Below are 273,805 nucleotides of genomic sequence, written 5' to 3' on the forward strand. Positions count from 1 at the left end.
GGCTTCGGGGAAGGGTTAGGGTTAGGGTTCGGGCTAGGGTTAGGGTTAGGGTACGGGGACGGTTTAGGGTCCAGGTGAGGGCACGACAACGCTTTAGGGGGAGCGTACGTGTGAGGGTGCGGGTTAGTGTCAGCGTACGGGTTAGGATTAGGGGACGGGTGAGGGTCAGGCTTCGGGGAAGGGTTAGGGTTAGGGTTCGGGCTAGGGTTAGGGTTAGGGGACGGGGACGGTTTAGGGTCCAGGTGAGGGCACGACAACGCTTTAGGGGGAGCATACGTGTGAGGGCTCGGGTTAGTGTCAGCGTACGGGTTAGGATTAGGGGACGGGTGAGGGTCAGGCTTCGGGGAAGGGTTAGGGTTAGGGTTCGGGCTAGGGTTAGGGTTAGGGGACGGGGACGGTTTAGGGTCCAGGTGAGGGCACGACAACGCTTTAGGGGGAGCGTACGTGTGAGGGCGCGGGTTAGTGTCAGCGTACGGGATAGGATTAGGGAACGGGTGAGGGTCAGGCTTCGGGGTAGGGTTAGGGTTAGGGTTCGGGCTAGGGTTAGGGTTAGGGGACGGGGACGGTTTAGGGTCCAGGTGAGGGTACGACAACGCTTTAGGGGGAGCGTACGTGTGAGGAGGCGGATTAGTGTCAGCGTACGGGTTAGGATTAGGGGACGGGTGAGGGTCAGGCTTCCGGGAAGGGTTAGGGTTAGGGTTCGGCCTAGGGTTAGGGTTAGGGGACGGGGACGCTTTAGGGTCCAGGTGAGGGCACGACAACGCTTTAGGGGGAGCGTACGTGTGAGGGCGCGGGTTAGTGTCAGTGTATGGGTTAGGATTAGGGGACGGGTGAGGGTCAGGCTTCGGGGAAGGGTTAGGGTTAGGGTTCGGGCTAGGGTTAGGGTTAGGGGACGGGGACGGTTTAGGGTCCAGGTGAGGGTACGACAACGCTTTAGGGGGAGCGTACGTGTGAGGGCGCGGGTTAGTGTCAGCGTACGGGTTAAGATTAGGGGACGGATGAGGGTCAGGCTTCGGGGAACGGTTAGGGTTAGGGTTCGGGCTAGGGTTAGGGTTAGGGTACGGGGACGGTTTAGGGTCCAGGTGAGGGCACGACAACGCTTTAGGGGTAGCGTACGTGTGAGAGCGCGGGTTAGTGTCAGCGTACGGGTTAGGATTAGGGGACGGGTGAGGGTCAGGCTTCGTGGAAGGGTTAGGGTTAGGGTTCGGGCTAGGGTTAGGGTTAGGGGACGGGGACGGTTTAGGGTCCAGGTGAGGGTACGACAACTCTTTAGGGGGAGCGTACGTGTGAGGGCGCGGGTTAGTGTCACCGTACGGGTTAGGATTAGGGGACGGGTGAGGGTCAGGCTTCGGGGAAGGGTTAGGGTTAGGGTTCGGGCTAGGGTTAGGGTTAGGGGACGGGGACGGTTTAGGGTCCAGGTGAGAGCACGACAACGCTTTAGGGGGAGCGTACGTGTGAGGGCGCGGGTTAGTGTCAGCGTACGGGTTAGGATTAGGGGACGGGTGAGCGTCAGGCTTCGGGGAATGGTTAGGGTTAGGGTTCGGGCTAGGGTTAGGGTTAGGGGACGGGGACGGTTTAGGGTCCAGGTGAGGGCACAACGCTTTAGGGGGAGCGTACGTGTGAGGGCACGGGTTAGTGTCAGCGTACGGGATAGGATTAGGGGACGGGTGAGTGTCAGGCTTCGGGGAAGGGTTAGGGTTAGGGTTCGGGCTAGGGTTATGGTTAGGGGACGGGGACGGTTTAGGGTCCAGGTGAGGGTACGACAACGCATTCGGGGGAGCGTACATGTGAGGACGCGGGTTAGTGTCAGCGTACGGGTTAGGATTAGGGGACGGGTGAGGGTCAGGCTTCGGGGAAGGGTTAGGGTTAGGGTTCGGGCTAGGGTTAGGGTTAGGGGACGGGGACGCTTTAGGGTCTAGGTGAGGGCACGACAACGCTTTAGGGGGAGCGTACGTGTGAGGGCGCGGGTTAGTGTCAGCGTACGGGTTAGGATTAGGGGACGGGTGAGGGTCAGGCTTCCGGGAAGGGTTAGGGTTAGGGTTCGGGCAAGGGTTAGTTGTAGGGGACGGGGACGGTTTAGGGTCCAGGTGAGGGTACGACAACGCTTTAGGGGGAGCGTACGTGTGAGGGCGCGGGTTAGTGTCAGCGTACGGGTTAGGATTAGGGGACGGGTGAGGGTCAGGCTTCGGGGAAGGTTTAGGGTTAGGGTTCGGGCTAGGGTTAGGGTTAGGGGACGGGGACGCTTTAGGGTCCAGGTGAGGGCACGACAACGCTTTAGGGGGAGCGTACGTGTGAGGGCGCGGGTTATTGTCAGCGTACGGGTTAGGATTAGGGGACGAGTGAGGGTCAGGCTTCGGGGAAGGGTTAGGGTTAGGGTTCGGGCTAGGGTTAGGGTTAGGGGACGGGGACGGTTTAGAGTCCAGGTGAGGGCACGACAACGCTTTAAGGGGAGCGTACGTGTGAGGTCGCGGGTTAGTGTCAGCGTACGTGTTAGGATTAGGAGACGGGTGAGGGTCAGGCTTCGGGGAAGGTTTAGGGTTAGGGTTCGGGCTAGGGTAAGGGTTAGGGCACGGGGACGGTTTAGGGTCCATGTGAGGGCACGACAATGCTTTAGGGGGAAAGTACGTGTGAGGGCACTGGTTAGTGTCAGCGTACGAATTAGGTTTAGGGGACGGGTGAGGGTCAGGCTTCTGGGAAGTGTTAGGGTTAGGGTTCGGGCTAGGTTTAGGGTTAGGGGACGGGGACGGTTTAGGGTCCAGGTGAGGGCACGACAACGCTTTAGGGGGAGCGTACGTGTGAGGGCGCGGGTTAGTGTCAGCGTACGGGTTAGGATTAGGGGACGGGTGAGGGTCACGCTTCGGGGAAGATATAGGGTTAGGGTTCGGGCTAGGGTTAGGGTTAGGGGATGGGGACGGTTTAGGGTCCAGGTGAGGGCACGACAACGCTTTAGGGGGAGCGTACGTGTGAGGGCGCGGGTTAGTGTCAGCGTACGGGTTAGGATTAGGGGACGGGTGAGGGTCAGGCTTCGGGGAAGGGTTAGGGTTAGGGTTCGGGCTAGGGTTAGGGTTAGGGGACGGGGACGGTTTAGGGTCCAGGTGAGGGTACGACAACGCTTTAGGGGGAGCGTACGTTTGAGGGCGCGCTTTAGTGTCAGCGTACGGGTTAGGATTAGGGGACGGGTGAGGGTCAGGCTTCGGGGAAGGGTTAGGGTTAGGGTTCGGGCTAGGGTTAGGGTTAGGGGACGGGGACGGTTTAGGGTCCAGGTGAGGGTACGACAACGCTTTAGGGGGAGCGTACGTGTGAGGGCGCGGGTTAGTGTCAGCGTACGCGTTAGGATTAGGGGCCGGGTGAGTGTCAGGCTTCGGGGAAGGGTTAGGGTTAGGGTTCGGGCTAGGGTTAGGGTTAGGGGACGGGGACGGTTTAGGGTCCAGGTGAGGGCACGACAACGCTTTAGGGGGAGCGTACGTGTGAGGCCGCGGGTTACTGTCTGCATACGGGTTAGGATTAGGGGACGGGTGAGGGTCAGGCTTCGGGGAAGGGTTAGGGTTAGGGTTCGGGCTAGGGTTAGGGTTAGGGGACGGGGACGGTTTAGGGTCCAGCTGAGGGCACGACAACGCTTTAGGGGGAGCGTACGTGTGAGGGCGCGGGTTAGTGTCAGCGTACGGGTTAGGATTAGGGGACGGGTGAGGGTCAGGCTTCGGGGAAGGGTTAGGGTTAGGGTTCGGGCTAGGGTTAGGGTTAGGGGACAGGGACGGTTTAGGGTCCAGGTGAGGGTACGACAACGCTTTAGGGGGAGCGTACGTGTGAGGGCGCGGGTTAGTGTCAGCGTACGGGTTAGGATTAGGGGACGGGTGAGGGTCAGGCTTCGGGGAAGGGTTAGGGTTAGCGTTCGGGCTAGGGTTAGGGTTAGGGGACGGGTGAGGGTCAGGCTTCGGGGAAGGGTTAGGGTTAGGGTTCGGGCTAGGGTTAGGGTTAGGGGACGGGGACGGTTTAGGGTCCAGGTGAGGGTACGACAACGCTTTAGGGGGAGCGTACGTGTGAGGGCGCGGGTTAGTGTCAGCGTACGGGTTATGATTACGGGATGGGTGAGGGTCAGGCTTCGGGGAAGGGTTAGGGTTAGGGTTCGGGCTAGGGTTAGGGTTAGGGGACGGGGACGGTTTAGGGTCCAGCTGAGGGCACGACAACACTTTAGGGGGAGCGTACGTGTGAGGGCGCGGGTTAGTGTCACCGTACGGGTTAGGATTAGGGGACGGGTGAGGGTCAGGCTTCGGGGAAGGGTTAGAGTTAGGGTTCGGGCTAGGGTTAGGGGACGGGTACGGTTTAGGGTCCAGGTGAGGGTACGACAACGCTTTAGGGGCAGCGTACGTGTGAGGGCGTGGGTTAGTGTCAGCGTATGGGTTAGGATAAGGGGACGGGTGAGGGTCAGGCTTCGGGGAAGGGTTAGGGTTAGGGTTCGGGCTAGGGTTAGCGTTAGGGGACGGGGACGGTTTAGGGTCCCGGTGAGGGCACGACAACGCTTTAGGGGGAGCGTATGTGTGAGGGCGCGGGTTAGTGTCAGCATACGGGTTAGGATTAGGGGACGGGTGTGGGTCAGGCTTCGGGGAAGGGTTAGGGTTAGGGTTCGGGCTAGGGTTAGGGTTAGGGGACGGGGACGGTTTAGGGTCCAGGTGAGGGTACGACAACGCTTTAGGGGGAGCGTACGTGTGAGGGCGCGGGTTATTGTCAGCGTACGGGTTAGGATTAGGGGACGGGTGAGGGTCAGGCTTCGGGGAAGGGTTAGGGTTAGGTTTCAGGCTAGGGTTAGAGTTAGGGGACGGGGACGGTTTAGGGTCCAGGTGAGGGTACGACAACGCTTTAGGGGGAGCGTAGGTGTGAGGGCGCGGGTTAGTGTCAGCGTACGGGTTAGGATTAGGGGACGAGTGAGGGTCAAGCTTCGGGGAAGGGTTAGGGTTAGGGTTCGGCCTAGGGTTAGGGTTAGGGGACGGGTACGGTTTAGGGTCCAGGTGAGGGTACGACAACGCTTTAGGGGGAGCGTATGTGTGAGGGCGCGGGTTAGTGTCAGCGTACGGGTTAGGATTAGGGGACGGGTGAGGGTCAGGCTTCGGGGAAGGGTTAGGGTTAGGGTACGGGCTAGGGTTAGGGTTAGGGGACGGGGACGGTTTATGGTCCAGGTGAGGGCACGACAACGCTTTAGGGGGAGCGTACGTGTGAGGGCGCGGGTTAGTGTCAGCGTACGGGTTAGGATTAGGGGACGGGTGAGGGTCAGGCTTCGGGGAAGGGTTAGGGTTAGGGTTCGGGCTAGGGATAGGGTTATGGGACGGGGACGGTTTAGGGTCCAGGTGAGGGCACGACAACGCTTTAGGGGGAGCGTATATGTGAGGGCGCGGGTTAGTGTCAGCGTACGGGTTAGGATTTGGGGACGGGTGAGGGTCAGGCTTCGAGGAAGGGTTAGGGTTAGGGTTCGGGCTAGGGTTAGGGTTAGGGGACGGGGACGGTTTAGGGTCCAGGTGAGGGCACGACAACGCTTTAGGTGGAGCGTATGTGTGAGGGCGCGGGTTACTGTCTGCATACGGGTTAGGATTAGGGGACGGGTGAGGGTCAGGCTTCGGGGAAGGGTTAGGGTTAGGGTTCGGGCTAGGGTTAGGGTTAGGGGACGGGGACGGTTTAGGGTCCAGCTGAGGGCACGACAACGCTTTAGGGGGAGCGTATGTGTGAGGGCGCGGGTTAGTGTCAGCGTATGGGTTAGGATTAGGGGACGGGTGAGGGTCAGGCTTCGGGGAAGGGTTAGGGTTAGGGTTCGGGCTAGGGTTAGGGTTAGGGGACAGGGACGGTTTAGGGTCCAGGTGAGGGTACGACAACGCTTTAGGGGGAGCGTACGTGTGAGGGCGCGGGTTAGTGTCAGCGTACGGGTTAGGATTAGGGGACGGGTGAGGGTCAGGCTTCGGGGAAGGGTTAGGGTTAGCGTTCGGGCTAGGGTTAGGGTTAGGGGACGGGGACGGTTTAGGGTCCAGGTGAGGGCTCGACAACGCTTTAGGGGGAGCGTACGTGTGAGGGCGCGGGTTAGTGTCAGCATACGGGTTAGGATTAGGGGACGGGTGAGGGTCAGGCTTCGGGGAAGGGTTAGGGTCAGGGTTCGGGCTAGGGTTAGGGTTATGGGACGGGGACGGTTTAGGGTCCAGGTGAGGGTATGACAACGCTTTAGGGGGAGCGTACGTGTGAGGGCGCGGGTTAGTGTCAGCGTACGGGTTAGGATTACGGGATGGGTGAGGGTCAGGCTTCGGGGAAGGGTTAGGGTTAGGGTTCGGGCTAGGGTTAGGTTTAGGGGACGGGGACGGTTTAGGGTCCAGCTGAGGGCACGACAACGCTTTAGGGGGAGCGTACGTGTGAGGGCGCGGGTTAGTGTCACCGTACGGGTTAGGATTAGGGGACGGGTGAGGGTCAGGCTTCGGGGAAGGGTTAGGGTTAGGGTTCGGGCTAGGGTTAGGGGACGGGTACGGTTTAGGGTCCAGGTGAGGGTACGACAACGCTTTAGGGGCAGCGTACGTGTGAGGGCGTGGGTTAGTGTCAGCGTATGGGTTAGGATAAGGGGACGGGTGAGGGTCAGGCTTCGGGGAAGGGTTAGGGTTAGGGTTCGGGCTAGGGTTAGCGTTAGGGGACGGGGACGGTTTAGGGTCCCGGTGAGGGCACGACAACGCTTTAGGGGGAGCGTATGTGTGAGGGCGCGGGTTAGTGTCAGCATACGGGTTAGGATTAGGGGACGGGTGAGGGTCAGGCTTCGGGGAAGGGTTAGGGTTAGGGTTCGGGCTAGGGTTAGGGTTAGGGGACGGGGACGGTTTAGGGTCCAGGTGAGGGTACGACAACGCTTTAGGGGGAGCGTACGTGTGAGGGCGCGGGTTAGTGTCAGCGTACGGGTTAGGATTAGGGGACGGGTGAGGGTCAGGCTTCAGGGAAGGGTTAGGGTTAGGGTTTAGGCTAGGGTTAGGGTTAGGGGACGGGGACGGTTTAGGGTCCAGGTGAGGGTACGACAACGCTTTAGGGGGAGCTTAGGTGTTAGGGCGCGGGTTAGTGTCAGCGTACGGGTTAGGATTAGGGAACGAGTGAGGGTCAAGCTTCGGGGAAGGGTTAGGGTTACGGTTCGGGCTAGGGTTAGGGTTAGGGGACGGGTACGGTTTAGGGTCCAGGTGAGGGTACGACAACGCTTTAGGGGGAGCGTACGTGTGAGGGCGCGGGTTAGTGTCAGCGTACGGGTTAGGATTAGGGGACGGGTGAGGGTCAGGCTTCGGGGAAGGGTTAGGGTTAGGGTACGGGCTAGGGTTAGGGTTAGGAGACGGGGACGGTTTAGGGTCCAGGTGAGGGCACGACAACGCTTTAGGGGGAGCGTACATGTGAGGGCGCGGGTTAGTGTCAGTGTACGGGTTAGGATTAGGGGACGGGTGAGGGTCAGGCTTCGAGGAAGGGTTAGGGTTAGGGTTCGGGCTAGGGTTAGGGTTAGGGGACGGGGACGGTTTAGGGTCCAGCTGAGGGCACGACAACGCTTTACCGGGAGCGTACGTGTGAGGGCGTGGGTTAGTGTCAGCGTACGGGTTAGGATTAGGGGACGGGTGAGGGTCAGGCTTCTGGGACGGGTTAGGGTTAGGGTTCGGGCTAGGGTTAGGGTTAGGGGACGGGGACGGTTTAGGGTCCAGCTGAGGGTATGACAACGCTTTAAGGGGAGCGTACGTGTGAGGGCGTGGGTTAGTGTCAGCGTACGGGTTAGGATTAGGGGACGGGTGAGGGTCAGGCTTCGGGGAAGGGTTAGGGTTAGGGCTCGGGCTAGGGTTAGGATTAGGGGACGGGGACCGTTTAGGGTCCAGGTGAGGGCACGACAACGCTTTAGGGGGAGCGTACGTGTGAGGGCGCGGGTTAGTGTCAGCATACGGGTTAGGATTAGGGGACGGGTGAGGGTCAGGCTTCGGTGAAGCGTTAGGGTTAGGGTTCGGGCTAGGGTTTGGGTTAGGGGACGGGGACGCTTTAGGGTCCAGGTGAGGGCACGAGAACGCTTTAGGGGGAGGGTACGTGTGAGGGCGCGGGTTAGTGTCAGCGTACGGGTTAGGATTAGGGGACGGGTGAGGGTCAGGCTTCCGGAAAGGGTTAGGGTTAGGGTTCGTGCTAGGGTTAGGGTTAGGGGACGGGGACGGTTTAGGGTCCAGGTGAGGGTACGAGAACGCTTTAGGGGGAGCGTACGTGTGAGGGCGCGGGTTAGTGTCAGCGTACGGGTTAGGATTAGGGGACGGGTGAGGGTCAGGCTTCGGGGAAGGGTTAGGGTTAGGGTTCGGGCTAGGGTTAGGGTTAGGGGACGGGGACGGTTTAGGGTCCAGGTGAGGGCACGACAACGCTTTAGGGGGATCGTACGTGTGAGGGCGCGGGTTAGTGTCAGCGTACGGGTTAGGATTAGGGGACGGGTGAGGGTCAGGCTTCGGGGAAGGGTTAGGGTTAGGGTTCGGGCTAGGTTTAGGGTTAGGGGACGGGGACGGTTTAGGGTCCAGGTGATGGTACGAAAACGCTTTCGGGGGAGCGTACGTGTGAGGGCGCGGGTTAGTGTCAGCGTACGGGTTAGGATTAGGGGACGGGTGAGGGTCAGGCTTCGGGGAAGGGTTAGGGTTAGGGTTCGGGCTAGGGTTAGGGTTAGGGGACGGGGACGCTTTAGGGTCCAGGTGAGGGCACGACAACGCTTTAGGGGGAGCGTACGTGTGAGGGCACGCGTTAGTGTCAGCGTACGGGTTAGGATTAGGGGATGGGTGAGGGTCAGGCTTCGGGGAAGGGTTAGGGTTAGGGTTCGGGCTAGGGTTAGGGTTAGGGGACGGGGACGGTTTAGGGTCCAGGTGAGGGTATGACAACGCTTTAGGGGGAGTGTACGTGTGAGGGCGTGGGTTAGTGTCAGCGTACGGGTTAGGATTAGGGGACGGGTGAGGGTCAGGCTTCGGGGAAGGGTTAGGGTTAGGGTTCGGGCTAGGGTTAGGGTTAGGGGACGGGGACGGTTTAGAGTCCAGGTGAGGGCACGACAACGCTTTAGGGGGAGCGTACGTGTGAGGGCGCGGGTTAGTGTCAGCGTACGGGTTAGGATTAGGGGATGGGTGAGGGTCAGGCTTCGGGGAAGGGTTAGGGTTAGGGTTCAGGCTAGGGTTAGGGTTAGGGGACGGGGACGGTTTAGGGTCCAGGTGAGGGTACGACAACGCTTTAGGGGGAGCGTACGTGTGAGGGCGCGGGTTAGTGTCAGTGTACGGGTTAGGATTAGGGGACGAATGAGGGTCAGGCTTCGGGGAAGGGTTAGGGTTAGGGTTCGGGCTAGGGTTAGGGTTAGGGGACGGGGACGGTTTAGAGTCCAGGTAAAGGCACGACAACGTTTTAGGGGGAGTGTACGTGTGAGGGCGCGGGTTAGTGTCAGCGTACGGGTTAGGATTAGGGGACGGGTGAGGGTCAGGCTTCGGGGAAGGGTTAGGGTTAGGGGACACGGACGGTTTAGGGTGCAGGTGAGGGCACGACAACTCTTTAAGGGGAGCGTACGTGTGAGGTCGCGGGTTAGTGTCAGCGTACGTGTTAGGATTAGGGGACGGGTGAGGGTCAGGCTTCGGGGAAGGTTTAGGGTTAGGGTTCGGGCTAGGGTAAGGGTTAGGGCACGGGGACGGTTTAGGGTCCATGTGAGGGCACGACAATGCTTTAGGGGGAAAGTACGTGTGAGTGCACGGGTTAGTGTCAGCGTACGAATTAGGTTTAGGGGACGGGTGAGGGTTAGGCTTCGGGGAAGTGTTAGGGTTAGGGTTCGGGCTAGGGTTAGGGTTAGGGGACGGGGACGGTTTAGGGTCCAGGTGAGGGCACGACAACGCTTTAGGGGGAGCGTACGTGTGAGGGCGTGGGTTAGTGTCAGCGTACGGGTTAGGATTAGGGGACGGGTGAGGGTCAGGCTTCGGGGAAGGGTTAGGGTTAGGGTTCGGTCTAGGGTTAGGGTTAGGGGACGGGGACGTTTTAGGGTCCATGTGAGGGCACGACAATGCTTTAGGGGGAAAGTACGTGTGAGGGCGCGGGTTAGTGTCAGCGTACGGGTTAGGATTATAGGACGGGTGAGGGTCAGGCTTCGGGGAAGGGTTAGGGTTAGGGTTCGGGCTAGGGTTAGGGTTAGGGGACGGGGACGGTTTAGGGTCCAGGTGAGGGCACGACAACGCTTTAGGGGGAGCGTACGTGTGAGGGCGCGGGTTAGTGTCAGCGTACGGGATAGGATTAGGGGACGGGTGAGGGTCAGGCTTCGGGGAAGGGTTAGGGTTAGGGTTCGGGCTAGGGTTAGGGGACGGGGACGGTTGAGGGTCCAGGTGAGGGTACGACAACGCTTTAGGGGTAGCGTACGTGTGAGGGCGCGGGTTAGTGTCAGCGTACGGGTTAGGATTAGGGGACGGGTGAGGGTCAGGCTTCGGGGAAGGGTTAGGGTTAGGGTTCGGGCTAGGGTTAGGGTTAGGGGACGGGGACGGTTTAGGGTCCAGGTGAGGGCACGACAACGCTTTAGGGGGAGCGTACGTGTGAGGGCACGGGTTAGTGTCAGCGTACGGGATAGGATTAGGGGACGGGTGAGGGTCAGGCTTCGGGGAAGGGTTAGGGTTAGGGTTCAGGCTAGGGTTAGGGTTAGGGGACGGGGACGGTTTAGGGTCCATGTGAGGGCACGACAACGCTTTAGGGGGAGCGTACGTGTGAGGGCGCGGGTTAGTGTCAGCGTACGTGTTAGGATTAGGGGACGGGTGAGGGTCAGGCTTCGGGAAGGGTTAGGGTTAGGGTTCGGGCTAGGGTTAGGGTTAGGGGACGGGGACGGTTTAGGGTCCAGGTGAGGGCACGACAACGCTTTAGGTGGAGCGTACGTGTGACGGCGCGGGTTAGTGTCAGCGTACGGGTTACGATTAGGGGACGAGTGAGGGTCAGGCTTCGGGGAAGGGTTAGGGTTAGGTTTCGGGCTAGGGTTAGGGTTAGGGGACGGGGACGGTTGAGGGTCCAGGTGAGGGTACAACAACGCTTTAGGGGGAGCGTACGTGTGAGGGCGCGAGTTAGTGTCAGCGTACGGGTTAGGATTAGGGGACGGGTGAGGGTCAGGCTTCGGGGAAGGGTTAGGGTTAGGGTTCGGGCTAGGGTTAGGGTTAGGGGATGGGGACGGTTGAGGATCCAGGTGAGGGTACGACAACGCTTTAGGGGGAGCGTACGTGTGAGGGCGCGGGTTAGTGTCAGCGTACGGGTTAGGATTAGGGGACGGGTGAGGGTCAGGCTTCCGGGAAGGGTTAGGGTTAGGGTTCGGGCTAGGGTAAGGGTTAGGGGACGGGGACGCTTTAGGGTCCAGGTGAGGCCACGACAGCGCTTTAAGGGGGAGCGTACGTGTGAGGGCGCGTGTTAGTGTCAGCGTACGGGTTAGGATTAGGGGACGGGTGAGGGTCAGGCTTCGGGGAAGGGTTAGGGTTAGGGTTCGGGCTAGGGTTAGTGTTAGGGGACGGGGATGGCTTAGGGTCCAGGTGAGGGCACGACAACGCTTTAGGGGGAGCGTACGTGTGAGGGCGCGGGTTAGTGTCAGCGTACGGGATAGGATTATGGGACGGGTGAGGGTCAGGCTTCGGGGAAGGGTTAGGGTTAGGGTTCGGGCTAGGGTTAGGGTTAGGGGACGGGGACGGTTTAGGGTCCATGTGAGGGCACGACAACGCTTTAGGGGGAGCGTACGTGTGAGGGCGCGGGTTAGTGTCAGCGTACGGGTTAGGATTAGGGGACGGGTGAGGGTCAGGCTTCCGGGAAGGGTTAGGGTTAGGGTTCGGGCTAGGGTTAGGGTTAGGGGACGGGGACGGTTTAGGGTCCAGGTGAGGGTACGACAACGCTTTAGGGGGAGCGTACGTGTGAGGGCGCGAGTTAGTGTCAGCGTACGGGTTAGGATTAGGGGACGGGTGAGGGTCAGGCTTCCGGGAAGGGTTAGGGTTAGGGTTCGGGCTAGGGTAAGGGTTAGGGGACGGGGACGCTTTAGGGTCCAGGTGAGGCCACGACAGCGCTTTAAGGGGGAGCGTACGTGTGAGGGCGCGGGTTAGTGTCAGCGTACGTGTTAGGATTAGGGGACGGGTGAGGGTCAGGCTTCGGGGAAGGTTTAGGGTTAGGGTTCAGGCTAGGGTTAGGGTTAGGGGACGGGGACGGTTTAGGGTCCAGGTGAGGGCACGACAACGCTTTAGGGGGAGCGTACGTGTGAGGGCGCGGGTTAGTGTCAGCGTACGGGTTAGGATTAGGGGACGAGTGAGGGTCAGGCTTCGGGGAAGGGTTAGGGTTAGGGTTCGGGCTAGGGTTAGGGTTAGGGGACGGGGACGGTTGAGCGTCCAGGTGAGGGTACGACAACGCTTTAGGGGGAGCGTACGTGTGAGGGCGCGGGTTAGTGTCAGCGTACGGGTTAGGATTAGGGGACGGGTGAGGGTCAGTCTTTGGGGAAGGGTTAGGGTTAGGGTTCGGCCTAGGGTTAGGGTTAGGGGACGGGGACGCTTTAGGGTCCAGGTGAGGGCACGACAGCGCTTTAGGGGGAGCGTACGTGTGAGGGCGCGGGTTAGTGTCAGCGTACGGGTTAGGATTAGGGGACGGGTGAGGGTCAGGCTTCGGGAAAGGGTTAGGGTTAGGGTTCGGGCTAGGGTTAGGGTTAGGGGACGGGGACGCTTTAGGGTCCAGGTGAGGGCACGACAGCGCTTTAGGGGGAGCGTACGTGTGAGGGCGCGGGTTAGTGTCAGCGTACGGGTTAGGATTAGGGGACGGGTGAGGGTCAGGCTTCCGGGAAGGGTTAGGGTTAGGGTTCGGGCTAGGGTTAGGGTTAGGGGACGGGGACGGTTTACGGTCCAGGTGAGGGTACGACAACGCTTTAGGGGTAGCGTACGTGTGAGGGCGCGTGTTAGTGTCAGCGTACGGGTTAGGATTAGGGGACGGGTGAGGGTCAGGCTTCGGGGAAGGGTTAGGGTTAGGGTTCGGGCTAGGGTTAGTGTTAGGGGACGGGGATGGCTTAGGGTCCAGGTGAGGGCACGACAATGCTTTAGGGGGAGCGTACGTGTGAGGGCGCGGGTTAGTGTCAGCGTACGGGATAGGATTATGGGACGGGTGAGGGTCAGGCTTCGGGGAAGGGTTAGGGTTAGGGTTCGGGCTAGGGTTAGGGTTAGGGGACGGGGACGGTTTAGGGTCCATGTGAGGGCACGACAACGCTTTAGGGGGAGCGTACGTGTGAGGGCGCGGGTTAGTGTCAGCGTACGGGTTAGGATTAGGGGACGGGTGAGGGTCAGGCTTCCGGGAAGGGTTAGGGTTAGGGTTCGGGCTAGGGTTAGGGTTAGGGGACGGGGACGGTTTAGGGTCCAGGTGAGGGTACGACAACGCTTTAGGGGGAGCGTACGTGTGAGGGCGCGGGTTAGTGTCAGCGTACGGGTTAGTATTAGGGGACGGGTGAGGGTCAGGCTTCCGGGAAGGGTTAGGGTTAGGGTTCGGGCTAGGGTAAGGGTTAGGGGACGGGGACGCTTTAGGGTCCAGGTGAGGCCACGACAGCGCTTTAAGGGGGAGCGTACGTGTGAGGGCGCGGGTTAGTGTCAGCGTACGTGTTAGGATTAGGGGACGGGTGAGGGTCAGGCTTCGGGGAAGGTTTAGGGTTAGGGTTCAGGCTAGGGTTAGGGTTAGGGGACGGGGACGGTTTAGGGTCCAGGTGAGGGCACGACAACGCTTTAGGGGGAGCGTACGTGTGAGGGCGCGGGTTAGTGTCAGCGTACGGGTTAGGATTAGCGGACGAGTGAGGGTCAGGCTTCGGGGAAGGGTTAGGGTTAGGGTTCGGGCTAGGGTTAGGGTTAGGGGACGGGGACGGTTGAGCGTCCAGGTGAGGGTACGACAACGCTTTAGGGGGAGCGTACGTGTGAGGGCGCGGGTTAGTGTCAGCGTACGGGTTAGGATTAGGGGACGGGTGAGGGTCAGTCTTTGGGGAAGGGTTAGGGTTAGGGTTCGGGCTAGGGTTAGGGTTAGGGGACGGGGACGCTTTAGGGTCCAGGTGAGGGCACGACAGCGCTTTAGGGGGAGCGTACGTGTGAGGGCGCGGGTTAGTGTCAGCGTACGGGTTAGGATTAGGGGACGGGTGAGGGTCAGGCTTCCGGGAAGGGTTAGGGTTAGGGTTCGGTCTAGGGTTAGGGTTAGGGGACGGGGACGGTTTAGGGTCCAGGTGAGGGTACGACAACGCTTTAGGGGGAGCGTACGTGTGAGGGCGCGGGTTAGTGTCAGCGTACGGGTTAGGATTAGGGGACGGGTGAGGGTCAGGCTTCGGGGAAGGGTTAGGGTTAGGGTTCGGGCTAGGGTTAGGGTTAGGGGACGGGGACGCTTTAGGGTCCAGGTGAGGGCACGACAGCGCTTTAGGGGGAGCGTACGTGTGAGGGCGCGGGTTAGTGTCAGCGTACGGGTTAGGATTAGGGGACGGGTGAGGGTCAGGCTTCGGGGAAGGGTTAGGGTTAGGGTTCGGGCTACGGTTAGGGTTAGGGGACGGGGACGCTTTAGGGTCCAGGTGAGGGCACGACAGCGCTTTAGGGGGAGCGTACGTGTGAGGGCGCGGGTTAGTGTCAGCGTACGGGTTAGGATTAGGGGACGGGTGAGAGTCAGGCTTCCGGGAAGGGTTAGGGTTAGGGTTCGGGCTAGGGTTAGGGTTAGGGGACGGGGACGGTTTACGGTCCAGGTGAGGGTACGACAACGCTTTAGGGGTAGCGTACGTGTGAGGGCGCGTGTTAGTGTCAGCGTACGGGTTAGGATTAGGGGACGGGTGAGGGTCAGGCTTCGGGGAAGGGTTAGGGTTAGGGTTCGGGCTAGGGTTAGTGTTAGGGGACGGGGATGGCTTAGGGTCCAGGTGAGGGCACGACAACGCTTTAGGGGGAGCGTACGTTTGAGGGCGCGGGTTAGTGTCAGCGTACGGGATAGGATTATGGGACGGGTGAGGGTCAGGCTTCGGGGAAGGCTTAGGGTTAGGGTTCGGGCTAGGGTTAGGGTTAGGGGACGGGGACGGTTTAGGGTCCATGTGAGGGCACGACAACGCTTTAGGGGGAGCGTACGTGTGAGGGCGCGGGTTAGTGTCAGCGTACGGGTTAGGATTAGGGGACGGGTGAGGGTCAGGCTTCCGGGAAGGGTTAGGGTTAGGGTTCGGGCTAGGGTTAGGGTTAGGGGACGGGGACGGTTTAGGGTCCAGGTGAGGGAACGACAACGCTTTAGGGGGAGCGTACGTGTGAGGGCGCGGGTTAGTGTCAGCGTACGGGTTAGGATTAGGGGACGGGTGAGGGTCAGGCTTCCGGGAAGGGTTAGGGTTAGGGTTCGGGCTAGGGTAAGGGTTAGGGGACGGGGACGCTTTAGGGTCCAGGTGAGGCCACGACAGCGCTTTAAGGGGGAGCGTACGTGTGAGGGCGCGGGTTAGTGTCAGCGTACGTGTTAGGATTAGGGGACGGGTGAGGGTCAGGCTTCGGGGAAGGTTTAGGGTTAGGGTTCAGGCTAGGGTTAGGGTTAGGGGACGGGGACGGTTTAGGGTCCAGGTGAGGGCACGACAACGCTTTAGGGGGAGCGTACGTGTGAGGGCGCGGGTTAGTGTCAGCGTACGGGTTAGGATTAGGGGACGAGTGAGGGTCAGGCTTCGGGGAAGGGTTAGGGTTAGGGTTCGGGCTAGGGTTAGGGTTAGGGGACGGGGACGGTTGAGCGTCCAGGTGAGGGTACGACAACGCTTTAGGGGGAGCGTACGTGTGAGGGCGCGGGTTAGTGTCAGCGTACGTGTTAGGATTAGGGGACGGGTGAGGGTCAGGCTTCGGGGAAGGTTTAGGGTTAGGGTTCAGGCTAGGGTTAGGGTTAGGGGACGGGGACGGTTTAGGGTCCAGGTGAGGGCACGACAACGCTTTAGGGGGAGCGTACGTGTGAGGGCGCGGGTTAGTGTCAGCGTACGGGTTAGGATTAGGGGACGAGTGAGGGTCAGGCTTCGGGGAAGGGTTAGGGTTAGGGTTCGGGCTAGGGTTAGGGTTAGGGGACGGGGACGGTTGAGCGTCCAGGTGAGGGTACGACAACGCTTTAGGGGGAGCGTACGTGTGAGGGCGCGGGTTAGTGTCAGCGTACGGGTTAGGATTAGGGGACGGGTGAGGGTCAGTCTTTGGGGAAGGGTTAGGGTTAGGGTTCGGGCTAGGGTTAGGGTTAGGGGACGGGGACGCTTTAGGGTCCAGGTGAGGGCACGACAGCGCTTTAGGGGGAGCGTACGTGTGAGGGCGCGGGTTAGTGTCAGCGTACGGGTTAGGATTAGGGGACGGGTGAGGGTCAGGCTTCCGGGAAGGGTTAGGGTTAGGGTTCGGTCTAGGGTTAGGGTTAGGGGACGGGGACGGTTTAGGGTCCAGGTGAGGGTACGACAACGTTTTAGGGGGAGCGTACGTGTGAGGGCGCGGGTTAGTGTCAGCGTACGGGTTAGGATTAGGGGACGGGTGAGGGTCAGGCTTCGGGGAAGGGTTAGGGTTAGGGTTCGGGCTAGGGTTAGGGTTAGGGGACGGGGACGCTTTAGGGTCCAGGTGAGGGCACGACAGCGCTTTAGGGGGAGCGTACGTGTGAGGGCGCGGGTTAGTGTCAGCATACGGGTTAGGATTAGGGGACGGGTGAGGGTCAGGCTTCGGGGAATGGTTAGGGTTAGGGTTCGGGCTAGGGTTAGGGTTAGGGGACGGGGACGCTTTAGGGTCCAGGTGAGGGCACGACAGTGCTTTAGGGGGAGCGTACGTGTGAGGGCGCGGGTTAGTGTCAGCGTACGGGTTAGGATTAGGGGACGGGTGAGGGTCAGGCTTCCGGGAAGGGTTAGGGTTAGGGTTCGGGCTAGGGTTAGGGTTAGGGGACGGGGACGGTTTACGGTCCAGGTGAGGGTACGACAACGCTTTAGGGGTAGCGTACGTGTGAGGGCGCGTGTTTGTGTCAGCGTACGGGTTAGGATTAGGGGACGGGTGAGGGTCAGGCTTCGGGGAAGGGTTAGGGTTAGGGTTCGGGCTAGGGTTAGTGTTAGGGGACGGGGATGGCTTAGGGTCCAGGTGAGGGCACGACAACGCTTTAGGGGGAGCGTACGTGTGAGGGCGCGGGTTAGTGTCAGCGTACGGGATAGGATTATGGGACGGGTGAGGGTCAGGCTTCGGGGAAGGGTTAGGGTTAGGGTTCGGGCTAGGGTTAGGGTTAGGGGACGGGGACGGTTTAGGGTCCATGTGAGGGCACGACAACGCTTTAGGGGGAGCGTACGTGTGAGGGCGCGGGTTAGTGTCAGCGTACGGGTTAGGATTAGGGGACGGGTGAGGTTCAGGCTTCCGGGAAGGGTTAGGGTTAGGGTTCGGGCTAGGGTTAGGGTTAGGGGACGGGGACGGTTTAGGGTCCAGGTGAGGGTACAACAACGCTTTAGGGGGAGCGTACGTGTGAGGGCGCGGGTTAGTGTCAGCGTACGGGTTAGGATTAGGGGACGGGTGAGGGTCAGGCTTCCGGGAAGGGTTAGGGTTAGGGTTCGGGCTAGGGTAAGGGTTAGGGGACGGGGACGCTTTAGGGTCCAGGTGAGGCCACGACAGCGCTTTAAAGGGGAGCGTACGTGTGAGGGCGCGGGTTAGTGTCAGCGTACGTGTTAGGATTAGGGGACGGGTGAGGGTCAGGCTTCGGGGAAGGTTTAGGGTTAGGGTTCAGGCTAGGGTTAGGGTTAGGGGACGGGGACGGTTTAGGGTCCAGGTGAGGGCACGACAACGCTTTAGGGGGAGCGTACGTGTGAGGGCGCGGGTTAGTGTCAGCGTACGGGTTAGGATTAGGGGACGAGTGAGGGTCAGGCTTCGGGGAAGGGTTAGGGTTAGGGTTCGGGCTAGGGTTAGGGTTAGGGGACGGGGACGGTTGAGCGTCCAGGTGAGGGTACGACAACGCTTTAGGGGGAGCGTACGTGTGAGGGCGCGGGTTAGTGTCAGCGTACGGGTTAGGATTAGGGGACGGGTGAGGGTCAGTCTTTGGGGAAGGGTTAGGGTTAGGGTTCGGGCTAGGGTTAGGGTTAGGGGACGGGGACGCTTTAGGGTCCAGGTGAGGGCACGACAGCGCTTTAGGGGGAGCGTACGTGTGAGGGCGCGGGTTAGTGTCAGCGTACGGGTTAGGATTAGGGGACGGGTGAGGGTCAGGCTTCCGGGAAGGGTTAGGGTTAGGGTTCGGTCTAGGGTTAGGGTTAGGGGACGGGGACGGTTTAGGGTCCAGGTGAGGGTACGACAACGCTTTAGGGGGAGCGTACGTGTGAGGGCGCGGGTTAGTGTCAGCGTACGGATTAGGATTAGGGGACGGGTGAGGGTCAGGCTTCGGGGAAGGGTTAGGGTTAGGGTTCGGGCTAGGGTTAGGGTTAGGGGACGGGGACGCTTTAGGGTCCAGGTGAGGGCACGACAGCGCTTTAGGGGGAGCGTACGTGTGAGGGCGCGGGTTAGTGTCAGCGTACGGGTTAGGATTAGGGGACGGGTGAGGGTCAGGCTTCGGGGAAGGGTTAGGGTTAGGGTTCGGGCTAGGGTTAGGGTTAGGGGACGGGGACGCTTTAGGGTCCAGGTGAGGGCACGACAGCGCTTTAGGGGGAGCGTACGTGTGAGGGCGCGGGTTAGTGTCAGCGTACGGGTTAGGATTAGGGGACGGGTGAGGGTCAGGCTTCCGGGAAAGGTTAGGGTTAGGGTTCGGGCTAGGGTTAGGGTTAGGGGACGGGGACGGTTTACGGTCCAGGTGAGGGTACGACAACGCTTTAGGGGTAGCGTACGTGTGAGGGCGCGTGTTAGTGTCAGCGTACGGGTTAGGATTAGGGGACGGGTGAGGGTCAGGCTTCGGGGAAGGGTTAGGGTTAGGGTTCGGGCTAGGGTAAGTGTTAGGGGACGGGGATGGCTTAGGGTCCAGGTGAGGGCACGACAACGCTTTAGGGGGAGCGTACGTGTGAGGGCGCGGGTTAGTGTCAGCGTACGTGTTAGGATTAGGGGACGGGTGAGGGTCAGGCTTCGGGGAAGGTTTAGGGTTAGGGTTCAGGCTAGGGTTAGGGTTAGGGGACGGGGACGGTTTAGGGTCCAGGTGAGGGCACGACAACGCTTTAGGGGGAGCGTACGTGTGAGGGCGCGGGTTAGTGTCAGCGTACGGGTTAGGATTAGGGGACGAGTGAGGGTCAGGCTTCGGGGAAGGGTTAGGGTTAGGGTTCGGGCTAGGGTTAGGGTTAGGGGACGGGGACGGTTGAGCGTCCAGGTGAGGGTACGACAACGCTTTAGGGGGAGCGTACGTGTGAGGGCGCGGGTTAGTGTCAGCGTACGTGTTAGGATTAGGGGACGGGTGAGGGTCAGGCTTCGGGGAAGGTTTAGGGTTAGGGTTCAGGCTAGGGTTAGGGTTAGGGGACGGGGACGGTTTAGGGTCCAGGTGAGGGCACGACAACGCTTTAGGGGGAGCGTACGTGTGAGGGCGCGGGTTAGTGTCAGCGTACGGGTTAGGATTAGGGGACGAGTGAGGGTCAGGCTTCGGGGAAGGGTTAGGGTTAGGGTTCGGGCTAGGGTTAGGGTTAGGGGACGGGGACGGTTGAGCGTCCAGGTGAGGGTACGACAACGCTTTAGGGGGAGCGTACGTGTGAGGGCGCGGGTTAGTGTCAGCGTACGGGTTAGGATTAGGGGACGGGTGAGGGTCAGTCTTTGGGGAAGGGTTAGGGTTAGGGTTCGGGCTAGGGTTAGGGTTAGGGGACGGGGACGCTTTAGGGTCCAGGTGAGGGCACGACAGCGCTTTAGGGGGAGCGTACGTGTGAGGGCGCGGGTTAGTGTCAGCGTACGGGTTAGGATTAGGGGACGGGTGAGGGTCAGGCTTCCGGGAAGGGTTAGGGTTAGGGTTCGGTCTAGGGTTAGGGTTAGGGGACGGGGACGGTTTAGGGTCCAGGTGAGGGTACGACAACGCTTTAGGGGGAGCGTACGTGTGAGGGCGCGGGTTAGTGTCAGCGTACGGGTTAGGATTAGGGGACGGGTGAGGGTCAGGCTTCGGGGAAGGGTTAGGGTTAGGGTTCGGGCTAGGGTTAGGGTTAGGGGACGGGGACGCTTTAGGGTCCAGGTGAGGGCACGACAGCGCTTTAGGGGGAGCGTACGTGTGAGGGCGCGGGTTAGTGTCAACGTACGGGTTAGGATTAGGGGACGGGTGAGGGTCAGGCTTCCGGGAAGGGTTAGGGTTAGGGTTCGGGCTAGGGTTAGGGTTAGGGGACGGGGACGGTTTACGGTCCAGGTGAGGGTACGACAACGCTTTAGGGGGAGCGTACGTGTGAGGGCGCGGGTTAGTGTCAGCGTACGGGTTAGGATTAGGGGACGGGTGAGGGTCAGGCTTCCGGGAAGGGTTAGGGTTAGGGTTCGGGCTAGGGTTAGGGTTAGGGGACGGGGACGCTTTAGGGTCCAGGTGAGGCCACGACAGCGCTTTAGGGGGAGCGTACGTGTGAAGGCGCGGGTTAGGATTAGGGGACGGGTGAGGGTCAGGCTTCAGGGAAGGGTTAGGGTTAGGGTTCGGTCTAGGGTTAGGGTTAGGGGACGGGGACGGTTTAGGGTCCAGGTGAGGGTACGACAGCGCTTTAGGGGGAGCGTACGTGTGAGGGCGCGGGTTAGTGTCAGCGTACGGGTTAGGATTAGGGGACGGGTGAGGGTCAGGCTTCGGGGAAGGGTTAGGGTTAGGGTTCGGGCTAGGGTTAGGGTTAGGGGACGGGGACGCTTTAGGGTCCAGGTGAGGGCACGACAGCGCTTTAGGGGGAGCGTACGTGTGAGGGCGCGGGTTAGTGTCAGCGTACGGGTTAGGATTAGGGGACGGGTGAGGGTCAGGCTTCGGGGAAGGGTTAGGGTTAGGGTTCGGGCTAGGGTTAGGGTTAGGGGACGGGGACGCTTTAGGGTCCAGGTGAGGGCACGACAGCGCTTTAGGGGGAGCGTACGTGTGAGGGCGCGGGTTAGTGTCAGCGTACGGGTTAGGATTAGGGGACGGGTGAGGGTCAGGCTTCCGGGAAGGGTTAGGGTTAGGGTTCGGGCTAGGGTTAGGGTTAGGGGACGGGGACGGTTTACGGTCCAGGTGAGGGTACGACAACGCTTTAGGGGTAGCGTACGTGTGAGGGCGCGTGTTAGTGTCAGCGTACGGTTTAGGATTAGGGGACGGGTGAGGGTCAGGCTTCGGGGAAGGGTTAGGGTTAGGGTTCGGGCTAGGGTTAGTGTTAGGGGACGGGGATGGCTTAGGGTCCAGGTGAGGGCACGACAACGCTTTAGGGGGAGCGTACGTGTGAGGGCGCGGGTTAGTGTCAGCGTACGGGATAGGATTATGGGACGGGTGAGGGTCAGGCTTCGGGGAAGGGTTAGGGTTAGGGTTCGGGCTAGGGTTAGGGTTAGGGGACGGGGACGGTTTAGAGTCCATGTGAGGGCACGACAACGCTTTAGGGGGAGCGTACGTGTGAGGGCGCGGGTTAGTGTCAGCGTACGGGTTAGGATTAGGGGACGGGTGAGGGTCAGGCTTCCGGGAAGGGTTAGGGTTAGGGTTCGGGCTAGGGTAAGGGTTAGGGGACGGGGACGCTTTAGGGTCCAGGTGAGGCCACGACAGCGCTTTAAGGGGGAGCGTACGTGTGAGGGCGCGGGTTAGTGTCAGCGTACGTGTTAGGATTAGGGGACGGGTGACGGTCAGGCTTCGGGGAAGGTTTAGGGTTAGGGTTCAGGCTAGGGTTAGGGTTAGGGGACGGGGACGGTTTAGGGTCCAGGTGAGGGCACGACAACGCTTTAGGGGGAGCGTACGTGTGAGGGCGCGGGTTAGTGTCAGCGTACGGGTTAGGATTAGGGGACGAGTGAGGGTCAGGCTTCGGGGAAGGGTTAGGGTTAGGGTTCGGGCTAGGGTTAGGGTTAGGAGACGGGGACGGTTGAGCGTCCAGGTGAGGGTACGACAACGCTTTAGGGGGAGCGTACGTGTGAGGGCGCGGGTTAGTGTCAGCGTACGTGTTAGGATTAGGGGACGGGTGAGGGTCAGGCTTCGGGGAAGGTTTAGGGTTAGGGTTCAGGCTAGGGTTAGGGTTAGGGGACGGGGACGGTTTAGGGTCCAGGTGAGGGCACGACAACGCTTTAGGGGGAGCGTACGTGTGAGGGCGCGGGTTAGTGTCAGCGTACGGGTTAGGATTAGGGGACGAGTGAGGGTCAGGCTTCGGGGAAGGGTTAGGGTTAGGGTTCGGGCTAGGGTTAGGGTTAGGGGACGGGGACGGTTGAGCGTCCAGGTGAGGGCACGACAACGCTTTAGGGGGAGCGTACGTGTGAGGGCGCGGGTTAGTGTCAGCATACGGGTTAGGATTAGGGGACGGGTGAGGGTCAGTCTTTGGGGAAGGGTTAGGGTTAGGGTTCGGGCTAGGGTTAGGGTTAGGGGACGGGGACGGTTTAGGGTCCAGGTGAGGGCACGACAACGCTTTAGGGGGAGCGTACGTGTGAGGGCGCGGGTTAGTGTCAGCGTACGGGTTAGGATTAGGGGACGGGTGAGGGTCAGGCTTCCGGGAAGGGTTAGGGTTAGGGTTCGGTCTAGGGTTAGGGTTAGGGGACGGGGACGGTTTAGGGTCCAGGTGAGGGTACGACAACGCTTTAGGGGGAGCGTACGTGTGAGGGCGCGGGTTAGTGTCAGCGTACGGGTTAGGATTAGGGGACGGGTGAGGGTCAGGCTTCGGGGAAGGGTTAGGGTTAGGGTTCGGGCTAGGGTTAGGGTTAGGGGACGGGGACGCTTTAGGGTCCAGGTGAGGGCACGACAGCGCTTTAGGGGGAGCGTACGTGTGAGGGCGCGGGTTAGTGTCAGCGTACGGGTTAGGATTAGGGGACGGGTGAGGGTCAGGCTTCGGGGAAGGGTTAGGGTTAGGGTTCGGGCTAGGGTTAGGGTTAGGGGACGGGGACGCTTTAGGGTCCAGGTGAGGGCACGACAGCGCTTTAGGGGGAGCGTACGTGTGAGGGCGCGGGTTAGTGTCAGCGTACGGGTTAGGATTAAGGGACGGGTGAGGGTCAGGCTTCCGGGAAGGGTTAGGGTTAGGTTTCGGGCTAGGGTTAGGGTTAGGGGACGGGGACGGTTTACGGTCCAGGTGAGGGCACGACAACGCTTTAGGGGGAGCGTACGTGTGAGGGCGCAGGTTAGTGTCAGCGTACGGGTTAGGATTAGGGGACGGGTGAGGGTCAGTCTTCGGGGAAGGGTTAGGGTTAGGGTTCGGGCTAGGGTTAGGGTTAGGGGACGGGGACGCTTTAGGGTCCAGGTGAGGGCACGACAGCGCTTTAGGGGGAGCGTACGTGTGAGGGCGCGGGTTAGTGTCAGCGTACGGGTTAGGATTAGGGGACGGGTGAGGGTCAGGCTTCCGGGAAGGGTTAGGGTTAGGGTTCGGTCTAGGGTTAGGGTTAGGGGACGGGGACGGTTTAGGGTCCAGGTGAGGGCACGACAGCGCTTTAGGGGGAGCGTACGTGTGAGGGCGCGGGTTAGTGTCAGCGTACGGGTTAGGATTAGGGGACGGGTGAGGGTCAGGCTTCCGGGAAGGGTTAGGGTTAGGGTTCGGGCTAGGGTTAGGGTTAGGGGACGGGGACGGTTTAGGGTCCAGGTGAGGGTACGACAACGCTTTAGGGGGAGCGTACGTGTGAGGGCGCGGGTTAGTGTCAGCGTACGGGTTAGGATTAGGGGACGTGTGAGGGTCAGGCTTCGGGGAAGGGTTAGGGTTAGGGTTCGGGCTAGGGTTAGGGTTAGGGGACGGGGACGGTTTAGGGTCCAGGTGAGGGCACGACAACGCTTTAGGGGGAGCGTACGTGTGAGGGCGCGGGTTAGTGTCAGCGTACGGTATAGGATTAGGGGACGGGTGAGGGTCAGGCTTCGGGGAAGGGTTAGGGTTAGGGTTCGGGCTAGGGTTAGGGTTAGGGGACGGGGAAGGTTTAGGGTCCATGTGAGGGCACGACAACGCTTTAGGGGGAGCGTACGTGTGAGGGCGCGGGTTAGTGTCAGCGTACGGGTTAGGATTAGGGGACGGGTGAGGGTCAGGCTTCGGGGAAGGGTTAGGGTTAGGGTTCGGGCTAGGGTTAGGGTTAGGGGACGGGGACGGTTTAGGGTCCAGGTGAGGGCACGACAACGCTTTAGGGGGAGCGTACGTGTGACGGCGCGGGTTAGTGTCAGCGTACGGGTTAGGATTAGGGGACGAGTGAGGGTCAGGCTTCGGGGAAGGGTTAGGGTTAGGGTTCGGGCTAGGGTTAGGGTTAGGGGACGGGGACGGTTGAGGGTCCAGGTGAGGGTACGACAACGCTTTAGGGGGAGCGTACGTGTGAGGGCGCGGGTTAGTGTCAGCATACGGGTTAGGATTAGGGGACGGGTGAGGGTCAGTCTTCGGGGCAGGGTTAGGGTTAGGGTTCGGGCTAGGGTTAGGGTTAGGGGACGGGGACGGTTTAGGGTCCAGGTGAGGGCACGACAGCGCTTTAGGGGGAGCGTACGTGTGAGGGCGCGGGTTAGTGTCAGCGTACGGGTTAGGATTATGGGACGGGTGAGGGTCAGGCTTCGGGGAAGGGTTAGGGTTAGGGTTCGTGCTAGGGTTAGGGTTAGGGGACGGGGACGGTTGAGGGTCCAGGTGAGGGTACGACAACGCTTTAGGGGGAGCGTACGTGTGAGGGCGCGGGTTAGTGTCAGCGTACGGGTTAGGATTAGGGGACGGGTGAGGGTCAGGCTTCGGGGAAGGGTTAGGGTTAGGGTTCGGGCTAGGGTTAGGGTTCGGGGACGGGGACGCTTTAGGGTCCAGGTGAGGGCACGACAGCGCTTTAAGGGGAGCGTACGTGTGAGGGCGCGGGTTAGTGTCAGCGTACGGTTTAGGATTAGGGGACGGGTGAGGGTCAGGCTTCCGGGAAGGGTTAGGGTTAGGGTTCGGGCTAGGGTTAGGGTTAGGGGACGGGGACGGTTTAGGGTCCAGGTGAGGGCACGACAACGCTTTAGGTGGAGCGTACGTGTGACGGCGCGGGTTAGTGTCAGCGTACGGGTTAGGATTAGGGGACGAGTGAGGGTCAGGCTTCAGGGAAGGGTTAGGGTTAGGGTTCGGTCTAGGGTTAGGGTTAGGGGACGGGGACGGTTGAGGGTCCAGGTGAGGGTACGACAACGCTTTAGGGGGAGCGTACGTGTGAGGGCGCGGGTTAGTGTCAGCGTACGGGTTAGGATTAGGGGACGGGTGAGGGTCAGGCTTCCGGGAAGGGTTAGGGTTAGGGTTCGGCCTAGGGTTAGGGTTAGGGGACGGGGACGCTTTAGGGTCCAGGTGAGGGCACGACAGCGCTTTAGGGGGAGCGTACGTGTGAGGGCGCGGGTTAGTGTCAGCGTACGGGTTAGGATTATGGGACGGGTGAGGGTCAGGCTTCCGGGAAGGGTTAGGGTTAGGGTTCGGGCTAGGGTTAGGGTTAGGGGACGGGGACGGTTTAGGGTCCAGGTGAGGGTACGACAACGCTTTAGGGGGAGCGTACGTGTGAGGGCGCGGGTTAGTGTCAGCGTACGGGTTAGGATTAGGGGACGTGTGAGGGTCAGGCTTCGGGGAAGGGTTAGGGTTAGGGTTCGGGCTAGGGTTAGGGGACGGGGACGGTTTAGGGTCCAGGTGAGGGCACGACAACGCTTTAGGGGGAGCGTACGTGTGAGGGCGCGGGTTAGTGTCAGCGTACGGGATAGGATTAGGGGACGGGTGAGGGTCAGGCTTCGGGGAAGGGTTAGGGTTAGGGTTCGGGCTAGGGTTAGGGTTAGGGGACGGGTGAGGGTCAGGCTTCGGGGAAGGTTTAGGGTTAGGGTTCGGGCTAGGGTTAGGGTTAGGGGACGGGGACGGTTTAGGGTCCAGGTGAGGGCACGACAACGCTTTAGGGGGAGCGTACGTGTGAGGGCGCGGGTTAGTGTCAGCGTACGTGTTAGGATTAGGGGACGGGTGAGGGTCAGGCTTCGGGGAAGGTTTAGGGTTAGGGTTCGGGCTAGGGTTAGGGTTAGGGGACTGGGACGCTTTAGGGTCCAGGTGAGGGCACGACAGAGCTTTAGGGGGAGCGTACGTGTGAGGGCGCGGGTTAGTGTCAGCGTACGGGTTAGGATTAGGGGACGGGTGAGGGTCAGGCTTCGGGGAAGGGTTAGGGTTAGAGTTTGGGCTAGGGTTAGGGTCAGGGGACGGGGACGGTTTAGGGTCCAGGTGAGGGTACGACAACGCTTTAGGGGGAGCGTACGTGTGAGGGCGCGGGTTAGTGTCAGCGTACGGGTTAGGACTAGGGGACGGGTGAGGGTCAGGCTTCGGGGAAGGGTTAGGGTTAGGGTTCGGGCTAGGGTTAGGGTTAGGGGACGGGGACGCTTTAGGGTCCATGTGAGGGCACGACAGCGCTTTAGGGGGAGCGTACGTGTGAGGGCGCGGGTTAGTGTCAGCGTACGGGTTAGGATTAGGGGACGGGTGAGGGTCAGGCTTCCGGGAAGGGTTAGGGTTAGGGTTCGGGCTAGGGTTAGGGTTAGGGGACGGGGACGGTTTAGGGTCCAGGTGAGGGCACGACAACGCTTTAGGTGGAGCGTACGTGTGACGGCGCTGGTTAGTGTCAGCGTACGGGATAGGATTAGGGGACGGGTGAGGGTCAGGCTTCGGGGAAGGGTTAGGGTTAGGGTTCGGGCTAGGGTTAGGGTTAGGGGACGGGGACGGTTGAGGGTCCAGGTGAGGGTACGACAACGCTTTAGGGGGAGCGTACGTGTGAGGGCGCGGGTTAGTGTCAGCGTACGGGTTAGGATTAGGGGACGGGTGAGGGTCAGGCATCGGGGAAGGGTTAGGGTTAGGGTTCGGGCTAGGGTTAGGGTTAGGGGACGGGGACGGTTGAGGGTCCAGGTGAGGGTACGACAACGCTTTAGGGGGAGCGTACGTGTGAGGGCGCGGGTTAGTGTCAGCGTACGTGTTAGGATTAGGGGACGGGTGAGGGTCAGGCTTCGGGGAAGGTTTAGGGTTAGGGTTCGGGCTAGGGTTAGGGTTAGGGGACGGGGACGGTTTAGGGTCCAGGTGAGGGCACGACAACGCTTTAGGGGGAGCGTACGTGTGACGGCGCGGGTTAGTGTCAGCGTACGGGATAGGATTAGGGGACGGGTGAGGGTCAGGCTTCGGGGAAGGGTTAGGGTTAGGGTTCGGGCTAGGGTTAGGGTTAGGGGACGGGGACGGTTGAGGGTCCAGGTGAGGGTACGACAACGCTTTAGGGGGAGCGTACGTGTGAGGGCGCGGGTTAGTGTCAGCGTACGGGTTAGGATTAGGTGACGGGTGATGGTCAGGCTTCGGGGAAGGGTTAGGGTTAGGGTTCGGGCTAGGGTTAGGGTTAGGGCTAGGGTTAGGGTTAGGGGACGGGGACGGTTGAGGGTCCAGGTGAGGGTACGACAACGCTTTAGGGGGAGCGTACGTGTGAGGGCGCGGGTTAGTGTCAGCGTGCGGGTTAGGATTAGGGGACGGGTGAGGGTCAGGCTTCCGGGAAGGGTTAGGGTTAGGGTTCGGTCTAGGGTTAGGGTTAGGGGACGGGGACGGTTTAGGGTCCAGGTGAGGGTACGACAACGCTTTAGGGGGAGCGTACGTGTGAGGGCGCGGGTTAGTGTCAGCGTACGGGTTAGGATTAGGGGACGGGTGAGGGTCAGGCTTCGGGGAAGGGTTAGGGTTAGGGTTCGGGCTAGGGTTAGGGTTAGGGGACGGGGACGCTTTAGGGTCCAGGTGAGGGCACGACAGCGCTTTAGGGGGAGCGTACGTGTGAGGGCGCGGGTTAGTGTCAGCGTACGGGTTAGGATTAGGGGACGGGTGAGTGTCAGGCTTCGGGGAAGGGTTAGGGTTAGGGTTCGGGCTAGGGTTAGGGTTAGGGGACGGGGACGGTTTAGGGTCCAGGTGAGGGTACGACAACGCTTTAGGGGGAGCGTACGTGTGAGGGCGCGGGTTAGTGTCAGCGTACGGGTTAGGATTATGGTTCGGGTGAGGGTCAGGCTTCGGGGAAGGGTTAGGGTTAGGGTTCGGGCTAGGGTTAGGGTTAGGGGACGGGGACGGTTTGCGGTCCAGGTGAGGGCACGACAACGCTTTAGGGGGAGCGTACGTGTGAGGGCGCGGGTTAGTGTCAGCGTACGGGATAGGATTAGGGGACGGGTGAGTGTCAGGCTTCCGGGAAGGGTTAGGGTTAGGGTTCGGGCTAGGGTTAGGGTTAGGGGACGGGGACGGTTGAGGGTCCAGGTGAGGGCACGACAACGCTTTAGGTGGATCGTACGTGTGACGGCGCGGGTTAGTGTCAGCGTACGGGTTAGGATTAGGGGACGGGTGAGGGTCAGGCTTCCGGGAAGGGTTAGGGTTAGGGTTCGGGCTAGGGTTAGGGTTAGGGGACGGGGACGGTTTAGGGTCCAGGTGAGGGCACGACAACGCTTTAGGTGGATCGTACGTGTGACGGCGCGGGTTAGTGTCAGCGTACGGGATAGGATTAGGGGACGGGTGAGGGTCAGGCTTCGGGGAAGGGTTAGGGTTAGGGTTCGGGTTAGGGGACGGGGACGGTTTAGGGTCCATGTGAGGGCACGACAACGCTTTAGGGGGAGCGTACGTGTGAGGGCGCGGGTTAGTGTCAGCGTACGTGTTAGGATTAGGGGACGGGTGAGGGTCAGGCTTCCGGGAAGGGTTAGGGTTAGGGTTCGGGCTAGGGTTAGGGTTAGGGGACGGGGACGGTTGAGGGTCCAGGTGAGGGCACGACAACGCTTTAGGTGGATCGTACGTGTGACGGCGCGGGTTAGTGTCAGCGTACGGGATAGGATTAGGGGACGGGTGAGGGTCAGGCTTCCGGGAAGGGTTAGGGTTAGGGTTCGGGCTAGGGTTAGGGTTAGGGGACGGGGACGGTTTAGGGTCCAGGTGAGGGCACGACAACGCTTTAGGTGGATCGTACGTGTGACGGCGCGGGTTAGTGTCAGCGTACGGGATAGGATTAGGGGACGGGTGAGGGTCAGGCTTCGGGGAAGGGTTAGGGTTAGGGTTCGGGTTAGGGGACGGGGACGGTTTAGGTTCCATGTGAGGGCACGACAACGCTTTAGGGGGAGCGTACGTGTGAGGGCGCGGGTTAGTGTCAGCGTACGTGTTAGGATTAGGGGACGGGTGAGGGTCAGGCTTCGGGGAAGGTTTAGGGTTAGGGTTCGGGCTAGGGTTAGGGTTAGGGGACGGGGACGGTTTAGGGTCCAGGTGAGGGCACGACAACGCTTTAGGGGGAGCGTACGTGTGACGGCGCGGGTTAGTGTCAGCGTACGGGATAGGATTAGGGGACGGGTGAGGGTCAGGCTTCGGGGAAGGGTTAGGGTTAGGGTTCGGGCTAGGGTTAGGGTTAGGGGACGGGGACGGTTGAGGGTCCAGGTGAGGGTACGACAACGCTTTAGGGGGAGCGTACGTGTGAGGGCGCGGGTTAGTGTCAGCGTACGGGTTAGGATTAGGTGACGGGTGATGGTCAGGCTTCGGGGAAGGGTTAGGGTTAGGGTTCGGGCTAGGGTTAGGGTTAGGGCTAGGGTTAGGGTTAGGGGACGGGGACGGTTGAGGGTCCAGGTGAGGGTACGACAACGCTTTAGGGGGAGCGTACGTGTGAGGGCGCGGGTTAGTGTCAGCGTGCGGGTTAGGATTAGGGGACGGGTGAGGGTCAGGCTTCCGGGAAGGGTTAGGGTTAGGGTTCGGTCTAGGGTTAGGGTTAGGGGACGGGGACGGTTTAGGGTCCAGGTGAGGGTACGACAACGCTTTAGGGGGAGCGTACGTGTGAGGGCGCGGGTTAGTGTCAGCGTACGGGTTAGGATTAGGGGACGGGTGAGGGTCAGGCTTCGGGGAAGGGTTAGGGTTAGGGTTCGGGCTAGGGTTAGGGTTAGGGGACGGGGACGCTTTAGGGTCCAGGTGAGGGCACGACAGCGCTTTAGGGGGAGCGTACGTGTGAGGGCGCGGGTTAGTGTCAGCGTACGGGTTAGGATTAGGGGACGGGTGAGGGTCAGGCTTCGGGGAAGGGTTAGGGTTAGGGTTCGGGCTAGGGTTAGGGTTAGGGGACGGGGACGGTTTAGGGTCCAGTTGAGGGTACGACAACGCTTTAGGGGGAGCGTACGTGTGAGGGCGCGGGTTAGTGTCAGCGTACGGGTTAGGATTATGGTTCGGGTGAGGGTCAGGCTTCGGGGAAGGGTTAGGGTTAGGGTTCGGGCTAGGGTTAGGGTTAGGGGACGGGGACGGTTTGCGGTCCAGGTGAGGGCACGACAACGCTTTAGGGGGAGCGTACGTGTGAGGGCGCGGGTTAGTGTCAGCGTACGGGATAGGATTAGGGGACGGGTGAGGGTCAGGCTTCCGGGAAGGGTTAGGGTTAGGGTTCGGGCTAGGGTTAGGGTTAGGGGACGGGGACGGTTGAGGGTCCAGGTGAGGGTACGACAACTCTTTAGGGGGAGCGTACGTGTGAGGGCGCGGGTTAGTGTCAGCGTACGGGTTAGGATTAGGGGACGGGTGAGGGTCAGGCTTCGGGGAAGGGTTAGGGTTAGGGTTCGGGCTAGGGTTAGGGTTAGGGGACGGGGACGCTTTAGGGTCCAGGTGAAGGCACGACAGCGCTTTAGGGGGAGCGTACGTGTGAGGGCGCGGGTTAGTGTCAGCGTACGGGTTAGGATTAGGGGACGGGTGAGGGTCAGGCTTCGGGGAAGGGTTAGGGTTAGGGTTCGGGCTAGGTTTAGGGTTAGGGGACGTGGACGGTTTAGGGTCCATGTGAGGGCACGACAACGCTTTAGGGGGAGCGTACGTGTGAGGGCGCGGGTTACTGTCAGCGTACGGGTTAGGATTAGGGGACGGGTGAGGCTCAGGCTTCCGGGAAGGGTTAGGGTTAGGGTTCGGGCTAGGGTTAGGGTTAGGGGACGGGGACGGTTTAGGGTCCAGATGAGGGTACGACAACGCTTTAGGGGGAGCGTACGTGTGAGGGCGCGGGTTAGTGTCAGCGTACGGGTTAGGATTAGGGGACGGGTGAGGGTCAGGCTTCGGGGAAGGGTTAGGGTTAGGGTTCGGGCTAGGGTTAGGGTTAGGGGACGGGGATGGTTTAGGGTCCAGGTGAGGGCACGACAACGCTTTAGGGGGAGCGTACGTGTGAGGGCGCGGGTTAGTGTCAGCGTACGGGATAGGATTAGGGGACGGGTTAGGGTCAGGCTTCGGGGAAGGGTTAGGGTTAGGGTTCGGGCTAGGGTTAGGGTTAGGGGACGGGGACGGTTTAGGGTCCATGTGAGGGCACGACAACGCTTTAGGGGGAGCGTACGTGTGAGGGCGCGGGTTAGTGTCAGCGTACGTGTTAGGATTAGGGGACGGGTGAGGGTCAGGCTTCGGGGAAGGTTTCTGGTTAGGGTTCGGGCTAGGGTTAGGGTTAGGGGACGGGGACGGTTTAGGGTCCAGGTGAGGGCACGACAACGCTTTAGGGGGAGCGTACGTGTGACGGCACGGGTTAGTGTCAGCGTACGGGTTAGGATTAGGGGACGAGTGAGGGTCAGGCTTCGGGGAAGGGTTAGGGTTAGGGTTCGGGCTAGGGTTAGGGGACGGGGACGGTTGAGGGTCCAGGTGAGGGTACGACAACGCTTTAGGGGGAGTGTACGTGTGAGGGCGCGGGTTAGTGTCAGCGTACGGGTTAGGATTAGGGGACGGGTGAGGGTCAGGCTTCGGGGAAGGGTTAGGGTTAGGGTTCGGGCTAGGGTTAGGGTTAGGGGACGGGGACGCTTTAGGGTCCAGGTGAGGGCACGACAGCACTTTAGGGGGAGCGTACGTGTGAGGGCGCGGGTTAGTGTCAGCGTACGGGTTAGGATTAGGGGACGGGTGAGGGTCAGGCTTCGGGGAAGGGTTAGGGTTAGGGTTCGGGCTAGGGTTAGGGTTAGGGGACGGGGACGCTTTAGGGTCCAGGTGAGGGCACGACAGCGCTTTAGGGGGAGCGTACGTGTGAGGGCGCGGGTTAGTGTCAGCGTACGGGTTAGGATTAGGGGACGGGTGAGGGTCAGGCTTCCGGGAAGGGTTAGGGTTAGGGTTCGGGCTAGGGTTAGGGTTAGGGGACGGGGACGGTTTAGGGTCCAGGTGAGGGTACGACAACGCTTTAGGGGGAGCGTACGTGTGAGGGCGCGGGTTAGTGTCAGCGTACGGGTTAGGATTAGGGGACGGGTGAGGGTCAGGCTTCGGGGAAGGGTTAGGGTTAGGGTTCGGGCTAGGGTTAGGGTTAGGGGACGGGGACGCTTTAGGGTCCAGGTGAGGGCACGACAGCGCTTTAGGGGGAGCGTACGTGTGAGGGCGCGGGTTAGTGTCAGCGTACGGGTTAGGATTAGGGGACGGGTGAGGGTCAGGCTTCCGGGAAGGGTTAGGGTTAGGGTTCGGGCTAGGGTTAGGGTTAGGGGACGGGGACGGTTTAGGGTCCAGGTGAGGGCACGACAACGCTTTAGGGGGAGCGTACGTGTGAGGGCGCGGGTTAGTGTCAGCGTACGGGTTAGGATTATGGGACGGGTGAGGGTCAGGCTTCGGGGAAGGGTTAGGGTTAGGGTTCGGGCTAGGGTTAGGGTTAGGGGACGGGGACGGTTTAGGGTCCAGGTGAGGGCACGACAACGCTTTAGGGGGAGCGTACGTGTGAGGGCGCGGGTTAGTGTCAGCGTACGGGATAGGATTAGGGGACGGGTGAGGGTCAGGCTTCGGGGAAGGGTTAGGTTTAGGGTTCGGGCTAGGGTTAGGGTTAGGGGACGGGGACGGTTTAGGGTCCAGGTGAGGGCACGACAACGCTTTAGGGGGAGCGTACGTGTGAGGGCGTGGGTTAGTGTCAGCGTACGGGATAGGATTAGGGGACGGGTGAGGGTCAGGCTTCGGGGAAGTGTTAGGGTTAGGGTTCGGGCTAGGGTTAGGGTTAGGGGATGGGGACGGTTTAGGGTCCATGTGAGGGCACGACAACGCTTTAGGGGGAGCGTACGTGTGAGGGCGCGGGTTAGTGTCAGCGTACGTGTTAGGATTAGGGGACGGGTGAGGGTCAGGCTTCGGGGAAGATTTAGGGTTAGGGTTCGGGCTAGGGTTAGGGTTAGGGGACGGGGACGGTTTAGGGTCCAGGTGAGGGCACGACAACGCTTTAGGGGGAGCGTACGTGTGACGGCATGGGTTAGTGTCAGCGTACGGGTTAGGATTAGGGGACGAGTGAGGGTCAGGCTTCGGGGAAGGGTTAGGGTTAGGGTTCGGGCTAGGGTTAGGGGACGGGGACGGTTGAGGGTCCAGGTGAGGGTACGACAACACTTTAGGGGGAGCGTACGTGTGAGGGCGCGGGTTAGTGTCAGCGTACGGGTTAGGATTAGGCGACGGGTGAGGGTCAGTCTTCGGGGAAGGGTTAGGGTTAGGGTTCGGGCTAGGGTTAGGGTTAGGGGACGGGGACGGTTTAGGGTCCAGGTGAGGGTACGACAACGCTTTAGGGGGAGTGTACGTGTGAGGGCGCGGGTTAGTGTCAGCGTACGGGTTAGGATTAGGGGACGGGTGAGGGTCAGGCTTCGGGGAAGGGTTAGGGTTAGGGTTCGGGCTAGGGTTAGGGTTAGGGGACGGGGACGCTTTAGGGTCCAGGTGAGGGCACGACAGCGCTTTAGGGGGAGCGTACGTGTGAGGGCGCGGGTTAGTGTCAGCGTACGGGTTAGGATTAGGGGACGGGTGAGGGTCAGGCTTCGGGGAAGGGTTAGGGTTAGGGTTCGGGCTAGGGTTAGGGTTAGGGGACGGGGACGCTTTAGGGTCCAGGTGAGGGCACGACAGCGCTTTAGGGGGAGCGTACGTGTGAGGGCGCGGGTTAGTGTCAGCGTACGGGTTAGGATTAGGGGACGGGTGAGGGTCAGGCTTCCGGGAAGGGTTAGGGTTAGGGTTCGGGCTAGGGTTAGGGTTAGGGGACGGGGACGGTTTAGGGTCCAGGTGAGGGTACGACAACGCTTTAGGGGGAGCGTACGTGTGAGGGCGCGGGTTAGTGTCAGTGTACGGGTTAGGATTAGGGGACGGGTGAGGGTCAGGCTTCGGGGAAGGGTTAGGGTTAGGGTTCGGGCTAGGGTTAGGGTTAGGGGACGGGGACGCTTTAGGGTCCAGGTGAGGGCACGACAGCGCTTTAGGGGGAGCGTACGTGTGAGGGCGCGGGTTGGTGTCAGCGTACGGGTTAGGATTAGGGGACGGGTGAGGGTCAGGCTTCCGGGAAGGGTTAGGGTTAGGGTTCGGGCTAGGGTTAGGGTTAGGGGACGGGGACGGTTTAGGGTCCAGGTGAGGGTACGACAACGCTTTAGGGGGAGCGTACGTGTGAGGGCGCGGGTTAGTGTCAGCGTACGGGTTAGGATTAGGGGACGGGTGAGGGTCAGGCTTCGGGGAAGGGTTAGGGTTAGGGTTCGGGCTAGGGTTAGGGTTAGGGGACGCTTTAGGGTCCAGGTGAGGGCACGACAGCGCTTTAGGGGGAGCGTACGTGTGAGAGCGTGGGTTAGTGTCAGCGTACGGGTTAGGATTAGGGGACGGGTGAGGGTCAGGCTTCGGGGAAGGGTTAGGGTTAGGGTTCGGGCTAGGGTTAGGGTTAGGGGACGGGGACGGTTTAGGGTCCAGGTGAGGGTACGACAACGATTTAGGGGGAGCGTACGTGTGAGGGCGCGGGTTAGTGTCAGCATACGGGTTAGGATTAGGGGACGGGTGAGGGTCAGGCTTCGGGGAAGGGTTAGGGTTAGGGTTCGGGCTAGGGTTAGGGTTAGGGGACGGGGACGGTTTAGGGTCCAGGTGAGGGTACGACAACGCTTTAGGGGGAGCGTACGTGTGAGGGCGCGGGTGAGTGTCAGTGTACGGGTTAGGATTAGGGGACGGGTGAGGGTCAGGCTTCGGGGAAGGGTTAGGGTTAGGGTTCGGGCTAGGGTTAGGGTTAGGGAACGGGGACGCTTTAGGGTCCAGGTGAGGGCACGACAGCGCTTTAGGGGGAGCGTACGTGTGAGGGCGCGGGTTAGTGTCAGCGTACGGGTTAGGATTAGGGGACGGGTGAGGGTCAGGCTTCCGGGAAGGGTTAGGGTTAGGGTTCGGGCTAGGGTTAGGGGACGGGGACGGTTTAGGGTCCAGGTGAGGGTACGACAATGCTTTAGGGGGAGCGTACGTGTGAGGGCGCGGGTTAGTGTCAGCGTACGGGTTAGGATTAGGGGACGGGTGAGGGTCAGGCTTCGGGGAAGGGTTAGGGTTAGGGTTAGGGGACGGGGAGGGTTTAGGGTCCAGGTGAGGGCACGACAACGCTTTAGGGGGAGCGTACGTGTGAGGGCGCGGGTTAGTGTCAGCGTACGTGTTAGGATTAGGGGACGGGTGAGGGTCAGGCTTCGGGGAAGGTTTAGGGTTACGGTTCGGGCTAGGGTTAGGGTTAGGGGACGGGGACGGTTTAGGGTCCAGGTGAGGGCACGACAACGCTTTAGGGGTAGCGTACGTGTGACGGCACGGGTTAGTGTCAGCGTACGGGTTAGGATTAGGGGACGAGTGAGGGTCAGGCTTCGGGGAAGGGTTAGGGTTAGGGTTCGGGCTAGGGTTAGGGTTAGGGGACGGGGACGGTTGAGGGTCCAGGTGAGGGTACGACAACACTTTAGAGGGAGCGTACGTGTGAGGGCGCGGGTTAGTGTCAGCGTACGGGTTAGGATTAGGCGACGGGTGAGGGTCAGTCTTCGGGGAAGGGTTAGGGTTAGGGTTCGGGCTAGGGTTAGGGTTAGGGGACGGGGACGCTTTAGGGTCCAGATGAGGGCACGACAGCGCTTTAGGGGGAGCGTACGTGTGAGGGCGCGGGTTTGTGTCAGCGTACGGGTTAGGATTAGGGGACGGGTGAGGGTTAGGCTTCCGGGAAGGGTTAGGGTCAGGGTTCGGGTTAGGGTTAGGGTTAGGGGACGTGGACGGTTTAGGGTCCAGGTGAGGGTACGACAACGCTTTAGGGGGAGCGTACGTGTGAGGGCGCGGGTTAGTGTCAGCGTACGGGTTAGGATTAGGGGACGGGTGAGGGTCAGGCTTCGGGGAAGGGTTAGGGTTAGGGTTCGGGCTAGGGTTAGGGTTAGGGGACGGGGACGCTTTAGGGTCCAGGTGAGGGCACGACAGCGCTTTAGGGGGAGCGTACGTGTGAGGGCGCGGGTTAGTGTCAGCGTACGGGTTAGGATTAGGGGACGGGTGAGGGTCAGGCTTCGGGGAAGGGTTAGGGTTAGGGTTCGGGCTAGGGTTAGGGTTAGGGGACGGGGACGGTTTAGGGTCCAGGTGAGGGCACGACAACGCTTTAGGGGGAGCGTACGTGTGAGGGCGCGGGTTAGTGTCAGCGTACGTGTTAGGATTAGGGGACGGGTGAGGGTCAGGCTTCGGGGAAGGGTTGGGGTTAGGGTTCGGGCTAGGGTTAGGGTTAGGGGACGGGGACGCTTTAGGGTCCAGGTGAGGGCACGACAGCGCTTTAGGGGGAGCGTACGTGTGAGGGCGCGGGTTAGTGTCAGCGTACGGGTTAGGATTAGGGGACGGGTGAGGGTCAGGCTTCCGGGAAGGGTTAGGGTTAGGGTTCGGGCTAGGGTTAGGGTTAGGGGACGGGGACGGTTTAGGGTCCAGGTGAGGGTACGACAACGCTTTAGGGGGAGCGTACGTGTGAGGGCGCGGGTTAGTGTCAGCGTACGGGTTAGGATTAGGGGACGGGTGAGGGTCAGGCTTCGGGGAAGGGTTAGGGTTAGGGTTCGGGCTAGGGTTAGGGTTAGGGGACGGGGACGCTTTAGGGTCCAGGTGAGGGCACGACAGCGCTTTAGGGGGAGCGTACGTGTGAGGGCGCGGGTTAGTGTCAGCGTACGGGTTAGGATTAGGGGACGGGTGAGGGTCAGGCTTCCGGGAAGGGTTAGGGTTAGGGTTCGGGCTAGGGTTAGGGTTAGGGGACGGGGACGGTTTAGGGTCCAGGTGAGGGTACGACAACGCTTTAGGGGGAGCGTACGTGTGAGGGCGCGGGTTAGTGTCAGCGTACGGGTTAGGATTAGGGGACGGGTGAGGGTCAGGCTTCGGGGAAGGGTTAGGGTTAGGGTTCGGGCTAGGGTTAGGGTTAGGGGACGGGGACGCTTTAGGGTCCAGGTGAGGGCACGACAGCGCTTTAGGGGGAGCGTACGTGTGAGAGCGCGGGTTAGTGTCAGCGTACGGGTTAGGATTAGGGGACGGGTGAGGGTCAGGCTTCGGGGAAGGGTTAGGGTTAGGGTTAGGGGACGGGGACGGTTTAGGGTCCAGGTGAGGGTACGACAACGCTTTAGGGGGAGCGTACGTGTGAGGGCGCGGGTTAGTGTCAGCGTACGGGTTAGGATTAGGGGACGGGTGAGGGTCAGGCTTCGGGGAAGGGTTAGGGTTAGGGTTCGGGCTAGGGTTAGGGTTAGGGGACGGGGAGGGTTTAGGGTCCAGGTGAGGGCACGACAACGCTTTAGGGGGAGCGTACGTGTGAGGGCGCGGGTTAGTGTCAGCGTACGGGATAGGATTAGGGGACGGGTGAGGGTCAGGCTTCGGGGAAGGGTTAGGGTTAGGGTTCGGGCTAGGGTTAGGGTTAGGGGACGGGGACGGTTTAGGGTCCATGTGAGGGCACGACAACGCTTTAGGGGGAGCGTACGTGTGAGGGCGCGGGTTAGTGTCAGCGTACGTGTTAGGATTAGGGGACGGGTGAGGGTCAGGCTTCGGGGAAGTGTTAGGGTTAGGGTTCGGGCTAGGGTTAGGGTTAGGGGACGGGGACGCTTTAGGGTCCAGGTGAGGGCACGACAGCGCTTTAGGGGGAGCGTACGTGTGAGGGCGCGGGTTAGTGTCAGCGTACGGGTTAGGATTAGGGGACGGGTGAGGGTCAGGCTTCCGGGAAGGGTTAGGGTTAGGGTTCGGGCTAGGGTTAGGGTTAGGGGACGGGGACGGTTTAGGGTCCAGGTGAGGGTACGACAACGCTTTAGGGGGAGCGTACGTGTGAGGGCGCGGGTTAGTGTCAGTGTACGGGTTAGGATTAGGGGACGGGTGAGGGTCAGGCTTCGGGGAAGGGTTAGGGTTAGGGTTCGGGCTAGGGTTAGGGTTAGGGGTCGGGGACGCTTTAGGGTCCAGGTGAGGTCACGACAGCGCTTTAGGGGGAGCGTACGTGTGAGGGCGCGGGTTAGTGTCAGCGTACGGGTTAGGATTAGGGGACGGGTGAGGGTCAGGCTTCCGGGAAGGGTTAGGGTTAGGGTTCGGGCTAGGGTTAGGGTTAGGGGACGGGGACGGTTTAGGGTCCAGGTGAGGGTACGACAACGCTTTAGGGGGAGCGTACGTGTGAGGGCGCGGGTTAGTGTCAGCGTACGGGTTAGGATTAGGGGACGGGTGAGGGTCAGGCTTCGGGGAAGGGTTAGGGTTAGGGTTCGGGCTAGGGTTAGGGTTAGGGGACGGGGAGGGTTTAGGGTCCAGGTGAGGGCCCGACAACGCTTTAGGGGGAGCGTACGTGTGAGGGCGCGGGTTAGTGTCAGCGTACGGGATAGGATTAGGGGACGGGTGAGGGTCAGGCTTCGGGGAAGGGTTAGGGTTAGGGTTCGGGCTAGGGTTAGGGTTGCTGACGGGGACGGTTTAGGGTCCATGTGAGGGCACGACAACGCTTTAGGGGGAGCGTACGTGTGAGGGCGCGGGTTAGTGTCAGCGTACGTGTTAGGATTAGGGGACGGGTGAGGGTCAGGCTTCGGGGAAGGTTTAGGGTTAGGGTTCGGGCTAGGGTTAGGGTTAGGGGACGGGGACGGTTTAGGGTCCAGGTGAGGGCACGACAACGCTTTAGGGGTAGCGTACGTGTGACGGCACGGGTTAGTGTCAGCGTACGGGTTAGGATTAGGGGACGAGTGAGGGTCAGGCTTCGGGGAAGCGTTAGGGTTAGGGTTCGGGCTAGGGTTAGGGTTAGGGAACGGGGACGGTTGAGGGTCCAGGTGAGGGTACGACAACACTTTAGGGGGAGCGTACGTGTGAGGGCGCGGGTTAGTGTCAGCGTACGGGTTAGGATTAGGCGACGGGTGAGGGTCAGTCTTCGGGGAAGGGTTAGGGTTAGGGTTCGGGCTAGGGTTAGGGTTAGGGGACGGGGATGCTTTAGGGTCCAGGTGAGGGCACGACAGCGCTTTAGGGGGAGCGTACACGTGTGAGGGCGCGGGTTTGTGTCAGCGTACGGGTTAGGATTAGGGGACGGGTGAGGGTTAGGCTTCCGGGAAGGGTTAGGGTCAGGGTTCGGGTTAGGGTTAGGGTTAGGGGACGGGGACGGTTTAGGGTCCAGGTGAGGGTACGACAACGCTTTAGGGGGAGCGTACGTGTGAGGGTGCGGGTTAGTGTCAGCGTACGGGTTAGGATTAGGGGACGGGTGAGGGTCAGGCTTCGGGGAAGGGTTAGGTTTAGGGTTCGGGCTAGGGTTAGGGTTAGGGGACGGGGACGCTTTAGGGTCCAGGTGAGGGCACGACAGCGCTTTAGGGGGAGCGTACGTGTGAGGGCGCGGGTTAGTGTCAGCGTACGGGTTAGGATTAGGGGACGGGTGAGGGTCAGGCTTCGGGGAAGGGTTAGGGTTAGGGTTCGGGCTAGGGTTAGGGTTAGGTGACGGGGAGGGTTTAGGGTCCAGGTGAGGGCACGACAACGCTTTAGGGGGAGCGTACGTGTGAGGGTGCAGGTTAGTGTCAGCGTACGGGATAGGATTAGGGGACGGGTGAGGGTCAGGCTTCGGGGAAGGGTTAGGGTTAGGGTTCGGGCTAGGGTTAGGGTTAGGGGACGGGGACGGTTTAGGGTCCATGTGAGGGCACGACAAGGCTTTAGGGGGAGCGTACGTGTGAGGGCGCGGGTTAGTGTCAGCGTACGTGTTAGGATTAGGGGACGGGTGAGGGTCAGGCTTCGGGGAAGTGTTAGGGTTAGGGTTCGGGCTAGGGTTAGGGTTAGGGGACGGGGACGCTTTAGGGTCCAGGTGAGGGCACGACAGCGCTTTAGGGGGAGCGTACGTGTGAGGGCGCGGGTTAGTGTCAGCGTACGGGTTAGGATTAGGGGACGGGTGAGGGTCAGGCTTCCGGGAAGGGTTAGGGTTAGGGTTCGGGCTAGGGTTAGGGTTAGGGGACGGGGACGGTTTAGGGTCCAGGTGAGGGTACGACAACGCTTTAGGGGGAGCGTACGTGTGAGGGCGCGGGTTAGTGTCAGTGTACGGGTTAGGATTAGGGGACGGGTGAGGGTCAGGCTTCGGGGAAGGGTTAGGGTTAGGGTTCGGGCTAGGGTTAGGGTTAGGGGTCGGGGACGCTTTAGGGTCCAGGTGAGGGCACGACAGCGCTTTAGGGGGAGCGTACGTGTGAGGGCGCGGGTAAGTGTCAGCGTACGGGTTAGGATTAGGGGACGGGTGAGGGTCAGGCTTCCGGGAAGGGTTAGGGTTAGGGTTCGGGCTAGGGTTAGGGTTAGGGGACGGGGACGGTTTAGGGTCCAGGTGAGGGTACGACAACGCTTTAGGGGGAGCGTACGTGTGAGGGCGCGGGTTAGTGTCAGCGTACGGGTTAGGATTAGGGGACGGGTGAGGGTCAGGCTTCGGGGAAGGGTTAGGGTTAGGGTTCGGGCTAGGGTTAGGGTTAGGGGACGGGGAGGGTTTAGGGTCCAGGTGAGGGCCCGACAACGCTTTAGGGGGAGCGTACGTGTGAGGGCGCGGGTTAGTGTCAGCGTACGGGATAGGATTAGGGGACGGGTGAGGGTCAGGCTTCGGGGAAGGGTTAGGGTTTGGGTTCGGGCTAGAGTTAGGGTTGCTGACGGGGACGGTTTAGGGTCCATGTGAGGGCACGACAACGCTTTAGGGGAGCGTACGTGTGAGGGCGCGGGTTAGTGTCAGCGTACGTGTTAGGATTAGGGGACGGGTGAGGGTCAGGCTTCGGGGAAGTGTTAGGGTTAGGGTTCGGGCTAGGGTTAGGGTTAGGGGACGGGGACGCTTTAGGGTCCAGGTGAGGGCACGACAGCGCTTTAGGGGGAGCGTACGTGTGAGGGCGCGGGTTAGTGTCAGCGTACGGGTTAGGATTAGGGGACGGGTGAGGGTCAGGCTTCCGGGAAGGGTTAGGGTTAGGGTTCGGGCTAGGGTTAGGGTTAGGGGACGGGGACGGTTTAGGGTCCAGGTGAGGGTACGACAACGCTTTAGGGGGAGCGTACGTGTGAGGGCGCGGGTTAGTGTCAGTGTACGGGTTAGGATTAGGGGACGGGTGAGGGTCAGGCTTCGGGGAAGGGTTAGGGTTAGGGTTCGGGCTAGGGTTAGGGTTAGGGGTCGGGGACGCTTTAGGGTCCAGGTGAGGGCACGACAGCGCTTTAGGGGGAGCGTACGTGTGAGGGCGCGGGTTAGTGTCAGCGTACGGGTTAGGATTAGGGGACGGGTGAGGGTCAGGCTTCCGGGAACGGTTAGGGTTAGGGTTCGGGCTAGGGTTAGGGTTAGGGGACGGGGACGGTTTAGGGTCCAGGTGAGGGTACGACAACGCTTTAGGGGGAGCGTACGTGTGAGGGCGCGGGTTAGTGTCAGCGTACGGGTTAGGATTAGGGGACGGGTGAGGGTCAGGCTTCGGGGAAGGGTTAGGGTTAGGGTTCGGGCTAGGGTTAGGGTTAGGGGACGGGGAGGGTTTAGGGTCCAGGTGAGGGCCCGACAACGCTTTAGGGGGAGCGTACGTGTGAGGGCGCGGGTTAGTGTCAGCGTACGGGATAGGATTAGGGGACGGGTGAGGGTCAGGCTTCGGGGAAGGGTTAGGGTTACGGTTCGGGCTAGGGTTAGGGTTGCTGACGGGGACGGTTTAGGGTCCATGTGAGGGCACGACAACGCTTTAGGGGGAGCGTACGTGTGAGGGCGCGGGTTAGTGTCAGCGTACGTGTTAGGATTAGGGGACGGGTGAGGGTCAGGCTTCGGGGAAGGTTTAGGGTTAGGGTTCGGGCTAGGGTTAGGGTTAGGGGACGGGGACGGTTTAGGGTCCAGGTGAGGGCACGACAACGCTTTAGGGGTAGCGTACGTGTGACGGCACGGGTTAGTGTCAGCGTACGGGTTAGGATTAGGGGACGAGTGAGGGTCAGGCTTCGGGGAAGGGTTAGGGTTAGGGTTCGGGCTAGGGTTAGGGTTAGGGGACGGGGACGGTTGAGGGTCCAGGTGAGGGTACGACAACACTTTAGGGGGAGCGTACGTGTGAGGGCGCGGGTTAGTGTCAGCGTACGGGTTAGGATTAGGCGACGGGTGAGGGTCAGTCTTCGGGGAAGGGTTAGGGTTAGGGTTCGGGCTAGGGTTAGGGTTAGGGGACGGGGATGCTTTAGGGTCCAGGTGAGGGCACGACAGCGCTTTAGGGGGAGCGTACACGTGTGAGGGCGCGGGTTTGTGTCAGCGTACGGGTTAGGATTAGGGGACGGGTGAGGGTTAGGCTTCCGGGAAGGGTTAGGGTCAGGGTTCGGGTTAGGGTTAGGGTTAGGGGACGGGGACGGTTTAGGGTCCAGGTGAGGGTACGACAACGCTTTAGGGGGAGCGTACGTGTGAGGGTGCGGGTTAGTGTCAGCGTACGGGTTAGGATTAGGGGACGGGTGAGTGTCAGGCTTCGGGGAAGGGTTAGGTTTAGGGTTCGGGCTAGGGTTAGGGTTAGGGGACGGGGACGCTTTAGGGTCCAGGTGAGGGCACGACAGCGCTTTAGGGGGAGCGTACGTGTGAGGGCGCGGGTTAGTGTCAGCGTACGGGTTAGGATTAGGGGACGGGTGAGGGTCAGGCTTCGGGGAAGGGTTAGGGTTAGGGTTCGGGCTAGGGTTAGGGTTAGGTGACGGGGAGGGTTTAGGGTCCAGGTGAGGGCACGACAACGCTTTAGGGGGAGCGTACGTGTGAGGGTGCAGGTTAGTGTCAGCGTACGGGATAGGATTAGGGGACGGGTGAGGGTCAGGCTTCGGGGAAGGGTTAGGGTTAGGGTTCGGGCTAGGGTTAGGGTTAGGGGACGGGGACGGTTTAGGGTCCATGTGAGGGCACGACAAGGCTTTAGGGGGAGCGTACGTGTGAGGGCGCGGGTTAGTGTCAGCGTACGTGTTAGGATTAGGGGACGGGTGAGGGTCAGGCTTCGGGGAAGTGTTAGGGTTAGGGTTCGGGCTAGGGTTAGGGTTAGGGGACGGGGACGCTTTAGGGTCCAGGTGAGGGCACGACAGCGCTTTAGGGGGAGCGTACGTGTGAGGGCGCGGGTTAGTGTCAGCGTACGGGTTAGGATTAGGGGACGGGTGAGGGTCAGGCTTCCGGGAAGGGTTAGGGTTAGGGTTCGGGCTAGGGTTAGGGTTAGGGGACGGGGACGGTTTAGGGTCCAGGTGAGGGTACGACAACGCTTTAGGGGGAGCGTACGTGTGAGGGCGCGGGTTAGTGTCAGTGTACGGGTTAGGATTAGGGGACGGGTGAGGGTCAGGCTTCGGGGAAGGGTTAGGGTTAGGGTTCGGGCTAGGGTTAGGGTTAGGGGTCGGGGACGCTTTAGGGTCCAGGTGAGGGCACGACAGCGCTTTAGGGGGAGCGTACGTGTGAGGGCGCGGGTAAGTGTCAGCGTACGGGTTAGGATTAGGGGACGGGTGAGGGTCAGGCTTCCGGGAAGGGTTAGGGTTAGGGTTCGGGCTAGGGTTAGGGTTAGGGGACGGGGACGGTTTAGGGTCCAGGTGAGGGTACGACAACGCTTTAGGGGGAGCGTACGTGTGAGGGCGCGGGTTAGTGTCAGCGTACGGGTTAGGATTAGGGGACGGGTGAGGGTCAGGCTTCGGGGAAGGGTTAGGGTTAGGGTTCGGGCTAGGGTTAGGGTTAGGGGACGGGGAGGGTTTAGGGTCCAGGTGAGGGCCCGACAACGCTTTAGGGGGAGCGTACGTGTGAGGGCGCGGGTTAGTGTCAGCGTACGGGATAGGATTAGGGGACGGGTGAGGGTCAGGCTTCGGGGAAGGGTTAGGGTTAGGGTTCGGGCTAGAGTTAGGGTTGCTGACGGGGACGGTTTAGGGTCCATGTGAGGGCACGACAACGCTTTAGGGGAGCGTACGTGTGAGGGCGCGGGTTAGTGTCAGCGTACGTGTTAGCATTAGGGGACGGGTGAGGGTCAGGCTTCGGGGAAGGTTTAGGGTTAGGGTTCGGGCTAGGGTTAGGGTTAGGGGACGGGGACGGTTTAGGGTCCAGGTGAGGGCACGACAACGCTTTAGGGGTAGCGTACGTGTGACGGCACGGGTTAGTGTCAGCGTACGGGTTAGGATTAGGGGACGAGTGAGGGTCAGGCTTTGGGGAAGGGTTAGGGTTAGGGTTCGGGCTAGGTTTAGGGTTAGGGGACGGGGACGGTTGAGGGTCCAGGTGAGGGTACGACAACACTTTAGGGGGAGCGTACGTGTGAGGGCGCGGGTTAGTGTCAGCGTACGGGTTAGGATTATGCGACGGGTGAGGGTCAGTCTTCGGGGAAGGGTTAGGGTTAGGGTTCGGGCTAGGGTTAGGGTTAGGGGACGGGGACGCTTTAGGGTCCAGGTGAGGGCACGACAGCGCTTTAGGGGGAGCGTACACGTGTGAGGGCGCGGGTTTGTGTCAGCGTACGGGTTAGGATTAGGGGACGGGTGAGGGTTAGGCTTCCGGGAAGGGTTAGGGTTAGGGTTCGGGTTAGGGTTAGGGTTAGGGGACGGGGACGGTTTAGGGTCCAGGTGACGGTACGACAACGCTTTAGGGGGAGCGTAGGTGTGAGGGCGCGGGTTAGTGTCAGCGTACGGGTTAGGATTAGGGGACGGGTGAGGGTCAGGCTTCGGGGAAGGGTTAGGGTTAGGGTTCGGGCTAGGGTTAGGGTTAGGGGACGGGGACGCTTTAGGGTCCAGGTGAGGGCACGACAGCGCTTTAGGGGGAGCGTACGTGTGAGGGCGCGGGTTAGTGTCAGCGTACGGGTTAGGATTAGGGGACGGGTGAGGGTCAGGCTTCCGGGAAGGGTTAGGGTTAGGGTTCGGGCTAGGGTTAGGGTTAGGGGACGGGGACGGTTTAGGGTCCAGGTGAGGGTACGACAACGCTTTAGGGGGAGCGTACGTGTGAGGGCGCGGGTTAGTGTCAGCGTACGGGTTAGGATTAGGGGACGGGTGAGGGTCAGGCTTCGGGGAAGGGTTAGGGTTAGGGTTCGGGCTAGGGTTAGGGTTAGGGGACGGTTTAGGGTCCAGGTGAGGGCACGACAACGCTTTAGGGGGAGCGTACGTGTGAGAGCGCGGGTTAGTGTCAGCGTACGTGTTAGGATTAGGGGACGGGTGAGGGTCTGGCTTCGGGGAAGGTTTAGGCTTAGGGTTCGGGCTAGGGTTAGCGTTAGGGGACGGGGACGGTTTAGGGTGCAGGTGAGGGCACGACAACGCTTTAGGGGGAGCGTACGTATGACGGCGCGGGTTAGTGTCAGCGTACGGGTTAGGATTAGGGGACGAGTGAGGGTCAGGCTTCGGGGAAGGGTTAGGGTTAGGGTTCGGGCTAGGGTTAGGGTTAGGGGACGGGGACGGTTTAGGGTCCAGGTGAGGGCACGACAACGCTTTAGGGGTAGCGTACGTGTGACGGCACGGGTTAGTGTCAGCGTACGGGTTAGGATTAGGGGACGAGTGAGGGTCAGGCTTCGGGGAAGGGTTAGGGTTAGGGTTCGGGCTAGGGTTAGGGTTAGGGGACGGGGACGGTTGAGGGTCCAGGTGAGGGTACGACAACACTTTAGGGGGAGCGTACGTGTGAGGGCGCGGGTTAGTGTCAGCGTACGGGTTAGGATTAGGCGACGGGTGAGGGTCAGTCTTCGGGGAAGGGTTAGGGTTAGGGTTCGGGCTAGGGTTAGGGTTAGGGGACGGGGATGCTTTAGGGTCCAGGTGAGGGCACGACAGCGCTTTAGGGGGAGCGTACACGTGTGAGGGCGCGGGTTTGTGTCAGCGTACGGGTTAGGATTAGGGGACGGGTGAGGGTTAGGCTTCCGGGAAGGGTTAGGGTCAGGGTTCGGGTTAGGGTTAGGGTTAGGGGACGGGGACGGTTTAGGGTCCAGGTGAGGGTACGACAACGCTTTAGGGGGAGCGTACGTGTGAGGGTGCGGGTTAGTGTCAGCGTACGGGTTAGGATTAGGGGACGGGTGAGGGTCAGGCTTCGGGGAAGGGTTAGGTTTAGGGTTCGGGCTAGGGTTAGGGTTAGGGGACGGGGACGCTTTAGGGTCCAGGTGAGGGCACGACAGCGCTTTAGGGGGAGCGTACGTGTGAGGGCGCGGGTTAGTGTCAGCGTACGGGTTAGGATTAGGGGACGGGTGAGGGTCAGGCTTCGGGGAAGGGTTAGGGTTAGGGTTCGGGCTAGGGTTAGGGTTAGGTGACGGGGAGGGTTTAGGGTCCAGGTGAGGGCACGACAACGCTTTAGGGGGAGCGTACGTGTGAGGGTGCAGGTTAGTGTCAGCGTACGGGATAGGATTAGGGGACGGGTGAGGGTCAGGCTTCGGGGAAGGGTTAGGGTTAGGGTTCGGGCTAGGGTTAGGGTTAGGGGACGGGGACGGTTTAGGGTCCATGTGAGGGCACGACAAGGCTTTAGGGGGAGCGTACGTGTGAGGGCGCGGGTTAGTGTCAGCGTACGTGTTAGGATTAGGGGACGGGTGAGGGTCAGGCTTCGGGGAAGTGTTAGGGTTAGGGTTCGGGCTAGGGTTAGGGTTAGGGGACGGGGACGCTTTAGGGTCCAGGTGAGGGCACGACAGCGCTTTAGGGGGAGCGTACGTGTGAGGGCGCGGGTTAGTGTCAGCGTACGGGTTAGGATTAGGGGACGGGTGAGGGTCAGGCTTCCGGGAAGGGTTAGGGTTAGGGTTCGGGCTAGGGTTAGGGTTAGGGGACGGGGACGGTTTCGGGTCCAGGTGAGGGTACGACAACGCTTTAGGGGGAGCGTACGTGTGAGGGCGCGGGTTAGTGTCAGTGTACGGGTTAGGATTAGGGGACGGGTGAGGGTCAGGCTTCGGGGAAGGGTTAGGGTTAGGGTTCGGGCTAGGGTTAGGGTTAGGGGTCGGGGACGCTTTAGGGTCCAGGTGAGGGCACGACAGCGCTTTAGGGGGAGCGTACGTGTGAGGGCGCGGGTAAGTGTCAGCGTACGGGTTAGGATTAGGGGACGGGTGAGGGTCAGGCTTCCGGGAAGGGTTAGGGTTAGGGTTCGGGCTAGGGTTAGGGTTAGGGGACGGGGACGGTTTAGGGTCCAGGTGAGGGTACGACAACGCTTTAGGGGGAGCGTACGTGTGAGGGCGCGGGTTAGTGTCAGCGTACGGGTTAGGATTAGGGGACGGGTGAGGGTCAGGCTTCGGGGAAGGGTTAGGGTTAGGGTTCGGGCTAGGGTTAGGGTTAGGGGACGGGGAGGGTTTAGGGTCCAGGTGAGGGCCCGACAACGCTTTAGGGGGAGCGTACGTGTGAGGGCGCGGGTTAGTGTCAGCGTACGGGATAGGATTAGGGGACGGGTGAGGGTCAGGCTTCGGGGAAGGGTTAGGGTTAGGGTTCGGGCTAGAGTTAGGGTTGCTGACGGGGACGGTTTAGGGTCCATGTGAGGGCACGACAACGCTTTAGGGGAGCGTACGTGTGAGGGCGCGGGTTAGTGTCAGCGTACGTGTTAGCATTAGGGGACGGGTGAGGGTCAGGCTTCGGGGAAGGTTTAGGGTTAGGGTTCGGGCTAGGGTTAGGGTTAGGGGACGGGGACGGTTTAGGGTCCAGGTGAGGGCACGACAACGCTTTAGGGGTAGCGTACGTGTGACGGCACGGGTTAGTGTCAGCGTACGGGTTAGGATTAGGGGACGAGTGAGGGTCAGGCTTTGGGGAAGGGTTAGGGTTAGGGTTCGGGCTAGGTTTAGGGTTAGGGGACGGGGACGGTTGAGGGTCCAGGTGAGGGTACGACAACACTTTAGGGGGAGCGTACGTGTGAGGGCGCGGGTTAGTGTCAGCGTACGGGTTAGGATTAGGCGACGGGTGAGGGTCAGTCTTCGGGGAAGGGTTAGGGTTAGGGTTCGGGCTAGGGTTAGGGTTAGGGGACGGGGACGCTTTAGGGTCCAGGTGAGGGCACGACAGCGCTTTAGGGGGAGCGTACACGTGTGAGGGCGCGGGTTTGTGTCAGCGTACGGGTTAGGATTAGGGGACGGGTGAGGGTTAGGCTTCCGGGAAGGGTTAGGGTTAGGGTTCGGGTTAGGGTTAGGGTTAGGGGACGGGGACGGTTTAGGGTCCAGGTGACGGTACGACAACGCTTTAGGGGGAGCGTAGGTGTGAGGGCGCGGGTTAGTGTCAGCGTACGGGTTAGGATTAGGGGACGGGTGAGGGTCAGGCTTCGGGGAAGGGTTAGGGTTAGGGTTCGGGCTAGGGTTAGGGTTAGGGGACGGGGACGCTTTAGGGTCCAGGTGAGGGCACGACAGCGCTTTAGGGGGAGCGTACGTGTGAGGGCGCGGGTTAGTGTCAGCGTACGGGTTAGGATTAGGGGACGGGTGAGGGTCAGGCTTCCGGGAAGGGTTAGGGTTAGGGTTCGGGCTAGGGTTAGGGTTAGGGGACGGGGACGGTTTAGGGTCCAGGTGAGGGTACGACAACGCTTTAGGGGGAGCGTACGTGTGAGGGCGCGGGTTAGTGTCAGCGTACGGGTTAGGATTAGGGGACGGGTGAGGGTCAGGCTTCGGGGAAGGGTTAGGGTTAGGGTTCGGGCTAGGGTTAGGGTTAGGGGACGGTTTAGGGTCCAGGTGAGGGCACGACAACGCTTTAGGGGGAGCGTACGTGTGAGAGCGCGGGTTAGTGTCAGCGTACGTGTTAGGATTAGGGGACGGGTGAGGGTCTGGCTTCGGGGAAGGTTTAGGCTTAGGGTTCGGGCTAGGGTTAGCGTTAGGGGACGGGGACGGTTTAGGGTGCAGGTGAGGGCACGACAACGCTTTAGGGGGAGCGTACGTATGACGGCGCGGGTTAGTGTCAGCGTACGGGTTAGGATTAGGGGACGAGTGAGGGTCAGGCTTCGGGGAAGGGTTAGGGTTAGGGTTCGGGCTAGGGTTAGGGTTAGGGGACGGGGACGGTTTAGGGTCCAGGTGAGGGTACGACAACGCTTTAGGGGGAGCGTACGTGTGAGGGCGCGGGTTAGTGTCAGCGTACGGGTTAGGATTAGGGGACGGGTGAGGGTCAGGCTTCGGGGAAGGGTTAGGGTTAGGGTTCGGGCTAGGGTTAGGGTTAGGGGACGGGGACGCTTTAGGGTCCAGGTGCGGGCACGACAGCGCTTTAGGGGGAGCGTACGTGTGAGGGCGCGGGTTAGTGTCAGCGTACTGGTTAGGATTAGGGGATGGGTGAGGGTCAGGCTTCTGGGAAGGGTTAGGGTTAGGGTTCGGGCTAGGGTTAGGGATACGGGACGGGGACGGTTTAGGGTCCAGGTGAGGGCACGACAACGCTTTAGGGGGAGCGTACGTGTGACGGCGCGGATTAGTGTCAGCGTACGGGTTAGGATTAGGGGACGAGTGAGGGTCAGGCTTCGGGGAAGTGTTAGGGTTCGGGCTAGGGTTAGGGTTAGGGGACGGGGACGGTTTCGGGTCCAGGTGAGGGTACGACAACGCTTTAGGGGGAGCGTACGTGTGAGGGCGCGAGTTAGTGTCAGCGTACGGGTTAGGATTAGGGGACGGGTGAGGGTCAGTCTTCGGGGAAGGGTTAGGGTTAGGGTTCGGGCTAGGGTTAGGGTTAGGGGACGGGGACGGTTTAGGGTCCAGGTGAGGGCATGACAACGCTTTAGGGGGAGCGTACGTGTGAGGGCGCGGGTTAGTGTCAGCGTACGTGTTAGGATTAGGGGACGGGTGAGGGTCAGGCTTCGGGGAAGTGTTAGGGTTAGGGTTCGGGCTAGGGTTAGGGTTAGGGGACGGGGACGCTTTAGGGTCCAGGTGAGGGCACGACAGCGCTTTAGGGGGAGCGTACGTGTGAGGGCGCGGGTTAGTGTCAGCGTACGGGTTAGGATTAGGGGACGGGTGAGGGTCAGGCTTCCGGGAAGGGTTAGGGTTAGGGTTCGGGCTAGGGTTAGGGTTAGGGGACGGGGACGGTTTAGGGTCCAGGTGAGGGTACGACAACGCTTTAGGGGGAGCGTACGTGTGAGGGCGCGGGTTAGTGTCAGTGTACGGGTTAGGATTAGGGGACGGGTGAGGGTCAGGCTTCGGGGAAGGGTTAGGGTTAGGGTTCGGGCTAGGGTTAGGGTTAGGGGTCGGGGACGCTTTAGGGTCCAGGTGAGGGCACGACAGCGCTTTAGGGGGAGCGTACGTGTGAGAGCGTGGTTTAGTGTCAGCGTACGGGTTAGGATTAGGGGACGGGTGAGGGTCAGGCTTCGGGGAAGTGTTAGGGTTAGGGTTCGGGCTAGGGTTAGGGTTAGGGGACGGGGACGCTTTAGGGTCCAGGTGAGGGCACGACAGCGCTTTAGGGGGAGCGTACGTGTGAGGGCGCGGGTTAGTGTCAGCGTACGGGTTAGGATTAGGGGACGGGTGAGGGTCAGGCTTCCGGGAAGGGTTAGGGTTAGGGTTCGGGCTAGGGTTAGGGTTAGGGGACGGGGACGGTTTAGGGTCCAGGTGAGGGTACGACAACGCTTTAGGGGGAGCGTACGTGTGAGGGCGCGGGTTAGTGTCAGTGTACGGGTTAGGATTAGGGGAAGGGTGAGGGTCAGGCTTCGGGGAAGGGTTAGGGTTAGGGTTCGGGCTAGGGTTAGGGTTAGGGGTCGGGGACGCTTTAGGGTCCAGGTGAGGGCACGACAGCGCTTTAGGGGGAGCGTACGTGTGAGGGCGCGGGTTAGTGTCAGCGTACGGGTTAGGATTAGGGGACGGGTGAGGGTCAGGCTTCGGGGAAGTGTTAGGGTTAGGGTTCGGGCTAGGTTTAGGGTTAGGGGACGGGGACGGTTTAGGGTCCATGTGAGGGCACGACAACGCTTTAGGGGGAGCGTACGTGTGAGGGCGCGGGTTAGTGTCAGCGTACGGGTTAGGATTAGGGGACGGGTGAGGGTCAGGCTTCGGGGAAGGGTTAGGGTTAGGGTTCGGGCTAGGGTTAGGGTTAGGGGACGGGGACGCTTTAGGGTCCACGTGCGGGCACGACAGCGCTTTAGGGGGAGCGTACGTGTGAGGGCGCGGGTTAGTGTCAGCGTACTGGTTAGGATTAGGGGACGGGTGAGGGTCAGGCTTCCGGGAAGGGTTAGGGTTAGGGTTCGGGCTAGGGTTAGGGATAGGGGATGGGGACGGTTTAGGGTCCAGGTGAGGGCACGACAACGCTTTAGGGGGAGCGTACGTGTGACGGCGCGGGTTAGTGTCAGCGTACGGTTTAGGATTAGGGGACGAGTGAGGGTCAGGCTTCGGGGAAGGGTTAGGGTTAGGGTTCGGGCTAGGGTTAGGGTTAGGGGACGGGGACGGTTGAGGGTCCAGGTGAGGGTACGACAACGCTTTAGGGGGAGCGTACGTGTGACGGCGCGGGTTAGTGTCAGCGTACGGGATAGGATTAGGGGACGGGTGAGGGTCAGGCTTCGGGGAAGGGTTAGGGTTAGGGTTCGGGCTAGGGTTAGGGTTAGGGGACGGGGACGGTTTAGGGTCCAGGTGAGGGCAAGACAACGCTTTAGGGGGAGCGTACGTGTGAGGGCGCGGGTTAGTGTCAGCGTACGGGATAGGATTAGGGGACGGGTGAGGGTCAGGCTTCGGGGAAGGGTTAGGGTTAGGGTTCGGGCTAGGGTTAGGGTTAGGGGACGGGGACGGTTTAGGGTCCATGTGAGGGCACGACAACGCTTTAGGGGGAGCGTACGTGTGAGGGTGCGGGTTAGTGTCAGCGTACGTGTTAGGATTAGGGGACGGGTGAGGGTCTGGCTTCGGGGAAGGTTTAGGCTTAGGGTTCGGGCTAGGGTTAGCGTTAGGGGACGGGGACGGTTTAGGGTCCAGGTGAGGGCACGACAACGCTTTAGGGGGAGCGTACGTGTGACGGCGCGGGTTAGTGTCAGCGTACGGGTTAGGATTAGGGGACGAGTGAGGGTCAGGCTTCGGGGAAGGGTTAGGGTTAGGGTTCGGGCTAGGGTTAGGGTTAGGGGACGGGGACGGTTGAGGGTCCAGGTGAGGGTACGACAACGCTTTAGGGGGAGCGTACGTGTGAGGGCACGGGTTAGTGTCAGCGTACGGGTTAGGATTAGGGGACGGGTGAGGGTCAGTCTTCGGGGAAGGGTTAGGGTTAGGGTTCGGGCTAGGGTTAGGCTTAGGGGACGGGGACGCTTTAGGGTCCAGGTGAGGGCACGACAGCGCTTTAGGGGGAGCGTACGTGTGAGGGCGCGGGTTAGTGTCAGCGTACGGGTTAGGATTAGGGGACGGGTGAGGGTCAGGCTTCCGGGAAGGGTTAGGGTTAGGGTTCGGGCTAGGGTTAGGGTTAGGGGACGGGGACGGTTTAGGGTCCAGGTGAGGGCACGACAACGCTTTAGGTGGAGCGTACGTGTGACGGCGCGGGTTAGTGTCAGCGTACGAGCTAGGATTAGGGGACGAGTGAGGGTCAGGCTTCGGGGAAGGGTTAGGGTTAGGGTTCGGGCTAGGGTTAGGGTTAGGGGACGGGGACGGTTGAGGGTCCAGGTGAGGGTACGACAACGCTTTAGGGGGAGCGTACGTGTGAGGGCGCGGGTTAGTGTCAGCGTGCGGGTTAGGATTAGGGGACGGGTGAGGGTCAGGCTTCGGGGAAGGGTTAGGTTTAGGGTTCGGGCTAGGGTTAGGGTTAGGGGACGGGGACGCTTTAGGGTCCAGGTGAGGGCACGACAGCGCTTTAGGGGGAGCGTACGTGTGACGGCGCGGGTTAGTGTCAGCGTACGGGTTAGGATTAGGGGACGTGTGAGGGTCAGGCTTCCGGGAAGGGTTAGGTTTAGGGTTCGGGCTAGGTTTAGGGTTAGGGGACGGGGACGGTTTAGGGTCCAGGTGAGGGTACGACAACGCTTTAGGGGGAGCGTACGTGTGAGGGCGCGGGTTAGTGTCAGCGTACGGGTTAGGATTAGGGGACGGGTGAGGGTCAGGCTTCCGGGAAGGGTTAGGGTTAGGATTTGGGCTAGGGTTAGGGTTAGGGGACGGGGACGGTTTAGGGTCCAGGTGAGGGCACGACAACGCTTTAGGGGGAGCGTACGTGTGAGGGCGCGGGTTAGTGTCAGCGTACGGGATAGGATTAGGGGACGGGTGAGGGTCAGGCTTCGGGGAAGGGTTAGGGTTAGGGTTCGGGCTAGGGTTAGGGTTAGGGGACGGGGACGGTTTAGGGTCCATGTGAGGGCACGACAACGCTTTAGGGGGAGCGTACGTGTAAGGGCGCGGGTTAGTGTCAGCGTACGTGTTAGGATTAGGGGACGGGTGAGGGTCAGGCTTCGGGGAAGGTTTAGGGTTAGGGTTCGGGCTAGGGTTAGGGTTAGGGGACGGGGACGATTTAGGGTCCAGGTGAGGGCACGACAACGCTTTAGGGGGAGCGTACGTGTGACGGCGTGGGTTAGTGTCAGCGTACGGGTTAGGATTAGGGGACGAGTGAGGGTCAGGCTTCGGGGAAGGGTTAGGGTTAGGGTTCGGGCTAGGGTTAGGGTTAGGGGACGGGGACGCTTTAGGGTCCAGGTGAGGGCACGACAGCGCTTTAGGGGGAGCGTACGTGTGAGGGCGCGGGTTAGTGTCAGCGTACGGGTTAGGATTAGGGGACGGGTGAGGGTCAGGCTTCGGGGAAGGGTTAGGGTTAGGGTTCGGGCTAGGGTTAGGGTTAGGGGACGGGGACGGTTTAGGGTCCAGGTGAGGGTACGACAACGCTTTAGGGGGAGCGTACGTGTGAGGGCGCGAGTTAGTGTCAGCGTACGGGTTAGGATTAGGGGACGGGTGAGGGTCAGGCTTCGGGGAAGGGTTAGGGTTAGGGTTCGGGCTAGGGTTAGGGTTAGGGGACGGGGACGCTTTAGGGTCCAGGTGAGGGCACGACAGCGCTTTAGGGGGAGCGTACGTGTGAGGGCGCGGGTTAGTGTCAGCGTACGGGTTAGGATTAGGGGACGGGTGAGGGTCAGGCTTCCGGGAAGGGTTAGGGTTAGGGTTCGGGCTAGGGTTAGGGTTAGGGGACGGGGACGGTTTAGGGTCCAGGTGAGGGCACGACAACGCTTTAGGTGGAGCGTACGTGTGACGGCGCGGGTTAGTGTCAGCGTACGGGTTAGGATTAGGGGACGAGTGAGGGTCAGGCTTCGGGGAAGGGTTAGGGTTAGGGTTCGGGCTAGGGTTAGGGTTAGGGGACGGGGACGGTTGAGGGTCCAGGTGAGGGTACGACAACGCTTTAGGGGGAGCGTACGTGTGAGGGCGCGGGTTAGTGTCAGCGTGCGGGTTAGGATTAGGGGACGGGTGAGGGTCAGGCTTCGGGGAAGGGTTAGGTTTAGGGTTCGGGCTAGGGTTAGGGTTAGGGGACGGGGACGGTTTAGGGTCCAGGTGAGGGCACGACAACGCTTTATGGAGAGCGTACGTGTGACGGCGCGGGTTAGTGTCAGCGTACGGGTTAGGATTAGGGGACGAGTGAGGGTCAGGCTTCGGGGAAGGGTTAGGGTTAGGGTTCGGGCTAGGGTTAGGGTTAGGGGACGGGGACGGTTGAGGGTCCAGGTGAGGGTACGACAACGCTTTAGGGGGAGCGTACGTGTGAGGGCGCGGGTTAGTGTCAGCATACGGGTTAGGATTAGGGGACGGGTGAGGGTCAGGCTTCGGGGAAGGGTTAGGTTTAGGGTTCGGGCTAGGGTTAGGGTTAGGGGACGGGGACGGTTTACGGTCCAGGTGAGGGCACGACAACGCTTTAGGGGGAGCGTACGTGTGAGGGCGCGGGTTAGTGTCAGCGTACGGGTTAGGATTAAGGGACTGGTGAGGGTCACGCTTCGGGGAAGGTATAGGGTTAGGGTTCGGGCTAGGGTTAGGGTTAGGGGATGGGGACGGTTTAGGGTCCAGGTGAGGGCACGACAACGCTTTAGGGGGAGCGTACGTGTAGGGCGCGGGTTAGTGTCAGCGTACGTGTTAGGATTAGGGGACGGGTGAGGGTCAGGCTTCGGGGAAGGGTTAGGGTTAGGGTTCGGGCTAGGGTTAGGGTTAGGGGACGGGGACGGTTTAGGGTCCAGGTGAGGGCACGACAACGCTTTAGGGGGAGCGTACGTGTGACCGCGCGGGTTAGTGTCAGCGTACGGTTTAGGATTAGGGGACGAGTGAGGGTCAGGCTTCGGGGAAGGGTTAGGGTTAGGGTTCGGGCTAGGGTTAGGGTTAGGGGACGGGGACGGTTGAGGGTCCAGGTGAGGGTACGACAACGCTTTAGGGGGTGCGTACGTGTGAGGGGGCGGGTTAGTGTCAGCGTACGGGTTAGGATTAGGGGACGGGTGAGGGTCAGTCTTCGGGGAAGGGTTAGGGTTAGGGTTCGGGCTAGGGTTAGGGTTAGGGGACGGGGACGCTTTAGGGTCCAGGTGAGGGCACGACAGCGCTTTAGGGGGAGCGTACATGTGAGGGCGCGGGTTAGTGTCAGCGTACGGGTTAGGATTAGGGGACGGGTGAGGGTCAGGCTTCCGGGAAGGGTTAGGGTTAGGGTTCGGGCTAGGGTTAGGGTTAGGGGACGGGGACGGTTTAGGGTCCAGGTGAGGGTACGACAACGCTTTAGGGGGAGCGTACGTGTGAGGGCGCGGGTTAGTGTCAGCGTACGGGTTAGGATTAGGGGACGGGTGAGGGTCAGGCTTCGGGGAAGGTATAGGGTTAGGGTTCGGGCTAGGGTTAGGGTTAGGGGATGGGGACGGTTTAGGGTCCAGGTGAGGGCACGACAACGCTTTAGGGGGAGTGTACGTGTGACGGCACGGGTTAGTGTCAGCGTACGGGTTAGGATTAGGGGACGAGTGAGGGTCAGGCTTCGGGGAAGGGTTAGGGTTAGGGTTCGGGCTAGGGTTAGGGTTAGGGGACGGGGACGGTTTAGGGTCCAGGTGAGGGCACGACAACACTTTAGGGGGAGCGTACGTGTGAGGGCGCGGGTTAGTGTCAGCGTACGGGTTAGGATTAGGGGACGGGTGAGGGTCAGTCTTCGGGGAAGGGTTAGGGTTAGGGTTCGAGCTAGGGTTAGGGTTAGGGGACGGGGACGGTTTAGGGTCCAGGTGAGGGCACGACAACGCTTTAGGGGGAGCGTACGTTTGAGGGCACGGGTTAGTGTCACCGTACGGGTTAGGATTATGGGACGGGTGAGGGTCAGGCTTCGGGGAAGGGTTATGGTTAGGGTTCGGGCTAGGGTTAGGGTTAGGGGACGGGGACGGTTTAGGGTCCAGGTGAGGGTACGACAACGCTTTAGGGGGAGCGTACGTGTGAGGGAGCGGGTTAGTGTCAGCGTACGGGTTAGAATTAGGGGACGGGTGAGGGTCAGGCTTCGGGAAAGGGTTAGGTTTAGGATTCGGGCTAGGGTTAGGGTTAGGGGACGGGGACGGTTTAGGGTCCAGGTGAGGGTACGACAACGCTTTAGGGGGAGCGTACGTGTGAGGGCGCGGGTTAGTGTCAGCGTACGGGTTAGGATTAGGGGACGGGTGAGGGTCAGGCTTCGGTGAAGGGTTAGGGTTAGGGTTCGGGCTAGGGATAGGGTTGGGGACGGGGACGGTTTAGGGTCCAGGTGAGGGCACGACAACGCTTTAGGGGGAGCGTACGTGTGAGGGCGTGGGTTAGTGTCAGCGTACGGGTTAGGATTAGGGGATGGGTGAGGGTCAGGCTTCGGGGAAGGGTTGGGGTTAGAGTTCGGGCTAGGGTTAGTGTTAGCTGACGGGGACGGTTTAGGGTCCAGGTGAGGGCACGACAACGCTTTAGGGGGAGCATACGTGTGAGGGCGCGGGTTAGTGTCAGCGTACGGGTTAGGATTAGGGGACGGGTGAGGGTCAGGCTTCGGTGAAGGGTTAGGGTTAGGGTTCGGGCTAGGGTTAGGGTTAGGGGACGGGGACGGTTTAGGGTCCAGGTGAGGGCACGACAACGCTTTAGGGGGAGCGTACGTGTGAGGGCGCGGGTTAGTGTCAGCGTACGGGTTAGGATTAGGGTACGGGTGAGGGTCAGGCTTCTGGGAAGGGTTAGGGTTAGGGTTCGGGTTAGGGTTAGGGGACGGGGACGGTTTAGGGTACACGTGAGGGTACGACAACGCTTTAGGGGGAGCGTACGTGTGAGGGCGCGGGTTAGTGTCAGCGTACGGGTTAGGATTAGGGGATGGGTGAGGGTCAGGCTTCGGGGAAGGGTTAGGGTTAGGGTTCGGGCTAGGGTTGGGGTTAGGGTACGGGGACGGTTTAGGGTCCAGGTGAGGGCACGACAACGCTTTACGGGGAGCGTAAGTGTGAGGGCGCGGGTTAGTGTCAGCGTACGGGATAGGATTAGGGGACGGGTGAGGGTCAAGCTTCGGGGAAGGGTTAGGGTTAGGGTTAGGGGACGGGGACGGTTTAGGGTCCAGGTGAGGGTACGACAACGCTTTAGGGGGAGCGTACGTGTGAGGACGCGGGTTAGTGTCAGCGTACGGGTTAGGATTAGGGGACGGGTGAGGGTCAGGCTTCGGGGAAGGGTTAGGGTTAGGGTTCGGGCTAGGGTTAGGGTTAGGGGACGGGGACGGTTTAGGGTCCAGGTGAGGGCACGACAACGCTTTAGGGAGAGCGTACGTGTGACGGCGCGGGTTAGTGTCAGCGTACGGGTTAGGATTAGGGGACGAGTGAGGGTCAGGCTTCGGGGAAGGGTTAGGGTTAGGGTTCGGGCTAGGGTTAGGGTTAGGGGACGGGGACGGTTGAGGGTCCAGGTGAGGGTACGACAACGCTTTAGGGGGAGCGTACGTGTGAGGGCGCGGGTTAGTGTCAGCATACGGGTTAGGATTAGGGGACGGGTGAGGGTCAGGCTTCGGGGAAGGGTTAGGGTTAGGGTTCGGGCTAGGGTTAGGGTTAGGGGACGGGGACGCTTTAGGGTCCAGGTGAGGGCACGACAGCGCTTTAGGGGGAGCGTACGTGTGAGGGTGCGGGTTAGTGTCAGCGTACGGGTTAGGATTAGGGGACGGGTGAGGGTCAGGCTTCGGGGAAGGGTTAGGGTTAGGGTTCGGGCTAGGGTTAGGGTTAGGGGACGGGGACAGTTTAGGATCCAGGTGAGGGTACGACAACGCTTTAGGGGGAGCGTACGTGTGAGGGCGCGGGTTAGTGTCAGCGTACGGGTTAGGATTAGGGGACGGGTGAGGGTCAGGCTTCGGGGAAGGTTTAGGGTTAGGGTTCGGGCTAGGGTTAGGGTTAGGGGACGGGGACGCTTTAGGGTCCAGGTGAGGGCACGACAACGCTTTAGGGGGAGCGTACGTGTGACGGCGCGTGTTAGTGTCAGCGTACGGGTTAGGATTAGGGGACGGGTGAGGGTCAGGCTTCCGGGAAGGGTTAGGGTTAGGGTTCGGGCTAGGGTTAGGGTTAGGGGACGGGGACGGTTTAGGGTCCAGGTGAGGGCACGATAACGCTTTAGGTGGAGCGTACGTGTGACGGCGCGGGTTAGTGTCAGCGTACGGGATAGGATTAGGGGACGGGTGAGGGTCAGGCTTCGGGGAAGGGTTAGGGTTAGGGTTCGGGCTAGGGTTAGGGTTAGGGGACGGTTTAGGGTCCAGGTGAGGGTACGACAACGCTTTAGGTGGAGCGTACGTGTGAGGGCGTGGGTTAGTGTCAGCGTACGGGTTAGGATTAGGGGACGGGTGAGGGTCAGGCTTCCGGGAAGGATTAGGGTTAGGGTTCGGGCTAGGGTTAGGGTTAGGGGACGCGGACGGTTTAGGGTCCAGGTGAGGGCACGACAACGCTTTAGGTGGAGCGTACGTGTGACGGCGCGGGTTAGTGTCAGCGTACGGGTTAGGATTAGGGGACGAGTGAGGGTCAGGCTTCGGGGAAGGGTTAGGGTTAGGGTTCGGGCTAGGGTTAGGGTTAGGGGACGGGGACGGTTGAGGGTCCAGGTGAGGGTACGACAACGCTTTAGCGGGAGCGGACGTGTGAGGGCGCGGGTTAGTGTCAGCGTGCGGGTTAGGATTAGGGGACGGGTGAGGTTCAGGCTTCGGCGAAGGGTTAGGTTTAGGGTTCGGGCTAGGGTTAGGGTTAGGGGACGGGGACGCTTTAGGGTCCAGGTGAGGGCACGACAGCGCTTTAGGTGGAGCGTACGTGTGAGGGCGCGGGTTAGTGTCAGCGTACGTGTTAGGATTAGGGGACGTGTGAGGGTCAGGCTTCCGGGAAGGGTTAGGGTTAGGGTTCGGGCTAGGTTTAGGGTTAGGGGACGGGGACGGTTTAGGGTCCAGGTGAGGGTACGACAACGCTTTAGGGGGAGCGTACGTGTGAGGGCGCGGGTTAGTGTCAGCGTACGGGTTAGGATTAGGGGACGGGTGAGGGTCAGGCTTCGGGGAAGGGTTAGGGTTAGGGTTCGGGCTAGGGTTAGGGTTAGGGGACGGGGACGGTTTAGGGTCCAGGTGAGGGCACGACAACGCTTTAGGGGGAGCGTACGTGTGAGGGCGCGGGTTAGTGTCAGCGTACGGGATAGGATTAGGGGACGGGTGAGGGTCAGGCTTCGGGGAAGGGTTAGGGTTAGGGTTCGGGCTAGGGTTAGGGTTAGGGGACGGGGACGGTTGAGGGTCCAGGTGAGGGTACGACAACGCTTTAGGGGGAGCGTACGTGTGAGGGCGCGGGTTAGTGTCAGCGTACGGGTTAGGATTAGGGGACGGGTGAGGGTCAGGCTTCGGGGAAGGGTTAGGTTTAGGGTTCGGGCTAGGGTTAGGGTTAGGGGACGGGGACGGTTTACGGTCCAGGTGAGGGCACGACAACGCTTTAGGGGGAGCGTACGTGTGAGGGCGCGGGTTAGTGTCAGCGTACGGGTTAGGATTAGGGGACTGGTGAGGGTCACGCTTCGGGGAAGGTATAGGGTTAGGGTTCGGGCTAGGGTTAGGGTTAGGGGATGGGGACGGTTTAGGGTCCAGGTGAGGGCACGACAACGCTTTAGGGGGAGCGTACGTGTAGGGCGCGGGTTAGTGTCAGCGTACGTGTTAGGATTAGGGGACGGGTGAGGGTCAGGCTTCGGGGAAGGGTTAGGGTTAGGGTTCGGGCTAGGGTTAGGGTTAGGGGACGGGGACGGTTTAGGGTCCAGGTGAGGGCACGACAACGCTTTAGGGGGAGCGTACGTGTGACGGCGCGGGTTAGTGTCAGCGTACGGTTTAGGATTAGGGGACGAGTGAGGGTCAGGCTTCGGGGAAGGGTTAGGGTTAGGGTTCGGGCTAGGGTTAGGGTTAGGGGACGGGGACGGTTGAGGGTCCAGGTGAGGGTACGACAACGCTTTAGGGGGAGCGTACGTGTGAGGGCGCGGGTTAGTGTCAGCGTACGGGTTAGGATTAGGGGACGGGTGAGGGTCAGTCTTCGGGGAAGGGTTAGGGTTAGGGTTCGGGCTAGGGTTAGGGTTAGGGGACGGGGACGCTTTAGGGTCCAGGTGAGGGCACGACAGCGCTTTAGGGGTAGCGTACATGTGAGGGCGCGGGTTAGTGTCAGCGTACGGGTTAGGATTAGGGGACGGGTGAGGGTCAGGCTTCCGGGAAGGGTTAGGGTTAGGGTTCGGGCTAGGGTTAGGGTTAGGGGACAGGGGCGGTTTAGGGTCCAGGTGAGTGTACGACAACGCTTTAGGGGGAGCGTACGTGTGAGGGCGCGGGTTAGTGTCAGCGTACGGGTTAGGATTAGGGGACGGGTGAGGGTCAGGCTTCGGGGAAGGTATAGGGTTAGGGTTCGGGCTAGGGTTCGGGTTAGGGGATGGGGACGGTTTAGGGTCCAGGTGAGGGCACGACAACGCTTTAGGGGGAGTGTACGTGTGACGGCACGGGTTAGTGTCAGCGTACGGGTTAGGATTAGGGGACGAGTGAGGGTCAGGCTTCGGGGAAGGGTTAGGGTTAGGGTTCGGGCTAGGGTTAGGGTTAGGGGACGGGGACGGTTGAGGGTCCAGGTGAGGGTACGACAACACTTTAGGGAGAGCGTACGTGTGAGGGCGCGGGTTAGTGTCAGCGTACGGGTTAGGATTAGGCGACGGGTGAGGGTCAGTCTTCGGGGAAGGGTTAGGGTTAGGGTTCGGGCTAGGGTTAGGGTTAGGGTTAGGGGACGGTTTAGGGTCCAGGTGAGGGCACGACAGCGCTTTAGGGGGAGCGTACGTGTGAGGGCGCGGGTTAGTGTCAGCGTACGGGTTAGGATTAGGGGACGGGTGAGGGTTAGGCTTCCGGGAAGGGTTAGGGTCAGGGTTCGGGCTAGGGTTAGGGTTAGGGGACGGGGACGGTTTAGGGTCCAAGTGAGGGTACGACAACGCTTTAGGGGGAGCGTACGTGTGAGGGCGCGGGTTAGTGTCAGCGTACGGGTTAGGATTAGGGGACGAGTGAGGGTCAGGCTTCGGGGAAGGGTTAGGGTTAAGGTTCGGGCTAGGGTTAGGGTTAGGAGACGGGGACGGTTGAGGGTCCAGGTGAGGGTACGACAACACTTTAGGGGGAGCGTACGTGTGAGGGCGCGGGTTAGTGTCAGCGTACGGGTTAGGATTAGGCGACGGGTGAGGGTCAGTCTTCGGGGAAGGGTTACGGTTAGGGTTCGGGCTAGGGTTAGGGTTAGGGGACGGGGACGCTTTAGGGTCCAGGTGAGGGCACGACAGCGCTTTAGGGGGAGCGTACGTGTGAGGGCGCGGGTTAGTGTCAGCGTACGGGTTAGGATTAGGGGACGGGTGAGGGTTAGGCTTCCGGGAAGGGGTAGGGTCAGGGTTCGGGTTAGGGTTAGGGTTAGGGGACGGGGACGGTTTAGGGTCCAGGTGAGGGTACGACAACGCTTTAGGGGGAGCGTACGTGGGAGTGCGCGGGTTAGTGTCAGCGTACGGGTTAGGATTAGGGGACGGGTGAGGGTCAGGCTTCGGGGAAGGGTTAGGGTTAGGGTTCGGGCTAGGGTTAGGGTTAGGGGACGGGGACGCTTTAGGGGGAGCGTACGTGTGAGGGCGCGGGTTAGTGTCAGCGTACGGGTTAGGATTAGAGGACGGGTGAGGGTCAGGCTTCCGGGAAGGGTTAGGGTTAGGGTTAGGGTTCTGGCTAGGGTTAGGGTTAGGGGACGGGGACGGTTTAGGGTCCAGATGAGGGTACGACAACGCTTTAGGGGGAGCGTATGTGTGAGGGCGCGGGTTAGTGTCAGGGTACGGGTTAGGATTAGGGGACGGGTGAGGGTCAGGCTTCGGGGAAGGGTTAGGGTTAGGGTTCGGGCTAGGGTTAGGGTTAGGGGACGGGGACGATTTAGGGTCCAGGTGAGGGTACGACAACGCTTTAGGGGGAGCGTACGTGTGAGGGCGCGGGTTAGTGTCAGCGTACGGGTTAGGATTAGGGGACGGGTGAGGTTCAGGCTTCGGGGAAGGTTTAGGGTTAGGGTTCGGGTTAGGGTTAGGGGACGGGGACGGTTTAGGGTCCAGGTGAGGGCACGACAACGCTTTAGGGGGAGCGTACGTGTGAGGGCGCGGGTTAGTGTCAGCGTACGGGTTAGGATTAGGGGACGGGTGAGGGTCAGGATTCGGGGAAGGGTTAGGGTTAGGGTTCGGGCTAGGGTTAGGGTTAGAGGACGGGGACGGTTTAGGGTGCAGGTGAGGGTACGACAACGCTTTAGGGGGAGCGTACGTGTGAGGGCGCGGGTTAGTGTCAGCGTACGGCTTAGGATTAGGGGACGGGTGAGTGTCAGGCTTCGGTGAAGGGTTAGGGTTAGGGTTCGGGCTAGGGTTAGGGTTAGGGGACGGGGACGGTTTAGGGTCCAGGTGAGGGCACGACAACACTTTAGGGGGAGCGTACGTGTGAGGGCGCGGGTTAGTGTCAGCGTACGGGTTAGGATTAGGGGACGGGTGAGGGTCAGGCTTCGGGGAAGGGTTAGGGTTAGGGTTTGGGCTAGGGTTAGGGTTAGGGGACGGGGACGGTTTAGGGTCCAGGTGAGGGTACGACAACGCTTTAGGGGGAGCGTACGTATGAGGGCGCGGGTTAGTGTCAGCGTACGGGTTAGGATTAGGGGACGGGTGAGGGTCAGGCTTCGGGGAAGGGTTAGGGTTAGGGTTCGGGCTAGGGTTAGGGGACGGGGACGGGGACGGTTTAGGGTCCAGGTGAGGGCACGACAACGCTTTAGGGGGAGCGTATGTTTGAGGGCGCGGGTTATTGTCAGCGTACGTGTTAGGATTAGGGGACGGGTGAGCGTCAGGCTTCGGGGAAGTGTTAGGGTTAGGGTTCGGACTAGGGTTAGGGTTAGGGGACGGGGATGGTTTAGGGTCCAGGTGAGGGTACGACAACGCTTTAGGGGGAGCGTACGTGTGAGGGCGCGGGTTAGTGTCAGCGTACGGGTTAGGATTAGGGGACGAGTGAGGGTCAGGCTTCGGGGAAGGGTTAGGGTTAGGGTTCGGGCTAGGGTTAGGGTTAGGGGACGGGGACGGTTTAGGGTCCAGGTGAGGGCACGACAATGCTTTAGGGGGAGCGTACGTGTGAGGGCGTGGGTTAGTGTCAGCGTACGGGTTAGGATTAGGGGTCGGGTGAGGGTCAGGCTTCGGGGAAGGTTTAGGGTTAGGGTTCGGCCTAGGGTTAGGGTTAGGGGACGGGGACGGTTTACGGTCCAGGTGAGGGCACGACAACGCTTTAGGGGGAGCGTACGTGTGAGGGCGTGGGTTAGTGTCAGCGTACGGGTTAGGATTAGGGGACGGGTGAGGGTCTGGCTTCGGGGAATGGTTAGGGTTAGGGTTCGGGCTAGGGTTAGGGTTAGGGGACGGGGACGGTTTAGGGTCCAGGTGAGGGCACGACAACGCTTTAGGGGGAGCGTACGTGTTAGGGCGCGGGTTAGTGTCAGCGTACGGGTTAGGACTATGGGACGGGTGAGGGTCAGGCTTCGGGGAAGGGTTAGGGTTAGGGTTCGGGCTAGGGTTAGGGTTAGGGGACGGGGACGGTTTAGGGTCCAGGTGAGGGCACGACAACGCTTTAGGGGGAGCGTACGTGTGAGGGCGCGGGTTAGTGTCAGCGTACGGGTTAGGATTAGGGGACGGGTGAGGGTCAGGCTTCGGGGAAGCGTTAGGGTTAGGGTTCGGGCTAGGGTAGTGTTAGGGGACGGGGACGGTTTAGGGTCCACGTGAGGGTACGACAACGCTTTAGGGGGAGCGTACGTGTGAGGGCGCGGGTTAGTGTCAGCGTACGGGTTAGGATTTGGGGACGGGTGAGGGTCAGGCTTCGGGGAAGGGTTAGGGTTAGGGTTCGGGCTAGGGTTAGGGTTAGGGGACGGGGACGGTTTAGGGTCCAGGTGAGGGCACGACAACGCTTTAGGGGGAGCGTAAGTGTGAGGGCGCGGGTTAGTGTCAGCGTACGGGATAGGATTAGGGGACGGGTGAGGGTCAGGCTTCGGGGAAGGGTTAGCGTTAGGGTTCGGGCTAGGGTTAGGGTTAGGGGACGGGGACGCTTTAGGGTCCAGGTGAGGGCACGACAACGCTTTAGGGGTAGCGTACGTGTGAGGGCGTTGGTTTGTGTCAGCGTACGGGTTAGGATTAGCGGACGGGTGAGGGTCAGGCTTCGGGGAAGGGTTAGGGTTAGGGTTCGGGCTAGGGTTAGGGTTAGGGGACGGGGACGGTTTAGGGTCCATGTGAGGGTACGACAACGCTTTAGGGGGAGCGTACGTGTGAGGACGTGGGTTAGTGTCAGCGTACGGGTTAGGATTAGGGGACGGGTGAGGGTCAGGCTTCGGTGAAGTGTTAGGGTTAGGGTTCGGGCTAGGGTTAGGGTTAGGGGACGGGGATGGTTTAGGGTCCAGGTGAGGGCATGACAACGATTTAGGGGGAGCATACGTGTGAGGGCGCGGGTTAGTGTCAGCGTACGGGTTAGGATTAGGGGACGGGTGAGGGTCAGGCTTCTGGGAAGGGTTAGGTTTAGGGTTCGGGCTAGGGTTAGGGTTAGGGGACGGGGACGGTTTAGGGTCCACGTGAGGGTACGACAACGCTTTAGGGGGAGCGTACGTGTGAGGGCGCGGGTTAGTGTCAGCGTACGGGTTAGGATTAGGGGACGGGTGAGGGTCAGGCTTCGGGGAAGGGTTAGGGTTAGGGTTCGGGCTATGGTTAGGGTTAGGGGACGGGGACGGTTTAGGGTCCAGGTGAGCGCACGACAACGCTTTAGGGGGAGCGTACGTGTGAGGGGGCGGGTTAGTGTCAGCGCATGGGTTAGGATTAGGGGATGGGTGAGGGTCAGGCTTCGGGGAAGGGTTAGGGTTAGGGTTCGGGCTAGGGTTAGGGTTAGGGGACGGGGACGGTTTAGGGTCCAGCTGAGGGCACGACAACGCTTTAGGGGGAGCGTACGTGTGAGGGCGCGGGTTAGTGTCAGCGTACGGGTTAGGATTATGGGACGGGTGAGGGTCAGGCTTCGGGGAAGTGTTAGGGTTAGGGTTCGGGCTAAGGTTAGGGTTAGGGGACGGGGACGGTTGAGGGTCCAGGTGAGGGTACGACAACGCTTTAGGGGTAGCGTACGTGTGAGGGCGCGGGTTAGTGTCAGCGTACGGGTTAGGATTAGGGGACGGGTGAGGGTCAGGCTTCGGGGAAGGGTTAGGGTTAGGGTTCGGGCTAGGGTTGGGGTTAGGGGACGGGGACGGTTTAGGGTCCAGGTGAGGGCACGACAACGCTTTACGGGGAGCGTACGTGTGAGGGCGCGGGTTAGTGTCAGCGTACGGGTTAGGATTATGGGACGGGTGAGGGTCAGGCTTCGGGGAAAAGTTAGGGTTAGGGTTCGGGCTAGGGTTAGGGTTAGTGGACGGGGACGGCTTAGGGTCCAGGTGAGAGCACGACAACGCTTTAGGGGGAGCGTACATGTGAGGGCGCGGGTTAGTGTCAGCGTACGGGTTAGGATTAGGGGACGGCTGAGGGTCAGGCTTCGGGGAAGTGTTAGGGTTAGGGTTCGGGCTAGGGTTAGGGTTAGGGGACGGGGACGGTTTAGGGTCCAGGTGAGGGAACGACAACGCTTTAGGGGGAGCGTTCGTCTGAGGGCGCGGGTTAGTGTCAGCGTACGGGATAGGATAAGGGGACGGGTGAGGGTCAGGCTTCGGGGAAGGGTTAGGGTTAGGGTTCGGGCTAGGGTTAGGGTTAGGGGACGGGGACGCGTTAGGGTCCAGGTGAGGGCACGACAACGCTTTTGGGGGAGCGTACGTGTGAGGGCGTTGCTTAGTGTCAGCGTACGGGTTAGGATTAGCGGACGGGTGAGGGTCAGGCTTCGGGGAAGGGTTAGGGTTAGGGTTCGGGCTAGGGTTAGGGTTAGAGGACGGGGACGGTTTACGGTCCAGGTGAGGGCACGACAACGCTTTAGGGGGAGCGTACATGTGAGGGCGCGGGTTAGTGTCAGCGTACAGGTTAGGATTAGGGGACTGGTGAGGGTCAGGCGTCAGGGAAGGTATAGGGTTAGGGTTCGGGCTAGGGTTAGGGTTAGGGGACGGGGACGGTTTAGGGTCCAGGTGAGGGCACGACAACGCTTTAGGGGGAGCGTACGTGTGAGGGCGTGGGTTAGTGTCAGCGTACGGGTTAGGATTAGGGGACGGGTGAGGGTCAGGCTTCGGGGAAGGGTTAGGGTTAGGGTTCGGGCTAGGGTTAGGGTTAGGGGACGGGGACGGTTTAGGGTCCACGTGAGGGTACGACAACGCTTTAGGGGGAGCGTACATGTGAGGGCGCGGGTTAGTGTCAGCGTACGGGTTAGGATTAGGGGACGGGTGAGGGTCAGGCTTCGGGGAAGGGTTAGGGTTAGGGTTCGCGCTATGGTTAGGGTTAGGGGACGGGGACGGTTTAGGGTCCAGGTGAGGGCACGACAACGCTTTTGGGGGAGCGTACGTGTGAGGGCGTTGGTTAGTGTCAGCGTACGGGTTAGGATTAGCGGACGGGTGAGGGTCAGGCTTCAGGGAAGGGTTAGGGTTAGGGTTCGGGCTAGGGTTAGGTTTAGGGGACGGGGACGGTTTAGGGTCCAGGTGAGGGTACGACAACGCTTTAGGGGGAGCGTACGTGTGAGGGCGCGGGTTAGTGTCAGCGTACGTGTTAGGATTAGGGGACGGGTGAGGGTCATGCTTCGGGGAAGTGTTAGGGTTAGGGTTCGGGCTAGGGTTAGGGTTAGGGGACGGGGACGGTTTAGGGTCCAGGTGAGGGTACGACAACGCTTTAGGGGGAGCGTACGTGGGAGTGCGCGGGTTAGTGTCAGCGTACGGGTTAGGATTAGGGGACGGGTGAGGGTCAGGCTTCGGGGAAGGGTTAGGGTTAGGGTTCGGGCTAGGGTTAGGGTTAGGGGACGGGGACGCTTTAGGGGGAGCGTACGTGTGAGGGCGCGGGTTAGTGTCAGCGTACGGGTTAGGATTAGAGGACGGGTGAGGGTCAGGCTTCCGGGAAGGGTTAGGGTTAGGGTTCTGGCTAGGGTTAGGGTTAGGGGACGGGGACGGTTTAGGGTCCAGATGAGGGTACGACAACGCTTTAGGGGGAGCGTATGTGTGAGGGCGCGGGTTAGTGTCAGGGTACGGGTTAGGATTAGGGGACGGGTGAGGGTCAGGCTTCGGGGAAGGGTTAGGGTTAGGGTTCGGGCTAGGGTTAGGGTTAGGGGACGGGGACGATTTAGGGTCCAGGTGAGGGTACGACAACGCTTTAGGGGGAGCGTACGTGTGAGGGCGCGGGTTAGTGTCAGCGTACGGGTTAGGATTAGGGGACGGGTGAGGTTCAGGCTTCGGGGAAGGTTTAGGGTTAGGGTTCGGGTTAGGGTTAGGGGACGGGGACGGTTTAGGGTCCAGGTGAGGGCACGACAACGCTTTAGGGGGAGCGTACGTGTGAGGGCGCGGGTTAGTGTCAGCGTACGGGTTAGGATTAGGGGACGGGTGAGGGTCAGGATTCGGGGAAGGGTTAGGGTTAGGGTTCGGGCTAGGGTTAGGGTTAGAGGACGGGGACGGTTTAGGGTCCAGGTGAGTGTACGACAACGCTTTAGGGGGAGCGTACGTGTGAGGGCGCGGGTTAGTGTCAGCGTACGGCTTAGGATTAGGGGACGGGTGAGTGTCAGGCTTCGGTGAAGGGTTAGGGTTAGGGTTCGGGCTAGGGTTAGGGTTAGGGGACGGGGACGGTTTAGGGTCCAGGTGAGGGCACGACAACACTTTAGGGGGAGCGTACGTGTGAGGGCGCGGGTTAGTGTCAGCGTACGGGTTAGGATTAGGGGACGGGTGAGGGTCAGGCTTCGGGGAAGGGTTAGGGTTAGGGTTTGGGCTAGGGTTAGGGTTAGGGGACGGGGACGGTTTAGGGTCCAGGTGAGGGTACGACAACGCTTTAGGGGGAGCGTACGTATGAGGGCGCGGGTTAGTGTCAGCGTACGGGTTAGGATTAGGGGACGGGTGAGGGTCAGGCTTCGGGGAAGGGTTAGGGTTAGGGTTCGGGCTAGGGTTAGGGGACGGGGACGGGGACGGTTTAGGGTCCAGGTGAGGGCACGACAACGCTTTAGGGGGAGCGTATGTTTGAGGGCGCGGGTTATTGTCAGCGTACGTGTTAGGATTAGGGGACGGGTGAGCGTCAGGCTTCGGGGAAGTGTTAGGGTTAGGGTTCGGACTAGGGTTAGGGTTAGGGGACGGGGATGGTTTAGGGTCCAGGTGAGGGTACGACAACGCTTTAGGGGGAGCGTACGTGTGAGGGCGCGGGTTAGTGTCAGCGTACGGGTTAGGATTAGGGGACGAGTGAGGGTCAGGCTTCGGGGAAGGGTTAGGGTTAGGGTTCGGGCTAGGGTTAGGGTTAGGGGACGGGGACGGTTTAGGGTCCAGGTGAGGGCACGACAATGCTTTAGGGGGAGCGTACGTGTGAGGGCGTGGGTTAGTGTCAGCGTACGGGTTAGGATTAGGGGTCGGGTGAGGGTCAGGCTTCGGGGAAGGTTTAGGGTTAGGGTTCGGCCTAGGGTTAGGGTTAGGGGACGGGGACGGTTTACGGTCCAGGTGAGGGCACGACAACGCTTTAGGGGGAGCGTACGTGTGAGGGCGTGGGTTAGTGTCAGCGTACGGGTTAGGATTAGGGGACGGGTGAGGGTCTGGCTTCGGGGAATGGTTAGGGTTAGGGTTCGGGCTAGGGTTAGGGTTAGGGGACGGGGACGGTTTAGGGTCCAGGTGAGGGCACGACAACGCTTTAGGGGGAGCGTACGTGTTAGGGCGCGGGTTAGTGTCAGCGTACGGGTTAGGACTATGGGACGGGTGAGGGTCAGGCTTCGGGGAAGGGTTAGGGTTAGGGTTCGGGCTAGGGTTAGGGTTAGGGGACGGGGACGGTTTAGGGTCCAGGTGAGGGCACGACAACGCTTTAGGGGGAGCGTACGTGTGAGGGCGCGGGTTAGTGTCAGCGTACGGGTTAGGATTAGGGGACGGGTGAGGGTCAGGCTTCGGGGAAGCGTTAGGGTTAGGGTTCGGGCTAGGGTAGTGTTAGGGGACGGGGACGGTTTAGGGTCCACGTGAGGGTACGACAACGCTTTAGGGGGAGCGTACGTGTGAGGGCGCGGGTTAGTGTCAGCGTACGGGTTAGGATTTGGGGACGGGTGAGGGTCAGGCTTCGGGGAAGGGTTAGGGTTAGGGTTCGGGCTAGGGTTAGGGTTAGGGGACGGGGACGGTTTAGGGTCCAGGTGAGGGCACGACAACGCTTTAGGGGGAGCGTAAGTGTGAGGGCGCGGGTTAGTGTCAGCGTACGGGATAGGATTAGGGGACGGGTGAGGGTCAGGCTTCGGGGAAGGGTTAGCGTTAGGGTTCGGGCTAGGGTTAGGGTTAGGGGACGGGGACGCTTTAGGGTCCAGGTGAGGGCACGACAACGCTTTAGGGGTAGCGTACGTGTGAGGGCGTTGGTTTGTGTCAGCGTACGGGTTAGGATTAGCGGACGGGTGAGGGTCAGGCTTCGGGGAAGGGTTAGGGTTAGGGTTCGGGCTAGGGTTAGGGTTAGGGGACGGGGACGGTTTAGGGTCCATGTGAGGGTACGACAACGCTTTAGGGGGAGCGTACGTGTGAGGACGTGGGTTAGTGTCAGCGTACGGGTTAGGATTAGGGGACGGGTGAGGGTCAGGCTTCGGTGAAGTGTTAGGGTTAGGGTTCGGGCTAGGGTTAGGGTTAGGGGACGGGGATGGTTTAGGGTCCAGGTGAGGGCATGACAACGATTTAGGGGGAGCATACGTGTGAGGGCGCGGGTTAGTGTCAGCGTACGGGTTAGGATTAGGGGACGGGTGAGGGTCAGGCTTCTGGGAAGGGTTAGGTTTAGGGTTCGGGCTAGGGTTAGGGTTAGGGGACGGGGACGGTTTAGGGTCCACGTGAGGGTACGACAACGCTTTAGGGGGAGCGTACGTGTGAGGGCGCGGGTTAGTGTCAGCGTACGGGTTAGGATTAGGGGACGGGTGAGGGTCAGGCTTCGGGGAAGGGTTAGGGTTAGGGTTCGGGCTATGGTTAGGGTTAGGGGACGGGGACGGTTTAGGGTCCAGGTGAGCGCACGACAACGCTTTAGGGGGAGCGTACGTGTGAGGGGGCGGGTTAGTGTCAGCGCATGGGTTAGGATTAGGGGATGGGTGAGGGTCAGGCTTCGGGGAAGGGTTAGGGTTAGGGTTCGGGCTAGGGTTAGGGTTAGGGGACGGGGACGGTTTAGGGTCCAGCTGAGGGCACGACAACGCTTTAGGGGGAGCGTACGTGTGAGGGCGCGGGTTAGTGTCAGCGTACGGGTTAGGATTATGGGACGGGTGAGGGTCAGGCTTCGGGGAAGTGTTAGGGTTAGGGTTCGGGCTAAGGTTAGGGTTAGGGGACGGGGACGGTTGAGGGTCCAGGTGAGGGTACGACAACGCTTTAGGGGTAGCGTACGTGTGAGGGCGCGGGTTAGTGTCAGCGTACGGGTTAGGATTAGGGGACGGGTGAGGGTCAGGCTTCGGGGAAGGGTTAGGGTTAGGGTTCGGGCTAGGGTTGGGGTTAGGGGACGGGGACGGTTTAGGGTCCAGGTGAGGGCACGACAACGCTTTACGGGGAGCGTACGTGTGAGGGCGCGGGTTAGTGTCAGCGTACGGGTTAGGATTATGGGACGGGTGAGGGTCAGGCTTCGGGGAAAAGTTAGGGTTAGGGTTCGGGCTAGGGTTAGGGTTAGTGGACGGGGACGGCTTAGGGTCCAGGTGAGAGCACGACAACGCTTTAGGGGGAGCGTACATGTGAGGGCGCGGGTTAGTGTCAGCGTACGGGTTAGGATTAGGGGACGGCTGAGGGTCAGGCTTCGGGGAAGTGTTAGGGTTAGGGTTCGGGCTAGGGTTAGGGTTAGGGGACGGGGACGGTTTAGGGTCCAGGTGAGGGAACGACAACGCTTTAGGGGGAGCGTTCGTCTGAGGGCGCGGGTTAGTGTCAGCGTACGGGATAGGATAAGGGGACGGGTGAGGGTCAGGCTTCGGGGAAGGGTTAGGGTTAGGGTTCGGGCTAGGGTTAGGGTTAGGGGACGGGGACGCGTTAGGGTCCAGGTGAGGGCACGACAACGCTTTTGGGGGAGCGTACGTGTGAGGGCGTTGGTTAGTGTCAGCGTACGGGTTAGGATTAGCGGACGGGTGAGGGTCAGGCTTCGGGGAAGGGTTAGGGTTAGGGTTCGGGCTAGGGTTAGGGTTAGAGGACGGGGACGGTTTACGGTCCAGGTGAGGGCACGACAACGCTTTAGGGGGAGCGTACATGTGAGGGCGCGGGTTAGTGTCAGCGTACAGGTTAGGATTAGGGGACTGGTGAGGGTCAGGCGTCAGGGAAGGTATAGGGTTAGGGTTCGGGCTAGGGTTAGGGTTAGGGGACGGGGACGGTTTAGGGTCCAGGTGAGGGCACGACAACGCTTTAGGGGGAGCGTACGTGTGAGGGCGTGGGTTAGTGTCAGCGTACGGGTTAGGATTAGGGGACGGGTGAGGGTCAGGCTTCGGGGAAGGGTTAGGGTTAGGGTTCGGGCTAGGGTTAGGGTTAGGGGACGGGGACGGTTTAGGGTCCACGTGAGGGTACGACAACGCTTTAGGGGGAGCGTACATGTGAGGGCGCGGGTTAGTGTCAGCGTACGGGTTAGGATTAGGGGACGGGTGAGGGTCAGGCTTCGGGGAAGGGTTAGGGTTAGGGTTCGCGCTATGGTTAGGGTTAGGGGACGGGGACGGTTTAGGGTCCAGGTGAGGGCACGACAACGCTTTTGGGGGAGCGTACGTGTGAGGGCGTTGGTTAGTGTCAGCGTACGGGTTAGGATTAGCGGACGGGTGAGGGTCAGGCTTCAGGGAAGGGTTAGGGTTAGGGTTCGGGCTAGGGTTAGGTTTAGGGGACGGGGACGGTTTAGGGTCCAGGTGAGGGTACGACAACGCTTTAGGGGGAGCGTACGTGTGAGGGCGCGGGTTAGTGTCAGCGTACGTGTTAGGATTAGGGGACGGGTGAGGGTCATGCTTCGGGGAAGTGTTAGGGTTAGGGTTCGGGCTAGGGTTAGGGTTAGGGGACGGGGATGGTTTAGGGTCCAGGTGAGGGTACGACAAAGCTTTAGGGGGAGCGTACGTGTGAGGGCGCGGGTTAGTGTCAGCGTACGGGTTAGGATTAGGGGACGGGTGAGGGTCAGGCTTCGGGGAAGGGTTAGGGTTAGGGTTCGGGCTAGGGTTAGGGTTAGTGGACGGGGATCGCTTAGGGTCCAGGTGAGGGCACGACAACGCTTTAGGGGGAGCGTACGTGTGAGGGCGCGGGTTATTGTCAGCGTACGGGTTAGGATTAGGGGACGGGTGTGGGTCAGGCTTCAGGGAAGTGTTAGTGTTAGGGTTCGGACTAGGGTTAGGGTTAGGGGACGGGGACGGTTTAGGGTCCAGGTGAGGGTACGACAACGCTTTAGGGGGAGCGTACGTGTGAGGGCGCGGGTTAGTGTCAGCGTACAAGTTAGAATTAGGGGACGTGTGAGGGTCAGGCTTCGGGGAAAGGTTAGGGTTAGGGTTCGGGCTAGGGATAGGGTTAGGGGACGGGGACGGTTTAGGGTCCAGGTGAGGGCACGACAACGCTTTAGGGGGAGCGTACGTGTGAGGGCGCGGGTTAGTGTCAGCGTACGGGTTAGGATTAGGGGACGGGTGAGGGTCAGGCTTCGGGGAAGTGTTAGGGTTAGGGTTCGGGCTAGGGTTAGGGTTAGGGGACGGGGACGGTTTAGGGTCCAGGTGAGGGTACGACAACGCTTTAGGGGGAGCGTACGTGTGAGGGCGCTGGTTAGTGTCAGCGTACGGGTTAGGATTAGGGGACGGGTGAGGGTCAGGCTTCGGGGAAGGGTTGGGGTTAGAGTTCGGGCTAGGGTTAGGGTTAGCGGACGGGGACGGTTTAGGGTCCAGGTGAGGGCACGACAACGCTTTAGGGGGAGCGTACGTGTGAGGGCGCGGGTTAGTGTCAGCGTACGGTTTAGGATTAGGGGACGGGTGAGGGTCAGGCTTCGGGAAAGGGTTAGGGTTAGGGTTTGGGCTAGGGTTAGGGTTAGGGGACGGGAACGGTTTAGGGTCCAGGTGAGGGCACGACAACGCTTTAGGGGGAGCGTACGTGTGAGGGCGCGGGTTAGTGTCAGCGTACGGGTTAGGAGTAGGGGACGGGTGAGGGTCAGGCTTCGGGGAAGGGTTAGGGTTAGGGTTCGGGCTAGGGTTAGGGTTAGGGGACGGGGACGGTTTAGGGTCCAGGTGAGGGTACGACAACGCTTTAGGGGGAGCGTACGTGTGAGGGCGCGGGTTAGTGTCAGCGTACTTGTTAGGATTAGGGGACGGGTGAGGGTCAGGCTTCGGGGAAGGGTTAGGGTTAGGGTTCGGGCTAGGGTTAGGATTAGCGGACGGGGACGGTTTAGGGTCCAGGTGAGGGCACGACAACGCTTTAGGGGGAGCGTACGTGTGAGGGCGCGGGTTAGTGTCAGCGTACGGGTTAGGATTAGGGGACGGGTGAGGGTCAGGCTTCGGGGAAGTGTTAGGGTTAGGGTTCGGGCTAGGGTTAGGGGACGGGGACGGGGACGGTTTAGGGTCCAGGTGAGGGTACGACAACGCTTTAGGGGGAGCGTACGTGTGAGGGCACGGGTTGGTGTCAGCGTACGGGTTAGAATTAGGGGACGGGTGAGGGTCAGGCTTCGGGGAAGGGTTATGGTTAGGGTTCGGGCTAGGGTTAGGGGACGGGGACGGTTTAGGGTCCCGGTGAGGGTACGACAACGCTTTAGGGGGAGCGTACGTGTGAGGGCGCTGGTTAGTGTCAGCGTACGAATTAGGTTTAGGGGACGGGTGAGGGTCAGGCTTCGGGGAAGCGTTAGGGTTAGGGTTCGGGCTAGGGTTAGGGTTAGGGGACGGGGACGGTTTAGGGTCCAGGTGAGGGCACGACAACGCTTTAGGGGGAGCGTACGTGTGAGGGCGCGTGTTAGTGTCAGCGTACGGGATAGGATTAGGGGACGGGTGAGGGTCAGGCTTCGGGGAAGGGTTAGGGTTAGGGTTCGGGCTAGGGTTAGGGATAGGGGACGGGGACGGTTTAGGGTCCAGGTGAGGGCACGACAACGGTTTAGGGGGAGCGTACGTGTGAGGGCGCGGGTTAGTGTCAGCGTACGGGTTAGGATTAGGGGACGGGTGAGGGTCAGGCTTCGGGGAAGGGTTAGGTTTAGGGTTCGGGCTAGGGTTAGGGTTAGGGGACGGGGACGGTTTAGGGTCCAGGTGAGGGCACGACAACGCCTTAGGGGGAGCGTATGTGTGAGGGCGCGGGTTAGTGTCAGCGCACGGGTTAGGATTAGGGGACGGGTGAGGGTCAGGCTTCGGGGAAGGGTTAGGGTTAGGGTTCGGGCTAGGTTTAGGGTTAGGGGACGGGGACGGTTTAGGGTCCAGGTGAGGGAACGACAACGCTTTAGGGGGAGAGTACGTGTGAGGGCGCGGGTTAGTGTCAGCGTACGGGTTAGGATTAGGGGACGGGTGAGGGTCAGGCTTCGGGGAAGGTTTAGGGTTAGGGTTCGGGCTAGGGTTAGGGTTAGGGGACGGGGACGGTTTAGGGTCCAGGTGAGGGTACGACAACGCTTTAGGGGGAGCGTACGTGTGAGGGCGCGGGTTATTGTCAGCGTACGGGTTAGGATTAGGGGACGGGTGAGCGTCTGGCTTCGGGGAAGTGTTAGGGTTAGGGTTCGGGCTAGGGTTAGGGTTAGGGGACGGGGACGGTTTAGGGTCCAGGTGAGGGTACGACAACGCTTTAGGGGGAGCATACGTGTGAGGACGCGGGTTAGTGTCAGCGTACGGGTTAGGATTAGGGGACGGGTGAGGGTCAGGCTTCGGTGAAGGGTTAGGGTTAGGGTTCGGGCTAGGGTTAGGGTTAGGGGACGGGGACGGTTTAGGGTCCAGGTGAGGGCACGACAACGCTTTAGGGGGAGCGTACGTGTGAGGGCGCGGGTTAGTGTCAGCGTACGGGTTAGGATTAGGGGACGGGTGAGGGTCAGGCTTCTGGGAATTGTTAGGGTTAGGGTTCGGGCTAGGCTTAGGGTTAGGGGACGGGGACGGTTTAGGGTCCACGTGAGGGTACGACAACGCTTTAGGGGGAGCGTACGTGTGAGGGCGCGGGTTAGTGTCAGCGTACGGGTTAGGATTAGGGGATGGGTGAGGGTCAGGCTTCGGGGAAGTGTTAGGGTTAGGGTTCGGGCTAGGGTTGGGGATAGGGTACGGGGACGGTTTAGGGTCCAGGTGAGGGCACGACAACGCTTTACGGGGAGCGTAAGTGTGAGGGCGCGGTTTAGTGTCAGCGTACGGGATAGGATTAGGGGACGGTTGAGGGTCAAGCTTCGGGGAAGGGTTAGGGTTAGGGTTAGGGGACGGGGACGGTTTAGGGTCCACGTGAGGGTACGACAACGCTTTAGGGGGAGCGTACGGGTTAGGATTAGGGGACGGGTGAGGGTCAGGCTTCTGGGAAGGGTTAGGGTTAGGGTTCGGGCTAGGGTTAGGGTTAGGGGACGGGGACGGTTTAGGGTCCACGTGAGGGTACGACAACGCTTTAGGGGGAGCGTACGGGTTAGGATTAGGGGACGGGTGAGGGTCAGGCTTCGGGGAAGGGTTAGGGTTAGGGTTCGGGCTAGGGTTAGGGTTAGGGGACGGGGACGGTTTAGGGTCCAGGTGAGGGCACGACAACGCTTTAGGGGGAGCGTACGTGTGAGGGCGCGGGTTAATGTCAGCGTATGGGTTAGGATTAGGGGACGGGTGAGGGTCAGGCTTCGGGGAAGGGTTAGGGTTAGGGTTCGGGCTAGGGTTAGGGTTAGGGGACGGTGACGGTTTAGGGTCCAGGTGAGGGCACGACAACGCTTTAGGGGGAGCGTACGTGTGAGGGCGCGGGTTAGTGTCAGCGTACGGGTTAGGATTAGGGGACGGGTGAGGGTCAGGCTTCACGGAAGGGTTAGGGTTAGGGTTCGGGCTAGGGTTAGGGTTAGGGGACGGGGACAGTTGAGGGTCCAGGTGAGGGTACGACAACGCTTTAGGGGGAGCGTACGTGTGAGGGCGCGGGTTAGTGTCAGCGTACGGGTTAGGATTAGCGGACGGGTGAGGGTCAGGCTTCGGGGAAGGGTTAGGGTTAGGGTTCGGGCTAGGGTTAGGGTTAGGGGACGGGGACGGTTTAGGGTCCAGGTGAGGGCACGACAACGCTTTACGGGGAGCGTACGTGTGAGGGCGCGGGTTAGTGTCAGCGTACGGGTTAGGATTAGGGGACGGGTGAGGGTCAGGCTTCGGGGAAGGGTTAGGGTTAGGGTTCGGGCTAGGGTTAGGATTAGGGGACAGGGACGGTTTAGGGTCCAGGTGAGGGTACGACAACGCTTTAGGGGGAGCGTACGTGTGAGGGCGCGGGTTAGTGTCAGCGTACGGGTTAGGATTAGGGGACGGGTGAGGGTCAGGCTTCGGTGAAGTGTTAGGGTTAGGGTTCGGGCTAGGGTTAGGGTTAGGGGACGGGGACGGTTTAGGGTCCAGCTGAGGGCACGACAACGCTTTAGGGGGAGCGTACGTGTGAGGACGCGGGTTAGTGTCAGCGTACGGGTTAGGAGTAGGGGACGGGTGAGGGTCAGGCTTCGGGGAAGGGTTAGGGTTAGGGTTTGGGCTAGGGTTAGGGTTAGGGGACGGGGACGGTTTAGGGTCCAGGTGAGGGTACGACAACGCTTTAGGGGGAGCGTACGTGTGAGGGCGCGGGTTAGTGTCAGCGTACGGGTTAGGATTAGGGGACGGGTGAGGGTCAGGCTTCGGGGAAGTGTTAGGTTTAGGGTTCGGGCTAGGGTTAGGGTTAGGGGACGGGGACGGTTTAGGGTCCAGGTGAGGGCACGACAACGCTTTAGGGGGAGCGTATGTGTGAGGGCGCGGGTTAGTGTCAGCGTACGGGTTAGGATTAGGGGACGGGTGAGGGTCAGGCTTCGGGGAAGGGTTAGGTTTAGGGTTCGGGCTAGGGTTAGGGTTAGGGGACGGGGACGGTTTAGGGTCCAGGTGAGGGCACGACAACGCTTTAGGGGGAGCGTACGTGTGAGGGCGCGGGTTAGTGTCAGCGTACGGGTTAGGATTAGGGGACGGGTGAGGGTCAGGCTTCGGGGAAGGGTTAGGGTTAGGGTTCGGGCTAGGGTTAGGGTTAGGGGACGGGGACGGTTTAGGGTCCAGGTGAGGGCACGACAACGCTTTAGGGGGAGCGTACGTGTGAGGGCGCGGGTTAGTGTCAGCGTACGGGTTAGGATTAGGGGACGGGTGAGGGTCAGGCTTCGGGGAAGGGTTAGGGTTAGGGTTTGGTCTAGGGTTAGGGTTAGGGGACGGGGACGGTTTAGGGTCCAGGTGAGGGCATGACAACGCTTTAGGGGGAGCGTACGTGTGAGGGCGCGGGTTAGTGTCAGCGTACGGGTTAGGATTAGGGGACGAGTGAGGGTCAGGCTTCGGGGAAGGGTTAGGGTTAGGGTTCGGGCTAGGGTTAGGGTTAGGGGACGGGGACAGTTTCGGATCCAGGTGAGGGCACGACAATGCTTTAGAGGGAGCGTACGTGTGAGGGCGTGGGTTAGTGTCAGCGTACGGGTTAGGATTAGGGGTCGGGTGAGGGTCAGGCTTCGGGGAAGGTTTAGGGTTAGGGTTCGGCCTACGGTTAGGGTTAGGGGACGGGGACGGTTTACGGTCCAGGTGAGGGCACGACAACGCTTTAGGGGGAGCGTACATGTGAGGGCGTGGGTTAGTGTCAGCGTACGGGTTAGGATTAGGGGACGGGTGAGGGTCTGGCTTCGGGGAAGGGTTAGGGTTAGGGTTCGGGCTAGGGTTAGGCTTAGGGGACGGGGATGGTTTAGGGTCCAGGTGAGGGTACGACAATGCTATAGGGGGAGCGTACGTGTGAAGGCGCGGGTTAGTGTCAGCGTACGGTTTAGGATTAGGGGACAGGTGAGGGTCAGGCTTCGGTGAAGAGTTAGGGTTAGGGTTCGGGCTAGGGTTAGGGTTAGGGGACGGGGACGGTTTAGGGTCCAGGTGAGGGCACGACAACACTTTAGGGGGAGCGTACGTGTGAGGGCGCGGGTTAGTGTCAGCGTACGGGTTAGAATTAGGGGTCGGGTGAGGGTCAGGCTTCGGGGAAGGGTTAGGGTTAGGGTTCGGGCTAGGGTTAGGGTTATGGGACGGGGACGGTTTAGGGTCCAGGTGAGGGTACGACAACGCTTTAGGGGGAGCGTACGTGTGAGGACGCGGGTTAGTGTCAGCGTACGGGTTAGGATTAGGGGACGGGTGAGGGTGAGGCTTCGGTGAAGGGTTAGGGTTAGGGTTCGGGCTAGGGTTAGGGTTAGGGGACGGGGACGGTTTAGGGTCCAGGTGAGGGCACGACAACGCTTTAGGGGGAGCGTACGTGTGAGGGCGCGGGTTAGTGTCAGCGTACGGGTTAGGATTAGGGGACGGGTGAGGGTCAGGCTTCTGGGAAGGGTTAGGGTTAGGGTTCGGGCTAGGGTTAGGGTTAGGGGACGGGGACGGTTTAGGGTCCACGTGAGGGTACGACAACGCTTTAGGGGGAGCGTACGGGTTAGGATTAGGGGACGGGTGAGGGTCAGGCTTCGGGGAAGGGTTAGGGTTAGGGTTCGGGCTAGGGTTAGGGTTAGGGGACGGGGACGGTTTAGGGTCCAGGTGAGGCCACGACAACGCTTTAGGGGGAGCGTACGTGTGAGGGCGCGGGTTAATGTCAGCGTATGGGTTAGGATTAGGGGACGGGTGAGGGTCAGGCTTCGGGGAAGGGTTAGGGTTAGGGTTCGGGCTAGGGTTAGGGTTAGGGGACGGTGACGGTTTAGGGTCCAGGTGAGGGCACGACAACGCTTTAGGGGGAGCGTACGTGTGAGGGCGCGGGTTAGTGTCAGCGTACGGGTTAGGATTAGGGGACGGGTGAGGGTCAGGCTTCACGGAAGGGTTAGGGTTAGGGTTCGGGCTAGGGTTAGGGTTAGGGGACGGGGACAGTTGAGGGTCCAGGTGAGGGTACGACAACGCTTTAGGGGGAGCGTACGTGTGAGGGCGCGGGTTAGTGTCAGCGTACGGGTTAGGATTAGCGGACGGGTGAGGGTCAGGCTTCGGGGAAGGGTTAGGGTTAGGGTTCGGGCTAGGGTTAGTGTTAGGGGACGGGGACGGTTTAGGGTCCAGGTGAGGGCACGACAACGCTTTACGGGGAGCGTACGTGTGAGGGCGCGGGTTAGTGTCAGCGTACGGGTTAGGATTAGGGGACGGGTGAGGGTCAGGCTTCGGGGAAGGGTTAGGGTTAGGGTTCGGGCTAGGGTTAGGATTAGGGGACAGGGACGGTTTAGGGTCCAGGTGAGGGTACGACAACGCTTTAGGGGGAGCGTACGTGTGAGGGCGCGGGTTAGTGTCAGCGTACGGGTTAGGATTTGGGGACGGGTGAGGGTCAGGCTTCGGTGAAGTGTTAGGGTTAGGGTTCGGGCTAGGGTTAGGGTTAGGGGACGGGGACGGTTTAGGGTCCAGCTGAGGGCACGACAACGCTTTAGGGGGAGCGTACGTGTGAGGACGCGGGTTAGTGTCAGCGTACGGGTTAGGAGTAGGGGACGGGTGAGGGTCAGGCTTCGGGGAAGGGTTAGGGTTAGGGTTCGGGCTAGGGTTAGGGTTAGGGGACAGGGACGGTTTAGGGTCCAGGTGAGGGTACGACAACGCTTTAGGGGGAGCGTACGTGTGACGGCGCGGGTTAGTGTCAGCGTACGGGTTAGGATTAGGGGACGGGTGAGGGTCATGCTTCGGGAAAGGGTTAGGGTTAGGGTTCGGGCTAGGGTTAGGGTTAGGGGACGGGGACGTTTTAGGGTCCAGGTGAGGGCACGACAACGCTTTAGGGGGAGCGTACGTGTGAGGGCGCGGGTTAGTGTCAGCGTACGGGTTAGTATTAGGGGACGGGTGACGGTCAGGCTTCGGGGAAGGGTTAGGGTTAGGGTTCGGGCTAGGGTTAGGGTTAGGGGACGGGGACGGTTTAGGGTCCAGGTGAGGGTACGACAACGCTTTAGGGGGAGCGTACGTGTGAGGGCGCGGGTTAGTGTCAGCGTACGGGTTAGGATTAGGGGACGGGTGAGGGTCAGGCTTCGGGGAAGTGTTAGGTTTAGGGTTCGGGCTAGGGTTAGGGTTAGGGGACGGGGACGGTTTAGGGTCCAGGTGAGGGCACGACAACGCTTTAGGGGGAGCGTACGTGTGAGGGCGTGGGTTAGTGTCAGCGTACGGGTTAGGATTAGGGGTCGGGTGAGGGTCAGGCTTCGGGGAAGGTTTAGTGTTAGGGTTCGGCCTACGGTTAGGGTTAGGGGACGGGGACGGTTTACGGTCCAGGTGAGGGCACGACAACGCTTTAGGGGGAGCGTACATGTGAGGGCGTGGGTTAGTGTCAGCGTACGGGTTAGGATTAGGGGACGGGTGAGGGTCTGGCTTCGGGGAAGGGTTAGGGTTAGGGTTCGGGCTAGGGTTAGGGTTAGGGGACGGGGATGGTTTAGGGTCCAGGTGAGGGTACGACAATGCTTTAGGGGGAGCGTACGTGTGAAGGCTCGGGTTAGTGTCAGCGTACGGTTTAGGATTAGGGGACGGGTGAGGGTCAGGCTTCGGTGAAGAGTTAGGGTTAGGGTTCGGGCTAGGGTTAGGGTTAGGGGACGGGGACGGTTTAGGGTCCAGGTGAGGGCACGACAACGCTTTAGGGGGAGCGTACGTGTGAGGGCGCGGGTTAGTGTCAGCGTACGGGTTAGGATTAGGGGACGGGTGAGGGTCAGGCTTCTGGGAAGGGTTAGGGTTAGGGTTCGGGCTAGGGTTAGGGTTAGGGGACGGGGACGGTTTAGGGTCCACGTGAGGGTACGACAACGCTTTAGGGGGAGCGTACGGGTTAGGACTAGGGGACGGGTGAGGGTCAGGCTTCGGGGAAGGGTTAGGGTTAGGGTTCGGGCTAGGGTTAGGGTTAGGGGACGGGGACGGTTTAGGGTCCAGGTGAGGGCACGACAACGCTTTAGGGGGAGCGTACGTGTGAGGGCGCGGGTTAATGTCAGCGTATGGGTTAGGATTAGGGGACGGGTGAGGGTCAGGCTTCGGGGAAGGGTTAGGGTTAGGGTTCGGGCTAGGGTTAGGGTTAGGGGACGGTGACGGTTTAGGGTCCAGGTGAGGGCACGACAACGCTTTAGGGGGAGCGTACGTGTGAGGGCGCGGGTTAGTGTCAGCGTATGGGTTAGGATTAGGGGACGGGTGAGGGTCAGGCTTCACGGAAGGGTTAGGGTTAGGGTTCGGGCTAGGGTTAGGGTTAGGGGACGAGGACAGTTGAGGGTCCAGGTGAGGGTACGACAACGCTTTAGGGGGAGCGTACGTGTGAGGGCGCGGGTTAGTGTCAGCGTACGGGTTAGGATTAGGGGACGGGTGAGGGTCAGGCTTCGGGGAAGGGTTAGGGTTAGGGTTCGGGCTAGGGTTGCGGTTAGGGGACGGGGACGGTTTAGGGTCCAGGTGAGGGCACGACAACGCTTTACGGGGAGCGTACGTGTGAGGGCGCGGGTTAGTGTCAGCGTACGGGTTAGGATTAGGGGACGGGTGAGGGTCAGGCTTCGGGGAAGTGTTAGGGTTAGGGTTCGGACTAGGGTTAGGGTTAGGGGACGGGGACGGTTTAGGGTCCAGGTGAGGGTACGACAACGCTTTAGGGGGAGCGTACGTGTGAGGGCGCGGGTTAGTGTCAGCGTTCGGGTTAGGATTAGGGGACGAGTGAGGGTCAGGCTTCGGGGAAGTGTTAGGGTTAGGGTTCGGGCTAGGGTTAGGGTTAGGGGACGGGGACGGTTTAGGGTCCAGGTGAGGGCACGACAACGCTTTAGGGGGAGCGTACGTGTGTGGGCGCGGGTTAGTGTCAGCGTACGGGTTAGGATTAGGGGACGGGTGAGGGTCAGGCTTCGGGGAAGGGTTAGGGTTAGGGTTCGGGCTAGGGTTAGGGTTAGGGGACGGGGACGCTTTAGGGTCCAGGTGAGGGCACGACAACGCTTTAGGGGGAGCGTACGTGTGAGGGCGCGGGTTAGTGTCAGCGTACGGTTTAGGATTAGGGGACGGGTGAGGGTCAGGCTTCGGTGAAGAGTTAGGGTTAGGGTTCGGGCTAGGGTTAGGGTTAGGGGACGGGGACGGTTTAGGGTCCAGGTGAGGGCACGACAACACTTTAGGGGGAGCGTACGTGTGAGGGCGCGGGTTAGTGTCAGCGTACGGGTTAGAATTAGGGGTCGGGTGAGGGTCAGGCTTCGGGGAAGGGTTAGGGTTAGGGTTCGGGCTAGGGTTAGGGTTAGGGGACGGGGACGGTTTAGGGTCCAGGTGAGGGTACGACAACGCTTTAGGGGGAGCGTACGTGTGAGGACGCGGGTTAGTGTCAGCGTACGGGTTAGGATTAGGGGACGGGTGAGGGTGAGGCTTCGGTGAAGGGTTAGGGTTAGGGTTCGGGCTAGGGTTAGGGTTAGGGGACGGGGACGGTTTAGGGTCCAGGTGAGGGCACGACAACGCTTTAGGGGGAGCGTACGTGTGAGGGCGCGGGTTAGTGTCAGCGTACGGGTTAGGATTAGGGGACGGGTGAGGGTCAGGCTTCTGGGAAGGGTTAGGGTTAGGGTTCGGGCTAGGGTTAGGGTTAGGGGACGGGGACGGTTTAGGGTCCACGTGAGGGTACGACAACGCTTTAGGGGGAGCGTACGTGTGTGGGCGCGGGTTAGTGTCAGCGTACGGGTTAGGATTAGGGGACGGGTGAGGGTCAGGCTTCGGGGAAGGGTTAGGGTTAGGGTTCGGGCTAGGGTTAGGGTTAGGGGACGGGGACACTTTAGGGTCCAGGTGAGGGCACGACAACGCTTTAGGGGGAGCGTACGTGTGAGGGCGCGGGTTAGTGTCAGCGTACGGGTTAGGATTAGGGGACGGGTGAGGGTCAGGCTTCGGGGAAGGGTTAGGGTTAGGGTTTGGGCTAGGGTTAGGGTTAGGGGACGGGGATGGTTTAGGGTCCAGGTGAGGGTACGACAACGCTTTAGGGGGAGCGTACGTGTGAGGGCGTGGGTTAGTGTCAGCGTACGGGTTAGGATTATGGGACGGCTGAGGGTCAGGCTTCGGGGAAGGGTTAGGGTTAGGGTTCGGGCTAGGGTTAGGGTTAGGGGACGGGGCCGGTTTAGGGTCCAGGTGAGGGCACGACAACGCTTTAGGGGGAGCGTACGTGTGAGGGCGCAGGTTATTGTCAGCGTACGGGTTAGGATTAGGGGACGGGTGAGGGTCAGGCTTCGGGGAAGTGTTAGGGTTAGGGTTCGGACTAGGGTTAGGGTTAGGGGACGGGGACGGTTTAGGGTCCAGGTGAGGGTACGACAACGCTTTAGGGGGAGCGTACGTGTGAGGGCGCGGGTTAGTGTCAGCGTACGGGTTAGGATTAGGGGACGAGTGAGGGTCAGGCTTCGGGGAAGGGTTAGGGTTAGGGTTCGGGCTAGGGTTAGGGTTAGGGGACGGGGATGGTTTAGGGTCCAGGTGAGGGCACGACAACGCTTTAGGGGGAGCGTACGTGTGTGGGCGCGGGTTAGTGTCAGCGTACGGGTTAGGATTAGGGGACGGGTGAGGGTCAGGCTTCGGGGAAGGGTTAGAGTTAGGGTTCGGGCTAGGGTTAGGGTTAGGGGACGGGGACGGTTTAGGGTCCAGGTGAGGACACGACAACGCTTTACGGGGAGCGTACGTGTGAGGGCGCGGGTTAGTGTCAGCGTACAGGTTAGGATTAGGGGACGGGTGAGGGTCAGGCTTCGGGGAAGGGTTAGCGTTAGGGTTTCGGCTAGGGTTAGGGTTAGGGGACGGGGACGGTTTAGGGTCCAGGTGAGGGCACGACAACGCCTTAGGGGGAGCGTACGTGTGAGGGCGCGGGTTAGTGTCAGCGTACGGGTTAGGATTAGGGGACGGGTGAGGGTCAGGCTTCGGGGAAGGGTTAGGGTTAGGGTTCGGGCTAGGGTTAGGGTTAGGGGACGGGGACGGTTTAGGGTCCAGGTGAGGGTACGACAACGCTTTAGGGGGAGCGTACGTGTGAGGGCGCGGGTTAGTGTCAGCGTACAGGTTAGGATTAGGGGACGGGTGAGGGTCAGGCTTCGGGGAAGGGTTAGGGTTAGGGTTCGGGCTAGGGTTAGGGTTAGGGGACGGGGACGGTTTAGGGTCCAGGTGAGGGCACGACAACGCTTTAGGGGGAGCGTACGTGTGAGGGCGCGGGTTAGTGTCAGCGTACGGGTTAGGATTAGGGGACGGGTGAGGGTCAGGCTTCGGGGAAGGGTTAGGGTTAGGGTTCGGGTAGGGTTAGGGTTAGGGGACGGGGACGGTTTAGGGTCCAGGTGAGGGTACGACAATGCTTTAGGGGGAGCGTACATGTGAGGGCGCGGGTTAGTGTCAGCGTACGGGTTAGGATTAGGGGACGGGTGAGGGTCAGGTTTCGGGGAAGTGTTAGGGTTAGGGTTCGGGCTAGGGTTAGGGTTAGGGGACGGGGACGGTTTAGGGTCCAGGTGAGGGTACGACAACTCTTTAGGGGGAGCGTACGTGTGAGGGCGCGGGTTAGTGTCAGCGTATGGGTTAGGATTAGGGGACAGGTGAGGGTCAGGCTTCGGGGAAGTGTTAGGGTTAGGGTTCGGGCTAGGGTTAGGGTTAGGGCACGGGGACGGTTTAGGGTCCAGGTGAGGGTACGACAACGCTTTAGGGGGAGCGTACGTGTGAGGGCGCGGGTTAGTGTCAGCGTACGGGTTAGGATTAGGGGACGGGTGAGGGTCAGGCTTCGGTGAAGAGTTAGGGTTAGGGTTCGGGCTAGGGTTAGGGTTAGGGGACGGGGACGGTTTAGGGTCCAGGTGAGGGCACGACAACACTTTAGGGGGAGCGTACGTGTGAGGGCGCGGGTTAGTGTCAGCGTACGGGTTAGAATTAGGGGACGGGTGAGGGTCAGGCTTCGGGGAAGGGTTAGGGTTAGGGGACGGGGACGGTTTAGGGTCCAGGTGAGGGTACGACAACGCTTTAGGGGGAGCGTACGTGTGAGGACGCGGGTTAGTGTCAGCGTACGGGTTAGGATTAGGGGACGGGTGAGGGTGAGGCTTCGGTGAAGGGTTAGGGTTAGGGTTCGGGCTAGGGTTAGGGTTAGGGGACGGGGACGGTTTAGGGTCCAGGTGAGGGCACAACAACGCTTTAGGGGGAGTGTACGTGTGAGGGCGCGGGTTAGTGTCAGCGTACGGGTTAGGATTAGGGGACGGGTGAGGGTCAGGCTTCTGGGAAGGGTTAGGGTTAGGGTTCGGGCTAGGGTTAGGGTTAGGGGACGGGGACGGTTTAGGGTCCACGTGAGGGTACGACAACGCTTTAGGGGGAGCGTTCGTGTGAGGGCGCGGGTTAGTGTCAGCGTACGGGTTAGGATTAGGGGACGGGTGAGGGTCAGGCTTCAGGGAAGGGTTAGGGTTAGGGTTCGGGCTAGGGTTAGGGTTAGGGGACGGGGACGGTTTAGGGTCCAGGTGAGGGCACGACAACGCTTTAGGGGGAGCGTACGTGTGAGGGCGCGGGTTAATGTCAGCGTATGGGTTAGGATTAGGGGACGGGTGAGGGTCAGGCTTCGGGGAAGGGTTGGGGTTAGGGTTCGGGCTAGGGTTAGGGTTAGGGGACGGTGACGGTTTAGGGTCCAGGTGAGGGCACGACAACGCTTTAGGGGGAGCGTACGTGTGAGGGTGCGGGTTAGTGTCAGCGTACGGGTTAGGATTAGGGGACGGGTGAGGGTCAGGCTTCGGGGAAGGGTTAGGGTTAGGGTTCGGGCTAGGGTTAGGGTTAGGGGACGGGGACAGTTGAGGGTCCAGGTGAGGGTACGACAACGCTTTAGGGGGAGCGTACGTGTGAGGGCGCGGGTTAGTGTCAGCGTACGGGTTAGGATTAGGGGACGGGTGAGGGTCAGGCTTCAGGGAAGGTTTAGGGTTAGCGTTCGGGCTAGAGTTAGGGTTAGGGGACGGGGACGGTTTAGGGTCCAGGTGAGAGTACGACAACGCTTTAGGGGGAGCGTACGTGTGAGGGCGCGGGTTAGTGTCAGCGTTCGGGTTAGGATTAGGGGACGGGTGAGGGTCAGGCTTCGGGGAAGGGTTAGGGTTAGGGTTCGGGCTAGGGTTAGGGTTAGGGGACGGGGACGGTTTAGGGTCCAGGTGAGCATACGACAACGCTTTAGGGGGAGCGTACGTGAGAGGGCGCGGGTTAGTGTTAGCGAACGGGTTAGGATTAGGGGACGGGTGAGGGTCAGGCTTCGGGGAAGGGTTAGGGTTAGGGTTCGGGCTAGGGTTAGGGTTAGGGGACGGGGACGTTTTAGGGTCCAGGTGAGGGTACGACAACGCTTTAGGGGGAGCGTACGTGTGAGTGCACGGGTTAGTGTCAGCCTACGGGTTAGGATTAGGGGATGGGTGAGGGTCATGCTTCGGGGAAGGGTTAGGGTTAGGGTTCGGTCTAGGGTTAGGGTTAGGGGACGGGGACGGTTTAGGGTCCAAGTGAGGGCACGACAACGCTTTAGGGGGAGCGTACGTGTGAGAGCGCGGGTTAGTGTCAGCGTACGGGTTAGGATTAGGGGACGGGTGAGGGTCATGCTTCGGGGAAGGGTTAGGGTTAGGGTTTGGGCTAGGGTTAGGGTTAGGGGACGGGAACGGTTTAGGGTCCAGGTGAGGGCACGACAACGCTTTAGGGGGAGCGTACGTGTGAGGGCGCGGGTTAGTGTCAGAGTACGTGTGAGGATTAGGAGATGGGTGAGGGTCAGGCTTCGGGGAAGGGTTAGGGTTAGGGTTCGGGCTAGGGTTAGGGTTAGGGGACGGGGACGGTTTAGGGTCCAGGTGAGGACACGACAACGCTTTACGGGGAGCGTACGTGTGAGGGCGCGGGTTAGTGTCAGCGTACAGGTTAGGATTAGGGGACGGGTGAGGGTCAGGCTTCGGGGAAGGGTTAGCGTTAGGGTTTGGGCTAGGGTTAGGGTTAGGGGACGGGGACGGTTTAGGGTCCAGGTGAGGGCACGACAACGCCTTAGGGGGAGCGTACGTGTGAGGGCGCGGGTTAGTGTCAGCGTACGGGTTAGGATTAGGGGACGGGTGAGGGTCAGGCTTCGGGGAAGGGTTAGGGTTAGGGTTCGGGCTAGGGTTAGGGTTAGGGGACGGGGACGGTTTAGGGTCCAGGTGAGGGTACGACAACGCTTTAGGGGGAGCGTACGTGTGAGGGCGCGGGTTAGTGTCAGCGTACAGGTTAGGATTAGGGGACGGGTGAGGGTCAGGCTTCGGGGAAGGGTTAGGGTTAGGGTTCGGGCTAGGGTTAGGGTTAGGGGACGGGGACGGTTTAGGGTCCAGGTGAGGGCACGACAACGCTTTAGGGGGAGCGTACGTGTGAGGGCGCGGGTTAGTGTCAGCGTACGGGTTAGGATTAGGGGACGGGTGAGGGTCAGGCTTCGGGGAAGGGTTAGGGTTAGGGTTCGGGTAGGGTTAGGGTTAGGGGACGGGGACGGTTTAGGGTCCAGGTGAGGGTACGACAATGCTTTAGGGGGAGCGTACATGTGAGGGCGCGGGTTAGTGTCAGCGTACGGGTTAGGATTAGGGGACACGTGAGGGTCAGGCTTCGGGGAAGAGTTAGTGTTAGGGTTCGGGCTAGGGTTAGTGTTAACGGACGGGGACGGTTTAGGGTCTAGGTGAGGGTACGACAACGCTCTAGGGGGAGCGTACGTGTGAGGGCGCAGGTTAGTGTCAGCGTACGGGTTAGGATTAGGGGACGGGTGAGGGTCAGGCTTCGGGGAAGGGTTAGGGTTAGGGTTCGGGTTAGGGTTAGGGTTAGGGGATGGGGAAGGTTTAGGGTCCAGGTGAGGGCACGACAACGCTTTAGGGGGAGCGTACGTGTGAGGGCGCGGGTTAGTGTCAGCGTACGGGTTAGGATTAGGTGACGGGTGAGTTTCAGGCTTCGGGAAAGGGTTAGGGTTAGGATTCGGGCTAGGGTTAGGGTTAGGGGACGGGGACGGTTTAGGGTCCAGGTGAGGGTACGACAACGCTTTAGGGGGAGCGTACGTGTGAGGGCGCGGGTTAGTGTCAGCGTACGGGTTAGGATTAGGGGACGGCTGAGGGTCAGGCTTCGGGGAAGGGTTAGGGTTAGGGTTCGGGCTAGGGATAGGGTTAGGGGACGGGGACGGTTTAGGGTCCAGGTGAGGGCACGACAACGCTTTAGGGGGAGCGTACGTGTGAGGGCGCGGGTTATTGTCAGCGTACGGGTTAGGATTAGGGGACGGGTGAGGGTCAGGCTTCGGGGAAGTGTTAGGGTTAGGGTTCGGACTAGGGTTAGGGTTAGGGGACGGGGACGGTTTAGGGTCCAGGTGAGGGTACGACAACGCTTTAGGGGGAGCGTACGTGTGAGGGCGCGGGTTAGTGTCAGCGTACAGGTTAGGATTAGGGGACGGGTGAGGGTCAGGCTTCGGGGAAGGGTTAGCGTTAGGGTTTCGGCTAGGGTTAGGGTTAGGGGACGGGGACGGTTTAGGGTCCAGGTGAGGGCACGACAACGCCTTAGGGGGAGCGTACGTGTGAGGGCGCGGGTTAGTGTCAGCGTACGGGTTAGGATTAGGGGACGGGTGAGGGTCAGGCTTCGGGGAAGGGTTAGGGTTAGGGTTCGGGCTAGGGTTAGGGTTAGGGGACGGGGACGGTTTAGGGTCCAGGTGAGGGTACGACAACGCTTTAGGGGGAGCGTACGTGTGAGGGCGCGGGTTAGTGTCAGCGTACAGGTTAGGATTAGGGGACGGGTGAGGGTCAGGCTTCGGGGAAGGGTTAGGGTTAGGGTTCGGGCTAGGGTTAGGGTTAGGGGACGGGGACGGTTTAGGGTCCAGGTGAGGGCACGACAACGCTTTAGGGGGAGCGTACGTGTGAGGGCGCGGGTTAGTGTCAGCGTACGGGTTAGGATTAGGGGACGGGTGAGGGTCAGGCTTCGGGGAAGGGTTAGGGTTAGGGTTCGGGTAGGGTTAGGGTTAGGGGACGGGGACGGTTTAGGGTCCAGGTGAGGGTACGACAATGCTTTAGGGGGAGCGTACATGTGAGGGCGCGGGTTAGTGTCAGCGTACGGGTTAGGATTAGGGGACGGGTGAGGGTCAGGTTTCGGGGAAGTGTTAGGGTTAGGGTTCGGGCTAGGGTTAGGGTTAGGGGACGGGGACGGTTTAGGGTCCAGGTGAGGGTACGACAACTCTTTAGGGGGAGCGTACGTGTGAGGGCGCGGGTTAGTGTCAGCGTACGGGTTAGGATTAGGGGACAGGTGAGGGTCAGGCTTCGGGGAAGTGTTAGGGTTAGGGTTCGGGCTAGGGTTAGGGTTAGGGCACGGGGACGGTTTAGGGTCCAGGTGAGGGTACGACAACGCTTTAGGGGGAGCGTACGTGTGAGGGCGCGGGTTAGTGTCAGCGTACGGGTTAGGATTAGGGGACGGGTGAGGGTCAGGCTTCGGTGAAGAGTTAGGGTTAGGGTTCGGGCTAGGGTTAGGGTTAGGGGACGGGGACGGTTTAGGGTCCAGGTGAGGGCACGACAACACTTTAGGGGGAGCGTACGTGTGAGGGCGCGGGTTAGTGTCAGCGTACGGGTTAGAATTAGGGGACGGGTGAGGGTCAGGCTTCGGGGAAGGGTTAGGGTTAGGGTTCGGGCTAGGGTTAGGGTTAGGGGACGGGGACGTTTTAGGGTCCAGGTGAGGGTACGACAACGCTTTAGGGGGAGCGTACGTGTGAGTGCACGGGTTAGTGTCAGCCTACGGGTTAGGATTAGGGGATGGGTGAGGGTCATGCTTCGGGGAAGGGTTAGGGTTAGGGTTCGGTCTAGGGTTAGGGTTAGGGGACGGGGACGGTTTAGGGTCCAAGTGAGGGCACGACAACGCTTTAGGGGGAGCGTACGTGTGAGAGCGCGGGTTAGTGTCAGCGTACGGGTTAGGATTAGGGGACGGGTGAGGGTCATGCTTCGGGGAAGGGTTAGGGTTAGGGTTTGGGCTAGGGTTAGGGTTAGGGGACGGGAACGGTTTAGGGTCCAGGTGAGGGCACGACAACGCTTTAGGGGGAGCGTACGTGTGAGGGCGCGGGTTAGTGTCAGAGTACGTGTGAGGATTAGGAGATGGGTGAGGGTCAGGCTTCGGGGAAGGGTTAGGGTTAGGGTTCGGGCTAGGGTTAGGGTTAGGGGACGGGGACGGTTTAGGGTCCAGGTGAGGACACGACAACGCTTTACGGGGAGCGTACGTGTGAGGGCGCGGGTTAGTGTCAGCGTACAGGTTAGGATTAGGGGACGGGTGAGGGTCAGGCTTCGGGGAAGGGTTAGCGTTAGGGTTTGGGCTAGGGTTAGGGTTAGGGGACGGGGACGGTTTAGGGTCCAGGTGAGGGCACGACAACGCCTTAGGGGGAGCGTACGTGTGAGGGCGCGGGTTAGTGTCAGCGTACGGGTTAGGATTAGGGGACGGGTGAGGGTCAGGCTTCGGGGAAGGGTTAGGGTTAGGGTTCGGGCTAGGGTTAGGGTTAGGGGACGGGGACGGTTTAGGGTCCAGGTGAGGGTACGACAACGCTTTAGGGGGAGCGTACGTGTGAGGGCGCGGGTTAGTGTCAGCGTACAGGTTAGGATTAGGGGACGGGTGAGGGTCAGGCTTCGGGGAAGGGTTAGGGTTAGGGTTCGGGCTAGGGTTAGGGTTAGGGGACGGGGACGGTTTAGGGTCCAGGTGAGGGCACGACAACGCTTTAGGGGGAGCGTACGTGTGAGGGCGCGGGTTAGTGTCAGCGTACGGGTTAGGATTAGGGGACGGGTGAGGGTCAGGCTTCGGGGAAGGGTTAGGGTTAGGGTTCGGGTAGGGTTAGGGTTAGGGGACGGGGACGGTTTAGGGTCCAGGTGAGGGTACGACAATGCTTTAGGGGGAGCGTACATGTGAGGGCGCGGGTTAGTGTCAGCGTACGGGTTAGGATTAGGGGACACGTGAGGGTCAGGCTTCGGGGAAGAGTTAGTGTTAGGGTTCGGGCTAGGGTTAGTGTTAACGGACGGGGACGGTTTAGGGTCTAGGTGAGGGTACGACAACGCTCTAGGGGGAGCGTACGTGTGAGGGCGCAGGTTAGTGTCAGCGTACGGGTTAGGATTAGGGGACGGGTGAGGGTCAGGCTTCGGGGAAGGGTTAGGGTTAGGGTTCGGGTTAGGGTTAGGGTTAGGGGATGGGGAAGGTTTAGGGTCCAGGTGAGGGCACGACAACGCTTTAGGGGGAGCGTACGTGTGAGGGCGCGGGTTAGTGTCAGCGTACGGGTTAGGATTAGGTGACGGGTGAGTTTCAGGCTTCGGGAAAGGGTTAGGGTTAGGATTCGGGCTAGGGTTAGGGTTAGGGGACGGGGACGGTTTAGGGTCCAGGTGAGGGTACGACAACGCTTTAGGGGGAGCGTACGTGTGAGGGCGCGGGTTAGTGTCAGCGTACGGGTTAGGATTAGGGGACGGCTGAGGGTCAGGCTTCGGGGAAGGGTTAGGGTTAGGGTTCGGGCTAGGGATAGGGTTAGGGGACGGGGACGGTTTAGGGTCCAGGTGAGGGCACGACAACGCTTTAGGGGGAGCGTACGTGTGAGGGCGCGGGTTATTGTCAGCGTACGGGTTAGGATTAGGGGACGGGTGAGGGTCAGGCTTCGGGGAAGTGTTAGGGTTAGGGTTCGGACTAGGGTTAGGGTTAGGGGACGGGGACGGTTTAGGGTCCAGGTGAGGGTACGACAACGCTTTAGGGGGAGCGTACGTGTGAGGGCGCGGGTTAGTGTCAGCGTACGGGTTAGGATTAGGGGATGGGTGAGGGTCAGGCTTCGGGGAAAGGTTAGGGTTAGGGTTCGGGCTAGGGTTAGGGTTAGGGGACGGGGACGGTTTAGGGTCCAGGTGAGGGCACGACAACGCTTTAGGGGGAGCGTACGTGTGAGGGCGCGGGTTAGTGTCAGCGTACGGGTTAGGATTAGGGGACGGGTGAGGGTCAGGCTTCGGGGAAGGTTTAGGGTTAGGGTTCGGGCTAGGGTTAGGGTTAGGGGTCGGGGACGGTTTAGGGTCCAGGTGAGGGTACGACAACGCTTTAGGGGGAGCGTACGTGTGAGGGCGCAGGTTAGTGTCAGCGTACGGGTTAGGATTAGGGGACGGGTGAGGGTCAGGCTTCGGGGAAGGGTTAGGATTAGGGTTCGGGTTAGGGTTAGGGGACGGGGACGGGGAAGGTTTAGGGTCCAGGTGAGGGCACAACAACGCTTTAGGGGGAGCGTACGTGTGAGGGCGCAGGTTAGTGTCAGCGTACGGGTTAGGATTAGGGGACGGGTGAGGGTCAGGCTTCGGGGAAGGGTTAGGGTTAGGGTTCGGGCTAGGGTTAGGGTTAGGGGACGGGGACGGTTTAGGGTCCAGGTGAGGGCACGACAACGCTTTAGGGGTAGCGTACGTGTGAGGGCACGGGTTAGTGTCAGCGTACGGGTTAGGATTAGGGGACAGGTGAGGGTCAGGCTTCGGGGAAGGGTTAGGGTTAGGGTTCGGGCTAGGGTTAGGGTTAGGGGACGGGGACGGTTTAGGGTCCAGGTGAGGGTACGACAACGCTTTAGGGGGAGCGTACGTGTGAGGGCGCGGGTTAGTGTCAGCGCACGGGTTAGGATTAGGGGACGGGTGAGGGTCAGGCTTCGGGGAAGGGTTGGGTTTAGAGTGCGGGCTAGGGTTAGGGTTAGCGGACGGGGACGGTTTAGGGTCCAGGTGAGGGCACAACAACGCTTTAGGGGGAGCGTACGTGTGAGGGCGCGGGTTAGTGTCAGCGTACGGGTTAGGATTAGGGGACGGGTGAGGGTCAAGCTTCGGGGAAGGGTTAGGTTTAGGGTTCGGGCTAGGGTTAGGGGACGGGGACGGGGACGGTTTAGGGTCCAGGTGAGGGTACGACAACGCTTTAGGGGGAGCGTACGTGTGAGGGCACGGGTTGGTGTCAGCGTACGGGTTAGAATTAGGGGACGGGTGAGGGTCAGGCTTCGGGGAAGGGTTATGGTTAGGGTTCGGGCTAGGGTTAGGGGACGGGGACGGTTGAGGGTCCCGGTGAGGGTACGACAACGCTTTAGGGGGAGCGTACGTGTGAGGGCGCGGGTTAGTGTAAGCGTACGAATTAGGTTTAGGGGACGGGTGAGGGTCAGGCTTCGGGGAAGGGTTAGGGTTAGGGTTCGGGCTAGGGTTAGGGTTAGGGGACGGGGACGGTTTAGGGTCCAGGTGAGGGCACGACAACGCTTTAGGGGGAGCGTACGTGTGAGGGCGCATGTTAGTGTCAGCGTACGGGATAGGATTAGGGGACGGGTGAGGGTCAGGCTTCGGGGAAGGGTTAGGGTTAGGGTTCGGGCTAGGGTTAGGGTTAGGGGACGGGGACGGTTTAGGGTCCAGGTGAGGGCACGACAACGCTTTAGGGGGAGCGTACGTGTGATGGCGCGGGTTAGTGTCAGCGTACGGGTTAGGATTAGGGGACGGGTGAGGGTCAGGCTTCGGGGAAGTGTTAGGGTTAGGGTTCGGGCTAGGGTTAGGGTTAGGGGACGGGGACGCTTTAGGGTCCAGGTGAGGGCACGACAACGCTTTAGGGGGAGCGTACGTGTGAGGGCGTTGGTTAGTGTCAGCGTACGGGTTATGATTAGCGGACGGGTGAGGGTCAGGCTTCGGGGAAGGGTTAGGGTTAGGGTTCGGGCTAGGGTTAGGGGACGGGGACGGGGACGGTTTAGGGTCCAGGTGAGGGCACGACAACGCTTTAGGGGGAGCGTACGTGTGAGGGCGCAGGTTAGTGTCAGCGTACAGGTTAGGATTAGGGGACTGGTGAGGGTCAGGCTTCGGGGAAGGGTTAGGGTTAGGGTTCGGGCTAGGGTTAGGGTTAGGGGACGGGGACGGTTTAGGGTCCAGGTGAGGGCACGACAACTCTTTAGGGGGAGCGTACGTGTGAGGGCGCGGGTTAGTGTCAGCGTACGGGTTAGGATTAGGGAACAGGTGAGGGTCAGGCTTCGGGGAAGGGTTAGGGTTAGGGTTCGGGCTAGGGTTAGGGTTAGGGGACGGGGACGGTTTAGGGTCCAGGTGACGGTACGACAACGCTTTAGGGGGAGCGTACGTGTGAGGGCGCGGGTTAGTGTCAGCGTACGAGTTAGGATTAGGGGACGGGTGAGGGTCATGCTTCGGGGAAAGGTTAGGGTTAGGGTTCGGGCTAGGGTTAGGGTTAGGGGACGGGGACGGTTTAGGGTCCAGGTGAGGGCACGACAACGCTTTAGGGGGAGCATACGTGTGAGGGCGCGGGTTAGTGTCAGCGTACAGGTTAGGATTAGGGGACGGGTGAGGGTCAGGCTTCGGGGAAGATTTAGGGTTAGGGTTCGGGCTAGGGTTAGTGTTAGGGGACGGGGACGGTTTAGGGTCTAGGTGAGGGTACGACAACGCTCTAGGGGGAGCGTACGTGTGAGGGCGCAGGTTAGTGTCAGCGTACGGGTTAGGATTAGGGGACGGGTGAGGGTCAGGCTTCGGGGAAGGGTTAGGGTTAGGGTTCGGGTTAGGGTTAGGGTTAGGGGATGGGGAAGGTTTAGGGTCCAGGTGAGGGCACGACAACGCTTTAGGGGGAGCGTACGTGTGAGGGCGCGGGTTAGTGTCAGCGTACGGGTTAGGATTAGGTGACGGGTGAGGGTCAGGCTTCGGGAAAGGGTTAGGGTTAGGATTCGGGCTAGGGTTAGGGTTAGGGGACGGGGACGGTTTAGGGTCCAGGTGAGGGTACGACAACGCTTTAGGGGGAGCGTACGTGTGAGGGCGCGGGTTAGTGTCAGCGTACGGGTTAGGATTAGGGGACGGCTGAGGGTCAGGCTTCGGGGAAGGGTTAGGGTTAGGGTTCGGGCTAGGGTTAGGGTTAGGGGACGGGGACGGTTTAGGGTCCAGGTGAGGGCACGACAACGCTTTAGGGGGAGCGTACGTGTGAGGGCACGGGTTAGTGTCAGCGTACGGGTTAGGATTAGGGGACGGGTGAGGGTCAGGCTTCGGGGAAGGGTTAGGGTTAGGGTTCGGGCTAGGGTTAGGGTTAGGGGACGGGGACGGTTTAGGGTCCAGGTGAGGGTACGACAACGCTTTAGGGGGAGCGTACGTGTGAGGGCGCGGGTTAGTGTCAGCGTACTTGTTAGGATTAGGGGACGGGTGAGGGTCAGGCTTCAGGGAAGGGTTAGGGTTAGGGTTCGGGCTAGGGTTAGGGTTAGGGGACGGGGACGGTTTAGGGTCCAGGTGAGGGTACGACAATGCTTTAGGGGTAGCGTACGTGTGAGGGCGCGGGTTAGTGTCAGCGTACGAGTTAGGATTAGGGGACGGGTGAGGGTCAGGCTTCGGTGAAGAGTTAGGGTTAGGGTTCGGGCTAGGGTTAGGGTTAGGGGACGGGGACGGTTTAGGGTCCAGGTGAGGGCACGACAACGCTTTAGGGGGAGCGTACGTGTGAGGGCGCGGGTTAGTGTCAGCGTACGGGTTAGGATTAGGGGACGGGTGAGGGTCAGGCTTCGGGGAAGGGTTAGGGTTAGGGTTCGGGCTAGGGTTAGGGTTAGGGGACGGGGACGGTTTAGGGTCCAGCTGAGGGTACGACAACGCTTTAGGGGGAGCGTACGTGTGAGGGCGCGGGTTAGTGTCAGCGTACGGGTTAGGATTAGGGGACGGGTGAGGGTCAGGCTTCGGGGAAGGGTTAGGGTTAGGGTTCGGGCTAGGGTTAGGGTTAGGGGACGGGGACACTTTAGGGTCCAGGTGAGGGCACGACAACACTTTAGGGGGAGCGTACATGTTAGGGCGCGGGTTAGTGTCAGCGTACGGGTTAGGATTAGGGGACGGGTGAGGGTCAGGCTTCCGGGAAGGGTTAGGGTTAGGGTTCGTGCTAGGGTTACGGTTAGGGGACGGGGACGGTTTAGGGTCCAGGTGAGGGTACGACAACGCTTTAGGGGGAGCGTACGTGTGACGGCGCGGGTTAGTGTCAGCGTACGGGTTAGGATTAGGGGACCGGTGAGGGTCAGGCTTCGGGGAAGAGTTAGGGTTAGGGTTCGGGCTAGGGTTAGTGTTAGGGGACGGGGACGGTTTAGGGTCTAGGTGGGGGTACGACAACGCTCTAGGGGGAGCGTACGTGTGAGGGCGCAGGTTAGTGTCAGCGTACGGGTTAGGATTAGGGGACGGGTGAGGGTCAGGCTTCGGGGAAGGGTTAGGGTTAGGGTTCGGGTTAGGGTTAGGGTTAGGGGATGGGGAAGGTTTAGGGTCCAGGTGAGGGCACGACAACGCTTTAGGGGGAGCGTACGTGTGAGGGCGCGGATTAGTGTCAGCGTACGGGTTAGGATTAGGTGACGGGTGAGGGTCAGGCTTCGGGAAAGGGTTAGGGTTAGGATTCGGGCTAGGGTTAGGGTTAGGGGACGGGGACGGTTTAGGGTCCAGGTGAGGGTACGACAACGCTTTAGGGGGAGCGTACGTGTGAGGGCGCGGGTTAGTGTCAGCGTACGGGTTAGGATTAGGGGACGGCTGAGGGTCAGGCTTCGGGGAAGGGTTAGGGTTAGGGTTCGGGCTAGGGTTAGGGTTAGGGGACGGGGACGGTTTAGGGTCCAGGTGAGGGCACGACAACGCTTTAGGGGGAGCGTACGTGTGAGGGCACGGGTTAGTGTCAGCGTACGGGTTAGGATTAGGGGACGGGTGAGGGTCAGGCTTCGGGGAAGGGTTAGGGTTAGGGTTCGGGCTAGGGTTAGGGTTAGGGGACGGGGACGGTTTAGGGTCCAGGTGAGGGTACGACAACGCTTTAGGGGGAGCGTACGTGTGAGGGCGCGGGTTAGTGTCAGCGTACTTGTTAGGATTAGGGGACGGGTGAGGGTCAGGCTTCAGGGAAGGGTTAGGGTTAGGGTTCGGGCTAGGGTTAGGGTTAGGGGACGGGGACGGTTTAGGGTCCAGGTGAGGGTACGACAACGCTTTAGGGGGAGCGTACGTGTGAGGGCGCGGGTTAGTGTCAGCGTACGAGTTAGGATTAGGGGACGGGTGATGGTCAGGCTTCGGGGAAAGGTTAGGGTTAGGGTTCGGGCTAGGGTTAGGGTTAGGGGACGGGGACGGTTTAGGGTCCAGGTGAGGGCACGACAACGCTTTAGGGGGAGCGTACGTGTGAGGGCGCGGGTTAGTGTCAGCGTACGGGTTAGGATTAGGGGACGGGTGAGGGTCAGGCTTCGGGGAAGGGTTAGGGTTAGGGTTCGGGCTAGGGTTAGGGTTAGGGGATGGGGACGGTTTAGGGTCCAGCTGAGGGTACGACAACGCTTTAGGGGGAGCGTACGTGTGAGGGCGCGGGTTAGTGTCAGCGTACGGGTTAGGATTAGGGGACGGGTGAGGGTCAGGCTTCGGGGAAGGGTTAGGGTTAGGGTTCGGGCTAGGGTTAGGGTTAGGGGACGGGGACACTTTAGGGTCCAGGTGAGGGCACGACAACACTTTAGGGGGAGCGTACATGTTAGGGCGCGGGTTAGTGTCAGCGTACGGGTTAGGATTAGGGGACGGGTGAGGGTCAGGCTTCCGGGAAGGGTTAGGGTTAGGGTTCGTGCTAGGGTTACGGTTAGGGGACGGGGACGGTTTAGGGTCCAGGTGAGGGTACGACAACGCTTTAGGGGGAGCGTACGTGTGACGGCGCGGGTTAGTGTCAGCGTACGGGTTAGGATTAGGGGACCGGTGAGGGTCAGGCTTCGGGGAAGAGTTAGGGTTAGGGTTCGGGCTAGGGTTAGTGTTAGGGTACGGGGACGGTTTAGGGTCTAGGTGGGGGTTCGACAACGCTCTAGGGGGAGCGTACGTGTGAGGGCGCAGGTTAGTGTCAGCGTACGGGTTAGGATTAGGGGACGGGTGAGGGTCAGGCTTCGGGGAAGGGTTAGGGTTAGGGTTAGGGGATGGGGAAGGTTTAGGGTCCAGGTGAGGGCACGACAACGCTTTAGGGGGAGCGTACGTGTGAGGGCGCGGGTTAGTGTCAGCGTACGGGTTAGGATTAGGTGACGGGTGAGGGTCAGGCTTCGGGAAAGGGTTAGGGTTAGGATTCGGGCTAGGGTTAGGGTTAGGGGACGGGGACGGTTTAGGGTCCAGGTGAGGGTACGACAACGCTTTAGGGGGAGCGTACGTGTGAGGGCGCGGGTTAGTGTCAGCGTACGGGTTAGGATTAGGGGACGGGTGAGGGTCAGGCTTCGGGGAAGGGTTGGGGTTAGAGTTCGGGCTAGGGTTAGGGTTAGCGGACGGGGACGGTTTAGGGTCCAGGTGAGGGCACGACAACGCTTTAGGGGGAGCGTACGTGTGAGGGCGCGGGTTAGTGTCAGCGTACGGTTTAGGATTAGGGGACGGGTGAGGGTCAGGCTTCGGGAAAGGGTTAGGGTTAGGGTTTGGGCTAGGGTTAGGGTTAGGGGACGGGGACGGTTTAGGGTCCAGGTGAGGGCACGACAACGCTTTAGGGGGAGCGTACGTTTGAGGGCGCGGGTTAGTGTCAGCGTACGGGTTAGGATTAGGGGACGGGTGAGGGTCAGGCTTCGGGGAAGGGTTAGGGTTAGGGTTCGGGCTAGGTTTACGGTTAGGGGACGGGGACGGTTTAGGGTCCAGGTGAGGGTACGACAACGCTTTAGGGGGAGCGTACGTGTGAGGGCGCGGGTTAGTGTCAGCGTACTTGTTAGGATTAGGGGACGGGTGAGGGTCAGGCTTCGGGGAAGGGTTAGGATTAGGGTTCGGGTTAGGGTTAGGGGACGGGGACGGGGAAGGTTTAGGGTCCAGGTGAGGGCACAACAACGCTTTAGGGGGAGCGTACGTGTGAGGGCGCAGGTTAGTGTCAGCGTACGGGTTAGGATTAGGGGACGGGTGAGGGTCAGGCTTCGGGGAAGGGTTAGGGTTAGGGTTTGGGCTAGGGTTAGGGTTAGGGGACGGGGACGGTTTAGGGTCCAGGTGAGGGCACGACAACGCTTTAGGGGTAGCGTACGTTTGAGGGCGCGGGTTAGTGTCAGCGTACGGGTTAGGATTAGGGGACAGGTGAGGGTCAGGCTTCGGGGAAGGGTTAGGGTTAGTGTTCGGGCTAGGGTTAGGGTTAGGGGACGGGGACGGTTTAGGGTCCAGGTGAGGGCACGACAACGCTTTAGGGGGAGCGTACGTGTGTGGGCGCGGGTTAGTGTCAGCGTACGGGTTAGGATTAGGGGACGGGTGAGGTTCAGGCTTCGGGGAAGTGTTAGGGTTAGGGTTAGGGTTAGGGGACGGGGACGGTTTAGGGTCCAGGTGAGGGCACGACAACACTTTAGGGGGAGCGTACGTGTGAGGGCGCGGGTTAGTGTCAGCGTACGGGTTAGGATTAGGGGACGGGTGAGGGTCAGGCTTCGGGGAAGGGTTAGGGTTAGGGTTCGGGCTAGGGTTAGGGTTATGGGACAGGGACGGTTTAGGGTCCACGTGAGGGTACGACAACGCTTTAGGGGGAGCGTACGTGTGAGGGCGCGGGTTAGTGTCAGCGTACGGGTTAGGATTTGGGGACGGGTGAGGGTCAGGCTTCGGGGAAGTGTTAGGGTTAGTGTTCGGGCTAGGGTTAGGGTTAGGGGACGGGGACGGTTTAGGTTCCAGGTGAGGGCACGACAACGCTTTAGGGGGAGCGTACGTGTGAGGGCGCGGGTTAGTGTCAGCGTACGGGATAGGATTAGGGGACGGGTGAGGGTCAGGCTTCGGGGAAGGGTTAGGGTTAGAGTTCGGGCTAGGGTTAGGGTTAGGGGACGGGGACGCTTTAGGGTCCAGTTGAGGGCACGACAACGCTTTAGGGGCAGCGTACGTGTGAGGGCACGGGTTAGTGTCAGCGTACGGGTTAGGATTAGGGGACGGGTGAGTGTCAGGCTTCGGGGAAGGGTTAGGGTTAGGGTTCGGGCTAGGGTTAGGGTTAGGGGACGGGGACGGTTTAGGGTCCAGGTGAGGGTACGACAATGCTTTAGGGGGAGCGTACGTGTGAGGGCGCGGGTTAGTGTCAGCGTACGGTTTAGGATTAGGGGACGGGTGAGGGTCAGGCTTCGGTGAAGAGTTAGGGTTAGGGTTCGGGCTAGGGTTAGGGTTAGGGGACGGGGACGGTTTAGGGTCCAGGTGAGGGCACGACAACGCTTTAGGGGGAGCGTACGTGTGAGGGCGCGGGTTAGTGTCAGCGTACGGGTTAGGATTAGGGGACGGGTGAGGGTCAGGCTTCGGGGAAGGGTTAGGGTTAGGGTTCGGGCTAGGGTTAGGGTTAGGGGACGGGGACGGTTGAGGGTCCAGGTGAGGGTACGACAACGCTTTAGGGGGAGCGTACGTGTGAGGACGCGGGTTAGTGTCAGCATACGGGTTAGGATTAGGGGACGGGTGAGGGTCAGGCTTCGGTGAAGTGTTAGGGTTAGGGTTCGGGCTAGGGTTAGGGTTAGGGGACGGGGACGGTTTAGGGTCCAGGTGAGGGCACGACAACGATTTAGGGGGAGCGTACGTGTGAGGGCGCGGGTTAGTGTCAGCGTACGGTTTAGGATTAGGGGACGGGTGAGGGTCAGGCTTCTGGGAAGGGTTAGGGTTAGGGGACGGGGACGGTTTAGGGTCCACGTGAGGGTACGACAACGCTTTAGGGGGAGCGTACGTGTGAGGGCGCGGGTTAGTGTCAGCGTACGGGTTAGGATTAGGGGACGGGTGAGGGTCAGGCTTCGGGGAAGGGTTAGGGTTAGGGTTCGGGCTAGGGTTAGGGTTAGGGGACGGGGACACTTTAGGGTCCAGGTGAGGGCACGACAACACTTTAGGGGGAGCGTACATGTTAGGGCGCGGGTTAGTGTCAGCGTACGGGTTAGGATTAGGGGACGGGTGAGGGTCAGGCTTCCGGGAAGGGTTAGGGTTAGGGTTCGTGCTAGGGTTACGGTTAGGGGACGGGGACGGTTTAGGGTCCAGGTGAGGGTACGACAACGCTTTAGGGGGAGCGTACGTGTGACGGCGCGGGTTAGTGTCAGCGTACGGGTTAGGATTAGGGGACCGGTGAGGGTCAGGCTTCGGGGAAGAGTTAGGGTTAGGGTTCGGGCTAGGGTTAGTGTTAGGGTACGGGGACGGTTTAGGGTCTAGGTGGGGGTTCGACAACGCTCTAGGGGGAGCGTACGTGTGAGGGCGCAGGTTAGTGTCAGCGTACGGGTTAGGATTAGGGGACGGGTGAGGGTCAGGCTTCGGGGAAGGGTTAGGGTTAGGGTTAGGGGATGGGGAAGGTTTAGGGTCCAGGTGAGGGCACGACAACGCTTTAGGGGGAGCGTACGTGTGAGGGCGCGGGTTAGTGTCAGCGTACGGGTTAGGATTAGGTGACGGGTGAGGGTCAGGCTTCGGGAAAGGGTTAGGGTTAGGATTCGGGCTAGGGTTAGGGTTAGGGGACGGGGACGGTTTAGGGTCCAGGTGAGGGTACGACAACGCTTTAGGGGGAGCGTACGTGTGAGGGCGCGGGTTAGTGTCAGCGTACGGGTTAGGATTAGGGGACGGGTGAGGGTCAGGCTTCGGGGAAGGGTTGGGGTTAGAGTTCGGGCTAGGGTTAGGGTTAGCGGACGGGGACGGTTTAGGGTCCAGGTGAGGGCACGACAACGCTTTAGGGGGAGCGTACGTGTGAGGGCGCGGGTTAGTGTCAGCGTACGGTTTAGGATTAGGGGACGGGTGAGGGTCAGGCTTCGGGAAAGGGTTAGGGTTAGGGTTTGGGCTAGGGTTAGGGTTAGGGGACGGGGACGGTTTAGGGTCCAGGTGAGGGCACGACAACGCTTTAGGGGGAGCGTACGTTTGAGGGCGCGGGTTAGTGTCAGCGTACGGGTTAGGATTAGGGGACGGGTGAGGGTCAGGCTTCGGGGAAGGGTTAGGGTTAGGGTTCGGGCTAGGTTTACGGTTAGGGGACGGGGACGGTTTAGGGTCCAGGTGAGGGTACGACAACGCTTTAGGGGGAGCGTACGTGTGAGGGCGCGGGTTAGTGTCAGCGTACTTGTTAGGATTAGGGGACGGGTGAGGGTCAGGCTTCGGGGAAGGGTTAGGATTAGGGTTCGGGTTAGGGTTAGGGGACGGGGACGGGGAAGGTTTAGGGTCCAGGTGAGGGCACAACAACGCTTTAGGGGGAGCGTACGTGTGAGGGCGCAGGTTAGTGTCAGCGTACGGGTTAGGATTAGGGGACGGGTGAGGGTCAGGCTTCGGGGAAGGGTTAGGGTTAGGGTTTGGGCTAGGGTTAGGGTTAGGGGACGGGGACGGTTTAGGGTCCAGGTGAGGGCACGACAACGCTTTAGGGGTAGCGTACGTTTGAGGGCGCGGGTTAGTGTCAGCGTACGGGTTAGGATTAGGGGACAGGTGAGGGTCAGGCTTCGGGGAAGGGTTAGGGTTAGTGTTCGGGCTAGGGTTAGGGTTAGGGGACGGGGACGGTTTAGGGTCCAGGTGAGGGCACGACAACGCTTTAGGGGGAGCGTACGTGTGTGGGCGCGGGTTAGTGTCAGCGTACGGGTTAGGATTAGGGGACGGGTGAGGTTCAGGCTTCGGGGAAGTGTTAGGGTTAGGGTTAGGGTTAGGGGACGGGGACGGTTTAGGGTCCAGGTGAGGGCACGACAACACTTTAGGGGGAGCGTACGTGTGAGGGCGCGGGTTAGTGTCAGCGTACGGGTTAGGATTAGGGGACGGGTGAGGGTCAGGCTTCGGGGAAGGGTTAGGGTTAGGGTTCGGGCTAGGGTTAGGGTTATGGGACAGGGACGGTTTAGGGTCCACGTGAGGGTACGACAACGCTTTAGGGGGAGCGTACGTGTGAGGGCGCGGGTTAGTGTCAGCGTACGGGTTAGGATTTGGGGACGGGTGAGGGTCAGGCTTCGGGGAAGTGTTAGGGTTAGTGTTCGGGCTAGGGTTAGGGTTAGGGGACGGGGACGGTTTAGGTTCCAGGTGAGGGCACGACAACGCTTTAGGGGGAGCGTACGTGTGAGGGCGCGGGTTAGTGTCAGCGTACGGGATAGGATTAGGGGACGGGTGAGGGTCAGGCTTCGGGGAAGGGTTAGGGTTAGAGTTCGGGCTAGGGTTAGGGTTAGGGGACGGGGACGCTTTAGGGTCCAGTTGAGGGCACGACAACGCTTTAGGGGCAGCGTACGTGTGAGGGCACGGGTTAGTGTCAGCGTACGGGTTAGGATTAGGGGACGGGTGAGTGTCAGGCTTCGGGGAAGGGTTAGGGTTAGGGTTCGGGCTAGGGTTAGGGTTAGGGGACGGGGACGGTTTAGGGTCCAGGTGAGGGTACGACAATGCTTTAGGGGGAGCGTACGTGTGAGGGCGCGGGTTAGTGTCAGCGTACGGTTTAGGATTAGGGGACGGGTGAGGGTCAGGCTTCGGTGAAGAGTTAGGGTTAGGGTTCGGGCTAGGGTTAGGGTTAGGGGACGGGGACGGTTTAGGGTCCAGGTGAGGGCACGACAACGCTTTAGGGGGAGCGTACGTGTGAGGGCGCGGGTTAGTGTCAGCGTACGGGTTAGGATTAGGGGACGGGTGAGGGTCAGGCTTCGGGGAAGGGTTAGGGTTAGGGTTCGGGCTAGGGTTAGGGTTAGGGGACGGGGACGGTTGAGGGTCCAGGTGAGGGTACGACAACGCTTTAGGGGGAGCGTACGTGTGAGGACGCGGGTTAGTGTCAGCATACGGGTTAGGATTAGGGGACGGGTGAGGGTCAGGCTTCGGTGAAGTGTTAGGGTTAGGGTTCGGGCTAGGGTTAGGGTTAGGGGACGGGGACGGTTTAGGGTCCAGGTGAGGGCACGACAACGATTTAGGGGGAGCGTACGTGTGAGGGCGCGGGTTAGTGTCAGCGTACGGTTTAGGATTAGGGGACGGGTGAGGGTCAGGCTTCTGGGAAGGGTTAGGGTTAGGGGACGGGGACGGTTTAGGGTCCACGTGAGGGTACGACAACGCTTTAGGGGGAGCGTACGTGTGAGGGCGCGGGTTAGTGTCAGCGTACGGGTTAGGATTAGGGGACGGGTGAGGGTCAGGCTTCGGGGAAGGGTTAGGGTTAGGGTTCGGGCTAGGGTTAGGGTTAGGGGACGGGGACGTTTTAGGGTCCAGGTGAGGGCACGACAACGCTTTAGGGGGAGCGTACGTGTGAGGGCGCGGGTTAGTGTCAGCGTACGGGTTAGGATTAGGGGACGGGTGACGGTCAGGCTTCGGGGAAGGGTTAGGGTTAGGGTTCGGGCTAGGGTTAGGGTTAGGGGACGGGGACGGTTTAGGGTCCAGGTGAGGGCACGACAACGCTTTAGGGGGAGCGTACGTGTGAGGGCGCGTGTTAGTGTCAGCGTACGGGTTAGGATTAGGGGACGGGTGAGGGTCAGGCTTCGGGGAAGTGTTAGGTTTAGGGTTCGGGCTAGGGTTAGGGTTAGGGGACGGGGACGGTTTAGGGTCCAGGTGAGGGCACGACAACGCTTTAGGGGGAGCGTACGTGTGAGGGCGCGGGTTAGTGTCAGCGTACGGGTTAGGATTAGGGGACGGGTGAGGGTCAGGCTTCGGGGAAGGGTTAGGGTTAGGGTTCGGGCTAGGGTTAGGGTTAGGGGACGGGGACGGTTGAGGGTCCAGGTGAGGGTACGACAACGCTTTAGGGGGAGCGTACGTGTGAGGGCGCGGGTTAGTGTCAGCGTACGGGTTAGGATTAGGGGACGGGTGAGGGTCAGGCTTCGGGGAAGGGTTAGGGTTAGGGTTCGGGCTAGGGTTAGGGTTAGGGGACGGGGACGGTTTAGGGTCCAGGTGAGGGCACGACAACGCTTTAGGGGGAGCGTACCTGTGAGGGCGCGGGTTAGTGTCAGCGTACAGGTTAGGATTAGGGGACGGGTGAGGGTCAGGCTTCGGGGAAGCGTTAGGGTTAGGGTTCGGGCTAGGGTTAGGGTTAGGGGACGGGGACGGTTTAGGGTCCACGTGAGGGTACGACAACGCTTTAGGGGGAGCGTACGTGTGAGGGCGCGGGTTAGTGTCAGCGTACGGGTTAGGATTAGGGGACGGGTGAGGGTCAGGCTTCGGGGAAGGGTTAGGGTTAGGGTTCGGGCTAGGGTTAGGGTTAGGGGACGGGGACGGTTTAGGGTCCAGGTGAGGGCACGACAACGCTTTAGGGGGAGCGTACGTGTGAGGGCGCGGGTTAGTGTCAGCGTACGGGTTAGGATTAGGGGACGGGTGAGGGTCAGGCTTCGGGGAAGGGTTAGGGTTAGGGTTCGGGCTAGGGTTAGGGTTAGGGGACGTGGACGGTTTAGGGTCCAGGTGAGGGTACGACAACGCTTTAGGGGGAGCGTACGTGTGAGGGCGTGGGTTAGTGTCAGCGTACGGGTTAGGATTAGGGGACGGGTGAGGGTCAGGCTTCGGGGAAGGGTTAGGGTTAGGGTTCGGGCTAGGGTTAGGGTTAGGGGACGGGGACAGTTTAGGGTCCAGGTGAGGGCACGACAACGCTTTAGGGGGAGCGTACGTGTGAGGGCACGGGTTAGTGTCAGCGTACGGGTTAGGATTAGGGGACGGGTAAGGGTCAGGCTTCGGGGAAGCGTTAGGGTTAGGGTTCGGGCTAGGGTTAGGGTTAGGGGACGGGGACGGTTTAGGGTCCAGGTGAGGGTACGACAACGCTTTAGGGGGAGCGTACGTGTGAGGGCGCGGGTTAGTGTCAGCGTACGGGTTAGGATTAGGGGACGGGTGAGGGTCAGGCTTCGGGGAAGGGTTAGGGTTAGGGTTCGGGTTAGGGTTAGGGGACGGGGACGGTTTAGGGTCCAGGTGAGGGCACGACAACGCTTTAGGGGGAGCGTACGTGTGAGGGCGCGGGTTAGTGTCAGCGTACGGGTTAGGATTAGGGGACGGGTGAGGGTCAGGCTTCGGGGAAGGGTTAGGGTTCGGGCTAGGGTTAGGGTTAGGGGACGGGGACGGTTTAGGGTCCAGGTGAGGGTACGACAACGCTTTAGGGGGAGCGTATGTGTGAGGGCGCGGGTTAGTGTCAGCGTACGGGTTAGGATTAGGGGACGGGTGAGTGTCAGGCTTCGGGGAAGGGTTAGGGTTAGGGTTTGGGCTAGGGTTAGGGTTAGGGGACGGGGACGGTTTAGGGTCCAGGTGAGGGCACGACAACACTTTAGGGGGAGCGTACGTGTGAGGGCGCGGGTTAGTGTCAGCGTACGGGTTAGGATTAGGGGACGGGTGAGGGTCAGGCTTCGGGGAAGGGTTAGGGTTAGGGTTTGGGCTAGGGTTAGGGTTAGGGGACGGGGACGGTTTAGGGTCCAGGTGAGGGTACGACAACGCTTTAGGGGGAGCGTACGTATGAGGGCGCGGGTTAGTGTCAGCGTACGGGTTAGGATTAGGGGACGGGTGAGTGTCAGGCTTCGGGGAAGGGTTAGGGTTACGGTTAGGGTTAGGGCTAGGGTTAGGGTTAGGGGACGGGGACGGTTTAGGGTCCAGGTGAGGGCACGACAACGCTTTAGGGGGAGCGTACGTGTGAGGGCGTGGGTTATTGTCAGCGTACGGGTTAGGATTAGGGGACGGGTGAGGGTCAGGCTTCGGGGAAGGGTTAGGGTTAGGGTTCGGACTAGGGTTAGGGTTAGGGGACGGGGATGGTTTAGGGTCCAGGTGAGGGTACGACAACGCTTTAGGGGGAGAGTACGTGTGAGGGCGCGGGTTAGTGTCAGCGTACGGGTTAGGATTAGGGGACGAGTGAGGGTCAGGCTTCGGGGAAGGGTTAGGGTTAGGGTTCGGGCTAGGGTTAGGGTTAGGGGACGGGGACGGTTTAGGGTCCAGGTGAGGGCACGACAACGCTTTAGGGGGAGCGTACGTGTGAGGGCACGGGTTAGTGTCAGCGTACGGGTTAGGATTAGGGGACGGGTGAGGGTCAGGCTTCGGGGAAGCGTTAGGGTTAGGGTTCGGGCTAGGGTTAGGGTTAGGGGACGGGGACGGTTTAGGGTCCAGGTGAGGGTACGACAACGCTTTAGGGGGAGCATACGTGTGAGGGCGCGGGTTAGTGTCAGCGTACGGGTTAGGATTTGGGGACGGGTGAGGGTCAGGCTTCGGGGAAGGGTTAGGGTTAGGGTTCGGGCTAGGGTTAGGGTTAGGGGACGGGGACGGTTTAGGGTCCAGGTGATGGCACGACAACGCTTTAGGGGGAGCGTACGTGTGAGGGCGCGGGTTAGTGTCAGCGTACGGGATAGGATTAGCGGACGGGTGAGGGTCAGGCTTCGGGGAAGGGTTAGGGTTAGGGGACGGGGACGCTTTAGGGTCCAGGTGAGGGCACGACAACGCTTTAGGGGGAGCGTACGTGTGAGGGCGTTGGTTTGTGTCAGCGTACGGGTTAGGATTAGCGGACGGGTGAGGGTCAGGCTTCGGGGAAGGGTTAGGGTTAGGGTTCGGGCTAGGGTTAGGGTTAGGGGACGGGGACGGTTTAGGGTCTAGGTGAGGGTACGACAACGCTTTAGGGGGAGCGTACGTGTGAGGGCGCAGGTTAGTGTCAGCGTACGGGTTAGGATTAGGGGACGGGTGAGGGTCAGGCTTCGGGGAAGGGTTAGGGTTAGGGTTCGGGCTAGGGTTAGGGTTAGGGGACGGGGACGGTTTAGGGTCCAGGTGAGGGCACGACAATGCTTTAGGGGGAGCGTACGTGTGAGGGCGCGGGTTAGTGTCAGCGTACGAGTTAGGATTAGGGGACGGGTGAGGGTCAGGCTTCGGGGAAGGGTTAGGGTTAGGGTTCGGGCTAGGGTTAGGGTTAGGGGACGGGGACGGTTTAGGGTCCAGGTGAGGGTACGACAATGCTTTAGGGGGAGCGTACGTGTGAGGACGCGGGTTAGTGTCAGCGTACGGGTTAGGATTAGGGGACGGGTGAGGGTCAGGCTTCGGTGAAGTGTTAGGGTTAGCGTTCGGGCTAGGGTTAGGGTTAGGGGACGGGGACGGTTTAGGGTCCAGGTGAGGGCACGACAACGCTTTAGGGGGAGCGTACGTGTGAGGGCGCGGGTTAGTGTCAGCGTACGGGTTAGGATTAGGGGACGGGTGAGGGTCAGGCTTCGGGGAAGGGTTAGGGTTAGGGTTCGGGCTAGGGTTAGGGTTAGGGGACGGGGACGGTTTAGGGTCCACGTGAGGGTACGACAACGCTTTAGGGGGAGTGTACGTGTGAGGGCGCGGGTTAGTGTCAGCGTACGGTTTAGGATTAGGGGACGGGTGAGGGTCAGGCTTCGGTGAAGAGTTAGGGTTAGGGTTCGGGCTAGGGTTAGGGTTAGGGGACGGGGACGGTTTAGGGTCCAGGTGAGGGCACGACAATGCTTTAGGGGGAGCGTACGTGTGAGGGCGCGGGTTAGTGTCAGCGTACAGGTTAGGATTAGGGGACGGGTGAGGGTCAGGCTTCGGGGAAGGGTTAGGGTTAGGGTTCGGGCTAGGGTTAGGGTTAGGGGACGGGGACGCTTTAGGGTCCAGGTGAGGGCACGACAACGCTTTAGGGGGAGCGTACGTGTGAGGGCGTTGGTTTGTGTCAGCGTACGGGTTAGGATTAGCGGACGGGTGAGGGTCAGGCTTCGGGGAAGGGTTAGGGTTAGGGTTCGGGCTAGGGTTAGGGTTAGGGGACGGGGACGGTTTAGGGTCTAGGTGAGGGTACGACAACGCTTTAGGGGGAGCGTACGTGTGAGGACGCGGGTTAGTGTCAGCGTACGGGTTAGGATTAGGGGACGGGTGAGTGTCAGGCTTCGGTGAAGTGTTAGGGTTAGGGTTTGGGCTAGGGTTAGGGTTAGGGGACGGGGACAGTTTAGGGTCCAGGTGAGGGCACGACAACGCTTTAGGGGGAGCGTACGTGTGAGGGCGCGGGTTAGTGTCAGCGTACGGGTTAGGATTAGGGGACGGGTGAGGGTCAGGCTTCTGGGAAGGGTTAGGGTTAGGGTTCGGGCTAGGGTTAGGGTTAGGGGATGGGGACGGTTTAGGGTCCAGGTGAGGGCACGACAACGCTTTAGGGGGAGCGTACGTGTGAGGGCGCGGGTTAGTGTCAGCGTACGGGTTAGGATTAGGGGACGGGTGAGGGTCAGGCTTCGGGGAAGGGTTAGGTTTAGGGTTCGGGCTAGGGTTAGGGTTAGTGGACGGGGACGGCTTAGGGTCCAGGTGAGAGCACGACAACGCTTTAGGGGGAGCGTACATGTGAGGGCGCGGGTTAGTGTCAGCGTACGGGTTAGGATTAGGGGACGGCTGAGGGTAAGCCTTCGGGGAAGGGTTCGGGTTAGTGTTCGGGCTAGGGTTAGGGTTAGGGGATGGGGACGGTTTAGGGTCCAGATGAGGGCACGACAACGCTTTAGGGGGAGCGTTCGTGTGAGGGCGCGGGTTAGTGTCAGCGTACGGAATAGGATAAGGGGACGGGTGAGGGTCAGGCTTCGGGGAAGGGTTAGGGTTAGGGGACGGGGACGCTTTAGGGTCCAGGTGAGGGCACGACAACGCTTTTGGGGGAGCGTACGTGTGAGGACGTTGGTTAGTGTCAGCGTACGGGTTAGGATTAGCGGACGGGTGAGGGTCAGGCTTCGGGGAAGGGTTAGGGTTAGGGTTCGGGCTAGGGTTAGTGTTAGGGGACGGGGACGGTTTAGGGTCTAGGTGAGGGTACGACAACGCTTTAGGGGGAGCGTACGTGTGAGGGCGCAGGTTAGTGTCAGCGTACGGGTTAGGATTAGGGGACGGGTGAGTGTCAGGCTTCGGGGAAGGGTTAGGGTTAGGGTTCGGGCTAGGGTTAGGGTTAGGGGACGGGGACGGTTTAGGGTCCAGGTGTGGGTACGGCAACGCTTTAGGGGGAGCGTACGTGTGAGGACGCGGGTTTGTGTCAGCGTACGGGTTAGGATTAGGGGACGGGTGAGGGTCAGGCTTCGGGGAAGGGTTAGGGTTAGGGTTCGGGCTAGGGTTAGGGTTAGGGGACGGGGACGGTTTAGGGTCCAGGTGAGGGCACGACAACGCTTTAGGGGGAGCGTACGTGTGAGGGCGCGGGTTAGTGTAAGCGTACGGGTTAGGATTAGGGGACGGGTGAGGGTCAGGCTTCGGGGAAGTGTTAGGGTTAGGGTTTGGGCTAGGGTTAGGGTTAGGGGACGGGGACGGTTCAGGGTCCAGGTGAGGGCATGACAACGCTTTAGGGGGAGCGTACGTGTGAGGGCGCGGGTTAGTGTCAGCGTACGGGTTAGGATTAGGGGACGAGTGAGGGTCAGGCTTCGGGGAAGGGTTAGGGTTAGGGTTCGGGCTAGGGTTAGGGTTAGGGGACGGGGACGGTTTCGGGTCCAGGTGAGGGCACGACAATGCTTTAGGGGGAGCGTACGTGTGAGGGCGTGGGTTAGTGTCAGCGTACGGGTTAGGATTAGGGGTCGGGTGAGGGTCAGGCTTCGGGGAAGGTTTAGGGTTAGGGTTCGGGCTAGGGTTAGGGTTAGGGGACGGGGACGGTTTACGGTCCAGGTGAGGGCACGACAACGCTTTAGGGGGAGCGTACATGTGAGGGCGTGGGTTAGTGTCAGCGTACAGGTTAGGATTAGGGGTCGGGTGAGGGTCTGGCTTCGGGGAAGGGTTAGGGTTAGGGTTCGGGCTAGGGTTAGGGTTAGGGGACGGGGACGGTTTAGGGTCCAGGTGAGGGCACGACAACGCTTTAGGGGGAGCGTACGTGTTAGGGCGCGGGTTAGTGTCAGCGTACAGGTTAGGACTATGGGACGGGTGAGGGTCAGGCTTCGGGGAAGGGTTACGGTTAGGGTTCGGGCTAGGGTTAGGGTTAGGGGACGGGGACGGTTTAGGGTCCAGGTGAGGGCACGAGAACGCTTTAGGGGGAGCGTACGTGTGAGAGCACGGGTTAGTGTCAGCGTACGGGTTAGGATTAGGGAACGGGTGAGGGTCAGGCTTCGGGGAAGCGTTAGGGTTAGGGTTCGGGCTAGGGTTAGGGTTAGGGGACGGGGACGGTTTAGGGTCCACGTGAGGGTACGACAACGCTTTAGGGGGAGCGTACGTGTGAGGGCGCGTGTTAGTGTCAGCGTACGGGATAGGATTAGGGGACGGGTGAGTGTCAGGCTTCGGGGAAGGGTTAGGGTTACGGTTCGAGCTAGGGTTAGGGTTAGGGGACGGGGACGGTTTAGGGTCTAGTTGAGGGTACGACAACGCTTTAGGGGGAGCGTACGTGTGAGGGCGCAGGTTAGTGTCACTGTACGGGTTAGGATTAGGGGACGGGTGAGGGTCAGGCTTCGGGGAAGGGTTAGGGTTAGGGTTCGGGCTAGGGTTAGGGTTAGGGGACGGGGACGGTTTAGCGTCCAGTTGAGGGCACGACAACGCTTTAGGGGGAGCGTACGTGTGAGGGCGCGGGTTAGTGTCAGCGTACGCGTTAGGATTAGGGGATGGGTGAGTGTCAGGCTTCGGGGAAGGGTTAGGGTTAGGGTTCGGGCTAGGGTTAGGGTTAGGGGACGGGGACGGTTTAGGGTCCAGGTGAGGGTACGACAACGCTTTAGGGGGAGCGTACGTGTGAGGACGCAGGTTAGTGTCAGCGTATGGGTTAGGATTAGGGGACGGGTGAGGGTGAGGCTTCGGTGAAGGGTTAGGGTTAGGGTTCGGGCTAGGGTTAGGGTTAGGGGACGGGGACGGTTTAGGGTCCAGGTGAGGGCACGACAACGCTTTAGGGGGAGCGTACGTGTGAGGGCGCGGGTTAGTGTCAGCGTACGGGTTAGGATTAGGGGACGGGTGAGGGTCAGGCTTCTGGGAAGGGTTAGGGTTAGGGTTCGGGCTAGGGTTAGGGTTAGGGGACGGGGACGGTTTAGGGTCCACGTGAGGGTACGACAACGCTTTAGGGGGAGCGTACGGGTTAGGATTAGGGGACGGGTGAGTGTCAGGCTTCGGGGAAGGGTTAGGGTTAGGGTTCGGGCTAGGGTTAGGGTTAGGGGACGGGGACGGTTTAGGGTCCAGGTGAGGGCACGACAACGCTTTAGGGGGAGCGTACGTGTGAGGGCGCGGGTTAATGTCAGCGTATGGGTTAGGATTAGGGGACGGGTGAGGGTCAGGCTTCGGGGAAGGGTTAGGGTTAGGGTTCGGGCTAGGGTTAGGGTTAGGGGACGGTGACGGTTTAGGGTCCAGGTGAGGGCACGACAACGCTTTAGGGGGAGCGTACGTGTGAGGGCGCGGGTTAGTGTCAGCGTACGGGTTAGGATTAGGGGACGGGTGAGGGTCAGGCTTCAGGGAAGGGTTAGGGTTAGGGTTCGGGCCAGGGTTAGGGTTAGGGGACGGGGACAGTTGAGGGTCCAGGTGAGGGTACGACAACGCTTTAGGGGGAGCGTACGTGTGAGGGCGTGGGTTAGTGTCAGCGTACGGGTTAGGATTAGGGGACGGGTGAGGGTCAGGCTTCGGGGAAGGGTTAGGGTTAGGGTTCGGGCTAGGGTTGCGGTTAGGGGACGGGGACGGTTTAGGGTCCAGGTGAGGGCACGACAACGCTTTACGGGGAGCGTACGTGTGAGGGCGCGGGTTAGTGTCAACGTACGGGTTAGGATTAGGGGACGGGTGAGGGTCAGGCTTCGGGGAAGGGTTAGGGTTAGGGTTCGGGCTAGGGTTAGGATTAGGGGACGGGGACGGCTTAGGGTCCAGGTGAGAGCACGACAACGCTTTAGGGGGAGCGTACATGTGAGGGCGCGGGTTAGTGTCAGCGTACGGGTTAGGCTTAGGGGACGGCTGAGGGTCAGGCTTCAGGGAAGGGTTAGGGTTAGGGTTCGGGCTAGGGTTAGGGTTAGGGGACGGGGACGGTTTAGGGTCCAGGTGAGGGCACGACAACGCTTTAGGGGGAGCGTTCGTGTGAGGGCGCGGGTTAGTGTCAGCGTACGGGATAGGATAAGGGTACGGGTGAGGGTCAGGCTTCGGGGAAGGGTTAGGGTTAGGGTTCGGGCTAGGGTTAGGGTTAGGGGACGGGGACGCTTTAGGGTCCAGGTGAGGGCACGACAACGCTTTTGGGGGAGCGTACGTGTGAGGGCGTTGGTTAGTGTCAGCGTACGGGTTAGGATTAGCGGACGGGTGAGGGTCAGGCTTCGGGGAAGTGTTAGGGTTAGGGTTCGGGCTAGGGTTAGGGTTAGGGGACGGGGACGGTTTAGGGTCTAGGTGAGGGTACGACAACGCTTTAGGGGGAGCGTACGTGTGAGGGCGCAGGTTAGTGTCAGCGTACGGATTAGGATTAGGGGACGGGTGAGGGTCAGGCTTCGGGGAAGAGTTAGGGTTAGGGTTCGGGCTAGGGTTAGGGTTAGGGGACGGGGACGGTTTAGCGTCCAGTTGAGGGCACGACAACGCTTTAGGGGGAGCGTACGTGTGAGGGCGCGGGTTAGTGTCAGCGTACGGGTTAGGATTAGGGGACGGGTGAGTGTCAGGCTTCGGGGAAGGGTTAGGGTTAGGGTTCGGGCTAGGGTTAGGGTTAGGGGACGGGGACGCTTTAGGGTCCAGGTGTGGGTACGACAACGCTTTAGGGGGAGCGTACGTGTGAGGGCGCGGGTTAGTGTCAGCGTACGGGTTAGGATTAGGGGACGGGTGAGGGTCAGGCTTCGGTGAAGTGTTAGGGTTAGGGTTCGGGCTAGGGTTAGGGTTAGGGGACGGGGACGATTTAGGGTCCAGGTGAGGGCACGACAACGCTTTAGGGGGAGCGTACGTGTGAGGGCGCGGGTTAGTGTAAGCGTACGGGTTAGGATTAGGGGACGGGTGAGGGTCAGGCTTCGGGGAAGTGTTAGGGTTAGGGTTTGGGCTAGGGTTAGGGTTAGGGGACGGGGACGGTTTAGGGTCCAGGTGAGGGCATGACAACGCTTTAGGGGGAGCGTACGTGTGAGGGCGCGGGTTAGTGTCAGCGTACGGGTTAGGATTAGGGGACGAGTGAGGGTCAGGCTTCGGGGAAGGGTTAGGGTTAGGGTTCGGGCTAGGGTTAGGGTTAGGGGACGGGGACGGTTTCGGGTCCAGGTGAGGGCACGACAATGCTTTAGGGGGAGCGTACGTGTGAGGGCGTGGGTTAGTGTCAGCGTACGGGTTAGGATTAGGGGTCGGGTGAGGGTCAGGCTTCGGGGAAGGTTTAGGGTTAGGGTTCGGCCTAGAGTTAGGGTTAGGGGACGGGGACGGTTTACGGTCCAGGTGAGGGCACGACAACGCTTTAGGGGGAGCGTACATGTGAGGGCGTGGGTTAGTGTCAGCGTACAGGTTAGGATTAGGGGTCGGGTGAGGGTCTGGCTTCGGGGAAGGGTTAGGGTTAGGGTTCGGGCTAGGGTTAGGGTTAGGGGACGGGGACGGTTTAGGGTCCAGGTGAGGGCACGACAACGCTTTAGGGGGAGCGTACGTGTTAGGGCGCGGGTTAGTGTCAGCGTACAGGTTAGGACTATGGGACGGGTGAGGGTCAGGCTTCGGGGAAGGGTTACGGTTAGGGTTCGGGCTAGGGTTAGGGTTAGGGGACGGGGACGGTTTAGGGTCCAGGTGAGGGCACGAGAACGCTTTAGGGGGAGCGTACGTGTGAGAGCACGGGTTAGTGTCAGCGTACGGGTTAGGATTAGGGGACGGGTGAGGGTCAGGCTTCGGGGAAGCGTTAGGGTTAGGGTTCGGGCTAGGGTTAGGGTTAGGGGACGGGGACGGTTTAGGGTCCACGTGAGGGTACGACAACGCTTTAGGGGGAGCGTACGTGTGAGGGCGCGTGTTAGTGTCAGCGTACGGGATAGGATTAGGGGACGGGTGAGGGTCAGGCTTCGGGGAAGGGTTAGGGTTACGGTTCGAGCTAGGGTTAGGGTTAGGGGACGGGGACGGTTTAGGGTCTAGTTGAGGGTACGACAACGCTTTAGGGGGAGCGTACGTGTGAGGGCGCAGGTTAGTGTCAGTGTACGGGTTAGGATTAGGGGACGGGTGAGGGTCAGGCTTCGGGGAAGGGTTAGGGTTAGGGTTCGGGCTAGGGTTAGGGTTAGGGGACGGGGACGGTTTAGCGTCCAGTTGAGGGCACGACAACGCTTTAGGGGGAGCGTACGTGTGAGGGCGCGGGTTAGTGTCAGCGTACGCGTTAGGATTAGGGGACGGGTGAGTGTCAGGCTTCGGGGAAGTGTTAGGGTTAGGGTTCGGGCTAGGGTTAGGGTTAGGGGACGGGGACGGTTTAGGGTCCAGGTGAGGGTACGACAACGCTTTAGGGGGAGCGTACGTGTGAGGACGCAGGTTAGTGTCAGCGTATGGGTTAGGATTAGGGGACGGGTGAGGGTGAGGCTTCGGTGAAGGGTTAGGGTTAGGGTTCGGGCTAGGGTTAGGGTTAGGGGACGGGGACGGTTTAGGGTCCAGGTGAGGGCACGACAACGCTTTAGGGGGAGCGTACGTGTGAGGGCGCGGGTTAGTGTCAGCGTACGGGTTAGGATTAGGGGACGGGTGAGGGTCAGGCTTCTGGGAAGGGTTAGGGTTAGGGTTCGGGCTAGGGTTAGGGTTAGGGGACGGGGACGGTTTAGGGTCCACGTGAGGGTACGACAACGCTTTAGGGGGAGCGTACGGGTTAGGATTAGGGGACGGGTGAGGGTCAGGCTTCGGGGAAGGGTTAGGGTTAGGGTTCGGGCTAGGGTTAGGGTTAGGGGACGGGGACGGTTTAGGGTCCAGGTGAGGGCACGACAACGCTTTAGGGGGAGCGTACGTGTGAGGGCGCGGGTTAATGTCAGCGTATGGGTTAGGATTAGGGGACGGGTGAGGGTCAGGCTTCGGGGAAGGGTTAGGGTTAGGGTTCGGGCTAGGGTTAGGGTTAGGGGACGGTGACGGTTTAGGGTCCAGGTGAGGGCACGACAACGCTTTAGGGGGAGCGTACGTGTGAGGGCGCGGGTTAGTGTCAGCGTACGGGTTAGGATTAGGGGACGGGTGAGGGTCAGGCTTCAGGGAAGGGTTAGGGTTAGGGTTCGGGCCAGGGTTAGGGTTAGGGGACGGGGACAGTTGAGGGTCCAGGTGAGGGTACGACAACGCTTTAGGGGGAGCGTACGTGTGAGGGCGTGGGTTAGTGTCAGCGTACGGGTTAGGATTAGGGGACGGGTGAGGGTCAGGCTTCGGGGAAGGGTTAGGGTTAGGGTTCGGGCTAGGGTTGCGGTTAGGGGACGGGGACGGTTTAGGGTCCAGGTGAGGGCACGACAACGCTTTACGGGGAGCGTACGTGTGAGGGCGCGGGTTAGTGTCAGCGTACGGGTTAGGATTAGGGGACGGGTGAGGGTCAGGCTTCGGGGAAGGGTTAGGGTTAGGGTTCGGGCTAGGGTTAGGATTAGGGGACGGGGACGGCTTAGGGTCCAGGTGAGAGCACGACAACGCTTTAGGGGGAGCGTACATGTGAGGGCGCGGGTTAGTGTCAGCGTACGGGTTAGGCTTAGGGGACGGCTGAGGGTCAGGCTTCAGGGAAGGGTTAGGGTTAGGGTTCGGGCTAGGGTTAGGGTTAGGGGATGGGGACGGTTTAGGGTCCAGGTGAGGGCACGACAACGCTTTAGGGGGAGCGTTCGTGTGAGGGCGCGGGTTAGTGTCAGCGTACGGGATAGGATAAGGGTACGGGTGAGGGTCAGGCTTCGGGGAAGGGTTAGGGTTAGGGTTCGGGCTAGGGTTAGGGTTAGGGGACGGGGACGCTTTAGGGTCCAGGTGAGGGCACGACAACGCTTTTGGGGGAGCGTACGTGTGAGGGCGTTGGTTAGTGTCAGCGTACGGGTTAGGATTAGCGGACGGGTGAGGGTCAGGCTTCGGGGAAGTGTTAGGGTTAGGGTTCGGGCTAGGGTTAGGGTTAGGGGACGGGGACGGTTTAGGGTCTAGGTGAGGGTACGACAACGCTTTAGGGGGAGCGTACGTGTGAGGGCGCAGGTTAGTGTCAGCGTACGGATTAGGATTAGGGGACGGGTGAGGGTCAGGCTTCGGGGAAGAGTTAGGGTTAGGGTTCGGGCTAGGGTTAGGGTTAGGGGACGGGGACGGTTTAGCGTCCAGTTGAGGGCACGACAACGCTTTAGGGGGAGCGTACGTGTGAGGGCGCGGGTTAGTGTCAGCGTACGGGTTAGGATTAGGGGACGGGTGAGTGTCAGGCTTCGGGGAAGGGTTAGGGTTAGGGTTCGGGCTAGGGTTAGGGTTAGGGGACGGGGACGGTTTAGGGTCCAGGTGTGGGTACGACAACGCTTTAGGGGGAGCGTACGTGTGAGGGCGCGGGTTAGTGTCAGCGTACGGGTTAGGATTAGGGGACGGGTGAGGGTCAGGCTTCGGTGAAGTGTTAGGGTTAGGGTTCGGGCTAGGGTTAGGGTTAGGGGACGGGGACGGTTTAGGGTCCAGGTGAGGGAACGACAACGCTTTAGGGGGAGCGTACGTGTGAGGGCGCGGGTTAGTGTCAGCGTATGGGTTAGGATTAGGGGACGGGTGAGGGTCAGGCTTCGGGGAAGGGTTAGGGTTAGGGTTCGGGCTAGGGTTAGGGTTAGGGGACAGGGACGGTTTAGGGTCCAGGTGAGGGTACGACAACGCTTTAGGGGGAGCGTACGTGTGAGGGCGCGGGTTAGTGTCAGCGTACGGGTTAGGATTAGGGGACGGGTGACGGTCAGGCTTCGGGGAAGGGTTAGGGTTAGGGTTCGGGCTAGGGTTAGGGTTAGGGGACGGGGACGGTTTAGGGTCCAGGTGAGGGTACGACAACGCTTTAGGGGGAGCGTACGTGTGAGGGCGCGGGTTAGTGTCAGCGTACGGGTTAGGATTAGGGGACGGGTGAGGGTCAGGCTTCGGGGAAGTGTTAGGTTTAGGGTTCGGGCTAGGGTTAGGGTTAGGGGACGGGGACGGTTTAGGGTCCAGGTGAGGGCACGACAACGCTTTAGGGGGAGCGTACGTGTGAGGGCGCGGGTTAGTGTCAGCGTACGGGTTAGGATTAGGGGACGGGTGAGGGTCAGGCTTCGGGGAAGGGTTAGGGTTAGGGTTCGCGCTAGGGTTAGGGTTAGGGGACGGGGACGGTTTAGGGTCCAGGTGAGGGTACGACAACGCTTTAGGGGGAGCGTACGTGTGAGGGCGCGGGTTACTGTCAGCGTACGGGTTAGGATTAGGGGACGGGTGAGGGTCAGGCTTCGGGGAAGGGTTAGGGTTAGGGTTCGGGCTAGGGTTAGGGTTAGGGGACGGGGACGCTTTAGGGTCCAGGTGAGGGCACGACAACGCTTTAGGGGGAGCGTACGTGTGAGGGCGCGGGTTAGTGTCAGCGTACGGGTTAGGATTAGGGGACGGGTGAGGGTCATGCTTCGGGGAAGGGTTAGGGTTAGGGTTTGGGCTAGGGTTAGGGTTAGGGGACGGGGATGGTTTAGGGTCCAGGTGAGGGTACGACAACGCTTTAGGGGGAGCGTACGTGTGAGGGCGTGGGTTAGTGTCAGCGTACGGGTTAGGATTAGGGGACGGCTGAGGGTCAGGCTTCGGGGAAGGGTTAGGGTTAGGGTTCGGGCTAGGGTTAGGGTTAGGGGACGGGGCCGGTTTAGGGTCCAGGTGAGGGCACGACAACGCTTTAGGCGGAGCGTACGTGTGAGGGCGCGGGTTATTGTCAGCGTACGGGTTAGGATTAGGGGACGGGTGAGGGTCAGGCTTCGGGGAAGTGTTAGGGTTAGGGTTCGGACTAGGGTTAGGGTTAGGGGACGGGGACGGTTTAGGGTCCAGGTGAGGGTACGACAACGCTTTAGGGGGAGCGTACGTGTGAGGGCGCGGGTTAGTGTCAGCGTACGGGTTAGGATTAGGGGACGAGTGAGGGTCAGGCTTCGGGGAAGGGTTAGGGTTAGAGTTCGGGCTAGGGTTAGGGTTAGGGGACGGGGACGGTTTAGGGTCCAGGTGAGGGCACGACAACGCTTTAGGGGGAGCGTACGTGTGTGGGCGCGGGTTAGTGTCAGCGTACGGGTTAGGATCAGGGGACGGGTGAGGGTCAGGCTTCGGGGAAGGGTTAGAGTTAGGGTTCGGGCTAGGGTTAGGGTTAGGGGACGGGGACGGTTTAGGGTCCAGGTGAGGGCACGACAACGCTTTACGGGGAGCGTACGTGTGAGGGCGCGGGTTAGTGTCAGCGTACAGGTTAGGATTAGGGGACGGTTGAGGGTCAGGCTTCGGGGAAGGGTTAGGGTTAGGGTTCGGGCTAGGGTTAGGGTTAGGGGACGGGGACGGTTTAGGGTCCAGGTGAGGGCACGACAACGCTTTAGGGGGAGCGTTCGTGTGAGGGCGCGGGTTAGTGTCAGCGTACGGGTTAGGATTAGGGGACGGGTGAGGGTCAGGCTTCGGGGAAGAGTTAGGGTTAGGGTTCGGGCTAGGGTTAGGGTTAGGGGGCGGGGACGGTTTAGCGTCCAGTTGAGGGCACGACAACGCTTTAGGGGGAGCGTACGTGTGAGGGCGCGGGTTAGTGTCAGCGTACGGGTTAGGATTAAGGGACGGGTGAGTGTCAGGCTTCGGGGAAGGGTTAGGGTTAGGGTTCGGGCTAGGGTTAGGGTTAGGGGACGGGGACGGTTTAGGGTCCAGGTGTGGGTACGACAACGCTTTAGGGGGAGCGTACGTGTGAGGGCGCGGGTTAGTGTCAGAGTACGGGTTAGGATTAGGGGACGGGTGAGGGTCAGGCTTCGGTGAAGTGTTAGGGTTAGGGTTCGGGCTAGGGTTAGGGTTAGGGGACGGGGACGGTTTAGGGTCCAGGTGAGGGCACGACAACGCTTTAGGGGGAGCGTACGTGTGAGGGCGCGGGTTAGTGTCAGCGTACGGGTTAGGATTAGGGGACGGGTGAGGGTCAGGCTTCGGGGAAGGGTTAGGGTTAGGGTTCGGGCTAGGGTTAGGGTTAGGGGACAGGGAAGGTTTAGGGTCCAGGTGAGGGTACGACAACGCTTTAGGGGGAGCGTACGTGTGAGGGCGCGGGTTAGTGTCAGCGTACGGGTTAGGATTAGGGGACGGGTGAGGGTCATGCTTCAGGGAAGGGTTAGGGTTAGGGTTCGGGCTAGGGTTAGGGTTAGGGGACGGGGACGTTTTAGGGTCCAGGTGAGGGCACGACAACGCTTTAGGGGGAGCGTACGTGTGAGGGCGCGGGTTAGTGTCAGCGTACGGGTTAGGATTAGGGGACGGGTGACGGTCAGGCTTCGGGGAAGGGTTAGGGTTAGGGTTCGGGCTAGGGTTAGGGTTAGGGGACGGGGACGGTTTAGGGTCCAGGTGAGGGTACGACAACGCTTTAGGGGGAGCGTACGTGTGAGGGCGCGGGTTAGTGTCAGCGTACGGGTTAGGATTAGGGGACGGGTGAGGGTCAGGCTTCGGGGAAGTGTTAGGTTTAGGGTTCGGGCTAGGGTTAGGCTTAGGGGACGGGGACGGTTTAGGGTCCAGGTGAGGGCACGAAAAGCTTTAGGGGGAGCGTACGTGTGAGGGCGCGGGTTAGTGTCAGCGTACGGGTTAGGATTAGGGGACGGGTGAGGGTCAGGCTTCGGGGAAGGGTTAGGGTTAGGGTTCGGGCTAGGGTTGCGGTTAGGGGACGGGGACGGTTTAGGGTCCAGGTGAGGGCACTACAACGCTTTACGGGGAGCGTACGTGTGAGGGCGCGGGTTAGTGTCAGCGTACGGGATAGGATTAGGGGACGGGTGAGGGTCAGGCTTCGGGGAAGGGTTAGGGTTAGGGTTCGGGCTAGGGTTAGGGTTAGGGGACGGGGACGGCTTAGGGTCCAGGTGAGAGCACGACAACGCTTTAGGGGGAGCGTACATGTGAGGGCGCGTGTTAGTGTCAGCGTACGGGTTAGGCTTAGGGGACGGCTGAGGGTCAGGCTTCGGGGAAGGGTTAGGGTTAGGGTTCGGGCTAGGGTTAGGGTTAGGGGACGGGGACGGTTTAGGGTCCAGGTGAGGGCACGACAACGCTTTAGGGGGAGCGTACGTGTGAGGGCGCGGGTTAGTGTCAGCGTACGGTTTAGGATTAGGGGACGGGTGAGGGTCAGGCTTCGGTGAAGAGTTAGGGTTAGGGTTCGGGCTAGGGTTAGGGTTAGGGGACGGGGACGGTTTAGGGTCCAGGTGAGGGCACGACAACGCTTTAGGGGGAGCGTACGTGTGAGGGCGCGGGTTAGTGTCAGCGTACGGGTTAGGATTAGGGGACGGGTGAGGGTCAGGCTTCGGGGAAGGGTTAGGGTTAGGGTTCGGGCTAGGGTTAGGGTTAGGGGACGGGGACGGTTGAGGGTCCAGGTGAGGGTACGACAACGCTTTAGGGGGAGCGTACGTGTGAGGACGCGGGTTAGTGTCAGCATACGGGTTAGGATTAGGGGACGGGTGAGGGTCAGGCTTCGGTGAAGTGTTAGGGTTAGGGTTCGGGCTAGGGTTAGGGTTAGGGGACGGGGACGGTTTAGGGTCCAGGTGAGGGCACGACAACGATTTAGGGGGAGCGTACGTGTGAGGGCGCGGGTTAGTGTCAGCGTACGGTTTAGGATTAGGGGACGGGTGAGGGTCAGGCTTCTGGGAAGGGTTAGGGTTAGGGGACGGGGACGGTTTAGGGTCCACGTGAGGGTACGACAACGCTTTAGGGGGAGCGTACGTGTGAGGGCGCGGGTTAGTGTCAGCGTACGGGTTAGGATTAGGGGACGGGTGAGGGTCAGGCTTCGGGGAAGGGTTAGGGTTAGGGTTCGGGCTAGGGTTAGGGTTAGGGGACGGGGACGTTTTAGGGTCCAGGTGAGGGCACGACAACGCTTTAGGGGGAGCGTACGTGTGAGGGCGCGGGTTAGTGTCAGCGTACGGGTTAGGATTAGGGGACGGGTGACGGTCAGGCTTCGGGGAAGGGTTAGGGTTAGGGTTCGGGCTAGGGTTAGGGTTAGGGGACGGGGACGGTTTAGGGTCCAGGTGAGGGCACGACAACGCTTTAGGGGGAGCGTACGTGTGAGGGCGCGTGTTAGTGTCAGCGTACGGGTTAGGATTAGGGGACGGGTGAGGGTCAGGCTTCGGGGAAGTGTTAGGTTTAGGGTTCGGGCTAGGGTTAGGGTTAGGGGACGGGGACGGTTTAGGGTCCAGGTGAGGGCACGACAACGCTTTAGGGGGAGCGTACGTGTGAGGGCGCGGGTTAGTGTCAGCGTACGGGTTAGGATTAGGGGACGGGTGAGGGTCAGGCTTCGGGGAAGGGTTAGGGTTAGGGTTCGGGCTAGGGTTAGGGTTAGGGGACGGGGACGGTTGAGGGTCCAGGTGAGGGTACGACAACGCTTTAGGGGGAGCGTACGTGTGAGGGCGCGGGTTAGTGTCAGCGTACGGGTTAGGATTAGGGGACGGGTGAGGGTCAGGCTTCGGGGAAGGGTTAGGGTTAGGGTTCGGGCTAGGGTTAGGGTTAGGGGACGGGGACGGTTTAGGGTCCAGGTGAGGGCACGACAACGCTTTAGGGGGAGCGTACCTGTGAGGGCGCGGGTTAGTGTCAGCGTACAGGTTAGGATTAGGGGACGGGTGAGGGTCAGGCTTCGGGGAAGCGTTAGGGTTAGGGTTCGGGCTAGGGTTAGGGTTAGGGGACGGGGACGGTTTAGGGTCCACGTGAGGGTACGACAACGCTTTAGGGGGAGCGTACATGTGAGGGCGCGGGTTAGTGTCAGCGTACGGGTTAGGATTAGGGGACGGGTGAGGGTCAGGCTTCGGGGAAGGGTTAGGGTTAGGGTTCGGGCTAGGGTTAGGGTTAGGGGACGGGGACGGTTTAGGGTCCAGGTGAGGGCACGACAACGCTTTAGGGGGAGCGTACGTGTGAGGGCGCGGGTTAGTGTCAGCGTACGGGTTAGGATTAGGGGACGGGTGAGGGTCAGGCTTCGGGGAAGGGTTAGGGTTAGGGTTCGGGCTAGGGTTAGGGTTAGGGGACGTGGACGGTTTAGGGTCCAGGTGAGGGTACGACAACGCTTTAGGGGGAGCGTACGTGTGAGGGCGTGGGTTAGTGTCAGCGTACGGGTTAGGATTAGGGGACGGGTGAGGGTCAGGCTTCGGGGAAGGGTTAGGGTTAGGGTTCGGGCTAGGGTTAGGGTTAGGGGACGGGGACAGTTTAGGGTCCAGGTGAGGGCACGACAACGCTTTAGGGGGAGCGTACGTGTGAGGGCACGGGTTAGTGTCAGCGTACGGGTTAGGATTAGGGGACGGGTAAGGGTCAGGCTTCGGGGAAGCGTTAGGGTTAGGGTTCGGGCTAGGGTTAGGGTTAGGGGACGGGGACGGTTTAGGGTCCAGGTGAGGGTACGACAACGCTTTAGGGGGAGCGTACGTGTGAGGGCGCGGGTTAGTGTCAGCGTACGGGTTAGGATTAGGGGACGGGTGAGGGTCAGGCTTCGGGGAAGGGTTAGGGTTAGGGTTCGGGTTAGGGTTAGGGGACGGGGACGGTTTAGGGTCCAGGTGAGGGCACGACAACGCTTTAGGGGGAGCGTACGTGTGAGGGCGCGGGTTAGTGTCAGCGTACGGGTTAGGATTAGGGGACGGGTGAGGGTCAGGCTTCGGGGAAGGGTTAGGGTTCGGGCTAGGGTTAGGGTTAGGGGACGGGGACGGTTTAGGGTCCAGGTGAGGGTACGACAACGCTTTAGGGGGAGCGTATGTGTGAGGGCGCGGGTTAGTGTCAGCGTACGGGTTAGGATTAGGGGACGGGTGAGTGTCAGGCTTCGGGGAAGGGTTAGGGTTAGGGTTTGGGCTAGGGTTAGGGTTAGGGGACGGGGACGGTTTAGGGTCCAGGTGAGGGCACGACAACACTTTAGGGGGAGCGTACGTGTGAGGGCGCGGGTTAGTGTCAGCGTACGGGTTAGGATTAGGGGACGGGTGAGGGTCAGGCTTCGGGGAAGGGTTAGGGTTAGGGTTTGGGCTAGGGTTAGGGTTAGGGGACGGGGACGGTTTAGGGTCCAGGTGAGGGTACGACAACGCTTTAGGGGGAGCGTACGTATGAGGGCGCGGGTTAGTGTCAGCGTACGGGTTAGGATTAGGGGACGGGTGAGTGTCAGGCTTCGGGGAAGGGTTAGGGTTAGGGTTAGGGTTAGGGCTAGGGTTAGGGTTAGGGGACGGGGACGGTTTAGGGTCCAGGTGAGGGCACGACAACGCTTTAGGGGGAGCGTACGTGTGAGGGCGTGGGTTATTGTCAGCGTACGGGTTAGGATTAGGGGACGGGTGAGGGTCAGGCTTCGGGGAAGGGTTAGGGTTAGGGTTCGGACTAGGGTTAGGGTTAGGGGACGGGGATGGTTTAGGGTCCAGGTGAGGGTACGACAACGCTTTAGGGGGAGAGTACGTGTGAGGGCGCGGGTTAGTGTCAGCGTACGGGTTAGGATTAGGGGACGAGTGAGGGTCAGGCTTCGGGGAAGGGTTAGGGTTAGGGTTCGGGCTAGGGTTAGGGTTAGGGGACGGGGACGGTTTAGGGTCCAGGTGAGGGCACGACAACGCTTTAGGGGGAGCGTACGTGTGAGGGCACGGGTTAGTGTCAGCGTACGGGTTAGGATTAGGGGACGGGTGAGGGTCAGGCTTCGGGGAAGCGTTAGGGTTAGGGTTCGGGCTAGGGTTAGGGTTAGGGGACGGGGACGGTTTAGGGTCCAGGTGAGGGTACGACAACGCTTTAGGGGGAGCATACGTGTGAGGGCGCGGGTTAGTGTCAGCGTACGGGTTAGGATTTGGGGACGGGTGAGGGTCAGGCTTCGGGGAAGGGTTAGGGTTAGGGTTCGGGCTAGGGTTAGGGTTAGGGGACGGGGACGGTTTAGGGTCCAGGTGATGGCACGACAACGCTTTAGGGGGAGCGTACGTGTGAGGGCGCGGGTTAGTGTCAGCGTACGGGATAGGATTAGCGGACGGGTGAGGGTCAGGCTTCGGGGAAGGGTTAGGGTTAGGGGACGGGGACGCTTTAGGGTCCAGGTGAGGGCACGACAACGCTTTAGGGGGAGCGTACGTGTGAGGGCGTTGGTTTGTGTCAGCGTACGGGTTAGGATTAGCGGACGGGTGAGGGTCAGGCTTCGGGGAAGGGTTAGGGTTAGGGTTCGGGCTAGGGTTAGGGTTAGGGGACGGGGACGGTTTAGGGTCTAGGTGAGGGTACGACAACGCTTTAGGGGGAGCGTACGTGTGAGGGCGCAGGTTAGTGTCAGCGTACGGGTTAGGATTAGGGGACGGGTGAGGGTCAGGCTTCGGGGAAGGGTTAGGGTTAGGGTTCGGGCTAGGGTTAGGGTTAGGGGACGGGGACGGTTTAGGGTCCAGGTGAGGGCACGACAATGCTTTAGGGGGAGCGTACGTGTGAGGGCGCGGGTTAGTGTCAGCGTACGAGTTAGGATTAGGGGACGGGTGAGGGTCAGGCTTCGGGGAAGGGTTAGGGTTAGGGTTCGGGCTAGGGTTAGGGTTAGGGGACGGGGACGGTTTAGGGTCCAGGTGAGGGTACGACAATGCTTTAGGGGGAGCGTACGTGTGAGGACGCGGGTTAGTGTCAGCGTACGGGTTAGGATTAGGGGACGGGTGAGGGTCAGGCTTCGGTGAAGTGTTAGGGTTAGCGTTCGGGCTAGGGTTAGGGTTAGGGGACGGGGACGGTTTAGGGTCCAGGTGAGGGCACGACAACGCTTTAGGGGGAGCGTACGTGTGAGGGCGCGGGTTAGTGTCAGCGTACGGGTTAGGATTAGGGGACGGGTGAGGGTCAGGCTTCGGGGAAGGGTTAGGGTTAGGGTTCGGGCTAGGGTTAGGGTTAGGGGACGGGGACGGTTTAGGGTCCACGTGAGGGTACGACAACGCTTTAGGGGGAGTGTACGTGTGAGGGCGCGGGTTAGTGTCAGCGTACGGTTTAGGATTAGGGGACGGGTGAGGGTCAGGCTTCGGTGAAGAGTTAGGGTTAGGGTTCGGGCTAGGGTTAGGGTTAGGGGACGGGGACGGTTTAGGGTCCAGGTGAGGGCACGACAATGCTTTAGGGGGAGCGTACGTGTGAGGGCGCGAGTTAGTGTCAGCGTACAGGTTAGGATTAGGGGACGGGTGAGGGTCAGGCTTCGGGGAAGTGTTAGGTTTAGGGTTCGGGCTAGGGTTAGGGTTAGGGGACGGGGACGCTTTAGGGTCCAGGTGAGGGCACGACAACGCTTTAGGGGGAGCGTACGTGTGAGGGCGTTGGTTTGTGTCAGCGTACGGGTTAGGATTAGCGGACGGGTGAGGGTCAGGCTTCGGGGAAGGGTTAGGGTTAGGGTTCGGGCTAGGGTTAGGGTTAGGGGACGGGGACGGTTTAGGGTCTAGGTGAGGGTACGACAACGCTTTAGGGGGAGCGTACGTGTGAGGACGCGGGTTAGTGTCAGCGTACGGGTTAGGATTAGGGGACGGGTGAGTGTCAGGCTTCGGTGAAGTGTTAGGGTTAGGGTTTGGGCTAGGGTTAGGGTTAGGGGACGGGGACAGTTTAGGGTCCAGGTGAGGGCACGACAACGCTTTAGGGGGAGCGTACGTGTGAGGGCGCGGGTTAGTGTCAGCGTACGGGTTAGGATTAGGGGACGGGTGAGGGTCAGGCTTCTGGGAAGGGTTAGGGTTAGGGTTCGGGCTAGGGTTAGGGTTAGGGGTCGGGGACGGTTTAGGGTCCACGTGAGGGTACGACAACGCTTTAGGGGGAGCGTACGTGTGAGGGCGCGGGTTAGTGTCAGCGTACGGGTTAGGATTAGGAGACGGGTGAGGGTCAGGCTTCGGGGAAGGGTTAGGGTTAGGGTTCGGGCTAGGGTTAGGGTTAGGGGACGGGGACGGTTTAGGGTCCAGGTGAGGGCACGACAACGCTTTAGGGGGAGCGTACGTGTGAGGGCGCGGGTTAGTGTCAGCGTATGGGTTAGGATTAGGGGACGGGTGAGGGTCAGGCTTCGGGGAAGGGTTAGGGTTAGGGTTCGGGCTAGGGTTAGGGTTAGGGGATGGGGACGGTTTAGGGTCCAGGTGAGGGCACGACAACGCTTTAGGGGGAGCGTACGTGTGAGGGCGCGGGTTAGTGTCAGCGTACGGGTTAGGATTAGGGGACGGGTGAGGGTCAGGCTTCGGGGAAGGGTTAGGTTTAGGGTTCGGGCTAGGGTTAGGGTTAGTGGACGGGGACGGCTTAGGGTCCAGGTGAGAGCACGACAACGCTTTAGGGGGAGCGTACATGTGAGGGCGCGGGTTAGTGTCAGCGTACGGGTTAGGATTAGGGGACGGCTGAGGGTCAGCCTTCGGGGAAGGGTTCGGGTTAGTGTTCGGGCTAGGGTTAGGGTTAGGGGATGGGGACGGTTTAGGGTCCAGATGAGGGCACGACAACGCTTTAGGGGGAGCGTTCGTGTGAGGGCGCGGGTTAGTGTCAGCGTACGGAATAGGATAAGGGGACGGGTGAGGGTCAGGCTTCGGGGAAGGGTTAGGGTTAGGGGACGGGGACGCTTTAGGGTCCAGGTGAGGGCACGACAACGCTTTTGGGGGAGCGTACGTGTGAGGACGTTGGTTAGTGTCAGCGTACGGGTTAGGATTAGCGGACGGGTGAGGGTCAGGCTTCGGGGAAGGGTTAGGGTTAGGGTTCGGGCTAGGGTTAGTGTTAGGGGACGGGGACGGTTTAGGGTCTAGGTGAGGGTACGACAACGCTTTAGGGGGAGCGTACGTGTGAGGGCGCAGGTTAGTGTCAGCGTACGGGTTAGGATTAGGGGACGGGTGAGTGTCAGGCTTCGGGGAAGGGTTAGGGTTAGGGTTCGGGCTAGGGTTAGGGTTAGGGGACGGGGACGGTTTAGGGTCCAGGTGTGGGTACGGCAACGCTTTAGGGGGAGCGTACGTGTGAGGACGCGGGTTTGTGTCAGCGTACGGGTTAGGATTAGGGGACGGGTGAGGGTCAGGCTTCAGTGAAGTGTTAGGGTTAGGGTTCGGGCTAGGGTTAGGGTTAGGGGACGGGGACGGTTTAGTGTCCAGCTGAGGGCACGACAACGCTTTAGGGGGAGCGTACGTGTGAGGACGCGGGTTAGTGTCAGCGTACGGGTTAGGAGTAGGGGACGGGTGAGGGTCAGGCTTCGGGGAAGGGTTAGGGTTAGGGTTCGGGCTAGGGTTAGGGTTAGGGGACAGGGACGGTTTAGGGTCCAGGTGAGGGTACGACAACGCTTTAGGGGGAGCGTACGTGTGAGGGCGCGGGTTAGTGTCAGCGTACGGGTTAGCATTAGGGGACGGGTGAGGGTCATGCTTCGGGAAAGGGTTAGGGTTAGGGTTCGGGCTAGGGTTAGGGTTAAGGGACGGGGACGTTTTAGGGTCCAGGTGAGGGCACGACAACGCTTCAGGGGGAGCGTACGTGTGAGGGCGCGGGTTAGTGTCAGCGTACGGGTTAGTATTAGGGGACGGGTGACGGTCAGGCTTCGGGGAAGGGTTAGGGTTAGGGTTCGGGCTAGGGTTAGGGTTAGGGGACGGGGACGGTTTAGGGTCCAGGTGAGGGTACGACAACGCTTTAGGGGGAGCGTACGTGTGAGGGCGCGGGTTAGTGTCAGCGTACGGGTTAGGATTAGGGGACGGGTGAGGGTCAGGATTCGGGGTAGTGTTAGGTTTAGGGTTCGGGCTAGGGTTAGGGTTAGGGGACGGGGACGGTTTAGGGTCCAGGTGAGGGCACGACAACGCTTTAGGGGGAGCGTATGTGTGAGGGCGCGGGTTAGTGTCAGCGTACGGGTTAGGATTAGGGGACGGGTGAGGGTCAGGCTTCGGGGAAGGGTTAGGGTTAGGGTTCGGGCTAGGGTTAGGGTTAGGGGACGGGGACGGTTTAGGGTCCAGGTGAGGGTACGACAACGCATTAGGGGGAGCGTACGTGTGAGAGCGCGGGTTAGTGTCAGCGTACGGGTTAGGATTAGGGGACGGGTGAGGGTCAGGCTTCGGGGAAGGGTTAGGGTTAGGGTTCGGGCTAGGGTTAGGGTTAGGGGACGGGGACGGTTTAGGGTCCAGGTGAGGGCACGACAACGCTTTAGGGGGAGCGTACGTGTGAGGGCGCGGGTTAGTGTAAGCGTACGGGTTAGGATTAGGGGACGGGTGAGGGTCAGGCTTCGGGGAAGTGTTAGGGTTAGGGTTTGGGCTAGGGTTAGGGTTAGGGGACGGGGACGGTTTAGGGTCCAGGTGAGGGCATGACAACGCTTTAGGGGGAGCGTACGTGTGAGGGCGCGGGTTAGTGTCAGCGTACGGGTTAGGATTAGGGGACGAGTGAGGGTCAGGCTTCGGGGAAGGGTTAGGGTTAGGGTTCGGGCTAGGGTTAGGGTTAGGGGACGGGGACGGTTTCGGGTCCAGGTGAGGGCACGACAATGCTTTAGGGGGAGCGTACGTGTGAGGGCGTGGGTTAGTGTCAGCGTACGGGTTAGGATTAGGGGTCGGGTGAGGGTCTGGCTTCGGGGAAGGGTTAGGGTTAGGGTTCGGGCTAGGGTTAGGGTTAGGGGACGGGGACGGTTTACGGTCCAGGTGAGGGCACGACAACGCTTTAGGGGGAGCGTACATGTGAGGGCGTGGGTTAGTGTCAGCGTACAGGTTAGGATTAGGGGTCGGGTGAGGGTCTGGCTTCGGGGAAGGGTTAGGGTTAGGGTTCGGGCTAGGGTTAGGGTTAGGGGACGGGGACGGTTTAGGGTCCAGGTGAGGGCACGACAACGCTTTAGGGGGAGCGTACGTGTTAGGGCGCGGGTTAGTGTCAGCGTATAGGTTAGGACTATGGGACGGGTGAGGGTCAGGCTTCGGGGAAGGGTTACGGTTAGGGTTCGGGCTAGGGTTAGGGTTAGGGGACGGGGACGGTTTAGGGTCCAGGTGAGGGCACGAGAACGCTTTAGGGGGAGCGTACGTGTGAGAGCACGGGTTAGTGTCAGCGTACGGGTTAGGATTAGGGGACGGGTGAGGGTCAGGCTTCGGGGAAGCGTTAGGGTTAGGGTTCGGGCTAGGGTTAGGGTTAGGGGACGGGGACGGTTTAGCGTCCAGTTGAGGGCACGACAACGCTTTAGGGGGAGCGTACGTGTGAGGGCGCGGGTTAGTGTCAGCGTACGCGTTAGGATTAGGGGATGGGTGAGTGTCAGGCTTCGGGGAAGGGTTAGGGTTAGGGTTCGGGCTAGGGTTAGGGTTAGGGGACGGGGACGGTTTAGGGTCCAGGTGAGGGTACGACAACGCTTTAGGGGGAGCGTACGTGTGAGGACGCAGGTTAGTGTCAGCGTATGGGTTAGGATTAGGGGACGGGTGAGGGTGAGGCTTCGGTGAAGGGTTAGGGTTAGGGTTCGGGCTAGGGTTAGGGTTAGGGGACGGGGACGGTTTAGGGTCCAGGTGAGGGCACGACAACGCTTTAGGGGGAGCGTACGTGTGAGGGCGCGGGTTAGTGTCAGCGTACGGGTTAGGATTAGGGGACGGGTGAGGGTCAGGCTTCTGGGAAGGGTTAGGGTTAGGGTTCGGGCTAGGGTTAGGGTTAGGGGACGGGGACGGTTTAGGGTCCACGTGAGGGTACGACAACGCTTTAGGGGGAGCGTACGGGTTAGGATTAGGGGACGGGTGAGGGTCAGGCTTCGGGGAAGGGTTAGGGTTAGGGTTCGGGCTAGGGTTAGGGTTAGGGGACGGGGACGGTTTAGGGTCCAGGTGAGGGCACGACAACGCTTTAGGGGGAGCGTACGTGTGAGGGCGCGGGTTAATGTCAGCGTATGGGTTAGGATTAGGGGACGGGTGAGGGTCAGGCTTCGGGGAAGGGTTAGGGTTAGGGTTCGGGCTAGGGTTAGGGTTAGGGGACGGTGACGGTTTAGGGTCCAGGTGAGGGCACGACAACGCTTTAGGGGGAGCGTACGTGTGAGGGCGCGGGTTAGTGTCAGCGTACGGGTTAGGATTAGGGGACGGGTGAGGGTCAGGCTTCAGGGAAGGGTTAGGGTTAGGGTTCGGGCCAGGGTTAGGGTTAGGGGACGGGGACAGTTGAGGGTCCAGGTGAGGGTACGACAACGCTTTAGGGGGAGCGTACGTGTGAGGGCGTGGGTTAGTGTCAGCGTACGGGTTAGGATTAGGGGACGGGTGAGGGTCAGGCTTCGGGGAAGGGTTAGGGTTAGGGTTCGGGCTAGGGTTGCGGTTAGGGGACGGGGACGGTTTAGGGTCCAGGTGAGGGCACGACAACGCTTTACGGGGAGCGTACGTGTGAGGGCGCGGGTTAGTGTCAGCGTACGGGTTAGGATTAGGGGACGGGTGAGGGTCAGGCTTCGGGGAAGGGTTAGGGTTAGGGTTCGGGCTAGGGTTAGGATTAGGGGACGGGGACGGCTTAGGGTCCAGGTGAGAGCACGACAACGCTTTAGGGGGAGCGTACATGTGAGGGCGCGGGTTAGTGTCAGCGTACGGGTTAGGCTTAGGGGACGGCTGAGGGTCAGGCTTCAGGGAAGGGTTAGGGTTAGGGTTCGGGCTAGGGTTAGGGTTAGGGGACGGGGACGGTTTAGGGTCCAGGTGAGGGCACGACAACGCTTTAGGGGGAGCGTTCGTGTGAGGGCGCGGGTTAGTGTCAGCGTACGGGATAGGATAAGGGTACGGGTGAGGGTCAGGCTTCGGGGAAGGGTTAGGGTTAGGGTTCGGGCTAGGGTTAGGGTTAGGGGACGGGGACGCTTTAGGGTCCAGGTGAGGGCACGACAACGCTTTTGGGGGAGCGTACGTGTGAGGGCGTTGGTTAGTGTCAGCGTACGGGTTAGGATTAGCGGACGGGTGAGGGTCAGGCTTCGGGGAAGTGTTAGGGTTAGGGTTCGGGCTAGGGTTAGGGTTAGGGGACGGGGACGGTTTAGGGTCTAGGTGAGGGTACGACAACGCTTTAGGGGGAGCGTACGTGTGAGGGCGCAGGTTAGTGTCAGCGTACGGATTAGGATTAGGGGACGGGTGAGGGTCAGGCTTCGGGGAAGAGTTAGGGTTAGGGTTCGGGCTAGGGTTAGGGTTAGGGGACGGGGACGGTTTAGCGTCCAGTTGAGGGCACGACAACGCTTTAGGGGGAGCATACGTGTGAGGGCGCGGGTTAGTGTCAGCGTACGGGTTAGGATTAGGGGACGGGTGAGTGTCAGGCTTCGGGGAAGGGTTAGGGTTAGGGTTCGGGCTAGGGTTAGGGTTAGGGGACGGGGACGGTTTAGGGTCCAGGTGTGGGTACGACAACGCTTTAGGGGGAGCGTACGTGTGAGGGCGCGGGTTAGTGTCAGCGTACGGGTTAGGATTAGGGGACGGGTGAGGGTCAGGCTTCGGTGAAGTGTTAGGGTTAGGGTTCGGGCTAGGGTTAGGGTTAGGGGACGGGGACGGTTTAGGGTCCAGGTGAGGGAACGACAACGCTTTAGGGGGAGCGTACGTGTGAGGGCGCGGGTTAGTGTCAGCGTATGGGTTAGGATTAGGGGACGGGTGAGGGTCAGGCTTCGGGGAAGGGTTAGGGTTAGGGTTCGGGCTAGGGTTAGGGTTAGGGGACAGGGACGGTTTAGGGTCCAGGTGAGGGTACGACAACGCTTTAGGGGGAGCGTACGTGTGAGGGCGCGGGTTAGTGTCAGCGTACGGGTTAGGATTAGGGGACGGGTGACGGTCAGGCTTCGGGGAAGGGTTAGGGTTAGGGTTCGGGCTAGGGTTAGGGTTAGGGGACGGGGACGGTTTAGGGTCCAGGTGAGGGTACGACAACGCTTTAGGGGGAGCGTACGTGTGAGGGCGCGGGTTAGTGTCAGCGTACGGGTTAGGATTAGGGGACGGGTGAGGGTCAGGCTTCGGGGAAGTGTTAGGTTTAGGGTTCGGGCTAGGGTTAGGGTTAGGGGACGGGGACGGTTTAGGGTCCAGGTGAGGGCACGACAACGCTTTAGGGGGAGCGTACGTGTGAGGGCGCGGGTTAGTGTCAGCGTACGGGTTAGGATTAGGGGACGGGTGAGGGTCAGGCTTCGGGGAAGGGTTAGGGTTAGGGTTCGCGCTAGGGTTAGGGTTAGGGGACGGGGACGGTTTAGGGTCCAGGTGAGGGTACGACAACGCTTTAGGGGGAGCGTACGTGTGAGGGCGCGGGTTACTGTCAGCGTACGGGTTAGGATTAGGGGACGGGTGAGGGTCAGGCTTCGGGGAAGGGTTAGGGTTAGGGTTCGGGCTAGGGTTAGGGTTAGGGGACGGGGACGCTTTAGGGTCCAGGTGAGGGCACGACAACGCTTTAGGGGGAGCGTACGTGTGAGGGCGCGGGTTAGTGTCAGCGTACGGGTTAGGATTAGGGGACGGGTGAGGGTCATGCTTCGGGGAAGGGTTAGGGTTAGGGTTTGGGCTAGGGTTAGGGTTAGGGGACGGGGATGGTTTAGGGTCCAGGTGAGGGTACGACAACGCTTTAGGGGGAGCGTACGTGTGAGGGCGTGGGTTAGTGTCAGCGTACGGGTTAGGATTAGGGGACGGCTGAGGGTCAGGCTTCGGGGAAGGGTTAGGGTTAGGGTTCGGGCTAGGGTTAGGGTTAGGGGACGGGGCCGGTTTAGGGTCCAGGTGAGGGCACGACAACGCTTTAGGCGGAGCGTACGTGTGAGGGCGCGGGTTATTGTCAGCGTACGGGTTAGGATTAGGGGACGGGTGAGGGTCAGGCTTCGGGGAAGTGTTAGGGTTAGGGTTCGGACTAGGGTTAGGGTTAGGGGACGGGGACGGTTTAGGGTCCAGGTGAGGGTACGACAACGCTTTAGGGGGAGCGTACGTGTGAGGGCGCGGGTTAGTGTCAGCGTACGGGTTAGGATTAGGGGACGAGTGAGGGTCAGGCTTCGGGGAAGGGTTAGGGTTAGAGTTCGGGCTAGGGTTAGGGTTAGGGGACGGGGACGGTTTAGGGTCCAGGTGAGGGCACGACAACGCTTTAGGGGGAGCGTACGTGTGTGGGCGCGGGTTAGTGTCAGCGTACGGGTTAGGATCAGGGGACGGGTGAGGGTCAGGCTTCGGGGAAGGGTTAGAGTTAGGGTTCGGGCTAGGGTTAGGGTTAGGGGACGGGGACGGTTTAGGGTCCAGGTGAGGGCACGACAACGCTTTACGGGGAGCGTACGTGTGAGGGCGCGGGTTAGTGTCAGCGTACAGGTTAGGATTAGGGGACGGTTGAGGGTCAGGCTTCGGGGAAGGGTTAGGGTTAGGGTTCGGGCTAGGGTTAGGGTTAGGGGACGGGGACGGTTTAGGGTCCAGGTGAGGGCACGACAACGCTTTAGGGGGAGCGTTCGTGTGAGGGCGCGGGTTAGTGTCAGCGTACGGGTTAGGATTAGGGGACGGGTGAGGGTCAGGCTTCGGGGAAGAGTTAGGGTTAGGGTTCGGGCTAGGGTTAGGGTTAGGGGGCGGGGACGGTTTAGCGTCCAGTTGAGGGCACGACAACGCTTTAGGGGGAGCGTACGTGTGAGGGCGCGGGTTAGTGTCAGCGTACGGGTTAGGATTAAGGGACGGGTGAGTGTCAGGCTTCGGGGAAGGGTTAGGGTTAGGGTTCGGGCTAGGGTTAGGGTTAGGGGACGGGGACGGTTTAGGGTCCAGGTGTGGGTACGACAACGCTTTAGGGGGAGCGTACGTGTGAGGGCGCGGGTTAGTGTCAGAGTACGGGTTAGGATTAGGGGACGGGTGAGGGTCAGGCTTCGGTGAAGTGTTAGGGTTAGGGTTCGGGCTAGGGTTAGGGTTAGGGGACGGGGACGGTTTAGGGTCCAGGTGAGGGCACGACAACGCTTTAGGGGGAGCGTACGTGTGAGGGCGCGGGTTAGTGTCAGCGTACGGGTTAGGATTAGGGGACGGGTGAGGGTCAGGCTTCGGGGAAGGGTTAGGGTTAGGGTTCGGGCTAGGGTTAGGGTTAGGGGACAGGGAAGGTTTAGGGTCCAGGTGAGGGTACGACAACGCTTTAGGGGGAGCGTACGTGTGAGGGCGCGGGTTAGTGTCAGCGTACGGGTTAGGATTAGGGGACGGGTGAGGGTCATGCTTCAGGGAAGGGTTAGGGTTAGGGTTCGGGCTAGGGTTAGGGTTAGGGGACGGGGACGTTTTAGGGTCCAGGTGAGGGCACGACAACGCTTTAGGGGGAGCGTACGTGTGAGGGCGCGGGTTAGTGTCAGCGTACGGGTTAGGATTAGGGGACGGGTGACGGTCAGGCTTCGGGGAAGTGTTAGGTTTAGGGTTCGGGCTAGGGTTAGGCTTAGGGGACGGGGACGGTTTAGGGTCCAGGTGAGGGCACGAAAAGCTTTAGGGGGAGCGTACGTGTGAGGGCGCGGGTTAGTGTCAGCGTACGGGTTAGGATTAGGGGACGGGTGAGGGTCAGGCTTCGGGGAAGGGTTAGGGTTAGGGTTCGGGCTAGGGTTGCGGTTAGGGGACGGGGACGGTTTAGGGTCCAGGTGAGGGCACTACAACGCTTTACGGGGAGCGTACGTGTGAGGGCGCGGGTTAGTGTCAGCGTACGGGATAGGATTAGGGGACGGGTGAGGGTCAGGCTTCGGGGAAGGGTTAGGGTTAGGGTTCGGGCTAGGGTTAGGGTTAGGGGACGGGGACGGCTTAGGGTCCAGGTGAGAGCACGACAACGCTTTAGGGGGAGCGTACATGTGAGGGCGCGTGTTAGTGTCAGCGTACGGGTTAGGCTTAGGGGACGGCTGAGGGTCAGGCTTCGGGGAAGGGTTAGGGTTAGGGTTCGGGCTAGGGTTAGGGTTAGGGGACGGGGACGGTTTAGGGTCCAGGTGAGGGCACGACAACGCTTTAGGGGGAGCGTTCGTGTGAGGGCGCGGGTTAGTGTCAGCGTACGGATTAGGATTAGGGGACGGGTGAGGGTCAGGCTTCGGGGAAGAGTTAGGGTTAGGGTTCGGGCTAGGGTTAGGGTTAGGGGGCGGGGACGGTTTAGCGTCCAGTTGAGGGCACGACAACGCTTTAGGGGGAGCGTACGTGTGAGGGCGCGGGTTAGTGTCAGCGTACGGGTTAGGATTAAGGGACGGGTGAGTGTCAGGCTTCGGGTAAGGGTTAGGGTTAGGGTTCGGGCTAGGGTTAGGGTTAGGGGACGGGGACGGTTTAGGGTCCAGGTGTGGGTACGACAACGCTTTAGGGGGAGCGTACGTGTGAGGGCGCGGGTTAGTGTCAGAGTACGGGTTAGGATTAGGGGACGGGTGAGGGTCAGGCTTCGGTGAAGTGTTAGGGTTAGGGTTCGGGCTAGGGTTAGGGTTAGGGGACGGGGACGGTTTAGGGTCCAGGTGAGGGCACGACAACGCTTTAGGGGGAGCGTACGTGTGAGGGCGCGGGTTAGTGTCAGCGTACGGGTTAGGATTAGGGGACGGGTGAGGGTCAGGCTTCGGGGAAGGGTTAGGGTTAGGGTTCGGGCTAGGGTTAGGGTTAGGGGACAGGGACGGTTTAGGGTCCAGGTGAGGGTACGACAACGCTTTAGGGGGAGCGTACGTGTGAGGGCGCGGGTTAGTGTCAGCGTACGGGTTAGGATTAGGGGACGGGTGAGGGTCATGCTTCGGGGAAGGGTTAGGGTTAGGGTTCGGGCTAGGGTTAGGGTTAGGGGACGGGGACGTTTTAGGGTCCAGGTGAGGGCACGACAACGCTTTAGGGGGAGCGTACGTGTGAGGGCGCGGGTTAGTGTCAGCGTACGGGTTAGGATTAGGGGACGGGTGACGGTCAGGCTTCGGGGAAGGGTTAGGGTTAGGGTTCGGGCTAGGGTTAGGGTTAGGGGACGGGGACGGTTTAGGGTCCAGGTGAGGGTACGACAACGCTTTAGGGGGAGCGTACGTGTGAGGGCGCGGGTTAGTGTCAGCGTACGGGTTAGGATTAGGGGACGGGTGAGGGTCAGGCTTCGGGGAAGTGTTAGGTTTAGGGTTCGGGCTAGGGTTAGGGTTAGGGGACGGGGACGGTTTAGGGTCCAGGTGAGGGCACGACAACGCTTTAGGGGGAGCGTACGTGTGAGGGCGCGGGTTAGTGTCAGCGTACGGGTTAGGATTAGGGGACGGGTGAGGGTCAGGCTTCGGGGAAGGGTTAGGGTTAGGGTTCGGGCTAGGGTTAGGGTTAGGGGACGGGGACGGTTTAGGGTCCAGGTGAGGGTACGACAACGCTTTAGGGGGAGCGTACGTGTGAGGGCGCGGGTTACTGTCAGCGTACGGGTTAGGATTAGGGGACGGGTGAGGGTCAGGCTTCGGGGAAGTGTTAGGGTTAGGGTTCGGGCTAGGGTTAGGGTTAGGGGACGGGGACGGTTTAGGGTCCAGGTGAGGGCACGACAACGCTTTAGGGGGAGCGTACGTGTGAGGGCGCGGGTTAGTGTCAGCCTACGGGTTAGGATTAGGGGACGGGTGAGGGTCAGGCTTCGGGGAAGGTTTAGGGTTAGCGTTCGGGCTAGGGTTAGGGTTAGGGGACGGGGACGGTTTAGGGTCCAGGTGAGGACACGACAACGCTTTAGGGGGAGCGTACGTGTGAGGGCGTGGGTTAGTGTCAGCGTACTTGTTAGGATTCGGGGACGGGTGAGGGTCAGGCTTCGGGGAAGGGTTAGGGTTAGGGTTCGGGCTAGGGTTAGGGTGAGGGGACGGGGACGGTTTAGGGTCCAGGTGAGGGCACGACAACGCTTTAGGGGGAGCGTACGTGTGAGGGCGCGGGTTAGTGTCAGCGTACGGGTTAGGATTAGGGGACGGGTGAGGGTCAGGCTTCGGGGAAGGGTTAGGGTTAGGGTTCGGGCTAGAGTTAGGGTTAGGGGACGGGGACGGTTTAGGGTCCAGGTGAGGGTACGACAACGCTTTAGGGGGAGCGTACGTGTGAGGGCGCGGGTTAGTGTCAGCGTACGGGTTAGGATTAGGGGACGGGTGAGGGTCAGGCTTCGGGGAAGGGTTAGGGTTAGGGTTCGGGCTAGGGTTAGGGTTAGGGGACAGGGACGGTTTAGGGTCCAGGTGAGGGTACGACAACGCTTTAGGGGGAGCGTACGTGTGAGGGCGTGGGTTAGTGTCAGCGTACGGGTTAGGATTAGGGGACGGGTGAGGGTCATGTTTCGGGGAAGGGTTAGTGTTAGGGTTCGGGCTAGGGTTAGGGTTAGGGGACGGGGACGTTTTAGGGTCCAGGTGAGGGCACGACAACGCTTTAGGGGGAGCGTACGTGTGAGGGCGTGGGTTAGTGTCAGCGTACGGGTTAGGATTAGGGGACGGGTGACGGTCAGGCTTCGGGGAAGGGTTAGGGTTAGGGTTCGGGCTAGGGTTAGGGTTAGGGGACGGGGACGGTTTAGGGTCCAGGTGAGGGTACGACAACGCTTTAGGGGGAGCGTACGTGTGAGGGCGCGGGTTAGTGTCAGCGTACGGCTTAGGATTAGGGGACGGGTGAGGGTCAGGCTTCGGGGAAGTGTTAGGTTTAGGGTTCGGGCTAGGGTTAGGGTTAGGGGACGGGGACGGTTTAGGGTCCAGGTGAGGGCACGACAACGCTTTAGGGGGAGCGTACGTGTGAGGGCGCGGGTTAGTGTCAGCGTACGGGTTAGGATTAGGGGACGGGTGAGGGTCAGGCTTCGGGGAAGGGTTAGGGTTAGGGTTCGGGCTAGGGTTAGGGTTAGGGGACGGGGACGGTTTAGGGTCCAGGTGAGGGTACGACAATGCTTTAGGGGGAGCGTACGTGTGAGGGCGCGGGTTACTGTCAGCGTACGGGTTAGGATTAGGGGACGGGTGAGAGTCAGGCTTCGGGGAAGTGTTAGGGTTAGGGTTCGGGCTAGGGTTAGGGTTAGGGGACGGGGACGGTTTAGGGTCCAGGTGAGGGCACGACAACGCTTTAGGGGGAGCGTACGTGTGAGGGCGCGGGTTAGTGTCAGCGTACGGGTTAGGATTAGGGGACGGGTGAGGGTCAGGCTTCGGGGAAGGTTTAGGGTTAGCGTTCGGGCTAGGGTTAGGGTTAGGGGACGGGGACGGTTTAGGGTCCAGGTGAGGACACGACAACGCTTTAGGGGGAGCGTACGTGTGAGGGCGTGGGTTAGTGTCAGCGTACTTGTTAGGATTCGGGGACGGGTGAGGGTCAGGCTTCGGGGAAGGGTTAGGGTTAGGGTTCGGGCTAGGGTTAGGGTGAGGGGACGGGGACGGTTTAGGGTCCAGGTGAGGGCACGACAACGATTTAGGGGGAGCGTACGTGTGAGGGCGAGGGTTAGTGTCAGCGTACGGGTTAGGATTAGGGGACGGGTGAGGGTCAGGCTTCGGGGAAGTGTTAGGGTTAGGGTTCGGGCTAGAGTTAGGGTTAGGGGACGGGGACGGTTTAGGGTCCAGGTGAGGGTACGACAACGCTTTAGGGGGAGCGTACGTGTCAGGGCGCGGGTTAGTGTCAGCGTACGGGTTAGGATTAGGGGACGGGTGAGGGTCAGGCTTCGGGGAAGGGTTAGGGTTAGGGTTCGGGCTAGGGTTAGGGTTAGGGGACAGGGACGGTTTAGGGTCCAGGTGAGGGTACGACAATGCTTTAGGGGGAGCGTACGTGTGAGGGCGCGGGTTAGTGTCAGCGTACGGGTTAGGATTAGGGGACGGGTGAGGGTCATGCTTCGGGGAAGGGTTAGGGTTAGGGTTCGGGCTAGGGTTAGGGTTAGGGTCGGGGACGTTTTAGGGTCCAGGTGAGGGCACGACAACGCTTTAGGGGGAGCGTACGTGTGAGGGCGCGGGTTAGTGTCAGCGTACGGGTTAGGATTAGGGGACGGGTGAGGGTCAGGCTTCGGGGAAGGGTTACGGTTAGGGTTCGGGTAGGGTTAGGGTTAGGGGACGGGGACGGTTTAGGGTCCAGGTGAGGGTACGACAATGCTTTAGGGGGAGCGTACGTGTGAGGGCGAGGGTTAGTGTCAGCGTACGGGTTAGGATTAGGGGACGGGTGAGGGTCAGGCTTCGGGGAAGTGTTAGGGTTAGGGTTCGGGCTAGGGTTAGGGTTAGGGGACGGGGACGGTTTAGGGTCCAGGTGAGGGTACGACAACGCTTTAGGGGGAGCGTACGTGTGAGGGCGCGGGTTAGTGTCAGCGTACGGGTTAGGATTAGGGGACGGGTGAGGGTCAGGCTTCGGGGAAGGGTTAGGGTTAGGGTTCGGGCTAGGGTTAGGGTTAGGGGACGGGGACGGTTTAGGGTCCAGGTGAGGGTACGACAACGCTTTAGGGGGAGCGTACGTGTGAGGGCGCGGGTTAGTGTCAGCGTACGGGTTAGGATTAGGGGACGGGTGAGGGTCAGGCTTCGGTGAAGAGTTAGTGTTAGGGTTCGGGCTAGGGTTAGGGTTAGGGGACGGGGACGGTTTAGGGTCCAGGTGAGGGCACGACAACACTTTAGGGGGAGCGTACGTGTGAGGGCGCGGGTTAGTGTCAGCGTACGGGTTAGGATTAGGGGACGGGTGAGGGTCAGGCTTCGGGGAAGGGTTAGGGTTAGGGTTCGGGCTAGGGTTAGGGTTAGGGGACGGGGACGGTTTAGGGTCCAGGTGAGGGTACGACAACGCTTTAGGGGGAGCGTACGTGTGAGGGCGCGGGTTAGTGTCAGCGTACGGGTTAGGATTAGGGGACGGGTGAGGGTCAGGCTTCGGGGAAGGGTTATGGTTAGGGTTCGGGCTAGGGTTAGGGTTAGGGGACGGGGCCGGTTTACGGTCCAGGTGAGGGCACGACAACGCTTTAGGGGGAGCGTACGTGTGAGGGCGTGGGTTGGTGTCAGCGTACGGGTTAGGATTAGGGGACGGGTGACGGTCAGGCTTCGGGGAAGGGTTAGGGTTAGGGTTCGGGCTAGGGTTAGGGTTAGGGGACGGGGACGGTTTAGGGTCCAGGTGAGGGTACGACAACGCTTTAGGGGGAGCGTACGTGTGAGGGCGCGGGTTAGTGTCAGCGTACGGCTTAGGATTAGGGGACGGGTGAGGGTCAGGCTTCGGGGAAGTGTTAGGTTTAGGGTTCGGGCTAGGGTTAGGGTTAGGGGACGGGGACGGTTTAGGGTCCAGGTGAGGGCACGACAACGCTTTAGGGGGAGCGTACGTGTGAGGGCGCGGGTTAGTGTCAGCGTACGGGTTAGGATTAGGGGACGGGTGAGGGTCAGGCTTCGGGGAAGGGTTAGGGTTAGGGTTCGGGCTAGGGTTAGGGTTAGGGGACGGGGACGGTTTAGGGTCCAGGTGAGGGTACGACAATGCTTTAGGGGGAGCGTACGTGTGAGGGCGCGGGTTACTGTCAGCGTACGGGTTAGGATTAGGGGACGGGTGAGAGTCAGGCTTCGGGGAAGTGTTAGGGTTAGGGTTCGGGCTAGGGTTAGGGTTAGGGGACGGGGACGGTTTAGGGTCCAGGTGAGGGCACGACAACGCTTTAGGGGGAGCGTACGTGTGAGGGCGCGGGTTAGTGTCAGCGTACGGGTTAGGATTAGGGGACGGGTGAGGGTCAGGCTTCGGGGAAGGTTTAGGGTTAGCGTTCGGGCTAGGGTTAGGGTTAGGGGACGGGGACGGTTTAGGGTCCAGGTGAGGACACGACAACGCTTTAGGGGGAGCGTACGTGTGAGGGCGTGGGTTAGTGTCAGCGTACTTGTTAGGATTCGGGGACGGGTGAGGGTCAGGCTTCGGGGAAGGGTTAGGGTTAGGGTTCGGGCTAGGGTTAGGGTGAGGGGACGGGGACGGTTTAGGGTCCAGGTGAGGGCACGACAACGATTTAGGGGGAGCGTACGTGTGAGGGCGAGGGTTAGTGTCAGCGTACGGGTTAGGATTAGGGGACGGGTGAGGGTCAGGCTTCGGGGAAGTGTTAGGGTTAGGGTTCGGGCTAGAGGTAGGGTTAGGGGACGGGGACGGTTTAGGGTCCAGGTGAGGGTACGACAACGCTTTAGGGGGAGCGTACGTGTCAGGGCGCGGGTTAGTGTCAGCGTACGGGTTAGGATTAGGGGACGGGTGAGGGTCAGGCTTCGGGGAAGGGTTAGGGTTAGGGTTCGGGCTAGGGTTAGGGTTAGGGGACAGGGACGGTTTAGGGTCCAGGTGAGGGTACGACAACGCTTTAGGGGGAGCGTACGTGTGAGGGCGCGGGTTAGTGTCAGCGTACGGGTTAGGATTAGGGGACGGGTGAGGGTCATGCTTCGGGGAAGGGTTAGGGTTAGGGTTCGGGCTAGGGTTAGGGTTAGGGTCGGGGACGTTTTAGGGTCCAGGTGAGGGCACGACAACGCTTTAGGGGGAGCGTACGTGTGAGGGCGCGGGTTAGTGTCAGCGTACGGGTTAGGATTAGGGGACGGGTGAGGGTCAGGCTTCGGGGAAGGGTTACGGTTAGGGTTCGGGTAGGGTTAGGGTTAGGGGACGGGGACGGTTTAGGGTCCAGGTGAGGGTACGACAATGCTTTAGGGGGAGCGTACGTGTGAGGGCGAGGGTTAGTGTCAGCGTACGGGTTAGGATTAGGGGACGGGTGAGGGTCAGGCTTCGGGGAAGTGTTAGGGTTAGGGTTCGGGCTAGGGTTAGGGTTAGGGGACGGGGACGGTTTAGGGTCCAGGTGAGGGTACGACAACGCTTTAGGGGGAGCGTACGTGTGAGGGCGCGGGTTAGTGTCAGCGTACGGGTTAGGATTAGGGGACGGGTGAGGGTCAGGCTTCGGGGAAGGGTTAGGGTTAGGGTTCGGGCTAGGGTTAGGGTTAGGGGACGGGGACGGTTTAGGGTCCAGGTGAGGGTACGACAACGCTTTAGGGGGAGCGTACGTGTGAGGGCGCGGGTTAGTGTCAGCGTACGGGTTAGGATTAGGGGACGGGTGAGGGTCAGGCTTCGGTGAAGAGTTAGTGTTAGGGTTCGGGCTAGGGTTAGGGTTAGGGGACGGGGACGGTTTAGGGTCCAGGTGAGGGCACGACAACACTTTAGGGGGAGCGTACGTGTGAGGGCGCGGGTTAGTGTCAGCGTACGGGTTAGGATTAGGGGACGGGTGAGGGTCAGGCTTCGGGGAAGGGTTAGGGTTAGGGTTCGGGCTAGGGTTAGGGTTAGGGGACGGGGACGGTTTAGGGTCCAGGTGAGGGTACGACAACGCTTTAGGGGGAGCGTACGTGTGAGGGCGCGGGTTAGTGTCAGCGTACGGGTTAGGATTAGGGGACGGGTGAGGGTCAGGCTTCGGGGAAGGGTTATGGTTAGGGTTCGGGCTAGGGTTAGGGTTAGGGGACGGGGCCGGTTTACGGTCCAGGTGAGGGCACGACAACGCTTTAGGGGGAGCGTACGTGTGAGGGCGTGGGTTGGTGTCAGCGTACGGGTTAGGATTAGGGGACGGGTGACGGTCAGGCTTCGGGGAAGGGTTAGGGTTAGGGTTCGGGCTAGGGTTAGGGTTAGGGGACGGGGACGGTTTAGGGTCCAGGTGAGGGCACGACAACGCTTTAGGGGGAGCGTACGTGTGAGGGCGCGGGTTAGTGTCAGCGTACGGCTTAGGATTAGGGGACGGGTGAGGGTCAGGCTTCGGGGAAGTGTTAGGTTTAGGGTTCGGGCTAGGGTTAGGGTTAGGGGACGGGGACGGTTTAGGGTCCAGGTGAGGGCACGACAACGCTTTAGGGGGAGCGTACGTGTGAGGGCGCGGGTTAGTGTCAGCGTACGGGTTAGGATTAGGGGACGGGTGAGGGTCAGGCTTCGGGGAAGGGTTAGGGTTAGGGTTCGGGCTAGGGTTAGGGTTAGGGGACGGGGACGGTTTAGGGTCCAGGTGAGGGTACGACAACGCTTTAGGGGGAGCGTACGTGTGAGGGCGCGGGTTACTGTCAGCGTACGGGTTAGGATTAGGGGACGGGTGAGGGTCAGGCTTCGGGGAAGTGTTAGGGTTAGGGTTCGGGCTAGGGTTAGGGTTAGGGGACGGGGACGGTTTAGGGTCCAGGTGAGGGCACGACAACGCTTTAGGGGGAGCGTACGTGTGAGGGCGCGGGTTAGTGTCAGCGTACGGGTTAGGATTAGGGGACGGGTGAGGGTCAGGCTTCGGGGAAGGTTTAGGGTTAGCGTTCGGGCTAGGGTTAGGGTTAGGGGACGGGGACGGTTTAGGGTCCAGGTGAGGACACGACAACGCTTTAGGGGGAGCGTACGTGTGAGGGCGTGGGTTAGTGTCAGCGTACTTGTTAGGATTCGGGGACGGGTGAGGGTCAGGCTTCGGGGAAGGGTTAGGGTTAGGGTTCGGGCTAGGGTTAGGGTGAGGGGACGGGGACGGTTTAGGGTCCAGGTGAGGGCACGACAACGATTTAGGGGGAGCGTACGTGTGAGGGCGAGGGTTAGTGTCAGCGTACGGGTTAGGATTAGGGGACGGGTGAGGGTCAGGCTTCGGGGAAGTGTTAGGGTTAGGGTTCGGGCTAGAGGTAGGGTTAGGGGACGGGGACGGTTTAGGGTCCAGGTGAGGGTACGACAACGCTTTAGGGGGAGCGTACGTGTCAGGGCGCGGGTTAGTGTCAGCGTACGGGTTAGGATTAGGGGACGGGTGAGGGTCAGGCTTCGGGGAAGGGTTAGGGTTAGGGTTCGGGCTAGGGTTAGGGTTAGGGGACAGGGACGGTTTAGGGTCCAGGTGAGGGTACGACAACGCTTTAGGGGGAGCGTACGTGTGAGGGCGCGGGTTAGTGTCAGCGTACGGGTTAGGATTAGGGGACGGGTGAGGGTCATGCTTCGGGGAAGGGTTAGGGTTAGGGTTCGGGCTAGGGTTAGGGTTAGGGTCGGGGACGTTTTAGGGTCCAGGTGAGGGCACGACAACGCTTTAGGGGGAGCGTACGTGTGAGGGCGCGGGTTAGTGTCAGCGTACGGGTTAGGATTAGGGGACGGGTGAGGGTCAGGCTTCGGGGAAGGGTTACGGTTAGGGTTCGGGTAGGGTTAGGGTTAGGGGACGGGGACGGTTTAGGGTCCAGGTGAGGGTACGACAATGCTTTAGGGGGAGCGTACGTGTGAGGGCGAGGGTTAGTGTCAGCGTACGGGTTAGGATTAGGGGACGGGTGAGGGTCAGGCTTCGGGGAAGTGTTAGGGTTAGGGTTCGGGCTAGGGTTAGGGTTAGGGGACGGGGACGGTTTAGGGTCCAGGTGAGGGTACGACAACGCTTTAGGGGGAGCGTACGTGTGAGGGCGCGGGTTAGTGTCAGCGTACGGGTTAGGATTAGGGGACGGGTGAGGGTCAGGCTTCGGGGAAGGGTTAGGGTTAGGGTTCGGGCTAGGGTTAGGGTTAGGGGACGGGGACGGTTTAGGGTCCAGGTGAGGGTACGACAACGCTTTAGGGGGAGCGTACGTGTGAGGGCGCGGGTTAGTGTCAGCGTACGGGTTAGGATTAGGGGACGGGTGAGGGTCAGGCTTCGGTGAAGAGTTAGTGTTAGGGTTCGGGCTAGGGTTAGGGTTAGGGGACGGGGACGGTTTAGGGTCCAGGTGAGGGCACGACAACACTTTAGGGGGAGCGTACGTGTGAGGGCGCGGGTTAGTGTCAGCGTACGGGTTAGGATTAGGGGACGGGTGAGGGTCAGGCTTCGGGGAAGGGTTAGGGTTAGGGTTCGGGCTAGGGTTAGGGTTAGGGGACGGGGACGGTTTAGGGTCCAGGTGAGGGTACGACAACGCTTTAGGGGGAGCGTACGTGTGAGGGCGCGGGTTAGTGTCAGCGTACGGGTTAGGATTAGGGGACGGGTGAGGGTCAGGCTTCGGGGAAGGGTTATGGTTAGGGTTCGGGCTAGGGTTAGGGTTAGGGGACGGGGCCGGTTTACGGTCCAGGTGAGGGCACGACAACGCTTTAGGGGGAGCGTACGTGTGAGGGCGTGGGTTGGTGTCAGCGTACGGGTTAGGATTAGGGGACGGGTGACGGTCAGGCTTCGGGGAAGGGTTAGGGTTAGGGTTCGGGCTAGGGTTAGGGTTAGGGGACGGGGACGGTTTAGGGTCCAGGTGAGGGCACGACAACGCTTTAGGGGGAGCGTACGTGTGAGGGCGCGGGTTAGTGTCAGCGTACGGCTTAGGATTAGGGGACGGGTGAGGGTCAGGCTTCGGGGAAGTGTTAGGTTTAGGGTTCGGGCTAGGGTTAGGGTTAGGGGACGGGGACGGTTTAGGGTCCAGGTGAGGGCACGACAACGCTTTAGGGGGAGCGTACGTGTGAGGGCGCGGGTTAGTGTCAGCGTACGGGTTAGGATTAGGGGACGGGTGAGGGTCAGGCTTCGGGGAAGGGTTAGGGTTAGGGTTCGGGCTAGGGTTAGGGTTAGGGGACGGGGACGGTTTAGGGTCCAGGTGAGGGTACGACAACGCTTTAGGGGGAGCGTACGTGTGAGGGCGCGGGTTACTGTCAGCGTACGGGTTAGGATTAGGGGACGGGTGAGGGTCAGGCTTCGGGGAAGTGTTAGGGTTAGGGTTCGGGCTAGGGTTAGGGTTAGGGGACGGGGACGGTTTAGGGTCCAGGTGAGGGCACGACAACGCTTTAGGGGGAGCGTACGTGTGAGGGCGCGGGTTAGTGTCAGCGTACGGGTTAGGATTAGGGGACGGGTGAGGGTCAGGCTTCGGGGAAGGTTTAGGGTTAGCGTTCGGGCTAGGGTTAGGGTTAGGGGACGGGGACGGTTTAGGGTCCAGGTGAGGACACGACAACGCTTTAGGGGGAGCGTACGTATGAGGGCGTGGGTTAGTGTCAGCGTACTTGTTAGGATTCGGGGACGGGTGAGGGTCAGGCTTCGGGGAAGGGTTAGGGTTAGGGTTCGGGCTAGGGTTAGGGTGAGGAGACGGGGACGGTTTAGGGTCCAGGTGAGGGCACGACAACGATTTAGGGGGAGCGTACGTGTGAGGGCGAGGGTTAGTGTCAGCGTACGGGTTAGGATTAGGGGACGGGTGAGGGTCAGGCTTCGGGGAAGTGTTAGGGTTAGGGTTCGGGCTAGAGTTAGGGTTAGGGGACGGGGACGGTTTAGGGTCCAGGTGAGGGTACGACAACGCTTTAGGGGGAGCGTACGTGCCAGGGCGCGGGTTAGTGTCAGCGTACGGGTTAGGATTAGGGGACGGGTGAGGGTCAGGCTTCGGGGAAGGGTTAGGGTTAGGGTTCGGGCTAGGGTTAGGGTTAGGGGACAGGGACGGTTTAGGGTCCAGGTGAGGGTACGACAACGCTTTAGGGGGAGCGTACGTGTGAGGGCGCGGGTTAGTGTCAGCGTACGGGTTAGGATTAGGGGACGGGTGAGGGTCATGCTTCGGGGAAGGGTTAGGGTTAGGGTTCGGGCTAGGGTTAGGGTTAGGGGACGGGGACGTTTTAGGGTCCAGGTGAGGGCACGACAACGCTTTAGGGGGAGCGTACGTGTGAGGGCGCGGGTTAGTGTCAGCGTACGGGTTAGGATTAGGGGACGGGTGAGGGTCAGGCTTCGGGGAAGGGTTACGGTTAGGGTTCGGGTAGGGTTAGGGTTAGGGGACGGGGACGGTTTAGGGTCCAGGTGAGGGTACGACAATGCTTTAGGGGGAGCGTACGTGTGAGGGCGAGGGTTAGTGTCAGCGTACGGGTTAGGATTAGGGGACGGGTGAGGGTCAGGCTTCGGGGAAGTGTTAGGGTTAGGGTTCGGGCTAGGGTTAGGGTTAGGGGACGGGGACGGTTTAGGGTCCAGGTGAGGGTACGACAACGCTTTAGGGGGAGCGTACGTGTGAGGGCGCGGGTTAGTGTCAGCGTACGGGTTAGGATTAGGGGACGGGTGAGGGTCAGGCTTCGGGGAAGGGTTAGGGTTAGGGTTCGGGCTAGGGTTAGGGTTAGGGGACGGGGACGGTTTAGGGTCCAGGTGAGGGTACGACAACGCTTTAGGGGGAGCGTACGTGTGAGGGCGCGGGTTAGTGTCAGCGTACGGGTTAGGATTAGGGGACGGGTGAGGGTCAGGCTTCGGTGAAGAGTTAGTGTTAGGGTTCGGGCTAGGGTTAGGGTTAGGGGACGGGGACGGTTTAGGGTCCAGGTGAGGGCACGACAACGCTTTAGGGGGAGCGTACGTGTGAGGGCGCGGGTTAGTGTCAGCGTACGGGTTAGGATTAGGGGACGGGTGAGGGTCAGGCTTCGGGGAAGGGTTAGGGTTAGGGTTCGGGCTAGGGTTAGGGTTAGGGGACGGGGACGGTTTAGGGTCCAGGTGAGGGTACGACAACGCTTTAGGGGGAGCGTACGTGTGAGGGCGCGGGTTAGTGTCAGCGTACGGGTTAGGATTAGGGGACGGGTGAGGGTCAGGCTTCGGGGAAGGGTTATGGTTAGGGTTCGGGCTAGGGTTAGGGTTAGGGGACGGGGCCGGTTTACGGTCCAGGTGAGGGCACGACAACGCTTTAGGGGGAGCGTACGTGTGAGGGCGCGGGTTAGTGTCAGCGTACGGGTTAGGATTAGGGGACGGGTGAGGGTCAGGCTTCGGGGAAGGGTTATGGTTAGGGTTCGGGCTAGGGTTAGGGTTAGGGGACGGGGCCGGTTTACGGTCCAGGTGAGGGCACGACAACGCTTTAGGGGGAGCGTACGTGTGAGGGCGCGCGTTAGTGTCAGCGTACGGGTTAGGATTAGGGGACGGGTGAGGGTCAGGCTTCGGGGAACCGTTAGGGTTAGGGTTCGGGCTAGGGTTAGGGTTAGGGGACGGGGACGGTTTAGGGTCCAGGTGAGGGTACGACAACGCTTTAGGGGGAGCGTACGTGTGAGGGAGTGGGTTACTGTCAGCGTACGGGTTAGGATTAGGGGACGGGCGAGGGTCAGGCTTCGGGGAAGGTTTAGGGTTAGGGTTCGGGCTAGGGTTAGGGTTATGGGACGGGGATGGTTTAGGGTCCAGGTGAGGGTACGACAACGCTTTAGGGGGATCGTACATGTGAGGGCGTGGGTTAGTGTCAGCGTACGGGTTAGGATTATGGGATGGGTGAGGGTCAGGCTTCGGGGAAGGGTTAGGGTTAGGGTTCGGGCTAGGGTTAGGGTTAGGGGACAGGGACGGTTTAGGGTCCAGGTGAGGGTACGACAACGCTTTAGGGGGAGCGTACGTGTGAGGACGCGGGTTAGTGTCAGCGTACGGGTTAGGATTAGGGGACGGGTGAGGGTCAGGCTTCTGGGAACCGTTAGGGTTAGGGTTCGGGCTAGGGTTAGGGTTAGGGGACGGGGACGGTTTAGGGTCCAGGTGAGGGTACGACAACGCTTTAGGGGGAGCGTACGTGTGAGGGAGTGGGTTACTGTCAGCGTACGGGTTAGGATTAGGGGACGGGCGAGGGTCAGGCTTCGGGGAAGGTTTAGGGTTAGGGTTCGGGCTAGGGTTAGGGTTATGGGACGGGGACGGTTTAGGGTCCAGGTGAGGGTACGACAACGCTTTAGGGGGATCGTACATGTGAGGGCGTGGGTTAGTGTCAGCGTACGGGTTAGGATTATGGGATGGGTGAGGGTCAGGCTTCGGGGAAGGGTTAGGGTTAGCGTTCGGGCTAGGGTTAGGGTTAGGGGACAGGGACGGTTTAGGGTCCAGGTGAGGGTACGACAACGCTTTAGGGGGAGCGTACGTGTGAGGGCGCGGGTTAGTGTCAGCGTACGGGTTAGGATTAGGGGACGGGTGAGGGTCAGGCTTCGGGGAAGGGTTAGGGTTAGGGTTCGGGCTAGAGTTAGGGTTAGGGGACGGGGACGGTTTAGGGTCCAGGTGAGGGCACGACAACACTTTAGGGGGAGCGTACGTGTGAGGGCGCGGGTTAGTGTCAGCGTACGGGTTAGGATTAGGGGACGGGTGAGGGTCAGGCTTCGGGGAAGGGTTAGGGTTAGGGTTCGGGCTAGGGTTAGGGTTAGGGGACGGGGACGGTTTAGGTTCCAGGTGAGGGTACGACAACGCTTTAGGGGGAGCGTACGTGTGAGGACGCGGGTTAGTGTCAGCGTACGGGTTAGGATTAGGGGACGGGTGAGGGTCAGGCTTCGGTGAAGGGTTAGGGTTAGGGTTCGGGCTAGGGTTAGGGTAAGGGGACGGGGACGGTTTAGGGTCCAGGTGAGGGCACGACAACGCTTTAGGGGGAGCGTCCGTGTGAGGGCGCGGGTTAGTGTCAGCGTACGGGTTAGGATTAGGGGACGGGTGAGTGTCAGGCTTCGGGGAAGGGTTATGGTTAGGGTTCGGGCTAGGGTTAGGGTTAGGGGACGGGGCCGGTTTAGGGTCCAGGTGAGGGCACGACAACGCTTTAGGGGGAGCGTCCGTGTGAGGGCGCGGGTTAGTGTCAGCGTACGGGTTAGGATTAGGGGACGGGTGAGGGTCAGGCTTCGGGGAACCGTTAGGGTTAGGGTTCGGGCTAGGGTTAGGGTTAGGGGACGGGGACGGTTTAGGGTCCAGGTGAGGGTACGACAACGCTTTAGGGGGAGCGTACGTGTGAGGGAGTGGGTTACTGTCAGCGTACGGGTTAGGATTAGGGGACGGGTGAGGGTCAGGCTTCGGGGAAGGTTTAGGGTTAGGGTTCGGGCTAGGGTTAGGGTTATGGGACGGGGACGGTTTAGGGTACAGGTGAGGGTACGACAACGCTTTAGGGGGATCGTACATGTGAGGGCGTGGGTTAGTGTCAGCGTACGGGTTAGGATTAGGGGACGGGTGAGGGTCAGGCTTCGGGGAAGGGTTAGGGTTAGGGTTCGGGCTAGGGTTAGGGTTAGGGGACGGGTACGGTTTAGGGTCCAGGTGAGGGTACGACAACGCTTTAGGGGGAGCGTACGTGTGAGGGCGCGGGTTAGTGTCAGCGTACGGGTTAGGATTAGGGGACGGGTGAGGGTCAGGCTTCGGGGAAGGGTTAGGGTTAGGGTTCGGGCTAGGGTTAGGGTTAGGGGACGGGGACGGTTTAGGGTCCAGGTGAGGGCACGACAACGCTTTAGGGGGAGCGTACGTGTGAGGGCGCGGGTTATTGTCAGCGTACGGGTTAGGATTAGGGGACGGGTGAGGGTCAGGCTTCGGGGAAGGTTAGGGTTAGGGTTCGGGCTACGGTTAGGGTTAGGGGACGGGGACGGTTTAGGGTCCAGGTGAGGCTACGACAACGCTTTAGGGGGAGCGTACGTGTGAGGGCGCGGGTTAGTGTCAGCGTACGGGTTCGGATTAGGGGACGGGTGAGAGTCAGGCTTCGGCGAAGGGTTAGGGTTAGGGTTCGGGCTAGGGTTAGGGTTAGGGGACGGGGACGGTTTAGGGTCCAGGTGAGGGTACGACAACGCTTTAGGGGGAGCGTACGTGTGAGGGCGCGGGTTAGTGTCAGCGTATGGGTTCGGATTAGGGGACGGGTGAGGGTCAGGCTTCGGGGAAGGGTTAGGGTTAGGGTTCGGGCTAGGGTTAGGGTTAGGGGACGGGGACGGTTTAGGGTCCAGGTGAGGGCACGACAACGCTTTAGGGGGAGCGTACGTGTGAGGGCGCGGGTTAGTGGCAGCATACGCGTTAGGATTAGGGGACGGGTGAGGGTCAGGTTTCGGGAAAGGGTTAGGGTTAGGGTTCGGGCTAGGGTTAGGGTTAGGGGACGGGGACGGTTTAGGGTCCAGGTGAGGGTACGACAACGCTTTAGGGGGAGCGTACGTGTTAGGGCGCGGGTTAGTGTCAGCGTACGGGTTAGGATTAGGGGACTTGTGAGTGTCAGGCTTCGGGGAAGGTTAGGGTTAGGGTTCGGGATAGGGTTAGGGTTAGGGGACGGGGACGGTTTAGGGTCCAGGTGAGGGTACGACAACGCTTTCTGGGGAGCGTACGTGTGAGGGCGCGGGTTAGTGTCAGCGTACGGGTTCGGATTAGGGGACGGGTGAGGGTCAGGCTTCGGGGAACGTTTAGGGTTAGGGTTCGGGCTAGGGTTAGGGTTATGGGACGGGGACGGTTTAGGGTCCAGGTGAGGGTACGACAACGCTTTACGGGGATCGTACATGTGAGGGCGTGGGTTAGTGTCAGCGTACGGGTTAGGATTATGGGATGGGTGAGGGTCAGGCTTCGGGGAAGGGTTAGGGTTAGCGTTCGGGCTAGGGTTAGGGTTAGGGGACAGGGACGGTTTAGGGTCCAGGTGAGGGTACGACAACGCTTTAGGGGGAGCGTACGTGTGAGGGCGCGGGTTAGTATCAGCGTACGGGTTAGGATTAGGGGACGGGTGAGGGTCAGGCTTCGGGGAAGGGTTAGGGTTAGGGTTCGGGCTAGAGTTAGGGTTAGGGGACGGGGACGGTTTAGGGTCCAGGTGAGGGTACGACAACGCTTTAGGGGGAGCGTACGTGTGAGGGCGCGGGTTAGTGTCAGCGTACGGGTTAGGATTAGGGGACGGGTGAGGGTCAGGCTTCGGGGAAGGGTTAGGGTTAGGGTTCGGGCTAGGGTTAGGGTTAGGGGACAGGGACGGTTTAGGGTCCAGGTGAGGGTACGACAACGCTTTAGGGGGAGCGTACGTGTGAGGGCGCGGGTTAGTGTCAGCGTACGGGTTAGGATTAGGGGACGGGTGAGGGTCATGCTTCGGGGAAGGGTTAGGGTTAGGGTTCGGGCTAGGGTTAGGGTTAGGGGACGGGGACGTTTTAGGGTCCAGGTGAGGGCACGACAACGCTTTAGGGGGAGCGTACGTGTGAGGGCGCGGGTTAGTGTCAGCGTACGGGTTAGGATTAGGGGACGGGTGACGGTCAGGCTTCGGGGAAGGGTTAGGGTTAGGGTTCGGGCTAGGGTTAGGGTTAGGGGACGGGGACGGTTTAGGGTCCAGGTGAGGGTACGACAACGCTTTAGGGGGAGCGTACGTGTGAGGGCGCGGGTTAGTGTCAGCGTACGGGTTAGGATTAGGGGACGGGTGAGGGTCAGGCTTCGGGGAAGTGTTAGGTTTAGGGTTCGGGCTAGGGTTAGGGTTAGGGGACGGGGACGGTTTAGGGTCCAGGTGAGGGCACGACAACGCTTTAGGGGGAGCGTACGTGTGAGGGCGCGGGTTAGTGTCAGCGTACGGGTTAGGATTAGGGGACGGGTGAGGGTCAGGCTTCGGGGAAGGGTTAGGGTTAGGGTTCGGGCTAGGGTTAGGGTTAGGGGACGGGGACGGTTTAGGGTCCAGGTGAGGGTACGACAACGCTTTAGGGGGAGCGTACGTGTGAGGGCGCGGGTTACTGTCAGCGTACGGGTTAGGATTAGGGGACGGGTGAGGGTCAGGCTTCGGGGAAGTGTTAGGGTTAGGGTTCGGGCTAGGGTTAGGGTTAGGGGACGGGGACGGTTTAGGGTCCAGGTGAGGGCACGACAACGCTTTAGGGGGAGCGTACGTGTGAGGGCGCGGGTTAGTGTCAGCCTACGGGTTAGGATTAGGGGACGGGTGAGGGTCAGGCTTCGGGGAAGGTTTAGGGTTAGCGTTCGGGCTAGGGTTAGGGTTAGGGGACGGGGACGGTTTAGGGTCCAGGTGAGGACACGACAACGCTTTAGGGGGAGCGTACGTGTGAGGGCGTGGGTTAGTGTCAGCGTACTTGTTAGGATTCGGGGACGGGTGAGGGTCAGGCTTCGGGGAAGGGTTAGGGTTAGGGTTCGGGCTAGGGTTAGGGTGAGGGGACGGGGACGGTTTAGGGTCCAGGTGAGGGCACGACAACGCTTTAGGGGGAGCGTACGTGTGAGGGCGCGGGTTAGTGTCAGCGTACGGGTTAGGATTAGGGGACGGGTGAGGGTCAGGCTTCGGGGAAGGGTTAGGGTTAGGGTTCGGGCTAGAGTTAGGGTTAGGGGACGGGGACGGTTTAGGGTCCAGGTGAGGGTACGACAACGCTTTAGGGGGAGCGTACGTGTGAGGGCGCGGGTTAGTGTCAGCGTACGGGTTAGGATTAGGGGACGGGTGAGGGTCAGGCTTCGGGGAAGGGTTAGGGTTAGGGTTCGGGCTAGGGTTAGGGTTAGGGGACAGGGACGGTTTAGGGTCCAGGTGAGGGTACGACAACGCTTTAGGGGGAGCGTACGTGTGAGGGCGTGGGTTAGTGTCAGCGTACGGGTTAGGATTAGGGGACGGGTGAGGGTCATGTTTCGGGGAAGGGTTAGTGTTAGGGTTCGGGCTAGGGTTAGGGTTAGGGGACGGGGACGTTTTAGGGTCCAGGTGAGGGCACGACAACGCTTTAGGGGGAGCGTACGTGTGAGGGCGTGGGTTAGTGTCAGCGTACGGGTTAGGATTAGGGGACGGGTGACGGTCAGGCTTCGGGGAAGGGTTAGGGTTAGGGTTCGGGCTAGGGTTAGGGTTAGGGGACGGGGACGGTTTAGGGTCCAGGTGAGGGTACGACAACGCTTTAGGGGGAGCGTACGTGTGAGGGCGCGGGTTAGTGTCAGCGTACGGCTTAGGATTAGGGGACGGGTGAGGGTCAGGCTTCGGGGAAGTGTTAGGTTTAGGGTTCGGGCTAGGGTTAGGGTTAGGGGACGGGGACGGTTTAGGGTCCAGGTGAGGGCACGACAACGCTTTAGGGGGAGCGTACGTGTGAGGGCGCGGGTTAGTGTCAGCGTACGGGTTAGGATTAGGGGACGGGTGAGGGTCAGGCTTCGGGGAAGGGTTAGGGTTAGGGTTCGGGCTAGGGTTAGGGTTAGGGGACGGGGACGGTTTAGGGTCCAGGTGAGGGTACGACAATGCTTTAGGGGGAGCGTACGTGTGAGGGCGCGGGTTACTGTCAGCGTACGGGTTAGGATTAGGGGACGGGTGAGAGTCAGGCTTCGGGGAAGTGTTAGGGTTAGGGTTCGGGCTAGGGTTAGGGTTAGGGGACGGGGACGGTTTAGGGTCCAGGTGAGGGCACGACAACGCTTTAGGGGGAGCGTACGTGTGAGGGCGCGGGTTAGTGTCAGCGTACGGGTTAGGATTAGGGGACGGGTGAGGGTCAGGCTTCGGGGAAGGTTTAGGGTTAGCGTTCGGGCTAGGGTTAGGGTTAGGGGACGGGGACGGTTTAGGGTCCAGGTGAGGACACGACAACGCTTTAGGGGGAGCGTACGTGTGAGGGCGTGGGTTAGTGTCAGCGTACTTGTTAGGATTCGGGGACGGGTGAGGGTCAGGCTTCGGGGAAGGGTTAGGGTTAGGGTTCGGGCTAGGGTTAGGGTGAGGGGACGGGGACGGTTTAGGGTCCAGGTGAGGGCACGACAACGATTTAGGGGGAGCGTACGTGTGAGGGCGAGGGTTAGTGTCAGCGTACGGGTTAGGATTAGGGGACGGGTGAGGGTCAGGCTTCGGGGAAGTGTTAGGGTTAGGGTTCGGGCTAGAGTTAGGGTTAGGGGACGGGGACGGTTTAGGGTCCAGGTGAGGGTACGACAACGCTTTAGGGGGAGCGTACGTGTCAGGGCGCGGGTTAGTGTCAGCGTACGGGTTAGGATTAGGGGACGGGTGAGGGTCAGGCTTCGGGGAAGGGTTAGGGTTAGGGTTCGGGCTAGGGTTAGGGTTAGGGGACAGGGACGGTTTAGGGTCCAGGTGAGGGTACGACAATGCTTTAGGGGGAGCGTACGTGTGAGGGCGCGGGTTAGTGTCAGCGTACGGGTTAGGATTAGGGGACGGGTGAGGGTCATGCTTCGGGGAAGGGTTAGGGTTAGGGTTCGGGCTAGGGTTAGGGTTAGGGTCGGGGACGTTTTAGGGTCCAGGTGAGGGCACGACAACGCTTTAGGGGGAGCGTACGTGTGAGGGCGCGGGTTAGTGTCAGCGTACGGGTTAGGATTAGGGGACGGGTGAGGGTCAGGCTTCGGGGAAGGGTTACGGTTAGGGTTCGGGTAGGGTTAGGGTTAGGGGACGGGGACGGTTTAGGGTCCAGGTGAGGGTACGACAATGCTTTAGGGGGAGCGTACGTGTGAGGGCGAGGGTTAGTGTCAGCGTACGGGTTAGGATTAGGGGACGGGTGAGGGTCAGGCTTCGGGGAAGTGTTAGGGTTAGGGTTCGGGCTAGGGTTAGGGTTAGGGGACGGGGACGGTTTAGGGTCCAGGTGAGGGTACGACAACGCTTTAGGGGGAGCGTACGTGTGAGGGCGCGGGTTAGTGTCAGCGTACGGGTTAGGATTAGGGGACGGGTGAGGGTCAGGCTTCGGGGAAGGGTTAGGGTTAGGGTTCGGGCTAGGGTTAGGGTTAGGGGACGGGGACGGTTTAGGGTCCAGGTGAGGGTACGACAACGCTTTAGGGGGAGCGTACGTGTGAGGGCGCGGGTTAGTGTCAGCGTACGGGTTAGGATTAGGGGACGGGTGAGGGTCAGGCTTCGGTGAAGAGTTAGTGTTAGGGTTCGGGCTAGGGTTAGGGTTAGGGGACGGGGACGGTTTAGGGTCCAGGTGAGGGCACGACAACACTTTAGGGGGAGCGTACGTGTGAGGGCGCGGGTTAGTGTCAGCGTACGGGTTAGGATTAGGGGACGGGTGAGGGTCAGGCTTCGGGGAAGGGTTAGGGTTAGGGTTCGGGCTAGGGTTAGGGTTAGGGGACGGGGACGGTTTAGGGTCCAGGTGAGGGTACGACAACGCTTTAGGGGGAGCGTACGTGTGAGGGCGCGGGTTAGTGTCAGCGTACGGGTTAGGATTAGGGGACGGGTGAGGGTCAGGCTTCGGGGAAGGGTTATGGTTAGGGTTCGGGCTAGGGTTAGGGTTAGGGGACGGGGCCGGTTTACGGTCCAGGTGAGGGCACGACAACGCTTTAGGGGGAGCGTACGTGTGAGGGCGTGGGTTGGTGTCAGCGTACGGGTTAGGATTAGGGGACGGGTGACGGTCAGGCTTCGGGGAAGGGTTAGGGTTAGGGTTCGGGCTAGGGTTAGGGTTAGGGGACGGGGACGGTTTAGGGTCCAGGTGAGGGTACGACAACGCTTTAGGGGGAGCGTACGTGTGAGGGCGCGGGTTAGTGTCAGCGTACGGCTTAGGATTAGGGGACGGGTGAGGGTCAGGCTTCGGGGAAGTGTTAGGTTTAGGGTTCGGGCTAGGGTTAGGGTTAGGGGACGGGGACGGTTTAGGGTCCAGGTGAGGGCACGACAACGCTTTAGGGGGAGCGTACGTGTGAGGGCGCGGGTTAGTGTCAGCGTACGGGTTAGGATTAGGGGACGGGTGAGGGTCAGGCTTCGGGGAAGGGTTAGGGTTAGGGTTCGGGCTAGGGTTAGGGTTAGGGGACGGGGACGGTTTAGGGTCCAGGTGAGGGTACGACAATGCTTTAGGGGGAGCGTACGTGTGAGGGCGCGGGTTACTGTCAGCGTACGGGTTAGGATTAGGGGACGGGTGAGAGTCAGGCTTCGGGGAAGTGTTAGGGTTAGGGTTCGGGCTAGGGTTAGGGTTAGGGGACGGGGACGGTTTAGGGTCCAGGTGAGGGCACGACAACGCTTTAGGGGGAGCGTACGTGTGAGGGCGCGGGTTAGTGTCAGCGTACGGGTTAGGATTAGGGGACGGGTGAGGGTCAGGCTTCGGGGAAGGTTTAGGGTTAGCGTTCGGGCTAGGGTTAGGGTTAGGGGACGGGGACGGTTTAGGGTCCAGGTGAGGACACGACAACGCTTTAGGGGGAGCGTACGTGTGAGGGCGTGGGTTAGTGTCAGCGTACTTGTTAGGATTCGGGGACGGGTGAGGGTCAGGCTTCGGGGAAGGGTTAGGGTTAGGGTTCGGGCTAGGGTTAGGGTGAGGGGACGGGGACGGTTTAGGGTCCAGGTGAGGGCACGACAACGATTTAGGGGGAGCGTACGTGTGAGGGCGAGGGTTAGTGTCAGCGTACGGGTTAGGATTAGGGGACGGGTGAGGGTCAGGCTTCGGGGAAGTGTTAGGGTTAGGGTTCGGGCTAGAGGTAGGGTTAGGGGACGGGGACGGTTTAGGGTCCAGGTGAGGGTACGACAACGCTTTAGGGGGAGCGTACGTGTCAGGGCGCGGGTTAGTGTCAGCGTACGGGTTAGGATTAGGGGACGGGTGAGGGTCAGGCTTCGGGGAAGGGTTAGGGTTAGGGTTCGGGCTAGGGTTAGGGTTAGGGGACAGGGACGGTTTAGGGTCCAGGTGAGGGTACGACAACGCTTTAGGGGGAGCGTACGTGTGAGGGCGCGGGTTAGTGTCAGCGTACGGGTTAGGATTAGGGGACGGGTGAGGGTCATGCTTCGGGGAAGGGTTAGGGTTAGGGTTCGGGCTAGGGTTAGGGTTAGGGTCGGGGACGTTTTAGGGTCCAGGTGAGGGCACGACAACGCTTTAGGGGGAGCGTACGTGTGAGGGCGCGGGTTAGTGTCAGCGTACGGGTTAGGATTAGGGGACGGGTGAGGGTCAGGCTTCGGGGAAGGGTTACGGTTAGGGTTCGGGTAGGGTTAGGGTTAGGGGACGGGGACGGTTTAGGGTCCAGGTGAGGGTACGACAATGCTTTAGGGGGAGCGTACGTGTGAGGGCGAGGGTTAGTGTCAGCGTACGGGTTAGGATTAGGGGACGGGTGAGGGTCAGGCTTCGGGGAAGTGTTAGGGTTAGGGTTCGGGCTAGGGTTAGGGTTAGGGGACGGGGACGGTTTAGGGTCCAGGTGAGGGTACGACAACGCTTTAGGGGGAGCGTACGTGTGAGGGCGCGGGTTAGTGTCAGCGTACGGGTTAGGATTAGGGGACGGGTGAGGGTCAGGCTTCGGGGAAGGGTTAGGGTTAGGGTTCGGGCTAGGGTTAGGGTTAGGGGACGGGGACGGTTTAGGGTCCAGGTGAGGGTACGACAACGCTTTAGGGGGAGCGTACGTGTGAGGGCGCGGGTTAGTGTCAGCGTACGGGTTAGGATTAGGGGACGGGTGAGGGTCAGGCTTCGGTGAAGAGTTAGTGTTAGGGTTCGGGCTAGGGTTAGGGTTAGGGGACGGGGACGGTTTAGGGTCCAGGTGAGGGCACGACAACACTTTAGGGGGAGCGTACGTGTGAGGGCGCGGGTTAGTGTCAGCGTACGGGTTAGGATTAGGGGACGGGTGAGGGTCAGGCTTCGGGGAAGGGTTAGGGTTAGGGTTCGGGCTAGGGTTAGGGTTAGGGGACGGGGACGGTTTAGGGTCCAGGTGAGGGTACGACAACGCTTTAGGGGGAGCGTACGTGTGAGGGCGCGGGTTAGTGTCAGCGTACGGGTTAGGATTAGGGGACGGGTGAGGGTCAGGCTTCGGGGAAGGGTTATGGTTAGGGTTCGGGCTAGGGTTAGGGTTAGGGGACGGGGCCGGTTTACGGTCCAGGTGAGGGCACGACAACGCTTTAGGGGGAGCGTACGTGTGAGGGCGTGGGTTGGTGTCAGCGTACGGGTTAGGATTAGGGGACGGGTGACGGTCAGGCTTCGGGGAAGGGTTAGGGTTAGGGTTCGGGCTAGGGTTAGGGTTAGGGGACGGGGACGGTTTAGGGTCCAGGTGAGGGCACGACAACGCTTTAGGGGGAGCGTACGTGTGAGGGCGCGGGTTAGTGTCAGCGTACGGCTTAGGATTAGGGGACGGGTGAGGGTCAGGCTTCGGGGAAGTGTTAGGTTTAGGGTTCGGGCTAGGGTTAGGGTTAGGGGACGGGGACGGTTTAGGGTCCAGGTGAGGGCACGACAACGCTTTAGGGGGAGCGTACGTGTGAGGGCGCGGGTTAGTGTCAGCGTACGGGTTAGGATTAGGGGACGGGTGAGGGTCAGGCTTCGGGGAAGGGTTAGGGTTAGGGTTCGGGCTAGGGTTAGGGTTAGGGGACGGGGACGGTTTAGGGTCCAGGTGAGGGTACGACAACGCTTTAGGGGGAGCGTACGTGTGAGGGCGCGGGTTACTGTCAGCGTACGGGTTAGGATTAGGGGACGGGTGAGGGTCAGGCTTCGGGGAAGTGTTAGGGTTAGGGTTCGGGCTAGGGTTAGGGTTAGGGGACGGGGACGGTTTAGGGTCCAGGTGAGGGCACGACAACGCTTTAGGGGGAGCGTACGTGTGAGGGCGCGGGTTAGTGTCAGCGTACGGGTTAGGATTAGGGGACGGGTGAGGGTCAGGCTTCGGGGAAGGTTTAGGGTTAGCGTTCGGGCTAGGGTTAGGGTTAGGGGACGGGGACGGTTTAGGGTCCAGGTGAGGACACGACAACGCTTTAGGGGGAGCGTACGTATGAGGGCGTGGGTTAGTGTCAGCGTACTTGTTAGGATTCGGGGACGGGTGAGGGTCAGGCTTCGGGGAAGGGTTAGGGTTAGGGTTCGGGCTAGGGTTAGGGTGAGGAGACGGGGACGGTTTAGGGTCCAGGTGAGGGCACGACAACGATTTAGGGGGAGCGTACGTGTGAGGGCGAGGGTTAGTGTCAGCGTACGGGTTAGGATTAGGGGACGGGTGAGGGTCAGGCTTCGGGGAAGTGTTAGGGTTAGGGTTCGGGCTAGAGTTAGGGTTAGGGGACGGGGACGGTTTAGGGTCCAGGTGAGGGTACGACAACGCTTTAGGGGGAGCGTACGTGCCAGGGCGCGGGTTAGTGTCAGCGTACGGGTTAGGATTAGGGGACGGGTGAGGGTCAGGCTTCGGGGAAGGGTTAGGGTTAGGGTTCGGGCTAGGGTTAGGGTTAGGGGACAGGGACGGTTTAGGGTCCAGGTGAGGGTACGACAACGCTTTAGGGGGAGCGTACGTGTGAGGGCGCGGGTTAGTGTCAGCGTACGGGTTAGGATTAGGGGACGGGTGAGGGTCATGCTTCGGGGAAGGGTTAGGGTTAGGGTTCGGGCTAGGGTTAGGGTTAGGGGACGGGGACGTTTTAGGGTCCAGGTGAGGGCACGACAACGCTTTAGGGGGAGCGTACGTGTGAGGGCGCGGGTTAGTGTCAGCGTACGGGTTAGGATTAGGGGACGGGTGAGGGTCAGGCTTCGGGGAAGGGTTACGGTTAGGGTTCGGGTAGGGTTAGGGTTAGGGGACGGGGACGGTTTAGGGTCCAGGTGAGGGTACGACAATGCTTTAGGGGGAGCGTACGTGTGAGGGCGAGGGTTAGTGTCAGCGTACGGGTTAGGATTAGGGGACGGGTGAGGGTCAGGCTTCGGGGAAGTGTTAGGGTTAGGGTTCGGGCTAGGGTTAGGGTTAGGGGACGGGGACGGTTTAGGGTCCAGGTGAGGGTACGACAACGCTTTAGGGGGAGCGTACGTGTGAGGGCGCGGGTTAGTGTCAGCGTACGGGTTAGGATTAGGGGACGGGTGAGGGTCAGGCTTCGGGGAAGGGTTAGGGTTAGGGTTCGGGCTAGGGTTAGGGTTAGGGGACGGGGACGGTTTAGGGTCCAGGTGAGGGTACGACAACGCTTTAGGGGGAGCGTACGTGTGAGGGCGCGGGTTAGTGTCAGCGTACGGGTTAGGATTAGGGGACGGGTGAGGGTCAGGCTTCGGTGAAGAGTTAGTGTTAGGGTTCGGGCTAGGGTTAGGGTTAGGGGACGGGGACGGTTTAGGGTCCAGGTGAGGGCACGACAACGCTTTAGGGGGAGCGTACGTGTGAGGGCGCGGGTTAGTGTCAGCGTACGGGTTAGGATTAGGGGACGGGTGAGGGTCAGGCTTCGGGGAAGGGTTAGGGTTAGGGTTCGGGCTAGGGTTAGGGTTAGGGGACGGGGACGGTTTAGGGTCCAGGTGAGGGTACGACAACGCTTTAGGGGGAGCGTACGTGTGAGGGCGCGGGTTAGTGTCAGCGTACGGGTTAGGATTAGGGGACGGGTGAGGGTCAGGCTTCGGGGAAGGGTTATGGTTAGGGTTCGGGCTAGGGTTAGGGTTAGGGGACGGGGCCGGTTTACGGTCCAGGTGAGGGCACGACAACGCTTTAGGGGGAGCGTACGTGTGAGGGCGCGGGTTAGTGTCAGCGTACGGGTTAGGATTAGGGGACGGGTGAGGGTCAGGCTTCGGGGAAGGGTTATGGTTAGGGTTCGGGCTAGGGTTAGGGTTAGGGGACGGGGCCGGTTTACGGTCCAGGTGAGGGCACGACAACGCTTTAGGGGGAGCGTACGTGTGAGGGCGCGCGTTAGTGTCAGCGTACGGGTTAGGATTAGGGGACGGGTGAGGGTCAGGCTTCGGGGAACCGTTAGGGTTAGGGTTCGGGCTAGGGTTAGGGTTAGGGGACGGGGACGGTTTAGGGTCCAGGTGAGGGTACGACAACGCTTTAGGGGGAGCGTACGTGTGAGGGAGTGGGTTACTGTCAGCGTACGGGTTAGGATTAGGGGACGGGCGAGGGTCAGGCTTCGGGGAAGGTTTAGGGTTAGGGTTCGGGCTAGGGTTAGGGTTATGGGACGGGGACGGTTTAGGGTCCAGGTGAGGGTACGACAACGCTTTAGGGGGATCGTACATGTGAGGGCGTGGGTTAGTGTCAGCGTACGGGTTAGGATTATGGGATGGGTGAGGGTCAGGCTTCGGGGAAGGGTTAGGGTTAGCGTTCGGGCTAGGGTTAGGGTTAGGGGACAGGGACGGTTTAGGGTCCAGGTGAGGGTACGACAACGCTTTAGGGGGAGCGTACGTGTGAGGGCGCGGGTTAGTGTCAGCGTACGGGTTAGGATTAGGGGACGGGTGAGGGTCAGGCTTCGGGGAAGGGTTAGGGTTAGGGTTCGGGCTAGAGTTAGGGTTAGGGGACGGGGACGGTTTAGGGTCCAGGTGAGGGTACGACAACGCTTTAGGGGGAGCGTACGTGTGAGGGCGCGGGTTAGTGTCAGCGTACGGGTTAGGATTAGGGGACGGGTGAGGGTCAGGCTTCGGGGAAGGGTTAGGGTTAGGGTTCGGGCTAGGGTTAGGGTTAGGGGACAGGGACGGTTTAGGGTCCAGGTGAGGGTACGACAACGCTTTAGGGGGAGCGTACGTGTGAGGGCGCGGGTTAGTGTCAGCGTACGGGTTAGGATTAGGGGACGGGTGAGGGTCATGCTTCGGGGAAGGGTTAGGGTTAGGGTTCGGGCTAGGGTTAGGGTTAGGGGACGGGGACGTTTTAGGGTCCAGGTGAGGGCACGACAACGCTTTAGGGGGAGCGTACGTGTGAGGGCGCGGGTTAGTGTCAGCGTACGGGTTAGGATTAGGGGACGGGTGAGGGTCAGGCTTCGGGGAAGGGTTACGGTTAGGGTTCGGGTAGGGTTAGGGTTAGGGGACGGGGACGGTTTAGGGTCCAGGTGAGGGTACGACAATGCTTTAGGGGGAGCGTACGTGTGAGAGCGAGGGTTAGTGTCAGCGTACGGGTTAGGATTAGGGGACGGGTGAGGGTCAGGCTTCGGGGAAGTGTTAGGGTTAGGGTTCGGGCTAGGGTTAGGGTTAGGGGACGGGGACGGTTTAGGGTCCAGGTGAGGGTACGAAAACGCTTTAGGGGGAGCGTACGTGTGAGGGCGCGGGTTAGTGTCAGCGTACGGGTTAGGATTAGGGGACGGGTGAGGGTCAGGCTTCGGGGAAGGGTTAGGGTTAGGGTTCGGGCTAGGGTTAGGGTTAGGGGACAGGGACGGTTTAGGGTCCAGGTGAGGGTACGACAACGCTTTAGGGGGAGCGTACGTGTGAGGACGCGGGTTAGTGTCAGCGTACGGGTTAGGATTAGGGGACGGGTGAGGGTCAGGCTTCTGGGAACCGTTAGGGTTAGGGTTCGGGCTAGGGTTAGGGTTAGGGGACGGGGACGGTTTAGGGTCCAGGTGAGGGTACGACAACGCTTTAGGGGGAGCGTACGTGTGAGGGAGTGGGTTACTGTCAGCGTACGGGTTAGGATTAGGGGACGGGCGAGGGTCAGGCTTCGGGGAAGGTTTAGGGTTAGGGTTCGGGCTAGGGTTAGGGTTATGGGACGGGGACGGTTTAGGGTCCAGGTGAGGGTACGACAACGCTTTAGGGGGATCGTACATGTGAGGGCGTGGGTTAGTGTCAGCGTACGGGTTAGGATTATGGGATGGGTGAGGGTCAGGCTTCGGGGAAGGGTTAGGGTTAGCGTTCGGGCTAGGGTTAGGGTTAGGGGACAGGGACGGTTTAGGGTCCAGGTGAGGGTACGACAACGCTTTAGGGGGAGCGTACGTGTGAGGGCGCGGGTTAGTGTCAGCGTACGGGTTAGGATTAGGGGACGGGTGAGGGTCAGGCTTCGGGGAAGGGTTAGGGTTAGGGTTCGGGCTAGAGTTAGGGTTAGGGGACGGGGACGGTTTAGGGTCCAGGTGAGGGCACGACAACACTTTAGGGGGAGCGTACGTGTGAGGGCGCGGGTTAGTGTCAGCGTACGGGTTAGGATTAGGGGACGGGTGAGGGTCAGGCTTCGGGGAAGGGTTAGGGTTAGGGTTCGGGCTAGGGTTAGGGTTAGGGGACGGGGACGGTTTAGGTTCCAGGTGAGGGTACGACAACGCTTTAGGGGGAGCGTACGTGTGAGGACGCGGGTTAGTGTCAGCGTACGGGTTAGGATTAGGGGACGGGTGAGGGTCAGGCTTCGGTGAAGGGTTAGGGTTAGGGTTCGGGCTAGGGTTAGGGTAAGGGGACGGGGACGGTTTAGGGTCCAGGTGAGGGCACGACAACGCTTTAGGGGGAGCGTCCGTGTGAGGGCGCGGGTTAGTGTCAGCGTACGGGTTAGGATTAGGGGACGGGTGAGGGTCAGGCTTCGGGGAACCGTTAGGGTTAGGGTTCGGGCTAGGGTTAGGGTTAGGGGACGGGGACGGTTTAGGGTCCAGGTGAGGGTACGACAACGCTTTAGGGGAAGCGTACGTGTGAGGGAGTGGGTTACTGTCAGCGTACGGGTTAGGATTAGGGGACGGGTGAGGGTCAGGCTTCGGGGAAGGTTTAGGGTTAGGGTTCGGGCTAGGGTTAGGGTTATGGGACGGGGACGGTTTAGGGTCCAGGTGAGGGTACGACAACGCTTTAGGGGGATCGTACATGTGAGGGCGTGGGTTAGTGTCAGCGTACGGGTTAGGATTAGGGGACGGGTGAGGGTCAGGCTTCGGGGAAGGGTTAGGGTTAGGGTTCGGGCTAGGGTTAGGGTTAGGGGACGGGTACGGTTTAGGGTCCAGGTGAGGGTACGACAACGCTTTAGGGGGAGCGTACGTGTGAGGGCGCGGGTTAGTGTCAGCGTACGGGTTAGGATTAGGGGACGGGTGAGGGTCAGGCTTCGGGGAAGGGTTAGGGTTAGGGTTCGGGCTAGGGTTAGGGTTAGGGGACGGGGACGGTTTAGGGTCCAGGTGAGGGCACGACAACGCTTTAGGGGGAGCGTACGTGTGAGGGCGCGGGTTATTGTCAGCGTACGGGTTAGGATTAGGGGACGGGTGAGGGTCAGGCTTCGGGGAAGGTTAGGGTTAGGGTTCGGGCTACGGTTAGGGTTAGGGGACGGGGACGGTTTAGGGTCCAGGTGAGGCTACGACAACGCTTTAGGGGGAGCGTACGTGTGAGGGCGCGGGTTAGTGTCAGCGTACGGGTTCGGATTAGGGGACGGGTGAGAGTCAGGCTTCGGCGAAGGGTTAGGGTTAGGGTTCGGGCTAGGGTTAGGGTTAGGGGACGGGGACGGTTTAGGGTCCAGGTGAGGGTACGACAACGCTTTAGGGGGAGCGTACGTGTGAGGGCGCGGGTTAGTGTCAGCGTATGGGTTCGGATTAGGGGACGGGTGAGGGTCAGGCTTCGGGGAAGGGTTAGGGTTAGGGTTCGGGCTAGGGTTAGGGTTAGGGGACGGGGACGGTTTAGGGTCCAGGTGAGGGCACGACAACGCTTTAGGGGGAGCGTACGTGTGAGGGCGCGGGTTAGTGGCAGCATACGCGTTAGGATTAGGGGACGGGTGAGGGTCAGGTTTCGGGAAAGGGTTAGGGTTAGGGTTCGGGCTAGGGTTAGGGTTAGGGGACGGGGACGGTTTAGGGTCCAGGTGAGGGTACGACAACGCTTTAGGGGGAGCGTACGTGTTAGGGCGCGGGTTAGTGTCAGCGTACGGGTTAGGATTAGGGGACTTGTGAGTGTCAGGCTTCGGGGAAGGTTAGGGTTAGGGTTCGGGATAGGGTTAGGGTTAGGGGACGGGGACGGTTTAGGGTCCAGGTGAGGGTACGACAACGCTTTCTGGGGAGCGTACGTGTGAGGGCGCGGGTTAGTGTCAGCGTACGGGTTCGGATTAGGGGACGGGTGAGGGTCAGGCTTCGGGGAACGTTTAGGGTTAGGGTTCGGGCTAGGGTTAGGGTTATGGGACGGGGACGGTTTAGGGTCCAGGTGAGGGTACGACAACGCTTTACGGGGATCGTACATGTGAGGGCGTGGGTTAGTGTCAGCGTACGGGTTAGGATTATGGGATGGGTGAGGGTCAGGCTTCGGGGAAGGGTTAGGGTTAGCGTTCGGGCTAGGGTTAGGGTTAGGGGACAGGGACGGTTTAGGGTCCAGGTGAGGGTACGACAACGCTTTAGGGGGAGCGTACGTGTGAGGGCGCGGGTTAGTATCAGCGTACGGGTTAGGATTAGGGGACGGGTGAGGGTCAGGCTTCGGGGAAGGGTTAGGGTTAGGGTTCGGGCTAGAGTTAGGGTTAGGGGACGGGGACGGTTTAGGGTCCAGGTGAGGGTACGACAACGCTTTAGGGGGAGCGTACGTGTGAGGGCGCGGGTTAGTGTCAGCGTACGGGTTAGGATTAGGGGACGGGTGAGGGTCAGGCTTCGGGGAAGGGTTAGGGTTAGGGTTCGGGCTAGGGTTAGGGTTAGGGGACAGGGACGGTTTAGGGTCCAGGTGAGGGTACGACAACGCTTTAGGGGGAGCGTACGTGTGAGGGCGCGGGTTAGTGTCAGCGTACGGGTTAGGATTAGGGGACGGGTGAGGGTCATGCTTCGGGGAAGGGTTAGGGTTAGGGTTCGGGCTAGGGTTAGGGTTAGGGGACGGGGACGTTTTAGGGTCCAGGTGAGGGCACGACAACGCTTTAGGGGGAGCGTACGTGTGAGGGCGCGGGTTAGTGTCAGCGTACGGGTTAGGATTAGGGGACGGGTGAGGGTCAGGCTTCGGGGAAGGGTTACGGTTAGGGTTCGGGTAGGGTTAGGGTTAGGGGACGGGGACGGTTTAGGGTCCAGGTGAGGGTACGACAATGCTTTAGGGGGAGCGTACGTGTGAGAGCGAGGGTTAGTGTCAGCGTCCGGGTTAGGATTAGGGGACGGGTGAGGGTCAGGCTTCGGGGAAGTGTTAGGGTTAGGGTTCGGGCTAGGGTTAGGGTTAGGGGACGGGGACGGTTTAGGGTCCAGGTGAGGGTACGACAACGCTTTAGGGGGAGCGTACGTGTGAGGGCGCGGGTTAGTGTCAGCGTACAGGTTAGGATTAGGGGACGGGTGAGGGTCAGGCTTCGGGGAAGTGTTAGGGTTAGGGTTCGGGCTAGGGTTAGGGTTAGGGGACGGGGACGGTTTAGGGTCCAGGTGAGGGTACGACAACGCTTTAGGGGGAGCGTACGTGTGAGGGCGTGGGTTCGTGTCAGCGTACGGGTTAGGATTAGGGGACGGGTGAGGGTCAGGCTTCGGTGAAGAGTTAGGGTTAGGGTTCGGGCTAGGGTTAGGGTTAGGGGACGGGGACGGTTTAGGGTCCAGGTGAGGGCACGACAACACTTTAGGGGGAGCGTACGTGTGAGGGCGCGGGTTAGTGTCAGCGTACGGGTTAGGATTAGGGGACGGGTGAGGTTCAGGCATCGGGGAAGGGTTAGGGTTAGGGTTCGGGCTAGGGTTAGGGTTAGGGGACGGGGACGGTTTAGGGTCCAGGTGAGGGCACGACAACGCTTTAGGGGGAGCGTCCGTGTGAGGGCGCGGGTTAGTGTCAGCGTACGGGTTAGGATTAGGGGACGGGTGAGTGTCAGGCTTCGGGGAAGGGTTATGGTTAGGGTTCGGGCTAGGGTTAGGGTTAGGGGACGGGGCCGGTTTAGGGTCCAGGTGAGGGCACGACAACGCTTTAGGGGGAGCGTCCGTGTGAGGGCGCGGGTTAGTGTCAGCGTACGGGTTAGGATTAGGGGACGGGTGAGGGTCAGGCTTCGGGGAACCGTTAGGGTTAGGGTTCGGGCTAGGGTTAGGGTTAGGGGACGGGGACGGTTTAGGGTCCAGGTGAGGGTACGACAACGCTTTAGGGGGAGCGTACGTGTGAGGGAGTGGGTTACTGTCAGCGTACGGGTTAGGATTAGGGGACGGGTGAGGGTCAGGCTTCGGGGAAGGTTTAGGGTTAGGGTTCGGTCTAGGGTTAGGGTTATGGGACGGGGACGGTTTAGGGTCCAGGTGAGGGTACGACAACGCTTTAGGGGGATCGTACATGTGAGGGCGTGGGTTAGTGTCAGCGTACGGGTTAGGATTAGGGGACGGGTGAGGGTCAGGCTTCGGGGAAGGGTTAGGGTTAGGGTTCGGGCTAGGGTTAGGGTTAGGGGACCGGGACGGTTTAGGGTCCAGGTGAGGGTACGACAACGCTTTAGGGGGAGCGTACGTGTGAGGGCGTGGGTTAGTGTCAGCGTACGGGTTAGGATTAGGGGACGGGTGAGGGTCAGGCTTCGGGGAAGGGTTAGGGTTAGGGTTCGGGCTAGGGTTAGGGTTAGGGGATGGGGACGGTTTAGGGTCCAGCTGAGGGCACGACAACGCTTTAGGGGGAGCATACGTGTGAGGGCGCGGGTTAGTGTCAGCGTACGGGTTAGGATTAGGGGACGGGTGAGGGTCAGGCTTCGGGGAAGGGTTAGGGTTAGGGTTCGGGCTAGGGTTAGGGTTAGGGGACGGGGACGGTTTAGGGTCCAGGTGAGGGCACGACAACGCTTTAGGGGGAGCGTACGTGTGAGGGCGCGGGTTAGTGTCAGCGTACGGGTTCGGATTAGGGGACGGGTGAGGGTCAGGCTTCGGGGAAGGGTTAGGGTTAGGGTTCGGGCTAGGGTTAGGGTTAGGGGACGGGTACGGTTTAGGGTCCAGGTGAGGGTACGACAACGCTTTAGGGGGAGCGTACGTGTGAGGGCGCGGGTTAGTGTCAGCGTACGGGTTAGGATTAGGGGACGGGTGAGGGTCAGGCTTCGGGGAAGGGTTAGGGTTAGGGTTCGGGCTAGGGTTAGGGTTAGGGGACGGGGACGGTTTAGGGTCCAGGTGAGGGCACGACAACGCTTTAGGGGGAGCGTACGTGTGAGGGCGCGGGTTAGTGTCAGCGTACGGGTTAGGATTAGGGGACGGGTGAGGGTCAGGCTTCGGGGAAGGTTAGGGTTAGGGTTCGGGATAGGGTTAGGGTTAGGGGACGGGGACGGTTTAGGGTCCAGGTGAGGCTACGACAACGCTTTAGGGGGAGCGTACGTGTGAGGGCGCGGGTTAGTGTCAGCGTACGGGTTCGGATTAGGGGACGGGTGAGAGTCAGGCTTCGGGGAAGGGTTAGGGTTAGGGTTCGGGCTAGGGTTAGGGTTAGGGAACGGGGACGGTTTAGGGTCCAGGTGAGGGTACGACAACGCTTTAGGGGGAGCGTACGTGTGAGGGCGCGGGTTAGTGTCAGCGTACGGGTTCGGATTAGGGGACGGGTGAGGGTCAGGCTTCGGGGAAAGGTTAGGGTTAGGGTTCGGGCTAGGGTTAGGGTTAGGGGACGGGGACGGTTTAGGGTCCAGGTGAGGGCACGACAACGCTTTAGGGGGAGCGTACGTGTGAGGGCGCGGGTTAGTGGCAGCATACGCGTTAGGATAAGGGGGACGGGTGAGGGTCAGGTTTCGGGAAAGGGTTAGGGTTAGGGTTCGGGCTAGGGTTAGGGTTAGGGGACGGGGACGGTTTAGGGTCCAGGTGAGGGTACGACAACGCTTTAGGGGGAGCGTACGTGTTAGAGCGCGGGTTAGTGTCAGCGTACGGGTTAGGATTAGGGGACGGGTGAGTGTCAGGCTTCGGGGAAGGTTAGGGTTAGGGTTCGGGATAGGGTTAGGGTTAGGGGACGGGGACGGTTTAGGGTCCAGGTGAGGGTACGACAACGCTTTATGGGGAGCGTACGTGTGAGGGCGCGGGTTAGTGTCAGCGTACGGGTTCGGATTAGGGGACGGGTGAGGGTCAGGCTTCGGGGAAGGGTTAGGGTTAGGGTTCGGGCTAGGGTTAGGGTTAGGGTACGGGGACGGTTTAGGGTCCAGGTGAGGGTACGACAACGCTTTAGGGGGAGCGTACGTGTGAGGGCGCGGGTTAGTGTCAGTGTACGGGTTCGGATTAGGGGACGGGTGAGGGTCAGGCTTCGGGGAACGTTTAGGGTTAGGGTTCGGGCTAGGGTTAGGGTTAGGGGACGGGGACGGTTTAGGGTCCAGGTGAGGGCACGACAACGCTTTAGGGGGAGCGTACGTGTGAGGGCGCGGGTTAGTGTCAGCGTACGGGTTAGGATTAGGGGATGGTTGAGGGTCAGGCTTCGGGGAAGGGTTAGGGTTAGGGTTCGGGCTAGGGTTAGGGTTAGGGGACGGGGACGGTTTAGGGTCCAGGTGAGGGCACGACAACGCTTTAGGGGCAGCGTACGTGTGAGGGCGCGGGTTAGTGTCAGCGTACGGGTTAGGATTGGGGACGGGTGAGGGTCAGGCTTCGGGGAAGGGTTAGGGTTAGGGTTCGGGCTAGGGTTAGGGTTAGGGGACGGGGACGGTTTAGGGTCCAGGTGAGGGCACGACAACGCTTTAGGGGGAGCGTACGTGTGAGGGCGCGGGTTAGTGTCAGCGTACGGGGTAGGATTAGGGGACGGGTGAGGGTCAGGCTTCGGGGAAGGGTTAGGGTTAGGGTTCGGGCTAGGGTTAGGGTTAGGGGACGGGGACGGTTTAGGGTCCACGTGAGGGTACGACAACGCTTTAGGGGGAGCGTACGTGTGAGGGCACGGGTTAGTGTCAGCGTACGGGTTAGGATTAGGGGACGGGTGAGGGTCAGGCTTCGCGGAAGGGTTAGGGTTAGGGTTCGGGCTAGGGTTAGGGTTAGGGGACGGGGACGGTTTAGGGTCCAGGTGAGGGTACGACAACGCTTTAGGGGGAGCGTACGTGTGAGGGCGCGGGTTAGTGTCAGCGTACTTGTTAGGATTAGGGGACGGGTGAGGGTCAGGCTTCGGGGAAGGGTTAGGGTTAGGGTTCGGGCTAGGGTTAGGGTTAGGGGACGGGGACGGTTTAGGGTCCCGGTGAGGGTACGACAACGCTTTAGGGGGAGCGTACGTGTGAGGGCGCGGGTTAGTGACAGCGTACGAGTTAGGATTAGGGGACGGGTGAGGGTCAGGCTTCGGGGAAAGGTTAGGGTTAGGGTTCGGGCTAGGGTTAGGGTTAGGGGACGGGGACGGTTTAGGGTCCAGGTGAGGGCACGACAACGCTTTAGGGGGAGCGTACGTGTGAGGGCGCGGGTTAGTGTCAGCGTACGGGTTAGGATTAGGGGACGGGTGAGGGTCAGGCTTCGGGGAAGGGTTAGGGTTAGGGTTCGGGCTAGGGTTAGGGTTAGGGGACGGGGACGGTTTAGGGTCCAGGTGAGGGTACGACAACGCTTTAGGGGGAGCGTACGTGTGAGGGCGCGGGTTAGTGTCAGCGTACGAGTTAGGATTAGGGGACGGGTGAGGGTCAGGCTTCGGGGAAAGGTTAGGGTTAGGGTTCGGGCTAGGGTTAGGGTTAGGGGACGGGGACGGTTTAGGGTCCAGGTGAGGGCACGACAACGCTTTAGGGGGAGCGTACGTGTGAGGGCGCGGGTTAGTGTCAGCGTACGGGTTAGGATTAGGGGACGGGTGAGGGTCAGACTTCGGGGAAGATTTAGGGTTAGGTTTCGGGCTAGGGTTAGTGTTAGGGGACGGGGACGGTTTAGGGTCTAGGTGAGGGTACGACAACGCTCTAGGGGGAGCGTACGTGTGAGGGCGCACGTTAGTGTCAGCGTACGGGTTAGGATTAGCGGACGGGTGAGGGTCAGGCTTCGGGGAAGTGTTAGGGTTAGGGTTCGGGCTAGGGTTAGGGTTAGGGGACGGGGACGGTTTAGGGTCCAGGTGAGGGCACGACAACGCTTTAGGGGGAGCGTACGTGTGAGGGCACGGGTTAGTGTCAGCGTACGGGTTAGGATTAGGGGACGGGTGAGGGTCAGGCTTCGGGGAAGGGTTAGGGTTAGGGTTCGGGCTAGGGTTAGGGTTAGGGGACGGGGACGGTTTAGGGTCCAGGTGAGGGTACGACAACGCTTTAGGGGGAGCGTACGTGTGAGGGCGCGGGTTAGTGTCAGCGTACTTGTTAGGATTACGGGACGGGTGAGGGTCAGGCTTCGGGGAAGGGTTAGGCTTAGGGTTCGGGCTAGGGTTAGGGTTAGGGGACGGGGACGGTTTAGGGTCCAGCTGAGGGTACGACAACGCTTTAGGGGGAGCGTACGTGTGAGGGCGCGGGTTAGTGTCAGCGTACGAGTTAGGATTAGGGGACGGGTTAGGGTCAGGCTTCGGGGAAAGGTTAGGGTTAGGGTTCGGGCTAGGGTTAGGGTTAGGGGACGGGGACGGTTTAGGGTCCAGGTGAGGGCACGACAACGCTTTAGGGAGAGCGTACGTGTGAGGGCGCGGGTTAGTGTCAGCGTACGGGTTAGGATTAGGGGACGGGTGAGGGTCAGGCTTCGGGGAAGGGTTAGGGTTAGGGTTCGGGCTAGGGTTAGGGTTAGGGGACGGGGACGGTTTAGGGTCCAGGTGAGGGTACGACAACGCTTTAGGGGGAGCGTACGTGTGAGGGCGCGGGTTAGTGTCAGCGTACGGGTTAGGATTAGGGGACGGGTGAGGGTCAGGCTTCGGGGAAGGGTTAGGGTTAGGGTTCGGGCTAGGGTTAGGGTTAGGGGACGGGGACACTTTAGGGTCCAGGTGAGGGCACGACAACACTTTAGGGGGAGCGTACATGTTAGGGCGCGGGTTAGTGTCAGCGTACGGGTTAGGATTAGGGGACGGGTGAGGGTCAGGCTTCCGGGAAGGGTTAGGGTTAGGGTTCGTGCTAGGGTTACGGTTAGGGGACGGGGACGGTTTAGGGTCCAGGTGAGGGTACGACAACGCTTTAGGGGGAGCGTACGTGTGACGGCGCGGGTTAGTGTCAGCGTACGGGTTAGGATTACGGGACGGGTGAGGGTCAGGCTTCGGGGAAGAGTTAGGGTTAGGGTTCGGGCTAGGGTTAGTGTTAGGGGACGGGGACGGTTTAGGGTCTAGGTGGGGGTATGACAACGCTCTAGGGGGAGCGTACGTGTGAGGGCGCAGGTTAGTGTCAGCGTACGGGTTAGGATTAGGGGACGGGTGAGGGTCAGGCTTCGGGGAAGGGTTAGGGTTAGGGTTCGGGTTAGGGTTAGGGTTAGGGGATGGGGAAGGTTTAGGGTCCAGGTGAGGGCACGACAACGCTTTAGGGGGAGCGTACGTGTGAGGGCGCGGGTTAGTGTCAGCGTACGGGTTAGGATTAGGTGACGGGTGAGGGTCAGGCTTCGGGAAAGGGTTAGGGTTAGGATTCGGGCTAGGGTTAGGGTTAGGGGACGGGGACGGTTTAGGGTCCAGGTGAGGGTACGACAACGCTTTAGGGGGAGCGTACGTGTGAGGGCGCGGGTTAGTGTCAGCGTACGGGTTAGGATTAGGGGACGGGTGAGGGTCAGGCTTCGGGGAAGGGTTGGGGTTAGAGTTCGGGCTAGGGTTAGGGTTAGCGGACGGGGACGGTTTAGGGTCCAGGTGAGGGCACGACAACGCTTTAGGGGGAGCGTACGTGTGAGGGCGCGGGTTAGTGTCAGCGTACGGTTTAGGATTAGGGGACGGGTGAGGGTCAGGCTTCGGGAAAGGGTTAGGGTTAGGGTTTGGGCTAGGGTTAGGGTTAGGGGACGGGGACGGTTTAGGGTCCAGGTGAGGGCACGACAACGCTTTAGGGGGAGCGTACGTGTGAGGGCGCGGGTTAGTGTCAGCGTACTTGTTAGGATTAGGGGACGGGTGAGGGTCAGGCTTCGGGGAAGGGTTAGGGTTAGGGTTCGGGCTAGGGTTAGGGGACGGGGACGGGGACGGTTTAGGGTCCAGGTGAGGGTACGACAACGCTTTAGGGGGAGCGTACGTGTGAGGGCACGGGTTGGTGTCAGCGTACGGGTTAGAATTAGGGGACGGGTGAGGGTCAGGCTTCGGGGAAGGGTTATGGTTAGGGTTCGGGCTAGGGTTAGGGGACGGGGACGGTTTAGGGTCCCGGTGAGGGTACGACAACGCTTTAGGGGGAGCGTACGTGTGAGGGCGCGGGTTAGTGTCAGCGTACGAATTAGGTTTAGGGGACGGGTGAGGGTCAGGCTTCGGGGAAGGGTTAGGGTTAGGTTTCGGGCTAGGGTTAGGGTTAGGGGACGGGGACGGTTTAGGGTCCAGGTGAGGGCACGACAACACTTTAGGGGGAGCGTACATGTTAGGGCGCGGGTTAGTGTCAGCGTACGGGTTAGGATTAGGGGACGGGTGAGGGTCAGGCTTCCGGGAAGGGTTAGGGTTAGGGTTCGTGCTAGGGTTACGGTTAGGGGACGGGGACGGTTTAGGTTCCAGGTGAGGGTACGACAACGCTTTAGGGGGAGCGTACGTGTGACGGCGCGGGTTAGTGTCAGCGTACGGGTTAGGATTAGGGGACGGGTGAGGGTCAGGCTTCGGGGAAGAGTTAGTGTTAGGGTTCGGGCTAGGGTTAGTGTTAGGGGACGGGGACGGTTTAGGGTCTAGGTGAGGGTACGACAACGCTCTAGGGGGAGCGTACGTGTGAGGGCGCAGGTTAGTGTCAGCGTACGGGTTAGGATTAGGGGACGGGTGAGGGTCAGGCTTCGGGGAAGGGTTAGGGTTAGGGTTCGGGTTAGGGTTAGGGTTAGGGGATGGGGAAGGTTTAGGGTCCAGGTGAGGGCACGACAACGCTTTAGGGGGAGCGTACGTGTGAGGGCGCGGGTTAGTGTCAGCGTACGGGTTAGGATTAGGTGACGGGTGAGGTTCAGGCTTCGGGAAAGGGTTAGGGTTAGGATTCGGGCTAGGGTTAGGGTTAGGGGACGGGGACGGTTTAGGGTCCAGGTGAGGGTACGACAACGCTTTAGGGGGAGCGTACGTGTGAGGGCGCGGGTTAGTGTCAGCGTACGGGTTAGGATTAGGGGACGGCTGAGGGTCAGGCTTCGGGGAAGGGTTAGGGTTAGGGTTCGGGCTAGGGTTAGGGTTAGGGGACGGGGACGGTTTAGGGTCCAGGTGAGGGTACGACAACGCTTTAGGGGGAGCGTACGTGTGAGGGCGCGGGTTAGTGTCAGCGTACGGGTTAGGATTAGGGGACGGGTGAGGGTCAGGCTTCGGGGAAGGGTTAGGGTTAGGGTTCGGGCTAGGGTTAGGGTTAGGGGTCGGGGACGGTTTAGGGTCCAGGTGAGGGTACGACAACGCTTTAGGGGGAGCGTACGTGTGAGGGCGCGGGTTAGTGTCAGCGTACGGGTTAGGATTAGGGGACGGGTGAGGGTCAGGCTTCGGGGAAGTGTTAGGGTTAGGGTTCGGGCTAGGGTTAGGGTTAGGGGTCGGGGACGGTTTAGGGTCCAGGTGAGGGTACGACAACGCTTTAGGGGGAGCGTACGTGTGAGGGCGCGGGTTAGTGTCAGCGTACGGGTTAGGATTAGGGGACGGGTGAGGGTCAGGCTTCGGGGAAGGGTTAGGGTTAGAGTTCGGGCTAGGGTTAGGGTTAGTGGACGGGGACGGTTTAGGGTCCAGGTGAGGGCACGACAACGCTTTAGGGGGAGCGTACGTGTGAGGGCGCGTGTTAGTGTCAGCGTACGGGTTAGGATTAGGGGACAGGTGAGGGTCAGGCTTCCGGGAAGGGTTAGGGTTAGGGTTCGTGCTAGGGTTAGGGTTAGGGGACGGGGACGGTTTAGGGTCCAGGTGAGGGTACGACAACGCTTTAGGTGGAACGTACGTGTGACGGCGCGGGTTAGTGTCAGCGTACGGGTTAGGATTAGGGGACGGGTGAGGGTCAGGCTTCGGGGAAGAGTTAGGGTTAGGGTTCGGGCTAGGGTTAGGGTTAGGGGACGGGGACGGTTTAGGGTCTAGGTGAGGGTACGACAACGCTTTAGGGGGAGCGTACGTGTGAGGGCGCAGGTTAGTGTCAGCGTACGGGTTAGGATTAGGGGACGGGTGAGGGTCAGGCTTCGGGGAAGGGTTAGGATTAGGGTTCGGGTTAGGGTTAGGGTTAGGGGACGGGGAAGGTTTAGGGTCCAGGTGAGGGCACAACAACGCTTTAGGGGGAGCGTACGTGTGAGGGCGCAGGTTAGTGTCAGCGTACGGGTTAGGATTAGGGGACGGGTGAGGGTCAGGCTTCGGGGAAGGGTTAGGGTTAGGGTTTGGGCTAGGGTTAGGGTTAGGGGACGGGGACGGTTTAGGGTCCAGGTGAGGGCACGACAACGCTTTAGGGGTAGCGTACGTTTGAGGGCGCGGGTTAGTGTCAGCGTACGGGTTAGGATTAGGGGACAGGTGAGGGTCAGGCTTCAGGGAAGGGTTAGGGTTAGTGTTCGGGCTAGGGTTAGGGTTAGGGGACGGGGACGGTTTAGGGTCCAGGTGAGGGCACGACAACGCTTTAGGGGGAGCGTACGTGTGTGGGCGCGGGTTAGTGTCAGCGTACGGGTTAGGATTAGGGGACGGGTGAGGTTCAGGCTTCGGGGAAGTGTTAGGGTTAGGGTTAGGGTTAGGGGACGGGGACGGTTTAGGGTCCAGGTGAGGGCACGACAACGCTTTAGGGGGAGCGTACATGTGAGGGCGCGGGTTAGTGTCAGCGTACGGGTTAGGATTAGGGGACGGGTGAGGGTCAGGCTTCGGGGAAGGGTTAGGGTTAGGGTTCGGGCTAGGGTTAGGGTTAGGGGACGGGGACGGTTTAGGGTCCAGGTGAGGGTACGACAACACTTTAGGGGGAGCGTACGTGTGAGGGCGCGGGTTAGTGTCAGCGTACGGCTTAGGATTAGGGGACGGGTGAGTGTCAGGCTTCGGGGAAGGTTTAGGGTTAGGGTTCGGGCTAGGGTTAGGGTTAGGGGACGGGGACGGTTTAGGGTCCAGGTGAGGGCACGACAACACTTTAGGGGGAGCGTACGTGTGAGGGCGCGGGTTAGTGTCAGCGTACGGGTTAGGATTAGGGGACGGGTGAGGGTCAGGCTTTGGGGAAGGGTTAGGGTTAGGGTTCGGGCTAGGGTTAGGGTTATGGGACAGGGACGGTTTAGGGTCCACGTGAGGGTACGACAACGCTTTAGGGGGAGCGTACGTGTGAGGGCGCGGGTTAGTGTCAGCGTACGGGTTAGGATTTGGGGACGGGTGAGGGTCAGGCTTCGGGGAAGGGTTAGGGTTAGGGTTCGGGCTAGGGTTAGGTTTAGGGGACGGGGACGGTTTAGGTTCCAGGTGAGGGCACGACAACGCTTTAGGGGGAGCGTACGTGTGAGGGCGCGGGTTAGTGTCAGCGTACGGGATAGGATTAGGGGACGGGTGAGGGTCAGGCTTCGGGGAAGGGTTAGGGTTAGGGTTCGGGCTAGGGTTAGGGTTAGGGGACGGGGACGCTTTAGGGTCCAGTTGAGGGCACGACAACGCTTTAGGGGGAGCGTACGTGTGAGGGCACGGGTTAGTGTCAGCGTACGGGTTAGGATTAGGGGACGGGTGAGTGTCAGGCTTCGGGGAAGGGTTAGGGTTAGGGTTCGGGCTAGGGTTAGGGTTAGGGGACGGGGACGGTTTAGGGTCCAGGTGAGGGTACGACAATGCTTTAGGGGGAGCGTACGTGTGAGGGCGCGGGTTAGTGTCAGCGTACGGTTTAGGATTAGGGGACGGGTGAGGGTCAGGCTTCGGTGAAGAGTTAGGGTTAGGGTTCGGGCTAGGGTTAGGGTTAGGGGACGGGGACGGTTTAGGGTCCAGGTGAGGGCACGACAACGCTTTAGGGGGAGCGTACGTGTGAGGGCGCGGGTTAGTGTCAGCGTACGGGTTAGGATTAGGGGACGGGTGAGGGTCAGGCTTCGGGGAAGGGTTAGGGTTAGGGTTCGGGCTAGGGTTAGGGTTAGGGGACGGGGACGGTTGAGGGTCCAGGTGAGGGTACGACAACGCTTTAGGGGGAGCGTACGTGTGAGGACGCGGGTTAGTGTCAGCGTACGGGTTAGGATTAGGGGACGGGTGAGGGTCAGACTTCGGTGAAGTGTTAGGGTTAGGGTTCGGGCTACGGTTAGGGTTAGGGGACGGGGACGGTTTAGGGTCCAGGTGAGGGCACGACAACGATTTAGGGGGAGCGTACGTGTGAGGGCGCGGGTTAGTGTCAGCGTACGGGTTAGGATTAGGGGACGGGTGAGGGTCAGGCTTCTGGGAAGGGTTAGGGTTAGGGGACGGGGACGGTTTAGGGTCCACGTGAGGGTACGACAACGCTTTAGGGGGAGCGTACGTGTGAGGGCGCGGGTTAGTGTCAGCGTACGGGTTAGGATTAGGGGACGGGTGAGGGTCAGGCTTCGGGGAAGGGTTAGGGTTAGGGTTCGGGCTAGGGTTAGGGTTAGGGGACGGGGACGTTTTAGGGTCCAGGTGAGGGCACGACAACGCTTTAGGGGGAGCGTACGTGTGAGGGCGCGGGTTAGTGTCAGCGTACGGGTTAGGATTAGGGGACGGGTGACGGTCAGGCTTCGGGGAAGGGTTAGGGTTAGGGTTCGGGCTAGGGTTAGGGTTAGGGGACGGGGACGGTTTAGGGTCCAGGTGAGGGCACGACAACGCTTTAGGGGGAGCGTACGTGTGAGGGCGCGGGTTAGTGTCAGCGTACGGGTTAGGATTAGGGGACGGGTGAGGGTCAGGCTTCGGGGAAGTGTTAGGTTTAGGGTTCGGGCTAGGGTTAGGGTTAGGGGACGGGGACGGTTTAGGGTCCAGGTGAGGGCAGGACAACGCTTTAGGGGGAGCGTACGTGTGAGGGCGCGGGTTAGTGTCAGCGTACGGGTTAGGATTAGGGGACGGGTGAGGGTCAGGCTTCGGGGAAGGGTTACGGTTAGGGTTCGGGCTAGGGTTAGGGTTAGGGGACGGGGACGGTTGAGGGTCCAGGTGAGGGTACGACAACGCTTTAGGGGGAGCGTACGTGTGAGGGCGCGGGTTAGTGTCAGCGTACGGGTTAGGATTAGGGGACGGGTGAGGGTCAGGCTTCGGGGAAGCGTTAGGGTTAGGGTTCGGGCTAGGGTTAGGGTTAGGGGACGGGGACGGTTTAGGGTCCAGGTGAGGGCACGACAACGCTTTAGGGGGAGCGTACGTGTGAGGGCGCGGGTTAGTGTCAGCGTACGGGTTAGGATTAGGGGACGGGTGAGGGTCAGGCTTCGGGGAAGGGTTAGGGTTAGGGTTCGGGCTAGGGTTAGGGTTAGGGGACGTGGACGGTTTAGGGTCCAGGTGAGGGTACGACAACGCTTTAGGGGGAGCGTACGTGTGAGGGCGTGGGTTAGTGTCAGCGTACGGGTTAGGATTAGGGGACGGGTGAGGGTCAGGCTTCGGGGAAGGGTTAGGGTTAGGGTTCGGGCTAGGGTTAGGGTTAGGGGACGGGGACAGTTTAGGGTCCAGGTGAGGGCACGACAACGCTTTAGGGGGAGCGTACGTGTGAGGGCACGGGTTAGTGTCAGCGTACGGGTTAGGATTAGGGGACGGGTGAGGGTCAGGCTTCGGGGAAGCGTTAGGGTTAGGGTTCGGGCTAGGGTTAGGGTTAGGGGACGGGGACGGTTTAGGGTCCACGTGAGGGTACGACAACGCTTTAGGGGGAGCGTACGTGTGAGGGCGCGGGTTAGTGTCAGCGTACGGTTTAGGATTAGGGGACGGGTGAGGGTCAGGCTTCGGTGAAGAGTTAGGGTTAGGGTTCGGGCTAGGGTTAGGGTTAGGGGACGGGGACGGTTTAGGGTCCAGGTGAGGGCACGACAATGCTTTAGGGGGAGCGTACGTGTGAGGGCGCGGGTTAGTGTCAGCGTACGGGTTAGGATTAGGGGACGGGTGAGGGTCAGGCTTCGGGGAAGGGTTAGGGTTAGGGTTCGGGCTAGGGTTAGGGTTAGGGGACGGGGACGGTTTAGCGTCCAGGTGAGGGTACGACAACGCTTTAGGGGGAGCGTACGTGTGAGGGCGCGGGTTAGTGTCAGCGTACGGGTTAGGATTAGGGGACGGGTGAGGGTCAGGCTTCGGGAAAGTGTTAGGTTTAGGGTTCGGGCTAGGGTTAGGGTTAGGGGACGGGGACGGTTTAGGGTCCAGGTGAGGGTACGACAACGCTTTAGGGGGAGCGTACGTGTGAGGGCGCGGGTTAGTGTCAGCGTACGGGTTAGGATTAGGGGACGGGTGAGGGTCAGGCTTCGGGGAAGGGTTAGGGTTAGGGTTCGGGCTAGGGTTAGGGTTGGGGACGGGGACGGTTTAGGGTCCAGGTGAGGGCACGACAACGCTTTAGGGGGAGCGTACGTGTGAGGGCGTGGGTTAGTGTCAGCGTACAGGTTAGGATTAGGGGACGGGTGAGGGTCAGGCTTCAGGGAAGGGTTAGGGTTAGGGTTCGGGTTAGGGTTAGGGTTAGGGGACGGGGAAGGTTTAGGGTCCAGGTGAGGGCACAACAACGCTTTAGGGGGAGCGTACGTGTGAGGGCGCAGGTTAGTGTCAGCGTACGGGTTAGGATTAGGGGACGGGTGAGGGTCAGGCTTCGGGGAAGGGTTAGGGTTAGGGTTCGGGCTAGGGTTAGGGTTAGGGGACGGGGACGGTTTAGGGTCCAGGTGAGGGCACGACAACGCTTTAGGGGGAGCGTACGTGTGAGGGCGCGGGTTAGTGTCAGCGTACGGGTTAGGATTAGGGGACGGGTGAGGGTCAGGCTTCGGGGAAGTGTTAGGTTTAGGGTTCGGGCTAGGGTTAGGGTTAGGGGACGGGGACGGTTTAGGGTCCAGGTGAGGGCACGACAACGCTTTAGGGGGAGCGTACGTGTGAGGGCGCGGGTTAGTGTCAGCGTACGGGTTAGGATTAGGGGACGGGTGAGGGTCAGGCTTCGGGGAAGGGTTAGGGTTAGGGTTCGGGCTAGGGTTAGGGTTAGGGGACGGGGACGGTTGAGGGTCCAGGTGAGGGTACGACAACGCTTTAGGGGGAGCGTACGTGTGAGGGCGCGGGTTAGTGTCAGCGTACGGGTTAGGATTAGGGGACGGGTGAGGGTCAGGCTTCGGGGAAGCGTTAGGGTTAGGGTTCGGGCTAGGGTTAGGGTTAGGGGACGGGGACGGTTTAGGGTCCAGGTGAGGGCACGACAACGCTTTAGGGGGAGCGTACGTGTGAGGGCGCGGGTTAGTGTCAGCGTACGGGTTAGGATTAGGGGACGGGTGAGGGTCAGGCTTCGGGGAAGGGTTAGGGTTAGGGTTCGGGCTAGGGTTAGGGTTAGGGGACGTGGACGGTTTAGGGTCCAGGTGAGGGTACGACAACGCTTTAGGGGGAGCGTACGTGTGAGGGCGTGGGTTAGTGTCAGCGTACGGGTTAGGATTAGGGGACGGGTAAGGGTCAGGCTTCGGGGAAGGGTTAGGGTTAGGGTTCGGGCTAGGGTTAGGGTTAGGGGACGGGGACAGTTTAGGGTCCAGGTGAGGGCACGACAACGCTTTAGGGGGAGCGTACGTGTGAGGGCACGGGTTAGTGTCAGCGTACGGGTTAGGATTAGGGGACGGGTGAGGGTCAGGCTTCGGGGAAGCGTTAGGGTTAGGGTTCGGGCTAGGGTTAGGGTTAGGGGACGGGGACGGTTTAGGGTCCACGTGAGGGTACGACAACGCTTTAGGGGGAGCGTACGTGTGAGGGCGCGGGTTAGTGTCAGCGTACGGTTTAGGATTAGGGGACGGGTGAGGGTCAGGCTTCGGTGAAGAGTTAGGGTTAGGGTTCGGGCTAGGGTTAGGGTTAGGGGACGGGGACGGTTTAGGGTCCAGGTGAGGGCACGACAATGCTTTAGGGGGAGCGTACGTGTGAGGGCGCGGGTTAGTGTCAGCGTACGGGTTAGCATTAGGGGACGGGTGAGGGTCAGGCTTCGGGGAAGGGTTAGGGTTAGGGTTCGGGCTAGGGTTAGGGTTAGGGGACGGGGACGGTTTAGCGTCCAGGTGAGGGTACGACAACGCTTTAGGGGGAGCGTACGTGTGAGGGCGCGGGTTAGTGTCAGCGTACGGGTTAGGATTAGGGGACGGGTGAGGGTCAGGCTTCGGGAAAGTGTTAGGTTTAGGGTTCGGGCTAGGGTTAGGGTTAGGGGACGGGGACGGTTTAGGGTCCAGGTGAGGGTACGACAACGCTTTAGGGGGAGCGTACGTGTGAGGGCGCGGGTTAGTGTCAGCGTACGGGTTAGGATTAGGGGACGGGTGAGGGTCAGGCTTCGGGGAAGGGTTAGGGTTAGGGTTCGGGCTAGGGTTAGGGTGGGGGACGGGGACGGTTTAGGGTCCAGGTGAGGGCACGACAACGCTTTAGGGGGAGCGTACGTGTGAGGGCGTGGGTTAGTGTCAGCGTACAGGTTAGGATTAGGGGACGGGTGAGGGTCAGGCTTCAGGGAAGGGTTAGGGTTAGGGTTCGGGCTAGGTTTAGGGTTAGAGGACGGGGACGGTTTAGGATCCAGGTGAGGGTACGACAACGCTTTAGGGGGAGCGTACGTGTGAGGGCGCGGGTTAGTGTCAGCGTACGGGTTAGGATTAGGGGACGGGTGAGGGTCAGGCTTCGGGGAAGGGATAGGGTTAGGGTTCGGGCTAGGGTTAGGGTTAGGGGACGGGGACGGTTTAGGGTCCAGGTGAGGGCACGACAACGCTTTAGGGGGAGCGTACGTTTGAGGGCGCGGGTTAGTGTCAGCGTACGGGTTAGGATTAGGGGACGGGTGAGGGTCAGGCTTCGGGGAAGGGTTAGGGTTAGGGTTCGGGCTAGGGTTAGGGTTAGGGGACGGGGACGGTTTAGGGTCCAGGTGAGGGTACGACAACGCTTTAGGGGGAGCGTACGTGTGAGGGCGCGGGTTAGTGTCAGCGTACGGGTTAGGATTAGGGGACGGGTGAGGGTCAGGCTTCGGGGAAGGGTTAGGGTTAGGGTTAGGGTTAGGGTTAGGGGACGGGGACGGTTTAGGGTCCAGGTGAGGGCACGACAACGCTTTAGGGGGAGCGTACGTGTGAGGGCGCGGGTTAGTGTCAGCGTACGGGTTAGGATTAGGGGACGGGTGAGGGTCAGGCTTCGGGGAAGGGTTAGGGTTAGGGTTCGGGCTAGGGTTAGGGTTAGGGGACGGGGACGGTTTAGGGTCCAGGTGAGGGTACGACAACGCTTTAGGGGGAGCGTATGTGTGAGGGCGCGGGTTAGTGTCAGCGTACGGGTTAGGATTAGGGGACGGGTGAGTGTCAGGCTTCGGGGAAGGGTTAGGGTTAGGGTTTGGGCTAGGGTTAGGGTTAGGGGACGGGGACGGTTTAGGGTCCAGGTGAGGGCACGACAACACTTTAGGGGGAGCGTACGTGTGAGGGCGCGGGTTAGTGTCAGCGTACGGGTTAGGATTAGGGGACGGGTGAGGGTCAGGCTTCGGGGAAGGGTTAGGGTTAGGGTTTGGGCTAGGGTTAGGGTTAGGGGACGGGGACGGTTTAGGGTCCAGGTGAGGGTACGACAACGCTTTAGGGGGAGCGTACGTATGAGGGCGCGGGTTAGTGTCAGCGTACGGGTTAGGATTAGGGGACGGGTGAGTGTCAGGCTTCGGGGAAGGGTTAGGGTTAGGGTTAGTGCTAGGGTTAGGGTTAGGGGACGGGGACGGTTTAGGGTCCAGGTGAGGGCACGACAACGCTTTAGGGGGAGCGTACGTGTGAGGGCGAGGGTTAGTGTCAGCGTACGGGTTAGGATTAGGGGACGGGTGAGGGTCAGGCTTCGGGGAAGGGTTAGGGTTAGGGTTCGGGCTAGGGTTAGGGTTAGGGGACGGGGACGGTTTAGGGTCCAGGTGAGGGTACGACAACGGTTCAGGGGGAGCGTACGTGTGAGGGCGTGGGTTAGTGTCAGCGTACGGGTTAGGATTTGGGGACGGGTGAGGGTCAGGCTTCGGGGAAGGGTTAGGGTTAGGGTTCGGGCTAGGGTTAGGGTTAGGGGACGGGGACGGTTTAGGGTCCAGGTGATGGCACGACAACGCTTTAGGGGGAGCGTACGTGTGAGGGCGCGGGTTAGTGTCAGCGTACGGGATAGGATTAGCGGACGGGTGAGGGTCAGGCTTCGGGGAAGGGTTAGGGTTAGGGGACGGGGACGCTTTAGGGTCCAGGTGAGGGCACGACAACGCTTTAGGGGGAGCGTACGTGTGAGGGCGTTGGTTTGTGTCAGCGTACGGGTTAGGATTAGCGGACGGGTGAGGGTCAGGCTTCGGGGAAGGGTTAGGGTTAGGGTTCGGGCTAGGGTTAGGGTTAGGGGACGGGGACGGTTTAGGGTCTAGGTGAGGGTACGACAACGCTTTAGGGGGAGCGTACGTGTGACGGCGCAGGTTAGTGTCAGCGTACGGGTTAGGATTAGGGGACGGGTGAGGGTCAGGCTTCGGGGAAGGGTTAGGGTTAGGGTTCGGGCTAGGGTTAGGGTTAGGGGACGGGGACGGTTTAGGGTCCAGGTGAGTGCACGACAATGCTTTAGGGGGAGCGTACGTGTGAGGGCGCGGGTTAGTGTCAGCGTACGAGTTAGGATTAGGGGACGGGTGAGGGTCAGGCTTCGGGGAAGGGTTAGGGTTAGGGTTCGGGCTAGGGTTAGGGTTAGGGTACGGGGACGGTTTAGGGTCCAGGTGAGGGTACGACAATGCTTTATGGGGAGCGTACGTGTGAGGGCGCGGGTTAGTGTCAGCGTACGGGTTAGGATTAGGAGACGGGTGAGGGTCAGGCTTCGGGGAAGGGTTAGGGTTAGGGTTCGGGCTAGGGTTAGGGTTAGGGGACGGGGACGGTTTAGGGTCCAGGTGAGGGCACGACAACGCTTTAGGGGGAGCGTACGTGTGAGGGCGCGGGTTAGTGTCAGCGTACGGGTTAGGATTAGGGGACGGGTGAGGGTCAGGCTTCGGGGAAGGGTTAGGGTTAGGGTTCGGGCTAGGGTTAGGGTTAGGGGACGGGGACGGTTTAGGGTCCAGGTGAGGGTACGACAACGCTTTAGGGGGAGCGTACGTGTGAGGGCGCGCGTTAGTGTCAGCGTACGGGTTAGAATTAGGGGACGGGTGAGGGTCAGGCTTCGGGGAAGGGTTAGGGTTAGGGTTCGGGCTAGGGTTAGGGTTAGGGGACGGGGACGGTTTAGGGTCCAGGTGAGGGCACGACAACGCTTTAGGGGGAGCGTACGTGTGAGGGCGCGGGTTAGTGTCAGCGTACGGGTTAGGATTAGGGGACGGGTGAGGGTCAGGCTTCGGGGAAGGGTTAGGGTTAGGGTTCGGGCTAGGGTTAGGGTTAGGGGATGGGGACGGTTTAGGGTCCAGGTGAGGGTACGACAACGCTTTAGGGGGAGCGTATGTGTGAGGGCGCGGGTTAGTGTCAGCGTACGGGTTAGGATTAGGGGACGGGTGAGTGTCAGGCTTCGGGGAAGGGTTAGGGTTAGGGTTTGGGCTAGGGTTAGGGTTAGGGGACGGGGACGGTTTAGGGTCCAGGTGAGGGCACGACAACACTTTAGGGGGAGCGTACGTGTGAGGGCGCGGGTTAGTGTCAGCGTACGGGTTAGGATTAGGGGACGGGTGAGGGTCAGGCTTCGGGGAAGGGTTAGGGTTAGGGTTTGGGCTAGGGTTAGGGTTAGGGGACGGGGACGGTTTAGGGTCCAGGTGAGGGTACGACAACGCTTTAGGGGGAGCGTACGTATGAGGGCGCGGGTTAGTGTCAGCGTACGGGTTAGGATTAGGGGACGGGTGAGTGTCAGGCTTCGGGGAAGGGTTAGGGTTAGGGTTAGTGCTAGGGTTAGGGTTAGGGGACGGGGACGGTTTAGGGTCCAGGTGAGGGCACGACAACGCTTTAGGGGGAGCGTACGTGTGAGGGCGAGGGTTAGTGTCAGCGTACGGGTTAGGATTAGGGGACGGGTGAGGGTCAGGCTTCGGGGAAGGGTTAGGGTTAGGGTTCGGGCTAGGGTTAGGGTTAGGGGACGGGGACGGTTTAGGGTCCAGGTGAGGGTACGACAACGGTTCAGGGGGAGCGTACGTGTGAGGGCGTGGGTTAGTGTCAGCGTACGGGTTAGGATTTGGGGACGGGTGAGGGTCAGGCTTCGGGGAAGGGTTAGGGTTAGGGTTCGGGCTAGGGTTAGGGTTAGGGGACGGGGACGGTTTAGGGTCCAGGTGATGGCACGACAACGCTTTAGGGGGAGCGTACGTGTGAGGGCGCGGGTTAGTGTCAGCGTACGGGATAGGATTAGCGGACGGGTGAGGGTCAGGCTTCGGGGAAGGGTTAGGGTTAGGGGACGGGGACGCTTTAGGGTCCAGGTGAGGGCACGACAACGCTTTAGGGGGAGCGTACGTGTGAGGGCGTTGGTTTGTGTCAGCGTACGGGTTAGGATTAGCGGACGGGTGAGGGTCAGGCTTCGGGGAAGGGTTAGGGTTAGGGTTCGGGCTAGGGTTAGGGTTAGGGGACGGGGACGGTTTAGGGTCTAGGTGAGGGTACGACAACGCTTTAGGGGGAGCGTACGTGTGACGGCGCAGGTTAGTGTCAGCGTACGGGTTAGGATTAGGGGACGGGTGAGGGTCAGGCTTCGGGGAAGGGTTAGGGTTAGGGTTCGGGCTAGGGTTAGGGTTAGGGGACGGGGACGGTTTAGGGTCCAGGTGAGTGCACGACAATGCTTTAGGGGGAGCGTACGTGTGAGGGCGCGGGTTAGTGTCAGCGTACGAGTTAGGATTAGGGGACGGGTGAGGGTCAGGCTTCGGGGAAGGGTTAGGGTTAGGGTTCGGGCTAGGGTTAGGGTTAGGGTACGGGGACGGTTTAGGGTCCAGGTGAGGGTACGACAATGCTTTATGGGGAGCGTACGTGTGAGGGCGCGGGTTAGTGTCAGCGTACGGGTTAGGATTAGGAGACGGGTGAGGGTCAGGCTTCGGGGAAGGGTTAGGGTTAGGGTTCGGGCTAGGGTTAGGGTTAGGGGACGGGGACGGTTTAGGGTCCAGGTGAGGGCACGACAACGCTTTAGGGGGAGCGTACGTGTGAGGGCGCGGGTTAGTGTCAGCGTACGGGTTAGGATTAGGGGACGGGTGAGGGTCAGGCTTCGGGGAAGGGTTAGGGTTAGGGTTCGGGCTAGGGTTAGGGTTAGGGGACGGGGACGGTTTAGGGTCCAGGTGAGGGTACGACAACGCTTTAGGGGGAGCGTACGTGTGAGGGCGCGCGTTAGTGTCAGCGTACGGGTTAGAATTAGGGGACGGGTGAGGGTCAGGCTTCGGGGAAGGGTTAGGGTTAGGGTTCGGGCTAGGGTTAGGGTTAGGGGACGGGGACGGTTTAGGGTCCAGGTGAGGGCACGACAACGCTTTAGGGGGAGCGTACGTGTGAGGGCGCGGGTTAGTGTCAGCGTACGGGTTAGGATTAGGGGACGGGTGAGGGTCAGGCTTCGGGGAAGGGTTAGGGTTAGGGTTCGGGCTAGGGTTAGGGTTAGGGGATGGGGACGGTTTAGGGTCCAGGTGAGGGTACGACAACGCTTTAGGGGGAGCGTACGTGTGAGGGCGCGGGTTAGTGTCAGCGTACGGGTTAGGATTAGGGGACGGGTGAGGGTCAGGCTTCGGGGAAGGGTTAGGGTTAGGGTTCAGGTTAGGGTTAGGGGACGGGGACGGTTTAGGGTCCAGGTGAGGGCACGACAGCACTTTAGGGGGAGCGTACGTGTGAGGGCGCGGGATAGTGTCAGCGTACGCGTTAGGATTAGGGGACGGGTGAGGGTCAGGCTTCGGGGAAGGGTTAGGTTTAGGGTTCGGGCTAGGGTTAGGGTTAGGGGACGGGGACGGTTTAGGGTCCAGGTGAGGGTACGACAACGCTTTAGGGGGAGCGTATGTGTGAGGGCGCGGGTTAGTGTCAGCGTACGGGTTAGGATTAGGGGACGGGTGAGTGTCAGGCTTCGGGGAAGGGTTAGGGTTAGGGTTTGGGCTAGGGTTAGGGTTAGGGGACGGGGACGGTTTAGGGTCCAGGTGAGGGCACGACAACACTTTAGGGGGAGCGTACGTGTGAGGGCGCGGGTTAGTGTCAGCGTACGGGTTAGGATTAGGGGACGGGTGAGGGTCAGGCTTCGGGGAAGGGTTAGGGTTAGGGTTTGGGCTAGGGTTAGGGTTAGGGGACGGGGACGGTTTAGGGTCCAGGTGAGGGTACGACAACGCTTTAGGGGGAGCGTACGTATGAGGGCGCGGGTTAGTGTCAGCGTACGGGTTAGGATTAGGGGACGGGTGAGTGTCAGGCTTCGGGGAAGGGTTAGGGTTAGGGTTAGGGCTAGGGTTAGGGTTAGGGGACGGGGACGGTTTAGGGTCCAGGTGAGGGCACGACAACGCTTTAGGGGGAGCGTACGTGTGAGGGCGTGGGTTATTGTCAGCGTACGGGTTAGGATTATGGGACGGGTGAGGGTCAGGCTTCGGGGAAGGGTTAGCGTTAGGGTTCGGACTAGGGTTAGGGTTAGGGGACGGGGATGGTTTAGGGTCCAGGTGAGGGTACGACAACGCTTTAGGGGGAGCGTACGTGTGAGGGCGCGGGTTAGTGTCAGCGTACGGGTTAGGATTAGGGGACGAGTGAGGGTCAGGCTTCGGGGAAGGGTTAGGGTTAGGGTTCGGGCTAGGGTTAGGGTTAGGGGACGGGGACGGTTTAGGGTCCAGGTGAGGGCACGACAACGCTTTAGGGGGAGCGTACGTGTGAGGGCACGGGTTAGTGTCAGCGTACGGGTTAGGATTAGGGGACGGGTGAGGGTCAGGCTTCGGGGAAGCGTTAGGGTTAGGGTTCGGGCTAGGGTTAGGGTTAGGGGACGGGGACGGTTTAGGGTCCAGGTGAGGGTACGACAACGCTTTAGGGGGAGCGTACGTGTGAGGGCGTGGGTTAGTGTCAGCGTACGGGTTAGGATTTGGGGACGGGTGAGGGTCAGGCTTCGGGGAAGGGTTAGGGTTAGGGTTCGGGCTAGGGTTAGGGTTAGGGGACGGGGACGGTTTAGGGTCCAGGTGATGGCACGACAACGCTTTAGGGGGAGCGTACGTGTGAGGGCGCGGGTTAGTGTCAGCGTACGGGATAGGATTAGCGGACGGGTGAGGGTCAGGCTTCGGGGAAGGGTTAGGGTTAGGGGACGGGGACGCTTTAGGGTCCAGGTGAGGGCACGACAACGCTTTAGGGGGAGCGTACGTGTGAGGGCGTTGGTTTGTGTCAGCGTACGGGTTAGGATTAGCGGACGGGTGAGGGTCAGGCTTCGGGGAAGGGTTAGGGTTAGGGTTCGGGCTAGGGTTAGGGTTAGGGGACGGGGACGGTTTAGGGTCTAGGTGAGGGTACGACAACGCTTTAGGGGGAGCGTACGTGTGAGGGCGCAGGTTAGTGTCAGCGTACGGGTTAGGATTAGGGGACGGGTGAGGGTCAGGCTTCGGGGAAGGGTTAGGGTTAGGGTTCGGGCTAGGGTTAGGGTTAGGGGACGGGGACAGTTTAGGGTCCAGGTGAGGGCACGACAACGCTTTAGGGGGAGCGTACGTGTGAGGGCGCGGGTTAGTGTCAGCGTACGGGTTAGGATTAGGGGACGGGTGAGGGTCAGGCTGCTGGGAAGGGTTAGGGTTAGGGTTCGGGCTAGGGTTAGGGTTAGGGGTCGGGGACGATTTAGGGTCCACGTGAGGGTACGACAACGCTTTAGGGGGAGAGTACGTGTGAGGGCGCGGGTTAGTGTCAGCGTACGGGTTAGGATTAGGAGACGGGTGAGGGTCAGGCTTCGGGGAAGGGTTAGGGTTAGGGTTCGGGCTAGGGTTAGGGTTAGGGGACGGGGACGGTTTAGGGTCCAGGTGAGGGCACGACAACGCTTTAGGGGGAGCGTACGTGTGAGGGCGCGGGTTAGTGTCAGCGTACGGGTTAGGATTAGGGGACGGGTGAGGGTCAGGCTTCGGGGAAGGGTTAGGGTTAGGGTTCGGGCTAGGGTTAGGGTTAGGGGATGGGGACGGTTTAGGGTCCAGGTGAGGGCACGACAACGCTTTAGGGGGAGCGTACGTGTGAGGGCGCGGGTTAGTGTCAGCGTACGGGTTAGGATTAGGGGACGGGTGAGGGTCAGGCTTCGGGGAAGGGTTAGGTTTAGGGTTCGGGCTAGGGTTAGGGTTAGTGGACGGGGACGGCTTAGGGTCCAGGTGAGAGCACGACAACGCTTTAGGGGGAGCGTACATGTGAGGGCGCGGGTTAGTGTCAGCGTACGGAATAGGATATGGGGACGGGTGAGGGTCAGGCTTCGGGGAAGGGTTAGGGTTAGGGGACGGGGACGCTTTAGGGTCCAGGTGAGGGCACGACAACGCTTTTGGGGGAGCGTACGTGTGAGGGCATTGGTTAGTGTCAGCGTACGGGTTAGGATTAGGGGACGGGTGAGGGTCAGGCTTCGGGGAAGGGTTAGGGTTAGGGTTCGGGCTAGGGTTAGGGTTAGGGGACGGGGACGGTTTAGGGTCCAGGTGAGGGCACGACAACGCTTTAGGGGGAGCGTACGTGTGAGGGCGCGGGTTAATGTCAGCGTATGGGTTAGGATTAGGGGACGGGTGAGGGTCAGGCTTCGGGGAAGGGTTAGGGTTAGGGTTCGGGCTAGGGTTAGGGTTAGGGGACGGGGACGGTTTAGGGTCCAGGTGAGGGCACGACAACGCTTTAGGGGGAGCGTACGTGTGAGGGCGCGGGTTAGTGTCAGCGTACGGGTTAGGATTAGGGGACGGGTGAGGGTCAGGCTTCGGGGAAGGGTTAGGGTTAGGGTTCGGGCTAGGGTTAGGGTTAGGGGACGGGGACAGTTGAGGGTCCAGGTGAGGGTACGACAACGCTTTAGGGGGAGCGTACGTGTGAGGGCGCGGGTTAGTGTCAGCGTACGGGTTAGGATTAGGGGACGGGTGAGGGTCAGGCTTCGGGGAAGGGTTAGGGTTAGGGTTCGGGCTAGGGTTAGGGTTAGGGGACGGGGACGCTTTAGGGTCCAGGTGAGGGCACGACAACGCTTTAGGGGGAGCGTACGTGTGAGGGCGCGGGTTAGTGTCAGCGTACGGGTTAGGATTAGGGGACGGGTGAGGGTCATGCTTCGGGGAAGGGTTAGGGTTAGGGTTTGGGCTAGGGTTAGGGTTAGGGGACGGGGATGGTTTAGGGTCCAGGTGAGGGTACGACAACGCTTTAGGGGGAGCGTACGTGTGAGGGCGTGGGTTAGTGTCAGCGTACGGGTTAGGATTAGGGGACGGCTGAGGGTCAGGCTTCGAGGAAGGGTTAGGGTTAGGGTTCGGGCTAGGGTTAGGGTTAGGGGACGGGGCCGGTTTAGGGTCCAGGTGAGGGCACGACAACGCTTTAGGGGGAGCGTACGTGTGAGGGCGCGGGTTATTGTCAGCGTACGGGTTAGGATTAGGGGACGGGTGAGGGTCAGGCTTCGGGGAAGTGTTAGGGTTAGGGTTCGGACTAGGGTTAGGGTTAGGGGACGGGGACGGTTTAGGGTCCAGGTGAGGGTACGACAACGCTTTAGGGGGAGCGTACGTATGAGGGCGCGGGTTAGTGTCAGCGTACGGGTTAGGATTAGTGGACGAGTGAGGGTCAGGCTTCGGGGAAGGGTTAGGGTTACGGTTCGGGCTAGGGTTAGGGTTAGGGGACGGGGACGGTTTAGGGTCCAGGTGAGGGCACGACAACGCTTTAGGGGGAGCGTACGTGTGTGGGCGCGGGTTAGTGTCAGCATACGGGTTAGGATTAGGGGACGGGTGAGGGTCAGGCTTCGGGGAAGGGTTAGAGTTAGGGTTCGGGCTAGGGTTAGGGTTAGGGGACGGGGACGGTTTAGGGTCCAGGTGAGGGCACGACAACGCTTTACGGGGAGCGTACGTGTGAGGGCGCGGGTTAGTGTCAGCGTACAGGTTAGGATTAGGGGACGGGTGAGGGTCAGGCTTCGGGGAAGGGTTAGGGTTAGGGTTTGGGCTAGGGTTAGGGTTAGGGGACGGGGACGGTTTAGGGTCCAGGTGAGGGCACGACAACGCTTTAGGGGGCGCGTACGTGTTAGGGCGCGGGTTAGTGTCAGCGTACGGGTTAGGATTAGGGGACGGGTGAGGGTCAGGCTTCGGGGAAGGGTTAGGGTTAGGGTTCGGGCTAGGGTTAGGGTTAGGGGACGGGGACGGTTTAAGGTCCAGGTGAGGGTACGACAACGCTTTAGGGGGAGCGTACGTGTGAGGGCGCGGGTTAGTGTCAGCGTACAGGTTAGGATTAGGGGACGGGTGAGGGTCAGGCTTCGGGGAAGGGTTAGGGTTAGGGTTCGGGCTAGGGTTAGGGTTAGGGGACGGGGACGGTTTAGGGTCCAGGTTAGGGCACGACAACACTTTAGGGGGAGCGTACGTGTGAGGGCGCGGGTTAGTGTCAGCGTACGGGTTAGGATTAGGGGACGGGTGAGGGTCAGGCTTCGCGGAAGGGTTACGGTTAGGGTTCGTGTAGGGTTAGGGTTAGGGGACGGGGACGGTTTAGGGTCCAGGTGAGGGTACGACAATGCTTTAGGGGGAGCGTACGTGTGAGGGCGCGGGTTAGTGTCAGCGTACGGGTTAGGATTAGGGGACGGGTGAGGGTCAGGCTTCGGGGAAGTGTTAGGGTTAGGGTTCGGGCTAGGGTTAGGGTTAGGGGACGGGGACGGTTTAGGGTCCAGGTGAGGGTACGACAACGCTTTACGGGGAGCGTACGTGTGAGGGCGCGGGTTAGTGTCAGCGTACGGGTTAGGATTAGGGGACGGGTGAGGGTCAGGCTTCGGGGAAAGGTTAGGGTTAGGGTTCGGGCTAGGGTTAGGGTTAGGGGACGGGGACGGTTTAGGGTCCAGGTGAGGGTACGACAACGCTTTAGGGGGAGCGTACGTGTGAGGGCGCGGGTTAGTGTCAGCGTACGGGTTAGGATTAGGGGACGGGTGAGGGTCAGGCTTCGGTGAAGAGTTAGGGTTAGGGTTCGGGCTAGGGTTAGGGTTAGGGGACGGGGACGGTTTAGGGTCCAGGTGAGGGCACGACAACACTTTAGGGGGAGCGTACGTGTGAGGGCGCGGGTTAGTGTCAGCGTACGGGTTAGGATTAGGCGACGGGTGAGGGTCAGGCTTCGGGGAAGGGTTAGGGTTAGGGTTCGGGCTAGGGTTAGGGTTAGGGGACGGGGACGGTTTAGGGTCCAGGTGAGGGTACGACAACGCTTTAGGGGGAGCGTACGTGTGAGGACGCGGGTTAGTGTCAGCGTACGGGTTAGGATTAGGGGACGGGTGAGGGTGAGGCTTCGGTGAAGGGTTAAGGTTAGGGTTCGGGCTAGGGTTAGGGTTAGGGGACGGGGACGGTTTAGGGTCCAGGTGAGGGCACGACAAAGCTTTAGGGGGAGCGTACGTGTGAGGGCGCGGGTTAGTGTCAGCGTACGGGTTAGGATTAGGGGACGGGTGAGGGTCAGGCTTCGGGGAAGGGTTAGGGTTAGGGTTCGGGCTAGGGTTAGGGTTAGGGGACGGTGACGGTTTAGGGTCCAGGTGAGGGCACGACAACGCTTTAGGGGGAGCGTACGTGTGAGGGCGCGGGTTAGTGTCAGCGTACGGGTTAGGATTAGGGGACGGGTGAGGGTCAGGCTTCGGGGAAGGGTTAGTGTTAGGGTTCGGCCTAGGGTTAGGGTTAGGGGACGGGGACAGTTGAGGGTCCAGGTGAGGGTACGACAACGCTTTAGGGGGAGCGTACGTGTGAGGGCGCGGGTTAGTGTCAGCGTACGGGTTAGGATTAGGGGACGGGTGAGGGTCAGGCTTCGGGGAAGGGTTAGGGTTAGGGTTCGGGCTAGGGTTGCGGTTAGGGGACGGGGACGGTTTAGGGTCCAGGTGAGGGCACTACAACGCTTTACGGGGAGCGTACGTGTGAGGGCGCGGGTTAGTGTCAGCGTACGGGATAGGATTAGGGGACGGGTGAGGGTCAGGCTTCGGGGAAGGGTTAGGGTTAGGGTTCGGGCTAGGGTTAGGGTTAGGGGACGGGGACGGCTTAGGGTCCAGGTGAGAGCACGACAACGCTTTAGGGGGAGCGTACATGTGAGGGCGCGTGTTAGTGTCAGCGTACGGGTTAGGCTTAGGGGACGGCTGAGGGTCAGGCTTCGGGGAAGGGTTAGGGTTAGGGTTCGGGCTAGGGTTAGGGTTAGGGGACGGGGACGGTTTAGGGTCCAGGTGAGGGCACGACAACGCTTTAGGGGGAGCGTTCGTGTGAGGGCGCGGGTTAGTGTCAGCGTACGGGATAGGATAAGGGGACGGGTGAGGGTCAGGCTTCGGGGAAGGGTTAGGGTTAGGGTTCGGGCTAGGGTTAGGGTTAGGGGACGGGGACGCTTTAGGGTCCAGGTGAGGGCACGACAACGCTTTTGGGGGAGCGTACGTGTGAGGGCGTTGGTTAGTGTCAGCGTACGGGTTAGGATTAGCGGACGGGTGAGGGTCAGGCTTCGGCGAAGGGTTAGGGTTAGGGTTCGGGCTAGGGTTAGGGTTAGGGGACGGGGACGGTTTAGGGTCTAGGTGAGGGTACGACAACGCTTTAGGGCGAGCGTACGTGTGAGGGCGCAGGTTAGTGTCAGCCTACGGATTAGGATTAGGGGACGGGTGAGGGTCAGGCTTCGGGGAAGAGTTAGGGTTAGGGTTCGGCCTAGGGTTAGGGTTAGGGGACGGGGACGGTTTACGGTCCAGGTGAGGGCACGACAACGCTTTAGGGGGAGCGTACATGTGAGGGCGTGGGTTAGTGTCAGCGTACGGGTTAGGATTAGGGGTCGGGTGAGGGTCTGGCTTCGGGGAAGGGTTAGGGTTAGGGTTCGGGCTAGGGTTAGGGTTAGGGGCCGGGGACGGTTTAGGGTCCAGGTGAGGGCACGACAACGCTTTAGGGGGAGCGTACGTGTTAGGGCGTGGGTTAGTGTCAGCGTACAGGTTAGGACTATGGGACGGGTGAGGGTCAGGCTTCGGGGAAGGGTTAGGGTTAGGGTTCGGGCTAGGGTTAGGGTTAGGGGACGGGGACGGTTTAGGGTCCAGGTGAGGGCACGAGAACGCTTTAGGGGGAGCGTACGTGTGAGAGCACGGGTTAGTGTCAGCGTACGGGTTAGGATTAGGGGACGGGTGAGGGTCAGGCTTCGGGGAAGCGTTAGGGTTAGGGTTCGGGCTAGGGTTAGGGTTAGGGGACGGGGACGGTTTAGGGTCCACGTGAGGGTATGACAACGCTTTAGGGGGAGCGTACGTGTGAGGGCGCGGGTTAGTGTCAGCGTACGGGTTAGGATTTCGGGACGGGTGAGGGTCAGGCTTAGGGGAAGGGTTAGGGTTAGGGTTTGGGCTAGGGTTAGGGTTAGGGGACGGGGACGGTTTAGGGTCCAGGTGAGGGCACGACAACGCTTTAGGGGGAGCGTACGTGTGAGGGCGCGGGTTAGTGTCAGCGTACGGGTTAGGATTAGGGGACGGGTGACGGTCAGGCTTCGGGGAAGGGTTAGGGTTAGGGTTCGGGCTAGGGTTAGGGTTAGGGGACGGGGACGGTTTAGGGTCCAGGTGAGGGTACGACAACGCTTTAGGGGGAGCGTACGTGTGAGGTCGCGGGTTAGTGTCAGCGTACAGGTTAGGATTAGGGGACGGGTGAGGGTCAGGCTTCGGGGAAGTGTTAGGGTTAGGGTTCGGGCTAGGGTTAGGGTTAGGGGACGGGGACGGTTTAGGGTCCAGGTGAGGGCACGACAACGCTTTAGGGGGAGCGTACGTGTGAGGGCGCGGGTTAGTGTCAGCGTACGGGTTAGGATTAGGGGACGGGTGAGGGTCAGGCTTCGGGGAAGGGTTAGGGTTAGGGTTAGGGGACGGGGACGGTTTAGGGTCCAGGTGAGGGTACGACAACGCTTTAGGGGGAGCGTACGTGTGAGGGCGCGGGTTAGTGTCAGCGTACGGGTTAGGATTAAGGGACGGGTGAGGGTCAGGCTTCGGTGAAGAGTTAGGGTTAGGGTTCGGGCTAGGGTTAGGGTTAGGGGACGGGGACGGTTTAGGGTCCAGGTGAGGGCACGACAACAATTTAGGGGGAGCGTACGTGTGAGGGCGCGGGTTAGTGTCAGCGTACGGGTTAGGATTAGGGGACGGGTGAGGGTCAGGCTTCGGGGAAGGGTTAGGGTTAGGGTTCGGGCTAGGGTTAGGGTTAGGGGACGGGGACGGTTTAGGGTCCAGGTGAGGGTACGACAACGCTTTAGGGGGAGCGTACGTGTGAGGACGCGGGTTAGTGTCAGCGTACGGGTTAGGATTAGGGGACGGGTGAGGGTGAGGCTTCGGTGAAGGGTTAGGGTTAGGGTTCGGGCTAGGGTTAGGGTTAGGGGACGGGGACGGTTTAGGGTCCAGGTGAGGGCACGACAACGCTTTAGGGGGAGCGTACGTGTGAGGGCGCGGGTTAGTGTCAGCGTACGGGTTAGGATTAGGGGACGGGTGAGGGTCAGGCTTCTGGGAAGGGTTAGGGTTAGGGTTCGGGCTAGGGTTAGGGTTAGGGGACGGGGACGGTTTAGAGTCCACGTGAGGGTACGACAACGCTTTAGGGGGAGCGTACATGTGAGGGCGCGGGTTAGTGTCAGCGTACGGGTTAGGATTAGGGGACGGGTGAGGGTCAGGCTTCGGGGAAGGGTTAGGGTTAGGGTTCGGGCTAGGGTTAGGGTTAGGGGACGGGGACGGTTTAGGGTCCAGGTGAGGGCACGACAACGCTTTAGGGGGAGCGTACGTGTGAGGGCGCGGGTTATTGTCAGCGTACGGGTTAGGATTAGGGGACGGGTGAGGGTCAGGCTTCGGGGAAGTGTTAGGGTTAGGGTTCGGACTAGGGTTAGGGTTAGGGGACGGGGACGGTTTAGGGTCCAGGTGAGGGTACGACAACGCTTTAGGGGGAGCGTACGTGTGAGGGCGCGGGTTAGTGTCAGCGTACGGGTTAGGATTAGGGGACGAGTGAGGGTCAGGCTTCGGGGAAGGGTTAGGGTTACGGTTCGGGCTAGGGTTAGGGTTAGGGGACGGGGACGGTTTAGGGTCCAGGTGAGGGCACGACAACGCTTTAGGGGGAGCGTACGTGTGTGGGCGCGGGTTAGTGTCAGCGTACGGGTTAGGATTAGGGGACGGGTGAGGTTCAGGCTTCGGGGAAGGGTTAGAGTTAGGGTTCGGGCTAGGGTTAGGGTTAGGGGACGGGGACGGTTTAGGGTCCAGGTGAGGGCACGACAACGCTTTACGGGGAGCGTACGTGTGAGGGCGCGGGTTAGTGTCAGCGTACAGGTTAGGATTAGGGGACGGGTGAGGGTCAGGCTTCGGGGAAGGGTTAGGGTTAGGGTCTGGGCTAGGGTTAGGGTTAGGGGACGGGGACGGTTTAGGGTCCAGGTGAGGGCACGACAACGCTTTAGGGGGAGCGTACGTGTTAGGGCGCGGGTTAGTGTCAGCGTACGGGTTAGGATTAGGGGACGGGTGAGGGTCAGGCTTCGGGGAAGGGTTAGGGTTAGGGTTCGGGCTAGGGTTAGGGTTAGGAGACGGGGACGGTTTAAGGTCCAGGTGAGGGTACGACAACGCTTTAGGGGGAGCGTACGTGTGAGGGCGCGGGTTAGTGTCAGCGTACAGGTTAGGATTAGGGGACGGGTGAGGGTCAGGCTTCGGGGAAGTGTTAGGGTTAGGGTTCGGGCTAGGGTTAGGGTTAGGGGACGGGGACGGTTTAGGGTCCAGGTTAGGGCACGACAACACTTTAGGGGGAGCGTACGTGTGAGGGCGCGGGTTAGTGTCAGCGTACGGGTTAGGATTAGGGGACGGGTGAGGGTCAGGCTTCGGGGAAGGGTTACGGTTAGGGTTCGGGTAGGGTTAGGGTTAGGGGACGGGGACGGTTTAGGGTCCAGGTGAGGGTACGACAATGCTTTAGGGGGAGCGTACGTGTGAGGGCGCGGGTTAGTGTCAGCGTACGGGTTAGGATTAGGGGACGGGTGAGGGTCAGGCTTCGGGGAAGTGTTAGGGTTAGGGTTCGGGCTAGGGTTAGGGTTAGGGGACGGGGACGGTTTAGGGTCCAGGTGAGGGTACGACAACGCTTTACGGGGAGCGTACGTGTGAGGGCGCGGGTTAGTGTCAGCGTACGGGTTAGGATTAGGGGACGGGTGAGGGTCAGGCTTCGGGGAAAGGTTAGGGTTAGGGTTCGGGCTAGGGTTAGGGTTAGGGGACGGGGACGGTTTAGGGTCCAGGTGAGGGTACGACAACGCTTTAGGGGGAGCGTACGTGTGAGGGCGCGGGTTAGTGTCAGCGTACGGGTTAGGATTAGGGGACGGGTGAGGGTCAGGCTTCGGTGAAGAGTTAGGGTTAGGGTTCGGGCTAGGGTTAGGGTTAGGGGACGGGGACGGTTTAGGGTCCAGGTGAGGGCACGACAACACTTTAGGGGGAGCGTACGTGTGAGGGCGCGGGTTAGTGTCAGCGTACGGGTTAGGATTAGGCGACGGGTGAGGGTCAGGCTTCGGGGAAGGGTTAGGGTTAGGGTTCGGGCTAGGGTTAGGGTTAGGGGACGGGGACGGTTTAGGGTCCAGGTGAGGGTACGACAACGCTTTAGGGGGAGCGTACGTGTGAGGACGCGGGTTAGTGTCAGCGTACGGGTTAGGATTAGGGGACGGGTGAGGGTGAGGCTTCGGTGAAGGGTTAGGGTTAGGGTTCGGGCTAGGGTTAGGGTTAGGGGACGGGGACGGTTTAGGGTCCAGGTGAGGGCACGACAAAGCTTTAGGGGGAGCGTACGTGTGAGGGCGCGGGTTAGTGTCAGCGTACGGGTTAGGATTAGGGGACGGGTGAGGGTCAGGCTTCTGGGAAGGGTTAGGGTTAGGGTTCGGGCTACGGTTAGGGTTAGGGGACGGGGACGGTTTAGGGTCCAGGTGAGGGTACGACAACGCTTTAGGGGGAGCGTACGTGTGAGGGCGCGGGTTAGTGTCAGCGTACGGGTTAGGATTAGGGGACGGGTGAGGGTCAGGCTTCGGGGAAGGGTTAGGGTTAGGGTTCGGGCTAGGGTTAGGGTTAGGGGACGGGGACGGTTTAGGGTCCACGTGAGGGCATGACAACGCTTTAGGGGGAGCGTACGTGTGAGGGCGCGGGTTAATGTCAGCGTATGGGTTAGGATTAGGGGACGGGTGAGGGTCAGGCTTCGGGGAAGGGTTAGGGTTAGGGTTCGGGCTAGGGTTAGGGTTAGGGGACGGTGACGGTTTAGGGTCCAGGTGAGGGCACGACAACGCTTTAGGGGGAGCGTACGTGTGAGGGCGCGGGTTAGTGTCAGCGTACGGGTTAGGATTAGGGGACGGGTGAGGGTCAGGCTTCGGGGAAGGGTTAGGGTTAGGGTTCGGCCTAGGGTTAGGGTTAGGGGACGGGGACAGTTGAGGGTCCAGGTGAGGGTACGACAACGCTTTAGGGGGAGCGTACGTGTGAGGGCGCGGGTTAGTGTCAGCGTACGGGTTAGGATTAGGGGACGGGTGAGGGTCAGGCTTCGGGGAAGGGTTAGGGTTAGGGTTCGGGCTAGGGTTGCGGTTAGGGGACGGGGACGGTTTAGGGTCCAGGTGAGGGCACTACAACGCTTTACGGGGAGCGTACGTGTGAGGGCGCGGGTTAGTGTCACCGTACGGGATAGGATTAGGGGACGGGTGAGGGTCAGGCTTCGGGGAAGGGTTAGGGTTAGGGTTCGGGCTAGGGTTAGGGTTAGGGGACGGGGACGGCTTAGGGTCCAGGTGAGAGCACGACAACGCTTTAGGGGGAGCGTACATGTGAGGGCGCGTGTTAGTGTCAGCGTACGGGTTAGGCTTAGGGGACGGCTGAGGGTCAGGCTTCGGGGAAGGGTTAGGGTTAGGGTTCGGGCTAGGGTTAGGGTTAGGGGACGGGGACGGTTTAGGGTCCAGGTGAGGGCACGACAACGCTTTAGGGGGAGCGTTCGTGTGAGGGCGCGGGTTAGTGTCAGCGTACGGGATAGGATAAGGGGACGGGTGAGGGTCAGGCTTCGGGGAAGGGTTAGGGTTAGGGTTCGGGCTAGGGTTAGGGTTAGGGGACGGGGACGCTTTAGGGTCCAGGTGATGGCACGACAACGCTTTTGGGGGAGCGTACGTGTGAGGGCGTTGGTTAGTGTCAGCGTACGGGTTAGGATTAGCGGACGGGTGAGGGTCAGGCTTCGGGGAAGGGTTAGGGTTAGGGTTCGGGCTAGGGTTAGGGTTAGGGGACGGGGACGGTTTAGGGTCTAGGTGAGGGTACGACAACGCTTTAGGGCGAGCGTACGTGTGAGGGCGCAGGTTAGTGTCAGCCTACGGATTAGGATTAGGGGACGGGTGAGGGTCAGGCTTCGGGGAAGAGTTAGGGTTAGGGTTCGGGCTAGGGTTAGGGTTAGGGGGCGGGGACGGTTTAGCGTCCAGTTGAGGGCACGACAACGCTTTAGGGGGAGCGTACGTGTGAGGGCGCGGGTTAGTGTCAGCGTACGGGTTAGGATTAAGGGACGGGTGAGTGTCAGGCTTCGGGGAAGGGTTAGGGTTAGGGTTCGGGCTAGGGTTAGGGTTAGGGGACGGGGACGGTTTAGGGTCCAGGTGTGGGTACGACAACGCTTTAGGGGGATCGTACGTGTGAGGGCGCGGGTTAGTGTCAGCGTACGGGTTAGGATTAGGGGACGGGTGAGGGTCAGGCTTCGGTGAAGTGTTAGGGTTAGGGTTCGGGCTAGGGTTAGGGTTAGGGGACGGGGACGGTTTAGGGTCCAGGTGAGGGCACGACAACGCTTTAGGGGGAGCGTACGTGTGAGGGCGCGGGTTAGTGTCAGCGTACGGGTTAGGATTAGGGGACGGGTGAGGGTCAGGCTTCGGGGAAGGGTTAGGGTTAGGGTTCGGGCTAGGGTTAGGGTTAGGGGACAGGGACGGTTTAGGGTCCAGGTGAGGGTACGACAACGCTTTAGGGGGAGCGTACGTGTGAGGGCGCGGGTTAGTGTCAGCGTACGGGTTAGGATTAGGGGACGGGTGAGGGTCACGCTTCGGGGAAGGGTTAGGGTTAGGGTTCGGGCTAGGGTTAGGGTTAGGGGACGGGGACGTTTTAGGGTCCAGGTGAGGGCACGACAACGCTTTAGGGGGAGCGTACGTGTGAGGGCGCGGGTTAGTGTCAGCCTACGGGTTAGGATTAGGGGACGGGTGAGGGTCAGGCTTCGGGGAAGGTTTAGGGTTAGCGTTCGGGCTAGGGTTAGGGTTAGGGGACGGGGACGGTTTAGGGTCCAGGTGAGGACACGACAACGCTTTAGGGGGAGCGTACGTGTGAGGGCGTGGGTTAGTGTCAGCGTACTTGTTAGGATTCGGGGACGGGTGAGGGTCAGGCTTCGGGGAAGGGTTAGGGTTAGGGTTCGGGCTAGGGTTAGGGTGAGGGGACGGGGACGGTTTAGGGTCCAGGTGAGGGCACGACAACGCTTTAGGGGGAGCGTACGTGTGAGGGCGCGGGTTAGTGTCAGCGTACGGGTTAGGATTAGGGGACGGGTGAGGGTCAGGCTTCGGGGAAGGGTTAGGGTTAGGGTTCGGGCTAGAGTTAGGGTTAGGGGACGGGGACGGTTTAGGGTCCAGGTGAGGGTACGACAACGCTTTAGGGGGAGCGTACGTGTGAGGGCGCGGGTTAGTGTCAGCGTACGGGTTAGGATTAGGGGACGGGTGAGGGTCAGGCTTCGGGGAAGGGTTAGGGTTAGGGTTCGGTCTAGGGTTAGGGTTAGGGGACAGGGACGGTTTAGGGTCCAGGTGAGGGTACGACAACGCTTTAGGGGGAGCGTACGTGTGAGGGCGCGGGTTAGTGTCAGCGTACGGGTTAGGATTAGGGGACGGGTGAGGGTCATGTTTCGGGGAAGGGTTAGTGTTAGGGTTCGGGCTAGGGTTAGGGTTAGGGGACGGGGACGTTTTAGGGTCCAGGTGAGGGCACGACAACGCTTTAGGGGGAGCGTACGTGTGAGGGCGTGGGTTAGTGTCAGCGTACGGGTTAGGATTAGGGGACGGGTGACGGTCAGGCTTCGGGGAAGGGTTAGGGTTAGGGTTCGGGCTAGGGTTAGGGTTAGGGGACGGGGACGGTTTAGGGTCCAGGTGAGGGTACGACAACGCTTTAGGGGGAGCGTACGTGTGATGGCGCGGGTTAGTGTCAGCGTACGGCTTAGGATTAGGGGACGGGTGAGGGTCAGGCTTCGGGGAAGTGTTAGGTTTAGGGTTCGGGCTAGGGTTAGGGTTAGGGGACGGGGACGGTTTAGGGTCCAGGTGAGGGCACGACAACGCTTTAGGGGGAGCGTACGTGTGAGGGCGCGGGTTAGTGTCAGCGTACGGGTTAGGATTAGGGGACGGGTGAGGGTCAGGCTTCGGGGAAGGGTTAGGGTTAGGGTTCGGGCTAGGGTTAGGGTTAGGGGACGGGAACGGTTTAGGGTCCAGGTGAGGGTACGACAACGCTTTAGGGGGAGCGTACGTGTGAGGGCGCGGGTTACTGTCAGCGTACGGGTTAGGATTAGGGGACGGGTGAGGGTCAGGCTTCGGGGAAGTGTTAGGGTTAGGGTTCGGGCTAGGGTTAGGGTTAGGGGACGGGGACGGTTTAGGGTCCAGGTGAGGGCACGACAACGCTTTAGGGGGAGCGTACGTGTGAGGGCGCGGGTTAGTGTCAGCGTACGGGTTAGGATTAGGGGACGGGTGAGGGTCAGGCTTCGAGGAAGGTTTAGGGTTAGCGTTCGGGCTAGGGTTAGGGTTAGGGGACGGGGACGGTTTAGGGTCCAGGTGAGGACACGACAACGCTTTAGGGGGAGCGTACGTGTGAGGGCGTGGGTTAGTGTCAGCGTACTTGTTAGGATTCGGGGACGGGTGAGGGTCAGGCTTCGGGGAAGGGTTAGGGTTAGGGTTCGGGCTAGGGTTAGGGTGAGGGGACGGGGACGGTTTAGGGTCCAGGTGAGGGCACGACAACGATTTAGGGGGAGCGTACGTGTGAGGGCGCGGGTTAGTGTCAGCGTACGGGTTAGGATTAGGGGACGGGTGAGGGTCAGGCTTCGGGGAAGGGTTAGGGTTAGGGTTCGGGCTAGGGTTAGGGTTAGGGGACGGGGACGTTTTAGGGTCCAGGTGAGGGCACGACAACGCTTTAGGGGGAGCGTACGTGTGAGGGCGCGGGTTAGTGTCAGCGTACGGGTTAGGATTAGGGGACGGGTGAGGGTCAGGCTTCGGGGAAGGGTTACGGTTAGTGTTCAGGTAGGGTTAGGGTTAGGGGACGGGGACGGTTTAGGGTCCAGGTGAGGGTACGACAATGCTTTAGGCGGAGCGTACGTGTGAGGGCGAGGGTTAGTGTCAGCGTACGGGTTAGGATTAGGGGACGGGTGAGGGTCAGGCTTCGGGGAAGTGTTAGGGTTAGGGTTCGGGCTAGGGTTAGGGTTAGGGGACGGGGACGGTTTAGGGTCCAGGTGAGGGTACGACAACGCTTTAGGGGGAGCGTACGTGTGAGGGCGCGGGTTAGTGTCAGCGTACGGGTTAGGATTAGGGGACAGGTGAGGGTCAGGCTTCGGGGAAGGGTTAGGGTTAGGGTTAGGGGACGGGGACGGTTTAGGGTCCAGGTGAGGGTACGACAACGCTTTAGGGGGAGCGTACGTGTGAGGGCGCGGGTTAGTGTCAGCGTACGGGTTAGGATTAGGGGACGGGTGAGGGTCAGGCTTCTGGGAAGTGTTAGGGTTAGGGTTCGGGCTAGGGTTAGGATTAGGGGACGGGGACGGTTTAGGGTCCAGGTGAGGGTACGACAACGCTTTAGGGGGAGCGTACGTGTGAGGGCGCGGGTTAGTGTCAGCGTACGGGTTAGGATTAGGGGACGGGTGAGGGTCAGGCTTCGGGGAAGGGTTAGGGTTAGGGTTCGGGCTAGGGTTAGGGTTAGGGGACGGGGACTGTTTAGGGTCCAGGTGAGGGTACGACAACGCTTTAGGGGGAGCGTACGTGTGAGGGCGCGGGTTAGTGTCAGCGTACGGGTTAGGATTAAGGGACGGGTGAGGGTCAGGCTTCGGTGAAGAGTTAGGGTTAGGGTTCGGGCTAGGGTTAGGGTTAGGGGACGGGGACGGTTTAGGGTCCAGGTGAGGGCACGACAACACTTTAGGGGGAGCGTACGTGTGAGGGCGCGGGTTAGTGTCAGCGTACGGGTTAGGATTAGGGGACGGGTGAGGGTCAGGCTTCGGGGAAGGGTTAGGGTTAGGGTTCGGGCTAGGGTTAGGGTTAGGGGACGGGGACGGTTTAGGGTCCAGGTGAGGGTACGACAACGCTTTAGGGGGAGCGTACGTGTGAGGACGCGGGTTAGTGTCAGCGTACGGGTTAGGATTAGGGGACGGGTGAGGGTGAGGCTTCGGTGAAGGGTTAGGGTTAGGGTTCGGGCTAGGGTTAGGGTTAGGGGACGGGGACGGTTTAGGGTCCAGGTGAGGGCACGACAACGCTTTAGGGGGAGCGTACGTGTGAGGGCGCGGGTTAGTGTCAGCGTACGGGTTAGGATTAGGGGACGGGTGAGGGTCAGGCTTCTGGGAAGGGTTAGGGTTAGGGTTCGGGCTAGGGTTAGGGTTAGGGGACGGGGACGGTTTAGGGTCCACGTGAGGGTACGACAACGCTTTAGGGGGAGCGTACATGTGAGGGCGCGGGTTAGTGTCAGCGTACGGGTTAGGATTAGGGGACGGGTGAGGGTCAGGCTTCGGGGAAGGGTTAGGGTTAGGGTTCGGGCTAGGGTTAGGGTTAGGGGACGGGGACGGTTTAGGGTCCAGGTGAGGGCACGACAATGCTTTAGGGGGAGCGTACGTGTGAGGGCGCGGGTTAATGTCAGCGTATGGGTTAGGATTAGGGGACGGGTGAGGGTCAGGCTTCGGGGAAGGGTTAGGGTTAGGGTTCGGGCTAGGGTTAGGGTTAGGGGACGGGGACGGTTTGGGTCCAGGTGAGGGCACGACAACGCTTTAGGGGGAGCGTACGTGTGAGGGCGCGGGTTAGTGTCAGCGTACGGGTTAGGATTAGGGGACGGGTGAGGGTCAGGCTTCGGGGAAGGGTTAGGGTTAGGGTTCGGGCTAGGGTTAGGGTTAGGGGACGGGGACAGTTGAGGGTCCAGGTGAGGGTACGACAACGCTTTAGGGGGAGCGTACGTGTGAGGGCGCGGGTTAGTGTCAGCGTACGGGTTAGGATTAGGGGACGGGTGAGGGTCAGGCTTCGGGGAAGGGTTAGGGTTAGGGTTCGGGCTAGGGTTAGGGTTAGGGGACGGGGACGCTTTAGGGTCCAGGTGAGGGCACGACAACACTTTAGGGGGAGCGTACGTGTGAGGGCGCGGGTTAGTGTCAGCGTACGGGTTAGGATTAGGGGACGGGTGAGGGTCAGGCTTCGGGGAAGGGTTACGGTTAGGGTTCGGGTAGGGTTAGGGTTAGGGGACGGGGACGGTTTAGGGTCCAGGTGAGGGTACGACAATGCTTTAGGGGGAGCGTACGTGTGAGGGCGCGGGTTAGTGTCAGCGTACGGGTTAGGATTAGGGGACGGGTGAGGGTCAGGCTTCGGGGAAGTGTTAGGGTTAGGGTTCGGGCTAGGGTTAGGGTTAGGGGACGGGGACGGTTTAGGGTCCAGGTGAGGGTTCGACAACGCTTTACGGGGAGCGTACGTGTGAGGGCGCGGGTTAGTGTCAGCGTACGGGTTAGGATTAGGGGACGGGTGAGGGTCAGGCTTCGGGGAAAGGTTAGGGTTAGGGTTCGGGCTAGGGTTAGGGTTAGGGGACGGGGACGGTTTAGGGTCCAGGTGAGGGTACGACAACGCTTTAGGGGGAGCGTACGTGTGAGGGCGCGGGTTAGTGTCAGCGTACGGGTTAGGATTAGGGGACGGGTGAGGGTCAGGCTTCGGTGAAGAGTTAGGGTTAGGGTTCGGGCTAGGGTTAGGGTTAGGGGACGGGGACGGTTTAGGGTCCAGGTGAGGGCACGACAACACTTTAGGGGGAGCGTACGTGTGAGGGCGCGGGTTAGTGTCAGCGTACGGGTTAGGATTAGGCGACGGGTGAGGGTCAGGCTTCGGGGAAGGGTTAGGGTTAGGGTTCGGGCTAGGGTTAGGGTTAGGGGACGGGGACGGTTTAGGGTCCAGGTGAGGGTACGACAACGCTTTAGGGGGAGCGTACGTGTGAGGACGCGGGTTAGTGTCAGCGTACGGGTTAGGATTAGGGGACGGGTGAGGGTGAGGCTTCGGTGAAGTGTTAGGGTTAGGGTTCGGGCTAGGGTTAGGGTTAGGGGACGGGGACGGTTTAGGGTCCAGGTGAGGGCACGACAACGCTTTAGGGGGAGCGTACGTGTGAGGGCGCGGGTTAGTGTCAGCGTACGGGTTAGGATTAGGGGACGGGTGAGGGTCAGGCTTCTGGGAAGGGTTAGGGTTAGGGTTCGGGCTACGGTTAGGGTTAGGGGACGGGGACGGTTTAGGGTCCAGGTGAGGGTACGACAACGCTTTAGGGGGAGCGTACGTGTGAGGGCGCGGGTTAGTGTCAGCGTACGGGTTAGGATTAGGGGACGGGTGAGGGTCAGGCTTCGGGGAAGGGTTAGGGTTAGGGTTCGGCCTAGGGTTAGGGTTAGGGGACGGGGACAGTTGAGGGTCCAGGTGAGGGTACGACAATGCTTTAGGGGGAGCGTACGTGTGAGGGCGCGGGTTAGTGTCAGCGTACGGGTTAGGATTAGGGGACGGGTGAGGGTCAGGCTTCGGGGAAGGGTTAGGGTTAGGGTTCGGGCTAGGGTTGCGGTTAGGGGACGGGGACGGTTTAGGGTCCAGGTGAGGGCACTACAACGCTTTACGGGGAGCGTACGTGTGAGGGCGCGGGTTAGTGTCAGCGTACGGGATAGGATTAGGGGACGGGTGAGGGTCAGGCTTCGGGGAAGGGTTAGGGTTAGGGTTCGGGCTAGGGTTAGGGTTAGGGGACGGGGACGGCTTAGGGTCCAGGTGAGAGCACGACAACGCTTTAGGGGGAGCGTACATGTGAGGGCGCGTGTTAGTGTCAGCGTACGGGTTAGGCTTAGGGGACGGCTGAGGGTCAGGCTTCGGGGAAGGGTTAGGGTTAGGGTTCGGGCTAGGGTTAGGGTTAGGGGACGGGGACGGTTTAGGGTCCAGGTGAGGGCACGACAACGCTTTGGGGGGAGCGTTCGTGTGAGGGCGCGGGTTAGTGTCAGCGTACGGGATAGGATAAGGGGACGGGTGAGGGTCAGGCTTCGGGGAAGGGTTAGGGTTAGGGTTCGGGCTAGGGTTAGGGTTAGGGGACGGGGACGCTTTAGGGTCCAGGTGAGGGCACGACAACGCTTTTGGGGGAGCGTACGTGTGAGGGCGTTGGTTAGTGTCAGCGTACGGGTTAGGATTAGCGGACGGGTGAGGGTCAGGCTTCGGGGAAGGGTTAGGGTTAGGGTTCGGGCTAGGGTTAGGGTTAGGGGACGGGGACGGTTTAGGGTCTAGGTGAGGGTACGACAACGCTTTAGGGCGAGCGTACGTGTGAGGGCGCAGGTTAGTGTCAGCCTACGGATTAGGATTAGGGGACGGGTGAGGGTCAGGCTTCGGGGAAGAGTTAGGGTTAGGGTTCGGGCTAGGGTTAGGGTTAGGGGGCGGGGACGGTTTAGCGTCCAGTTGAGGGCACGACAACGCTTTAGGGGGAGCGTACGTGTGAGGGCGTGGGTTAGTGTCAGCGTACGGGTTAGGATTAAGGGACGGGTGAGTGTCAGGCTTCGGGGAAGGGTTAGGGTTAGGGTTCGGGCTAGGGTTAGGGTTAGGGGACGGGGACGGTTTAGGGTCCAGGTGTGGGTACGACAACGCTTTAGGGGGAGCGTACGTGTGAGGGCGCGGGTTAGTGTCAGCGTACGGGTTAGGATTAGGGGACGGGTGAGGGTCAGGCTTCGGTGAAGTGTTAGGGTTAGGGTTCGGGCTAGGGTTAGGGTTAGGGGACGGGGACGGTTTAGGGTCCAGGTGAGGGCACGACAACGCTTTAGGGGGAGCGTACGTGTGAGGGCGCGGGTTAGTGTCAGCGTACGGGTTAGGATTAGGGGACGGGTGAGGGTGAGGCTTCGGGGAAGGGTTAGGGTTAGGGTTCGGGCTAGGGTTAGGGTTAGGGGACAGGGACGGTTTAGGGTCCAGGTGAGGGTACGACAACGCTTTAGGGGGAGCGTACGTGTGAGGGCGCGGGTTAGTGTCAGCGTACGGGTTAGGATTAGGGGACGGGTGAGGGTCACGCTTCGGGGAAGGGTTAGGGTTAGGGTTCGGGCTAGGGTTAGGGTTAGGGGACGGGGACGTTTTAGGGTCCAGGTGAGGGCACGACAACGCTTTAGGGGGAGCGTACGTGTGAGGGCGCGGGTTAGTGTCAGCCTACGGGTTAGGATTAGGGGACGGGTGAGGGTCAGGCTTCGGGGAAGGTTTAGGGTTCGCGTTCGGGCTAGGGTTAGGGTTAGGGGACGGGGACGGTTTAGGGTCCAGGTGAGGACACGACAACGCTTTAGGGGGAGCGTACGTGTGAGGGCGTGGGTTAGTGTCAGCGTACTTGTTAGGATTCGGGGACGGGTGAGGGTCAGGCTTCGGGGAAGGGTTAGGGTTAGGGTTCGGGCTAGGGTTAGGGTGAGGGGACGGGGACGGTTTAGGGTCCAGGTGAGGGCACGACAACGCTTTAGGGGGAGCGTACGTGTGAGGGCGCGGGTTAGTGTCAGCGTACGGGTTAGGATTAGGGGACGGGTGAGGGTCAGGCTTCGGGGAAGGGTTAGGGTTAGGGTTCGGGCTAGAGTTAGGGTTAGGGGACGGGGACGGTTTAGGGTCCAGGTGAGGGTACGACAACGCTTTAGGGGGAGCGTACGTGTGAGGGCGCGGGTTAGTGTCAGCGTACGGGTTAGGATTAGGGGACGGGTGAGGGTCATGCTTCGGGGAAGGGTTAGGGTTAGGGTTCGGGCTAGGGTTAGGGTTAGGGGACGGGGACGTTTTAGGGTCCAGGTGAGGGCACGACAACGCTTTAGGGGGAGCGTACGTGTGAGGGCGCGGGTTAGTGTCAGCGTACGGGTTAGGATTAGGGGACGGGTGAGGGTCAGGCTTCGGGGAAGGGTTACGGTTAGTGTTCGGGTAGGGTTAGGGTTAGGGGACGGGGACGGTTTAGGGTCCAGGTGAGGGTACGACAATGCTTTAGGGGGAGCGTACGTGTGAGGGCGAGGGTTAGTGTCAGCGTACGGGTTAGGATTAGGGGACGGGTGAGGGTCAGGCTTCGGGGAAGTGTTAGGGTTAGGGTTCGGGCTAGGGTTAGGGTTAGGGGACGGGGACGGTTTAGGGTCCAGGTGAGGGTACGACAACGCTTTAGGGGGAGCGTACGTGTGAGGGCGCGGGTTAGTGTCAGCGTACGGGTTAGGATTAGGGGACGGGTGAGGGTCAGGCTTCGGGGAAGGGTTAGGGTTAGGGTTCGGGCTAGGGTTAGGGTTAGGGGACGGGGACGGTTTAGGGTCCAGGTGAGGGTACGACAACGCTTTAGGGGGAGCGTACGTGTGAGGGCGCGGGTTAGTGTCAGCGTACGGGTTAGGATTAGGGGACGGGTGAGGGTCAGGCTTCGGTGAAGAGTTAGTGTTAGGGTTCGGGTTAGGGTTAGGGTTAGGGGACGGGGACGGTTTAGGGTCCAGGTGAGGGCACGACAACGCTTTAGGGGGAGCGTACGTGTGAGGGCGCGGGTTAGTGTCAGCGTACGGGTTAGGATTAGGGGACGGGTGAGGGTCAGGCTTCGGGGAAGGGTTAGGGTTAGGGTTCGGGCTAGGGTTAGGGTTAGGGGACGGGGACGGTTTAGGGTCCAGGTGAGGGTACGACAACGCTTTAGGGGGAGCGTACGTGTGAGGACGCGGGTTAGTGTCAGCGTACGGGTTAGGATTAGGGGACGGGTGAGGGTGAGGCTTCGGTGAAGGGTTAGGGTTAGTGTTCGGGCTAGGGTTAGGGTTAGGGGACGGGGACGGTTTAGGGTCCAGGTGAGGGCACGACAACGCTTTAGGGGGAGCGTACGTGTGAGGGCGCGGGTTAGTGTCAGCGTACGGGTTAGGATTAGGGGACGGGTGAGTGTCAGGCTTCGGGGAAGGGTTATGGTTAGGGTTCGGGCTAGGGTTAGGGTTAGGGGACGGGGCCGGTTTACGGTCCAGGTGAGGGCACGACAACGCTTTAGGGGGAGCGTACGTGTGAGGGCGCGGGTTAGTGTCAGCGTACGGGTTAGGATTAGGGGACGGGTGAGGGTCAGGCTTCGGGGAACCGTTAGGGTTAGGGTTCGGGCTAGGGTTAGGGTTAGGGGACGGGGACGGTTTAGGGTCCAGGTGAGGGTACGACAACGCTTTAGGGGGATCGTACATGTGAGGGCGTGGGTTAGTGTCAGCGTACGGGTTAGGATTAGGGGATGGGTGAGGGTCAGGCTTCGGGGAAGGGTTAGGGTTAGCGTTCGGGCTAGGGTTAGGGTTAGGGGACGGGGACGGTTTAGGGTCCAGGTGAGGACACGACAACGCTTTAGGGGGAGCGTACGTGTGAGGGCGTGGGTTAGTGTCAGCGTACTTGTTAGGATTCGGGGACGGGTGAGGGTCAGGCTTCGGGGAAGGGTTAGGGTTAGGGTTCGGGCTAGGGTTAGGGTGAGGGGACGGGGACGGTTTAGGGTCCAGGTGAGGGCACGACAACGCTTTAGGGGGAGCGTACGTGTGAGGGCGCGGGTTAGTGTCAGCGTACGGGTTAGGATTAGGGGACGGGTGAGGGTCAGGCTTCGGGGAAGGGTTACGGTTAGGGTTCGGGTAGGGTTAGGGTTAGGGGACGGGGACGGTTTAGGGTCCAGGTGAGGGTACGACAATGCTTTAGGGGGAGCGTACGTGTGAGAGCGAGGGTTAGTGTCAGCGTACGGGTTAGGATTAGGGGACGGGTGAGGGTCAGGCTTCGGGGAAGTGTTAGGGTTAGGGTTCGGGCTAGGATTAGGGTTAGGGGACGGGGACGGTTTAGGGTCCAGGTGAGGGTACGACAACGCTTTAGGGGGAGCGTACGTGTGAGGGCGCGGGTTAGTGTCAGCGTACGGGTTAGGATTAGGGGACGGGTGAGGGTCAGGCTTCGGGGAAGGGTTAGGGTTAGGGTTCGGGCTAGGGTTAGGGTTAGGGGACGGGGACGGTTTAGGGTCCAGGTGAGGGTACGACAACGCTTTAGGGGGAGCGTACGTGTGAGGGCGTGGGTTCGTGTCAGCGTACGGGTTAGGATTAGGGGACGGGTGAGGGTCAGGCTTCGGTGAAGAGTTAGGGTTCGGGCTAGGGTTAGGGTTAGGGGACGGGGACGGTTTAGGGTCCAGGTGAGGGCACGACAACACTTTAGGGGGAGCGTACGTGTGAGGGCGCGGGTTAGTGTCAGCGTACGGGTTAGGATTAGGGGACGGGTGAGGGTCAGGCTTCGGGGAAGGGTTAGGGTTAGGGTTCGGGCTAGGGTTAGGGTTAGGGGACGGGGACGGTTTAGGGTCCAGGTGAGGGTACGACAACGCTTTAGGGGGAGCGTACGTGTGAGGACGTGGGTTAGTGTCAGCGTACGGGTTAGGATTAGTGGACGGGTGAGGGTGAGGCTTCGGTGAAGGGTTAGGGTTAGGGTTCGGGCTAGGGTTAGGGTTAGGGGACGGGGACGGTTTAGGGTCCAGGTGAGGGCACGACAACGCTTTAGGGGGAGCGTCCGTGTGAGGGCGCGGGTTAGTGTCAGCGTACGGGTTAGGATTAGGGGACGGGTGAGTGTCAGGCTTCGGGGAAGGGTTATGGTTAGGGTTCGGGCTAGGGTTAGGGTTAGGGGACGGGGCCGGTTTAGGGTCCAGGTGAGGGCACGACAACGCTTTAGGGGGAGCGTCCGTGTGAGGGCGCGGGTTAGTGTCAGCGTACGGGTTAGGATTAGGGGACGGGTGAGGGTCAGGCTTCGGGGAACCGTTAGGGTTAGGGTTCGGGCTAGGGTTAGGGTTAGGGGACGGGGACGGTTTAGGGTCCAGGTGAGGGTACGACAACGCTTTAGGGGGAGCGTACGTGTGAGGGAGTGGGTTACTGTCAGCGTACGGGTTAGGATTAGGGGACGGGTGAGGGTCAGGCTTCGGGGAAGGTTTAGGGTTAGGGTTCGGGCTAGGGTTAGGGTTATGGGACGGGGACGGTTTAGGGTCCAGGTGAGGGTACGACAACGCTTTAGGGGGATCGTACATGTGAGGGCGTGGGTTAGTGTCAGCGTACGGGTTAGGATTAGGGGACGGGTGAGGGTCAGGCTTCGGGGAAGGGTTAGGGTTAGGGTTCAGGCTAGGGTTAGGGTTAGGGGACCGGGACGGTTTAGGGTCCAGGTGAGGGTACGACAACGCTTTAGGGGGAGCGTACGTGTGAGGGCGTGGGTTAGTGTCAGCGTACGGGTTAGGATTAGGGGACGGGTGAGGGTCAGGCTTCGGGGAAGGGTTAGGGTTAGGGTTCGGGCTAGGGTTAGGGTTAGGGGACGGGGACGGTTTAGGGTCCAGCTGAGGGCACAACAAAGCTTTAGGGGGAGCATACGTGTGAGGGCGCGGGTTAGTGTCAGCGTACGGGTTAGGATTAGGGGACGGGTGAGGGTCAGGCTTCGGGGAAGGGTTAGGGTTAGGGTTCGGGCTAGGGTTAGGGTTAGGGGACGGGGACGGTTTAGGGTCCAGGTGAGGGCACGACAACGCTTTAGGGGGAGCGTACGTGTGAGGGCGCGGGTTAGTGTCAGCGTACGGGTTCGGATTAGGGGACGGGTGAGGGTCAGGCTTCGGGGAAGGGTTAGGGTTAGGGTTCGGGCTAGGGTTAGGGTTAGGGGACGGGGACGGTTTAGGGTCCAGCTGAGGGCACGACAACGCTTTAGGGGGAGCGTACGTGTGAGGGCGCCGGTTAGTGTCAGCCTACGGGTTAGGAGTAGGGGACGGGTGAGGGTCAGGCTTCGGGGAAGGGTTAGGGTTAGGGTTCGGGCTAGGGTTAGGGTTAGGGGACGGGTACGGTTTAGGGTCCAGGTGAGGGTATGACAACGCTTTAGGGGGAGCGTACGTGTGAGGGCGCGGGTTAGTGTCAGCGTACGGGTTAGGATTAGGGGACGGGTGAGGGTCAGGCTTCGGGGAAGGGTTAGGGTTAGGGTTCGGGCTAGGGTTAGGGTTAGGGCTCGGGGACGGTTTAGGGTCCAGGTGAGGGCACGACAACGCTTTAGGGGGAGCGTACGTGTGAGGGCGCGGGTTAGTGTCAGCGTACGGGTTAGGATTAGGGGACGGGTGAGGGTCAGGCTTCGGGGAAGTTTAGGGTTAGGGTTCGGGCTACGGTTAGGGTTAGGGGACGGGGACGGTTTAGGGTCCAGGTAAGGTTACGACAACGCTTTAGGGGGAGCGTACGTGTGAGGGCGCGGGTTAGTGTCAGCGTACGGGTTCGGATTAGGGGACGGGTGAGAGTCAGGCTTCGGGGAAGGGTTAGGGTTAGGGTTCGGGCTAGGGTTAGGGTTAGGGGACGGGGACGGTTTAGGGTCCAGGTGAGGGTACGACAACGCTTTAGGGGGAGCGTACGTGTGAGGGCGCGGGTTAGTGTCAGCGTACAGGTTCGGATTAGGTGACGGGTGAGGGTCAGGCTTCGGGGAAGGGTTAGGGTTAGGGTTCGGGCTAGGGTTAGGGTTAGGGGACGGGGACGGTTTAGGGTCCAGGTGAGGGCACGACAACGCTTTAGGGGGAGCGTACGTGTGAGGGCGCGGGTTAGTGGCAGCATACGCGTTAGGATTAAGGGACGGGTGAGGGTCAGGTTTCGGGAAAGGGTTAGGGTTAGGGTTCGGGCTAGGGTTAGGGTTAGGGGACGGGGACGGTTTAGGGTACAGGTGAGGGTACGACAACGCTTTAGGGGGAGCGTACGTGTTAGGGCGCGGGTTAGTGTCAGCGTACGGGTTAGGATTAGGGGACGGGTGAGTGTCAGGCTTCGGGGAAGGTTAGGGTTAGGGTTCGGGATAGGGTTAGGGTTAGGGGACGGGGACGGTTTAGGGTCCAGGTGAGGGTACGACAACGCTTTATGGGGAGCGTACGTGTGAGGGCGCGGGTTAGTGTCAGCGTACGGGTTCGGATTAGGGGACGGGTGAGGGTCAGGCTTCGGGGAAGGGTTAGGGTTAGGGTTCGGGCTAGGGTTAGGGTTAGGGGACGGGGACGGTTTAGGGTCCAGGTGAGGGTACGACAACGCTTTAGGGGGAGCGTACGTGTGAGGGCGCGGGTTAGTGTCAGCGTACGGGTTCGGATTAGGGGACGGGTGAGGGTCAGGCTTCGGGGAACGTTTAGGGTTAGGGTTCGGGCTAGGGTTAGAGTTAGGGGACGGGGACGGTTTAGGGTCCAGGTGAGGGCACGACAACGCTTTAGGGGGAGCGTACGTGTGAGGGCGCGGGTTAGTGTCAGCGTACGGGTTAGGATTAGGGTATGGGTGAGGGTCAGGCTTCGGGGAAGGGTTAGGGTTAGGGTTCGGGCTAGGGTTAGGGTTAGGGGACGGGGACGGTTTAGGGTCCAGGTGAGGGCACGACAACGCTTTAGGGGCAGCGTACGTGTGAGGGCGCGGGTTAGTGTCAGCGTACGGGTTAGGATTGGGGACGGGTGAGGGTCAGGCTTCGGGGAAGGGTTAGGGTTAGGGTTCGGGCTAGGGTTAGGGTTAGGGGACGGGGACGGTTTAGGGTCCAGGTGAGGGTACGACAACGCTTTAGGGGGAGCGTACGTGTGAGGGCGCGGGTTAGTGTCAGCGTACGGGTTAGGATTAGGGGACGGGTGAGGGTCAGGCTTCTGGGAAGGGTTAGAGTTAGGGTTTGGGCTAGGGTTAGGGTTAGGGGACGGGGACGGTTTAGGGTCCAGGTGAGGGCACGACAACGCTTTAGGGGGAGCGTACGTGTGAGGGCGCGGGTTAGTGTCAGCGTACGGGGTAGGATTAGGGGACGGGTGAGGGTCAGGCTTCGGGGAAGGGTTAGGGTTAGGGTTCGGGCTAGGGTTAGGGTTAGGGGACGGGGACAGTTTAGGGTCCAGGTGAGGGCACGACAACGCTTTAGGGGGAGCGTACGTGTGAGGGCGCGGGTTAGTGTCAGCGTACGGGTTAGGATTAGGGGACGGGTGAGGGTCAGGCTTCGGGGAAGGGTTAGGGTTAGGGTTCGGGCTAGGGTTAGGGTTAGGGGACGGGGACGGTTTAGGTTCCAGGTGAGGGTACGACAACGCTTTAGGGTGAGCGTACGTGTGAGGGCGTGGGTTAGTGTCAGCGTACGGGTTAGGATTAGGGGACGGGTGAGGGTCAGGCTTCGGGGAAGGGTTAGGGTTAGGGTTCGGGCTAGGGTTAGGGTTAGGGGACGGGGACGGTTTAGGGTCCAGTTGAGGGCACGACAACGCTTTAGGGGGAGCGTACGTGTGAGGGCGCGGGTTCGTGTCAGCGTACGGATTAGGATTAGGGGACGGGTTAGGGTCAGGCTTCGGGGAAGGGTTAGGGTTAGTGTTCGGGCTAGGGTTAGGGTTAGGGGACGGGGACGGTTTAGGGTCCAGGTGAGGGTACGACAACGCTTTAGGGGGAGCGTACGTGTGAGGGCGCGGGTTAGTGTCAGCGTACGGGTTAGAATTAGGGGACGGGTGAGGGTCAGGCTTAGTGTCAGCGTATGGGTTCGGATTAGGGGACGGGTGAGGGTCAGGCTTCGGGGAAGGGTTAGGGTTAGGGTTCGGGCTAGGGTTAGGGTTAGGGGACGGGGACGGTTTAGGGTCCAGGTGAGGGCACGATAACGCTTTAGGGGGAGCGTACGTGTGAGGGCGCGGGTTAGTGTCAGAGTACGGGTTAGGATTAGGGGACGGGTGAGGGTCAGGCTTCGGGGAAGGGTTAGAGTTAGGGTTCGGGCTAGGGTTAGATTTAGGGGACGGGGACGGTTTAGGGTCCAGGTGAGGGTACGACAACGCTTTAGAGGGAGCGTACGTGTGAGGGCGCGGGTTAGTGTCAGCGTACGGGTTAGGATTAGGGGACGGGTGAGGGTCAGGCTTCGGGGAAGGGTTAGGGTTAGGGTTCGGGCTAGGGTTAGGGTTAGGGGACGGGGACGGTTTAGGGTCCAGGTGAGGGTACGACAACGCTTTAGGGGGAGCGTACGTGTGAGGGCACGGGTTAGTGTCAGCGTACGGGTTCGGATTAGGGGACGGGTGAAGGTCAGGCTTCGGGGAAGGGTTAGGGTTAGGGTTCGGGCTAGGATTAGTGTTAGGGGACGGGGACGGTTTAGGGTCCAGCTGAGGGCACGACAACGCTTTAGGGGGAGCGTACGTGTGAGGGCGCGGGTTAGTGTCAGCGTACGGGTTAGGATTAGGGGACGGGTGAGGGTCAGGCTTCGGGGAAGTGTTAGAGTTAGGGTTCGGGCTAGGGTTAGGGTTAGGGGACGGGGACGGTTTAGGGTCCAGGTGAGGGTACGCCAACGCTTTAGGGGGAGCGTACGTGTGAGGGCGCGGGTTAGTGTCAGCATACGGGTTAGGATTAGCGGACGGGTGAGGGTCAGGCTTCGGGGCAGGGTTAGGGTTAGGGTTCGGGCTAGGGTTAGGGTTAGGGGACAGGGATGGTTTAGGGTCCAGGTGAGGGTACGACAACGCTTTAGGGGGAGCGTACGTGTGAGGGCGCGGGTTAGTGTCAGCGTACGGGTTAGGATTAGGGGACGGGTGAGGGTCAGGCTTCGGGGAAGGTTAGGGTTAGGGTTCAGGCTAGGGTTAGGGTTAGGGGACGGGGACGGTTTCGTGTCCAGGTGAGGGTACGACAACGCTTTAGGGGGAGCGTACGTGTGAGGGCGCTGGTTAGTGTCAGCGTACGGGTTAGGATTAGGGGACGGGTGAGGGTCAGGCTTCGGCGAAGGGTTAGGGTTAGGATTCGGACTCGGGTTAGGGTTAGGGGACAGGGACGGTTTAGGGTCCAGGTGAGGGCACGACAACGCTTTAGGGGGAGCGTACGTGTGAGGGCGCGGGTTAGTGTCAGCGTACGGGTTAGGATTAGGGGACGGGTGAGGGTCAGGCTTCGGGGAAGGGTTAGGGTTAGGGTTCGGGCTAGGGTTAGGGTTAGGGGACGGGGACGGTTTAGGGTCCAGGTGAGGGTACGACAACGCTTTAGGGGGAGCGTACGTGTGAGGGCGCGGGTTAGTGTCAGCGTACGGGTTAGGATTAGGTGACGGGTGAGGGTCAGGCTTCGGGGAAGGGTTAGGGTTAGGGTTCGGGCTAGGGTTAGGATTACGGGACGGGGACGGTTTAGGGTCCAGGTGAGGGTACGACAACGCTTTAGGGGCAGCGTACGTGTGAGGGCGCGGGTTAGTGTCAGCGTACGGGTTCGGATTAGGGGACGGGTTAGGGTCAGGCTTCGGGGAAGGGTTAGGGTTAGGGTTCGGGCTAGGGTTAGGGTTAGGGGACGGGGACGGTTTAGGGTCCAGGTGAGGGCACGACAACGCTTTAGGGGGAGCGTTCGTGTGAGGGCGCGGGTTAGTGTCAGCGTACGGGTTAGGATTAGGGGACGGGTGAGGGTCAGGCTTCGGGGAAGGGTTAGGGTTAGGGTTCGGGCTAGGGTTAGGGTTAGGGGACGGGGACGGTTTAGGGTCCAGGTGAGGGCACGACAACGCTTTAGGGGGAGTGTACGTGTGAGGGCGCGGGTTAGTGTCAGCGTACGGGTTAGGATTGGGGACGGGTGAGGGTCAGGCTTCGGGGAAGGGTTAGGGTTAGGGTTCGGGCTAGGGTTAGGGTTAGGGGACGGGGACGGTTTAGGGTCCAGGTGAGGGTACGACAACGCTTTAGGGGGAGCGTACGTGTGAGGGCGCGGGTTAGTGTCAGCGTACGGGTTAGAATTAGGGGACGGGTGAGGGTCAGGCTTCGGGGAAGGGTTAGGGTTAGGGTTCGGGCTAGGGTTAGGGTTAGGGGACGGGGACGGTTTAGGGTCCAGGTGAGGGCACGACAACGCTTTAGGGGGAGCGTACGTGTGAGGGCGCGGGTTAGTGTCAGCGTACGGGTTAGGATTAGGGGACGGGTGAGGGTCAGGCTTCGGGGAAGGGTTAGAGTTAGGGTTCGGGCTAGGGTTAGATTTAGGGGACGGGGACGGTTTAGGGTCCAGGTGAGGGTACGACAACGCTTTAGAGGGAGCGTACGTGTGAGGGCGCGGGTTAGTGTCAGCGTACGGGTTAGGATTAGGGGACGGGTGAGGGTCAGGCTTCGGGGAAGGGTTAGGGTTAGGGTTCGGGCTAGGGTTAGGGTTAGGGGACGGGGACGGTTTAGGGTCCAGGTGAGGGTACGACAACGCTTTAGGGGGAGCGTACGTGTGAGGGCGCGGGTTAGTGTCAGCGTACGGGTTCGGATTAGGGGACGGGTGAGGGTCAGGCTTCGGGGAAGGGTTAGGGTTAGGGTTCGGGCTAGGATTAGTGTTAGGGGACGGGGACGGTTTAGGGTCCAGCTGAGGGCACGACAACGCTTTAGGGGGAGCGTACGTGTGAGGGCGCGGGTTAGTGTCAGCGTACGGGTTAGGATTAGGGGACGGGTGAGGGTCAGGCTTCGGGGAAGGTTTAGGGTTAGGGTCGGGCTAGGGTTAGGGTTAGGGGACGGGGACGGTTTAGGGTCCAGGTGAGGGTACGACAACGCTTTACGGGGAGCGTACGTGTGAGGGCGCGGGTTAGTGTCAGCGTACGGGTTAGGATTGGGAACGGGTGAGGGTCTGGCTTCGGGGAAGGGTTAGGGTTAGGGTTCGGGCTAGGGTTAGGGTTAGGGGACGGGGACGGTTTAGGGTCCAGGTGAGGGCACGACAACGCTTTAGGGGGAGCGTACGTGTGAGGGCGCGGGTTAGCGTCAGCGTACGGGTTAGGATTGGGGTCGGGTGAGGGTCAGGCTTCGGGGAAGGGTTAGGGTTAGGGTTCGGGCTAGGGTTAGGGTTAGGGGACGGGGACGGTTTAGGGTCCAGGTGAGGGTACGACAACGCTTTAGGGGGAGCGTACGTGTGAGGGCGCGGGTTAGTGTCAGCGTACGGGTTAGGATTAGGGGACGGGTGAGTGTCAGGCTTCGGGGAAGGGTTAGAGTTAGGGTTCGGGCTAGGGTTAGGGTTAGGGGACGGGGACGGTTTAGGGTCCAGGTGAGTGTACGACAATGCTTTAGGGGGAGCGTACGTGTAAGGGCGCAGGTTAGTGTCAGCGTACGGGTTAGGATTAGGGGAAGGGTGAGGGTCAGGCTTCGGGGAAGGGTTAGGGTTAGGGTTCGGGCTAGGGTTAGGGTTAGGGGACGGGGACGGTTTCGTTTCCAGGTGAGGGTACGACAACGCTTTAGGGGGAGCGTACGTGTGAGGGCGCGGGTTAGTGTCAGCGTACCGGTTCGGATTAGGGGACGGGTGAGGGTCAGGCTTCGGGGAAGGGTTAGGGTTAGGGTTCGGGCTAGGGTTAGGGTTAGGGGACGGGGACGGTTTAGGGTCCAGGTGAGGGTACGACAACGCTTTAGGGGGAGCGTACGTGTGAGGGCGTGGGTTAGTGTCAGCGTACGGGTTAGGATTAGGGGACGGGTGAGGGTCAGGCTTCGGGGAAGGGTTAGGGTTAGGGTTCGGGCTAGGGTTAGGGTTAGGGGACGGGGACGGTTTCGTGTCCAGGTGAGGGCACAACAACGCTTTAGGGGGAGCATACGTGTGAGGGCGCGGGTTAGTGTCAGCGTACGGGTTAGGATTAGGGGACGGGTGAGGGTCAGGCTTCGGGGAAGGGTTAGGGTTAGGGTTCGGGCTAGGGTTAGGGGACGGGGACGGTTTAGGGTCCAGGTGAGGGCACGACAACGCTTTAGGGGGAGCGTACGTGTGAGGGCGTGGGTTAGTGTCAGCGTACGGGTTCGGATTAGGGGACGGGTGAGGGTCAGGCTTCGGGGAAGGGTTAGGGTTAGGGTTCGGGCTAGGGTTAGGGTTAGGGGACGGGGACGCTTTAGGGTCCAGGTGAGGGTACGACAACGCTTTAGGGGGAGCGTACGTGTGAGGGCGCGGGTTAGTGTCAGCGTACGGGTTAGGATTAGGGGACGGGTGAGGGTCAGGCTTCGGGGAAGTGTTAGGGTTAGGGTTCGGGCTAGGGTTAGGATTAGGGGACGGGGACGGTTTAGGGTCCAGGTGAGCGTACGACAATGCTTTAGGGGCAGCGTACGTGTGAGGGCGCGGGTTAGTGTCAGCGTACGGGTTCGGATTAGGGGACGGGTGAGGGTCAGGCTTCGGGGAAGTGTTAGGGTTAGGGTTCGGGCTAGGGTTAGTGTTAGGGGACGGGGACGATTTAGGGTCCAGGTGAGGGCACGACAACGCTTTAGGGGGAGCGTACGTGTGAGGGCGCGGGTTAGTGTCAGCGTACAGGTTAGGATTAGGGGACGGGTGAGGGTCAGGCTTCGGGGAAGGGTTAGGGTTGGGGTTCGGGCTAGGGTTAGGGTTAGGGGACGGGGACGGTTTAGGGTCCAGGTGAGGGCACGACAACGCTTTAGGGGCAGCGTACGTGTGAGGGCGCGGGTTAATGTCAGCGTACGGGTTAGGATTGGGGACGGGTGAGGGTCAGGTTTCGGGGAAGGGTTAGGGTTAGGGTTCGGGCTAGGGTTAGGGTTAGGGGACGGGGACGGTTTAGGGTCCAGGTGAGGGTACGACAACGCTTTAGGGTGAGCGTACGTGTGAGGGCGCGGCTTAGTGTCAGCGTACGGGTTAGGATTGGGGTCGGGTGAGGGTCAGGCTTCGGGGAAGGGTTAGGGTTAGGGTTCGGGCTAGGGTTAGGGTTAGGGGACGTGGACGGTTTCGTGTCCAGGTGAGGGTACGACAACGCTTTAGGGGGAGCGTACGTGTGAGGGCGCGGGTTAGTGTCAGCGTACGGGTTCGGATTAGGGGACGGGTGAGTGTCAGGCTTCGGGGAAGGGTTAGGGTTAGGGTTCGGGCTAGGGTTAGGGTTAGGGGACGGGGACGGTTTAGGGTCCAGGTGAGGGCACGACAACGCTTTAGGGGGAGCATACGTGTGAGGGCGCGGGTTAGTGTCAGCGTACGGGTTCGGATTAGGGGACGGGTGAGGGTCAGGCTTCGGGGAAGGGTTAGGGTTAGGGTTCGGGCTAGGGTTAGGGTTAGGGGACGGGGACGGTTTAGGGTCCAGGTGAGGGTACGACAACGCTTTAGGGGGAGCGTACGTGTGAGGGCGTGGGTTAGTGTCAGCGTACGGGTTAGGATTAGGGGACGGGTGAGGGTCAGGCTTCGGGGAAGGGTTAGGGTTAGGGTTCGGGCTAGGGTTAGGATTAGGGGACGGGGACGGTTTAGGGTCCAGGTGAGGGTACGACAACGCTTTAGGGGGAGCGTACGTGTGAGGGCGTGGGTTAGTGTCAGCGTACGGGTTAGGATTAGGGGACGGGTGAGGGTCAGGCTTCGGGGAAGGGTTAGGGTTAGGGTTCCGGCTAGGGTTAGGGTTAGGGGATGGGGACGGTTTAGGGTCCAGGTGAGGGCACGACAACGCTTTAGGGGGAGCGTACGTGTGAGGGCGCGGGTTAGTGTCAGCGTACGGGTTAGGATTAGGGGACGGGTGAGGGTCAGGCTTCGGGGAAGGGTTAGGGTTAGGGTTCGGGCTAGGGTTAGGGTTAGGGGACGGGGACGGTTTAGGGTCCAGGTGAGGGTACGACAACGCTTTAGGGGGAGCGTACGTGTGAGGGCGCGGGTTAGTGTCAGCGTACGGGTTAGGATTAGGGGACGGGTGAGGGTCAGGCTTCGGGGAAGGGTTAGGGTTGTGGTTCGGGCTAGGGTTAGGTATAGGGGATGGGGACGGTTTAGGGTCCAGGTGAGGGTACGACAACGCTTTAGGGGGAGCGTACGTGTGAGGGCGCGGGTTAGTGTCAGCGTACGGGTTCGGATTATGGGACGGGTGAGGGTCAGGCTTCGGGGAAGGGTTAGGGTTCGGGTTCGGGCTAGGGTTAGTGTTAGGTGACGGGGACGGTTTAGGGTCCAGCTGAGGGCACGACAACGCTTTAGGGGGAGCGTACGTGTGAGGGCGTGGGTTAGTGTCAGCGTACGGGTTAGGATTAGGGGACGGGTGAGGGTCAGGCTTTGGGGAATGGTTAGGGTTAGGGTTCGGGCTAGGGTTAGGGTTAGGGGACGGGGACGGTTTATGGTCCAGGTGAGGGCACGACAACGCTTTAGGGGGAGCGTACGTGTGAGGGCGCGGGTTAGTGTCAGCGTACGGGTTAGGATTAGGGGACGGGTGAGGGTCAGGTTTCGGGGAAGGGTTAGGGTTAGGGTTCGGGCTAGGGTTAGGGTTAGGGGACGGGGACGGTTTAGGGTCCAGGTGAGGGCACGACAACGCTTTAGGGGGAGCGTACGTGTGAGGGCGCGGGTTAGTGTCAGCGTACGGGTTAGGATTAGGGGACGGGTGAGGGTCAGGCTTCGGGGAAGGGTTAGGGTTAGGGTTCGGGCTAGGGTTAGGGTTAGGGGACGGGGACGGTTTAGGGTCCAGGTGAGGGTACGACAACGCTTTAGGGGGAGCGTACGTTTGAGGGCGCGGGTTAGTGTCAGCGTACGGGTTAGGATTAGGGGACGGGTGAGGGTCAGGCTTCGGGGAAGGGTTAGGGTTAGGGTTCGGGCTAGGGTTAGGGTTAGGGGACGGGGACGGTTTAGGGTCCAGCTGAGGGCACGACAACGCTTTAGGGGGAGCGTACGTGTGAGGGCGTGGGTTAGTGTCAGCGTACGGGTTAGGATTAGGGGACGGGTGAGGGTCAGGCTTCGGGGAAGGGTTAGGGTTAGGGTTCGGGCTAGGGTTAGGGTTAGGGGACGGGAACGGTTTAGGGTCCAGGTGAGGGTACGACAACACTTTAGGGGAAGCGTACGTGTGAGGGTGCGGGTTAGTGTCAGCGTACGGGTTAGGATTAGGGGACGGGTGAGGGTCAGGCTTCGGGGAAGGGTTAGGGTTAGGGTTCGGGCTAGGGTTAGGGTTAGGGGACGGGGACGGTTTAGGGTCCAGGTGAGGGTACGACAACGCTTTAGGGGGAGCGTACGTGTGAGGGCGCGGGTTAGTGTCAGCGTACGGGTTACGATTAGGGGACGGGTGAGGGTCAGGCTTCGGGGAAGGGTTAGGGTTAGGGTTCGGGCTAGGGTTAGGGTTAGGGGACGGCGACGGTTTAGGGTCCAGGTGAGGGTACGACAACGCTTTAGGGGGAGCGTACGTGTGAGGGCGCGGGTTAGTGTCAGCGTACGGGTTAGGATTAGGGGACGGGTGAGGGTCAGGCTTCGGGGAAGGGTTAGGGTTAGGGTTCGGGCTAGGGTTAGGGTTAGGGGACGGGGACGGTTTAGGGTCCAGCTGAGGGCACGACAACACTTTAGGGGGAGCGTACGTGTGAGGGCGCGGGTTAGTGTCAGCGTACGGGTTAGGATTAGGGGACGGGCGAGGGTCAGGCTTCGGGGAAGGGTTAGGGTTAGGGTTCGGGCTAGGGTTAGGGTTAGGGGACGGGGACGGTTTAGGGTCCAGGTGAGGGCACGACAACGCTTTAGGGGGAGCGTACGTGTGAGGGCGCGGGTTAGTGTCAGCGTACGGGTTAGGATTAGGGGACGGGTGAGGGTCAGGCTTCGGGGAAGGGTTAGGGTTAGGGTTCGGGCTAGGGTTAGGGTTAGGGATCGGGGACGGTTTAGGCTCCAGGTGAGGGTACGAAAACGCTTTAGGGGGAGCGTACGTGTGAGGTCGCGGGTTAGTGTCAGCGTACGGGTTAGGATTAGGGGACGGGAGAGGGTCAGGCTTTGGGGAAGGGTTAGGGTTAGGGTTCGGGCTAGGGTTAGGGTTAGGGGACGGGGACGGTTTATGGTCCAGGTGAGGGCACGACAACGCTTTAGGGGGAGCGTACGTGTGAGGGCGCGGGTTAGTGTCAGCGTACGGGTTAGGATTAGGGGACGGGTGAGGGTCAGGCTTCGGGGAAGGTTTAGGGTTAGGGTTCGGGCTAGGGTTAGGGTTAGGGTACGGGGACGGTTTAGGGTCAAGGTGATGGCACGACAACGCTTTAGGGGGAGCGTACGTGTGTGGGCGCGGGTTAGTGTCAGCATACGGGTTAGGATTAGGGGACGGGTGAGGGTCAGGCTTCGGGGAAGGGTTAGGGTTAGGGTTCGGGCTAGGGTTAGGGTTAGGGGACGGGGACGGTTTAGGGTCCAGGTGAGGGTACGACAACGCTTTAGGTTGAGCGTACGTGTGAGGGCGCGGGTTAGTGTCAGCGTACGGGTTAGGATTAGGGGACGGGTGAGGGTCAGGCTTCGGGGAAGGGTTAGGGTTAGGGTTCGGGCTAGGGTTAGGGGACGGGGACGGGGACGGTTTAGGGTCCAGCTGAGGGCACGACAACGCTTTAGGGGGAGCGTACGTGTGAGGGCGTGGGTTAGTGTCAGCGTACGGGTTAGGATTAGGGGACGGGTGAGGGTCAGGCTTCGGGGAAGGGTTAGGGTTAGGGTTCGGGCTAGGGTTAGGGTTAGGGGACGGGGACGGTTTAGGGTCCAGGTGAGGGTACGACAACGCTTTAGGGGGAGCGTACGTGTGAGGGCGCGGGTTAGTGTCAGCGTACGGGTTAGGATTAGGGGACGGGTGAGGGTCAGGCTTCGGGGAAGGGTTAGGGTTAGGGTTCGGGCTAGGGTTAGGGTTAGGGGACGGGGACGGTTTAGGGTCCAGGTGAGGGTACGACAACGCTTTAGGGGGAGCGTACGTGTGAGGGCGCGGGTTAGTGTCAGCGTACGGGTTAGGATTAGGGGACGGGTGAGGGTCAGGCTTCGGGGAAGGGTTAGGGTTAGGGTTCGGGCTAGGGCTAGGGTTAGGGGACGGGGACGGTTTAGGGTCCAGCTGAGGGCACGACAACGCTTTAGGGGGAGCGTACGTGTGAGGGCGCGGGTTAGTGTCAGCGTACGGGTTAGGATTAGGGGACGGGTGAGGGTCAGGCTTCGGGGAAGGGTTAGGGTTAGGGTTCGGGCTAGGGTTAGGGTTAGGGGACGGGGACGGTTTAGGGTCCAGGTGAGGGCACGACAACGCTTTAGGGGGAGCGTACGTGTGAGGGCGCGGGTTAGTGTCAGCGTACGGGATAGGATTAGGGGACGGGTGAGGGTCAGGCTTTGGGGAAGGGTTAGGGTTAGGGTTCGGGCTAGGGTTACGGTTAGGGGATGGGGACGGTTTAGGGTCCAGGTGAGGGTACGACAACGCTTTAGGGGGAGCGGACGTGTGAGGGCGCGGGTTAGTGTCAGCGTACGGGTTACGATTAGGGGACGGGTGAGGGTCAGGCTTCGGGGAAGGGTTAGGGTTAGGGTTCGGGCTAGGGTTAGGGTTAGGGGACGGCGACGGTTTAGGGTCCAGGTGAGGGTACGACAACGCTTTAGGGGGAGCGTACGTGTGAGGGCGCGGGTTAGTGTCAGCGTACGGGTTAGGATTAGGGGACGGGTGAGGGTCAGGCTTCGGGGAAGGGTTAGGGTTAGGGTTCGGGCTAGGGTTAGGGTTAGGGGACGGGGACGGTTTAGGGTCCAGCTGAGGGCACGACAACACTTTAGGGGGAGCGTACGTGTGAGGGCGCGGGTTAGTGTCAGCGTACGGGTTAGGATTAGGGGACGGGCGAGGGTCAGGCTTCGGGGAAGGGTTAGGGTTAGGGTTCGGGCTAGGGTTAGGGTTAGGGGACGGGGACGGTTTAGGGTCCAGGTGAGGGCACGACAACGCTTTAGGGGGAGCGTACGTGTGAGGGCGCGGGTTAGTGTCAGCGTACGGGTTAGGATTAGGGGACGGGTGAGGGTCAGGCTTCGGGGAAGGGTTAGGGTTAGGGTTCGGGCTAGGGTTAGGGTTAGGGATCGGGGACGGTTTAGGCTCCAGGTGAGGGTACGAAAACGCTTTAGGGGGAGCGTACGTGTGAGGTCGCGGGTTAGTGTCAGCGTACGGGTTAGGATTAGGGGACGGGAGAGGGTCAGGCTTTGGGGAAGGGTTAGGGTTAGGGTTCGGGCTAGGGTTAGGGTTAGGGGACGGGGACGGTTTATGGTCCAGGTGAGGGCACGACAACGCTTTAGGGGGAGCGTACGTGTGAGGGCGCGGGTTAGTGTCAGCGTACGGGTTAGGATTAGGGGACGGGTGAGGGTCAGGCTTCGGGGAAGGTTTAGGGTTAGGGTTCGGGCTAGGGTTAGGGTTAGGGTACGGGGACGGTTTAGGGTCAAGGTGATGGCACGACAACGCTTTAGGGGGAGCGTACGTGTGTGGGCGCGGGTTAGTGTCAGCATACGGGTTAGGATTAGGGGACGGGTGAGGGTCAGGCTTCGGGGAAGGGTTAGGGTTAGGGTTCGGGCTAGGGTTAGGGTTAGGGGACGGGGACGGTTTAGGGTCCAGGTGAGGGTACGACAACGCTTTAGGTTGAGCGTACGTGTGAGGGCGCGGGTTAGTGTCAGCGTACGGGTTAGGATTAGGGGACGGGTGAGGGTCAGGCTTCGGGGAAGGGTTAGGGTTAGGGTTCGGGCTAGGGTTAGGGGACGGGGACGGGGACGGTTTAGGGTCCAGCTGAGGGCACGACAACGCTTTAGGGGGAGCGTACGTGTGAGGGCGTGGGTTAGTGTCAGCGTACGGGTTAGGATTAGGGGACGGGTGAGGGTCAGGCTTCGGGGAAGGGTTAGGGTTAGGGTTCGGGCTAGGGTTAGGGTTAGGGGACGGGGACGGTTTAGGGTCCAGGTGAGGGTACGACAACGCTTTAGGGGGAGCGTACGTGTGAGGGCGCGGGTTAGTGTCAGCGTACGGGTTAGGATTAGGGGACGGGTGAGGGTCAGGCTTCGGGGAAGGGTTAGGGTTAGGGTTCGGGCTAGGGTTAGGGTTAGGGGACGGGGACGGTTTAGGGTCCAGGTGAGGGTACGACAACGCTTTAGGGGGAGCGTACGTGTGAGGGCGCGGGTTAGTGTCAGCGTACGGGTTAGGATTAGGGGACGGGTGAGGGTCAGGCTTCGGGGAAGGGTTAGGGTTAGGGTTCGGGCTAGGGCTAGGGTTAGGGGACGGGGACGGTTTAGGGTCCAGGTGAGGGCACGACAACGCTTTAGGGGGAGCGTACGTGTGAGGGCGCGGGTTAGTGTCAGCGTACGGGTTAGGATTAGGGGACGGGTGAGGGTCAGGCTTCGGGGAAGGGTTAGGGTTAGGGTTCGGGCTAGGGTTAGGGTTAGGGGACGGGGACGGTTTAGGGTCCAGGTGAGGGCACGACAACGCTTTAGGGGGAGCGTACGTGTGAGGGCGCGGGTTAGTGTCAGCGTACGGGATAGGATTAGGGGACGGGTGAGGGTCAGGCTTTGGGGAAGGGTTAGGGTTAGGGTTCGGGCTAGGGTTACGGTTAGGGGATGGGGACGGTTTAGGGTCCAGGTGAGGGTACGACAACGCTTTAGGGGGAGCGGACGTGTGAGGGCGTGGGTTAGTGTCAGCGTACGGGTTCGGATTAGGGGACGAGTGAGGGTCAGGCTTCGGGGAAGGGTTAGGGTTAGGGTTCGGGCTAGGGTTAGTGTTAGGTGACGGGGACGGTTTAGGGTCCAGCTGAGGGCACGACAACGCTTTAGGGGGAGCGTACGTGTGAGGGCGCGGGTTAGTGTCAGCGTACGGGTTAGGATTAGGGGACGGGTGAGGGTCAGGCTTCGGGGAAGGGTTAGGGTTAGGGTTCGGGCTAGGGTTAGGGTTAGGGGACGGGGACGGTTTAGGGTCCAGGTGAGGGTACGACAACGCTTTAGGGGGAGCGTACGTGTGAGGGCGTGGGTTAGTGTCAGCGTACGGGTTAGGATTAGGGGACGGGTGAGGGTCAGGCTTCGGGGAAGGGTTAGGGTTAGGGTTCGGGCTAGGGTTAGGGTTAGGGGACGGGGACGGTTTAGGGTCCAGGTGAGGGTACGACAACGCTTTAGGGGCAGCGTACGTGTGAGGGCGCGGGTTAGTGTCAGCGTACGGGTTCGGATTAGGGGACGGGTTAGGGTCAGGCTTCGGGGAAGTGTTAGGGTTAGGGTTCGGGCTAGGGTTAGGGTTAGGGGACGGGGACAGTTTAGGGTCCAGGTGAGGGCACGACAACGCTTTAGGGGGAGCGTTCGTGTGAGGGCGCGGGTTAGTGTCAGCGTACGGGTTAGGATTAGGGGACGGGTGAGGGTCAGGCTTCGGGGAAGGGTTAGGGTTAGGGTTCGGGCTAGGGTTAGGGTTAGGGGACGGGGACGGTTTAGGGTCCAGGTGAGGGCACGACAACGCTTTAGGGGGAGCGTACGTGTGAGGGCGCGGGTTAGTGTCAGCGTACGGGTTAGGATTGGGGACGGGTGAGGGTCAGGCTTCGGGGAAGGGTTAGGGTTAGGGTTCGGGCTAGGGTTAGGGTTAGGGGACGGGGACGGTTTAGGGTCCAGGTGAGGGTACGACAACGCTTTAGGGGGAGAGTACGTGTGAGGGCGCGGGTTAGTGTCAGCGTACGGGTTAGGATTAGGGGACGGGTGAGGGTCAGGCTTCTGGGAAGGGTTAGAGTTAGGGTTTGGGCTAGGGTTAGGGTTAGGGGACGGGGACGGTTTAGGGTCCAGGTGAGGGTACGACAACGCTTTAGGGGGAGCGTACGTGTGAGGGCGCGGGTTAGTGTCAGCGTACGGGGTAGGATTAGGGGACGGGTGAGGGTCAGGCTTCGGGGAAGGGTTAGGGTTAGGGTTCGGGCTAGGGTTAGGGTTAGGGGACGGGGACAGTTTAGGGTCCAGGTGAGGGCACGACAACGCTTTAGGGGGAGCGTACGTGTGAGGGCGCGGGTTAGTGTCAGCGTACGGGTTCGGATTAGGGGACGGGTGAGGGTCAGGCTTCGGGGAAGGGTTAGGGTTAGGGTTCGGGCTAGGGTTAGGGTTAGGGGACGGGGACGGTTTAGGGTCCAGGTGAGGGTACGACAACGCTTTAGGGGGAGCGTACGTGTGAGGGCGTGGGTTAGTGTCAGCGTACGGGTTAGGATTAGGGGACGGGTGAGGGTCAGGCTTCGGGGAAGGGTTAGGGTTAGGGTTCGGGCTAGGGTTAGGGTTAGGGTACGGGGACGGTTTAGGGTCCAGTTGAGGGCACGACAACGCTTTAGGGGGAGCGTACGTGTGAGGGCGCGGGTTAGTGTCAGCGTACGGATTAGGATTAGGGGACGGGTTAGGGTCAGGCTTCGGGGAAGGGTTAGGGTTAGTGTTCGGGCTAGGGTTAGGGTTAGGGGACGGGGACGGTTTAGGGTCCAGGTGAGGGTACGACAACGCTTTAGGGGGAGCGTACGTGTGAGGGCGCGGGTTAGTGTCAGCGTACGGGTTAGAATTAGGGGACGGGTGAGGGTCAGGCTTCGGGGAAGGGTTAGGGTTAGGGTTCGGGCTAGGGTTAGGGTTAGGGGACGGGGACGGTTTAGGGTCCAGGTGAGGGCACGACAACGCTTTAGGGGGAGCGTACGTGTGAGGGCGCGGGTTAGTGTCAGCGTACGGGTTAGGATTAGGGGACGGGTGAGGGTCAGGCTTCGGGGAAGGGTTAGAGTTAGGGTTCGGGCTAGGGTTAGATTTAGGGGACGGGGACGGTTTAGGGTCCAGGTGAGGGTACGACAACGCTTTAGAGGGAGCGTACGTGTGAGGGCGCGGGTTAGTGTCAGCGTACGGGTTAGGATTAGGGGACGGGTGAGGGTCAGGCTTCGGGGAAAGGTTAGGGTTAGGGTTCGGGCTAGGGTTAGGGTTAGGGGACGGGGACGGTTTAGGGTCCAGGTGAGGGTACGACAACGCTTTAGGGGGAGCGTACGTGTGAGGGCGCGGGTTAGTGTCAGCGTACGGGTTCGGATTAGGGGACGGGTGAGGGTCAGGCTTCGGGGAAGGGATAGGGTTAGGGTTCGGGCTAGGATTAGTGTTAGAGGACGGGGACGGTTTAGGGTCCAGCTGAGGGCACGACAACGCTTTAGGGGGAGCGTACGTGTGAGGGCGCGGGTTAGTGTCAGCGTACGGGTTAGGATTAGGGGACGGGTGAGGGTCAGGCTTCGGGGAAGGTTTAGGGTTAGGGTCGGGCTAGGGTTAGGGTTAGGGGACGGGGACGGTTTAGGGTCCAGGTGAGGGTACGACAACGCTTTACGGGGAGCGTACGTGTGAGGGCGCGGGTTAGTGTCAGCGTACGGGTTAGGATTGGGAACGGGTGAGGGTCTGGCTTCGGGGAAGGGTTAGGGTTAGGGTTCGGGCTAGGGTTAGGGTTAGGGGACGGGGACGGTTTAGGGTCCAGGTGAGGGTACGACAACGCTTTAGGGGGAGCGTACGTGTGAGGGCGCGGGTTAGTGTCAGCGTACGGGTTAGGATTAGGGGACGGGTGAGGGTCAGGCTTCGGGGAATGTTAGGGTTAGGGTTCGGGCTAGGGTTAGGGTTAGGGGACGGGGACGGTTTAGGGTCCAGGTGAGGGTACGACAACGCTTTAGGGGGAGCGTACGTGTGAGGGCGCGGGTTAGTGTCAGCATACGGGTTAGGATTTGGGACGGGTGAGGGTCAGGCTTCGGGGAAGGGTTAGGGTTAGGGTTCGGGCTAGGGTTAGGGTTAGGTGACGGGGACGGTTTAGGGTCCAGGTGAGGGTACGACAACGCTTTAGGGGGAGCGTACGTGTGAGGGCGCGGGTTAGTGTCAGCGTACGGGATAGGATTATTGGACGGGTGAGGGTCAGGCTTCGGGGAAGGGTTAGGGTTAGGGTTCGGGCTAGGGTTAGGGTTAGGGGACGGGGACGGTTTAGGGTCCAGGTGAGGGCACGACAACGCTTTAGGGGGAGCGTACGTGTGAGGGCGCGGGTTAGCGTCAGCGTACGGGTTAGGATTGGGGTCGGGTGAGGGTCAGGCTTCGGGGAAGGGTTAGGGTTAGGGTTCGGGCTAGGGTTAGGGTTAGGGGACGGGGACGGTTTAGGGTCCAGGTGAGGGTACGACAACGCTTTAGGGGGAGCGTACGTGTGAGGGCGCGGGTTAGTGTCAGCGTACGGGTTAGGATTAGGGGAAGGGTGAGGGTCAGGCTTCGGGGAAGGGTTAGGGTTAGGGTTCGGGCTAGGGTTAGGGTTAGGGGACGGGGACGGTTTCGTTTCCAGGTGAGGGTACGACAACGCTTTAGGGGGAGAGTACGTGTGAGGGCGCGGGTTAGTGTCAGCGTACCGGTTCGGATTAGGGGACGGGTGAGGGTCAGGCTTCGGGGAAGGTTTAGGGTTAGGGTTCGGGCTAGGGTTAGGGTTAGGGGACGGGGACGGTTTAGGGTCCAGGTGAGGGTACGACAACGCTTTAGGGGGAGCGTACGTGTGAGGGCGTGGGTTAGTGTCAGCGTACGGGTTAGGATTAGGGGACGGGTGAGGGTCAGGCTTCGGGGAAGGGTTAGGGTTAGGGTTCGGGCTAGGGTTAGGGTTAGGGGACGGGGACGGTTTCGTGTCCAGGTGAGGGCACAACAACGCTTTAGGGGGAGCATACGTGTGAGGGCGCGGGTTAGTGTCAGCGTACGGGTTAGGATTAGGGGACGGGTGAGGGTCAGGCTTCGGGGAAGGGTTAGGGTTAGGGTTCGGGCTAGGGTTAGGGGACGGGGACGGTTTAGGGTCCAGCTGAGGGCACGACAACGCTTTAGGGGGAGCGTACGTGTGAGGGCGCGGGTTAGTGTCAGCGTACGGGTTAGGATTAGGGGACGGGTGAGGGTCAGGCTTCGGGGAAGGGTTAGGGTTAGGGTTCGGGCTAGGGTTAGGGTTAGGGGACGGGGACGGTTTAGGGTCCAGGTGAGGGTACGACAACGCTTTAGGGGGAGCGTACGTGTGAGGGCGTGGGTTAGTGTCAGCGTACGGGTTAGGATTAGGGGACGGGTGAGGGTCAGGCTTCGGGGAAGGGTTAGGGTTAGGGTTCGGGCTAGGGTTAGGGTTAGGGGACGGGGACGGTTTAGGGTCCAGGTGAGGGTACGACAACGCTTTAGGGGCAGCGTACGTGTGAGGGCGCGGGTTAGTGTCAGCGTACGGGTTCGGATTAGGGAACGGGTTAGGGTCAGGCTTCGGGGAAGTGTTAGGGTTAGGGTTCGGGCTAGGGTTAGGGTTAGGGGACGGGGACAGTTTAGGGTCCAGGTGAGGGCACGACAACGCTTTAGGGGGAGCGTTCGTGTGAGGGCGCGGGTTAGTGTCAGCGTACGGGTTAGGATTAGGGGACGGGTGAGGGTCAGGCTTCGGGGAAGGGTTAGGGTTAGGGTTCGGGCTAGGGTTAGGGTTAGGGGACGGGGACGGTTTAGGGTCCAGGTGAGGGCACGACAACGCTTTAGGGGGAGCGTACGTGTGAGGGCGCGGGTTAGTGTCAGCGTACGGGTTAGGATTGGGGACGGGTGAGGGTCAGGCTTCGGGGAAGGGTTAGGGTTAGGGTTCGGGCTAGGGTTAGGGTTAGGGGACGGGGACGGTTTAGGGTCCAGGTGAGGGTACGACAACGCTTTAGGGGGAGAGTACGTGTGAGGGCGCGGGTTAGTGTCAGCGTACGGGTTAGGATTAGGGGACGGGTGAGGGTCAGGCTTCTGGGAAGGGTTAGAGTTAGGGTTTGGGCTAGGGTTAGGGTTAGGGGACGGGGACGGTTTAGGGTCCAGGTGAGGGTACGACAACGCTTTAGGGGGAGCGTACGTGTGAGGGCGCGGGTTAGTGTCAGCGTACGGGGTAGGATTAGGGGACGGGTGAGGGTCAGGCTTCGGGGAAGGGTTAGGGTTAGGGTTCGGGCTAGGGTTAGGGTTAGGGGACGGGGACAGTTTAGGGTCCAGGTGAGGGCACGACAACGCTTTAGGGGGAGCGTACGTGTGAGGGCGCGGGTTAGTGTCAGCGTACGGGTTCGGATTAGGGGACGGGTGAGGGTCAGGCTTCGGGGAAGGGTTAGGGTTAGGGTTCGGGCTAGGGTTAGGGTTAGGGGACGGGGACGGTTTAGGGTCCAGGTGAGGGTACGACAACGCTTTAGGGGGAGCGTACGTGTGAGGGCGTGGGTTAGTGTCAGCGTACGGGTTAGGATTAGGGGACGGGTGAGGGTCAGGCTTCGGGGAAGGGTTAGGGTTAGGGTTCGGGCTAGGGTTAGGGTTAGGGTACGGGGACGGTTTAGGGTCCAGTTGAGGGCACGACAACGCTTTAGGGGGAGCGTACGTGTGAGGGCGCGGGTTAGTGTCAGCGTACGGATTAGGATTAGGGGACGGGTTAGGGTCAGGCTTCGGGGAAGGGTTAGGGTTAGTGTTCGGGCTAGGGTTAGGGTTAGGGGACGGGGACGGTTTAGGGTCCAGGTGAGGGTACGACAACGCTTTAGGGGGAGCGTACGTGTGAGGGCGCGGGTTAGTGTCAGCGTACGGGTTAGAATTAGGGGACGGGTGAGGGTCAGGCTTCGGGGAAGGGTTAGGGTTAGGGTTCGGGCTAGGGTTAGGGTTAGGGGACGGGGACGGTTTAGGGTCCAGGTGAGGGCACGACAACGCTTTAGGGGGAGCGTACGTGTGAGGGCGCGGGTTAGTGTCAGCGTACGGGTTAGGATTAGGGGACGGGTGAGGGTCAGGCTTCGGGGAAGGGTTAGAGTTAGGGTTCGGGCTAGGGTTAGATTTAGGGGACGGGGACGGTTTAGGGTCCAGGTGAGGGTACGACAACGCTTTAGAGGGAGCGTACGTGTGAGGGCGCGGGTTAGTGTCAGCGTACGGGTTAGGATTAGGGGACGGGTGAGGGTCAGGCTTCGGGGAAAGGTTAGGGTTAGGGTTCGGGCTAGGGTTAGGGTTAGGGGACGGGGACGGTTTAGGGTCCAGGTGAGGGTACGACAACGCTTTAGGGGGAGCGTACGTGTGAGGGCGCGGGTTAGTGTCAGCGTACGGGTTCGGATTAGGGGACGGGTGAGGGTCAGGCTTCGGGGAAGGGATAGGGTTAGGGTTCGGGCTAGGATTAGTGTTAGGGGACGGGGACGGTTTAGGGTCCAGCTGAGGGCACGACAACGCTTTAGGGGGAGCGTACGTGTGAGGGCGCGGGTTAGTGTCAGCGTACGGGTTAGGATTAGGGGACGGGTGAGGGTCAGGCTTCGGGGAAGGTTTAGGGTTAGGGTCGGGCTAGGGTTAGGGTTAGGGGACGGGGACGGTTTAGGGTCCAGGTGAGGGTACGACAACGCTTTACGGGGAGCGTACGTGTGAGGGCGCGGGTTAGTGTCAGCGTACGGGTTAGGATTGGGAACGGGTGAGGGTCTGGCTTCGGGGAAGGGTTAGGGTTAGGGTTCGGGCTAGGGTTAGGGTTAGGGGACGGGGACGGTTTAGGGTCCAGGTGAGGGTACGACAACGCTTTAGGGGGAGCGTACGTGTGAGGGCGCGGGTTAGTGTCAGCGTACGGGTTAGGATTAGGGGACGGGTGAGGGTCAGGCTTCGGGGAATGTTAGGGTTAGGGTTCGGGCTAGGGTTAGGGTTAGGGGACGGGGACGGTTTAGGGTCCAGGTGAGGGTACGACAACGCTTTAGGGGGAGCGTACGTGTGAGGGCGCGGGTTAGTGTCAGCATACGGGTTAGGATTTGGGACGGGTGAGGGTCAGGCTTCGGGGAAGGGTTAGGGTTAGGGTTCGGGCTAGGGTTAGGGTTAGGTGACGGGGACGGTTTAGGGTCCAGGTGAGGGTACGACAACGCTTTAGGGGGAGCGTACGTGTGAGGGCGCGGGTTAGTGTCAGCGTACGGGATAGGATTATTGGACGGGTGAGGGTCAGGCTTCGGGGAAGGGTTAGGGTTAGGGTTCGGGCTAGGGTTAGGGTTAGGGGACGGGGACGGTTTAGGGTCCAGGTGAGGGCACGACAACGCTTTAGGGGGAGCGTACGTGTGAGGGCGCGGGTTAGCGTCAGCGTACGGGTTAGGATTGGGGTCGGGTGAGGGTCAGGCTTCGGGGAAGGGTTAGGGTTAGGGTTCGGGCTAGGGTTAGGGTTAGGGGACGGGGACGGTTTAGGGTCCAGGTGAGGGTACGACAACGCTTTAGGGGGAGCGTACGTGTGAGGGCGCGGGTTAGTGTCAGCGTACGGGTTAGGATTAGGGGACGGGTGAGTGTCAGGCTTCGGGGAAGTGTTAGAGTTAGGGTTCGGGCTAGGGTTAGGGTTAGGGGACGGGGACGGTTTAGGGTCCAGGTGAGTGTACGACAATGCTTTAGGGGGAGCGTACGTGTGAGGGTGCGGGTTAGTGTCAGCGTACGGGTTAGGATTAGGGGAAGGGTGAGGGTCAGGCTTCGGGGAAGGGTTAGGGTTAGGGTTCGGGCTAGGGTTAGGGTTAGGGGACGGGGACGGTTTCGTTTCCAGGTGAGGGTACGACAACGCTTTAGGGGGAGAGTACGTGTGAGGGCGCGGGTTAGTGTCAGCGTACCGGTTCGGATTAGGGGACGGGTGAGGGTCAGGCTTCGGGGAAGGTTTAGGGTTAGGGTTCGGGCTAGGGTTAGGGTTAGGGGACGGGGACGGTTTAGGGTCCAGGTGAGGGTACGACAACGCTTTAGGGGGAGCGTACGTGTGAGGGCGTGGGTTAGTGTCAGCGTACGGGTTAGGATTAGGGGACGGGTGAGGGTCAGGCTTCGGGGAAGGGTTAGGGTTAGGGTTCGGGCTAGGGTTAGGGTTAGGGGACGGGGACGGTTTCGTGTCCAGGTGAGGGCACAACAACGCTTTAGGGGGAGCATACGTGTGAGGGCGCGGGTTAGTGTCAGCGTACGGGTTAGGATTAGGGGACGGGTGAGGGTCAGGCTTCGGGGAAGGGTTAGGGTTAGGGTTCGGGCTAGGGTTAGGGGACGGGGACGGTTTAGGGTCCAGGTGAGGGCACGACAACGCTTTAGGGGGAGCGTACGTGTGAGGGCGTGGGTTAGTGTCAGCGTACGGGTTCGGATTAGGGGACGGGTGAGGGTCAGGCTTCGGGGAAGGGTTAGGGTTAGGGTTCGGGCTAGGGTTAGGGTTAGGGGACGGGGACGCTTTAGGGTCCAGGTGAGGGTACGACAACGCTTTAGGGGGAGCGTACGTGTGAGGGCGCGGGTTAGTGTCAGCGTACGGGTTAGGATTAGGGGACGGGTGAGGGTCAGGCTTCGGGGAAGGGTTAGGGTTAGGGTTCGGGCTAGGGTTAGGATTAGGGGACGGGGACGGTTTAGGGTCCAGGTGAGCGTACGACAATGCTTTAGGGGCAGCGTACGTGTGAGGGCGCGGGTTAGTGTCAGCGTACGGGTTCGGATTAGGGGACGGGTGAGGGTCAGGCTTCGGGGAAGTGTTAGGGTTAGGGTTCGGGCTAGGGTTAGTGTTAGGGGACGGGGACGGTTTAGGGTCCAGGTGAGGGCACGACAACGCTTTAGGGGGAGCGTACGTGTGAGGGCGCGGGTTAGTGTCAGCGTACGGGTTAGGATTAGGGGACGGGTGAGGGTCAGGCTTCGCGGAAGGGTTAGGGTTGGGGTTCGGGCTAGGGTTAGGGTTAGGGGACGGGGACGGTTTAGGGTCCAGGTGAGGGCACGACAACGCTTTAGGGGCAGCGTACGTGTGAGGGCGCGGGTTAGTGTCAGCGTACGGGTTAGGATTGGGGACGGGTGAGGGTCAGGCTTCGGGGAAGGGTTAGGGTTAGGGGACGGGGACGGTTTAGGGTCCAGGTGAGGGTACGACAACGCTTTAGGGTGAGCGTACGTGTGAGGGCGCGGGTTAGTGTCAGCGTACGGGTTAGGATTAGGGGACGGGTGAGGGTCAGGCTTCGGGGAAGGGTTAGGGTTAGGGTTCGGGCTAGGGTTAGGGTTAGGGGACGGGGACGGTTTAGGGTCCAGGTGAGGGTACGACAACGCTTTAGGGGGAGCGTACGTTTGAGGGCGCGGGTTAGTGTCAGCGTACGGGTTAGGATTAGGGGACGGGTGAGGGTCAGGCTTCGGGGAAGGGTTAGGGTTAGGGTTCGGGCTAGGGTTAGGGTTAGGGGACGGGGACGGTTTAGGGTCCAGGTGAGGGCACGACAACGCTTTAGGGGGAGCGTACGTGTGAGGGCGTGGGTTAGTGTCAGCGTACGGGTTAGGATTAGGGGACGGGTGAGGGTCAGGCTTCGGGGAAGGGTTAGGGTTAGGGTTCGGGCTAGGGTTAGGGTTAGGGGACGGGAACGGTTTAGGGTCCAGGTGAGGGTACGACAACACTTTAGGGGAAGCGTACGTGTGAGGGTGCGGGTTAGTGTCAGCGTACGGGTTAGGATTAGGGGACGGGTGAGGGTCAGGCTTCGGGGAAGGGTTAGGGTTAGGGTTCGGGCTAGGGTTAGGGTTAGGGGACGGGGACGGTTTAGGGTCCAGGTGAGGGTACGACAACGCTTTAGGGGGAGCGTACGTGTGAGGGCGCGGGTTAGTGTCAGCGTACGGGTTAGGATTAGGGGACGGGTGAGGGTCAGGCTTCGGGGAAGGGTTAGGGTTAGGGTTCGGGCTAGGGTTAGGGTTAGGGGACGGCGACGGTTTAGGGTCCAGGTGAGGGTACGACAACGCTTTATGGGGAGCGTACGTGTGAGGGCGCGGGTTAGTGTCAGCGTACGGGTTAGGATTAGGGGACGGGTGAGGGTCAGGCTTCGGGGAAGGGTTAGGGTTAGGGTTCGGGCTAGGGTTAGGGTTAGGGGACGGGGACGGTTTAGGGTCCAGCTGAGGGCACGACAACACTTTAGGGGGAGCGTACGTGTGAGGGCGCGGGTTAGTGTCAGCGTACGGGTTAGGATTAGGGGACGGGTGAGGGTCAGGCTTCGGGGAAGGGTTAGGGTTAGGGTTCGGGCTAGGGTTAGGGTTAGGGGACGGGGACGGTTTAGGGTCCAGGTGAGGGCACGACAACGCTTTAGGGGGAGCGTACGTGTGAGGGCGCGGGTTAGTGTCAGCGTACGGGTTAGGATTAGGGGACGGGTGAGGGTCAGGCTTCGGGGAAGGGTTAGGGTTAGGGTTCGGGCTAGGGTTAGGGTTAGGGATCGGGGACGGTTTAGGCTCCAGGTGAGGGTACGAAAACGCTTTAGGGGGAGCGTACGTGTGAGGTCGCGGGTTAGTGTCAGCGTACGGGTTAGGATTAGGGGACGGGTGAGGGTCAGGCTTCGGGGAAGGGTTAGGGTTAGGGTTCGGGCTAGGGTTAGGGTTAGGGGACGGGGACGGTTTAGGGTCCAGGTGAGGGTACGACAACGCTTTAGGTTGAGCGTACGTGTGAGGGCGCGGGTTAGTGTCAGCGTACGGGTTAGGATTAGGGGACGGGTGAGGGTCAGGCTTCGGGGAAGGGTTAGGGTTAGGGTTCGGGCTAGGGTTAGGGGACGGGGACGGGGACGGTTTAGGGTCAAGGTGATGGCACGACAACGCTTTAGGGGGAGCGTACGTGTGTGGGCGCGGGTTAGTGTCAGCATACGGGTTAGGATTAGGGGACGGGTGAGGGTCAGGCTTCGGGGAAGGGTTAGGGTTAGGGTTCGGGCTAGGGTTAGGGTTAGGGGACGGGGACGGTTTAGGGTCCAGGTGAGGGTACGACAACGCTTTAGGTTGAGCGTACGTGTGAGGGCGCGGGTTAGTGTCAGCGTACGGGTTAGGATTAGGGGACGGGTGAGGGTCAGGCTTCGGGGAAGGGTTAGGGTTAGGGTTCGGGCTAGGGTTAGGGGACGGGGACGGGGACGGTTTAGGGTCCAGCTGAGGGCACGACAACGCTTTAGGGGGAGCGTACGTGTGAGGGCGTGGGTTAGTGTCAGCGTACGGGTTAGGATTAGGGGACGGGTGAGGGTCAGGCTTCGGGGAAGGGTTAGGGTTAGGGTTCGGGCTAGGGTTAGGGTTAGGGGACGGGGACGGTTTAGGGTCCAGGTGAGGGTACGACAACGCTTTAGGGGGAGCGTACGTGTGAGGGAGCGGGTTAGTGTCAGCGTACGGGTTAGGATTAGGGGACGGGTGAGGGTCAGGCTTCGGGGAAGGGTTAGGGTTAGGGTTCGGGCTAGGGTTAGGGTTAGGGGACGGGGACGGTTTAGGGTCCAGGTGAGGGCACGACAACGCTTTAGGGGGAGCGTACGTGTGAGGGCGCGGGTTAGTGTCAGCGTACGGGTTAGGATTATGGGACGCGTGAGGGTCAGGCTTCGGGGAAGGGTTAGGGTTAGGGTTCGGGCTAGGGTTAGGGTTAGGGGACGGGGACGGTTTAGGGTCCAGGTGAGGGCACGACAACGCTTTAGGGGGAGCGTACGTGTGAGGGCGTGGGTTAGTGTCAGCGTACGGGTTAGGATTAGGGGACGGGTGAGGGTCAGGCTTCGGGGAAGGGTTAGGGTTAGGGTTCGGGCTAGGGTTAGGGTTAGGGGACGGGGACGGTTTAGGGTCCAGGTGAGGGTACGACAACGCTTTAGGGGGAGCGTACGTGTGAGGGCGCGGGTTAGTGTCAGCGTACGGGTTAGGATTAGGGGACGGGTGAGGGTCAGGCTTCGGGGAAGGGTTAGGGTTAGGGTTCGGGCTAGGGTTAGGGTTAGGGGACGGGGACGGTTTAGGGTCCAGGTGAGGGTACGACAACGCTTTAGGGGGAGCGTACGTGTGAGGGCGCGGGTTAGTGTCAGCGTACGGGTTAGGATTAGGGGACGGGTGAGGGTCAGGCTTCGGGGAAGGGTTAGGGTTAGGGTTCGGGCTAGGGCTAGGGTTAGGGGACGGGGACGGTTTAGGGTCCAGGTGAGGGCACGACAACGCTTTAGGGGGAGCGTACGTGTGAGGGCGCGGGTTAGTGTCAGCGTACGGGTTAGGATTAGGGGACGGGTGAGGGTCACGCTTCGGGGAAGGGTTAGGGTTAGGGTTCGGGCTAGGGTTAGGGTTAGGGGACGGGGACGGTTTAGGGTCCAGGTGAGGGCACGACAACGCTTTAGGGGGAGCGTACGTGTGAGGGCGCGGGTTAGTGTCAGCGTACGGGATAGGATTAGGGGACGGGTGAGGGTCAGGCTTCGGGGAAGGGTTAGGGTTAGGGTTCGGGCTAGGGTTAGGGTTAGGGGATGGGGACGGTTTAGGGTCCAGGTGAGGGTACGACAACGCTTTAGGGGGAGCGTACGTGTGAGGGCGTGGGTTAGTGTCAGCATACGGGTTCGGATTAGGGGACGAGTGAGGGTCAGGCTTCGGGGAAGGGTTAGGGTTAGGGTTCGGGCTAGGGTTAGTGTTAGGTGACGGGGACGGTTTAGGGTCCAGCTGAGGGCACGACAACGCTTTAGGGGGAGCGTACGTGTGAGGGCGCGGGTTAGTGTCAGCGTACGGGTTAGGATTAGGGGACGGGTGAGGGTCAGGCTTCGGGGAAGGGTTAGGGTTAGGGTTCGGGCTAGGGTTAGGGTTAGGGGACGGGGACGGTTTAGGGTCCAGGTGAGGGTACGACAACGCTTTAGGGGGAGCATACGTGTGAGGGCGTGGGTTAGTGTCAGCGTACGGGTTAGGATTAGGGGACGGGTGAGGGTCAGGCTTCGGGGAAGGGTTAGGGTTAGGGTTCGGGCTAGGGTTAGTGTTAGGTGACGGGGACGGTTTAGGGTCCAGGTGAGGGCACGACAACGCTTTAGGGGGAGCGTACGTGTGAGGGCGCGGGTTAGTGTCAGCGTACGGGTTAGGATTATGGGACGCGTGAGGGTCAGGCTTCGGGGAAGGGTTAGGGTTAGGGTTCGGGCTAGGGTTAGGGTTAGGGGACGGGGACGGTTTAGGGTCCAGGTGAGGGCACGACAACGCTTTAGGGGGAGCGTACGTGTGAGGGCGCGGGTTAGTGTCAGCGTACGGGTTAGGATTAGGGGACTGGTGAGCGTCAGGCTTCGGGGAAGGGTTAGGGTTAGGGTTCGGGCTAGGGTTAGGGTTAGGGGACAGGGACGGTTTAGGGTCCAGGTGAGGGTACGACAACGCTTTAGGTTGAGCGTACGTGTGAGGGCGCGGGTTAGTGTCAGCGTACGGGTTAGGATTAGGGGACGGGTGAGGGTCAGGCTTCGGGGAAGGGTTAGGGTTAGGGTTCGGGCTAGGGTTAGGGTTAGGGGACGGGGACGGTTTAGGGTCCAGGTGAGGGTACGACAACGCTTTAGGGGGAGCGTACATGTGAGGGCGCGGGTTAGTGTCAGCGTACGGGTTAGGATTAGGGGACGGGTGAGGGTCAGGCTTCGGGGAAGGGTTAGGGTTAGGGTTCGGGCTAGTGTTAGGGATAGGGGACGGGGATGGTTTAGGGTCCAGGTGAGGGCACGACAACGCTTTAGGGGGAGCGTACGTTTGAGGGCGCGGGTTAGTGTCAGCAGACGGGTTAGGATTAGGGGACGGGTGAGGGTCAGGCTTCGGGGAAGGGTTAGGGTTAGGGTTCGGGCTAGGGTTAGGGTTAGGGGACGGGGACGGTTTAGGGTCCAGGTGAGGGTACGACAACGCTTTAGGGGGAGCGTACGTGTGAGGGCGCGGGTTAGTGTCAGCGTACGGGTTCGGATTAGGGGACGGGTGAGGGTCAGGCTTCGGGGAAGGGTTAGGGTTAGGGTTCGGGCTAGGGTTACGGTTAGGGGACGGGGACGGTTTAGGGTCCAGGTGAGGGTACGACAACGCTTTAGGGGGAGCGTACGTGTGAGGGCGCGGGTTAGTGTCAGCGTACGGGTTAGGATTAGGGGACGGGTGAGGGTCAGGCTTCGGGGAAGGGTTAGGGTTAGGGTTCGGGCTAGGGTTAGGGTTAGGGGACGGGGACGGTTTAGGGTCCAGGTGAGGGCACGACAACGCTTTAGGGGGAGCGTACGTGTGAGGGCGCGGGTTAGTGTCAGCGTACGGGTTAGGATTAGGGGACGGGTGAGGGTCAGGCTTCGGGGAAGGGTTAGGGTTAGGGTTCGGGCTAGGGTTAGGGTTAGGGGACGGGGACGGTTTAGGGTCCAGGTGAGGGTACGACAACGCTTTAGGTTGAGCGTACGTGTGAGGGCGCGGGTTAGTGTCAGCGTACGGGTTAGGATTAGGGGACGGGTGAGGGTCAGGCTTCTGGGGAAGGTTTAGGGTTAGGGTTCGGGCTAGGGTTAGGGTTAGGGGACGGGGACGGTTTAGGGTCCAGGTGAGGGTACGACAACGCTTTAGGGGGAGCGTACGTGTGAGGGCGCGGGTTAGTGTCAGCGTACGGGTTAGGATTAGGGGACGGGTGAGGGTCAGGCTTCGGGGAAGGGTTAGGGTTAGGGTTCGGGCTAGGGTTAGGGTTAGGGGACGGGGACGGTTTAGGGTCCAGGTGAGGGTACGACAACGCTTTAGGGGGAGCGTACGTTTGAGGGCGCGGGTTAGTGTCAGCGAACGGGTTAGGATTAGGGGACGGGTGAGGGTCAGGCTTCGGTGAAGGGTTAGGGTTAGGGTTCGGGCTAGGGTTAGGGTTAGGGGACGGGGACGGTTTACGGTCCAGCTCAGGGCACGACAACGCTTTAGGGGGAGCGTACGTGTGAGGGCGTGGGTTAGTGTCAGCGTACGGGTTAGGATTAGGGGACGGGTGAGGGTCAGGCTTCGGGGAAGGGTTAGGGTTAGGGTTCGGGCTAGGGTTAGGGTTAGGGGACGGGGACGGTTTAGGGTCCAGGTGAGGGTACGACAACGGTTTAGGGGGAGCGTACGTGTGAGGGCGCGGGTTAGTGTCAGCGTACGGGTTAGGATTAGGGGACGGGTGAGGGTCAGGCTTCGGGGAAGGGTTAGGGTTAGGGTTCGGGCTAGGGTTAGGGTTAGGGGACGGGGACGGTTTAGGGTCCAGGTGAGGGTACGACAACGCTTTAGGGGGAGCGTACGTGTGAGGGCGCGGGTTAGTGTCAGCGTACGGGTTAGGATTAGGGGACGGGTGAGGGTCAGGCTTCGGGGAAGGGTTAGGGTTAGGGTTCGGGCTAGGGTTAGGGTTAGGGGACGGCGACGGTTTAGGGTCCAGGTGAGGGCACGACAACGCTTTAGGGGGAGCGTACGTGTGAGGGCGCGGGTTAGTGTCGGCGTACGGGTTAGGATTAGGGGACGGGTGAGGGTCAGGCTTCGGGGAAGGGTTAGGGTTAGGGTTCGGGCTAGGGTTAGGGTTAGGGGACGGGGACGGTTTAGGGTCCAGGTGAGGGTACGACAACGCTTTAGGTTGAGCGTACGTGTGAGGGCGCGGGTTAGTGTCAGCGTACGGGTTAGGATTAGGGGACGGGTGAGGTTCAGGCTTCGGGGAAGGGTTAGGGTTAGGGTTCGGGCTAGGGTTAGGGTTAGGGGACGGGGACGGTTTAGGGTCCAGGTGAGGGCACGACAATGCTTTAGGGGGAGCGTACGTGTGAGGGCGCGGGTTAGTGTCAGCGTACGGGTTAGGATTAGGGGACGGGTGAGGGTCAGGCTTCGGGGAAGGGTTAGGGTTAGGGTTCGGGCTAGGGTTAGGGTTAGGGGACGGGGACGGTTTAGGGTCCAGGTGAGGGCACGACAACGCTTTAGGGGGAGCGTACGTGTGAGGGCGCGGGTTAGTGTCAGCGTACGGGTTCGGATTAGGGGACGAGTGAGGGTCAGGCTTCGGGGAAGGGTTAGGGTTAGGGTTCGGGCTAGGGTTAGTGTTAGGTGACGGGGACGGTTTAGGGTCCAGCTGAGGGCACGACAACGCTTTAGGGGGAGCGTACGTGTGAGGGCGCGGGTTAATGTCAGCGTACGGGTTAGGATTAGGGGACGGGTGAGGGTCAGGCTTCGGGGAAGGGTTAGGGTTAGGGTTCGGGCTAGGGTTAGGGTTAGGGGACGGGGACGGTTTAGGGTCCAGGTGAGGGTACGACAACGGTTTAGGGGGAGCGTACGTGTGAGGGCGCGGGTTAGTGTCAGCGTACGGGTTAGGATTAGGGGACGGGTGAGGGTCAGGCTTCGGGGAAGGGTTAGGGTTAGGGTTCGGGCTAGGGTTAGGGTTAGGGGACGGGGACGGTTTAGGGTCCAGGTGAGGGTACGACAACGCTTTAGGGGGAGCGTACGTGTGAGGGCGCGGGTTAGTGTCAGCGTACGGGTTAGGATTAGGGGACGGGTGAGGGTCAGGCTTCGGGGAAGGGTTAGGGTTAGGGTTCGGGCTAGGGTTAGGGTTAGGGGACGGCGACGGTTTAGGGTCCAGGTGAGGGCACGACAACGCTTTAGGGGGAGCGTACGTGTGAGGGCGCGGGTTAGTGTCGGCGTACGGGTTAGGATTAGGGGACGGGTGAGGGTCAGGCTTCGGGGAAGGGTTAGGGTTAGGGTTCGGGCTAGGGTTAGGGTTAGGGGACGGGGACGGTTTAGGGTCCAGGTGAGGGTACGACAACGCTTTAGGTTGAGCGTACGTGTGAGGGCGCGGGTTAGTGTCAGCGTACGGGTTAGGATTAGGGGACGGGTGAGGGTCAGGCTTCGGGGAAGGTTTAGGGTTAGGGTTCGGGCTAGGGTTAGGGTTAGGGGACGGGGACGGTTTAGGGTCCAGGTGAGGGTACGACAACGCTTTAGGGGGAGCGTACGTGTGAGGGCGTGGGTTAGTGTCAGCGTACGGGTTAGGATTAGGGGACGGGTGAGGTTCAGGCTTCGGGGAAGGGTTAGGGTTAGGGTTCGGGCTAGGGTTAGGGTTAGGGGACGGGGACGGTTTAGGGTCCAGGTGAGGGTACGACAACGCTTTAGGGGGAGCGTACGTGTGAGGGCGCGGGTTAGTTCAGCGTACGGGTTAGGATTAGGGGACGGGTGAGGGTCAGGCTTCGGGGAAGGGTTAGGGTTAGGGTTCGGGCTAGGGTTAGGGTTAGGGGACGGGGACGGTTTAGGGTCCAGGTGAGGGCACGACAACGCTTTAGGGGGAGCGTACGTGTGAGGGCGCGGGTTAGTGTCAGCGTACGGGTTAGGATTAGGGGACGGGTGAGGGTCAGGCTTCGGGGAAGGGTTAGGGTTAGGGTTCGGGCTAGGGTTAGGGTTAGGGGACGGGGACGGTTTAGGGTCCAGGTGAGGGCACGACAACGCTTTAGGGGGAGCGTACGTGTGAGGGCGCGGGTTAGTGTCAGCGTACGGGTTCGGATTAGGGGACGAGTGAGGGTCAGGCTTCGGGGAAGGGTTAGGGTTAGGGTTCGGGCTAGGGTTAGTGTTAGGTGACGGGGACGGTTTAGGGTCCAGCTGAGGGCACGACAACGCTTTAGGGGGAGCGTACGTGTGAGGGCGCGGGTTAGTGTCAGCGTACGGGTTAGGATTAGGGGACGGGTGAGGGTCAGGCTTCGGGGAAGGGTTAGGGTTAGGGTTCGGGCTAGGGTTAGGGTTAGGGGACGGGGACGGTTTAGGGTCCAGGTGAGGGTACGACAACGCTTTAGGGGGAGCGTACGTGTGAGGGCGTGGGTTAGTGTCAGCGTACGGGTTAGGATTAGGGGACGGGTGAGGGTCAGGCTTCGGGGAAGGGTTAGGGTTAGGGTTCGGGCTAGGGTTAGGGTTAGGGGACGGGGACGGTTTAGGGTCCAGGTTAGGGCACGACAACACTTTAGGGGGAGCGTACGTGTGAGGGCGCGGGTTAGTGTCAGCGTACGGGTTAGGATTAGGGGACGGGTGAGGGTCAGGCTTCGGGGAAGGGTTACGGTTAGGGTTCGGGTAGGGTTAGGGTTAGGGGACGGGGACGGTTTAGGGTCCAGGTGAGGGTACGACAATGCTTTAGGGGGAGCGTACGTGTGAGGGCGCGGGTTAGTGTCAGCGTACGGGTTAGGATTAGGGGACGGGTGAGGGTCAGGCTTCGGGGAAGTGTTAGGGTTAGGGTTCGGGCTAGGGTTAGGGTTAGGGGACGGGGACGGTTTAGGGTCCAGGTGAGGGTACGACAACGCTTTACGGGGAGCGTACGTGTGAGGGCGCGGGTTAGTGTCAGCGTACGGGTTAGGATTAGGGGACGGGTGAGGGTCAGGCTTCGGGGAAAGGTTAGGGTTAGGGTTCGGGCTAGGGTTAGGGTTAGGGGACGGGGACGGTTTAGGGTCCAGGTGAGGGTACGACAACGCTTTAGGGGGAGCGTACGTGTGAGGGCGCGGGTTAGTGTCAGCGTACGGGTTAGGATTAGGGGACGGGTGAGGGTCAGGCTTCGGTGAAGTGTTAGGGTTAGGGTTCGGGCTAGGGTTAGGGTTAGGGGACGGGGACGGTTTAGGGTCCAGGTGAGGGCACGACAACACTTTAGGGGGAGCGTACGTGTGAGGGCGCGGGTTAGTGTCAGCGTACGGGTTAGGATTAGGCGACGGGTGAGGGTCAGGCTTCGGGGAAGGGTTAGGGTTAGGGTTCGGGCTAGGGTTAGGGTTAGGGGACGGGGACGGTTTAGGGTCCAGGTGAGGGTACGACAACGCTTTAGGGGGAGCGTACGTGTGAGGACGCGGGTTAGTGTCAGCGTACGGGTTAGGATTAGGGGACGGGTGAGGGTGAGGCTTCGGTGAAGGGTTAGGGTTAGGGTTCGGGCTAGGGTTAGGGTTAGGGGACGGGGACGGTTTAGGGTCCAGGTGAGGGCACGACAAAGCTTTAGGGGGAGCGTACGTGTGAGGGCGCGGGTTAGTGTCAGCGTACGGGTTAGGATTAGGGGACGGGTGAGGGTCAGGCTTCTGGGAAGGGTTAGGGTTAGGGTTCGGGCTACGGTTAGGGTTAGGGGACGGGGACGGTTTAGGGTCCAGGTGAGGGTACGACAACGCTTTAGGGGGAGCGTACGTGTGAGGGCGCGGGTTAGTGTCAGCGTACGGGTTAGGATTAGGGGACGGGTGAGGGTCAGGCTTCGGGGAAGTGTTAGGGTTAGGGTTCGGGCTAGGGTTAGGGTTAGGGGACGGGGACGGTTTAGGGTCCACGTGAGGGCATGACAACGCTTTAGGGGGAGCGTACGTGTGAGGGCGCGGGTTAATGTCAGCGTATGGGTTAGGATTAGGGGACGGGTGAGGGTCAGGCTTCGGGGAAGGGTTAGGGTTAGGGTTCGGGCTAGGGTTAGGGTTAGGGGACGGTGACGGTTTAGGGTCCAGGTGAGGGCACGACAACGCTTTAGGGGGAGCGTACGTGTGAGGGCGCGGGTTAGTGTCAGCGTACGGGTTAGGATTAGGGGACGGGTGAGGGTCAGGCTTCGGGGAAGGGTTAGGGTTAGGGTTCGGCCTAGGGTTAGGGTTAGGGGACGGGGACAGTTGAGGGTCCAGGTGAGGGTACGACAACGCTTTAGGGGGAGCGTACGTGTGAGGGCGCGGGTTAGTGTCAGCGTACGGGTTAGGATTAGGGGACGGGTGAGGGTCAGGCTTCGGGGAAGGGTTAGGGTTAGGGTTCGGGCTAGGGTTGCGGTTAGGGGACGGGGACGGTTTAGGGTCCAGGTGAGGGCACTACAACGCTTTACGGGGAGCGTACGTGTGAGGGCGCGGGTTAGTGTCACCGTACGGGATAGGATTAGGGGACGGGTGAGGGTCAGGCTTCGGGGAAGGGTTAGGGTTAGGGTTCGGGCTAGGGTTAGGGTTAGGGGACGGGGACGGCTTAGGGTCCAGGTGAGAGCACGACAACGCTTTAGGGGGAGCGTACATGTGAGGGCGCGTGTTAGTGTCAGCGTACGGGTTAGGCTTAGGGGACGGCTGAGGGTCAGGCTTCGGGGAAGGGTTAGGGTTAGGGTTCGGGCTAGGGTTAGGGTTAGGGGACGGGGACGGTTTAGGGTCCAGGTGAGGGCACGACAACGCTTTAGGGGGAGCGTTCGTGTGAGGGCGCGGGTTAGTGTCAGCGTACGGGATAGGATAAGGGGACGGGTGAGGGTCAGGCTTCGGGGAAGGGTTAGGGTTAGGGTTCGGGCTAGGGTTAGGGTTAGGGGACGGGGACGCTTTAGGGTCCAGGTGAGGGCACGACAACGCTTTTGGGGGAGCGTACGTGTGAGGGCGTTGGTTAGTGTCAGCGTACGGGTTAGGATTAGCGGACGGGTGAGGGTCAGGCTTCGGGGAAGGGTTAGGGTTAGGGTTCGGGCTAGGGTTAGGGTTAGGGGACTGGGACGGTTTAGGGTCTAGGTGAGGGTACGACAACGCTTTAGGGCGAGCGTACGTGTGAGGGCGCAGGTTAGTGTCAGCCTACGGATTAGGATTAGGGGACGGGTGAGGGTCAGGCTTCGGGGAAGAGTTAGGGTTAGGGTTCGGGCTAGGGTTAGGGTTAGGGGGCGGGGACGGTTTAGCGTCCAGTTGAGGGCACGACAACGCTTTAGGGGGAGCGTACGTGTGAGGGCGCGGGTTAGTGTCAGCGTACGGGTTAGGATTAAGGGACGGGTGAGTGTCAGGCTTCGGGGAAGGGTTAGGGTTAGGGTTCGGGCTAGGGTTAGGGTTAGGGGACGGGGACGGTTTAGGGTCCAGGTGTGGGTACGACAACGCTTTAGGGGGATCGTACGTGTGAGGGCGCGGGTTAGTGTCAGCGTACGGGTTAGGATTAGGGGACGGGTGAGGGTCAGGCTTCGGTGAAGTGTTAGGGTTAGGGTTCGGGCTAGGGTTAGGGTTAGGGGACGGGGACGGTTTAGGGTCCAGGTGAGGGCACGACAACGCTTTAGGGGGAGCGTACGTGTGAGGGCGCGGGTTAGTGTCAGCGTACGGGTTAGGATTAGGGGACGGGTGAGGGTCAGGCTTCGGGGAAGGGTTAGGGTTAGGGTTCGGGCTAGGGTTAGGGTTAGGGGACAGGGACGGTTTAGGGTCCAGGTGAGGGTACGACAACGCTTTAGGGGGAGCGTACGTGTGAGGGCGCGGGTTAGTGTCAGCGTACGGGTTAGGATTAGGGGACGGGTGAGGGTCACGCTTCGGGGAAGGGTTAGGGTTAGGGTTCGGGCTAGGGTTAGGGTTAGGGGACGGGGACGTTTTAGGGTCCAGGTGAGGGCACGACAACGCTTTAGGGGGAGCGTACGTGTGAGGGCGCGGGTTAGTGTCAGCCTACGGGTTAGGATTAGGGGACGGGTGAGGGTCAGGCTTCGGGGAAGGTTTAGGGTTAGCGTTCGGGCTAGGGTTAGGGTTAGGGGACGGGGACGGTTTAGGGTCCAGGTGAGGACACGACAACGCTTTAGGGGGAGCGTACGTGTGAGGGCGCGGGTTAGTGTCAGCGTACGGGTTAGGATTAGGGGACGGGTGAGGGTCATGCTTCGGGGAAGGGTTAGGGTTAGGGTTCGGGCTAGGGTTAGGGTTAGGGGACGGGGACGGTTTAGGGTCCAGGTGAGGGCACGACAACGCTTTAGGGGGAGCGTACGTGTGAGGGCGCGGGTTAGTGTCAGCGTACGGGTTAGGATTAGGGGACGGGTGAGGGTCAGGCTTCGGGGAAGGGTTACGGTTAGTGTTCAGGTAGGGTTAGGGTTAGGGGACGGGGACGGTTTAGGGTCCAGGTGAGGGTACGACAATGCTTTAGGGGGAGCGTACGTGTGAGGGCGAGGGTTAGTGTCAGCGTACGGGTTAGGATTAGGGGACGGGTGAGGGTCAGGCTTCGGGGAAGTGTTAGGGTTAGGGTTCGGGCTAGGGTTAGGGTTAGGGGACGGGGACGGTTTAGGGTCCAGGTGAGGGTACGACAACGCTTTAGGGGGAGCGTACGTGTGAGGGCGCGGGTTAGTGTCAGCGTACGGGTTAGGATTAGGGGACGGGTGAGGGTCAGGCTTCGGGGAAGGGTTAGAGTTAGGGTTAGGGGACGGGGACGGTTTAGGGTCCAGGTGAGGGTACGACAACGCTTTAGGGGGAGCGTACGTGTGAGGGCGCGGGTTAGTGTCAGCGTACGGGTTAGGATTAGGGGACGGGTGAGGGTCAGGCTTCTGGGAAGTGTTAGGGTTAGGGTTCGGGCTAGGGTTAGGATTAGGGGACGGGGACGGTTTAGGGTCCAGGTGAGGGTACGACAACGCTTTAGGGGGAGCGTACGTGTGAGGGCGCGGGTTAGTGTCAGCGTACGGGTTAGGATTAGGGGACGGGTGAGGGTCAGGCTTCGGGGAAGGGTTAGGGTTAGGGTTCGGGCTAGGGTTAGGGTTAGGGGACGGGGACTGTTTAGGGTCCAGGTGAGGGTACGACAACGCTTTAGGGGGAGCGTACGTGTGAGGGCGCGGGTTAGTGTCAGCGTACGGGTTAGGATTAAGGGACGGGTGAGGGTCAGGCTTCGGTGAAGAGTTAGGGTTAGGGTTCGGGCTAGGGTTAGGGTTAGGGGACGGGGACGGTTTAGGGTCCAGGTGAGGGTACGACAACGCTTTAGGGGGAGCGTACGTGTGAGGGCGCGGGTTAGTGTCAGCGTACGGGTTAGGATTAGGGGACGGGTGAGGGTCAGGCTTCGGTGAAGAGTTAGGGTTAGGGTTCGGGCTAGGGTTAGGGTTAGGGGACGGGGACGGTTTAGGGTCCAGGTGAGGGCACGACAACACTTTAGGGGGAGCGTACGTGTGAGGGCGCGGGTTAGTGTCAGCGTACGGGTTAGGATTAGGCGACGGGTGAGGGTCAGGCTTCGGGGAAGGGTTAGGGTTAGGGTTCGGGCTAGGGTTAGGGTTAGGGGACGGGGACGGTTTAGGGTCCAGGTGAGGGTACGACAACGCTTTAGGGGGAGCGTACGTGTGAGGACGCGGGTTAGTGTCAGCGTACGGGTTAGGATTAGGGGACGGGTGAGGGTGAGGCTTCGGTGAAGGGTTAGGGTTAGGGTTCGGGCTAGGGTTAGGGTTAGGGGACGGGGACGGTTTAGGGTCCAGGTGAGGGCACGACAACGCTTTAGGGGGAGCGTACGTGTGAGGGCGCGGGTTAGTGTCAGCGTACGGGTTAGGATTAGGGGACGGGTGAGGGTCAGGCTTCTGGGAAGGGTTAGGGTTAGGGTTCGGGCTACGGTTAGGGTTAGGGGACGGGGACGGTTTAGGGTCCAGGTGAGGGTACGACAACGCTTTAGGGGGAGCGTACGTGTGAGGGCGCGGGTTAGTGTCAGCGTACGGGTTAGGATTAGGGGACGGGTGAGGGTCAGGCTTCGGGGAAGGGTTAGGGTTAGGGTTCGGGCTAGGGTTAGGGTTAGGGGACGGGGACGGTTTAGGGTCCACGTGAGGGCATGACAACGCTTTAGGGGGAGCGTACGTGTGAGGGCGCGGGTTAATGTCAGCGTATGGGTTAGGATTAGGGGACGGGTGAGGGTCAGGCTTCGGGGAAGGGTTAGGGTTAGGGTTCGGGCTAGGGTTAGGGTTAGGGGACGGTGACGGTTTAGGGTCCAGGTGAGGGCACGACAACGCTTTAGGGGGAGCGTACGTGTGAGGGCGCGGGTTAGTGTCAGCGTACGGGTTAGGATTAGGGGACGGGTGAGGGTCAGGCTTCGGGGAAGGGTTAGGGTTAGGGTTCGGCCTAGGGTTAGGGTTAGGGGACGGGGACAGTTGAGGGTCCAGGTGAGGGTACGACAATGCTTTAGGGGGAGCGTACGTGTGAGGGCGCGGGTTAGTGTCAGCGTACGGGTTAGGATTAGGGGACGGGTGAGGGTCAGGCTTCGGGGAAGGGTTAGGGTTAGGGTTCGGGCTAGGGTTGCGGTTAGGGGACGGGGACGGTTTAGGGTCCAGGTGAGGGCACTACAACGCTTTACGGGGAGCGTACGTGTGAGGGCGCGGGTTAGTGTCAGCGTACGGGATAGGATTAGGGGACGGGTGAGGGTCAGGCTTCGGGGAAGGGTTAGGGTTAGAGTTCGGGCTAGGGTTAGGGTTAGGGGACGGGGACGGCTTAGGGTCCAGGTGAGAGCACGACAACGCTTTAGGGGGAGCGTACATGTGAGGGCGCGTGTTAGTGTCAGCGTACGGGTTAGGCTTAGGGGACGGCTGAGGGTCAGGCTTCGGGGAAGGGTTAGGGTTAGGGTTCGGGCTAGGGTTAGGGTTAGGGGACGGGGACGGTTTAGGGTCCAGGTGAGGGCACGACAACGCTTTGGGGGGAGCGTTCGTGTGAGGGCGCGGGTTAGTGTCAGCGTACGGGATAGGATAAGGGGACGGGTGAGGGTCAGGCTTCGGGGAAGGGTTAGGGTTAGGGTTCGGGCTAGGGTTAGGGTTAGGGGACGGGGACGCTTTAGGGTCCAGGTGAGGGCACGACAACGCTTTTGGGGGAGCGTACGTGTGAGGGCGTTGGTTAGTGTCAGCGTACGGGTTAGGATTAGCGGACGGGTGAGGGTCAGGCTTCGGGGAAGGGTTAGGGTTAGGGTTCGGGCTAGGGTTAGGGTTAGGGGACGGGGACGGTTTAGGGTCTAGGTGAGGGTACGACAACGCTTTAGGGCGAGCGTACGTGTGAGGGCGCAGGTTAGTGTCAGCCTACGGATTAGGATTAGGGGACGGGTGAGGGTCAGGCTTCGGGGAAGAGTTAGGGTTAGGGTTCGGGCTAGGGTTAGGGTTAGGGGGCGGGGACGGTTTAGCGTCCAGTTGAGGGCACGACAACGCTTTAGGGGGAGCGTACGTGTGAGGGCGTGGGTTAGTGTCAGCGTACGGGTTAGGATTAAGGGACGGGTGAGTGTCAGGCTTCGGGGAAGGGTTAGGGTTAGGGTTCGGGCTAGGGTTAGGGTTAGGGGACGGGGACGGTTTAGGGTCCAGGTGTGGGTACGACAACGCTTTAGGGGGAGCGTACGTGTGAGGGCGCGGGTTAGTGTCAGCGTACGGGTTAGGATTAGGGGACGGGTGAGGGTCAGGCTTCGGTGAAGTGTTAGGGTTAGGGTTCGGGCTAGGGTTAGGGTTAGGGGACGGGGACGGTTTAGGGTCCAGGTGAGGGCACGACAACGCTTTAGGGGGAGCGTACGTGTGAGGGCGCGGGTTAGTGTCAGCGTACGGGTTAGGATTAGGGGACGGGTGAGGGTCAGGCTTCGGGGAAGGGTTAGGGTTAGGGTTCGGGCTAGGGTTAGGGTTAGGGGACAGGGACGGTTTAGGGTCCAGGTGAGGGTACGACAACGCTTTAGGGGGAGCGTACGTGTGAGGGCGCGGGTTAGTGTCAGCGTACGGGTTAGGATTAGGGGACGGGTGAGGGTCACGCTTCGGGGAAGGGTTAGGGTTAGGGTTCGGGCTAGGGTTAGGGTTAGGGGACGGGGACGTTTTAGGGTCCAGGTGAGGGCACGACAACGCTTTAGGGGGAGCGTACGTGTGAGGGCGCGGGTTAGTGTCAGCCTACGGGTTAGGATTAGGGGACGGGTGAGGGTCAGGCTTCGGGGAAGGTTTAGGGTTCGCGTTCGGGCTAGGGTTAGGGTTAGGGGACGGGGACGGTTTAGGGTCCAGGTGAGGACACGACAACGCTTTAGGGGGAGCGTACGTGTGAGGGCGTGGGTTAGTGTCAGCGTACTTGTTAGGATTCGGGGACGGGTGAGGGTCAGGCTTCGGGGAAGGGTTAGGGTTAGGGTTCGGGCTAGGGTTAGGGTGAGGGGACGGGGACGGTTTAGGGTCCAGGTGAGGGCACGACAACGATTTAGGGGGAGCGTACGTGTGAGGGCGCGGGTTAGTGTCAGCGTACGGGTTAGGATTAGGGGACGGGTGAGGGTCAGGCTTCGGGGAAGGGTTAGGGTTAGGGTTCGGGCTAGAGTTAGGGTTAGGGGACGTGGACGGTTTAGGGTCCAGGTGAGGGTACGACAACGCTTTAGGGGGAGCGTACGTGTGAGGGCGCGGGTTAGTGTCAGCGTACGGGTTAGGATTAGGGGACGGGTGAGGGTCAGGCTTCGGGGAAGGGTTAGGGTTAGGGTTCGGGCTAGGGTTAGGGATAGGGGACAGGGACGGTTTAGGGTCCAGGTGAGGGTACGACAACGCTTTAGGGGGAGCGTACGTGTGAGGGCGCGGGTTAGTGTCAGCGTACGGGTTAGGATTAGGGGACGGGTGAGGGTCATGCTTCGGGGAAGGGTTAGGGTTAGGGTTCGGGCTAGGGTTAGGGTTAGGGGACGGGGACGTTTTAGGGTCCAGGTGAGGGCACGACAACGCTTTAGGGGGAGCGTACGTGTGAGGGCGCGGGTTAGTGTCAGCGTACGGGTTAGGATTAGGGGACGGGTGAGGGTCAGGCTTCGGGGAAGGGTTACGGTTAGTGTTCGGGTAGGGTTAGGGTTAGGGGACGGGGACGGTTTAGGGTCCAGGTGAGGGTACGACAATGCTTTAGGGGGAGCGTACGTGTGAGGGCGAGGGTTAGTGTCAGCGTACGGGTTAGGATTAGGGGACGGGTGAGGGTCAGGCTTCGGGGAAGTGTTAGGGTTAGGGTTCGGGCTAGGGTTAGGGTTAGGGGACGGGGACGGTTTAGGGTCCAGGTGAGGGTACGACAACGCTTTAGGGGGAGCGTACGTGTGAGGGCGCGGGTTAGTGTCAGCGTACGGGTTAGGATTAGGGGACGGGTGAGGGTCAGGCTTCGGGGAAGGGTTAGGGTTAGGGTTCGGGCTAGGGTTAGGGTTAGGGGACGGGGACGGTTTAGGGTCCAGGTGAGGGTACGACAACGCTTTAGGGGGAGCGTACGTGTGAGGGCGCGGGTTAGTGTCAGCGTACGGGTTAGGATTAGGGGACGGGTGAGGGTCAGGCTTCGGTGAAGAGTTAGTGTTAGGGTTCGGGTTAGGGTTAGGGTTAGGGGACGGGGACGGTTTAGGGTCCAGGTGAGGGCACGACAACGCTTTAGGGGGAGCGTACGTGTGAGGGCGCGGGTTAGTGTCAGCGTACGGGTTAGGATTAGGGGACGGGTGAGGGTCAGGCTTCGGGGAAGGGTTAGGGTTAGGGTTCGGGCTAGGGTTAGGGTTAGGGGACGGGGACGGTTTAGGGTCCAGGTGAGGGTACGACAACGCTTTAGGGGGAGCGTACGTGTGAGGACGCGGGTTAGTGTCAGCGTACGGGTTAGGATTAGGGGACGGGTGAGGGTGAGGCTTCTGTGAAGGGTTAGGGTTAGGGTTCGGGCTAGGGTTAGGGTTAGGGGACGGGGACGGTTTAGGGTCCAGGTGAGGGCACGACAACGCTTTAGGGGGAGCGTACGTGTGAGGGCGCGGGTTAGTGTCAGCGTACGGGTTAGGATTAGGGGACGGGTGAGTGTCAGGCTTCGGGGAAGGGTTATGGTTAGGGTTCGGGCTAGGGTTAGGGTTAGGGGACGGGGCCGGTTTACGGTCCAGGTGAGGGCACGACAACGCTTTAGGGGGAGCGTACGTGTGAGGGCGCGGGTTAGTGTCAGCGTACGGGTTAGGATTAGGGGACGGGTGAGGGTCAGGCTTCGGGGAACCGTTAGGGTTAGGGTTCGGGCTAGGGTTAGGGTTAGGGGACGGGGACGGTTTAGGGTCCAGGTGAGGGTACGACAACGCTTTAGGGGGATCGTACATGTGAGGGCGTGGGTTAGTGTCAGCGTACGGGTTAGGATTAGGGGATGGGTGAGGGTCAGGCTTCGGGGAAGGGTTAGGGTTAGCGTTCGGGCTAGGGTTAGGGTTAGGGGACGGGGACGGTTTAGGGTCCAGGTGAGGACACGACAACGCTTTAGGGGGAGCGTACGTGTGAGGGCGTGGGTTAGTGTCAGCGTACTTGTTAGGATTCGGGGACGGGTGAGGGTCAGGCTTCGGGGAAGGGTTAGGGTTAGGGTTCGGGCTAGGGTTAGGGTGAGGGGACGGGGACGGTTTAGGGTCCAGGTGAGGGCACGACAACGCTTTAGGGGGAGCGTACGTGTGAGGGCGCGGGTTAGTGTCAGCGTACGGGTTAGGATTAGGGGACGGGTGAGGGTCAGGCTTCGGGGAAGGGTTACGGTTAGGGTTCGGGTAGGGTTAGGGTTAGGGGACGGGGACGGTTTAGGGTCCAGGTGAGGGTACGACAATGCTTTAGGGGGAGCGTACGTGTGAGAGCGAGGGTTAGGGTCAGCGTACGGGTTAGGATTAGGGGACGGGTGAGGGTCAGGCTTCGGGGAAGTGTTAGGGTTAGGGTTTGGGCTAGGGTTAGGGTTAGGGGACGGGGACGGTTTAGGGTCCAGGTGAGGGCACGACAACGCTTTAGGGGGAGCGTACGTGTTAGGGCGCGGGTTAGTGTCAGCGTACAGGTTAGGATTAGGGGACGGGTGAGGGTCAGGCTTCGGGGAAGGGTTAGGGTTAGGGTTCGGGCTAGGGTTAGGGTTAGGGGACGGGGACGGTTTAAGGTCCAGGTGAGGGTACGACAACGCTTTAGGGGGAGCGTACGTGTGAGGGCGCGGGTTAGTGTCAGCGTACAGGTTAGGATTAGGGGACGGGTGAGGGTCAGGCTTCGGGGAAGGGTTAGGGTTAGGGTTCGGGCTAGGGTTAGGGTTAGGGGACGGGGACGGTTTAGGGTCCAGGTTAGGGCACGACAACACTTTAGGGGGAGCGTACGTGTGAGGGCGCGGGTTAGTGTCAGCGTACGGGTTAGGATTAGGGGACGGGTGAGGGTCAGGCTTCGGGGAAGGGTTACGGTTAGGGTTCGGGTAGGGTTAGGGTTAGGGGACGGGGACGGTTTAGGGTCCAGGTGAGGGTACGACAATGCTTTAGGGGGAGCGTACGTGTGAGGGCGCGGGTTAGTGTCAGCGTACGGGTTAGGATTAGGGGACGGGTGAGGGTCAGGCTTCGGGGAAGTGTTAGGGTTAGGGTTCGGGCTAGGGTTAGGGTTAGGGGACGGGGACGGTTTAGGGTCCAGGTGAGGGTTCGACAACGCTTTACGGGGAGCGTACGTGTGAGGGCGCGGGTTAGTGTCAGCGTACGGGTTAGGATTAGGGGACGGGTGAGGGTCAGGCTTCGGGGAAAGGTTAGGGTTAGGGTTCGGGCTAGGGTTAGGGTTAGGGGACGGGGACGGTTTAGGGTCCAGGTGAGGGTACGACAACGCTTTAGGGGGAGCGTACGTGTGAGGGCGTGGGTTAGTGTCAGCGTACGGGTTAGGATTAGGGGACGGGTGAGGGTCAGGCTTCGGTGAAGAGTTAGGGTTAGGGTTCGGGCTAGGGTTAGGGTTAGGGGACGGGGACGGTTTAGGGTCCAGGTGAGGGCACGACAACACTTTAGGGGGAGCGTACGTGTGAGGGCGCGGGTTAGTGTCAGCGTACGGGTTAGGATTAGGCGACGGGTGAGGGTCAGGCTTCGGGGAAGGGTTAGGGTTAGGGTTCGGGCTAGGGTTAGGGTTAGGGGACGGGGACGGTTTAGGGTCCAGGTGAGGGTACGACAACGCTTTAGGGGGAGCGTACGTGTGAGGACGCGGGTTAGTGTCAGCGTACGGGTTAGGATTAGGGGACGGGTGAGGGTGAGGCTTCGGTGAAGGGTTAGGGTTAGGGTTCGGGCTAGGGTTAGGGTTAGGGGACGGGGACGGTTTAGGGTCCAGGTGAGGGCACGACAACGCTTTAGGGGGAGCGTACGTGTGAGGGCGCGGGTTAGTGTCAGCGTACGGGTTAGGATTAGGGGACGGGTGAGGGTCAGGCTTCTGGGAAGGGTTAGGGTTAGGGTTCGGGCTACGGTTAGGGTTAGGGGACGGGGACGGTTTAGGGTCCAGGTGAGGGTACGACAACGCTTTAGGGGGAGCGTACGTGTGAGGGCGCGGGTTAGTGTCAGCGTACGGGTTAGGATTAGGGGACGGGTGAGGGTCAGGCTTCGGGGAAGGGTTAGGGTTAGGGTTCGGGCTAGGGTTAGGGTTAGGGGACGGGGACGGTTTAGGGTCCACGTGAGGGCATGACAACGCTTTAGGGGGAGCGTACGTGTGAGGGCGCGGGTTAATGTCAGCGTATGGGTTAGGATTAGGGGACGGGTGAGGGTCAGGCTTCGGGGAAGGGTTAGGGTTAGGGTTCGGGCTAGGGTTAGGGTTAGGGGACGGTGACGGTTTAGGGTCCAGGTGAGGGCACGACAACGCTTTAGGGGGAGCGTACGTGTGAGGGCGCGGGTTAGTGTCAGCGTACGGGTTAGGATTAGGGGACGGGTGAGGGTCAGGCTTCGGGGAAGGGTTAGGGTTAGGGTTCGGCCTAGGGTTAGGGTTAGGGGACGGGGACGGTTTAGGGTCCAGGTGAGGGCACTACAACGCTTTACGGGGAGCGTACGTGTGAGGGCGCGGGTTAGTGTCAGCGTACGGGATAGGATTAGGGGACGGGTGAGGGTCAGGCTTCGGGGAAGGGCTAGGGTTAGGGTTCGGGCTAGGGTTAGGGTTAGGGGACGGGGACGGCTTAGGGTCCAGGTGAGAGCACGACAACGCTTTAGGGGGAGCGTACATGTGAGGGCGCGTGTTAGTGTCAGCGTACGGGTTAGGCTTAGGGGACGGGTGAGGGTCAGGCTTCGGGGAAGGGTTAGGGTTAGGGTTCGGGCTAGGGTTGCGGTTAGGGGACGGGGACGGTTTAGGGTCCAGGTGAGGGCACTACAACGCTTTACGGGGAGCGTACGTGTGAGGGCGCGGGTTAGTGTCAGCGTACGGGATAGGATTAGGGGACGGGTGAGGGTCAGGCTTCGGGGAAGGGTTAGGGTTAGGGTTCGGGCTAGGGTTAGGGTTAGGGGACGGGGACGGCTTAGGGTCCAGGTGAGAGCACGACAACGCTTTAGGGGGAGCGTACATGTGAGGGCGCGTGTTAGTGTCAGCGTACGGGTTAGGCTTAGGGGACGGCTGAGGGTCAGGCTTCGGGGAAGGGTTAGGGTTAGGGTTCGGGCTAGGGTTAGGGTTAGGGGACGGGGACGGTTTAGGGTCCAGGTGAGGGCACGACAACGCTTTGGGGGGAGCGTTCGTGTGAGGGCGCGGGTTAGTGTCAGCGTACGGGATAGGATAAGGGGACGGGTGAGGGTCAGGCTTCGGGGAAGGGTTAGGGTTAGGGTTCGGGCTAGGGTTAGGGTTAGGGGACGGGGACGCTTTAGGGTCCAGGTGAGGGCACGACAACGCTTTTGGGGGAGCGTACGTGTGAGGGCGTTGGTTAGTGTCAGCGTACGGGTTAGGATTAGCGGACGGGTGAGGGTCAGGCTTCGGGGAAGGGTTAGGGTTAGGGTTCGGGCTAGGGTTAGGGTTAGGGGACGGGGACGGTTTAGGGTCTAGGTGAGGGTACGACAACGCTTTAGGGCGAGCGTACGTGTGAGGGCGCAGGTTAGTGTCAGCCTACGGATTAGGATTAGGGGACGGGTGAGGGTCAGGCTTCGGGGAAGAGTTAGGGTTAGGGTTCGGGCTAGGGTTAGGGTTAGGGGGCGGGGACGGTTTAGCGTCCAGTTGAGGGCACGACAACGCTTTAGGGGGAGCGTACGTGTGAGGGCGTGGGTTAGTGTCAGCGTACGGGTTAGGATTAAGGGACGGGTGAGTGTCAGGCTTCGGGGAAGGGTTAGGGTTAGGGTTCGGGCTAGGGTTAGGGTTAGGGGACGGGGACGGTTTAGGGTCCAGGTGTGGGTACGACAACGCTTTAGGGGGAGCGTACGTGTGAGGGCGCGGGTTAGTGTCAGCGTACGGGTTAGGATTAGGGGACGGGTGAGGGTCAGGCTTCGGTGAAGTGTTAGGGTTAGGGTTCGGGCTAGGGTTAGGGTTAGGGGACGGGGACGGTTTAGGGTCCAGGTGAGGGCACGACAACGCTTTAGGGGGAGCGTACGTGTGAGGGCGCGGGTTAGTGTCAGCGTACGGGTTAGGATTAGGGGACGGGTGAGGGTCAGGCTTCGGGGAAGGGTTAGGGTTAGGGTTCGGGCTAGGGTTAGGGTTAGGGGACAGGGACGGTTTAGGGTCCAGGTGAGGGTACGACAACGCTTTAGGGGGAGCGTACGTGTGAGGGCGCGGGTTAGTGTCAGCGTACGGGTTAGGATTAGGGGACGGGTGAGGGTCACGCTTCGGGGAAGGGTTAGGGTTAGGGTTCGGGCTAGGGTTAGGGTTAGGGGACGGGGACGTTTTAGGGTCCAGGTGAGGGCACGACAACGCTTTAGGGGGAGCGTACGTGTGAGGGCGCGGGTTAGTGTCAGCCTACGGGTTAGGATTAGGGGACGGGTGAGGGTCAGGCTTCGGGGAAGGTTTAGGGTTCGCGTTCGGGCTAGGGTTAGGGTTAGGGGACGGGGACGGTTTAGGGTCCAGGTGAGGACACGACAACGCTTTAGGGGGAGCGTACGTGTGAGGGCGTGGGTTAGTGTCAGCGTACTTGTTAGGATTCGGGGACGGGTGAGGGTCAGGCTTCGGGGAAGGGTTAGGGTTAGGGTTCGGGCTAGGGTTAGGGTGAGGGGACGGGGACGGTTTAGGGTCCAGGTGAGGGCACGACAACGCTTTAGGGGGAGCGTACGTGTGAGGGCGCGGGTTAGTGTCAGCGTACGGGTTAGGATTAGGGGACGGGTGAGGGTCAGGCTTCGGGGAAGGGTTAGGGTTAGGGTTCGGGCTAGAGTTAGGGTTAGGGGACGGGGACGGTTTAGGGTCCAGGTGAGGGTACGACAACGCTTTAGGGGGAGCGTACGTGTGAGGGCGCGGGTTAGTGTCAGCGTACGGGTTAGGATTAGGGGACGGGTGAGGGTCATGTTTCGGGGAAGGGTTAGTGTTAGGGTTCGGGCTAGGGTTAGGGTTAGGGGACGGGGACGTTTTAGGGTCCATGTGAGGGCACGACAACGCTTTAGGGGGAGCGTACGTGTGAGGGCGTGGGTTAGTGTCAGCGTACGGGTTAGGATTAGGGGACGGGTGACGGTCAGGCTTCGGGGAAGGGTTAGGGTTAGGGTTCGGGCTAGGGTTAGGGTTAGGGGACGGGGACGGTTTAGGGTCCAGGTGAGGGTACGACAACGCTTTAGGGGGAGCGTACGTGTGATGGCGCGGGTTAGTGTCAGCGTACGGCTTAGGATTAGGGGACGGGTGAGGGTCAGGCTTCGGGGAAGTGTTAGGTTTAGGTTTCGGGCTAGGGTTAGGGTTAGGGGACGGGGACGGTTTAGGGTCCAGGTGAGGGCACGACAACGCTTTAGGGGGAGCGTACGTGTGAGGGCGCGGGTTAGTGTCAGCGTACGGGTTAGGATTAGGGGACGGGTGAGGGTCAGGCTTCGGGGAAGGGTTAGGGTTAGGGTTCGGGCTAGGGTTAGGGTTAGGGGACGGGAACGGTTTAGGGTCCAGGTGAGGGTACGACAACGCTTTAGGGGGAGCGTACGTGTGAGGGCGCGGGTTACTGTCAGCGTACGGGTTAGGATTAGGGGACGAGTGAGGGTCAGGCTTCGGGGAAGTGTTAGGGTTAGGGTTCGGGCTAGGGTTAGGGTTAGGGGACGGGGACGGTTTAGGGTCCAGGTGAGGGCACGACAACGCTTTAGGGGGAGCGTACGTGTGAGGGCGCGGGTTAGTGTCAGCGTACGGGTTAGGATTAGGGGACGGGTGAGGGTCAGGCTTCGAGGAAGGTTTAGGGTTAGCGTTCGGGCTAGGGTTAGGGTTAGGGGACGGGGACGGTTTAGGGTCCAGGTGAGGACACGACAACGCTTTAGGGGGAGCGTACGTGTGAGGGCGTGGGTTAGTGTCAGCGTACTTGTTAGGATTCGGGGACGGGTGAGGGTCAGGCTTCGGGGAAGGGTTAGGGTTAGGGTTCGGGCTAGGGTTAGGGTGAGGGGACGGGGACGGTTTAGGGTCCAGGTGAGGGCACGACAACGATTTAGGGGGAGCGTACATGTGAGGGCGCGGGTTAGTGTCAGCGTACGGGTTAGGATTAGGGGACGGGTGAGGGTCAGGCTTCGGGGAAGGGTTAGGGTTAGGGTTCGGGCTAGAGTTAGGGTTAGGGGACGTGGACGGTTTAGGGTCCAGGTGAGGGTACGACAACGCTTTAGGGGGAGCGTACGTGTGAGGGCGCGGGTTAGTGTCAGCGTACGGGTTAGGATTAGGGGACGGGTGAGGGTCAGGCTTCGGGGAAGGGTTAGGGTTAGGGTTCGGGCTAGGGTTAGGGTTAGGGGACAGGGACGGTTTAGGGTCCAGGTGAGGGTACGACAACGCTTTAGGGGGAGCGTACGTGTGAGGGCGCGGGTTAGTGTCAGCGTACGGGTTAGGATTAGGGGACGGGTGAGGGTCATGCTTCGGGGAAGGGTTAGGGTTAGGGTTCGGGCTAGGGTTAGGGTTAGGGGACGGGGACGTTTTAGGGTCCAGGTGAGGGCACGACAACGCTTTAGGGGGAGCGTACGTGTGAGGGCGCGGGTTAGTGTCAGCGTACGGGTTAGGATTAGGGGACGGGTGAGGGTCAGGCTTCGGGGAAGGGTTACGGTTAGTGTTCGGGTAGGGTTAGGGTTAGGGGACGGGGACGGTTTAGGGTCCAGGTGAGGGTACGACAATGCTTTAGGGGGAGCGTACGTGTGAGGGCGAGGGTTAGTGTCAGCGTACGGGTTAGGATTAGGGGACGGGTGAGGGTCAGGCTTCGGGGAAGTGTTAGGGTTAGGGTTCGGGCTAGGGTTAGGGTTAGGGGACGGGGACGGTTTAGGGTCCAGGTGAGGGTACGACAACGCTTTAGGGGGAGCGTACGTGTGAGGGCGCGGGTTAGTGTCAGCGTACGGGTTAGGATTAGGGGACGGGTGAGGGTCAGGCTTCGGGGAAGGGTTAGGGTTAGGGTTCGGGCTAGGGTTAGGGTTAGGGGACGGGGACGGTTTAGGGTCCAGGTGAGGGTACGACAACGCTTTAGGGGGAGCGTACGTGTGAGGGCGCGGGTTAGTGTCAGCGTACGGGTTAGGATTAGGGGACGGGTGAGGGTCAGGCTTCGGTGAAGAGTTAGTGTTAGGGTTCGGGTTAGGGTTAGGGTTAGGGGACGGGGACGGTTTAGGGTCCAGGTGAGTGCACGACAACGCTTTAGGGGGAGCGTACGTGTGAGGGCGCGGGTTAGTGTCAGCGTACGGGTTAGGATTAGGGGACGGGTGAGGGTCAGGCTTCGGGGAAGGGTTAGGGTTAGGGTTCGGGCTAGGGTTAGGGTTAGGGGACGGGGACGGTTTAGGGTCCAGGTGAGGGTACGACAACGCTTTAGGGGGAGCGTACGTGTGAGGACGCGGGTTAGTGTCAGCGTACGGGTTAGGATTAGGGGACGGGTGAGGGTGAGGCTTCGGTGAAGGGTTAGGGTTAGGGTTCGGGCTAGGGTTAGGGTTAGGGGACGGGGACGGTTTAGGGTCCAGGTGAGGGCACGACAACGCTTTAGGGGGAGCGTACGTGTGAGGGCGCGGGTTAGTGTCAGCGTACGGGTTAGGATTAGGGGACGGGTGAGTGTCAGGCTTCGGGGAAGGGTTATGGTTAGGGTTCGGGCTAGGGTTAGGGTTAGGGGACGGGGCCGGTTTACGGTCCAGGTGAGGGCACGACAACGCTTTAGGGGGAGCGTACGTGTGAGGGCGCGGGTTAGTGTCAGCGTACGGGTTAGGATTAGGGGACGGGTGAGGGTCAGGCTTCGGGGAACCGTTAGGGTTAGGGTTCGGGCTAGGGTTAGGGTTAGGGGACGGGGACGGTTTAGGGTCCAGGTGAGGGTACGACAACGCTTTAGGGGGATCGTACATGTGAGGGCGTGGGTTAGTGTCAGCGTACGGGTTAGGATTAGGGGATGGGTGAGGGTCAGGCTTCGGGGAAGGGTTAGGGTTAGCGTTCGGGCTAGGGTTAGGGTTAGGGGACGGGGACGGTTTAGGGTCCAGGTGAGGACACGACAACGCTTTAGGGGGAGCGTACGTGTGAGGGCGTGGGTTAGTGTCAGCGTACTTGTTAGGATTCGGGGACGGGTGAGGGTCAGGCTTCGGGGAAGGGTTAGGGTTAGGGTTCGGGCTAGGGTTAGGGTGAGGGGACGGGGACGGTTTAGGGTCCAGGTGAGGGCACGACAACGCTTTAGGGGGAGCGTACGTGTGAGGGCGCGGGTTAGTGTCAGCGTACGGGTTAGGATTAGGGGACGGGTGAGGGTCAGGCTTCGGGGAAGGGTTACGGTTAGGGTTCGGGTAGGGTTAGGGTTAGGGGACGGGGACGGTTTAGGGTCCAGGTGAGGGTACGACAATGCTTTAGGGGGAGCGTACGTGTGAGAGCGAGGGTTAGTGTCAGCGTACGGGTTAGGATTAGGGGACGGGTGAGGGTCAGGCTTCGGGGAAGTGTTAGGGTTAGGGTTCGGGCTAGGGTTAGGGTTAGGGGACGGGGACGGTTTAGGGTCCAGGTGAGGGTACGACAACGCTTTAGGGGGAGCGTACGTGTGAGGGCGCGGGTTAGTGTCAGCGTACGGGTTAGGATTAGGGGACGGGTGAGGGTCAGGCTTCGGGGAAGGGTTAGGGTTAGGGTTCGGGCTAGGGTTAGGGTTAGGGGACGGGGACGGTTTAGGGTCCAGGTGAGGGTACGACAACGCTTTAGGGGGAGCGTACGTGTGAGGGCGTGGGTTCGTGTCAGCGTACGGGTTAGGATTAGGGGACGGGTGAGGGTCAGGCTTCGGTGAAGAGTTAGGGTTCGGGCTAGGGTTAGGGTTAGGGGACGGGGACGGTTTAGGGTCCAGGTGAGGGCACGACAACACTTTAGGGGGAGCGTACGTGTGAGGGCGCGGGTTAGTGTCAGCGTACGGGTTAGGATTAGGGGACGGGTGAGGGTCAGGCTTCGGGGAAGGGTTAGGGTTAGGGTTCGGGCTAGGGTTAGGGTTAGGGGACGGGGACGGTTTAGGGTCCAGGTGAGGGTACGACAACGCTTTAGGGGGAGCGTACGTGTGAGGACGTGGGTTAGTGTCAGCGTACGGGTTAGGATTAGTGGACGGGTGAGGGTGAGGCTTCGGTGAAGGGTTAGGGTTAGGGTTCGGGATAGGGTTAGGGTTAGGGGACGGGGACGGTTTAGGGTCCAGGTGAGGGCACGACAACGCTTTAGGGGGAGCGTCCGTGTGAGGGCGCGGGTTAGTGTCAGCGTACGGGTTAGGATTAGGGGACGGGTGAGTGTCAGGCTTCGGGGAAGGGTTATGGTTAGGGTTCGGGCTAGGGTTAGGGTTAGGGGACGGGGCCGGTTTAGGGTCCAGGTGAGGGCACGACAACGCTTTAGGGGGAGCGTCCGTGTGAGGGCGCGGGTTAGTGTCAGCGTACGGGTTAGGATTAGGGGACGGGTGAGGGTCAGGCTTCGGGGAACCGTTAGGGTTAGGGTTCGGGCTAGGGTTAGGGTTAGGGGACGGGGACGGTTTAGGGTCCAGGTGAGGGTACGACAACGCTTTAGGGGGAGCGTACGTGTGAGGGAGTGGGTTACTGTCAGCGTACGGGTTAGGATTAGGGGACGGGTGAGGGTCAGGCTTCGGGGAAGGTTTAGGGTTAGGGTTCGGGCTAGGGTTAGGGTTATGGGACGGGGACGGTTTAGGGTCCAGGTGAGGGTACGACAACGCTTTAGGGGGATCGTACATGTGAGGGCGTGGGTTAGTGTCAGCGTACGGGTTAGGATTAGGGGACGGGTGAGGGTCAGGCTTCGGGGAAGGGTTAGGGTTAGGGTTCGGGCTAGGGTTAGGGTTAGGGGACGGGGACGGTTTAGGGTCCAGGTGAGGGTACGACAACGCTTTAGGGGGAGCGTACGTGTGAGGGCGCGGGTTAGTGTCAGCGTACAGGTTCGGATTAGGGGACGGGTGAGGGTCAGGCTTCGGGGAAGGGTTAGGGTTAGGGTTCGGGCTAGGGTTAGGGTTAGGGGACGGGGACGGTTTAGGGTCCAGGTGAGGGCACGACAACGCTTTAGGGGGAGCGTACGTGTGAGGGCGCGGGTTAGTGGCAGCATACGCGTTAGGATTAAGGGACGGGTGAGGGTCAGGCTTCGGGGAAGGGTTAGGGTTGGGGTTCGGGCTAGGGTTAGGGTTAGGGGACGGGGACGGTTTAGGGTCCAGGTGAGGGCACGACAACGCTTTAGGGGCAGCGTACGTGTGAGGGCGCGGGTTAGTGTCAGCGTACGGGTTAGGATTGGGGACGGGTGAGGGTCAGGCTTCGGGGAAGGGTTAGGGTTAGGGGACGGGGACGGTTTAGGGTCCAGGTGAGGGTACGACAACGCTTTAGGGTGAGCGTACGTGTGAGGGCGCGGCTTAGTGTCAGCGTACGGGTTAGGATTGGGGTCGGGTGAGGGTCAGGCTTTGGGGAAGGGTTAGGGTTAGGGTTCAGGCTAGGGTTAGGGTTAGGGGACGGGGACGGTTTATGGTCCAGGTGAGGGCACGACAACGCTTTAGGGGGAGCGTACGTGTGAGGGCGCGGGTTAGTGTCAGCGTACGGGTTAGGATTAGGGGACGGGTGAGGGTCAGGTTTCGGGGAAGGGTTAGGGTTAGGGTTCGGGCTAGGGTTAGGGTTAGGGGACGGGGACGGTTTAGGGTCCAGGTGAGGGCACGACAACGCTTTAGGGGGAGCGTACGTGTGAGGGCGCGGGTTAGTGTCAGCGTACGGGTTAGGATTAGGGGACGGGTGAGGGTCAGGCTTCGGGGAAGGGTTAGGGTTAGGGTTCGGGCTAGGGTTAGGGTTAGGGGACGGGGACGGTTTAGGGTCCAGGTGAGGGTACGACAACGCTTTAGGGGGAGCGTACGTTTGAGGGCGCGGGTTAGTGTCAGCGTACGGGTTAGGATTAGGGGACGGGTGAGGGTCAGGCTTCGGGGAAGGGTTAGGGTTAGGGTTCGGGCTAGGGTTAGGGTTAGGGGACGGGGACGGTTTAGGGTCCAGGTGAGGGCACGACAACGCTTTAGGGGGAGCGTACGTGTGAGGGCGTGGGTTAGTGTCAGCGTACGGGTTAGGATTAGGGGACGGGTGAGGGTCAGGCTTCGGGGAAGGGTTAGGGTTAGGGTTCGGGCTAGGGTTAGGGTTAGGGGACGGGAACGGTTTAGGGTCCAGGTGAGGGTACGACAACACTTTAGGGGAAGCGTACGTGTGAGGGTGCGGGTTAGTGTCAGCGTACGGGTTAGGATTAGGGGACGGGTGAGGGTCAGGCTTCGGGGAAGGGTTAGGGTTAGGGTTCGGGCTAGGGTTAGGGTTAGGGGACGGGGACGGTTTAGGGTCCAGGTGAGGGTACGACAACGCTTTAGGGGGAGCGTACGTGTGAGGGCGCGGGTTAGTGTCAGCGTACGGGTTAGGATTAGGGGACGGGTGAGGGTCAGGCTTCGGGGAAGGGTTAGGGTTCGGGTTCGGGCTAGGGTTAGTGTTAGGTGACGGGGACGGTTTAGGGTCCAGCTGAGGGCACGACAACGCTTTAAGGGGAGCGTACGTGTGAGGGCGTGGGTTAGTGTCAGCGTACGGGTTAGGATTAGGGGACGGGTGAGGGTCAGGCTTTGGGGAATGGTTAGGGTTAGGGTTCGGGCTAGGGTTAGGGTTAGGGGACGGGGACGGTTTATGGTCCAGGTGAGGGCACGACAACGCTTTAGGGGGAGCGTACGTGTGAGGGCGCGGGTTAGTGTCAGCGTACGGGTTAGGATTAGGGGACGGGTGAGGGTCAGGTTTCGGGGAAGGGTTAGGGTTAGGGTTCGGGCTAGGGTTAGGGTTAGGGGACGGGGACGGTTTAGGGTCCAGGTGAGGGCACGACAACGCTTTAGGGGGAGCGTACGTGTGAGGGCGCGGGTTAGTGTCAGCGTACGGGTTAGGATTAGGGGACGGGTGAGGGTCAGGCTTCGGGGAAGGGTTAGGGTTAGGGTTCGGGCTAGGGTTAGGGTTAGGGGACGGGGACGGTTTAGGGTCCAGGTGAGGGTACGACAACGCTTTAGGGGGAGCGTACGTTTGAGGGCGCGGGTTAGTGTCAGCGTACGGGTTAGGATTAGGGGACGGGTGAGGGTCAGGCTTCGGGGAAGGGTTAGGGTTAGGGTTCGGGCTAGGGTTAGGGTTAGGGGACGGGGACGGTTTAGGGTCCAGGTGAGGGCACGACAACGCTTTAGGGGGAGCGTACGTGTGAGGGCGTGGGTTAGTGTCAGCGTACGGGTTAGGATTAGGGGACGGGTGAGGGTCAGGCTTCGGGGAAGGGTTAGGGTTAGGGTTCGGGCTAGGGTTAGGGTTAGGGGACGGGAACGGTTTAGGGTCCAGGTGAGGGTACGACAACACTTTAGGGGAAGCGTACGTGTGAGGGTGCGGGTTAGTGTCAGCGTACGGGTTAGGATTAGGGGACGGGTGAGGGTCAGGCTTCGGGGAAGGGTTAGGGTTAGGGTTCGGGCTAGGGTTAGGGTTAGGGGACGGGGACGGTTTAGGGTCCAGGTGAGGGTACGACAACGCTTTAGGGGGAGCGTACGTGTGAGGGCGCGGGTTAGTGTCAGCGTACGGGTTAGGATTAGGGGACGGGTGAGGGTCAGGCTTCGGGGAAGGGTTAGGGTTAGGGTTCGGGCTAGGGTTAGGGTTAGGGGACGGCGACGGTTTAGGGTCCAGGTGAGGGTACGACAACGCTTTAGGGGGAGCGTACGTGTGAGGGCGCGGGTTAGTGTCAGCGTACGGGTTAGGATTAGGGGACGGGTGAGGGTCAGGCTTCGGGGAAGGGTTAGGGTTAGGGTTCGGGCTAGGGTTAGGGTTAGGGGACGGGGACGGTTTAGGGTCCAGCTGAGGGCACGACAACGCTTTAGGGGGAGCGTACGTGTGAGGGCGCGGGTTAGTGTCAGCGTACGGGTTAGGATTAGGGGACGGGTGAGGGTCAGGCTTCGGGGAAGGGTTAGGGTTAGGGTTCGGGCTAGGGTTAGGGTTAGGGATCGGGGACGGTTTAGGCTCCAGGTGAGGGTACGAAAACGCTTTAGGGGGAGCGTACGTGTGAGGTCGCGGGTTAGTGTCAGCGTACGGGTTAGGATTAGGGGACGGGAGAGGGTCAGGCTTTGGGGAAGGGTTAGGGTTAGGGTTCGGGCTAGGGTTAGGGTTAGGGGACGGGGACGGTTTATGGTCCAGGTGAGGGCACGACAACGCTTTAGGGGGAGCGTACGTGTGAGGGCGCGGGTTAGTGTCAGCGTACGGGTTAGGATTAGGGGACGGGTGAGGGTCAGGCTTCGGGGTAGGTTTAGGGTTAGGGTTCGGGCTAGGGTTAGGGTTAGGGTACGGGGACGGTTTAGGGTCAAGGTGATGGCACGACAACGCTTTAGGGGGAGCGTACGTGTGTGGGCGCGGGTTAGTGTCAGCATACGGGTTAGGATTAGGGGACGGGTGAGGGTCAGGCTTCGGGGAAGGGTTAGGGTTAGGGTTCGGGCTAGGGTTAGGGTTAGGGGACGGGGACGGTTTAGGGTCCAGGTGAGGGTACGACAACGCTTTAGGTTGAGCGTACGTGTGAGGGCGCGGGTTAGTGTCAGCGTACGGGTTAGGATTAGGGGACGGGTGAGGGTCAGGCTTCGGGGAAGGGTTAGGGTTAGGGTTCGGGCTAGGGTTAGGGGACGGGGACGGGGACGGTTTAGGGTCCAGCTGAGGGCACGACAACGCTTTAGGGGGAGCGTACGTGTGAGGGCGTGGGTTAGTGTCAGCGTACGGGTTAGGATTAGGGGACGGGTGAGGGTTAGGCTTCGGGGAAGGGTTAGGGTTAGGGTTCGGGCTAGGGTTAGGGTTAGGGGACGGGGACGGTTTAGGGTCCAGGTGAGGGTACGACAACGCTTTAGGGGGAGCGTACGTGTGAGGGCGCGGGTTAGTGTCAGCGTACGGGTTAGGATTAGGGGACGGGTGAGGGTCAGGCTTCGGGGAAGGGTTAGGGTTAGGGTTCGGGCTAGGGTTAGGGTTAGGGGACGGGGACGGTTTAGGGTCCAGGTGAGGGTACGACAACGCTTTAGGGGGAGCGTACGTGTGAGGGCGCGGGTTAGTGTCAGCGTACGGGTTAGGATTAGGGGACGGGTGAGGGTCAGGCTTCGGGGAAGGGTTAGGGTTAGGGTTCGGGCTAGGGCTAGGGTTAGGGGACGGGGACGGTTTAGGGTCCAGGTGAGGGTACGACAACGCTTTAGGGGCAGCGTACGTGTGAGGGCGCGGGTTAGTGTCAGCGTACGGGTTAGGATTAGGGGACGGGTGAGGGTCAGGCTTCGGGGAAGGGTTAGGGTTAGGGTTCGGGCTAGGGTTAGGGTTAGGGGACGGCGACGGTTTAGGGTCCAGGTGAGGGTACGACAACGCTTTAGGGGGAGCGTACGTGTGAGGGCGCGGGTTAGTGTCAGCGTACGGGTTAGGATTAGGGGACGGGTGAGGGTCAGGCTTCGGGGAAGGGTTAGGGTTAGGGTTCGGGCTAGGGTTAGGGTTAGGGGACGGGGACGGTTTAGGGTCCAGCTGAGGGCACGACAACACTTTAGGGGGAGCGTACGTGTGAGGGCGCGGGTTAGTGTCAGCGTACGGGTTAGGATTAGGGGACGGGTGAGGGTCAGGCTTCGGGGAAGGGTTAGGGTTAGGGTTCGGGCTAGGGTTAGGGTTAGGGGACGGGGACGGTTTAGGGTCCAGGTGAGGGCACGACAACGCTTTAGGGGGAGCGTACGTGTGAGGGCGCGGGTTAGTGTCAGCGTACGGGTTAGGATTAGGGGACGGGTGAGGGTCAGGCTTCGGGGAAGGGTTAGGGTTAGGGTTCGGGCTAGGGTTAGGGTTAGGGATCGGGGACGGTTTAGGCTCCAGGTGAGGGTACGAAAACGCTTTAGGGGGAGCGTACGTGTGAGGTCGCGGGTTAGTGTCAGCGTACGGGTTAGGATTAGGGGACGGGAGAGGGTCAGGCTTTGGGGAAGGGTTAGGGTTAGGGTTCGGGCTAGGGTTAGGGTTAGGGGACGGGGACGGTTTATGGTCCAGGTGAGGGCACGACAACGCTTTAGGGGGAGCGTACGTGTGAGGGCGCGGGTTAGTGTCAGCGTACGGGTTAGGATTAGGGGACGGGTGAGGGTCAGGCTTCGGGGAAGGTTTAGGGTTAGGGTTCGGGCTAGGGTTAGGGTTAGGGTACGGGGACGGTTTAGGGTCAAGGTGATGGCACGACAACGCTTTAGGGGGAGCGTACGTGTGTGGGCGCGGGTTAGTGTCAGCATACGGGTTAGGATTAGGGGACGGGTGAGGGTCAGGCTTCGGGGAAGGGTTAGGGTTAGGGTTCGGGCTAGGGTTAGGGTTAGGGGACGGGGACGGTTTAGGGTCCAGGTGAGGGTACGACAACGCTTTAGGTTGAGCGTACGTGTGAGGGCGCGGGTTAGTGTCAGCGTACGGGTTAGGATTAGGGGACGGGTGAGGGTCAGGCTTCGGGGAAGGGTTAGGGTTAGGGTTCGGGCTAGGGTTAGGGGACGGGGACGGGGACGGTTTAGGGTCCAGCTGAGGGCACGACAACGCTTTAGGGGGAGCGTACGTGTGAGGGCGTGGGTTAGTGTCAGCGTACGGGTTAGGATTAGGGGACGGGTGAGGGTTAGGCTTCGGGGAAGGGTTAGGGTTAGGGTTCGGGCTAGGGTTAGGGTTAGGGGACGGGGACGGTTTAGGGTCCAGGTGAGGGTACGACAACGCTTTAGGGGGAGCGTACGTGTGAGGGCGCGGGTTAGTGTCAGCGTACGGGTTAGGATTAGGGGACGGGTGAGGGTCAGGCTTCGGGGAAGGGTTAGGGTTAGGGTTCGGGCTAGGGTTAGGGTTAGGGGACGGGGACGGTTTAGGGTCCAGGTGAGGGTACGACAACGCTTTAGGGGGAGCGTACGTGTGAGGGCGCGGGTTAGTGTCAGCGTACGGGTTAGGATTAGGGGACGGGTGAGGGTCAGGCTTCGGGGAAGGGTTAGGGTTAGGGTTCGGGCTAGGGCTAGGGTTAGGGGACGGGGACGGTTTAGGGTCCAGGTGAGGGCACGACAACGCTTTAGGGGGAGCGTACGTGTGAGGGCGCGGGTTAGTGTCAGCGTACGGGTTAGGATTAGGGGACGGGTGAGGGTCAGGCTTCGGGGAAGGGTTAGGGTTAGGGTTCGGGCTAGGGTTAGGGTTAGGGGACGGGGACGGTTTAGGGTCCAGGTGAGGGCACGACAACGCTTTAGGGGGAGCGTACGTGTGAGGGCGCGGGTTAGTGTCAGCGTACGGGATAGGATTAGGGGACGGGTGAGGGTCAGGCTTTGGGGAAGGGTTAGGGTTAGGGTTCGGGCTAGGGTTACGGTTAGGGGATGGGGACGGTTTAGGGTCCAGGTGAGGGTACGACAACGCTTTAGGGGGAGCGGACGTGTGAGGGCGTGGGTTAGTGTCAGCGTACGGGTTCGGATTAGGGGACGAGTGAGGGTCAGGCTTCGGGGAAGGGTTAGGGTTAGGGTTCGGGCTAGGGTTAGTGTTAGGTGACGGGGACGGTTTAGGGTCCAGCTGAGGGCACGACAACGCTTTAGGGGGAGCGTACGTGTGAGGGCGCGGGTTAGTGTCAGCGTACGGGTTAGGATTAGGGGACGGGTGAGGGTCAGGCTTCGGGGAAGGGTTAGGGTTAGGGTTCGGGCTAGGGTTAGGGTTAGGGGACGGGGACGGTTTAGGGTCCAGGTGAGGGTACGACAACGCTTTAGGGGGAGCGTACGTGTGAGGGCGTGGGTTAGTGTCAGCGTACGGGTTAGGATTAGGGGACGGGTGAGGGTCAGGCTTCGGGGAAGGGTTAGGGTTAGGGTTCGGGCTAGGGTTAGGGTTAGGGGACGGGGACGGTTTAGGGTCCAGGTGAGGGTACGACAACGCTTTAGGGGCAGCGTACGTGTGAGGGCGCGGGTTAGTGTCAGCGTACGGGTTCGGATTAGGGGACGGGTTAGGGTCAGGCTTCGGGGAAGAGTTAGGGTTAGGGTTCGGGCTAGGGTTAGGGTTAGGGGACGGGGACGGTTTAGGGTCCAGGTGAGGGCACGACAACGCTTTAGGGGGAGCGTTCGTGTGAGGGCGCGGGTTAGTGTCAGCGTACGGGTTAGGATTAGGGGACGGGTGAGGGTCAGGCTTCGGGGAAGGGTTAGGGTTAGGGTTCGGGCTAGGGTTAGGGTTAGGGGACGGGGACGGTTTAGGGTCCAGGTGAGGGCACGACAACGCTTTAGGGGGAGCGTACGTGTGAGGGCGCGGGTTAGTGTCAGCGTACGGGTTAGGATTGGGGACGGGTGAGGGTCAGGCTTCGGGGAAGGGTTAGGGTTAGGGTTCGGGCTAGGGTTAGGGTTAGGGGACGGGGACGGTTTAGGGTCCAGGTGAGGGTACGACAACGCTTTAGGGGGAGCGTACGTGTGAGGGCGCGGGTTAGTGTCAGCGTACGGGTTAGGATTAGGGGACGGGTGAGGGTCAGGCTTCTGGGAAGGGTTAGAGTTAGGGTTTGGGCTAGGGTTAGGGTTAGGGGACGGGGACGGTTTAGGGTCCAGGTGAGGGTACGACAACGCTTTAGGGGGAGCGTACGTGTGAGGGCGCGGGTTAGTGTCAGCGTACGGGGTAGGATTAGGGGACGGGTGAGGGTCAGGCTTCGGGGAAGGGTTAGGGTTAGGGTTCGGGCTAGGGTTAGGGTTAGGGGACGGGGACAGTTTAGGGTCCAGGTGAGGGCACGACAACGCTTTAGGGGGAGCGTACGTGTGAGGGCGCGGGTTAGTGTCAGCGTACGGGTTCGGATTAGGGGACGGGTGAGGGTCAGGCTTCGGGGAAGGGTTAGGGTTAGGGTTCGGGCTAGGGTTAGGGTTAGGGGACGGGGACGGTTTAGGGTCCAGGTGAGGGTACGACAACGCTTTAGGGGGAGCGTACGTGTGAGGGCGTGGGTTAGTGTCAGCGTACGGGTTAGGATTAGGGGACGGGTGAGGGTCAGGCTTCGGGGAAGGGTTAGGGTTAGGGTTCGGGCTAGGGTTAGGGTTAGGGTACGGGGACGGTTTAGGGTCCAGTTGAGGGCACGACAACGCTTTAGGGGGAGCGTACGTGTGAGGGCGCGGGTTAGTGTCAGCGTACGGATTAGGATTAGGGGACGGGTTAGGGTCAGGCTTCGGGGAAGGGTTAGGGTTAGTGTTCGGGCTAGGGTTAGGGTTAGGGGACGGGGACGGTTTAGGGTCCAGGTGAGGGTACGACAACGCTTTAGGGGGAGCGTACGTGTGAGGGCGCGGGTTAGTGTCAGCGTACGGGTTAGAATTAGGGGACGGGTGAGGGTCAGGCTTCGGGGAAGGGTTAGGGTTAGGGTTCGGGCTAGGGTTAGGGTTAGGGGACGGGGACGGTTTAGGGTCCAGGTGAGGGCACGACAACGCTTTAGGGGGAGCGTACGTGTGAGGGCGCGGGTTAGTGTCAGCGTACGGGTTAGGATTAGGGGACGGGTGAGGGTCAGGCTTCGGGGAAGGGTTAGAGTTAGGGTTTGGGCTAGGGTTAGATTTAGGGGACGGGGACGGTTTAGGGTCCAGGTGAGGGTACGACAACGCTTTAGAGGGAGCGTACGTGTGAGGGCGCGGGTTAGTGTCAGCGTACGGGTTAGGATTAGGGGACGGGTGAGGGTCAGGCTTCGGGGAAAGGTTAGGGTTAGGGTTCGGGCTAGGGTTAGGGTTAGGGGACGGGGACGGTTTAGGGTCCAGGTGAGGGTACGACAACGCTTTAGGGGGAGCGTACGTGTGAGGGCGCGGGTTAGTGTCAGCGTACGGGTTCGGATTAGGGGACGGGTGAGGGTCAGGCTTCGGGGAAGGGATAGGGTTAGGGTTCGGGCTAGGATTAGTGTTAGGGGACGGGGACGGTTTAGGGTCCAGCTGAGGGCACGACAACGCTTTAGGGGGAGCGTACGTGTGAGGGCGCGGGTTAGTGTCAGCGTACGGGTTAGGATTAGGGGACGGGTGAGGGTCAGGCTTCGGGGAAGGTTTAGGGTTAGGGTCGGGCTAGGGTTAGGGTTAGGGGACGGGGACGGTTTAGGGTCCAGGTGAGGGTACGACAACGCTTTACGGGGAGCGTACGTGTGAGGGCGCGGGTTAGTGTCAGCGTACGGGTTAGGATTGGGAACGGGTGAGGGTCTGGCTTCGGGGAAGGGTTAGGGTTAGGGTTC

Source organism: Pseudorca crassidens, chromosome 14 (assembly GCF_039906515.1).
Source record: "Pseudorca crassidens isolate mPseCra1 chromosome 14, mPseCra1.hap1, whole genome shotgun sequence".
In the NCBI taxonomy this organism is placed as follows: domain Eukaryota; kingdom Metazoa; phylum Chordata; class Mammalia; order Artiodactyla; family Delphinidae; genus Pseudorca; species Pseudorca crassidens.